The 288,358-nt window shown below is 43.6% G+C and overlaps 2 pseudogenes; one reads left to right on the top strand and one right to left on the bottom strand.

The window, feature by feature from the left end:
* Positions 1 to 2,451: 2,451 nt before the first annotated feature.
* LOC142439821 (sesquipedalian-2-like) lies at positions 2,452 to 3,281 on the top strand (annotated as a pseudogene).
* Positions 3,282 to 274,187: 270,906 nt separating this feature from the next.
* LOC142439812 (lys-63-specific deubiquitinase BRCC36-like) lies at positions 274,188 to 274,891 on the bottom strand (annotated as a pseudogene).
* Between the last annotated feature and the right edge of the window lie 13,467 nt (positions 274,892 to 288,358).

Below are 288,358 nucleotides of genomic sequence, written 5' to 3'. Positions count from 1 at the left end.
AAAATTCAGGCCAAAAGATACAATGATTTAGCAAAACACAATAAAATATGATTTAGCATGGCACAATAAAATAGAGAAAAAATGTTCAGAGCGTGAAAAATGCATCAAGAAAAAAAGGAAATAAATTAAAATGCTAATTCTGAAGTATAAAAAACAAATTGATGACTAATCTGATCAAGAAACAAAAGGGGGGGGCGAAACATACAAAAAGAAATGTTATAGGGTAGCATCAAAGATACAGAGGAAAATTACAATGAGTTATTGAGATTAGTTTTATACAAATAAAATGGAAAACCTAGATAGAATGGTATATACATTTTAAAGGAAAATATAGTAGAAAAATTGGCCTGAATCGACTAATTACAATAACTAAAATAGGATGAATATTAGCCTCTATCCTCTCTCACACTGAGACTAAATGTCCAGTTTTAGAAATGTTACTAAACCTGTAAAGAACAGAAACTTATTTAACTTGTTCCAGAACATGGACCATGGTACAAGGGTTGGGAAGGAATCCTTTGAAAACCTTGGAATAACCTTTTAATGAAACTTTACATCAAAACCCTGTAAAGATCAACAGAAAACAAAATAAAAACTACGTATGGACCTCATACATCAATAGTGATGCAAAAATCCTACATAAATTAAAAGATAAAATCACTCCGACAAAGTGAAGTTGATTCCGTGAGTAGAAGGTTGGAGCTTTAAAATGAAAAACAACTGCCTTCCCGTCAACTCTCATCTATACTAACCCTGGAGGACAGAGAAGAACTGGCCCCTAAGGTTTCTAAGGCTGTGCATTTTTACACGAAGGTAGTCTCACCTTTCCCCCATGGGGCAGCAGGTGGATTTGAACTACCTACCTTGCCCTTAGCAGCCCAATTCTATCAGGGATCTTAGGAAACTAATAAAAACAAAACACATTTTTAAGAAGCAAAGGGTGGGATTATTGCATAGCCATCTTCTTTGGAATAAATCGTGGTGGTCTGGTGGTTAAATGCATGGCTAGTTCAAATCCACCAGGCACTCCTTGGGAGAAAGATGTGGCAGTTGGGTCTCTAAGATGAGTGTGAGGGGTCAAAGATAAAGGTGATCCAAATAGGAAGAGATGGACTTTCTTTGATGGAATTTAGTATATGTATCGCAGGGACACGGGGAGCTAATAATGAGTACAAGAAACAAGAAAATGCTTTGAAATTGATTGTGGTAATGATTGTACAACCCTCTTGGTATTATTAATCTATTAAATTGTATAATATGTGGATTATGTTCCAATAAAACTGTAATAGACCTATATCGTATATAACATATTGTATATATATACATATTGTATATATAATATATGTATATAACAGTTTAGCTGCAAAGCCAGCCTTATGCTCCCTTGGCAAACACTAGGAGAATTAACAGTCAGAAAGCATTGAAGCCAGGAACGAGACAATGACATCCTATCTCACCACTGTTAATCAACTTCATCTGCAAGGGTTAGCAAGTGCAGTCATACAAAAGGAAGAAATTAGAGGCATACAAATTAGAGAAGAATTTGTAAAGTTATTCTTATTTACATATGGTGTAACTAATTATCTATTATAAACAAGAGAATTTGGGGAGATAAAAGGGAAGAAAATCAATATCATTCTTACATAAAAAGAGTAAACACTTAAGGCTGCTACAAAAGGAAAGAATGCAGTTACAGTTGCTTTGTAAAAAATATAAAATGCCCAGTAACACATTTAATTAGAAATATGTTGTATGCTACTGCAGATATGTGACAACTCATCCAAATTGCTAGATATAACATCTGAGGGTATAGAAACACTTGATAACATAAAACCATCAGTTATTCTAAATTTCAGTCTGTATATAATACAATAAACTATAACCCCCAATGGAAGTATCAAGGTTTAGTTTGGGAACCAGCTGAGCTGATTCTATAATTCAAATGGAAAAATCAGCAAAAAAGAAAAGGAAGAAAATTAAAAATTAAAGTGTTAAAGAGAATAATTTGCATTACCAGCTATTAAAATATATTATAAAGTTGCTTTTTGTACACTGTTGGTTCTGATACTTGAATAAATTGATATCTCAGGAGGACAAAGCTAGAAGTCCAAAACATACCTAAAGATTTATATGATGAAATTTGGAATATGATCATTTCCATTACATATCATTGGAAAGGGTGGATTACTCAATAAATTTCATTGGCAAACTATGTCACTAGGGAAATTTTTCAAATTTAAATCTCATGCCAGAATAAGTTTAAAATGGCTTCAAGGTTTAAATGCAAAATCTGATACTCTGAAAGTACAAATGGACATGGGGAACTTGGGCCGTGGCCACCCCGGGCAGCACGGAGGCTCCCTGGGAACCAGGTGGCCAAAGGACTCAGCGGCGTGGCAAGAGACCTCCTTCAGTGGATCCTGGTGCTGTCCGGGGACCCCAGCAGGAGCCATGAGGCTGAATGAGAGAAATGTGGTCCACTATGCGAGGAGGGACTCCCCTGCGGACCACGCAGGCTTCCTGCGCCTGGAGGGGTGGAGGGGCGCGAGGGGCCCAGGAAGTCCACCCAGGTCTGTGGTGCTGGCCGAAGATGCTGGTTTGTCCTCAAGGGCAACCTGCTGTTCTCCTTTGAGTCCTGAGGGCCAGGTCCTGCTCAGCCTGGAGGTGCTGAAAGGCTGCACCGTGGAGCTGGCCGAGGCCCGGTGTCTGAAGTGTTTGCCTTCGCTATCCGCTTCGACGCCCCTGGAGTGCGGCCCTACCTGCTGGCCGAGGAGGGGCCAGCGGCCCAGGAGGCCTGGGTGAAGGTGCTCTCTAGGGCCAGTTTCAGCTACATGCGCCTAGTGGTACGTGAGCTGGAGGACCAGTTGCGAGATGCCCGCCAGAGCCTGGCCCTGCACCGCCAGTCACCCTGGAAGGCCGGTGCAGCCCGACACTCTAAGCCCCAGGCTTCTGAGCACAGTTTGCGCTTAGACAACAGCCAACCCCCCCCCCCTCCCTCCAAGGACTGCTGCCCTGGGGACTCTGTTGAGGGAAGGGGTAGCAGGCTATCAGGGTAGGCCTCGGCCGAGTGAGAGTTGCCAGGCCCTGCTAGCCTCCTCTGAGGCAGGGGACAGAGCCCCGTGTCCCCTGAGACCGCCTGCTTCTCCACACTGTATGACTGGTATGACCAGGAGATCCTGGAACTGCGGCAGGGGTGGCTGCAGAGGGCCCAGGGGGGCCGGCCAGCACGTGAGAACAAGGGCAGGCCCTGGGCCTGGGGTCGGCCGCTGTCCTACTGGTAGGGACACCTGGGCTGTCTGAATGGAATGTTTACTCTTTCTCAAGGTTGGTTGCTTTGGGGAGGGGGGCGGCGTTTCTTTCCTGCTTTTACTGTGGGCATCTCCAGGTTTTAGATCCATACTGTGTCAGGAAGGGATTTAGGAAACACTGCTTCCAGCTCCTTTATGCCCTAAGACCCAGAGAGGGAAGTGGCCACCCCCGACTCTCTCTTCTAAGATTAGTGGCTTGGAAGAAAGGAGATGTTACATGACCCTGGGCGGCCCCCCATGCCTCCCTCCAACTGGTGACCTTAGGCAGCCTGACCTTGACCTCAACCTTGACTCGGGCTAGCTGGAGGCTGAAGCTCTGCATGAATTCCCAGACCCTTTACTGGCTCCTTAGGAGGGGCCGCCTTCCTAGCTGGGCCAGGAATCTTCCAGCCTGCTGCCTGAATTTTATACGCAGATGTCACCGGCCCTTATTATCTTTTCTATTGTTAATAAGGTTTTGGTTTTTTTCATAAAAAAAGAAACAGAGAACTTAAGGAGAAAGTAAAACAAGTACTGCTACATTGTAGGATAACAATCAATGTCACAAAACAAAATGTAGATGATTAGCTGAATGTAATATTAAAATGTTCTACACACTTTCACTCAAACCAAATATAAAGGGTGCTTTTATTTATTTATTTTAGTTACCAGGAAAAATTCACATAAAATGATCTTATAGTCTTAAAATACAGATGAGTATTTAACAATGCCACCAACCTGAGGAGCTGAAAGGAAAGATCAAATTAATCATTAAATCAAAGTATAATTATCTAGAGCATCTATTTATAACAAAGCTAAAATATGCAATCAAAAATTTATGATAAACTATGGAAGTAATATTTTCAAACATTACTATATTCAGAAAGTCAATAATCTTCCTCATGCATACACACGTCTCATAAGTCAATAACAAAAGACCAACATCCCCAAAGCAAAAATGGATAAATGACATAAATATGCAATTCAAGAGAAAGCAAATACAATTGACTACCAAGCGTGTAACAAGATGCTCAACTTCCTCCACTCTAACAGAAATAAAAAATAAAACTGAAAAGAGACAACATTTATTTTTCTTTCATATCTATTGGCAAAGCTATAAATGGTCAATAACCTTATATATTGGTAACGTATGGAGAAAAAGGCACTTAAACTTTTGGGAGAATATAAATTGGAGTCGTATCTGCGAAGGGCATTTTGCCAGTATGGAGCACAACTTCCACACAGGAATTTCACTACTGAAAATTTATTCTAACTGCATGTTTCCATAGGAATGACAGGATGCATAAAGAGGGTGAATCTTTGAAGATTACCTATAATAATAAGTGATGAGAAACTATCTTAATTGCCCATCAGAAGGAAGCAGGTAAAATCTATTGTAAAGCATCTTACCAGGGAGTACCATGCTGTCGTAAACAAGTGGAGGAAACGCCCTATGGGCTGGTATGGGAAAAGATCGAAAATACGTTATGTAAAATGACAAGGTGTTGGGGAGTGACTGTGGTATTATGCCATCTGTGTCCCAGCAGCTAATAACGCATGTGCACACATATGCATGCATCAGGGTGGCCACAATCTCTGGAAGCATTCACTGCAGTTAACATAAACCACTGTTAACCATAAGAAAGGAAGCTGGCTACTGAGGGACAGAAGGGGCATGGGAGCGACTGCATGTCCTTTTGTATCTTTTTAATGTTGAACCAAAAGAAGACGTTCAGTTGGCCAATGAACGTATCAAGAAATGTTTGAGATCACTAGCCAGTCCAGAGATGCAAATCAAAACACTGATGACCGCAGCAACTCATCAGCATCAGTAGCAACGTCGTTTCAAAAAACAAACAAGGAAAACGACAGGGGCCAGAAAGGCTGAGGGTGGGAACCCCATACACTGCTGGGGAACTGTAAAACGCTGTTACTATTGTAGAAAGCAACATGGCACTTGCTCAAAACATTGGCAATAGAAATAGCATGTGGCCTCATACTCCTTCTGGGTATATATCCTAAAGACACAGGAGCTGTAGCAGGAATAGATATGTGCATGTTTATTACAGTGCTATTCATATTAGCAAGAAGATGAAAGCAACCTAGTGTCCATTGGTAGAAGAATGGCTCAACTTTGATACACTCAATGGCATCCTCTAGGATGCTCCAGTGTAACAATGAATCTATTAAACACCTTATGGCATGGATTAACTTCAAGAACATTATGAAAAGTGAAATGTTTCCATCACAAAGGATAAATATTGTGTAAGACAATTATTATAAAATAAGCAAGAAAAAGTTTCACACTAAGAAAAGAAGCAGACTTTGATAGGGGGAGGTGGAGGCAGAGAAGAGGGAGCAGCGGGCTAGAGAATAGCTAGATGCTAACTTGGGGGAAGGGGAAGACAATATGCAACGAGAGGGAGATGGGCAAAGAAATGATGGAAGTAGGGCAAGACAATGGGCAGTGTGATGATGAGTTACTGAATGCAAAACTGATGATCTGCTCTGTAAGTCTCCAATCAATTCACATTAAAAAGCTCAAAAAAGACAAGAAATCAAGATATTTTCTATATAGCTAAATGCATTCCATCTACATTTTGTATCTTTTTTATGTTTTTCGATGTCAAACCATAGTGAATGCATTATTAACTTAAAAATAAAACTCCAAATGCTCGTGAAAATAAAGTGAAAAATCAAGCAGAAGCAGTTTTCATCGAGTCAAATTTACTCAATCTACACTTTACCTAAACTGTTCCTACTCCGGTGTGATAGTAATCAGCAGCAGCAGATAGCATTTAGGGTTCTTCTGTTCTATGTATTTGATTTGCAGAATGAAAAGCAAATAACCCTTTAAGATGATAGTGTAACCTGATGGACAGATCTGGAAGATGACCTTGATATTTCAAAACATTGGAATACATTTAAAAGATCACAGAGAACCCACATGAATAAGGAACAAAGGTCATGCCTCACATCTTTACAAATCATATTGAACAGCAGCACAGAATCCTAGCTGGTAGAGGTGTGGGATCATCCAATTATTGAGAAGGAAAAAAAAAAACAACAACCAGACATGAAATAAGAGGCAGGCACAAATACCTCAGAAGAACTATAGAAGCAGCTGTTGCTGAATAGTCAAGGAATATAAAATACTGAGAGTTAATTATGTGCTTTTTATAGCAATTTGAAATGGACTCAGTGATCTGATTCCACAGTTTTAAAAACATTGGCATCTTTTCTTTTTTTTTTTTTTCTTTTTCCTTTTCCTCCCAGATCTGCAGGGCTGGGTTTTCTGAAGCAGACTAGAGTTGCGGTGAAAGTAGCTTGTAATTCATTCTTGCTCCCACATTACTTTACAGCTTCACTTGCATGGCTTCAGCTGATGCTTCTCTCTAATTTGAATGGCTGTTCAAGGCAAACATTTTTGTTTCATTTTTACAGATCAGAAATTGGCTTGCACACAGAAAAAGAATAAACAGCTTTCTTTCTTGGTTACCAGGGAAGAGAAGGGAAGGGAAGGGGAAATCCCTAACTAGATAATAGACCTGCATTAACTGGGTAAAGGGAAAGGCAATATACAATGAGAGGTGGGGGAGGGGTGGTCAGCACGGGGTCACTGAAGGAAAGGAAGATTCGAGAGGGGTGCAAGAATTACAGACCAACCCGGTCAATACTATCCCAAGCATTCTCCTGCAATATCAACCATGGCAGGCAGTCATCTACCAGCGAATATATGCACAAACAGACAAGATGAAAAGGCATGAATAGGAGAAAAAGACTGTTGCTGACCACATTAAAAAAAATTTTTTTAAAGAAAAAAAATAGAAGTTTAGTTTGCTTAAGTGACTTGCTCAAGGTCAAATTGCTAGGTAATGTGAGGCTAGAGCTCAAAAATATCTTGACTCCTGGTTCTAAGTTCAATGTAAAGCCGATAGTGATCTAGGGGTAGAATGGCTGGCTTTTAATGCCAGAGACTTGGGTTTAATTCCCAGTCAATGCACTTCAGGCACAGTGATCGCGACCCGCCAGTGGAGGGGCTTTTGTCCGTGCAGTCCTAGGTGGCGTCGTAGCTACACATTGGGCTGCTCAGTGTAAGGTCAGCAGTTCAAACCCTTCAGCACCATTGAGGCAGAAAGATGGGCCTTTCTACTCCTGGAAAGAGTTTTCTAGGCAAGTAAGACAGACTGGGGGAAAAGGCCGAGCAAGCTGCTTTAAAAATAACCGGCTATGAAAGCTAAGGATCATAACAGTTTGAACTACGCCCTATAATGGGGATGGCGCAGGACATCATGAACTGCCGACTCCAGTAGCCCACAGCAGCAGCTCGAATTCCTGCCGCTTCGTGGAGTCTTCAAGGGAGTGTGCCCTGTCGACGCGGGCCTCCCCCTCTGAGGCGCACGCGCGATCATCTCACATGAAACGCCAACAGATTTCTGAAACACAATCTCCCTCTAACTGTGTCTTCACTGCGAGCAGGCATTCCTTTGGTGTGTGGCGTGTGTGTGCGTGCGTGTGTGTGTGATGATGTTATCTATATGCCATCAGGGCACCTGCACATTTGCATATTGGGAGGGAACTGAATAAAACATGAAGCATTTTATTCCAATGGGAGGCAAGATCCTCAAAGGATATTTACAAATGTACTCAAGTCCCTCAGAATCAATCAATCCCTGAATCAACAAATGTGTTTTTTTCCATCTCCTTGTATGTGCCTAGCACTAAGATAAATGCTTCGGAGGATATCGTGAAACAAGGAGGAAATTCTCCGCACCCTCTGTGAAAGTTTCAGTGTCACTTAGGTGAAGTCATTAAAGTAATGGTCGTCTGGATACCCTGATGGTGCAGAGGGTCAATGGACTTGTCTACTACCCAAAATATTAGTAGTTAGGGTTCAGTCAGAGGCACCGCGGCACCAGGCAGGCAAGAGCAGTAATTGAGATGAAAACCGCAGGTGTGGGGCAATCCACTGAGCATAGTTCGACTCTGGGACACAGAGGAGTGTCATGAATTGGAGTCAATTCAGTAGCAACTGGTACCAGAACCAGTGCCTATAAAGTGTTAGACTCTCTGTTCTCTCTCCAAAGGGCACCCGAAGGAGAGCAAAGGCTGCTAACGTCTGCTTGTCTACATCCTAGTGACTGAAGTCTAGTATCCACATCCCAGAGGCTAGGTGAGAGAGTATTTTAGACTTTCTCAGGGATAGTCTATGAATAGTCTGTAGTACTATCTTTCTGATTCTTCCCTTTCCCCTCTAATTCTCTCTCTACCAGACACGGCATTTATCAATTAATCAAATTGTGTCCTTCTTTAGCATCTCACAATATAAGAAGTTCCCTTATTTCTCTTTCTCTTAGATAAAAGTCGGACTCATAAGCCTCATCATTGTCCACTCATTGACTCAGCCCAGTTTAGACATTGATTGTCTTCCTATTTCTAGCTCTTCCCCAATTGCAAGCTTCTATTCCATTGGTCCTTCTCTCTAGAAGACTCCACCCCCAGACCTGTTCACTGATGATATCTTCTCATCATTGCAGATCTCAACCCAAATATTAATAGTCAGGCCTCCCCACCTAACTCATCTAAAGTAGCTTCTCCACTCCTTGCCCAATTGTCTTCAGTATCATTAACACGTTATTTGCTTATAGTGCATGTAGTTCTCATCATAAGTAATTATCTTATACATTTGTTTACTTGTTCATCATCTGTGCGAACCCTTCGCCCTGAATTAGAATGTAAAAGCATTAGAAAAACAGCAGTTTTTACTTTGCTTATTTATTGCCATTTTCGCATCTCCTAAAACAGCATATAGTAAGTGTTTAACAAATATTTATTGAGCGACTGAATGAGAAGCCTCAGAAAATAGCGTATCTATGGCTTTCACGCTCATCCACATCCCTTTCTGGGCGGATGGCTGCTGTGAGATATTATCCAAGAGTGTCCCACCTCCTGTGCCTCCCTCATCTCTACAAATGTGTGTGCCCCTCCCCCTGTTCAACCAGTGATACCCTTTGCCCCAGGGTAGTTCTAGGCTCTTAAAATACCTAAGTGGACTTTAAAATTACGGATACTGCTTTGCAAACACTGTATACTTTTAAGAACCAGAGGTAAAGGCCCTAAGAAGTGAATCATGACATAAAATGTGTATCATGAAGAACTGAAACAAAATAGAAAAGAGTCATTTTTATCCAACCCAGGAGACAATATACAGATGGAGGACTGGGAGAAGGTGGAGAGTAGGTAAGAGGGGAAGGTAGAGCAGGTGGTCAAGGCTTAGAGAGGATAGGATGACATTCAGACTGCAGACACAGAGAAACCTTTGGGTTGTGATAATAAGAGGTGGATTTAGGACTGTGGACAAAGCTAAAGGCCAAATCTTAACTGACAGGATATGACAGCAGAGGGCAGTGAGGGCAGACCTGATGCCACCACCATCCTTTCCCCATCACCCTACAGACATTTCTAAGTCCTGCTGCCCAGCAGAGATCTTGATAGTACCTGGGTAGACAGGAAGATAATGCTCAAACTCTTAATATGACTGAATTACAACTTTGTGACATTGCAAAACAAGTCCAAAATGTATTTGATGTTATCAAATGGAAGGGGGAATAAAGAGAAAATTAAAGGGTTTCAAAGTAAGAAAGCTCTGTTTTTAAACACTTGGGATTGAAATCTGTGAAACTTGTAGCCCCTACATATATTTGAAGGAGACCTGGAGGTGCAGTGGTTAATTCCTCAGCTATTAACCCAAACGTGGACAATTAGATCCTGATCTATGCTCTAATGGAAAAGATGTGGCTGACTGCTCCCTTAAAGATTTAGAGCCTTGAAAAGTCTATGGGACAGTTCTATGCAGTCTTGTGTTGTGGTTAAGTGCCATTTTTATCGAGTCGGTTCCGATTCATTGCAGCCCTATGTGTAACAGAATGAGACACTGCTCAGTCCTAGTCATCACCAAAAGTGTCCCTATGATTGAGCCCATTGCTGCGGCCATGGTGTCAATCCATGCGGTCCAGGGCCTTCCTCTTTTTTGCTGCCCCTACATTTTACTAAGAATGACGCCCTTTCCAGGGGCTGTTGCCCCTGATAACATGTACAAAGTACATATAATCTTGTAAAAATGTACAAATCAAAGTCTTTCTGTCCTTGCTGGCTGTACTCTTTCTAATACAGATATTTTTGTTCTTCTGGAAGTCCATGGTATTTTTCTTTTCTTTTAAATAATTTTATTGGGGGCTCATACAACTCTTATCACAACCCATCCATCCATCCATCCATCCATCCATCCATCCATCCATCCATCCATCCATCCATCCATTGTGTCAAATGCATTGGTACATTGGTTGCCATCATCATTTATAAAACATTTGCTTTCTACTTGAGCCATTGATATCACCTCTTCTTTTTCCCCCTCCCTCCCCTACTCTTCCTTCATCAAAAACTCTTGATAATTTATAAATTATTGTTTTCCATGTCTTACACTGACCAATGTCTCCCTTCACCCACTTTTCTGTTGTCCATCCGCCTGGGAGGTAGTTATATGTAGATCATTGTGATCAGTTCTCCCTTCCCCCACCCCACCTTACCCTTCCTTACCTTTCTGGTATCGCTGCTCTCAATATGGATTCTGAGGGGTTGATCTGTCCTGGATTCCCTATGTTTCCAGCTCTTATTTGTACCCAGGTACATGCTCTGGCCTATCCAGATTTGTAAGGTCATTTGGGGTCATAATAGTGGGGTTGGAGGGAAGCATTAAAGAACTAGAGGAAAGTTGAGTGTTTCATCAGTGCTATACTGCACCCTGGCTGACCTGTCTCTTTCTTGTGACCCTTCTATAAGGGGATTTCCAATTGTCTACAGATGGACTTTAGGTCTCCACTCCACCCTACCCCTCAGTCACATCAATATGATTCTTGTTCTGGGCCTTTGATGCTTGATTTCTGATCTCATCGACACCTCATGATCATACAGGCTAAAGGGCTTTGTTGCTTCTCAGCTGGATGGCCACGTCGTTATCTGCAAGCCTTTAAGACCCCAGACACTATATCTGTTGATAACTAGGAACCATCAACTTTCTTCACCACATTTGCTTATGCACCCATTTTGTCTTCAGCAATATGTCGGGAAAGTGAGCGGCACAGAATGCCAGGTTATTAGAACAAAGTGTTCTTGCAATAAGGGAGTACTTGAGTAGAGACTCAATATCTGTCAGCTACCTTAATACTATACCTATAAATATATGTTCAAAGATCTATTTCCCTATCTTTATATATAAATATATTTACATATGCATATGCCTGCATTTATACATCTCTAAATGCCCTTTACCTCCTAGTTATTTCCTCTATTTCCTTTTAATTTTCTCTTGTCCCACCTTCATGGATCAAGACATATTGGCCTTCATTCAGGTTTCAGTAATTCCTCTAAGTTACATTGCCCTTGACCAAGCCCTACCAGGCCTCCTGCACCCTCCTCACCATCAAATTTAGATCAAATGTTGTTACCTTGTCCTTGGATTGGTCAACACCCACTTCCTTTCCCCACCTCCCCACTCCCATGTACCCCCAGAACTGTTGGTCCTATTGTTTTCTCCTCCTCTGGAATTCTTCGTCCTGCCTATCTAATCTAGATGGACATTCAAAGACAATAATAAGCGCAAAAGCAAAATAGAGCAAAAGAAAACAAAACAACAAAATATGCAATAACAAGAAAAAAAGAAAAGCTTATTAATAGTTTCAGGACTGTTTGTTGACCTTTAGGAGCGTTTACCAGTGGAGTCTGATGGGGTCCCATGCCCTGGCCTCAAAACCTATTTTTTATATTCCCCAGGGACTTTATTACTTTGCACCCTTTGCTGCTCTGTTGCAAGCCCTTAGCATTTTGCCCTAGGGTGGTGGGGTCAGATTTGGCACAATTCCTGCACTGTACCTTCAGTGTTGACCCTGGAAGTGCTATGGGTCAGTGAGGGACGACATGTCTCGTGGCGGGGCCTGCCCTATGGTCCTCTCTGGACATTGGCTGTCTCTGAGCAGAAATGTCATCCTCAGGGGTTGATGGGCCACTCTCTCTCCTTCCCTCTTCATTTGCTCCTGTGTGCTCTGATTAGAGACATGCCTCCCTCCCTGAGCTGTGGCTTCTGTGCTGTACTCTGATGTGAATTCTTTTCAGGGGAGGGAAGATATCTAAGTACTTAGGGTTGGGGTCAGCCCTGCCGACCTCTGCTTCATGCCAGTATGTTGCATTCATGTCTTGGTACACTAGGTTGAAGTCTGGTCTCTCTCGCCCTCTTCTGTGGAGATATAATCAACACCTGCCCCTCTGGTAGGTTAGTGTCCTGTTCCCCCACTACCCATGTCTTTTTTTTCTTTCTTCTTTCCCCTCCTTTTTAGTTGGCTAGCATATGTGTATCCCAGGATTAGGTGCGTGCCCTGCTATAGTACCTGGGCCTTTCTCCTGGAATGTAGCTTTTCCCCAATGCCCCTTTTGCATTTTTAAGCTTACCTCAGCAGACTTATACTTGTCCTTTTGTGCTTGGCTTACTTTGCTTAGAATAATTTCCTCCAGTTCTTCCCAGGCATGTGATGATGTGCTTCATACATTCATCACTGCTTTTTAGGGATGTGTAGTACTCCCTTGCATGTATATATCACAGATTTTTAATCCATTTGTCCATTGATGGAAATTTGGGTTGTTTTGAACTCCTTGCAATTGTGAACTGTGCCGCAATGAACACTGGAGCACAGGTGTCTGGTCATGATTTGTTTCCTGACTCTTCTGGGTATGTACCCAGTGAGGGGATTGCTGGGTCATATGGCAGCTCGCTTTCCATCTGCTTTAAGTAGTTGTGCCAAATCAATTTCCATAGTGCCTGTATATACCTACAGGTCCACCCGCAGCGGACAAGAGCTCTTATCTCACCACAGTCCATCCAACATTTGTTGCTTTCTGATTTTTTGAAATGGGATATCTTTGAGGGTGTTAGGTAGTAACTCATACTTGTTTTAATTTGCATTTCTCTTATGGCTAATGATCAGGTACATTTTCTCATATATTTATTGGCCATTCAGATTTCTGCCCCTGTGAAACTTCTGTTCAGGTCCTTTGCCCACCTTATCAGTGGGCAATTCGTTTTTTCTTTTTGTAAACTAGCAGAGTACTAAAGATTTTAGTAATAAGGCCTTTGTCTAATGTGTCATTGCTAAAGATGCTTTCCCAGTTGGTGGGCTATCTTATTAATCTCTTGGTAAATTCTTTCAATGTACACAGATGTTTTAGCTTAAGTATATCCCACTTGTAAAGTTATGCCTCATCTGCGTTTGTGTCCATCCCTATTTCTGATAGCCTATGTGTTCCCTGCACTGAAGTGCTCAGGTTGGTCCCAATTCCCTCATTGATGGCCCTAAGAGTTTGGGTTTTTACCACAAGGTCTGTGATCCACCTGGAGTTTTTTCTTGTACATGGAGTGTTTCATTTTTCTGAAGGTAGCTATCCATTTTTCTGAAGGTAGCTATCCATTTTTTTCCAGCACCACTTGTTGAAGAGGGCATCCGCTTCCCACTAGATATTTTTTGGGGCCCTTATCAAAGATCTGTGGTCTGTATGCTGATGATTTTATTTCTGGGTTTTCAGTCCTTTTCCATTGGTCTTAGTATCTGTCATTATACCAATACCATGCAGTTTTGACCAGTGTGGTTGTATAATATGTGCTAAAGTCAGGTAAAGTGAGCTCTCCCACTCTGTCCTTCTTGAGGAGTTCTCTGCTAATTCAGGGCTTCTTCCCTCTCCATATGAAGTTGGTAATTAGTTTTTCCAATTCTTTGATGAAAGGTGACAGTATTTGTATTGGGATAGCATGAAATTTATATAGTGCCTTAGGCAGAACTGACATCTTTACTATATTCAATCTTCTGATCCATGAACTTGGGATATTCTTCCATTTGTGACTCACTCTTGGTTTCTCGGAATAGTGTTATCTACTTTTCATTATACAAATCTTTTGTGTTTTCAGTCAAGTGTTGTGTTATTTCAGGTACACTAGAGGAACAAATCCATACAAACTCCTATGTGTATAAAAAAGAGTTTTATATAAAGGGTAATTTTGCATTGAGAAAGCATCCCATGTAATCGGTTCCCACTTTCCAACCCACTCACGCTCTACTCTCCCAGTATCACCCCTCACACTCCTGGTCCTGAAGGTATCATCCACCCTGGATTCCCTGTGCCTCCAGCTCCTATATGCACCATTGTACAACCTCTGCTCTATCCAATCTTGCAAGGTAGAATTCGGATCATGGTTGTTGGGGGGAGGAAGCATCCAGGATATGGGGAAAAGCTGTATCCTTCATCAGTACTACATCGCACCCTGACTGACTCATCTCCTCCCCTAAACCCCTCTGTGAGGGGATCTCCAGTGGCCGACAAATGGACTTTGGGTCTCCACTCTACACTTTCCCCTTCATTTACTATGATTATATATATATATATATTTGGATGATGCCTTATACCTGGTCCCTTTTGCACCTCGTGATCACACAGGCTGGTGTGCTTCTTACATGTGGGCTTTGTTGCTTCTGAGCTAGATGGCTGCTTGTTCACTGATAACAAGGATCTATGTGTGACCTCCTACCTGGGAGACGGACAGCAGAGAAGCGGGGAAAGGGAGACTCCGGATGGGGCAAGATATGACAAAATAACAATCTATAAATTATCAAGGCCTCATGAGGGAGGGGGAGAGGGGAGGGAGGGGGAAAAAGAGGACCTGATGCAAAGGGCTTAAGTGGAGAGCAAATGCTTTGAAAATGATTAGGGAAAAGAATGTACAAATGTGCTTCATGCAATTGATGTATGTATATGTATGGATTGTGATAAGAGTTGTATGAGCCCCTAATAAAATGTAAAAAAAAGAAAAGCATCCCAACCCAGTCCAATGAATCCAGTATTGACACATATGTCTGATACCAATCTATAAAGTCCTCTTCAGACTCATGAAACACCTATTCAGATGCCTAATGCAGGAAGATCACAGGCCAGTGGGTAAAAAGTCTTTGGATCCAGTGGTGTTATAAGCATCTCAGCACTGGCAGGGCTCTGTATGTCACTTTTCCAGCTCTAGAGGCCTGGTTGCATCAGAGTAGATTCATGTGACTTCTCCATTTCAGAGCACTAGCCTAGTTCCCTGTGTCGTGTCAACTGCAATTCTCCCAGGGAGTGAATGGAAAGAGAGTGTCTCTTCTGTCTCCAAGGAGAAAATCCCAGAATTTTCCCAGAATGCTCAGGGGAAGGCCATGCCCACAGAGACGCCTCATTGGCTAGGATCTGATTGACAGACTAGACTTCATCCCTTCACACTTAATGCTCAAATTGTCTAATGATTATATAACTATCACAAGTATATCCCTACATATTTCAATTTGTGCTTGGCTATTGTGAAGGGCACTACCTTTTTGATCCCTTATTCTGTGGTTTTTGTACACCATGCATAGCAGTCCAATAGACTTCTGTTTGTTGATCCTGTATCCTGCCACTCTACCATATTCCTCTACTGCTTCCACTATTCCCCTGGTGTAGCTTTTGGAATTTTCCATATATAAAATCATATCATCTGTGAATAACTATAGTTTTACCTTATCATTCTCCAGACAAATACCTCTGATGTCTTTTCTTTGCCTTATGCTGTCAGCTAGGACCTCAGTACGATGTTAAATAAGAGTGAGGATAAGGAGCAACCTTGTCTGGTCACCTTTTTTAGTAGGATTTTTTTCGTCTTTTCACCATTGACTACCACGTTGGCTGTTGGTTTTTCATAGATAGGTTGTATTATCTTGAGGAATTTTCTTTCCATTCCTATCTTCTTAAGTGTCTTAAACAGGAATTGGTGTTGGATGTTACCAAATGCTTTTTCCTCATCTATCGATATTATTGCGTGGTTCTTGTAATTTTTCATGTCAATGTGATATGTTGAACCATTTCTGCATCCCTGGTATGAGTCCCACTTGGTCATGGTGAACTATTTGTTTTATATACTTTTATATCCTATTGGTCAGTTTTCGGTTAAGGATATTGAGATCAATGTTAATTAGTGATATTGGTCTATGGTTCTCAATTCTTGTGTGATCCTTGCTTGGGTTAGGTCAGAGTTATGCTAAGTTCATAGAAAGAGTTCAGGAGTGTCCATCTTTATCTATGTCCTGGAAGAGTTTGTGTAGGATTGGTGTCAGTTCTTCCCTAAATGTTTGGTAGAATTCTCCTGTGAAGCCACCTGGTCCAGGGCTTTCTTGGTTGGTAATCCCTTGATAACTTAGTCTTTTACTTCTATTTGTATGGGTCTGTTGGGATTCTTGACATCCATCTGGGATAGTTTAGGGAGGGATTGTTTTTCCAAGTATTTGTCCATGCCTTCCAAGTTGTTGAAGTCATTGGAGTGCAGGCCTTCACAGTACTTTGAAATTATCCTTTTGATTTCAGTAGGGTCCATTGTAATGACCCCTGTTTCATGCCTCATCCTTGCTATTGAAATTGGTTCCTTCCTTTCTTTGCTTGGGGTTGCCAGTTGTCTGCTGATTCTGTTCATCCTTTCAAAGAATCACCTTTCATCTGTATTCATCTTTTCCAGTTTTCTCTTTCCTGAATCTCAGCCCTGATTTTTATTATTTCTTTTTTTGCTATTAGTAGGAATTTCCTGTTGACTCCATTCTAATTGCTGTACATTTTTTGTCAACATATCAATCATAACTCTCTCTTCCTTTTTCATGTGTGCATGTATTGCTATTAAACTTCCTCTGATAACTGCCTTTGCTGAGTCCCAAAGGTTTTGTTATGTCATTTTGTTGGTTTCTAGAAACTTCCTGATTGCATCTCTGATCTGGACCAGTACCCACTCTTTTTTCAATAGAGAGTTTTTCATTTTCCAAATGTTTTCCCTTGTTTTCTTTATCATCCTTTATTGATTTCCAGCCTTATGTCATAGTGGTCTGATAGAGAAGTCTGTATGATCTCTATGTTCTTGACATTGCACAGATTCAACATGTGTCCCAGCATGTGGACTATCTTTGAGTATGTGCCATGTGAACTTGAAAATAATGTGAATAAATTTTGCATTTGGGTGGAGAACTTTGAAATGTATCTATCGGGGCATGTTGTATAATCCTAGTGTTTAGATCTGTAGCCTATTTGTTAAGCCTCTTTCTCTGTGATCTACCTTTATCAGAGAGTGGTATATTAAAGTCTCCTAGTATCATTGTTGGGTCTGTAATTTATTTTTTCATCTTTTGGAGTGTTTGATTAATGAATTCCATGGGTCTCTCATTAGTCACATAAATATTTATCGTGCTCACTGGTTATTGAACATTGTGTGATACTCCTCTTTATCTCTTTTTTATGGTTTGCACCTTGAGATTATTTTTGTCCAAGATTAGGAATGCAACCCCTGCTTTTTTTAAATTGCCATTTGCTTGGTATATTCCCCCAAGCCTTTATTCTCAGTTTATTTTTGTCTGTTATCTTGAGACGTGTCTCCTGTAGGCAGCAGATCGATGGGTTGTGTTTTCTAAGCCAGTCTGCTACCCTCTGCCTTTTAATTCCTGAGTTCAGTCTATTGAAATTCAGAGTTATTACATCTGTCTATGAACTCTGTGATGTCATATTGTACTTTTTGTGTTGGGTGCTTTCTTACCTCCCTTACTTATCACTGTGTTGTGCGTGTACATGTGTGTGTGTATGTGTTTCATTCTTGACTTCTTTGCATCCTTAAGCCAATGCTGTCTTGGGGGCTGTTTTCTCTTTGTTTCCCACTGGGTGTGGTTGTTCTATGTGGCAGTCTCTTACGTGTGCTTGGTGAGTGCTGTTCTTAGTCCCATATTGGGTTAGCAAGGATCTTTTGTAGGGCCGGATTTCATGTTACCCCACTCTCTCCTCTTCCTCATAGTGTCCACTAATAGGTGTGAGCATATTCTTATTTGTGTACTTGTGACTGCTTGTTTTTCTCTAGCTGATCTCATAATTTTCTCCTTTTCATGAAAGTTGAATAGTTTAATGATTATATTCCTTTGTGACTTCTTCCTGGGATACAGTCTTGCTGTTGTTATTTCAGCCTCCTGAATGGTTGCCTGGTTTTCAATTATTATGCTGGGAAGTTTTCCTCCAAGAATTCTCTCACTATTTTTGCCATTGGTTTATTTGTTCTGTCTTCCTCAAGTTATCCAATTATTCTGATGTTGTTCCATTTCACAGCATCAGACATAGCTTTCAGGCTTTCTTCAGATTCTCTTATTTGACTTTTTTCACGTTTGTTAAAGTGAGCTTGGCTGGCCTCTAGGTCATAGGTACACTCCTCTGCCTCCTCCAGCTGGTTGGTTAAGTCTGTGAAGTTGCTATTGGTTTTCATTATCTCATCCCTTAGTTCTTGTATTTCCCTTTGGAGTGTGGTTTTTATCTCCTCTATCATTTTATCCTTTTCCTGTATTGCTTTCCTCATGTCCTGTATGACTTTATGCAGTATTCTGAAGATTCTTTCTGTGTCAGATTAAGGTCTTCTTCTATGCATGTCTTCAGGCTCGGGACTTCTTCTGACATTGATTTTTGTTTCTCTTGATTTTTTGTTGAGGTCATTTGGGCTAAATGCTGTTTGCATTGTTGTGTTGTTTTAGAGGAAGCAGTGGCCATTTTGCAGAGAATTGAAGAGCACTGAGTTCTCTCTGGGAGACTCGTAGGAATGCTTCTTCAAACTGCCTGCCACTAATTGTACTATGGGATTGGGCTACCGCTTTATCCTCCTGTGGCATCACTCTCTCCTTAGCAACCAGTATTCTGTTATTTGGAGGACAACTTGGATGGTCCTCTCAGGATATGCTGGTTGGGTGATTGCGGATCCACAAGGATGATGCTGCACTGGATTATCACATAGGAAGCTGTGGTGGTGTGGCCTACAGAGGCGTCGGATGTTGCAGTGTGTGTGTGGAGGTGCCTGTGCACCAAGAGTGCTGTGGAAGTATGTTGGGGTGCACACATTCGTATAGAGCTCCACAGATGGTGGGTGGAATTGCCCTAGTCCACTAGGATCACTCCAAAAGTCAGGCAGGGGTTCCTGCAGCAGCGTGGAGTACTGGAGAATTTTGACAGAACTGCTTAGGCTGTATGAAGCACTGCAGCAGGTGGGGGGCGGGGGGGAAGATCCCTTAGCTGTGTGGTACTGCGGAGGTTGGGCATGGGCTCTCCCAGCCTCGTAGAGTGCTGTGGAAGGTGGTCAGTGGTTCCCCCAGTCAAGTGAAGCACCCCAAAGGAAAGGCAGAAGTTCCCTCATGACCTTGTAGGGTAGGCATGAGTTTTCCTGCAGTAGGAGCAGTAGGAGGCGGGCAGTGTTTATACAGCCATGTGTTATGAGGCAGTGATTGGGTGGGAGGGATTTCCCTCAAGCCACTTAAAGGTTTGTAGGGTGGGTATGAGTTCCCCTGTGGAAGAATTTGAGTGGAATTTCCCCAGCAATATGTTATGCTGTAAAGGACAGAGCTCCCCCAATGGGTGGAGGATGGGCATAATTGCCCTAGGCTTAGGGAAGTGACCTGGAAGTCAGCAGTGTTGTGTTAGAGGAAAGAGTAGAGAAGAGAACAACAACCCATAAAGCTGAGTCCACTGAGACTGAGGGGATGGGGGTGGGGAGAAGTAAAAGAAACATAAATGAAGATATAGTTGAACCCTGATCACTTGACTGTAGGCCTGGTGGGATTTAAACCCTACTCAGAGGTGGTCGCAAGCTGTGATTGTGTTGAAGTAAAGGCTACAATATTCAGTATTAATTATACCTAACATAAAAGAAACAATTGGACCAATAAGCAATACCATGATAAATGTAGGAAAAAATTGAAGTTGGTGATGATTTCGCTTTTCTTGGATCCATAATTGACACCCATAGAATCGATCATCAAGAAATCTATCAACATATTTCATTGGGAAAATCAGCTTCCAAGTCCTCTTTACTGTGTTAAACAATAAAGATATCCCTTGAGGACTAAGGTGTATCTTACCTAAGCCATGGTATTTTCAATCATCTCAGATAAATCGGACAGCTACTCAGTGAAAGATAAAATAGATAAAAGATTGATATCTTTGAATTATGGTACTGGCAAAGAATATTGAACATATTTTCTTCCTTCATGCACTTATTGTTATTAGCTACCCCTATTCCCTCAACCTCCCCTGATATACCCTCAAGGAAACATTTATCCTGTTGCTGTTTGTATAGATTTACATACACTGGATTTAATATTAAAAAATTATTTTAAACCCAAAGCAATATAGCAACACTGAAACAAAAAACATTAACACAGTTAAAAAAAAGAAAAACCTCAATCAAAAAGAAAGCAGAATATATTTAAAATTAGAACAAATTAAAAATGAGCCTGAAGGAAGATCAAATTATAAGGTGTAAATTTTTAACCTAACCTGCCGCTACAGTTATCCATGTCCCAATGCATTCTGCATGACAGCAAGTCTATTTACATCCTGAACATGTTATCTTCCGACGAGTCCCAGGAGAAGGATATGCTCAGTAAAGTAGAGGGTCAGACAAAAAGAGGAAGGACCTGAAAGGGATGGGTTGACACAATAGTTTCAACAATGAGTTCAAACATAGCAATAATGTGTTGGTGGATCAGAATGGGACAATGTCTCATTCTGCTTTGAATCAGAACCAAATGGATGACACCTAATAACATCAATATGAATTATAAACTGTAGGATTTATATTCTCGCGTTTACTCTAATCTGTTTCTAGAGGAAACTAGAACAACAATAAAAGCTTACCCTCTGGCCCCGTTCTACTCAGCAGCCAACAGCATTAAAATTTGAGGGCTTTTCTACACGATGATGCCATTGTTGACTTTGACTTGTCGATTTTGAAGACAGAGATATGACCTTAGAAATCATCAGATAGAACCTTCACGCTTGACTTAGGAGAAAGCTGAGATGTAGGACAGAAGTATCTTTCTTGAGGTTAGCTAGTTAATAATATGGTGTGGATAAAGTTGGCGCCACTCCGATTTAGTTATGTAACAAAGCTTTACAAAAGCTTTACAAAAGCTGAAAACAATGAGCATGTCTTCTTTACTTATGGGACTTCAAGTCAACTCTCACTAGGCTGATCAATTTGGGCTTACTCTAGACCTCAATTTTGATCCCCGCTTGCCCCACATGCATCTCTGGCTCTGAAATCAGTAGTTTCCAGACTCATGTTCTTTAACTGTAGTAAAGATGTGCAAGATGGTAAGCAGAAAAATACAAGTCCTCTTAACTGAGGCAGAACTAGTATGATCTCATTTCCATTGGCTAAATCAAGTCACTAGGGTTAAATATAAGAATCAAGTGAATATATTCCTCCACTTTAATTGAGAACATTTCAAAAGCACATGTTCTAACAGATAGGTATGAAATTTTAGCAAAAGAAGAGCATGAGTATTGACGAAACTCTATGTATCATTAAAAAATGAAAAGCAAATTCACTTCAATGCCAGCTCACCGCAGCCCTACAGGACAGGGTAGAGCTGCCTTTGTGAGGTTCTGAGACCAGACTTCAACCCAGTGTCGCAAGGTGTGAATGCAATATGCCGGCGTGGAGGAGGGAACCGGTGGAGAGGTCTGGGAGGCTGGCCCCAGCACCATAAATTAAGTGGATTCCTGCCCCTCCCCCGAAAAGAATTTGTTCCAAAGGACGACATTGACTCTGCAGCTCTGGGAGATGGACATATTTGATCAGAGCACACGGGAGCAGATGAAGGGGCAGGAGGAGAGAGTGGAGCACAGCCTGGCCCACCAGGCCGTGATGATGATGTTCCTGAGTAGAGCAGCCAGTCCACAGAGAGAACAACATGGCTGGCCCTACTATGAGACATGATGCCCCTCAGTGACTAAGGGCGATACAGGGGGCAGCACCGGAGACACAGTGTGGGAATTGCACCTGACCTGATCCCACCACACCGAGGCAAATCACTGGGGGAGTGCAGCGGAACAGCAAGGGAATGGAGTGGCAAGGTCCCCAGGGAATGCTGAAAGTGGACTTTGGGGCCAGGGCGTGGTGCCCCAACAGACTGGACTGGAAAACGCTCCTAAGGGCCAGCAAGCGATCCCTGAACTAACTACAAGCTTTTCTCTTGTGAACTGTTTTGTTCTGTTCTTTTTCAGTGGTTTGTTTTGGTTGTTTTGTTGTCTGGTTGTATACTGTTGCTTTGTGTTCCTTTGTCTAGTTTTCGTGCATGTTAGTGACTCCACAGGTCTGTCTGAATAGGACAGGCTGGATGAACTATCTGGAGGAAAAACAACGGGACCGACAGTTCCGGGGGGACTTGGGGTGGGGGGGTAGGGGGGGTAAGGAAGTGGTGTTAACAAACCCAGGGACAAGGGAAAAACATGGGACCCCAAATGGTAGAGAAGGGGGAGTGGCAGGCCTGGTGGGAAATGATCAAGGGTAAGGTTGCTTAGAGAAGAGGTATACTCTAGCCCAGGTGGCGATGAAGCATGGTAGTAGGGCAGGAGGAAGGTCAAGGGAGATGGAGGAAAGAGCTAGGAGTCAAAGGGCATTCATGGAGGTCTAGACAAAGACATGTACATGCAAATATATATAGGAGGATGGGGAAATAGATCTATGTGTCTATATTTATAGGTCAAGTATTAAGGTGGCGGAAGGACCTTGGGCCTCTACTCAAACACTCCCTCAATGCATGAATACCTTCTTTTATTAAATTGGAACTCTATGATGCTCACTCTCCCGACACAACGGCTGGAGCCAAAGTGGGTGAACAAGTAAATGTGGTGAAGAAAGCGGATGGTGCCCGGCTATCAAAAGAGATAGTGACTGGGGTCTTGAAGGCTTGAAGATAAACAAGCGGCCATCTAGCTCAGAAGCAACAAAGTCCACATGGAAGAACACACCAGCCTGTGTGATCGAGTGGTCCCAAAGGGATCAGTTACCAGGCATCAAAGAACAAAAAACCATATCATTGACTGCACACCTCCATGATAGGATCGCTGAAGACAAATGGGTACATAAGCAAATGTGGTGAAGAAAGCTGATGGTGCCCGGCTATCAAAAGAGATAGTGTCTGGGGTCTTAAAGGCTTGAAGGTGAACAAGTGGCCATCTAGCTCAGAAGCAAATAAGCCCACATGGAAGAAGCACACCGGCCAGTGCGATCACGAGGTGCCCAAGGGACCAGATATAAGGCATCATGCAAAAAAAAAAAGATATAAGTGTGTGTATGTATGTGTATATATGTGTATATGTATATATGTATGTGTATATATGTATATATATATATCATATTAAATAAAGAGGGAAGTGCAGAGTGGAGGCCCAAGGCCCAAGTGTCGGCCAATGGAGATCCCCTCATAGAGGGGTTTAGGAGAGGAGATGGGTTAATTAGGGTGTGAGGTAGGACCGATGAAGAACACAGCTCTCCCCCAGATCCTGGATGCTTCCTCCCCACAACTACCATGATCCGAATTCTACCTTGCAGGGCTGGATAGGGCAGAGGTTGTACACTGGTACATATGAGGGCTGGAGGTACAGGGAATCCAGGGTGGATGATACCTTCAGGACCAAGGGTGTGAGGGACGATGCTGGGAGAGTGGAGGGTGAGTGGGTTGGAAAGGGGGAACTGATTACAAGGATCCACATGTGACCTCTTCCCTGGGAGAGGGACAGCAGAGAAGGGGGGAAGGGTGACTCCGGATAGGGCAAGATATGACAAAATAACGATGTATAAATTACCAAGGGCATATGAGGGAGGGGGGAATGGGGAGGGAGGGGGGGGGAAAGAGGACCTGATGCAAGGGGCTTAAGTGGAGAGCAAATGCCTTGAGAATGATTGGGGCAGGGAATGTATGGATGTGCTTTATACAATTGATGTATGTATATGTACGGATTATGGTAAGAGTTGTTTGAGTCCCTAATAAAATGTAAAAGAAGAAAAGAGAAAAAAATTATTAGGGCAAAGACTGTACAGATGTGCTTTATACAATTGAAATATGTATATGTATGAACTGTGAAAAGAATTGTATCAGCCCCAATAAATTGTTAAAATAAAAAAATTTAAAAAAATAAAAATAAAAAAATTAAAAATAAATAAAATAAAAAAATAAAAAGAAATAAATAAATAAATAAAAAACAAACAAACAAACAAAAAAAGAGACTGGAATTCTTTTTTTTTTTTTAATCATCTTCTTGGGGGCTCATAAAACTCTTATCACAATCCATGCATACATCCATTGTGTCAAACACATTTGTACATTTGTTGCCATCATAATTCTCAAAACATTTTCTTTCTACTTGAACCCTTGGTATCAGTTCCTCATTTTTCCCCTCCCACCACCAACCTTATAAACTCTTGATAATTTATAAACTATATTATTTTGCATTGTCTTACACTGTCCTACGTCTCCCTTCACTCACTTTTCTGTTATCCATCCCCCAGAGAGGGGGTTATCTTTAGATCATGGTGATCGGTTTCCCTGTCTACCCCACCATCCCCCCACCCTCCTGGTATTGCTACTCCCATTATTGATCCTGAGGGGTTTATCTCTTCCTGATTCCCTGTGTTTCCACTTCTTTTTTTTTTTAACAATTTATTGGGGCTCATACAATTCTTATCACAGTTCATACATATACATACATCAATTGTATAAAGCACATCTGTACAGTCTTTGCCCTAATCATTTTTTTCTCCTCTTTTCTTTTTTTATATTTTATTAGGGACTCATACAACTCTTATCACCATCCATACATATACATACATCAATTGTATAAAGCACATCCATACATTCCCTGCCCCAAGTGTTTCCACTTCTTATCTGTACCAGTGAAAATCCTTTGGTCGAGGCAGATTTGTAAGGTAGAATTGAGATTATGATAGTGGTGGGGGGGAGGAAAACTTAAACAGCTAGAGGGAAGTTGTATGTTTCATCGGTGCTACACTGCACCCTGGCTGGCTCATCTCCTCCCTGTGACCCTTCTGTAAGGGGATATCCAGTTGCCTACAGATGGGCTTTGGGTCTCCATTCCACTCTGAATTCCACCTCATTCACAGTGATATGATTTTTTGTTCTTTGATGCCTGATACCTGATTCCATCGACACCTCCTGGTCACATAGGCTGGTGTGCTTCTTCCATGTGGGCTTTGTTGCTTCTCAGCTAGTTGGCCGCTTCTTTATTCTCAAGCCTTTAAGACCCCAGATGCTATATCTTTTGATAAGCAGGCACCATCAGCTTTCTTCACCACATTTGCTTATTCACTCGCTTTGTCTTCAGCGATCATCTCAGGAAGGTGAGCATAATGGAATTCCAGTTCAATAGAACAAAGTGTTCTTGCATTGAGGGAGTACTTGAGTAGAAACCCAATGTCCATCTGCTACCTTAATACCAAACCTATAAACATGTGCACATGGATATATCTTCCCATTGTCATATATAAACATATTTACATATGTACATGCCTGTATTTAGACTTCTATAAATGCCCTTTGCCTTCTAAGTCCTTCCTCTATTTCCTATTACTGTCCTCTTGTCCCACTATCATGCTCAGCCTTCATTTGGGTTTCAGTAATTCCTCTCAGTTACATTGCCCTTGATCAAGCCCTACCAGCCCTCCTACATCCTCCTCACCATCAATTTTGAATCATTTGTTGTTCCCTTTCTCCTGTGTTTGTTAACACCAATATCCCCCACATCCCCCTCTCCCATGTCCCATTGTTTTCTCCTCCAGAGTTTTTATCCCGCCTATCTTATCTAGGTAGACCTGCAGAGATAATAATATGCACAAAAAAGAAGACAGTGCAAAACAAAGCAACAAAAGAAAACAAAACAACAGCAAATCAATGACAAAAAAAGAAAGCCTATAAATAGTTCAAGGTTTGTTTGTTAGCCTTTAGGAGTGTTTTCCAGTCAAGTCTGATGGGATGGCAGACCGTGGCTCCAAAATATATTTTTGGTATTCCCTTGGGACTTCCTTGCTCTGCTCCCCTTGCTGTTGCATGCCCTTAGTGTTTTGCCTCGGTATGGTGGGTCAGATCGGACATAATTCCTGCCCTGTGTTATTGTCCCCATGGGCTATGGGAATTCTTATAGGAATAGAAATCCCCATCTTTCTCCTGTAGGTGGTTTTGAACTGTTGACCTAGGCGTTAGCAGATTAGTGTGCATCCACTATGCCACTAGTGTTCCTCCAACTATCTTAGGATCTAGGTTTTCAGCTTCCAAGAGAGTTTTCTTCTCTTTTCATCACATTCTCAGCAGGCCTCTGGCTTTGGAAGTTATCTGCCCATTTGTAGTGTTTTGATGCTAAAACCACAAAGATTTAGCCTGGGCTAAGTTCCCCATTTACCTTTAGTGAAAACTTAACTGAAAAATCTAAAAGCAGGTATATAGATATAAAGGAATAAAAGAACCTTTTTTCATGAGCCAAGGACATTGTCTACCTCCTGTACACAAACCTGAAACTCTTAGCAAGTGTTCCCTTCAGCAACAGGGGATTGATAGCTTCATCTCTATCAATTGTTTTTTAATTAAAAATGTATTGAGGTCTTCACAACTGGGGCACATAAACCAGACATGCCAATGCTTGGCACAGGCAGTCTAGTGTATGCGTATAAAATATATGCAGGGTGACTTGGGTCTAGCCGTGAGATACTGCAGCAGTTCTGAGCTACACAGTCTCTGACTTAGAGCCAGTGGAACAGGCATGATTAGAATATCTAAAATATCTACCTTCAGCCCGCATGCGGATGGCTTCTCCAATCCATCAGGACTTCTCTCAGCATTTTGGATGTTGAATAGGTTCAATCTCATCACCTCAACAGGCAAGGCACTAACTTGGTCCTAGTAGAGATGACCAGGATATTTTTTGAAACCATTTTACTGGGGTTCATACAACTCTTATCACAATCCATGCATACAACAATTGTGTAAAGCACACTTATAAATTCGTTGCCCTCATCATTCTCAAAATTTGCCTTCTGCTTGGTTTCCTGGAATTAGCTCCTCATTTTCCTTTTTTCTCTCCCCCTCCCTCCCTGCTCCTCCCTCTGTCATGAACCCTTAATAATTTATAAATTATTGTTTTATCTTAACTTACACTCTCCGGCATCTCCCTTCACCCACTTTTCTGTTGCCCATCCCCGAGAGAGGAGGTTATATGCAGATCCCCGTGATCGGTTCCCCCTTTCTACTCCCTTTCCCTCCCGGTATCGCCACTCTCACCGTTGTGATGACCAGGATATTTTTAAGCATCTTGAACTAAAACCCAAATTAGTAGCCAAATGGCAGAACTCTTTGTTGTCACTGATGACATTGAAACACTGAAGATTGCTTAGATTGAGCTGGTGACTACATTCATCTTGTCATTGACATAAATTTCAGCTGCACACACAGCCCCACAGTGAGGAGATGGAGCTTGTGAGAAGAACAGAAGTGAGGGGGCTCAAGCAGATGGCCAGGGCTGAAGTGAGTTAGCAGTTTAGTGCTTAGTTCCTATTCCTCCCAGCCTCCTTGAATCTATTTCAGACCTTAATTGTGTCCTCCTTGTTCCATGGGAGAGGTTAGGGCAATAAGGAGAAGCACAGGAATCTATAATGGAAACATTTGAATTTTGCCATCAGACTCACCTAGCATCAAACAGTAACCACCAATCCACTGGCGCTCACACAGAAAACTCCATTCATTCATTCACGTACTTACCAATTGTTACTGAGTGACTGTTCCATTCCAGATGCTGCTAATTCGGCCCAGGCGCAGCAGCAGTGAAACCAAAACAAAATACACTCTCTGTCTTCTAACAGATGAGCTGTGTAGAACCATAATTATTTCAAAATGTGCTGAGTGTCAAGATTTTCCTGTGGAATAACATAGTAGGGCTTAACAAAATTCATTTTGACCAGCATGCACTGAATTCCTATGGTCTCTGCTCAGTTGCATGCTTCATCGTGAGTCCACATACATTTGTTTGTTTTTCAGTCATTGTCCCATTTTCTGATGTTCAGAAAGACAACGGTTTTCTCCTAGTCACATAGCCATTGGCAGAAGAACGGTAGCTGAGATTTGTTCTGTGTGGTCCCAGTGCCCATGCTTGCTCTTCATGCAATGTCACTGTGTGGTCCGTTCAGTATTCATGTTGTTCATAATGCTTGTTATTCAGCACAGCAGCTATGGACAGGTGCTCCCTTGAGATGATGTGATCATACCAGAGCAGATGACGTAATAATTAAGATAAGCAGGGGATACTTGTGTTTCCTTAGTAACCTGTAGTGGGTATGTGAAAACCATGTGAAACTGTTCACTACAGGTGAGTAAATATGCACAAGTAAGCCCACACTGACCTTGTTTGCTAGGTACTCTATCCCAGCCAGAAATAAAAAATGGGAAGGGTGGTTTTAATTCTGTAGGAAGGGGCAGTGAGCCACCTCTAGAAGCAAGATCTCTGATGTAGGTTTGTAAAATCGGCCCCGACCTGGACCCAAGCATGTGAAAAGCCGATCCTCTCTGGAATTGCTTTTGTTCCCTGAAAGTTCATCCAGATTAGAACTGAGGATGATCTGGAGACAGAGGAGGGAGGGTATCTGGTTGCAATTTATTGAAGGGGGTGTTTCCACTCTAGGAGGCCCCGGTTCACATTCCCAGTGGCCTCCAGTCGCCTAGGTGCATTTTGCCTGCTACTGAGTCAGGTATATGTATGCTGATAGAGGAGCTGTGTTTTATCCACTTTGGGATTCATAATCTTTTTAAAAAGGGGAAGGGAATGTAGAGAAAGCCGTGTACTAAACATAACTCATAAATGGTAATGGAAAGGGGCACACCACGGCTGCTGGCTAGTTGCATTCGTAATGATTTTCTCCAAATAATGCAAACACTATATTTTTCCTGAGAAAATGAAATATGAGAGTGCCACATCCCTCTGATGATGGGGTGGGGGCACACACACATAAAATAGTTTAATCTTCCCTTGTCAGGCTTCAGAAGGCATACAGCCCCGTCCTCATTTTCTTTATGCCCCGGACTTCTAATTGAGGAAGCTGGCATCAATTATGCATGTGGGCACCACTGGGGAGGGAACTAAAATAAATATTTGGGGGCTATCGTTAAGCAGAACATCACTTCATCTTTATGTCGCCATAATTTCTCATGTCGTAGTGCTTTAGATTAGAACATATGGCAATAAGGTAGGTAATGAGAACAACAATTTTCTGCAACAACATTATAACTTTCCCCTCTTTATGGTCACATTTAGTTACAGTACATGCTGCCATTTAGGTGTAGAGCTTTAAAAAGCAAATTTCACACAGAAAATATTTCAGGGGCAAGAGCCTAAGAAGTATGAATGCCTGGGACCAGAGCCAATCTATCCTGCAGATGGGAATTTGTAGGCTTGTATTAGTTAGTTTTTGCTTTAGTCACAACTGCAATCTCATAAAGGCTTACATCAGCAATACTTCTTTCTTTTTGTGTTATAAGACATGATGGATTAAAATATGTCCTACCCATATATGTGTTAGAGTCCTATCTTGTGGATTTAATATAATTTACAAATAGGATTTTCTTTATGAGGCCAGGTTATATTAATGAGGCCAGGTAAGGTTAGAGTGGGTCCTAAACCTAATCACATTTGAGTTTTGAAAAGAGCATTTTAGGCACAGAGGCATGTGCACACAGGAAGGCAAATCATGCCTTGAGGGCATCTGAGGATGTCTGGCAGACCCAGATATTAGGAAAGAGGCTAAAGAAAGGCATCAACATTGCTGAGATGCTAATTTAAATGTTTAACATCCAAAACTGTGAAAAAATAATGTTTATCCTTTACAGCCACCAATTTGTGTTACATGAGGACCAGGACATTAAGACACATAGCAATTTAAGATTGTGAGTTACTGTTAGTTGACTTGACTGAGCTTCACAAGTCTTCTATTTTCAGATATCAAGCTAAATGAACATTCACTCACTGAACATGTTATTTTCGTGGTGGAGAAGTCTGAAACCCACTACCTAAGTGCAGTTAACACTTCTGCGTGGACGTGAGGTATGTCTTACACAATGTTGACCTACTGTCCAAATCAAGTCACAGGATTACCTGCTTGCAAAAGTGTGAGGGTGATAGGAAAGGCAAAACAAGTCTATTCCCCCTTTATTCCCTTTATTGGAGTCAAGAGGCTGACATTTAGGAGATAAATTCATTAAAAGTTTTAGAACAAAAATAATACAAGTGGTTGGAAGTGGGAAGCATAATCAGTTCCTTGAGCTTGAGAAAATTCCAAGTCTAGGATTCTGAGGAGCTTTATTAGGGCTCCTATCTCCTATTCTAAGATAACAACCTAAAAACTCTGGAAGGTCCGATCCATTCTTCCATCCATCCTTTCATTCTGAGCTCCAGGACTCAGATAGTGGGAGCCACTCATTGTTCACCCAAAGACATGGTGCACTTCGACTTTTCTGCTCTCCTCCCTCCCCTTGCTCAAATGCCTAGACAGCTAGAGTCTCATCATCTAGTTCCAGTTAGCAGATAGAGAAATGCTTCTACCTCTCAAGTGATATGTTAAGAATGGTGATTATCCTCCATTGAGCCTCAGAGAGTGAGACAAGATAGTGGTCCTTAAACAAAGGTGTGCCAGAAAGCCAGTGCCTTGGGACTATTACAACTCATGGTGTCCTCCTATATGTCAGACTAGCACTGGTGTCTGTGTGGCTCTCAATGGCGGGCTGTTTGTAAATAAAACAGTAGACTTTTCTTTGGAGGGCCCTTTGACTCAAAAACCAAACTCACCACCATTGACTAGATTCTGATTCATCAAGCTACTACAGGAGGGAGTGAGGGGAGGAGTGGCTTGGAGTTGACTCAAATTTCCAATCTTTTGTTCCATGTTAACCATTTGAATGACTCAGGGGCTTAATAATATTGATTTGCTGAGTCACTCCCCCACCCAGAGTTTCTACTTCAGTAGATCTGGCATGAGACTCAAGAATTTGCATCTCTACTGAGTCTCTGTGTGATGCCAATAGATGAGGGTGCCACACATTGAGACAAAAGGATGCGGCCACTCTGCTCAAGGTTCCCAGTCGGACTCTTTCCCAAATCAGTTCTACAAATCAATGCAGAAGGGTGGGAAACAAAGGTTTTACAGCTTTTTAGATTAGACCTGATCCTGAACTTTGCCTTTCCTCCTAGTTAACCAAATAATTACAGACAAACATCTTAGCCTTCACTGAGCTTTGTTTTTAAACTTTAAAAATAATGACAATAGTATCATCTCTTAAGGTTTGCATGAGGAGTAAGGAAGTTAACAACTTTGAATTCCCTAGCACAGACTCTGATCCACGGTATTCTCCCAGGCAGCCAGTCAGTGCTGACTCTGAGTGTGTTTACAACAGTAGAAAGCCCCGCCTTTCTCCAGCAGAGCTTCTGAAATGCAGGCCCTGGGGGTCACTGTCCAACCTGGAACCACTATACGGCCAGAGCTTCCTGATCCATGGGCTAAGTTTAATTTATGGTAGTACTCTATTTTGCCTCCTGCTATGAGATCTCATCCAAGTGGGATTCTCCCTATACTTTCATGTAGGAAAGGAACCCCTGCACTAATTTCTCCACTAAGATGGGGCTTGAAGCAGCCTGGTGTCCATCACATGTAAACAACAGTGGTTCCCATGATGCATTGACAAGTCATGCTTGAATAGAATGTCTGCCAGTTACCATTTTATGGCTCTGCCCCATAGAATACTATTTCCAGATGGAAATTTCCAAGGGGAGAAAAAGCATAAACCCTGCTTATAAGAGACTTAATTTCACTTTTATGGCTGCTTCATCCGCAATATTAAGTAAAATGTCGAGAAAGATGACTCAGCTTTGGTGTAGGAACTAGGGGCTCTTCCTCACTAAGCTCTATGGGCTTGTGAGGGGCTGGATTTCACGTAGAGTCGAAGGATTATTAAAGGTAGCAACACCAAAGGGCAGCTGGGAAAAGCTCATAAACAGGGATAAAGAGCTTTGATTGCTAGAAATAAGAGTAGCTTGAAAGCCGAAGGATCTTGGGTTTATTTGGGGGGGATGGGAGAGACTAAGACAGATACATTGACGCTGTCATTTAAGAACATACTGAAAATACGTAAAGTATTCAATGATTGTGAGTGGGACATATGACAGAAAACATTTTATCTCTCATTCTCTAGTTTAGGATAGAATTTCTGGAGGAAAGATTTTAAAGGAGGGAGATAATAATGCTGAAAGCAGAGGTTTTATAAAGGCCAATGAGACCATTTAGTTAAGGTGCTCTCCAAGTTTCAGATGCACGACCATCCCTCAATAGATGGTAACCATGTGAGGAAGTTGTTAAGTTGCCTACTGTAAGGGCCGCGGTTCAAACCCACGAGCCACTCTGTGGGAGAAAGACTAGACTGTCAGCTCCCATAAAGATTTATAGCCTCAGAAATCCTGCGTAGGCAAGTGATCTCAATGACAGTGATATGTTGGCTCATATTAGTCACTATAATTCTGGAAAACAGTTACTACATTTAATGGTTTGAGCGTTTAGTGGTTATTTCCCCCATATCACTGCAAACTACAAAGCCAGGCACCAGATCTATCTTTTAATATTCCATCTCCAGTGCCAATACAGTTCCTGGGTATAAAAAAATAGTTCCTGTAGGTAGGAAGGCTAGAAGGAGTAGATGGGTAGATATGCTAGGGAGATAAAGGGACATTTGAGCAAGGGTTTTTTGATGGAGAGCAAAGAGAGGTTAGAACATATGGGAATCTAAAAATAGCAATGACCACTAGGCTCTCAGTTTGTCATGTGGGGATGACTTGTGTGTTGCTTGCTATAATACTAGAAGTCCCAACGTGGACAGGTGTCAGAGGAACAGACTAATAAAGCCCTGAGATCTATTTCCAAAAGTACGAAAAACAAACAAACACATCTATGAATCACAACAGACTATTGGCCAGTAGCGTGCTAGAAAACGATTCCCGTATGTCAGACACCGTGGCTGCACCAGTGAGCTCAAGCATGAGGACGTTTGTGAGGATGGCGCAGGTCAACGCAGCGTTTCGTTCGTGCTGTTGGACAGAGGGTCACGATGAGTCGGAACCAACTCTGCGGTCCCTGACGGCCACACTAACAAGAGGAAAGGTGCTCCTCTACAGGCATATCTCCTGTCGTTGTGCTTCAGATTGTTGAACTTTTTTTATAGATTGAAACTTGTGTGGCAACCTTGGGTTGACCAAATCAATCAGTGACATTTTTCCAACCCCTGTCTGTACTCACTTCGTGTCTCTGTGGCACACTTTACTAATTCTCATGGTCTTTCGAACCTTTCCATAATGCTGTTGCATCCTTACTAATCTACAGGACAGTGGACATAACTTTGGAGCACACTGGGAAACCCAAACGTCCTGTGATTTGCTTCAGTGTGGTGTTTGCTTTGTTGCAGTTGTTTGGAACCAAACCTGCAACATCTCCAGGCATTACTTGTCCACAGTGGTCCCGTCGATGGACTTGGCATTCTGATGATTGTGAAGATGGTGTGGGACCAGGTAATGTCCTGTTCTGCTGTACTGGGGTCAACCCAAGGGGGAGCGTATTTGATAGCCACTAACAACCACAGCAGCATGGCAGGTCGGAGAGAGAGTTTACCTCCGTTGGCTCTGGACAGCTCTATAGCTGCTTCTTTGGGCTTTCAAGTCTTCTAAAACCATAATCTGTTGGAGTGGAGTGGACTCTGAGTGCATAGTGACTCCACAGGAACTGTGGGACTCAACCATAGGGTTTCCAAGACTTTGAACTTTGCAGAAGGAAGCAGACTGCCACATCTTTCCTCTGCACAACAGCTGATGGGTTTGAACTGCAGATGTTTAGATTAGCAGCCAAGCGTTTAATCACAGCATCACCCACTCAGTGCCTAGTTGGGACCTTGAGCTTTCGACTCAATTGTCATCAGGGTGAACATTAGACCTCATAGCACTTTTTGTACAAATGAGAAAAAGATGCCTATCCTCTTTGATGGAGGCAGCCACGTGCTGGGCGACTCTGGTTGGTCCGTGGAGCATGGGCTGGATTTCAGCATTGCCTGGCCAGCAGCAGCTCCATGAGAGAAAGAGGGGCTGTCTGTTCCTGTGAAGATTCATGGTCTCAGAGACCTTAGATGGGGTCACTCTGCATCAGAAGTGACTTGATGGCAATGGATTTGGGCCTTGGCTTACTCCCTTCTTGTTTCTTTCAGCCAGGCGCAAAGTAAAACCTACAAAACTATACTTGGTGGTCCAAGGCTCATTAGAACTTCAGCTAAAGCAACACAAACTTACTGTAAAGGTTATAGGAACTGGAGGTTGGGTGAGAAAAGACAAATCTTTCTACTCTTATAAAGAATTATCCTCAATAAAATGATTTATGAAAAATAAAAAAAGAATTACCATCTCAGAACCCCATCAAAATAGTTCTACCCTGACATATAGGGTCTCTGTGGTATGAGTTGGAATTAACTTGAAGGCAGTGAGATTTTTTGTTTTTCTCTTTTTAGCTAGTGTCACGTTTAATAGGGCTTCTATTTCATAGGCTTATTATCTAACTAACATAGTAGCAGCAGGCACAGGTCTGCATGTGAGGCACACCTGTTACCAGCTATGCTGCTTTGAGCAAGTGATTTTACTTTTCAAACCCATTGCTTTCTCATCTGCCCCATGGGAATGATGGCAACACCTCCCTCGAAGACTTGTGGCAAGCATGCAAAAAGATACCTGGGAGATACATGTTTCATACATTTTAGTTGTTTATTATTATTCTTATAACCTGGCTGTGAGATAATCATGAATTAAATGGAGATAACCTTTGGGATTAGGTCACTAGGAGAAAACATCACCAGCGTTGTGGGCTTGACGCCAGGATGCCAAGAGCATGCTCAAGGTCACCGAGACAGGCTGCGTTTGAGGTAGTCAGGGGCGATGGGGAAGGTGGCAAATCAGAGAATACACACCCTATCTGCAGAAAAGCATTCCACTTCAAACTATTGAGGTGAGGGGCAGGTAAAATTTAAGAAAAAAATCTGCCAGACAAATTCTGTCTCTGCAGAATGGGTCACCGTGTGCAGAGCACCTGGTAAGAAGACCTCCGGTCCTCTCCAATCCCTTGCCAACCAAATGCTGTCACTGTCTGTTTATTTCTCCAGGGACATCAGGGAGCGAGCAGTGGCCCTGAAATTCCGTACGACAGTCTTCTTTGACAATGGCATCCAGCCAGAGCTTCAGAAAACAAAACTACTCTATTCACAGACTCAGGATGGTGCCCCTTGTCAAACTCTCAGAAAGTCTGGGCCTTTCTTCTCCCTGGCCCCACCCCCTACCCTATCTGAAATGAATTGACTCCCAAGACTTCTCGCTCAGAGTACATTGTTTGAAAGTTTGTGTCATAAACGTATCGATCCTGCCGCCTGTTCCCACACAGAATCTCCATGTTGAAGCACTCCTTTAATCAAAAGTAAATTATGTACAGGCCAAAAGGGTCAGCCCAGGCAGCCTCGCAAAAAACGGCAATCTATCATTTATTCGTAAATGCCAGTGAAATCTGGGGATCAATATGTGCGCCAATGCGGATTATGTTTATGATTTTTCTGTAAATATCAATGCCGGGAAATATTTTGAGAGAGCGTGTGGGTGCCGTGGGAAATCCGAACCTAACCTAGGCTAGCAAGTGCATGGAGGAAGCTTCCCAAGTGGATTCTCCCTGGCAGAAACCCATCTGAAGGTGGGAGTTGAAATATCCCTTGGCCTCAGAGGAAACAGGATAGTAAATGGCGAAAAAATATTATAGGAAACAAGGTGTGTGAGAAAGTTCTTGAACTGCTCTACCCTACTGTGACAGGTAGGCTTATTGTGCCAACCTGGCCAATAGGAACATGTGGGATTAATCAGGTCGCAGTTTGGTTGGAGGGCAGAGGACAGAGAAAAGAAAAAAGAGACCCCACAAGATCTGGTTCATCCATTACGATCCTTGGACACAGGAAACAGAGGACCTACTAGTCTTGCCTCATCTCTTGTTTTGGCTTACACTCAGGACGGCAACCACATATGTGCTGTGAGAATCCAGGACATTGAGCAAGCAGTGGCTTGAAAGGAAAGCCCTTGTTGACTTCTTTCTATGGTTTCTTTTCATGAGTTCTGGAGGCAATAGAGCATTTGGAACGAGTGTGAATAAAAGGAAAACATAAAGTAGTGCTTAGGAAAGACAGGCAATCAATGACTGGCTATATACTTTTGGAAATGTAAGAGGTTCAAAGTAGAGCAGCCTACTCTGAAGCACAGGTAGGATGTATTCATTGTTGTTAGGCACTCTCAAGTTGGCTTGGACTCATAGCGGCTGTGTGGTCAACAGACCAAACACGGTCCAGCCCTGTGCCATCCTCCCAACGGTTACTTCCGAGGCCATTGTTGCAGTCACTGTACTCACTCATCTCCTCGAGGGTCTGTCTAGTGTTTGCTGACCCTGCTTTGCCAAGGCATGGAGTCCTTTCCCAGGAACTTGTCCCTCTTGATGATATGTCCAGGTCTTACCAACCTCACATCCAAGGACCCTTCTTGCTATACTTTTTATAAGACAGATCTGTCTGTTCTTCTGGCAGTCATGGCACATTCTCTGTTCTTTGTCAACACCAAGATTCAAATGCATCAACTCTTCTCTGCTCTTTATTCATTGTCCAGCCTTCATATGTATAGGAGGCAATTGGAAATACCATGGCTTAGGTAAGAAAAAAAAAATTCAGTGCCATCAAGTCAATTAAAGGTCCACTTTGGTCGTCAAAGAGACATCTTGGTTATTTAGCACCTTAGAGAGGTCTTATATAGCAGATTTGCTAGTGTGATATGTTGCTCGATTTCTTGAACCATGCTTCCGTGAATGTTGAGTGTTGATCCATGTGAAATGTAATCCTTGGCTGCTTTTTTCTTTGCTTATCATGGCGATATTTTTTGGCCTAATGGAAAAGGTTTGCTTGCTTAATGTTGACGTGTAGTCCATATTGAAGGTCTTCAGGAAGTGTTTCAAGTCCTCTTGACTTCCAGCATGCATGGTTGTGCCACATGGATATATATCACAGGTTGTGAATAAATCCTCCTTCAATTCTGAGGCAGAAGTCGTCTTCATTAAGTCCGGACTCCAAGTTGGATAGGTAGGTAGAAAGATGACGAGCTTTAGAATTAGATACACTCTTTAGAATTAGAACTTCACTCTTTGGGCTATGATGAAAATGAACAAATTATATATAAAAAAAAACCTTCTGATACCCAGCACCCTGCTTTAGAAAACCACCAGCTCAGCAGTATTCACCATACCAGGTCAGATGTTGCAGCAGCAATGAACAATCTTCCAAATTTATATAGCTTACAAAAATTTTCCTTTCATGCTTCATGCTGATCTTGTGTGAAGGCATGAGTCTTCTCTGTGATTTTTACATCGGTCATGCTTTACTTTAAGAAGTGTCAAGAGTGTTCATATTGACCTTGTGCTCAAAGAAAGCACCGGATATACTTGGTGCACAGCCCTTATCACTCCCACATGGAGTCATGGCAAATTAAAGGTCCTTGTCCTCATACCAAGGACATGTTGTAATTGGAAATTAGTAAATGATCACTGTTTTCATCAAGCCAGTCCGCTGATGGGAAGATTTGACCTAAGAGCAAGTATAGTGTCATTTTAAGTGTGAAGAAAAGTAATAGCTAGCTAGTGGGCTTTTAATAGAACCTAGTTCAAGTGTAGAGAAACCCTGATGCCATAGTGGTTACACATTGGACTGCTAACCTCAAGGTTGCCCGTTCAAAACCACCAACCACTTCTCCAGAGGAAGATGAGGCTTTCTACTTCCATAAAGTGTCATCGTCTTGGAGGGTGACTGAGTTGACATTGGCTCAAAAGCAGGGGTCGGGGGCTGGGTGTTTCTGCATCCAAATGTGGAAAGGCTGGAGGCTTCGGACCCTACTGGGGGTGGGGTTGATGCCCTAGCTGATGATGAGGGCAATGACTGCTTTATGGCATACAAAGTTTGCAGTTCTCTTGAAATTCCCAGGAGCTGTTCTGCCCTGTCCTGTAGGGTTGCTATGAGTCTGCATGGATTCAATGGTGGTGACTTTGGTTTGTTGGTTTGATATAATGTAGAAATCTCTTGGAAGGAATGCCACGAGTCCACCAGTTACCACTGAGTTGTTACCCTCTATGGGTAAGAGGGGGACAATGCTCCATAAGGTTTTCAAAGGCTGCTTTTTTCTCTACAGTGGATCTCCAGGACTTTCTGCTGAGGTGCTTCTGGGTGAACATGAACTCTAGCCTTTCCTTTAGAAGCCCACTCCTTTCTCCCTTCACACCAGGCAGGGGCTACTTCACCATGAGTACACTGATTGTTCTAAGAGAAACATCCATTTAAGCTGTGGCAGATCATAAAAATTGATGCTCAGTGTAGTTGAGAACAATTTAGTTGAGGTCTTTTCATCTGCATTGGCAGTCTTTAAGCAGTGTCCTTCTTGATTAAGCAGTATGACTCTAGATTCGAGCCTTGACCCTGACACAAATGGTTTCTGTGGCCTTGATAGGGCAGTCCAGTTCACTCTCTCAGCGTCAGGAGAGCTAACATCCTTCATCTCTAAGTTCTCTTTCAACATTGGGAGGACCGTTCTTGAAGCAGGTTGGCAGTGAGCAGGTGATTATGCTACGTGAGTGCAAGTGAACTCCCGAAAGAAGACAGCCCAAGGATGTGAGGATGCTTGTGCTTCCCAGGGGCTTTTCTCTGAATGCTCTGAAAGGCTAGGGAAGAAAAAGGTGCAAGTGGAAGGAAGTTGGGACTGAATCACTGATGGGAGTTATTTTACCTTTAACATATTGGAAATCAGTTGGAGGGCAGAACACTGCTTATATGTTCTTAGTTTTTTTAGGTTTGGAAATTTCCTTTAAAAGAATGCTTCGGCCTTGTTGAGTAAACTTAAGAGAGAGATGTGAGTTCATGTGGACTCCATGATATCCCAAATTAACACTTCAGCTCTACAAGGGCAGTGGCTTGGTCTTGATCACTGCTACATCACCGGCAATAAGTATAGAAGAGCGGCCAAAGCGGCTGCTTCTCAAATATCTGTAGAGCAAACACAGCCACTCCCACAGAGCAACATGGCTTGGGTTCCAAAGACCAGGCCAGACCATGAAATGGGGGTGACTACATCATTCCATAGTTGCTAAATTATATCATCACACAAGTGCCAATCCTCTGGACATGATGGTCAAGTCAAGTTGACACACAACCTTACTGTCACCCTGTACCTTGGCATTGATCACTGCCAAATATATACCGTGACTGCGCAAAACCATCGGATGGCAGATATTTGTTTATAATGGTCGCAGATGTGAAATGCTGGATATTGAGATGGTCGATGTGTGAGGAACAGCTGCACAGGAATTTTAGCTAGAAAACAATCACGTTTCCATTCATGGCCCATTCCTAATGCCTTTCTTATAAGCCAACCTTCTTTCTCTCGGATGTGAGTCTCCGGTGTTTTCTTTCTCATCCCTTTGACCAATGCATACAAAGCACTTAATCCATGCCTAATCCTAATACATACCCTGAATGAGATGCATGCAAATCTACTTTTTACCACCTAGGGTCCAAACTTGCAAATGGATTTATGATCCAAAGAAGTTTTGGCAGGAGAAAAATAGGGGGGAAGAGTAGTGATTGAACACTTCAGTTTGTGGTTTGGAGAACTGGGGAAAATATCATTCCCTGTCACACACAAGCAGTGTCTTTCTTTCCTCAGATGACATGTCAGAGGAGATGGGAAAGTGGTCTCAGAAGGTTCAGTGCTCTGTTTAAGGCAGATTTTGGAGCTGGAGGAGCTGGTCTGAATGCCAGTGTTGCCCATGCGAGCTGGGAGAACTTGGAACGTTCCTGATGTTTTCTTACTTTCTGAGTTCTCATGCCTGACATGGAGGAAATAACAGTAAACCCGCTGAAAGCTATCTTTAGAACAAGGCCTAAGGTATGCATTCATTCAATGATTCACAAAGCAAATACTTGTCAAGTACCTTACAAATCAGAATCAGCCTGCTGGCAGGGGCTGGGAGTTTTGAAGTTTCCAGGAGGGGCAGCTTGCTCTAGGCTCTGGATGTACACCAATTAGCAATGTAAACAACGACAGAGCCCCCCTTTATTGCGCTTATATTCTAATGTTCCCGCACAATACCGATGGCCATGCAGTCTGTCCTGACTTTTAGTGACACGGGGAAATTGCCCCGTAGAACATCTGAGATGGCATCTTTAAAGGAGCAGACAGCTTCCCCTTTCTCTCAAGGAGCAGCTGGTGAGTTTGAGGCCCTGCGACTCTGTGGGCAGCAGCCTGCTGTGTTACTCACGAGACCACCAATGCGTATTAGCTATTATTACTCTTCTGCTTAACGCTATGCTTCCCCTGAGCACTCCAGAACGTAAACCTACGGTAGAACTGTTTTCTCTCTTCTCGATGCCAGTCAGCTGATTGGGTTGAAGAAATGCCCACGCTGTACAGAGTTCTGAATGAGGCTCCCGTGGTCATTAGGAGAGGAGAGGAGCAAGACAAAGCAGAAAGAAAATGTAAGAATTCACAGTGCCCATGTGAAGGTCACTAGGTGGCAGAGGTGGTTCGTGCTAATCTAAGAGGAACCCTGGTGCCACTGTTGGGTAAACGTTGGACTGCTCATTGAAAGGTGAGCAGTTCGAATCCACCAGCCCTTCTCAGAGGGAGATATCAGCCTTCTTGCTCTGTAAGGATTTACAACCCCCACAACCCCAGGTAGGGTCACTGTGCCTCAGGAGCAGTGGCGTTGGTCAGTAAGGGGAAGTTTGGTCGTTCAAGCCCAGGTTCTCAGTGGTGCCCAGAAAGAAAGGTCATGTGAACTCCTTCTGTGAAGGTGGCGGCCAAGAAAGCCGAATGGCCGGGTGGTTCTGCTCTGTCACATATGGAGCTGCCATGAGTCAGAATCAACGTCAGTCTTTGGTTGAACATTCCTCTCAGGCAACAGACAAGCAAATGCCAACCTTCTCTATCTGATCTGAAACCCACCCACGTCCGTGTCATAGTTTTAGCCTCTGAAGGGAATGTCAACACCCCCTTTCTCAGTCCCTTCATTCCCCTGACGGAGAGATTCAGAGAGGGGTGGTGATTTTACCCAAGACTGGCTCCACCACTGCTGTGTGGGACCAGCTAGACTAGAATCCCCCATCTCCATTCTCAGCCCCGGTTCATTCAGGAACCTCTTGAAGTCTCCTGTGGAGTGAAGAGTTCTCAACTAAACACTCTGCTCTTGTGCGGCAGGGGCATCAGATGGAGCAGGCACTGCATGAGAGCCATCTGTTGGGGCGGAGGGGTAAGCATTGGGGCTGCTAACTGCATGGTTCGTCCTTCAAATCCAGCAGCCACTTAAAAAAATCATTTTATTGAGGGCTTGTACAACTCTTATCACAAGTCATACATCAATCCACTGTGTCCATACATTTGTTCCCATTATCATTTTCAAGATATTTTCTTTCTACTTGAGTGCTTGCTATCAACTTCTAACATTTTCCCTCCCTCCTCCTCACTCCCTTCTTCATAAACCCTTGATAATTTATAAATTATTATTTCCTGTCTTACACTGACTGATACCTCCCTTCACCAATTTTTCTGTTGTCCATTCCCCTGGGAGGGGGTTATATGTAGATCATTGTGATGAGTCCTCCTTTTTCTCCCCACCTTCCTCTTCCCCTCCTGGTATCACTACTCTTAATATTAGTCCTGGGGTGTTTATCTCTCCTGGATTCTATGGGCTTCCACTTATATACCCGTGCACATGCTCTGGTCTAGCCAGATGTGTAAGGTAGAATTGGGGTCATCATAGTGGGGGTGGGGGAAGCATTAAAGAACTAGAGGAAAGATGTTTCTTTCATACTTCTTTTATACTGCACCCTGACTGGCTCATCTCCTCCCCGTGACCCTTCTGTAGGGGGATGTCCAATTGCCTACAGATGGGCTTTGGGCCTCCACTCTGCACTCCCCCTCATTAACAATGATGCGATTTGTTTTGTTCTGGGTCTTTGATGCCTGATACGTGATCTCATTGACACCTCATGATAACACAGGCTTCGCCAGCCACTTTGTTCAGGAAGCTGAGGCTGTCTGCTGCCATACAGATCGGGGGACTTGGAAGTCTCCTAAGGCCACCCTGAGTCTGAATTGAGTTGGTAGCAGCATGTTTGGTTTGGGTTTGGAAGTGAGGGCAGGCACATTTTCCCACTGTGGATAATGTAAGGGGCTGGTGCTGATAACAGAGGGAGAAAGATGAGGCTTTCTACCCCATCACGATTTATAGCCTTAAACACCCCCCCAGGGGGATGTTCCCTTTGTCCTGTGGGGTCACTTGGGATGGGAATCTACTCACTGGCAGTGAGTTTGGGCTGAGTGTTGCCCCTCAGAATGGATCAGCAGCCTTTCTGGACAGTTTACAATCTCTGATGAAAATCTCCTTGTCCTCTTATTGTGGCGAAGTAACAGAACGAGCGAGGAAGGCAGTGTGTTTCAGGCATGCGTGTTTCTTAAATTCAAGAGTCTTTTTGATCCTCAAAGCCTCGTCACTGTGTGGGAGACAAAAGTCCACCTTCCCCTGGGTTGTCCACTTTCCTCCTGAAAGGATCTCCATTCATTTGGGAAAGCAGAGGGAGAGATTTTAAAAGGAGCTGCCACCTGGTGGCCTTAACGAAGAGCAGCAGCTACAGCCAAATGGGCGACTGGCTCAGGCAGACAGCTGCGGCCATTTATCTCAGACTCGACGGACTAAAGGGCCGGGAGAATCAGAATGCTTGGCTCAGGAGCAACCTCCAGAGATTTTCTGTCAAGACATCTGCCTCCAGGCAGCATGATAAAATGTTTTACACGTACAGTGTTTTATGAAACACTTTTTTACAAATATTATCACATTTATTTCTCACATCTGCCCTGTGAATTTTGATACGCTCATTACCTCAATGTTACTAATGAGGAGATGATCAGTCATCATTTAAGTTGCTCGAACAGAATTGCTCAGTCAGTGATAACCTGGGAGCCAGAACCCGGGCCTTCTTCGCAGGCCTGATCCCACATGGAATCACCTGTTTGCGGGCCCCAGGGACCTCCACGGGCTTTTAGATGCTTAAAAAGGAGTGCGCTCAGTCTCAGGCCCACGCTCACGGACTGCATGTGGGGCAGATTTCACACGGGGATATCGGAGCTAGGAGCGAGTGTCTTCTACCTGCACATTTATCTCCAAATTCCCTTTGAACAAAGTGACATATGAAAGAGCCGTGGCCATTCGGACAAGGCAGCCTTGTCTTCGCCGGGCTGCGGTGAGCAGGGCCGCCACATGCAGGTGGCAGTGAGTGGCAGGGCCATCGGGACTACGGAAGAGGCTGCTGCTTGTGTGTCACCGCTGCCCGTGTACAAGGAAATTAAGCCGGATATCACCCCGGTATGAAATCACTGGGCGCATCTCGGGTCTCTGGTTTAAATATTCAATAGCCTTTGGAGAGAAAAATGAATACATGAATAGGGCCATCCTACGATAGGGCAGGGACGGGGAGGGGGGCAGTGTTTGAAAACTAAAACCCAAAAGAACAATCCCAGCCCATCCACTTCCTTAGTCTCTCCCTTCCTACTTGTTAAACCCGGTGTCATTGCATCCAGTCTGACACTTAGTAGCCCTGTAAACAGGATGGAGCAGAACTGCCCGGAACCTCTCCCAGGCTGTGTGTTCTTTAGGGAAGTTCATTGCCACGCAGTCCTCCCTTGGAGCACTTGGTTAACCAGGGACTTAGGGTTCACAGCGGAGCGCTTCACCACTGCGGTACCAGGGCTCCTTTCCGTGTCCATAGAGGAACCTGCTTTTCAGTATCTGATCACACCCAAGGACTCTCACCCAGCACAGTCTGCTTCTCCTCCCTGCCTGGTCCTGGAAGACCCAAGAGCTGCACCCCTTGGAAGCTCTTAGAATCCTGGGACTTTTTTTCTTTTAACAAGAAAGCTGCCGTGGTTTAGTGCAGTGCTTTTGTTTGTCTTTTCTTTCTTTAGAAAGAAGGCATTGTTAATGGAGATTTTAACTCATGGGCTGACAAAATGAGCTAGGGATCTGTTTGCTTTTTCTAACTTAAAGCTATTTAAGGAAAAAATACTGTCCATAATAGAAAAGTACATCTTTATGCTCCTGAAGGACAGAGCTGAACAAGGGGCATGCACACTGGCTCTCCCGTGAGCACTGAGCACAGAATTCCTGAAGATTCTTCCCCTTTGGTAAAAGCCGTTCTTCCCCCTGAAGGAAGAGGCTGCTGGTGGTGTCAGAAGAGTCCTTATGAGGAAATTAAGCCAATATAACCTCTGAAGAGACTGCCTTCTCTTCCTGTTATCATCACTTAGTAAAAGCAAAGAAATCCAATCGAGAGCTAGAATTAGACTACATCTATAGAGTCTGCCCGTGTTGGGATAATGAGGTAAACAGACCACAATGTGTGATGTGCAGGATGCCCTCGTTCCCATTTTCCTGTGCCTCGGCCTACTTCAAGGCCAGGAGAGCAGGCAGAGAACTCCACTAAAGTTGACTTGTAAAAGCACACCTTTAAAATAATAATAACAAAGCACCTACAATACGTTTAGACCCCCTTTTAGTGGTGAATTTCAGTTATTTCTCATTCCTAATTCCCACTCACTTCGTTTTCTTGTCAGAATTTAGGAAGTCCGCAATGATTCTCTAATGCTGGGTAGATGAACTAGAAAAGGGAATCTCATGGGACAACAATTATATGCTAACAGGACCACTGACCATTCCACCCTCTTCCCAGCAGCTCTGTGGGGGAAAGCCCTCAAGCCCGGCTCCCTTCATGATTCAAACAAATATACTACCATCGAGGGCACTTCAGGTCACAGTACCCCTGTAAAATTGAGTAGAACTGCCCCATGCTTTCCTAATGTCATCTTTACAGGAGAAAACTGTTATGTCTTTCTTCCACGGAAATGCCATGGGTTGAAACACCAGCCTTTCAGCTAATAGTCACCTGTGTATCCATGTTTCCACCAAGGTCCCCATTCTGCAAAGCTGAGAGCCTGGGACACTCTATGGGGAAGTTCTACTCTGTCACATGGGATTGCTACCAGTGGAACTTGATCTGATGGCACTTAATGATAACATCAACAATGAGGGTGACTTAAGACTGAAGAACTCAAACCAAATTTAACTGCTATTAAGTTGATTCCCACTCATAGCAACCATATATAGGACATGGTAGAACTGCCTTTGAGGGTTCTCAAGACTGTACAAGGGGGTACCCCTCAAAATATGGAAACAAAGCTGCCCTAGGTGGAGCTTTCTCCAGGTGAGCATCAAGCAGCTTCCTCAGAGTTAATGCACCCAGGGGCGTCGTCTGGGAAGATTCTCTCTGGTCATATTGATTTTTTTTTTGTATAAGCAGTTTCACTCAAGCCTCGTTTTTTTGTGCTGGCCGATTTAAGAGAACAGTGTGCTGTTGTGAAATTTTGTTTCCTGCTTGGGAAAAATGCCACAGAAACTGCTGTGATGTTGAACACAGCTTACAAGGACAGCACTATGGGAAAAACTCAAGTGCTCAAGTGTATGAGTGGTTTTCTCATTTCCAAAAAAGGGGAAATATTGATTGATGACAAACCTCATTCTGGACATCCATCAACTTCCCAAACGAATGAAAATGTAGACAAAATCATGCACTTGTGCTCAAGGACAGGCAACAGACCATAAAAGATGGGGAAGTTATCTGGATCAACTTGGAGCTCGATTAAGCAAATTTTAACAGAAAATTTGGGAATCTTTTACAGGAAAGCTTTGCTGCAAAATGTGGAAACATACTGTGCTTTGAAAGAACAGCTCCGAAACAACCCAGTCTTTTCCCCCAAGGTCATTACTGGTGATAAGACATGGTGCTATTCTTACAACCACAAAACCAGCACCCAATCAAGCCAGTGGAAGACACCATCATCACCTCACCCCCCAAAAGGCTTATCAAGTGAAATGAAATATCAACACAATGCTTTTATTTATTTTTTATTGTGAGGACAATAGTGCATTTGGAGTTCATTCCACCAGGTCAGACTGTTAATCAAGCTTTCTATGTAGAGGTTCTGAAAAGATTGCATAACGGTGTGCAACAAAAAAGGCCTGATTTGTGGCAGATGGGGGTGTGTGGTTTGCTTCCGCAACAATGCACCTGATTATGTGGCAGTCTTAATGTACTAGTTTTGGGCAATAAAAGAGCAAACTTCTCTTGCCCCGTGCACCTTTCTTACTTGACCTCACTACTTGTGACTTCTTTTTATTTCCACAAATGAAGAGGAACATGAAAGGACAGTAATTTGATAACGTAGAAGAGGTGAAGTAAAACATGAGGGAGGTGCTGTCAGCCATCCAAACAAATGAGTTTGAAAAATGTTTCCAAGAATGGAATCACAGATTTGACAAATGTATTAAGTGATACGGAGAGTTCTTTGAAGGTGAAAAGGTTGCTTTATAAAAACATATAAATACACAGCTTTGAAAAATAAGTTCTGGTTTACTTTGGTTATCCCCTCATATAATTCTTTTGTTTTGTTTTAATCATTTTATTAGGGGCTCATACAACTCTTATCACAATCCATACATACATCAATTGTGTCAAGCACATTTGTACATTTATTGCCCTCATCATATAATTCTTTATAGAAGTAAACAGCCTCATCTTTCTCCCTTGGAGTGGCCAGTTGGTTTCAAACTGTTGATCTTGTTATTCACAGCCCTTGCATAACAAAGGTTTCTTTATCTCTATGTATTGGTCTTACTCCTGGTTAGGCTTAAAATGATAACAGAATTCCTACTAATCTCTCCACTGCTCTTGAAGGAGAGAGATTCAGAGTCTTTGCTTAGCTAATTGTGTTGGTGAACGGACTAGACTCTTACTCTTAGCTTTTGAGACTCACATTTAATATGCCTGATGTTCTGATAGTAACAATAACAGCAGGGGAACTCCCCAGAGAATCTACAATACCAATAATAGTCCATTTCCAAAGCCCATTCAATAGTACTCTGCAAACACTTACTTGTACGAAGGCACCTTTCTAGGTAATTGGGATTATATGTAAACAACATGGCAAACATTTCGGTACTTAAGGAGCTTTATTAGTCTTCACCAAGGCTTTTTTGAGTTCATTTTGTTCAAACCTTGCAAGAACCCGTCAGACAGCTAGAGTCTGAATTCCCTGCCTTTACAGATGGAAAAGTTTATCTGCCCAGCTCCTTTTCTCAAAAAGTACATCTCTCATCCCTAAGTCAATTTTCAGGCCAACCTTGGCTCATAATGTTTTTCTCAATGCTTTCTGCCAAATATGTATGCCGACACATTGATTTTATTTCCATTGTTGGCACTGTGGTGCAGTGAAAAGAATAAAGGGCTAGTTAGGAGTGAACCTGCATACAAGTCTTCTTTGCCACTCAGTAGGTATGCAACCTCATCCAAGCCTCTTTATTCCAATTTCCACATAAATGAAATGATATCATAAGGGCATATATGGACGGTTTAATAAGACCAAAACCATACTTCTGCAAGTGCTACGTTAATGGTAATGTGCTTTGTGCAGATGTGGCACAGAGAACATGAGTGTAGCGGGACATTCCAACCCAGTGGAATTCTATCTTTGTGCAAACTTGCAAGAATAAGAAATTCCAAACGCCTCTATTGTGGGAAGCATGCTTTCTGCTATGAGGGGAAGCAAGAATGGAGCCAATTATCCATTGGGAAATGGAAGAGGCGCTTTGGTTATCAGTGACATCTCTTTAGTCTTAGTAGGAAACAGAGAGTTCAGTGCCCAAGAATTGGTATCAGGAACTTCTCAGCTGTCCTGAGAAGCCCAGGTCTAGAAGAGAATTTGAGTGGCCACTATATGCATGTCTCTGCCATATGCCAGGATGACCATGTGGGTAGGCATTCAATGTCTCCTGGAGAGTTGCCAGCGACCATTGTCATTACCATTAGACTCTTCAGAGCAAAAGGCAAATGAAAACCCCCAAACAAATCCACTGGCTTGAGTTGATTTTGACTCATAGCAACCCTATGGGGCTTAGAGTTTCTGAGGATGTAGATCTTTGTAGAAGCAGATGCTTCATTTGTCTCCTGTGGAATGGGGGGTTGTGAGTTTAAATAGCCAACCTTTTGGGGGTAGCAGTCCAATGGTTAATTCACAGCACCACCCGAGCTCCCTAAAAGGCAAGTAAGACACTAAAAACTTGGGTTTGACTCGTTCACCACTTCTGTAAATGACACAGACTAAACAAAACAAAACAAAAACCAAACAAACCCAGGTATGGCAGGTAACAAGCCATACTCCCATGGGGAGGCTAGGTTTCTCCCAGACCTGGAGGTTCCTGATCACAGAGATGGGCTGTGCCTGGGATCCCTCCCAGAAGAAACCTCTGACGCAGAAGCAGCTTCTCCCCCAGTTGCCCCTGCTGGGACAGGAGGCCTGGGTACAGACATCTTTTCCAGAGTCAGGAAGAAAAATCATCTGAGAGCAGCTTGGATGGGAACAATATTTCAGGCATGGCTAGCTGTTAAAAATGAGCTAATTCAGAAGAGGCACATTTAAATAAATATAATACAAAAGCATAATGGCACAAGATAATAGTTTTGAATGGGGAATTCTAATGACTTCAAGAGCATTTCACGGGGCAATTAATACACGTGGCAATGCTGCGGTGTTCAGCAAAAGGAAAGCAGAGGAACAGGGTGGGGGCTGGCAAAAAAGGGAGATGTCGGCAACTGATAAAAATAGGATTTGATTTTCTTTGCCGAAGGAGTAATGCTTACAAATATAATAAAAGGGAAAAATAAGTGTGTCAGGTTTTATCATTCAGCTTGTAAAATTCAGAATGATTAGTTTTTGAAGAGGGCAATTAGTCCTCTTTTGCATATTCATGGGGACTTCATGAAATGGGGTTGGGCTTCCTCCATTCTTTTCTGGTTACCCCTTCATTACCCTTCCCCCACCACAAACTAAAAATATATCTGATTCCCATCAAATGGAGGCCCCAGCCCCTTCAATGCACAGAGGAGGTTCTCTCTGCTGATTGGTGCATGCAAATGCCCAAGACTCTTTTTCAGAAATTACAGACCTTTATTGCTTCTGCCAGAAGTTAGCAGATGAGGTATGCGAATTATGGAAAACTCTGCAGAAAATGTTTAATGATGGCCGGGACAGAGACTGCAGGGACAAGAGGCTCTCTTCTTGGGACACAGGGAGAGTAACCTATTTATTATTTGTGTGTGTGTGTGTGTGTGTTTAGAAACAAAAACAAAGAAAAGAAGGATAAAAAAAGTGAAAGAAGCAAGGGGAAGGGAGAGATAAAGAGAAGAGGAGGCGTGAGAAGGAAGTGAAGAAATGAGGGGCGAGGGCAGCAGGCAGAAGGGGAAGACATTTTCTGCAGGGAAACCAGAATCCTTTGCTGTCCGGTTCAGTTTATATCTGGTATATAATTTTAAGGCAGCCAACAGTAAAAGGTATATTTTCCTTTTTTGTCTATATGCTTTGAAAATATTGCCTGGAGCAAACAAAACTGAAAACGAAGGAACACACAAGCTCCCGGAACCCACTCGTACTGTCAAAAACGACCTCAGCACAAAGGCCGAGCCCCTGGTGGCCCATCTGGCTTGCCGCTGTCTCCGCGGCATGGCTGGCTTTCTGTCCTGTCCTGTTTGTGCAGAGGCTTCTTCTCGGCTTTGTTGTTTGCGCCGTCACTTCCGAACGCTTTGTCCTAAGAATCTCTTTGGTCAGCTCTCAGAATCTCCAGCTTTAGCGTTTCCTCAGCCAGAGCCGAAAAGGGGTTTTTGTTTTCACTGACATTGCACTATGAACGCCAGTCACCCCTTCCTTCTTCCAAAGCTTGGCTTTAAAACGCATCCTCCCCCGCCCCGCCTTCCCACGCGTGTTTGCGGTCACACACAGGGACACCCTGTGAGCACAAGTGGCGATTTCATTTCTCCCTATGTAGCCAAATATTTACAGATTTTATCTGCACAAGAATTTGCTCATCAGCAAGTTAAGCTGAGAAAAGATAATTCTGTAAGGTCACAGAGCTCATAAAAGGAAAAGCTAGGGCTTGAATTCAGGAAGATCTCAATCTAAATTCTGAGCGCCCTCTAGCATGCTGTGCCCTCCCAAGTTCTAAGTGCTCAGTACTATTAAGGGGAAAGTTTCTAACAAATCCCCTCCCCCCACACACACACACATACCTACCCCTCTTTTTTTATGTGATGGGGAAGCTCCTTGAAATGAGTGAAAACAGAGAAAATGGATTGACTGCACGAAGACAAATGTCTTCTGCATCCCTGATGTTGTCTTCCATTTAGACGGATTTCCATTAGCATATAGTTCCCCATCTGCTCCCTGCTCCATCCCATTTACAGAGAGTGGGCATTCTAGGAAACCCCTTAACATGAAGATCAAGCTCTTTGTAGAGAAGTCTATATCTAGAAAAGTATCCTCTCTATGAGAACAAATCCATGGTTGTCAATCAGACCTTAGAGTTCCCTCCTTCTGCTCCACAGGGTTTCTGAGGCTGTACATCTTTAGGGAAGTAGACTAGCTACCTGTCTCCTTCCAGGAAGTAGCTGGGGGGGGGGGGGGTTGACATTGCCACTCTTGGGTTTAGTCGTCCAATGTTTGACCCCTGCAGCAGCAGGGCTTCTCTTGGAGAATACCTACTTCTTTCAAGTAGATTCTGATTCATATTGACTCTAGCAAATCTTCTCCCCTTCATTGCTTATTAAAGAATATTTAATTACCTAACTATTTAAATAATAAAGGATACATGTGCACCTACATTCTAGCTTCAGATATGCATCACGAATTTTTTTTCTCACTGCCATTAAGTCAATTTTGACTCACTGTGTCCTTATAGGACAGAATAGAACTGGCCTACAGTTTCATCTTTCCCAAACAAGAGTGTTTGGCATAAGTACTTAATTAGGAGGTTTAATCTTTGAGAAGCCTAAATCACATCTCCCAACAGTTCTATTAATAAATAGCATGCGGCAGTCTCTAATATGTCCTTCAAGGAACTCTGGTGGTGCACGAGTTAAATGCTCCCTGAAATGTCAAGGTTGGAATTCACCCCGCAGATGTCTTGGAAGAAATGCAGCCAGCATCTTTCTCAGAAGCAATTATGGCGATACTCTGCCTCATGTACTTTGGACCTGTTATCAGGTCCAAATCAACTTGGTGGCAACCAACATCAAGGTTCTGATAAAGAAGGAAATGTTATTTATGAGGGCTCTCTGACTTCACTAGTAGTCTCTGCGGAGCACCTCCTCTGTCTCAGTCATGGTGCTAAACTTTTATACTTGCTAATTTAATCTTGAGTTTTTCATCTAATAGCTATGGAGGATGAAAAAGGTTACTGGACTTATAATTCAATTGCCTGTGGAAAGACCCATGGGGAATGACCCAGTGTGCTAAACACACAATTTTAAATCCCAGAATTGAAGAGAAGGCATTTGGGCATGTTACTATTAGTGTTCTTGTTAGGGGCTGTCAAGTAGTTGCTAATTCGCCCTACACCGAACCGAATGAAACACTGCCCCCATCGTGTTCCATCCTCCCATTTTCCCCATTTTTGAGCTCATTGTTGTAGTCATGGTATTCGTTATCCCTCTTGAGGGTCTTCTTCTGTTTCACTGATACTTCATCAAACATCATTTCCTTCTCCAGGGGCCGGTCCCTCTGGACAATATGACCAAAGTATCTGAGATGACGTCTTGCCATCCTTGCTTCTAAAGGGCATTCTATTGTGCCTTTTTCTAAGACAAATTAGCTCATTCTTCTGGAAGCCATTAGGATTCAGTATTCTTTGCATAGGTATGGATCTCCTGAAAATGCAATTAAATTTGTGTGATTCTAAATTAACAAATACTTTCTTAGCGAGGTTAATTGCTCGAATGACCTGAAAGTTTAGAGCATCTAAGTTGGAAGCACATAGTGGCTTGAATGGTGGATTTAGTTGTTAGGCTGTTAACCATATTATTGTCCTTGCAAATCTGCTAGCCGCTCCTCAGGAGATATATGAGACTGTTAACTTCCAAAGGCTGTGCACTTTCAAAAACACCGTATAGAGTCACTGAGTCACAGTCGATGCTATGACAGTGGGTTGGGCACCAGGTGAAAAATACAAATTTCTAGGTCTACTGGAAGATTATAACTAGGTCACTCTTTTCTATATTCCCAGGACCTCCCACTCCTCATCAAACCATCAGAACACCAGACTGACGCATTTATTTAAATCCAGGAAGCTCTAATTCTCATTCTTGAGAATGTTATTTCTAACAAGGTGTAGAGCACAGGAACCCTTGGCTTCAAGGTCTTGGAAATTAACTCTGTGCTCTCCACAGCTCTTGGCCCCTGGCCACATTGCCGTTGCTCCACTTGCGGTAAATGCCTATCTGCTGGGGGACTCAGTGTCACTTACCTCGTTGGCCTCTCTCTTACATTTTTGGATAGAGATGCATTAAATACCTCCTCTGCAGAGAGCTTGAATTCTGCCAGAATGGCCCCCATGCTGTCCTTGAGAGAAAACTCGACTTTATAGTGCATGACAGTCTAATTTATAAATAAATATTACATGTGCCACCAGATGGTTCATTAACCAGTTGTTATGGCAATCAGTATTTCAGCCGATTCAAAACCTTTCCTAAGTCTTTAAAATATGTTGGTTGTGGAAAGATGAAGCACCCGAAGACTATACAGATACACTTGAATGCAAGCAGCACCCCTGCTCTGGGATAGGAACATGCTAGCAAGGGGAGAGGAGGATGAGGACAGGCAAATGAGGAAGGCTCTTGACACCACAATTAAGGAATAGCGATGCTTGGACAGGAAGATGTTTTTATCAATCCCCCTGACACACACAGTTAAATGTTTAGTTGCTAATTGGAAGGTTGGAAGTTCAGGTGTAACCAGTAGTTCTTGGAAGAAAGGTCTAAGAGTCTACGTGTAAAAAACTGGTCACTGACAACCCCCTGGAGCATAATTCTGTGCCGACATATGTTGTTCTACTCCGGCCATGGGCAATGAGCAGCGAACCCCTGAGGGAAAGAAAGGACAGAATAATTTTCCAAGACCTTCAAGCCCAGTGACACTGTGCTCTGCACCTTGATGGAAATAAAATTCTTAATAATACCTGATTGTCAGACAATGGAAATTCCTTGAGCCAGAATCAACCTTCTAGCAATCGGCTAAGCCTGACTGTAAAGAATTCTTCATGTGTAGCCCAAATCTCCAAATGTCTACTTATTACATTTTCAGAAGCAATAGTGTTTGGTTTGTATTTGTGTTTTCGTGGCCTAGAGTACCTCCTGATAACATGGCCTAGAGTACCTCCTGGTGATATGTTCACAGTCATTATAACTAATGATAATAAGTAGTAAAAAAGTGCTCTATCTTCTTCTATAAACCAGGATACAATAATGTTTTGGAGGGGTAATATGAAGCAAAATGAGACACTTGCCTCAGTGAGCCTGGGCAGGTGGCTAGGGGAAGGGAAGCTTGTTGGTCTTGATCTTCTCTGGGGCCCCAAGGCTGTACTCAGGAGTGAGCCTATGACTGTTATGCCGGCATACTGGAATGGGCTCCACATTAGACTTCTGGAAAGTCCTCTTCTGTCTATTTTAGCCATCTTCACGTGCATAGGCATCTTAATTCAGAGATTGGGTTGCTATCCTTCTAAGGCTGGCGTTCAAAGGTCCTGATCAAGAAGCCTCGGGTGGAGACTGGTCAGGCATTGAATTCCGTGTGGCAAAATTCTCTCCGAAGACTTTCTAGCCAAGGTGCTGGAAGATGAAGAGGACCAGCTACGTGAGTCAACGTGAAGATGGGTCAAGGAGCATGTTCAGAAACCCAATAGGAACAGACGAAAAAGATAGCGGCAAGGATTAGGAAAGGAAGTAGAAACTAGGTTCCACTCATCTCTGCATCCTCATCACCTATATATTGGCTGTCATGTAGTAGATGCTCAGTTGAAAGAATGGATGCTATTATTACCAGGTCCTGTGGAGTCCATATTGACTCACACTAATAACATGGAATAAGAGTAGAACTGCCCCATGGGGTTTTCTTGGGTGTCATCTTTACGCGAGTAGATTCCCAAGCCTTTGTCCTATGAAGTTCCTGGGTGGGTTTGGACCACTTAGCAGCAGGGTAATAGCCCTTCCTTCAATCATATCAACATGGGCTAAGGCATTATACCATGTGGAAATATGAATGGCTGGAAGAATCGAAGTTCTGGATTCTATTTTGGGCTTCTTCCCTGTCTCTCTGGTAAATCCTCTTCTAATTATAAAATCCCTTCATTTTTTTTTTCCTTTCTCTAATCAAAGGGATTTCCCAGGGAGGTGGACTCCCTTAACACCCACAATTGAATTCTTCTCAGGGACCCAGGCCAGAGGACAGTAGAGGGATTCCTATCTCATTGGCTGCCAAGAGGCCTGGCTGTGCTCCCAGCAATGTGTGAGCCCCTCTTCCCCTCCCCCCCCCTTCCACAGAGCCGTCTGGACCCTTCCACAGAAATCTGCTGCCTCCCAAATCATACCGACACCATCAAGGGAAAGGAAGTGCACAAAATAACTTCCTGAGACAATCAGAGCAGATTATTTTAATGAGGGTTTGGAAATGGGAAACAAACGACTCCAAATCAGCCTCACTCATATTTGTCAACTACATTGGTACTAAGCCTTCGCCTGAGTCAGCAGTGGGGGATCGCAGGCACTGCTGCCTCTGATTCAGGATGCTCCTTTCACAGAATCCACGGGGCAGCTTTCACAGAGCTGACTCTTCCCACGCATCCCAGCATCTCTTCAAAGGGGTTCAAGGCTGCTGGGCCCATCAACATTGGTCCATGTCTGCTTCAAATTTCCTCGGGGTGAAAGTGCTGAGCCCAGAATGAAGAGAGGGTTACCGAGCCTACTAGAGCTTACGGGGAAATTAAACCACCAGCCCCTTAATCAAGTTCTAGGGCTGGGGGACATTTAAAGATGAGGCAGCTTCTGTATGCCACCCTTTTCCTCCAGTGTCCAGTTATGTCTCCAGTCAGCCCTGAGTGTTGTCAAAGGGCAGTCACCAGCAGGGCTGGGGTTTGACTGGGGCCCCACAATGCAGAAGCAGAATAATATCAATAATAAAGCTCCCACAGGGAGCTGGGTGGGAGAGGCTGTGCGTCTCTGAATCTGGGCCTCAGGTCAGAGTGGTGAACAGAAAGGACTACAATAGATTATTACATTAAGCAAAACGAAATTGTTTCCCCGCTGGAAGGAAGGAAAGTCATTAACTCAGAGGGTCCAGTTATCAGGGAAAATGATATCACATCTGCAGTGTGTTTTGGATTGCAATTTAAGAAGAAAAATTGGAAGGGAATTTGATGTGAGGTGAAAGGTGTTGGATTGACAGCTCAGAGAATTGGAATATGGCATTTCTTTGCCCGTCTCTTAGTCTCGCCCCTGGGCCTCCTCTTACCTGATCTGGCACTCCTTCCTCCCCCTGCATAGGAGGCAATACGGAGAGAAGCTGAGGTGAATCTCATCCTTTCCTGTACCCGAAACCTTCTCAGTTCTGAATTATCCAGTTTGGACACACAATCTATTTCAACTCTTAGCTATTCAGGATTTCGGAGTCACAGGATGCCGCATCTTCCTCTGTGTCACTTTTGGGGGGTCACCAGACAAGGATAGTTAGGCTAGAACAGAGGTGGGGTTAGCACAGGAAGCAAGGAGTTCCACCAGAGGTAAATAACACAGCGCTGTCATTGCACAATGAAACAAACAAATGACAAGGTTGCCGAATGCTTCCTAGGAGCAGACAGCTAGATTCTGTGTATTAGAAAACAGAAAAGGTATGTGCCCTAAACCATCCCTCCAGACACTGCGCGTGCAGAAGGGAGGTGAAACGCATGCACGGCAGGGGATCGAGCAATAGCAGGCGGTGGATGGGAAATGTGAGAATCATGGTTCTGCCACAAAATGCCTTCTTTTTGCTATTTTCTCACACTCTGGTCTGCTGTGTTCACCTAGGAAATGAATGACTCATTGAATGAATTCACTTTCTGTGGATACATAGAGAGAGAGAGAGAGTATACAAATTTCGGTGTCGATATAGAGAGTATAATAACCTTTGGTAAGGAGGTCTGTGACCATTGGAGGTCTGATAACCACCTCCTTTAAGTGTAACGATGTCGTCCAGTTTGCTAGGTAAATTTAGCACTCTGAGTGAACCTTCTGTGACTTGGTACCACAAATTCAGCCCTTTCCGGATGAGGACAGTTGGATTCCTTGTTCCTAAGGGATAGAATTTATCTTTCTGCCTCTACCATGCTCCTTTCAGTATATAATAGGCTAGCCTACTCAAACCTCAACATGCATTTAGAAACAAGGCAAACGTTAAGTGGGTACAGACTGCGAAGGCAGCCATGCTCCCCACAGTCACACACAGACTGAGGTTTGTGACTCAGCCTTTCATCCTCAACACAAGGCTGCATTGTGGGAACTCCAAAGGGCCTGTCACTTAACTCCACATCGTAGTACCTAGGCAGGGGCAAGAGACAGTAGAGGGGAAGTTGCTCCATTAGAAAATCCAGGTTCACAATTTGCATATTCACACAGAACTCCCACTCACATTGATTAGCCAACACCCAGTACACGGGCATATCAGATGCACAGGAAGCAAGAACATGCAGGTTCGTCGTTCTCTCAAAAATAATATTTTATTGTGTTTTGGGTAGAAGCTTTCATAGCACTTTAAATTTCAATTTAAGAATTTCTACACAAATTTTTACACAAATGCTCAGCAATATTTTGTTTGGAATAAGCCGGGGACACGTATGAACTGGAAACCAGATAGCAATATTTTTTGACTTACCCTTGTATATGCATGCACACAAGTCTGTACTTATAGACACACCTATAGGCACATATCTCTGTATCCCCATGCATGCACACACACAAAAATCACTGTACATATGTACATCCACAAATGTAATAATATATATAACATATATACACGTATATACAATTATTGGTGATGGTGTTGCAAATTTATATGGGCCATATTTACCCCAAACCTCTTTTTCTCTTGTGTACTTATTAATGACATCATATCCTTTGGTCAAGCTGTGCACACTTCTCCCACATTTGGTGGTACCTTTCCCATCACTAAAAATAAAGACTATTTCCCATCTAGAGAATGATTTTCTCTCTTCTTTTCTTCAACCTCTGACCTATCCCTAGTAATCATCAATGAATGTGGATATATATATATATACACATATATATATATATATATATCTTCTATATTCTTGTCTTCTTTAAAAGGTGAGATTATGTACTATTTGTCCTTTTGTGATTGATTGATTTCACCCTGCATAAGGTCCACATAATATGCTTTGAGAACCCATTGCTATTCTTCATAGCTCCATAGATTATATTGTAGTGTGTGTGTGCCACATTTGGTTTATCTATTCATATATCGGTAGGCATGTAAGTTGTTTTATCATTTTGTTATTGTGACGAATACTGCAATAAACAGAAGTGTGCTTATGTCTTCAATTAGACCTCAAGGGTCTATACATAGAAGGGTTTATACATACACCTTATGATCCAGGAATCCTGGATCATAAGGTGGTATCATATAGGAAGGGGTTTCATAAAGTTGATGGAAATAATTCCATTATCTTCTCAGTCCATTGACCTCATATTCTCTTATAGGGAACCCAGGTCACAGGTAAAATTCCATGATATATTCCTAAAAGATAAAAAAGAGAGAAGGAATTCTTGGAAGAAATTAGCTCTCCCTTCCATGCCATCCTCTACATATGTCCACTAGCCACACCCTCGATCTTTACTACCAGGGACACCTGGGAATCGCTTTCTCTTCTCTCATTGTCATTCTCCTTAATCCTTAACCAAGTAAAGCGTTTCTTTTGCTTGAGCCTTAAAACTCTATGTGAATCCTCAAGGCCCTTTGTTAAGGTTCTATATTTTACACAAGCATGTTTTCATTTGCTAAACTTATATTGGGGTTTGTGCAGGACCATAGAAGCAAAGAGGAATCTGGTTTCTGCCTTCAAGGGTCTCTCTTCCTTCAGTTGTACTCACTTCTGCTGTGTTCTATCTTTTCACCCAACTTCTATCTCAGGCTTCGCCTAGGTTCTCTTCTAGAGTCATTTCTGTGTCCAAATCATCCAGGATTGCTTTGGCGTTGCTTTTGTATCTTGCTCTGTTTCTGCCAATAGAGCTTCCTTCCCACCACAAATGAGGATTTAATTTACACATCAACCCAGTTATTCACTTCCCGCACATCTAGAGACTGTGCCTACTTTGTGGAGACCCTATTCTTGGTGCTGACACACAACACTTATCTGCACAGCTTCTGCTTCCAGAAAACTGACATTTAGTGCAGTACAGAGGGGTGGGGGCAAATAAACTCAGGTATATGTATACTTAAAATTTGTACAAAGTACTTTGAAAAGAGAAGAATGGTTCTCATAGGAGAATATAACCAGGAACACCGTGTTAGGTTGGAGTCAGTCTGGGGACATGACACCAGTCTGGAACTCAGAACAGAAACAAGTTTATTCAGACGAGGTAGGAAGGAACCTGATATGTAAAGGGAAAATGAAGTTTAGGATACATGCAGGTCTGAAAGAGAGTAATTAACAGAGAGCCAAAGACAAAAATTGGTGTGTAGAGCTGACAACATATTACACAAAGCATTGTGAAATGAATACTAATCGAAAGGTCTATTGAATAGGAGGAGTGGTGTGTTCTAATTTCTTGTTTATTGTTTCCTTTGCTGAGAAGGGAATGGATTAGAATGGGCAAAGATGAAAGCAAAAGGAGACTCATTAGAGACTGTCACAACCCCAAGAAATAAAGATGGCTTTGACCAGAGTGGAAGTGGTGATGGAGAGGATCAGGCTGTCTCTATGGACTTGGGCAAAATTGGCTGTTTGCCTGTTTTTATAAATAAAGTTTTATTGGAACATCATTATTCCCGCTCATCTGCTTGTTGTTGATCGCTGCTTTCTTATTCCAGTGTGACAGATAAGTAGTCATGGCAGAGATCATATAGTCCACGAAGCCCAGAGTCTTTGTTTTCTGAAAGTTTTCATAAAGCATTACATCCATCCTTGCTCTAGATAATAGCCTCAAAGGGAACAAAATCATCAGCGAAAGTTAATTAATGCTCAGTGATTGTGTTTGTTTTTAGTGATTCTTTTTCAATCTTCTCTTTGATATACAAAGAATATATTTCCCAGTCACCCGCATGGAAACAAATAAGGAAGTACACCCACTGCTCTTGTCTGGCAGCGTGTGGCTTGTGTGTTGCTCTGATGAGAGAGGTTATGTCCCTGGTATTTGACATGCCAGCAGGGAACCGACTTTTGAGTATTTTGAAATACCCAAAGGGAACAGACTTCAGCAAAGCTTCCAAACTAAGAACAGACCACGGGGAAGGAACAGGTTGGCACTTCAGAGGAAGTAGCCACGGCATCGACATATTGCCAGATGTGGAAAAGTTCATGAATGGAAGCAGAACATGGTCAGAGAAAGAGCCAGAAGATAAGCTCCTGGGGTTGGAAGACTCTAACAGTAGAGCACAAGAAGAATCATAAGACTGAGTTCAAACGGAAGAACCAAGTTGAAGATTGGGCAGCACTGGACAGCATTTCCTTGTGCTGTACTTCAGGGCACTGACTCGGAGCCAACGTGACAGCACCTCATAACAACAGGAAGAGCACCTCATGGACTGTGGAAGCCTTCAAGGAAACCCAGACATCCACAGATGTCCTGAATTTCGGCTTGTGTTACATGGAGCTACTGACCATGGCAGGCAGTCAGGCCCACTGGTATTTCTCCAAGGGAAATATCTGAAGTAGTCTCTCTATCTTCAGAGCTCCTTGGAGCTGCAATAACTTAAGCTCTGCCCACTGTACTAGCAATCTACCTTTCCACCCCCTCTGCTGCCCCCACCTTGCTCAGCAAACATCACTCACAGCCCTATTATGGCTAGAAGGCTTTTTAATAAAACTGTCTATAAAGATTGGAAAATAAACCTATGAGTAACCTCCTTACTGCTTCTTTCTGTTTTCTTACAAATACTTTGCACTTTTCCCAAGAAAAGTTTTGCTTTCCCTCCCGGTGCCTCTCCGGGAGTGCTCAGAGAGAGCAGCTGGATGCAGAAATCCCTGGCTGCCCACCATACAGCCCAAGGACAAGCAGCCACTTTTCACAAATGATTTGACATTGAGGTACTCACGATTTTGGCTCCTTCTTCAGAAATATCTCTCCAGTCAAGGCACCAGTCATTCAAGTTGGAAGACAAAACTAATCGTAAGCCTTTTATTTTCATATCTCCTGCAGGCTATGCCTCTGTATTAAAGAGCATGGATAGCTTATCTGCCTGTCAGGCAGATAGCCATTGTGTTCCCTCCAAGGTGAGAGTCCATCTTAGTCAAGAAAAATAACTTTGAACCAATTCAGGGGGAGACTGATATAAGAATAAGGTAGAATTTCCCAGCTAAGAGAAATTAACCAAATCAATGGCAGGGTCTTGACTACATGGAACGCCAGGAGCCCATGTCAGGGATAAGGGGAGCACCGAGGTACTGGGAAATCTGGAATCCAATTCACCATGTCTGTGAGGAAGTGGTAGAATCAAGCCCATCTTATCTGCTTTCAATGTCTATGGCATACAGATATCCCAGGGGGTAGAAGCGGGTGGGGTGAGGGAGTGAGGGGAGGGATCTTGTTAAAAGCACAGATTTTAATTAAATAGTTTTAAGATTCTGCATCTATAAACTTCCAGGTGATGCTGGCATAAGAGTAAGGACACAGGCTTTAATCATGGGGTCCAAGTGCACGTGGGTTCAGGAATCTGAGGATCGTTAAGGCTATCTATTTGGAGCATACATCATCCATCAATGTTTATAAGAGATAGTGATGAGAGAGCTTTCAGAAACAATGTTCAGTCTCAGAAAAAGAGTTTTGGAGAAATGGGAAAAATGGTCAGGTTCTCCAGTTGGAATTCTTAGGGTATCTGCAAAGAATTAAACAGAGAATCTTGGCCTCAGGCACGCAGCTAAAGGGCAGACTAGCAAGACTGACCATACCTGGGACCAAAGTCATGAAAACAGGGGACCTATTGGGCTAAACCCAACACAGTATAGGAGCTGTCAGCAAAACTGGCCTGGAAAGGACTCCAACGTTTCTTTGCTGTGTGGGCCATACAAAACCTGTCCTCAGAGATTTTTGAGAGTATTATGTAAGACAGGTCATGTGTTTGAGCTTCAGGTCCGTAAAACCGACCATGGAAAGATGGTTTGTGTGAGAGCGATTTATTGGACAATGCTCCCAGGAAAAATTAGTAGAGGAGAGTTGGACATGAGGCATTTGAAGAGACAGAAACCAAACACACAATCGAAAGTAACTTTAGCTCAACCTCTCAAGAGAACCCTGGAGATGGACTAGCTTATAAACTAAGTGTTGTCTCAGTGCGTAACAGGGGAGTTGGCTATTTTATTCCTTTACCACTGTCACTAATTTAGGGCTGCTCATAGCTGTGTGGTCAGGTTCTGACCCATAGTAACCCTGTGTACAGTAGAGCACATCACTGACCGGCCCTGTACCAGTTGCACACTTGTAGGCACACTAAGAGCCCATTGTTGTGGCCACTATGTCAATGCATCTCATTGAAGGTCTTTTCACTGCAGCTCTATTTTATCAAGCATGGAACCCCTTCTCCAGAGACTGGTCATTCCTGAGAACACATCCAAAGTACCTAAAGAGAAGTCTTACCATCCTGGCTTCTGAGTCTTCTGGGCTGTTCTTCTTCCAACAGATATTTGGTCTTTCTTCTGGAAGTCCATGATCTGCCTAACGTTCTTTGTCAATACCATAATTCAAAGGCATTGATAATTTTTTTTGTTCTCCAGTTTTCATATGTGCATGAGACAACTGCAAGGATCCTGACTTGGTCAAGCAGACCTTTGTCTTAAAAATTACAGTCGATTTGCCCAATGACGCCCTTCATCTAACTTACCGACTATTGCTTCCATTTCCTGATTGTAGAGCCAAGCAAAATGAAATCTTTAGCACCTTCAAACTTTATTAAGATGTAGCTTTGATCCGCTGCAGACTTTTGTTTTATTTATGTTGAAGTGCAATGCATACTGAAGGCTGTAATCTTTGATCTTCATCAGTATGTATTTTAAGTCTTCTTCACTTTCAGCAAACAAGGTTGTCTCATCTGCATATCACAGGTGGTTAATGACTTTCCCATCATTCCTGATGACACATGCTTCTTCATATAGTCTGGCTTCTTCCACTATTTGCTCAACGTACGGACTGAGTAAGTCTGGTGAAAGGCTATAAACCTGGTCCCCACCTTTCCTGAATTTAAACTGGTCAGTGTCTTCTTTTTTCATTCAGTCAAGAATATGTCTGTGTCCAAATTCCCCATGAATACAGTCATGTCTTCTGAAATTCCCAGAATATTTTATGACCCACATAATGAAATTCTTTTGCATAGTCAATGAAACACACATAAGTATAATTTTGGTATTCTCTCCAATGTCAGCAATGATATCCCCAGTTTTAAGTTCTTTTTCGAACCTGGCTTTCATTTCTACCAGCTCACTCACTGTTGGTGTACTACTACCATTGTTTAAGATTACTTGAATAGAATTGGACTTTGGTCTGATATTAACGATATCATTCTATGATTTCTACATTCTATTGCATCACCTTTCTTTAGAACGGGCCAGATATGGATCTCTTCCAGTAGGTTGGCCAGGTAGCTATCTTCCCAGTATCTTTGCTTAGACCAGGGATACTTTTCATTGCTGCATCCATTGGCTGGAACGTTTCTATTGGCATTCTGATAATTCCTGAAGATTTGTGTCCTGCCAATTCCTTCAGGATAGATTGGGCTTCGTCATGCAAAATCATTTTTTCTGAACTTACTGAATGCGGACTAATTTTACTTGGTACAATGAATCTGTCCAGGCCTTCTGCTGCTTCCTGGGTCAGTCCATAGTTTACTCCCAGACTCCTTTAATTTTGCAGTTTCAGGCTTGAGGTTTTCCTGAAAGTGTCTCACCTGGAGAAATGCTGACCATGCTCTTCCCCGTGGGCTTTCTAAACACATATCTTTGTATATTTCGTTATCGGACTTTATCTTCTCTAGTGGCCCTTTGAAATCTTCTCCATGATTCTTTTAACTCATCAGTCCTTCCTTTTGTTTCAGACTTTCTAGATTTCAGATCAAATTTTAAAATATCTGTTGGCATCCACTTTGTTCTTCTCTTTCTATTTAATGACCTTTGGTGTATGATGACCTATCTGTGTACGATGCTTTTGAGGCCATCCCACAACTCATCTGACCTTGCTCATTAGAGTTCAGTGTGTTAATTATATTCTTGAGATGTCTATAAATTGAATTGGCATGTATTCAAGGTTGTATTTTAGCTCTCGTGGGTCTGTTTTAATTTTCTTCAGCTTCAATTTTAACTTGTACATGAGCAACTGAGGATCTGTTGTGCATCTGGCTCCTGGCATTGTTCTGACCGATGATATTGAGCTTCTCGGTCATCTTTGTCTACATATAGAGTCAATTTGGTTTCTGTGTATTCCATCTGAAGTCCTTGTGTACTGTGTGTTTTTGTTGTATACAAGGTAAGATTAGCAATGAATAAACTATCTTGGAAAACCCAATCTTGTCATTTCCAATGTCCTCTCCATCGTCAAGGCCGTATTTTCCAGTTGTGCAACCTTCTTTGTTTGAAACCTTTACATTTTCACAGTCTGGTGATTATCAATGCTGCTTCATTGCAGGTTTGATCTATTTCAGACTGCAGAAATTGGTGAAATCTTCAATTTCCACATCTTTGGCTTTAGTAGTTGGAATGTAAGCTTGAATAATAGTGTTTTCCGGTCTTCCTTGTAAGCATGTGAACATAATCCTATCGGAGACAGTGTTGTACTTCAGGATGGACCTTGAAGTGTGCTCTTTAATGATGAATAAGGCACCACAGGGGGTGTACATTCCAAGCACTTCTGACTTTTCATGTATAGAAAATGAAGGCTCTGGAACATAAGGACCTTCTTCTGACACGAGTCGATTGTTGTTGTTGTGAGTGAAAGCACACCTGATGAAACTGTGAGAGTGCTGTAACAGGATCCCAGGCCAGAGGCTCTGACACTATTCTACAGAATGCAGAGGATTTAGTACAGTTTGAGGCAATCCTAAGGCATCAGTAAAATCTCTCTTTAGTAAATACAGTATATATGTAAGCATTCCCTAAGAGGCATTGGTGGTTCAATCATTGAATTCATGCTTTCCGTGTTGTTAACCTGGGTTCAGTTGTCAGCCAATGTGCCTCATAGACAACCACTGCTCAGCTTTCACTAGAAGCTGGTGGGTTGCTATGATGTTGAATAGCATTCAGAGGCACGTTCAGAATAAGACAGGTGAGGAAGAAAGGCCTGGGGATCTATTTCTGAAACAACCAAAGGATTATAATGGTCTGGTTCAACACCGGGCATTTAGATGGTTCAGGACTGGGCAACAGTGCATTTCATCCATCATGCATGGGTTCAGCCACGAACTGAGGGCCACCTTAAATTAGGGCCATCTCAGTGGCAGCCAACAGCAACAAAAATTACAAAGACAAATAAGGAAGAAGAGTGACCTATCCCATTGCCCCCAGGCAGAGAGAGTAGACACAGCAGATTATTCTAAGGCAGACTTGGAAAAGTCCACACATCATAAGGGAAGTTAGTGATTGACCTGAGCCACGTGCAATCCATAAGATCCAATAATGGATGCTGAGAAAGTAGTAACCTCATGAAAGTTACTTTAATTCCAGGGACTCATGAATTCTAAGTCAACCTTGAAAGTGCATTTCTAGATATGAGAAGCTGTATTTTATTGCTTGTCATTTGTGAGGTAGACAATCTTTCCTGATCCATTTCTCATTTTTAAGGGGAAATATTCCACTAGTCCTAAAATTTTGTAATTTGACATACTACTAAATACAAAATGAGCACTGCATACATACTATGTCAATTCTTCATCCCATCCACCGCAGTCACACAATAAGGTATTTTCTTCATACTAAAACAGTGCCAGAGATTGTACATCTCCGGGGCTTGGTTCCATCCACTGTGAACCCAAAGGCTACTCACCCAGGGTATCTTCTTCTAGCACCACTCACACCCCATGTCCAATAGCAGCATTCCTAATGATACATGAGCTGTGTGTTGCTCCGGTTTGTGTGTGTGTGTGTGTGTGTGTGTGTGTGTGTGTGTGTGAGGAATCATCTCATACATTTAAAGCTGAACCTTGGAAACATTAGTCAGGGGAAATATGTCAGTCACACAAGGACAAATAGGATAGCTTTCAGTTGTGAAATATCTATAATAGGCAATGATTAAGACACAAGCTCATTATTGGTAACCCGGGATGGAAAGAAAAGGAAAGAGACAAGCATTGCTCAAGGGACACCGGGTTTCTCTTACAGGGAAGGGAAACCTGGAGTGAATAGTGGTGGGTATTACATGATGTGCCACACATCACGAAGACCAGCACCACACTGTACACATGAAAGGTGTGGAAATGGCATGCGTTTGTGTTATACCTTACACAATTTGTCTCTCAGGAAAAAACACACAACTGAAATATCATCTTACTATGATTTTGGAGATGATAGCTTTTTAAGCTGAATGGGAGAAGGAGTGAGATGGGAGAGTATAAAATGAATAAATAAATGCACTCAAGCAGGATTCTGATGCTACTAATTACTCACCAAGATAGGGACAAGACCATTTTTGTAAGCAATGAACTGGCTCATTTTGAATTCCCTTTTCCTTTAGAATAAGACAAGAAAGAAAGGAAAAAAGAAGGCAAAGGGGCGAAAGAACAAAGGAAGCTCTGCATAGAAAGAGACTCTTTGCCAGCGCATTTAAGAATCTAAATGGTGCCAAGTACCCAGCAGAAGGCTCTGCTTCATGAAGGGCAAGAAAAATGGGAGGTAGGAGGCACATGAGTCCAACAGACTTTCTGAGGGAACGACAAGGCTTCTAAGAGGTCAGCTCCTGACATCTTGTCTCATCTGGTAAAGCAGGCAGGTAAGAAAGGTTATCTAATGGAAATGGGATATGCTGATTTCAGTTTGTCCCAGAACAGATACCACACACACACACACACACACACACACACACACACACACACACACCCCACACACAGGGAGATGGGACAGGTTTTGTGTAGATAGACCTCATAGGGCAAGGACCAGAAGGACATTCAGGCAGATAGATGCCACTTGGCAGCCGAGGGCATGGAATCAATCAGTAGGTGGGAGTACAGACCATCAGGTAGTAGCAGTGAATGAAGCAAGGTGGTTCGGACTGCAGATGATAGAATAAAACAATGGAGGGTGCGGAGCAGGCACTGTTTTGTGATCTGGGAAGAGAGTTCCTTGTCCAGCGGGAAGGCGGACAGTGGGGAGAGGGATAGGATGATGTGGGACATGCTGCTGGGGCTGGCAGGCTGGTTCCAGTTCCAAAGTGGGGCTGAAGACCACACTCCTGCCTCGATGGCCGGTCAAGAATGGTGGGGAATGCATAAGAGAAGAATGTTGCCTAGGCTGTGCTACTCGTCTCCCAAGGGCTGCTGTAATAAAGTGCCACAGAGTGAGTGGCTTCAATCAAAAGTCATTCATTCTCCCACAGTTCTGCAGGCTAGACACCGGAAATCAAGCTGTCAATGAGTTGGCTCCTTCCGAAGGCTCTGCGGGAGGATCTTGTCTCCTGCCTCGGGTGGCGGCCAGCATCCTTCAGCATTCTGTGGTTTGGAGCCGCAGCACTGCAATCTTTAGCTCCATCATCATCTGGTCTTCTCTCTGTGCTTCTTCCTCTTTGTTTTATCCTTCATACAAGGAAACCAGTTATTTAAAAAGGGGGCTTCAGTGGTACGATGGTTAGGTGCTCTGTTATATTCTGCTTATGCTCACTTATAGTAGGGCGCATCTATGTTGGGCTCACGCTCTTGAGACTGTGATTTGTTGCCTTATTGTCTGGCACATGAACCCCAGGGATGTTGAGCCTACAGGGAAGGAAACCATATGGGATTTGGGGCAAGGGGTATATAGAGAGGCGGGGTAGATAGAGGGAAGTGATGTCAAGAAGTCCAGGGAGGAAAAGTATATCTTGGAAAACATGTATAATTATGGAAGAAATTGCACAAATATGTTGGACATCATTGAATTATGGAAGGATATGACACATGTATTGGCTCTCAAGTTACAGCAAATTATATATACATCTATGTATATATATATATATATATGCATAGACCCAGGAATGAGTTTTGGGCTAGCATTAAATCCTAGCTCCAACTTAAGAACAATTAGTTCTTACATCACGGCCCTGCTCAATACTCACGTTTATGAAATGATCGCTGAAGACAAAGTTGCAAAGCATGGTGAAGAAAACATGTGGTGCCCAGCTATCAATCAGAATCATCTCTAATGTCTTAAAAGCTGGTATTCAAACAAGCAGTCATCTAAGCGAGGAGGCAACTAAGTGCACACAGAAGAAGCACACCAGCTTGTGTGATCCAAAAATGACAATTAAAAAACTCCAATATGGAGAGAAGAAAAGCATTAAAGCAAAAATTATAAACACCCAATTTTTGGAGGGCTTTGGGGGACTGTGGGATCCCAAAACCCATCTGTGGAGTATCTGAAAAGACTGAGCCACTAGCAGATCCACTCTAACCACAGGCAAGAATCTCAAACAGCCTGTGATCAAGCAGAGGCCACTATAATTTTGATTATGCTGGTTGAACTTGACACGTGGCCAGTTGACCACACTATAGACTTGACTTGAATATGTTCTGGGTGCAAGTATCTCTTACTGGTTCCATGACAGAAATTTTTTTTATTATCGTTGGGGTCTTTTCCTTCTTATGCATGATTAGTATTTTTGTCTGTATACTTACCACCGTAATGTGATTTCATTTTCTTTCCCCCCCATGATTTCATTTTCTATTGGGTCTCACAGGTGTGAAGCACAGGAGGAGTGGATGCATAATGATAATAATGGATACAAGGGGATCTAGAGAACACAGGAGGCTGGAAGATGGGGGAGGAAAGGGAATTTTTAGAGTATCTAATGAAGATGGGAGTGGGGAGGGAACACTAGAATGGATTGTGATTGCATCGATCATCCTAAAAGGTATTTTCCCAAATAGCAATTCCCCAAACCCCAAATAGGGTGGGGAGATTGCTATAAAATTGATATGAGGGTGATTATACACTTCTCTATGATACACCTGAATGATTTAACTACTGAATTATATATGTAAATTAAAAAAAACCCAAAATCTCTTTACTGTAGTCAAAAGCCAGGTCTTTCTCCCTAAGAGCAGATCATGGTTTTGAACTGCTGACATTGGGTTAGCAGCCCAGCAAGCAATGCTACAGCACGAAGGCTGGGTGGACATACATTGTGGAGGATACTATTCCACCTAGTACAGGAGATATCAACGTTGCATGAAACAGTCTGTTATGGTTGCTAGCTGCCTCTGAGTCAGTTCCTTGCATGGCGACGCTATATCCACTAGACGGAAACGCCACCCGGAACTGCCCCATCCTCACAAGTGCTGTTACGTCTGAGCCCATTGTTGCAGCCACTGTGCCGGTTCATCTCGTCAAGGGTCTCCCTCTTTTTTGCTGCCCGTCCACTTTACCAAACATGATGTCCTTCTCCAGGGACTGGTCTCTCCTGACATGTCCAAAATAGCATGAGATTAAATCGTTGCCTCTCAGGAATATTCTGGCTACACTTCTCCCAAGACAGATCCATTTGTTCTTCTGGAAACTCATGGTATTTTCAATATTCTTCACCAACACCATAGTTCAAATGTATTTTTTGTCTTCTTTATTCAATGCCTAGCTTTCCCAAGAAAATGAGGTGATTGAAAATACCGTATCTTGGGTCATGCATCTGTTAGTCCTCAAAGGAACACCCTTGCTTTTCAGCACAGTAAAGAGCTGTTGTGCACCAGATTTACCTCTTCTTCTGATCTATTTTTAGCACAGCTTAGTCCTCAAAAATGCCAAGTTCAATACTTTAAAGAGGTCTTATGCAGCAGATTTACCAATTAAATGTGTCTTTTGATCTCTTGACGGTTGCTTCCATGAGAACTGACTGGGAATCCAAGCAAAATGAAATCTTTGACAAGTTCAGTCTTTTCTCCATTTGTCATGATGCTACCTATTGGTCCAGAGGTGAGGATTTGGGCTTTCTTTACAGTAAGTCATGGGGAAACGTGGGGGTGTAGTGGTTATACATTGTGCTGCAAACCACAAGGGTCCATAATTTGTAACCCCCAGCTGCCCCACTGGGAAAAGATGAAGCTTTCTTCCCCCTTAAAGAGTTAGAGTTTCACAAGTCAGTTCTATCCTGGTCCTGTAGGGTTGCCATGAGTCAGAATTGACTAGTTGGTAGTGAGATGAAAAAATATAGAAACATGTCATTAGGGCAAAATGCACAAGCTTGTGCTCTGACAGTAGACATGAAGTTGAAGTGCAGCTATTATGACACCCGTTGATGTTCTGATTCGCAGAGGTGCCATGTATGCAGAATAGTTCTACTTCATGGGGTTTCCAAAGCTGTGATCTCTTGGAAGCAGCTCATCAAGCCTGTCTTCCTAGTTGACTCTGGGTGCATTTCAATAGCCAAACTTGAGGTTAGTAGTTGAATATTTAACCAATCACACCACCCAGGGACTCTCTTATAATTATGGTCTTGAGTTCATAATGGAAACCAAGGGATAGTGATTCCTGCTCCCTGTTCTAAGAAGTAACCCAAACTGTTACTTTATCTGTTTAGCCAAAGCCAGGATTTCACTCCCACTAGAGAGTTCCATTTATATTATTATACTTTCCCTTCCTCCCCATGACTCTGGCCCAGACTGTAGGGTATCCTGACTTTCCCCTCATTGCCTAGCCGATTGTCCTCTGAAACATTACTACAAGGGATCACTTCTCTCAGTCAGAGAATGTTGGGTTGTAGAAGATTTGAGAACCCCGCTTGTGTAGCCTGCTGCATTTTGTGTATGCAACAGATGAGTGGAAATGACAATGGTGTGCGTTTTCACTAACCCTGGATGAATTTTCTCAGATGGTTTTGTAAATTATAGGACAGTCTTGAGACTATGAGAAAGTAAATGCCTTAGGAAAGAAATAGAACTAAAGATTTTCAGGGTCTATCAAGGAAATAAATGCAAGACTCTTCTACCGAACAACTCTGACGATGTCAACAATGCCAACACCATTCAACAAAGGAGGGAACAATCATGAGGAAGGACTGAATTACGAGCCTAGGAATACGATGTCGTGACAAGGTTCTGGGGAGAAGCAGCGGGGCCCGGGGTGAGAAATGAGCTCTCGGAGTGTTGAGAAATTCAGACACTCTGATGGCTAGATCTATTTGTCGAGCTTAAGGCAAGAAAGCCAGAAACCCTAGGAGTGACTCAAGAGGTGCTGAGAAGCCACCTCTCAGGCTCAGACAGGTCGATGAGCAGCTAAGCGGAGCACACCCGGGTCTTCATTCAGGAGGACTTTCCAGTTGACTCACGCACACCCTGATCTTCTGTGAAAACTCTGTGTCAAACCACAATTCAGTGACTTCCCTTCTTTGTGAATGCTTTTACCCCGGCACGCTGACTGAACTGATATCAAAGAAAGCATAGCAAAACAACCATATGCCAGAAAAAATCATGAGATTTAAAACAATGACTAGGACTTAGTTTTTCCTAATGCTTAAACTAAAGGAGCTGCAGTAACCCAGGGTGAAGCGCTCTTCTGCTAACTTAGAGACTTGCCACCATAGACTCTAAAGTCAATCCACGGGTCAGTGGGTCAATTCTGATTCACAGTGACATTCTAGGCAAGCATAGAAAGGCCCCCATTCGACTTTCCAAAGCTGAGGTCTTCACAGCAGCACACTACCAAGTCTTTCTGACGTGACTGGTGGCTTTGAGCCACTGGCTTTTGGCTTTGTTTTTGATCCCCGCCCCCCTCCCAGCAGCCTAGGGAAGTCTATGGGGCTGTGTTCCACTGTCATAGAGTCGCCATGACTTGGATGGACCCTATGATACCCGAAAGGTAATCTGTAGTGGGATTTTGTTTAAAAGAAGTAAACAGATCCCAAGGAGAAAGCAATGGGGCCAGTGGTTCCAGGGGTACATTGGAGATGAGAGGATGGTGAGGGAGAGGGGGGAGCCTAAGGGATCAAGAGCTCTAAAATTGACGATGAGGAGGGCATGTAATGCCTGGAAGGGTTTGATCAGGTGCAATGTATCCAAGAGGAATTACTGAGAGCCAAATGGAGGGAGAGCATGATAGTGGGATAGGGGTAAGTTGAAAGGAAGTAGAAGAAAGAAGTAGGAGGCAAAAGTTATTTTTATATATGTAACCATATTAATTTATAATGAATGGGATAGAGGCCAATGTATATTTATTTATATGTTAAATATTAAGATAGCAGGCAGACTTTGGGCCTCTACTCAAGGCCTCCCTTAACACAAGAAAACTTTCTTCTAATAGCCTAGCACTTTTTGGTACTCATCTTCCTGAAACAATCACTGAATACAAAAAGGGTGCACAAGCAAATATGGTGAAGTAAACAGATGGTGCCTGGCTACCAAAAGATGCAGCATCTGGGGTCCTAAAGGCTTGAAGTCAAACAAGTAGCCATCTATCGGGGAAGCAAATAAGCCCACATGGAAGAAGCACACCAGCCTGTGTTATCACGTGGTGTTGACAGGATCAGGTGTCAGGTATCAAAAGATCTCAAACAAACAATTATATCCATGAGAATGAGGGGGGTTGGAGTGGAGACCCAAAGCCCATCTGTAGACAATTGGCTATCCCCTTACAGAAGGGTTATAAGAAAGGGACGATTCAACTAAGGTGCAGTATCGCATCAACAAAACACACAATTATCCCTCCAGGTCCTGAATGCTTCCCCCCTCCCACCCCTCCCAACTACCATGACCCAGTTCTACCTTACAAATTCATCTAGACCAGAGTACACACATTGGCACAGATAAGAACTCTGGACACATGGAATTCAGGACAGATAAACCCCTCAGGAACAGTAGTGGGAGTAGCGATATCATGAGGGTAGGGGAATAGTCAGAGAGAGGGAAGGGGGATAAAGAGGGAACTCATAAAGTTGGATATATAGCCCAGCCCCCAGCCCCAAAGGAGATGAATAACAGAAATGTGGATGAAGGGAGACGATGGACAGTGTAAGATATGAAATAATAATAACAAGATATAATTGATCAAGGATTCCTGAGGGTGGGAGGGAGCAGGAGGGAGCAGAAAAGAAGGAGGAACTGATACCAAGGGCTCAAGTAGACAGGACATGTTTTAGAAACGATGATGGCAACATATGTACAAATATGTCTGATACAACTGCTGTATGGAGGATTATAAGAGCTGTAAGAGCCTCCAATAAAATATTTTTTTCAAAAAAAAGCAATATGGAATGTCTTAAATAAAAATTTACTATTAAAAAATACTAAACAGGGCTTCACTGTGTTATCAAGTCAAGCTCTTCTATCTTTAGACTTCTCCTTTTCTCAGCAATATTAATCATTACACATTCTATTCTTTCCCTAGTGGCCAGGGAGGAATTATAGGTCATAATGACTCCCATGTGCATCAGAGTAGATCTGCATTCTGGATGCAAATCGTACATGTCTGTATCACTTGAGTCTTTTGAAAGCTCTGTGAAATGGACACCCTGTAGCTCCATTTCAGGTCGGGATAGCCAAGGTGTAGAGAATCTCGTTGAGTCAGGTTTAGTAGCTGGGCTACCTGGTTCCCAACGCCGTGCTCTTTCCGCACATTCTGACCGACCCCGGTGGAAAAGGAGACTTGAGGGAAAGAAACACTGTCAGCCTTAGAGACGCACGGACTGGTGGCAGCTCTTTCCCTCTCTGCCTCAAGAGGGAGCTCAGGTGCACCATGGGAATGGGAACCTAAAGCAGGTCCAAAGTGGCTGTGGCCAGAGCTGCTCCAACCTGGACTGGCCGCTGCACCTGAAAGAAGCAGGGCCACAGACTGAGCCCCACAAGTCAGGAATAGGTCTTTTGCCTTCCTCACTTAATTAGATGAATGTCACACTCCATTTGCTGGTGTCTCTGAGACACCTGCCATTGTGCAGCTTTCTTGGCTCTCTGCGCTATGAAAGGCTCTTTCCGACGGGTCCCTCCAGCCCCTTGGGGAGCTGGCTAGGCAGAGAAGAAAGAGGCATCACGACTATCCTAGGAACGCTGCTCTGCATTGTCTTTCCCGGTGATCCCCAGTTTCTGCTGCTTTCTCCCCTGGTGAGCTTCCCTGGGAAGCTACCTGAATGGAACATAGGAGATGGTTTTTAATCTCACTAAGATTTGGAATTCACGACTCTGGCATCATGCTGCCTCACTCATTTAAAATGTGCTTTCCTGTGTCCTTGTTTTTATTCAAAGGAAAGGGGAAAAAGAAAAGAGAAGAAATAGAAAAGAAAGCACTGGACTCAGTAGACGAAAAAGACAAAAGAGGGTCCCTGGGACTAGAGACGGATTTTGCTGGTCCACTGAGACTTCCTGATGCTGCCAAAGTGTGGGCAGGCGTGGAGGCAACGCCATGCACACGCGGCACGGGCCACACGCAGGGCACGAGGAGAAAACAGGAGCCAAATCTGTGAACAAAAAAATCCACCCCCAAGTCAAACGTGCTCTAAATTTTAAAGAAACCCAATTCTCTTGTCAAAAAGGCTGAGAACTGCCTATGTTTTCCGCCCAAACTTCAGTGAAAGAAGGCTGAAGTGACTGTCAGAGATGAAACACTCCTAAGGATTTGCTAAGCTGAAACAACAGCAACTCTATCGTTGTAGCTCCCGCTCCATCCCACTGGACAAGAAAAGGCTTCCAGAGTGGGCCTTTGAGCAGGATGACACGGGAGTGTATTTGATCCAGGCTACTCAGGGATTGTTTTTGACGTTCTAAAGCATTGTAATAAGAAGAAAGGCCAACCTTAGTGTGCGCCAGTGCAAACCTGTGTGGGCCCACAGATGGCCGTGAACACCTTTCTAGAAGGAAACCCCCATGGCACCATGTTTACTGATCACTTGGCCCTCATGTCTTCTCTGACATCCCCTCCCAGTCACCCTTCTCTCTGTACTTGCTCTGGCTGCATGGGAAACTGGAGAGTCCTCAGTGACACTCTAAGGCCTTGCTTCAAATACCAATTATGCTTCCTCTCAACAACCCGAGATACTTGGGCCCTCATCTGATCTGGAGGAGACCGTAAGAGAAGGGGAAGAGATTTCAAGTTCATTGAGGGCCCCCAGCTCAGCTCTGATTGAATTCCAGCTACTGGGAGGGAGAAAATAAAGAGACTTCTTCACTCCCCCTGTTTGATCCTTCCCGTCCTGCCAATGCTCTTTCTCTCCCTCTCTCTTCGCACACCCTCCCCACTTAGTCCTCTCTACACGCCAAGGGGCACCTGCATCAGCATCTGCTGACAGTGGAGCCTATTTTGGTACGAAAGGTCCCCTCAAAAGGAGATAAGCAACAGTTTAGCAATGGTTCAAGGTCAGGACTTTCCAGCGACTGGCGACTTTCTTTTGTGAGCCTCTGAGCATGCCAGTGCCCCTCCTGCGTCCTTGGCGCTGAGTGAGGAAGGCAAGAAAGGAGAGGAAGCCTTCCCCTGGATGGACCAATGGGAATAACCAGTCTGTTTTAAAGTTCATGAATAAGAGATTGTGGAGAATCTCTGTGCTATGAATTATGTACAAACTGTGGGCAGGAAAAAAAGAGAGGCAACTTCCTACCTGACTCACCTCTGCCTATTTCACCTTCAAGTCCAACCTCACTGGGTGGCAGTGTCCATCATACCTTCTTCAGTCCATTGAAAAGGGAAAGGGACCTGCCGAGAGGAAACACCCTTGACCTCGGTGAATTTGCCTAAGTCTTAGCAATTCTTACCATCAGTTCCAATTTCAAATCACCTGCAAAATTTCCACTTCAAAACTCATGACAGAGACTTCAACATCGCAAGTCCCCATTGTGCACGAAGACGGAGGAAGTACAGAAGAACAGAGAGCAGAGACGACAGTGGCAGAGAAAGAATGAGAAATGGAAAGACCTGATAGTACAGGGTGACCAGTAGATATTTTTTGATCCACATCTGGATTTGGAGGAAAATTCAGCTGCCACCTCAAAAAAAGGAATGATTTGAATGCTTTGAATAAACAAGAGTGGCTCTATCTCAGACACGCACCGCTTCTCTGTGAGTCACATCTGTCAGAGAAGTACTGGAATCTGCAAACCCACCCCTCCCGCAGCCCATTTCCACTCCGATACTGAGCTAAGCATCTCTGTAACAACCAGGTTCTGTATCTGCCCCATCTTGCACACGGCTGATGATGGCCGAGACTTGGCAGCCGGTTCAGACGAGTCACTAGCAGGAGCACTCTGAGATGGATTTATTCACATTCTTAGGATCCTCAGGAAACCAGACCTGCAGGCCAGCTCACCCGTGGGATCAAACTTACCATAGCATTTGCAGCAGCTGTAACTCTTTCCCGACTCTGGCTTTCCTCCAAGACAAGGCCACGGGGCAGACAGAGGTGATGCCCGTAAATGTTTCAGGTTGTGGTTAGCTGCCAGAATACAACATTGCCCGGTCCTGTGCCATCTTCACAATCACTCACATACCTGAGTCTATTGTTGCGACCACTGCATTGTGAGTCTTTTCCAGGGGGGTTAGGGGGTGGTGTTGTCATCTTCTATCTTTCAGGCATCTTCCATCATCATCCACAAGGTTTTTGGTGGCTTCTTTTTGAAAGTAGATTGTCAGGTCTTACTTCAAAGTCTTAGTCTAGGCGCTCTGCTGGAATCTGCCCATTCTGGATGAACCTGCTTCAGTTGAAATATCAGTGTCTTAGCTTACAGCATCACACTAACACGACAGTGTGCTAACCTGACAGATTGGTCACAGCTCTGGAAAACTCAAGCACTTTGCATAGTTCCAGGGATTGTTTTGTCTTCTCTGGCCTCTGGGAAGTGGGTCAAATGGCCAATAACAGAAGAGAAAAGACATGGAGATCCACTTCCAAAAACCCAGGCAGAGATAACCCTATGATGTACAGTGCGAACCTGACATGGGGTCCCATGAGTCCGGATCAGAATCCACTGGGTGGTACCGCATAGAACTGTTCCTACACACCATCAAGCAAACAAGTGCAGCCTGTATTGAAGTTCGAAGTAGCATAAAGGAAGAGACGAGGAATAGTATTGTTTGAGCAGCCACACTGTCATACCCTCCATAGACTCTTCAGTTTGGCGAGGAACAAGTGGTCTGCCTTGATGACACAGGGGGAACACTGCAGTCCTACAGACCTGTCGGAGGCTAGAAACAGTCTTTCCAAATGGCATGGCCTCTGCCCCAAAGAAGTCCTGAAACCTGACTTGTAAGCCCCTAGCAGTGTATATCTTACCATCTAAAACCACAAAGAACCTGCTGTGTCTCATGGAAACTTACCTGGTAAAGAGTGAGCCTCTCTGTTTTCCTTTTTCCTCTGAAAAGTCTTTAATATACCTCTAAAAATTAAGGGACTGTTCAGCTGGTAGGAGAAATGCTATCTAATCCCCTTGGACGGCTGCGCCTCTGATTTCACCAATAAAGGCACGCATTCAGGCCGCACTGGGGTCAGGATAGCAATGTGTAACAGCAAGGTTACAAAAGCAGGGTTGCTCTGCCTCGTTGCCCCAAAGAGGATTCTCCCTAGTTTAAAGTAGCTTTTCATAAATTCAGGTACAATGAGCTGTACTATCCATACTCCATGCTGTAATCAACTCCTGTCTCCCAGGGGCTCCCCATTACATACTGAATATTGGGGGTTTGCTCTTAAGCCTTTCATGATCAAATAGCATTTGGGGAGCAAGTGTGTAATGAGCAAATTGGCAGGCCTCCCAGAGTGATCTGAGGGGCTGGGATTCGCAACGCTAAGCCACCCTTCAAAATGTAAGTAATTAAAATTAATTAAAAAATCATTAAACAAAGCTCCACTTTTGCAATTTCGAGGTGCAACCCCAGTCACCAGCACTCATAACAGATATGCCTGCTGTCGCGCCTGCGTGGAGGCTTCTCCTGACCCCAGCACTGACTGCAGCACTGAGCTGAAGGAGGCAGGGCCCAGGGACGAAGGTGACTGAAGCAGCTTGATTTAGAAAACGAACAGATTAATGAGCGCATGCCTGTGTCTATGGATCTCAGACTCACAAGACATGGCTGGACCCACTACCTCAGTCAATAGCATTGCTCCAGTGACTCTCCAGTGCTGAGCATTGCCTGGGCCTCGGACATTTCAGTAGGGTGTAAAGCAATACAGTTCACCTCAAGTTGCTATGATGCAGCCAGGATGGGGATATACAAGGCTGATCATAATGATACATTGTAGAAGCATGTATCATGTGTCTGCCAAGAAGTGAGAGGGTATGTGGTTACGGAAGGATGCCTGGTCTTCAAAGACTGTGGTCCACTGGATGTGATCAGGAATAAGTGAGGAATCTAGTGTTTCCCTCATGGATTTAAGAGTAAACATCAAGGGTGCCCTGGGTAAGTGGCGTGAGCGAAGCTACACAGAGGGGCTCACCAGTCTATGTAAAAGGCCAGGTTAGATAAGGGTCAAATTTAAGAAAACCTTCATAAGGAGAGCACTTCTCAGAAGACAGGGCTTTAACATCACTGACCTTTGTCACTGAGAAATTACCTTCAGACTTCATGGCTTGCCCCCTTCCCTCCCCCACCCCCGCCCCATGCCAGGACCATGAGCAAGCGAGTAAATTAATTACATATGTTCCGTACCACCTTCGTGTTGAAGTGTCATCACATATATTACCTGAGAATACTAGTCAGATGGACATGATCTCTATACAGACAAGAAGCTAAAGGGACTGGACTTCAAACTCTAGTCCAGTCGAAGAAGCTGGGGACGTTCATGCTGAAGAGAACAAAGGATTGGGGAATGGAGATGTTGGCAGTGTTTGAACACTTGAAGAGCCATTCCTTAGGTAGGCAAAGTGGTGCACAGCGGCATACATTTTCCCTTTGGTACCTTCCTCCTGTCATAAAAAGAAAAAAATCAAACGACAAAGAATCAAGAAGGGAAACAAGAAGAGAGAAGGAGAAAGGACGAGAGGAAGACTCCCTCTCCTCCTCACGAGGCGGAGGTCCAGAGTGCCTACAAACCCGAAAGTGCAGGGGAATGCTGTTGGGAAGACAATGCTCTGGAAGCCGGAAGTGGAATTAAGCAAAGTGTGGTTGGAATCAGGGTTTAGAGTTTATCTCAGCACAGCAACTAACATTCCAATATTGAAAGCTGACCAAGAAGGAAATGGAATGTTCTATAATAGTGATTTCAGGGCCCCCATAATGATTCGCAGTATTGGAAACCTACATAGGTCACTATGAGTTGGCATCATCTTAATAGCTGTGGATTGTAAAATGATCCCATGGTAGCTGGAAGAGCTCTGTGTTTTCTGCCCCTAGGGAAAAGAAAGATGACATTGCTCAGAGGTTCGGTGAGTCTCAATCCTCCTCTTGTCTTCTGTTTAATTAAGGAGAAGTCCAAGAACTGAGCCTCCATCTTGGTTTCTCAATTCACTCACTGCCATGGAGTCAGAACCGACTCAGAGTGGACCGATAGGATAGAGGAGAACTGCCCCTGTGGGTTTCTCAGACCGTGCCCCTTTAAGGGAGTAGAAAGTTCTGTCTTTCCCCCTTGGAGTGACTGGTGGTTTAGAACTAAAATCAGCAGCCCAATGCATAACCACTACACAGCCAGGGTTCTAGGTCCTGGAAAGTTTGACAGCAAGAGTTAGTTAAGCATCAAGAAACATTTCATTGTAGGTCCTTGCTTTAGACCCAAAGAGAGGAAGGAAATGTCTGCACATAGCACCTGATGGTATAAGCTGGGAAGACCTATCTATCGACTAGAGCCAGGGAAAGAGCCTGTCCCATCTTCTACGATGGAGGCTCAGAAAAAGACACCTTCTTTTTGATCCCATCTTCATAAACCCACTTAAGGAGAATCTACATGTCTGCTCTGTGGTTCCTATGACTTTTGGACACCTCTCCTTCTCCTGAGATGGAATTCAACTTACGCTATTATGAGTGATCATTACTACCATGATCTTGGTGACATAGACACAGACCGACTTCTTTTCCTACGAGGTCATGGCATCGAGCCCAAGATGGGAAAGGAATCTTTAGGTGGTTGTTCTTGCTTTGCATCTGTAGCACAGGCGATAGCGTTCTTGTGAACATTGGCCGAGAAGAGGAATGAACAAGGATCAGGGAAAGCAGGACTTGTCTTAAAGGTGGCCTTGGTCTCATTTACTAAGTCATCTCATCTTAAAAACAATCTATTTGTCAAATGCAGATAATGATCTTATTCCTCATCTTGCATTCTCATCTCAAGGACCAAAATAACAAAGACTGGCACATCTTAGAGCTGCGCAGGCAGGAGTAGCCAAGACTCCAGCAAGGCGAGATGGCACTGTCAACGGCAGTGAGCAGAGGAACCAGAGCCCATCGAGAAGGATGGGCATGGAGCAGCAGTGAGGTCAGAATCAGGGAGAAGGTAGGAAAGCAAAATGGCCCCAGGAAGAAAGCCAACGTTAGATTTCAGCATGTCAGGCTAGCCAAAAGGGAATAGGCAAGGTATGCAATCCAGGTGACTATGTCTCTAGGTGAGCAGATACTGCATATACTCATATATAAGCCGGGTTTTCTCAGCCCATTTTTATGCAGTCTTTGTGGTAAAATTAGGTTCCTCGGCTGATATTCAGGTTGACTTATACTCGAGTATATATGGTAATTATCCATCTGGTCCGGGTGCTGGATGAGAGAAAAGGCAGGCAACATAAGCATAATAGGTGGCCATTTTAAGGTCTTGGTGATGGGTGCTGGACAGCACTTGGGGCTCTCTAAGGGAAAACTGTCAGCCAGGGTTTATTTTTAAAAAAAATATTTTATTGGGAGCTCTTACATATATCATAACATTCCATCAATCACATAAAGCAGTATTGTACAATTGCTACCACAGTCGGTTTCAAAATATTTTCTTTCTTTTTTTTTACATAGATGGCATATAATATTTAAAAAATACAATTAAACAATGTATTATTTAAGGTAAAGTATAATATGAGGGAATTTTTTTAAGTGTAGAAAAAATGAATTAAAATATAATGGCATCTTCCCACTTTCCCCCACTTCTTTTTTTAAATTTTTTAATTAGGGACTCACAGCACCCATCTTGATCCATACATACATCAATTGTGTAAAGCACATTTGTACATTCATTACCCTCATCATTCTCAAAACTTTTGCTGTCCACCCAAGCCCCTGGAATCAGGTCCTCAATTTTCCCCCTCCCTCCCCACTCCCCCTTCCCTCATGAACACCTGATAATTTATAAATTGTTATTTTGTCATATCTGGCTCTATCCCACATCTCCCTTCCCCCACTTTTCTGTTGTATGTCCCCCAGGGAGGAGGTCAGTTGCAGGTCCTCAAAGTAGGTTCCCCCTTCCCAACCCACCCTCCTTATTCCCTCCCAGTATCGCCATTCACTCCTCTGGTCCTGAGGGGATCATCTGCCCTGGCTTCCCTGTGTTTCCAGTTATCATCTGTACCAGTGTACCTCCTCTGGTCTAGTCAGGCTTGCAAGGTAGGATTCAGATCAAGACAGTGGGAGGGGTGGGTGGGAAGGAAGCATTTAGGAACTAGAGGAAAGTTGTATTTTTGATGGTTGCTATGTTGCACCCTGTCTTGCCTCCTCCCCAAGACCCTTCTGTAAGGGGATGTTCAGTGGCCTACAAATGGGCTTTGGGTCTCCACTCCACACTCCCCCGCTCATTCACTATGGTAAGATTTTTGTTCTGATGATGCCTGATACCTGATCCCTTGACACCTTGTGATTGCACGGGCTGGTGTGCTTCTTCCATGTGGACTTTGTTGCTTCTGAGCTAGATGGCCGCTTGTTTACCTTCAAGTCTTTAAGACCCCAGGCGCTAAATCTTTTGATAGCCAGGCACCATCAGCTTTCTTCACCACACTTGCTTATGCACCCATTTGTCTTCGGCGATCATATCAAGGAGGTGAGCACACAATGATATGATTTTTTTTTCTTTGATGCCTGATAACTGATCGCTTCAGCACCTCTGGGCCACATAGGCTGGTGTACATCTTCCATGTGGGCTTTATTTCTTCTGTGCCAGGTGGCCGCTTGTTTACCTTCAAGCCTTTAAGAACCCAGAAGCTATCTCTTTTAATAGCCGGGCACCATCAGCTTTCTTCACCACATTTAGTTGTTCACCCACTTTGTCTTCAGTGGTTGTGTTGGGAAGGTGAGTATCATGGAATGCCAATTTAATAGAAGAAAGTATTCTTGCATTGAGGGAGTACTTGAATGGAAGTCCAATGTCCCTCTGCTGCCTTCATACTAACCTTATTAATATATGCACATAGATCTATTTCCCCATCCTCATGTATACATATATTTGTATATGTTTATGTCTTTATCTAGACCTCTATAAATGCCCTCTGCCTCCTCTCTCTTTCCTCTATTTCCTTTGACTTCTCTCCTGTCCCACTATCATGCTCAGTCACCACCAAGGTTTCAGCAATTCCTTTTAGTTACATTGCCCTTGATCATGCCCAACCAGGCCTTCCACACCCTTCTCATCCCCAATTTGGATTGCTTGTTGTTCCCTTGTCCCTGGGCTTATTAACACCACTACCTTTTACCCCACCTCCCCATCTCCCATGTCCCCATGGAACTATCGGTCCTGTCGTTTTCTCCTCCAATTATTCATCCAGCTTATCTTATTTAGACAGACCTGCAGAGATAGTAACATGCACAAAAATAAGACAGAGCACAACCAAGCAACAATATACAACAAAACAATGACAAACCAATGACAAAAACAAAACACAAGAAAGAAAAGCTTATAGTTAGTTCAAGGATCGTTTGTTGGCCTTTAGGAGTGTTTTCCAGTCCAGTCTGTTGGGGCACCATGCCCTGGCCCCAAAGTCCACCTTCAGCTTTCCCTGGGGATCTCGCCACTCCATTCCCTTGCTGTTCTTTTGCACCCCCTTAATGTTTTGCCTCGGTGTGGCAGATCTGATGGGATGCAATTCCCTCACTGTGTCTCCGATGTTGTCACCTGTAGGGCTATGGGTCGGTCTGTGAGGGACGTCCTGTCAGCCAGGGTTTAACCCCTACTCACACAGAACTGTTTGTCTTCTGCCCAGGTTTCCAGAAACTTTAGTGTGGGTCTGCGCAATTGAGGCTATTGTGCAGATCTTATTTTTTAGAGATGATTCTATATTCTTTTGCATGCAGGAGGAGCATAATAAGGAGTAGATTTTACCTTTGTCGTTCTTCTCCAGAGTAAGGCTGTTTCTGTGGGTGCCTGTGGCTGGCGTGTGCATTTTCTACCTGGGCCGTCCCCTCCAGCTTCTCTTGTATTGAACTGTTTATCTTATAACAACCAACACCGACCATCTTCATATCTCGACTTTGAAAACAACCCAAACCTTCCCCGTCTCTCTGTGTGATTTCCTCATTAAAGCTTCAACCTACACCTACTCACTACTAGCCCGTGGGCTTCCGGCTTTCCAGTCTATGAAACACAGGCAACACGGTAAATATCAGGTCAGCTCTGGTTTGAGGTTAATACAGCTTCATAGAAGTCATCGCCTGGCACCGCTGCCCCTGTGGCCTGATGAGAAAATGCCTCCAGGACCCAAAGTGAGTACCACAGAGGTGAAGGCAGGGGACACTGTCTCCCCTGAGAGTTCAAGAGGGAGCACAAAACAGGCCAGAGCCCCCGTGGCGGGGCACAGCGCACTGGCAGGCAGGTTTCTGTCATCAAACGAGGTAGTGAAGGGCACTTGCAGAGATGGAGACAGACTTTCAGAGAGGCAGGGGGAAGACAAAACGCCCTCTCCAGCAGCCAGCCATCCACTGGGATGGACCCACGCATCTCCTTTCATTCATACTTCACTCCTCAGCATTTTGGATGCAGCCGCTTCTTTTTCCACTTTGTTTATAAATATTCCCTCAATCCTAATCAATGTGATTGTTGGAGCAGTCACTCCCTCAAGTCGCCTTCAGGAGCCGCCCACCGGACTGAGCACAATCTGGTCATAGCATGTCTGGGGTGACACTCTTTGAGGCACTCACCAGTGGGCAACTCCGGTGGTCACCGTATGGTACAGGTTTAAGATGTCCGCTTCCAAAATGAGGAATCACGGCCCCCAAGGCTCCTTTACACTGGGTACTGGAACCCAGGCCTGTCAACATTAAAGGAATGTCTTGACCGGTGGAATGTCAACCTGGTTGTGAATGGATAAAGGCAGCCAAAAATTTTCCTGTAGAGAAGTCAGTGAAGAGAAAAGAATGGGGAAAGAGAAAGACAAGGGAAAAGCATGGAGGAAGGGAGGGAGGGAGGAAGATGTATCAAGTGTTTCCGCTCTGGGGAACTCAACACCTTTCATTTCTACACAGGCTGGGCCTTCCTCATGCTCGCCCATGCAGATGCCCTCTTGCTGCTCTACGCTGCCTCTACCCTGCATTGTCACTCTCCTGACTGTCACTTCTACTCCATCGCTTCCCTTTCTTCCCCGTGTGCCCAAGTGACTGCTCAGACAAAAACAAGACGCTCACAGTGTGTTAGCTACCCTATTCACAAAGCCTTCACACAGGGAACGCAGTGCTACCCTACCGGTGCTGTCCCCAGGATGGGTGGCAGATCACACCATGGAACTTCCTAGGGTTTTCGTGGGAAGTAGATGATCTGATGGTTCTCCCAGTCAGTTGTGGTCTAGAAGCTCTGCTGAAACCCGTACAGCCTCCTAGTAACTCATGCATGTCCCACAAACACCCACGGTCACACAGTGGGGACAGCACATGAGATGCATCGGATGGAGACTGAACCCAGATCAAACAGTCACAAACCCACTGCCTTTCAGTTGATGGTGGCTCACAGTGACCCTGTAGGAAAGAGGAGCACCACCCCTGTCATTTTCTGAAGCTCTTCATCTTGAGGACAGCAGGGGACCTCATCTTTCTTCCGATGAGGGACAGGTAGGTCCGCATGCTCACCTTGAGGACTGCAGTCTGATAGCCCACAACCCATAATAATTTATCTTACAACACTTGCCAATCACTGTTTAGGTTCCAATCTCTGTGTTGAAGTCTTCCTGTGAGTTTTGTCATCTAAGCTAAAACAGGAGGGGAAAAAAGCAAATATTACGTCTCATCCCTATCTCATTCCAATAGTTTCCCTGGGTTCCAGGATCAATACCTGAGAAGGAACACAATTCCTTTTTAGAAGCAAAAACAACTGTGAGCACAAATTTAATACCCCATTCCTCCAACTTCCCATCAAAGGAGAAGATATTGTCTTCCATCTGCAATTATCTTGCCTATTGCTAGTTCACAGCAGACTCTGAGCCAGTGTCATGGGCAGGGGTTCTGAGATGATTTAGATTCTCTTTACTGCATCGGCAGTGAGTCAGGACACACCGGACAGCTGCGGGCACTACATCGATGCCTTTATTGAGGTGTGGTTGCCCCAGCAACTCCCTCAACCCCAGCTCTGCCCCCTGCTCTAGTTGGTTTTTGTTTTTAAAAGGATCCAGACAAGTGTAGTTAAAGAAGATGAAAGAGGCACAGAGGTCAGGGGACAATGGTTGGCTAATGTGCAAGAATAAACTTTATAGCCCAAGGGCAGGGCCACAGTCAAGCTTCTCCACACTGCCAGGCTCCGGTGGCAGCGTCTTGGATGATAGCTTTGCTCGTGGAAACTCCAGGGAATGGGGGTTTTCAGACCTGCCTGCTCTCTGGCTGTTTCCTCCCTGTCATTTCAAGCACCAGAATTGCTGGACTCTAGAGTGGATGCCAACTTCCCCAGGGACTATGTGGACCTTGTGATCCAGGCAGCAACTTGGGATTGGGAGATAAACTCATTGAGGATGGTGGATGCTGCCCATGGATGAGATCAAGTGACACATTGTGGCACCTAAAATAATTTTCTTTCTCTTCAGTTGTTGCATATATATATATGTGTGTGTGACAATGTATAAATGTGCATATATATACACACACACATATATACGTATATGTGTGTGTGTTTAAAGAAAAACAGAACTTCTATAATGCAGAGAAGGACACTTCACATATTTCCCACTAAACTGAGCAATAGAAAAGTGGGAGGAATGCACTGTGTCAAAGGTGGAAAACTTGCAAAATCTCGAACAAGGCAGTCCCTAGAGCTCTGGCCCCACTGCTTTCACTGTTTATGGTCACATTTACCAATTTAGTGTTTTTCTCACATACGACTGAGCAACACCAGTCATCTCCATTCCGACGTGCAACCGTCAGTCACCCTTGTTCACTGCCGCTTCTTTCCTCCCCATCTACAGGAACCCGCCTTCCATGGACATCACCCCTGCGTGCCTGCCGTTTCTTTGGACCAAGTCCAAACGTCCTCAGACAGAAAACCTCTCCTGTGTTTCCAAAGGGCCATACATCGAACTGGACACACAGAAAAGGTGGGTCTCCTGCTCCCTGCCTTCAGTCACTCATGCTTCAGGAACACCGGCGCTCTCCGTCTTCCTCCACCTCCTGGAAAGGCGAAGGGTCTTTTTACAGACTTCTTGAATCATTTAGAGGGACTTAGGATTCAATGTAAGACAACCACTATTTTCGGAGCTCCTGGGTCCCTGCACCTGAAATGGTGAGGTCCTGGGCTATGGGGGTCACAGCGTTGCTATGCCTGGCTTCTGCACGGGAGGGAGACCCTCACGGCACTAATTGTGGAGAATTTAGGACACGCCCCCTGAGGCCACAAGAGCAGAAATTGGCACTATCAATCACATCTGGTGCCAGTTCGCGCCGTGCTGGGGACAAACATGCCCGGAGAACACCTGCATCCTGCTGGTGCCAAATGGGATGAGTAAGCTGCGGCACCGCTGTGTGTCAAGAGGAAGAAGCTGGTGCAAGAGGCCTGGACTGCAATGATGGATCCTGGTTCCTGACTTAGTGCTGGTGGTCAGTGAGTTCTTTCTGTGCCCCACATTGTATCCATGCGCCATTCACCCGTCCCCTTCCTCTGCTCCTCATTCTATTTGTTATTTATTAAATGCATGCCTACTGTGTGCCTGGACCTGGACTAGGTGCTGGAAATTCAGCACTGCACAAGATTGATACATGGATCCTGACCCTTGGGTAGGGTGGTGGGGTGTGTGGTTGGGAAGGGCAATGGGTTCAGGCAGGTGACGTGGGCCTCAAAGGAATAAATAAAGTAATTGACTTATTTACTTTATCCATGAGGTCAAATGCTGCAGAGAGAATGTGCTGGGCCCCGGGGACTTCCTCATTCAATGGAGGTCACAAGTGTGGCCCTCTCAGTTCCTTTGGAAATAGTGGCCCCTTCCCATCACACCATTTCCCTCCCTTTCCTCAAAGTAATTCAGTGCTCTTCACAACTGTGTGTCCCATCTCTCTCAGAAGGGACTCTCCCTGAGGGCATGACTTGGTCTTATCTAATGTTTTATTCTAAGTACCTATAACCACACATACATGTGAAAACAGCACAACACATAATTGCTCTCCATCAGACTCCAGCACAGGATGATCCCTGGTGTGTCTAAGTCAAACTGTGTTCTAAAGGTTCTCAATGACTGGTTTTCTGGGAGTAGATCTCCACGCCTGTTGGCCGACTACAACAACCAACTGCTCAGTTAGTAGTGGAGTGTGTTAAAACATTTTCACTACCCAGGCATTCCAACACATGATAGAGATATTATTAAATTACTATTGAGAGCAAAACAATAAGCTAGTGAGTTCAGAGAAGCAACTAATTATTCTAACGTCCTGATAAAAATAAGCACATAAGAAAATGTGCAACACAAAGTCATTACAAATCGACAAGTTAACATCACAATTAGAAACCCCTACACACCTATTCGAACGACTAACACTAAAAAGACAGGCCATATCACGTGCTGCCAAGAAGATGGAGCAAGTGGAAATTCCAAACACAGCAGTCTTCTGGCTCCTTTCCCATGGTGTGTGTTTTCCAGAGCAGTCAGAGTGATCATTTCAAACCTGCAGTTCTACACTGTCTTGTTTAATACCATCTAACAGTTTCCAAAGGCACTTAAAACAAAACTCTTCATATTGATCTGACCCCTACCTATTCTCCGATCTGATCTTTGAGTATGCTCCCTCCAGGTTTGTTTGTTTTTTCCTTTTTAATCTCACCAACTCCTTTTCTATTTCCTACCTCAAAATTTTTGCATGTGACGTCTTCTCATGCAAATATTGCTCCTATAAATTTGGTCTGACTCACTGTTATTCATTCTGGCTGCTGTTCAAATGAAATTCACTAGACAAAGCAATCTCATATTTGAGCCCAAAGCTATATTTTTCTATTATATTACCAAATACGTTGTTTTAATAGTCTTTACTTCTCTTGGTAATCATCTTTTAATTTAGTTATTTGATTACTGCTTGTCTATCTCAATCTCATAAATTCCCTGTCCATCCGATGGGAGCACGTAAACAATGGCAGGCCCGTACGAGAGGCTTAATGAATTTTAAGTGAAAACAATGCACAGCCACGAGGGGGGCTGCTGCGGTGCCATGGACCACTTTAGCACGGCCCTTTCTGTGATGAGCTTATAATTTCTACAGAATGTTAGGTTAGGGCTATGCAAATAAGGTGCTTGTGGTTCGTCAAGGAGAGTGGCCAGTTTCACTAATGAAAATACAATGCATAAGAATGCAGTGTTACGGTTGAGCTTTTGGTTAGGTTGACTCTGAGCCTTCTTTGGACTTTATTTAACACTTAACAGGTGAAGCAAAAGCAGACGGTCAAAACTGGAGCACCGTCAACAAGGAAAAGAGAGCCAAGGACTAGCATGTCTTTGGCCCCTGCCTATCCGTGAGCATTGCATGCTGTTCATTCTAGCTTGTCCTTCAATTCATATAGGTTGGAGTTCTGGTAACAGTGGCAATCTTGACATTTTGGTGAAAGTTAGAGAGGTGTAAGACTTCCAATTAAAGTCTTATTTATTTATGTAGATTAGTCTTTGATATATGTGCTGGATCAGAAACCTAAATAAAGATAATTGTTTTAAATGTTAAAAAAATAGATGAATGGCATCATGTTCCTGGTTTAGTCAATTTTGCCCTTGTTGAGTCTTCATGGGAGCCAATCCTAGAGGATCGAGGGAGGCCTCAGTACTATCTAGCAGAGGATCCCAGAGTGGAGCATGTGCTTTGGGCCCAAGGTCCCAGAATGTAGAGACCTGTAACATCAGAGATGATGGGAGATTGGGAGAAGCAGCAGGAAACACAGCAGAATCGAGAGTTAAAGAAATAACAGGAGAGGAAGCAAAAAACTGGCATCCGTGAGCTGGCCAGCCCATGGAGCAACATAGCTGCAGAGAAGGCTCAGTCTTGGAGCAAGGGAACTGAGCAGCTTCAGGCAAGAGGGTTTGGGGTTGAGTGAGATACCTCCCAGAGCATGGCAGTCGAGATAAAGAGAAAGCTTAGCAACATTTGCCCAAACAGGGCAAATGTCAGGCTAAGGAGTGAAATGAAAGGCCTGCCTACATGCATGGCTAAGAAGAAACTCTCTTGATCAAACGACTATTTTCTGAGTCGTTCCTGTTACTTCCACGTTGATCCTAATCCTGAGTGGATCCTGTGGCTTCCCGCACACACTCTGAGCATGCACTGTGAGTTCTCTGTGGTGACTACAATGAGTGAGGGGATCCTGCAGAGAAGGGGCAAGTGCCCCTGGGTGCAATGACTGGCGGCAGAACTGGTGAAGAGAGTTGAAGAGTGTGTGGCTTCCACTCTTTAAGAATCAGCTATGGGTTGATGCTCATTACCTTGATTCTCTCTTTCCCCACATGGAAGTTAGACCAGGTCTGACACCACACCACCATTTGCACCAGCTTCCAATGAAACCCATCTTCCAATGGCCACAAATGGCAATATGTCTGCTTGAACGGTTACAACTGCCAATATGTCAGAATCTCTATGAATAGTTTCCTGTTTGAAAGCTTCTCCTAGCGAATGACTCTAAATAGACGAAACATTGTAAGTTTGATGAAACGTCCTAACGACAAAATCTCTCCTTCAATTGACCAGGATTCTCTGTCTGATCTAGTGGTTTTCAACCTTCCTAATGCCATGACCCTTTAATACAGTTCCTTATGTTGTGGTGACATCCCCCGCAACCATAAAAGTATTTTCGTTATTATTTCATAACTGTAATTTTGCTACTGTGATGAACTAGGCGACCACTGTGAATGAGTCGTTTGACCCCCAAAGGGGTCGTAACCCACAGGTTGAGAACTGGTGGTCTAATTCCACCACCACCTTTTTTTTTTTTTTGGTGTTGCAGGAACTCATTCTGACCTCAGGACTGGGGTAAACACTATGTCTGCTCATTTCCTTATTACCCACCTTCCCTCCAATTGAGCCTTTTGTCCAGGATGATTTGTGTGTGCAAGAACCCCAACCTAGACCCTGGACTAGTTGAAGAGTACAACCCCTTCTGAGCATCACAAATCATTCACTGCTGTGTGCTATTCTGAAACTTGAGCTTCCTAGCGCCTTTCCTTGGATTCCAGAAACTGCCAACCCTTCCTTCTCGCTGCCAAAGAATTAGCAGCATCAATAAATGCTTACAAAAGTCTGCTGTAAATAACCCAAGTTTCCACCCTTTATAATCAATCAATAAATTGTTTATGGTGGCTCCAGGCAGCAGTCCATCTTATTAGGGGGTCTATGAATTCCTTAGAACCCAGGCTTGAGATGGCTCTCCTAAGTGGTTGGCAAAATGCCCTGGGAAGAAACCAAGATCAGAACGTTGATGGGGCCACAGACAAATGGATCTGCCCATCTCTAAATTATGTAGCATTTCTTTAAAAATCCATCTTCTTGAAGGCTGCTTCCTCACTGCAGAGGACCAGACAGGAAACAAAAGAATGTTCTTTCTTTCTTTTAACCAACAAGCCGCTGCTTGCCTGTTTCTTTGAAGATGAATGCCCTTGAGGGTACAGGGAGAAGAGAGAATCCAAACAGTGAAGCAAGCACCCTGCCCACGGGCTGTCAGACATTTGGGATGGGCAGGGGGGTGGGGAGGCAAGAAAACAAAACCAAGGCAAAGCCATTGAACATGCACAATGGCCTTGCCTTCTACCTTTCTTTTGACACAAAGCAATAAAGGACTGGGCAGCATTGTTCCTCACACCCCCTCCTCTCTCCATTTACTACCTCCACTCCCTTCTACCTGGCTGCCTGCTGCCCATTTTCCCGTCCCCCCAGAGTATGGTGCTGGCTAGCAGCTAACAGTCCGGATTGTACTTTTAATTCACCAACTAATATGGCAGGCTCATGTCTGGACTTTCTAAAACTGCAAAGGGAGGAATAAACAACCTTTGTGGTAGATGCTGAAAGGTAATAATAGTTCACCCAGGGGCCAGGCCAAGGGAGTACCAGGAGGCCCTAGCAAGGCAGTGGAACCACCCACTAGAAGAGTCTCTTTCAAGCACAGTTTCTTCATTTATCTGGAAACTTTTCAAGCTACCTTCCTGCTAGCCCTTGGTAGAATACCTACAGGCTGTGTCTTGAAAAGGCTTCACTGACCCTGACCTTGACAGAAGAAGATCAACGATGGAGAGCAGGCAGCATCACACAAATAATTCCACACACAAATGTCCGTGAGAGTATGTGCCTGTGTGTGCAATGACAACATGCACGTGCCTTTAACTCAACATAGATCAAAGAACTGCTTTTTGAGTGAATGTATTAAAAAGATGTTCAGGGTACTTTATGTCCTGCAGTCACCAATCAGAGTCAACATCTTAAGACCACTGATCTCTATGGAATATGTATTCTAATAGCACTAGTTAACATACTTATCAGATCACCACTTCAAAAGCCACTATTCTTTTTCACAGGAGTTATTTCCATAGCATGGAAATTCCAAGGACTCTAGAAGGTGAAAATATGGACTTACTTCTTGAAATCACCATTCAATAACTGAGGACTCTTGGGAAATGGAGTGAAACTCTCTTTCCAAATGCTTCCAGATCCACGTCTGTACAAAGAAGACAAGGAGCCGTGGTGGCAAAACGGTTCAGCACTTGACTGCTAACACAGAGTTGGTGGTTTGAAAGCCACAGATGTCCCCCTAGAGGAAAGACCATGAAATCTGCTCCCATAAAGATTTCAGCCTGATAAACTCCAGCGAGCAGCAGTTGACTGTTTACACAATAGCAGTGGTACACAACAGCAACCACTCAGTGACTGTAGTATGTCCTTGCCTCACCCGGTGTGAGGAAGGTCTTCGAAGACAGCCTGTGTCGGCATGCTTTGCACATTGCAGACAGTTACACAGACGCTCGTTGCGGTTGTGTGTCCTATTGCCCTCTTGGTTCTTGGACAGATACGTTGTTGTTGCTACTGTTGGGTGTTGCCAAGTGAATTCTAACTTCTGTCAAGCACGGTTGAAGAGAAGAAGTGTGACACCATAGAGAAGGTGAGTTTTCTGGGCTGCAATTCGAGGAGAGGAGATCTATACATCGTTCTCCCATGGAGTAGATGGGTGGGTTCAAATTGGCCAGGATGTAGTTAACAGGTGGGCAACTGATTGTTGTGCTGACAGTTGTCAGAGATAAGTTTCTGGGTGTGTGAAGACCAGGAAAGTGGTACTCCAGAGGATGGAAGCAGAAGGTGGGGTCTCTTCTTTGTCACCCTGTGAGGCTGGGTCAGATGTCATGGTTCAGGTTTATGGAAACCATTGGTTTTTAGTCGTGGGCTTACATCGGTGCTTCAAACCTATATAATATGAACCACGTGGAGCTTATGTATCTGTGTATGTGCTCCATATACTGCTTAAAACTCTGTCATAGAATAATATTGGCTCACATACTCTAATCATTATGAGCTCACACGACAGCTGCAGAGAGAAATAGAGAGAACTGAATGGGCGTCACTCCTTTTAGATTCATTTCCTTGGCACTTTGTGTGGCGAGGACTTGAGAGAAAGAGAGGAGTGTGCTGTGGAGGGGAGAGGAGCAAAGGTCTAGATGGGACCATGACAGCAAACAGGTACCCTCGGTTCATGATCATGCATGTCGCCAATGGGAAGAGCATTTAGAGAAGAAGGAACCAGTTTTCTACAAACGGGGGGCGGGAGGGTTATGCTTAAGGATCCTGAAACACGACACATGGATGCAGTTCTGATTTGTGGACTTTCTAAATGCCCACAGATTCCAGCACACGGCAAGGCCCACTCAGAGACATTGGCCTAGGTTCCTTTTCGGAGAAGACACCCGATGTTTGCTAGGTGTCAAAGAGTCATCTCTAACTCAGAGCAACCTATGTACAGCAGAACAAAACATTATCAGGCCTGGCGGCCTCTCATAATTACCAGGATGTTTCTTGTTGACGATCTTCCTCTGTTGTTCTATCCCTTTACCAAGAATAATGCCCTTCCTAGCTAGTGATCTCTACTAATAGCATGTCCCAAGTACAGGAGACAATGTTTTACCATCATTTATAAGGAGCTTTCTGTGGTAGTTACATAATCTGGTGTCAATTTGAGACTATCAAGGATGAAGGGGTGGAGTCTAGCCTGTCAATCACATTGCAGCTTGATGACTTCATTTGGAGGCTCAAAGGATAAAAATAGCTCACTGGAGGCCCAATACACTGACTCCTTGCAAGACATTCTTGTTGACAAGCTACATGGAGCTACGCTGAGAGAGCCAGAGTCCTGGACCTGGAGATGCCATGTGGAGATCCCTGCCAGGGCTGAGATGTTTCCACCAGCACTGGATCCACAAGACTTTCCACCCACTGGCCTGTGATCTTCCTGCATTCGGTGTCATGCAGGATGGCTGCTTGAGTTGAAAGATGAATTTGTAAACTAGTATCAACATATGGATTTGATCTGGACGGGGCTGAAATGTTTTCTTAATATACAATTGCTTTTTGATATAAAGTTCCCTCTTATAGACATGTGAGTGTCTATGAATTTGCTTCTCTAGTCAACCTAGACTAACACATTTTCTGACTGTACTTTCCTCCAGAGATATGTGTTTATTTGTTTTTGGTGGTCCATATTGCTTTCAATATTCTTCATCAACACCATAGTTCACATGCATCATTCCTTCTTTATTCTTTGTCCAGATTTCACATGAATTTGAGGCAAGAGAAAAGACTATGGATTGGGGCAAGTGCACCTTAATCCTTAAAGTGACAGCCGAGCCCTCCCTTCTTGGCCATCCAGAATACCCAGGCCGGGCATCATCTGTGGGAATCAGCTCCGTGGATGAGACACTTAGGGCTGTCAGGGCTTTAGTGTTGTCTCTGCCCACTCTATCCTCAAAAGCCTGGAGCTACAGCCACAAATCCAATAAAGTCCAGTATCTGGATGGTTTTAGAGAGCATTCAGGCCCACTCCTTCCTTTTAGAGCTAAAGAAAATTAAGTCTATGAAAGAGAATTGCTGTGCTCAGGGCAAGGCTGTGCCTGAGTAGTCTGAGCATGAGCACTTGATCCATTTGTCCCCTAGGCCAGAGGTTGTTGCACAATGGGTAAGGTTGTCACTCCATTTATTTTTCTGCAGCGAGCACACAACCATCTCACTTTCCTTGTGACCATTTTCACTCAGCACTTACTTCCTGTAACCTCCTTTCAGTGTTGTTCATCTGCAGGTCCATCCGACTATGTCTTGCATGGGCTTGTGACGCACGCAGCTCAGCACGTCATGAGAAGGGTCAGCATGAGTCATGGATGCTGTGAGAGGCTAGGTTTCACTTCCCACCTTCAAAATGGACCCTGATGACTCACTGCCATAAGCCACAGCTGACAGCTCTGCACACAAACTGAGTCTCCACTATCTGATGTGAGATACAGCCAGTCCGAAGGCCTGTCTGCTGTGTCGAAGCAGAAGCTTTACATCCAGAGAGGAAAAGGAGATGGGGAGAGAGGATAAGAAGAAAAAATGAAAGCGGAGATGGCAGAAGTCAAGAAAAACCACAGCAGTTGGCGCAGAGTTGATTCTGATCCATAGTGACACCACGTGTGTCAGGGAGATCTGTGCTCCGTCGGGTTTGCAATGGCTTGGAATTGCAGGACTTGACATTGCAGGACTTGACATGACAGGAGAAAGCCACGGCAGCTTCCTTTCCAGTCAGCTCTGGATGGATTAGAACCACCGCTCTTTGGGTTGAGCCAGTCAGCATGTCCTCAAATTAAAGAAAGAAGATGCAAACCGAGTCTCTGGCTCCATAGAATAAAAAGGAGTGACTCCACCCCATGACCTGAAAGCTTCGCCTTACGAACACCCCCGTTGATACTCTTGAATTTCAAGCACGATAAGAAGTAGCTTTATGTTCTCATTTCTCCGCCCAAAATAAAACTGAAGCCTCTCACTTGCTCATCTTCTCGCTTCCAGCTCAAATCGCAGAAGCAGCATTTTCCACACCTACCTTTGGACTGGCCCATTCCCCTGCAATCTTGAATGTCACAGAAGTTCTGAAATGTGCTCAGTTGCAAATATATTTTACCACTTTCTCTGCAGTGCCCACGCCCTCTTGGCTTTTACAGTCCGCTTTAGCTTCTACCAGGGTCTGTTGTGAGGTCCAGGCGGCTGATTCGAGGTGGTGTCATAGACCCTACACCCTGCCTGAGAGAAACCTGACAGTGAGTGATGGTCCTATTACCCAGAAACCTCTCCTGTTGTTACATGTCACACCAACGACTCCTGGTTTCAGAATCTCTCTCTCTCTTCTACATTATTAAAGTGCAAAGACATAATTTGAGATGCGCTGTAAATTTATATATATATATATAAATTTATCTCTAGACTTGTTATTCTTTACCTCCCAAGTCGCTCACACTCATCTGTCAAATCCTATCCAACATAGGCCCATCAACCTTAACCTGAGATGCCAAGCCACCTGACTTTCCAAACTTGGCAATTCCCCATGCCCTGATGTCAAAAGCTTTCAGGTGTGATGCTTGGGTCTCCCTTTAACCTCCCATTACATCAGTCTCAGCCTCTCCCTTGTTTACATCCCACTTTCCTCCAGAGCATCATTCCATCCCATTTAATTCATCACGCATTTATTGAGCACCCACCGAGGTCAAACTCTCTGCAAGCACTCCACGTTTCGCAAAGAAGCATAAGACACAGTCCCCATCCTCCGAGGTCCCAGTTATGCAGTGGGAATCTGTTCAGCCTGCAATAATCAGGCTGCTATGGAGAATGCAATCGCCATCTTCCAAAAGGGGTAAGAGCCATACAGGAAGGAGAAAGCATATTGCTGTTGGTCGGGGGGAGAGACACTTGAGAGACACGTAGGGTGTGTAGGGTTTTAGGTGGACTTGACAGGAAGGCATCTGTATTAGCAGAAGATGCAGGCCTGGAGGCAGTGAAGCAGGAGTGGAGAGTATGTGCAGAGTTTTCTTGTACAAGCTCCGTCAAATAGTATGCTCCACCCTGCAGGGAAGAGGAACGCTATTTGCGCATAAGACTCAAAATCAAACCCACTACCATCAAGTCAATTCTGACTCAGCGAGAACCTATTTAATCATAAGAACATTTTTCATTTCCTATATTCAGTAAGTGACTCCAGAGGTGTTCTCAACGATGTCTGGCCTCTGGTTCAAGTTCTCGGCAGTCTTCCGGACCTTCCCGCTGATGCCTGAAAGATGACTTCAGAAGCTCTAATTACCCCACACACACAATAAAGTTCAGAGGCAAAAAGTGGTCTGTCTCTGTGAGAAAAGAAAAATCCCAGAAGCCCTTTCTCCCCACCGACTTCTCATTGTCCAGGAGAGCCTCACCTGTCTATGTCTTGATTCATCACTAGCGATGGGGAATGGGATAAACATGACATAACAGATCAGCATTCACTTACTAACTCCAGGGAAGGGATCATCCAACCCAGGGCTACCAATTGTGAGAATAAAAGGGAGCTTTAACGAACAGAGGCGTTTAAGAAGCTCTGACAGTGCTATGGGTTGGGTGTTAGACTCGTAAGCACCACCCTCATGTTGTTCACAGCCACTGTGTTAGTCTGCCTCCTTGAGCATCTTTCTCTTTTTTTGCTGCCCTTCTATTTTAACAAACATGATGTCCTTCCCCACAGACTGGTCTCTCCTGACAACATGTCCAAGGTGTGTAAAGCAAAGTTGTATCATCCTTGCTTCCAAGGAGCACTCTGACCTTACTGCTTTGAACACAGATTAGTGTGTCCTTTTAGCGGTTCATGGTTGTGATAGTTGCATAAGCTCATGTCAGCTTGATAAATAAAGTGAAGGGGTAGGGTCTATCCTGTCAAGCAGGACACAGCCTGATGATGCTTGCTTGTGTGCGTGGCCTTCTCATGAGGATTCTGGGAACTTCCTCTTTTCCTCCCTGGAGGAGGGACATACTCTCTCTCTGCTACACATTTCTGTTGACAAGCCACATGGAGCCACGCTGATGGCAGCCAGAGCCCTGAAGATGTGTCCACAGCTACTGGATCCACAAGATTTTCTACTTACTGGCCTGTGATCTTCCTGCATTCCGCATCATTGCATGTGCTTCGTGAGTCTAAATAATGACGCACTAGGATTGGATTTATGAGCTGATATCAGCCATATGGACTAGATCTGGACTGGATTGGGATATTTCTTAATATTCAATTATTCTTTGATATAAAGCACTCTCTTATACACATATGAGCGTCTCTGGATTTGTCTCTCTAGTGTACCCGGTCTAACAAAATGGTACTTTTAATACTCTTCTTCAGCACCACCATGCAAATGCATGGATCCTTGTTTAGTCTTTTAGATCCAATGTCAACCTTTCACAAGTGTTTGGGGCAATGGAAAACACCCTGGCTTGTGACAGGCACACCTTAGCCCTTTCCAATGCTCTGAAGATGGCGCATGCAGCGGATTTACCAATGCGATGCATCATTTGAACTCTTGACTGCTGCTTCCCCTAGCACTGCTGGGGGATCCAAGCAAGGTGAAACCCTTGACAACTTCCATCTGCTCTCGAGCAATCAGTGTTGCCTCTTAGTCCAGCTTTGAGGAATTTAGTTTTCTTGACATCGAGTTGTGATATATATTGAAGGCTGCATTCCTTGTTCTTCACCAGCAAGTGCTGCAAGCCCTCCTGGCTTTCAGCAAGCAAGGTTGTGTCACCGCATATTGCTGGCTGTTCATTAACCTTCTTCCAATCCTGGTGCCATAGCAGGGCGGTTATTTTCTCGTTTGCCTCCTCCACCTGACTGTGAGCTTGTTGAGGGTAGAGTCACTTCCTATCTACTTTGCATTCCAAGTACAGGTTCTGCCTCATATTAGTTGCTCAATATAAAAATTAGTAGAACAAAGTTAATGTTTATTGAATGAATACAGAAGGGATTAGGATGAAATGAAGTAAGGGGATTTAAGGGATGAGAGGTAACATTTGTGAAGGCTCCTGTAGGGCAAGTAGGCGGTTTTATACCTTTGGCTTTGCTTATCACCTCTATGATATGATCATTGGCCAAGCCCCAGGGTCAGTGTCGGAGAAGTGAGTGCCTGGCAGCTCAGCCCCACCTTTCCTTTTAAGTAGCAGAAGCAAATTACAGTGTAGACTGTGCTAGGATGGGAATACATAGAGAGGGGATACTAGGAGAGGGAGGTGGGAACGGGCAAGGCTTCCCAGGAGAAATTGAAATCTTCTCGACTATTTAGTGGACTCAGATGCACTCGCCTCTATCTTTGTCCTCCCCCTCCCCGTGATAATTCAGTTTTTAATTCTAAGTGAAAGCTCGTAATGAATTGGTCACAGCCCCAACCTTGATGAGGTTGGCTACCTTTCTGTTGATAACAGCTTCTTTCTCTTGATAAGCCATCACCAAGAGGGCACAGCCACTAAAGCCACTTTGAACAGTTTGTCAAGCTCACAGTTTCCTGTAAAGTAGACAGACTGCAGCCAGTGGGGTTGCAACCAGTGCTAAAAGAAAGAGAGAGGAGAGAGGGAGGAAGGAAAGGAGGAAAAGGGAAACCAGGGACGGGAAGAAGAAACGAAAAGCCAAGGGTTAGGATTCTAAATACATTTGTGGGTGGGGCGTGCACAATTTAATCTATGGCTCTTCTTTCCTTCCATTACCGATCCATTCCATTTCCCAGGAACTTCCTGAAGCCCCCTTTCAGGTGATTCTCACATGGTGTCTTTCTTCCCAGTTTCTGTGCATGTCTTTGTATCTTATCGCTTCTTTTTATAACTCAGAAGTGATTAGATTTGCAATCTACCCTACTTGGGCGTCCTTGAATTAACATAACAAAAAACCTCTTTCCAAGCAAGATCATAACCACCAGCATCTAACACCAATTAAACCTCTGCCTACCCAGTCAATTACCACTCATAGGGACCTTGTAAGGTAGCACAGAATGACTCCACAGGGTTTCTAAGACAGTCACATCTGTAAGGCGTGGGCAGTTGGTAAGTTCAAAGTGCTGATCTTGTGGTTAGCAGTGGGTGCTTTAACTTCTGTCACAGAGTTCAAATCTTAATTCTGCAAGATATGGATGTGAGGTCATGGGCCAGTTCCAAAAGCTTTCTGAGCTTGCATTCCCCCCCCCCCGCCCCCCCGGATCTGAAGACACAATGATGAGTCAGAGGCAAATTCTCACTTTCCATGTGGGAGAAGGCCAAGCCAACAGCCACTACCCATCTGTCAGAGGTGGTGCTGAATGGGCTTCAGTGGAACCTCCAGACTAATACAGACTTGAAAGGCTTGGTGATCTGCTTCAGAAGATCATCCAGTGAAGCGCCTATGAACCACAATGGTCCAGTTTGCAAAAGGTCAGGGGCTTGGTGCAGCGCCAGGCAGCATTTCCTTCTGTGGCTCATGTCGCTGCCCAGAGTGGCAGGCCAGTGGACTCGATGGCAGCCAATCAGGACAAAATGAGAATCATAAGAACACTAGCCTTGAAGGGCTTTTGTGATGAAGATAAGTCCCCATTCACAAGGAGCTGTTACACACTTAGAGTGCAACAATAATCTTTTTATTACTCTTCTTCTCATTATGTAGGCCTGCTTCTTTGCAAACCAGTGGGTGGAAGGCAGAGGCTTCATCGAGAACATGTGATTTTATCCCACCTAAGGGCTACAGGAATTCAGCCCTTGAGACATGTCTTCCCATTAAAAGAATAAAACAAAGACACCGCCTCAGAGTAAAGCTGATGTGTTTTGAAAAGAATCTTAAAATTGAAAAAGAAAACCAAATCTGCTCCATGGAATGGAGTTACACCTAATAAAAGTGTCAACATGGGACAGTGGTCAGAACACTGACTGTTGGGGGGAAAACATTCATCCGAGTTCAGAAAATACATATAGATTCAGGCACCTTCTCAGTGGGTGTCTCGTTCCTCTGTGTGTGACCCTGGCAGCAGATCTGCTTCATTTACTGATAACAAAAAGAGCAAAGAAAGGAGGAGAGTTTTTATTGTCTCCAAGCTGAGCTCCGCGGGGCCAAGCCCCCCATCCATGGAAGACTGCGCCAGTGCCCAGTCCCAGCCTCATGCATCCTCAGTGGAATCGACAGCCACGTGAAACTTCATTGTCCGCAGCTCCTGTGGTGAGGAGCAGAGAGAGGCAGGGAGGCCTCTCCCGGCCAGAGCATCTCCCACCAGCCCCACTCTTCCCTCGAATCCCAGGCTGTCCATGTAGGCCCCACCATAGGACAACCATACACAGGGGAGCTGCAGGACCAGGTAGGTAAGGCTCGGGATGGTGGCTTAGCAACAGGAAAAATGGGGTAAATGCACTTAAGTGAATCTGGGGCTAGCATGCACACATATGTCTTCTGCTCAGAGCAGCATGCAGGCACCTGGTCAGTACATACATCACACTGCACCAACAGGAAGAGGAACTTGTCTGTGTATGCCCCTGCAGACTGTGGACCCCTTGAAAGCAGGACCAAGTCTTACACATGGTGCCTGGAATATAGTAGGTTCTCACTACACATTTCATGAACTCAGTGGACTTGAAGGAGAGTACCTGGCAGGCAGAAGATAAGGGGAATGCTTTGTCTCCAGTGCACCTGTTTGGGGAGCCTTGGTTGCAGAGTGGTTAGGCTGTGGGCTGCCATCCTCAAGGTCAACAGTTTGAAACCAGCAGCTGCTCCAAAGGGGAAAGCATGCCTTTCTCCTCTTGTAAAGAGTCGCAGTTCGACCCTGCCCTAAGGGGTTGCTATGAATCAACGTTGAGTAAATAGCAATAAATTGCACCTGTTTTGTTTTTTGTTTTGCACTTGTTTGATGTATACATCTGCAGATAATCTAGCTGAGAGGGCTGGGTTAGTGTGCATCCAGTCACCTGTGACACCTTAAAGTGGCAATGACTGGTATCCAGGGGTCAGATGTGGGAGAGCTATTGCTAGTTGCCACCGGGTAGCTCTTGATCCATTATCAATGGATGCGCAATGATGCAAAATACCGCTGCGCCGTCCAGCATCCCCCCTCCTGAATGGACCCCTGTGACCCACAGAGATTTCTGATGCTGATGCTGGCAACGAGGTTGCCAAGGTTTCCTTTGTAGCTCATTTCTTGTGGAAGCACCATTGACTCTTGTTCAGCACCATAGCAACACCCAAGCTTCCACTGCCAGATGGATCGGGGCTGGGGTGACACGTAGGCACCTGCTTTTAATTCTTACCAGAGCTCCCGAGAGAGAAACATTTCATAACATAAACAAGGTGGAGAACCATAGGGGCCTAGCATTGAAGGGCACAACACCTAATGCTTCTTTCCTCTGGATTGTCCAATCAGAAATGAGATTGGATTTGGAGCTGGGTCTGGATGGGCTGGTAAAGAGGAGGAAGCTGGTGCTTTTATAAAAGACTGAACTCTTCTCCTGGTGTGTTTTGTCCCACTGATGAGGGCACCTTACACATTACACATGAGTCAGCCAGACTAGTCAATGGCAGGGCTGGCTATCTGGACAAACTATGTTGCATTGGCCCTTCAGGGCCCCTGTTGACAAGGGGACCTAACAGAGGTTTGATACAAATGCAGTCCTGTGAATAGAAGACCCTGCATTTTTTATGGGAAAGTTTACATAGTATGATATGCAAATCAACACCGCATTGCTGAAAATGCTATGCAGAAATCCCTGTATTCATTCCAGAAATTCCTCTGCTGAAATCCCCAGATCTGATAACCGTTTGGTTTAGTTACCCCCATGTTATTACCTCCTGTAGACCGACCTAGCCTAGAAACAAAAACTACAGGCCCGGCAGGGTTTCTCCTCAGTGACCCAGGGCTCAGTGGTTAGCCCAGAACTTGACCAACATTTTCTTGAAAGGGTTGGAGAGTAATAGTTGGGGCTTCATTGGCCAGGCCATCTTCAACAAAGTTAGTCAACCCTGTGGTAGTCAACTAATCTGGTTTCAATTTAAGGATTAAGAGTGTAGGGGTGGAGTCTAGGCTGTAAATCTAGAGATGGCCAATCAGACTTCTGTGGGCATTGCCTTCTCCTGAGAATTCTGGGAAATCTGATACTTCCTTCTTGGAGGTGGAAGATACCTCTCTCTCTCTCTCTCTCTCTCTCTCTCTGCTACTCGCTGGGAGACATTGCAGAAGACAAGCCACATGGATGCAACCAGACCTCGGAAGCCAGAGAAGCCACAGAGAGACCACTATCAGCGCTGAGATATTTCCAATGACACTGGATCCAAAGATTTTCTATCCACTGGCCTGTGATCTTCTGAATTTGGCATCATTGCATGTGTTTAATAAGTCTGAAGAGGACCTTATAGATTGGTATCGGACATTTGGAGTAATATCGGATTTATGGACTTGGTTTGGACTGAGCTGGGATGTTTTCTCCATGTTCAATTGCTCTTGCATATAAATCTCTTTCTTATTCATATATGTGTGCCCATGGATTTGTTTCTCTAGTCTACCCAGACTAAGACATTCCTGGCGACTGCAGTCCAGAAGCAAAGTGTAAATGGATACAGGGAACTAAGACCCAGGAGGCCTGTATTTCTGACATTTGAGTTTCATCTGATGTTCAGGGGTTACAGATCTCATGCTTCTTTTGATCTTTCCCCAGTCATTTAAAATATACAGAAATAATTCTTACTTCACTGACCAGAAACCAAATAAGTGGCAGGCCAGATGTGGGCCGATGGTTCATGCTTCCCCACACTTGACTTAGCCAAGGGGAAACAGGCTAGCCCCGGAGAAGGGGCCAAGCCTCCGTGGGCTGCGGTTCACAGGGACAGATCTGGATGAGAGAAAACACGTTCCAGCTGATGGAATGGGCTTACTCTGCTCATAGTGGCTTTGAGGATGGATCAGTTGGGACCCACAGAATATGGCTCTGACGCAAAGAGTTGTATTGCCAGGGAAAAGAGGCATGCAGACGGGGAGGGGAGGAAGGAGACAAACAACTGTTTTACATTGTTCAGTGGTGCTCACATGTAAGGTGTCTGTTAAAAGTATCTGGCAACCCCAAGAAAGTTCTCCTGATTGTGCCGCTCAAACCTTTTCACATGGGAATGCGTCCTTGGGATATGAGAGAAGAGGCAGCCTTCAGGAAGGGAAAGATACTTGGGAAGAAGAAAACAATTAAGGTCTGTTCCTGGAAGGAAGAGAGTCAGAGAGAGAGGAAGAAAAAGAATTTTTCCTCTTTTTTGGCAGTCTAAATATATGTGCTTCTAATGTATCTATACTAGAAAATCAGCCGCTTGCACTATGTTCATTGTCTGACTCTAGAATACCTCTCAATTGCTTCGGTCACTGGCTGAAATTGATTTTCATCCCACATCTTCCATTATGGCTGGGGAAGGAGAGAAAAAATATATAAACTCAAAAAACTGGGGAGGGTGGTGCGTGCGCGCACACACACAGACACACACACACACACAGACACACACACACAGACACACACACACACACACACAGATGTTCACTATTATTTGTACCTCCGATTGTGCCCTGATGCCATCCGTCACGCAGCCTCTCAAACCATCTTTCTGAATATACAACGCAGAGGCCGCAGCCAAGGCTGGAGGTGCCAGCACACAAGGAAAGATGAGACCATGCTGATCAGGACAGATTTGGGGAAGCAGAAATCATTTCTTTTCTGCTCCACCTCCTCCTGGCCTTCAGCCTAAGGTCTGCTTTAGCTCAATCGCTGTGCACTCTATCTCACCAACAATTATTGGCCTGAGGCAAGAGCCCAGACATTCTCTGGACCCTACTGCAAATGTTCTACAGAAGTACGGCCCTCTCGCTCCCCCTTCAAAGGGTGCTGGCGATGCCAGCAGTTAAAGATGGGGCGACTGTGTGCAAAGTCCGCAGGCACTTGGTGGGATAATGATGAGGCTATCTGTTCTTGGAAGAATATGTTTTAATAACAATTTTAATAGTAAATTAGGTAGGGGGTTACATTTCAGTTAATCTCAGCTTTGCATTCAACAGTTTAAACTATTGATCAAACCCCTTCCCCATGTCTCCTCCACACCTCCCTCCCCACTTCCTGCCATGGCTCACCCTTCTCTTCTCCTTGTCTGGACTACTCTCTTCCATTCCACCCAGGGAACACCCATCAACGGGTTAACCCACTGCTTTATCTTCCCTCTTTTACCTTCTCTCCCTTCCCCTGCCTCCCAGCCCTCCCTACACACCCCACCCCCCGGCAGTCTCCAAAGTCTGTTCCCTTAGTTATGGAAATCTTGATCGTGTTATTTCCACCTTACAGCAGTGTATTTGTCCTTTTATGATTAGCTAATTTCACTGTGCATAATGTCCTTTCGGTCCATTCCTCTCACGAAGTGGTCCTTGACTTTGTTCTTGCGCTAGGTGGTGTACACTATCCCGTTGTGTGTATGCGCCAGCATGTCTCTATTCTTCTACTGGTGGGCATTTAGGTTGTTTCCACTCATCTAAGAAACCCAGAGGGCAACTCTGCTTGGTCCTATAGGGTTGCTATGAGTTAAAATCGATTGATGGTAGTGGATTTGACTCCCCTACCTTACTCTCCTCCAAATCCAGCTCACATGCCTTAAGGTGTCACCCTCTGCTCCTTTCACTTTCCAGGTCATCCTCTGGGCCACTTTTATGGTTGTGCAGCTTGTGAGCTGCACAGATGCACCCTGCTAAGCGGGGAAGGATGACTGAAGCCAACCTGCATTCTCCTCATCCAGTTGTGCACATGGACTGAGTCTCTTCACTCTACTTGTACTTACTCCCAGAAATGTTCCCCCACCCCCCACCCCTCTGCAAGCTGTTTGACCACCCAGATAGCGCATCTGTTTCTGATTCATCCAAATACACCAAATAACCTTGGAAGGCCCCATTCAGGAATACATCCCCCAGGGCATTCATTGTCCCATATTTATCTGCTGTGCCCTTCTTTGTTGTTTCAGGTTAATAAGAGCAAGATATAGACAGATGAAGACCCTCCAACCTTGAGAGAGAGGGAGAGGAAGAGAGAGAAAGAGAGAGAGAGAGAGAGAGAGAGAGAGAGAGAGAGAGAGAGAGAGAGAGAGAGAGAGCTTGGAGAATCTGAATTCATTGGGGAAACAAGTATACTCAAGTACATACCATTAACAGGGAACCTGGTGACAGTGTGCATTAGACATTGGGCTGCTAACCTCAAGACAGGTGGTTTAAGCCCAGCAGCCACCTCTGAGGAGAAATGAGGCTCTCTGCCCAGCAAAAGATTTGTTGTTGTTGTTAAATGCCATCTAGTCTGCTCAACCATAGAGACTTTATGCACAACAGAGCAAAGTGCTGCCCAGGCTTCAGTCATCCTCACTATTGTAAATGCTAGATCCCATTGTTGGAGCCAGGGTGTCTATCCATCTCTTGAGGGCCTTCCTCTCCTTCACTGCCCCTCTACTTTACTAACATGATGTCCTTCTCCAGGGACTGATGTCTCCTGACAATATGGCTAAAGTAGGCAGGATGAAGTCTCACCATCCTTGACTCTAAAGAACACTCTGGCCCCTTGTCAGGGCTGTGCAGATGTGCTTTGCAACAGCTTTACCTAAGATAACTTGTTTTTTGATTTCTTGACGCTCGCTTCCAGGCTTGGACTGTGGATCCAAGTAAGACAAAAATCCTTGAAAACTTCCACCTTTTCTCCATTTATCCTGATGTACTCTATTGCTCAAGTTGTGAGAATTTGGGTCTTCTTTACACTGAGGTGCCCACTGATGACTGAAATCTTTTATCTTCATCAGCAAATGCTTCAACTCCTCCTACTTTCAGCAAGCAAGGTTGTGTTTGTCACCCGCATACTACAGGTTGTAAATAAGCCTTCCTCCATTCCTTATTCTTCATATAAGCCATCTTTCCTGATGAATTTCTCAGCATCCAGATTGAATAAGTGTGATGAGAGTATAGAACCCGCTTGTAAATGATTAACAGTCTCAAATAACCCTGTCTAGGGTCACTATGAGTCAGAATTGTCAATAAGTTTGGGATCACCACCAGACAATCCACAATGTTTTCCAAGAGCAAGAGATAAAAACTGCTTGTAGTCTGAAGTACCATAGTCGCGGGTGGCTCAGACAGTTCAGCACTCATTTAGAACCCTACTGGTTGACAGATCAGACTCACCCAGAGAAAAATATGTTTCCAGAAAGGCACAGCCATGAAAACTCCAAGATGTCCAGTTCGATTGGGCAGGCCTGGGGGTCATAAGGAGCCAGACTTGTCTGATGGCATCTGCTTTGGTTTGGGCTTTTAGACTGAACTTCACTTTGCTCAAGCAAGTCCAATTGGCCCCTAGCCAGACAGTGTGCCTTTAGGTAATTAAAGCCACATATCTGGCCTGCTTAGTCGCAGGCAGCAGAGACACAGACAGCTCGCCCACACCTGGGCAGCATGGTTGGCAGAGTCAGGAGCCTCTAAAGACTGTGGTCTCTGCTCAGCTTACTTTCCCTTGAGGTCTCAGGTTTCCTTCATTTTAATCCAATTAAAGAAAAGAAAAATCAGTAAGTTTTTAATGCAAGTGGAAAAGGGCTCAATTGACAGCAGCTTAATCATTGTGCTAAGAGGTTACTTTCCACCCTTGGTCATTAATAGGTCTAGCCATGGATATGAATTTTTCAGTTGATGCTATGCTCAGGTCACCTGGCTGCCCATTTTAATCAGTATTCTTCCTCCACTCTAATGTCTATGTTTCTAACCGCTCACCTAGCCTTCTTCTCTGGCGGCTGAAGTCCCATGAATTACAAGACATATTTGTTCTGCACTTCGATTGCATGAGGGAATCTAGTCTGCTCTTACATCTGTTCTCCTTCTCTCTCAATATACACTGTATTCCCCCATGGTGAAACATGTGTGTGTGTGTGTGTGTGTGTGTGTGTGTGTGTGTGCGCGCAGACATAGGTATGTATCCTTTCTTCTTCCAGACAACTTATGTCCAGGATGTCATGTAACATCCTCTAACCTTCACATACTAGAAACAAAGGTCGAAGCACATAGATGAAAATCTGTGAGCTGTTGGTTTATGGATTGGTGAGCCATGATTGGTTTCTGGGTGATAGGAGTTAGCATAAAATGTATTAGCTTCTAAGTTTATTTGGAAAGTAGGTCTCATTTATAGTGAATGAAGGTAAGTAAAATTCTCAGAATAGATTCTCTGCATTGAAGACATTTCTTCAAAGATTTTCCAAGACAAGCAGCACCATTAAAAGTGGAGCCAATGCAATATGGCGCCTTGATATCATCAAAAGGTAAATCCTCAGTAATGACAGGCATGTTGACTATCCATCAGGGCCAAGTTAATGCCAGGGGATTCCTAAGACAGAGTAAAAGAATGAGGGGCAGACAGAGGCTGAACACTGAGTGTCATGATGTGTCAGTCATATCATTAAATTTTCTGGGCTCTCTGTCTTTAGAGCTTCCATTTCCAGAAATTTTTGGATGATGCAAAACGAGAGTCCATGTTTTGAATGTTCACTCAAGTAGAGGCAAGAATATCAGGGCTGAAAGAAACACTTGCCCTTGGACCTAACGTCATGACTAGGGTAGTAGTCTGGACACAAGAGCCAAATTGGATGTTAACTCTTCTGGCATTCGGATCGTCCTTTTGGTTATTTCAAAGTAGAGTAGACCAGAGACCCAATGCTATCTCTAGACTGACAGCCAGAGACACATGATAGTCACCTGCCTTACTCTGACTATGCAGAGAGGAATCTGTCTGGACTCTGTCTCAGGTGTCTCACCTAGACCAATGGAGAAAAAAAAGAAAGAAAGAAAGAAAGAAAGAATGAATGAATGAAAAGAAAAGAATGTACTGCCATCAAGTCGATGCTGACTCACAGTGATGCTATAGGACATGGAAGAACTGCCCCTATGCGTTTCTGAGAGTAACTCTTCATGGAAGTAGAGAGACCCACCATTCTCCTGAGATTTCGTACTGCTGACCTTCCAGTTACCATCCCAATTCATAGTCTCTATGCCACCAGTGCTCAGTGGACCAAAGGAGAGATTGTTTTCAATAGCCAGGGTGTCAGAGAAAATAAAGCTATCTAGGATTCTTGTGGTAGTGCTACACATTAAAAAATGGGCTGCTAATATCAAGGTCAACTGTTCAACCCCACCAGTCTACTTGCTTTATGAGAGAAAGAGGAAACTTTCTACTCCCGTAAAAATTTCTTTCATTAGAATTCCTGAGGAAGAGTTCTACTCTGTCCTACACAGTCATTCTGAGTTGGAATCAACTTCATGGAAGAGAGTTTGGGTAGGTTAGGAGCCCCAAAGCCCTTTGGGAGGGACGATGGTAGAGTGTGCTATGCCACAGTAGCAGGGATAGCTCTAGGATGTCTCTACCAACTCCAATTTCCTTCCCAGCTATCCCGAGTCTCCTGATCCCCTAGGAAGCTGTCTGACTCTTCTTTTCTTCAAACAACTCCTCCTCTTTAGCACTCAGCTTCTGTTCTTCAAGTACATTTAGTTTAGAGGGTGGAAGACAAGTAGAGAGGGAAGCAGAAAATGAAGCTTTGTTAAGAGCTCTAGAGACCTACAGATTGACAAGGGAGAGAAAGGAATTGTCCAGCCACTAACAGCTCCTTGTTCTCCTTTGCCTGTGGTCTCCCAAAATGCTCTTATAGAGCCTTGAGACTCTACGGAGTTGCCTGAGGGTCAGCAATAACATCAGCACCCTTTGGAAAGGGGTAGTTCCTTCATTCCCACAGCGTGTGAACACACACACACGTACACACACACGCACGAGCACACATATAATATTCATGTCTCATTTTTGCTTATGTCATACTTGTTTTAGTTATAGATCATTTTTAACAGTTTTGTTGGCATATAATTCATATAATTCAATAGTTCAAGCACACCAAGAAGAGTGGGGCAATCATCACCACAATTTTTTAGAACATTTTCTTCATCCTTGTACTCATTATTGCAAGCACCCCATACCCCCCACCAACTTCCCCTGGCACACCCCCAAGGAAACATTACTCCAATTACTGTATCTATAGATTTACCTACTCTGGATTTCCTATACAGAAAACCATTTAAAATTTAAAAAATAACCTAACACTAATAACAAAGTAAAAACAGATTAAAAACTTTAATCAAAAAGAAAGCAGAAAACATTAAAAAACTAGGACCATTTTAAATCATTTTATTAGGGGCTCATACAACTCTTATCACATTCCATACATACATCAATTGTGTAGAGCACATTTGTACATTCATTGCCCTCATCATTCTCAACACATTTGCTCTCCACCTAAGCCCCTGGCATCAGGTCCTCATTTTTTCCCCTCCCTCTCTGCTGACCCTCCCTCATAAACCCTTGATAATTTATAAATTATTATTTTGTCATATCTTACACTGTCCAACATCTCCCTTCGCCCACTTTTCTGTTGTCCGTCCCCCAGGGAGGAAGTTATATGTAGATCCTTGTCATCATAGATTCATTTTTTTAAGTAGAGCTCATCTCATGAGCTCCATGTGGTCAAAGACCACCTTTGATTCTTGCACGCTTAGAGAAACTCATCCACGGCCTGATCATAGGAAGTAGCAATAAAAGGAAATCAGGTTGGAGATGATAAATTAGACTGAATTTAGTTAACTTCGCCCAAGTACATTCATTGTTGAAGATGCTATTGTTGCCTTCCATCAAACAGAAGACATTTATTATTAAGACCTTCCCTGATGGGTCCTGGGGAAATTACAAAGGAGAGGATCCAATATTGTGTTCTCTGTTGCTTTTGCTATTTGTGAATTTATTGTTGTGTGTGTGTGTTTTCTTCTTTCTAAATTAGTTCATGGTAACTCTCTGAAAGGCAGGGAAGTATTTTTTTGAGGGTACAGGAGAGACTCAGTGCAAGGTCTCATTCAGTCTCAATATAATTCTATGTGATTGATATTTCCAAACCATTTCATATATCAGAAAGTCAAGTTTGTGGATGTGTTTAGTAATTTGTCTAAGATCACATACCCACAAAGAAGCACATCTGGGACCCAGGCTTCCTTGTGTCTGCCCCTGGGAGTTGAACCCTTTTCAGATACCATGTAGTGTCTCAGTGATACCCCTCCCCCACCCTATTTATCATGTGTAACAAGACCCACCCCCCCCACCCAGGCTTTTTCAAGGTGAATACGAACTAAATGATTGATGACTTAAAGAATATATACACTCTCAACTCCAAAATGTAGTTACAATCTAGCTGCAGAGTCAATACATAGGGGGGCTATAAAGTAAATAGGAATTCAAAAGATATATAACAGTCCACTGCAACAATACAAAACTGTCCTAAAACTGTATAAGATTAATTGCCAAATGAATGATACAGATAATAAGTTCTATAGGGCTGGGATGAACTGCAGATGCCGCATCAAGGACGGAGAATGGGTTTAAACAGAACTTGAATCTTTATGAAGCACCTACTATGTGTGCAAACCTTTACATGCAGAGACCAAAATTATTTTTAAAATACTCACCCCCTGTTCTCCAAGTGCACTCAGTATCGAGAGTGGAAGACAAGGCGGGAAGTAAGGAGAAAATGAAATGTTGTTGTCAACTCTGGAGACCAGCCAATTGATAAGGGAGAGAAAGAGATGGCTGTCTAGCCATCGACAGCTCCTTGTTCTCCTTTGCCTGTGGCCTCCCCAAATGCTCTCGTGGAAACTTGCTCCTCGACAGTTATCCCAGGGCTAACAGCAACATCAGTGCCCTTTGGAAATCTGCAAGAAATTCAGACTTTCAGGACCTTGCCTAGACCTACAGACTTAGAATCTTCATTTTACCAATATTCACAGATGCTTCAAAGGAGCCGTGTGTGTGTGTGTGTGTGTGTGTGTGTGTGTGTGTTTAAGCACTCAGTTATTCGCCAAAAGGTCAGTGGTTTGAAACTACCAGAGGTTCCGCAGGAGAAAGATGTAGCATCCTGCTCCTGTAAAGATAATGGGGTACTTCTACTCTGCCTAGTAAGAACAGTATGAGGTAGAATAAGCTCAACGGCAGTAGGTAATGGGAGACAACTCATGTTCCTATTGAAGTTTGAGAAATCACTGATCTAGATTGAAAGTATTGAGGCTTCTGAGGACAGCATCACCGTGCGCCTATTGCACCTGTCCCACTCCAAGGCTGTCACCATAATCTTCTGCAAGGCAGTTTAGTGAAGTGTTAAAGGAAGCAGGTTCTCTCTCCTGCAACCCCGATTAGTAACCAATTTCTCCTTCACCTGCACTCTCTTCCCTCCCCCAAATCCCTGATTCATTCTCCCTCCCGCAGTGTGCTTGCTGCTCCCAGTCCCTTCTGTTCCAATAGCCAGATAAATAAGAATTATGCTTGCCGCTCAGCCCCTCAAATGTCAAATCCTCTCTGGAGCTGCTGCTGGACGTGTCAAGGAGAAGGAATTATCTTTGTGGTTAAATATAGACTCTGACCCTCTCTCCCACCCCCTCCCGCCACTACCTCTGCTCCCCTTGGAGTCAGAATCAGCAGCAAAGGGAACAGAAGAGAAAGAATATTTTGCTTCTTCAGATGGGAAGGTATTGATCATGCTGAGAAGAGAAATGAAATAAAAACAAAAACAGGAGAGAAAAGTAAAGGCCTTCAAGTCTCAAATGCATCTGGTCTGGATACAAAAGGACTGTTTTACTAGGCAGGATTTCACCTCAGGTACAAAATGTGCATGAGCGGTGGGAGAAGCTGAAGCAAGCACTGGATACTTGGCATTTTCAACAGACGGTATATTCGCTGGGATGATGGAAAGCCCAGCCAGCGATTTTCCAAGGCAATTTTAATACAAGAAGAAAATAGTTTGGTCACATTAAAAGTTGGCGTTGTTTGCTGTAGGCACTCTGATGAACAAGTGAAGCCTCCGAGAAAAGGAATGAATGGGAAAGGGGCAGCTTCCCTCTCCAGTGTCTCTGAAAGCTTACTGGGTATTCTGTGGGCACTTTCTGTGGATTATCTCACTTAATCCTCATAATAGCGCGATCAGGATGCTCTATTAATCTTATTTTACAGTTCGGTAAATTGAGGCTTAAGAGACAAGGAGTATGCTATTTGTAGCGGCGTGCGTGCGCGGGCGCGCGCGCGCGCGCACGCACACACACACACACACACACACACACACACACACTATCCTTTAGGGCTGCTCTGGAGTCAGGATTGACTTGATTGACTTCACTTCTTCAGTTGGGCATGCACATATCTCAATGGCTGCCGCTTACAGTGAGGTTGGAAACCGGTCCACTGATATTATAAGACCCACAAGGTCAACAGGTTTCAATGGCATTTCCAGACTAAAACAGGGTACAACCAAAAACCCTAGGGGAAAATTAGCTAATGAAAACTCTGGAGATAACAACAGAAAGTCACTTAATGCAAACAAGCTGGAAAGTCAGGCCCCCCAGAGAGATTTCAAACTACACCATGGCCACAGCAATGGGCTCCAACATACCAGCCACAAGGACAGTCATGTGGGACTGAGGAAAACCAGCTCATTGGGAGTTAGGCTGCACTCCATGGCACCTCAGGACACACGTTGTTTTAGATTCCGCGTCCTGGTGTGTCCAGGCCTTCAAAGAGTTGGCGGAAACATTCTATTATCTGTTAATTCCATGTTTCCAAAGTAGCTTTGAAGGTCTTTCACATACATGTACATGCGTGTGTACACACACCTATTCACAGATGCAGGCGCAGCCGCAGAAATGGTTCGGTTCTGTCTGTTCGCACCGTCACTGCCACGTTTGAGCCCATTGTTGGAGCCGCAGAACGAGCTCATCAGACTGTCTTTCTCTTTTTCACCGGTGTGACCAAGCATGCGGGCCTGCTCCGAGGACTGGTCCCTAGACAGAAAGTTCAAAGTAAATAAGACAACGTTTTGCCATCCTCGTTTGTAAAAGTCATTCTGACTGTACTTCTTCCAAGAAAAGATTTGTTCATTCTTCCACTTTTCTGTGCATCTTTAATATTCTCCAATAACACCATCTTTCAAAGGCATCCGTTCACGGGTCTTCCTTACTCATTATCAAGCGTTAGCAGGCACAGGCAGTCAATAAAAACACCAATGCTGTGTCAGGTACAGCTTAGCATTCCAAGTGATACCTGTGCTCTTTAATATTCTAAGAAAGGTTTTATTGCAGTAGCTTTACTAATTCATTATTACGGATGATTTTTTGTTGTTGTTGCTGCAGTTACCCTGGTCATTGATCATGGATCCAAGGAAAATTAAGTTCTTGACAAGAATCTTTTTTAACACTTATTGTGATTTTGCTTATTGATCCAGTTGTGAGAATCTTCTGTTCCTTACATTGGATTGACAGCCACACAGAAGACTGTCTTGTTTGACCTTCACCAGCGAGTCATTCACGTCCTCTTTACTTTCAGCAAGTAAGTTGGTGTCATCTGCACACTGGGTGTTTTTAATGCACCTTCCTCAAATCGTTGTGCCATAGTCTTCATCTAGTCCAGTGTTTCAGATTGTTTGCTCAGCGTCCAGACTGAATCTGCATTGGGAAAGGAAAGAACCCACACGGACCGTTTCCAGTGTTTGAACCGTGCAGTATCTGCTCAAACAACGGCCCCTTGGTCTCTGTAGAGGTTCCATAAGAACACAAGGAAGTGTTCTGGAATTCCTATTACTTTATATGTTATTTGTAATCTGAAAAGAATGATTTTGCATAATTAACAAGACACAAGTAAACATCTCTCTGGAATTCTGGATTCCAGCCAAGAACCATCTGCTGTCAGAATGATAGCCTTCTTTCTACCCTCTTTTCTGAATCTGGCTTGAATTTCTGACAGCTCCATGTATTAAAGCAACAGTTCCTAAATATCTACGGCAAAATTTCACTTGCATGTGGTATTAATGATATTGTTCAATAACATCTGCATTTTGTCTTGTCATCTTTGTTAGGCTGGGTTTACTAGAGAAAGAAATCCAGTATGCGTAAGAAAGAGCTTTATATCAAGAAGCTTTATATATCAGGAAAATATCCCAACCCAGTCCAACTCAGGTCCTTAAGTCTGATATTGGTCCATATGTCCCTCTTCAGACTCATGTTGTCACAATCAATGATGCTAGATGCAACAATATCACCAGCTGGTGGGTGAAAAGTCATGTGGGTTCAATGACGGTGACAGCATCCCAGGGCTCTAGCTGGTCCCCGAGTGGCTCACCCGCAGGAAGGTGAAGGCAGAGGGTGGGTGGGTGGGACCCTCTTATAAGGTCTCGCCCACATGGAGGCACCAGCAGGCAGTGACCTGATTGACAGGCTAATATCCACTTTGACATATCTTCACGTTGACGTGAAATTGTGTAACTGCCACATATCTTTCTTTGGGATGGGCACAAATATGGATATATTCTAATTGGTAGCAGGTAGCAATCTCCCAAATTTCTTCACAGAGACTTATGAGTGGTTCCGGTGCTGTGTTGATTTGTTTAAAATGTTTTGGTGAACATTCTGTCAATTCGTGGAGCTTTAATTTTCACTAATGCTATCAGTGGAGGTTGGACTTCTTCCTTCAGTATCATTGGTTCTTGACTCTATGCTGCCTCTTGAAATGGGTGAAAGTCAACCAATTCCTTTTGGGACAGTAACTGTGCTTTTGATACCTCCCACATCAGGAAATATTTTGACCATACACTCCTTCACTATTTAAATTTGAGGCTTTGTTTTGTTGTAATTCTTTCAGCTTGAGGTGTGCTGACAAGATTCTTCCATTTTGATTTTTTAACTTCAGATCTTTGTACAATACTTCAGATCCTTCATTTCAAAACTTTTTTTTGTCTTCTTGAACTGTCATTTGTAATGTTCAGTTCACTATTTTATTTCATCTTTCTTTCATTTGTTTTCAGCTATGCCATGTTCAAGAGCAAATTTCAGAACCTCTTTGTTCATTTCTTTAATTTTTATGGTTTTAATGATATTTTTATTTCTTCATGCACTGTTCCTGATGCCATTTCACAATGCATCTGGTTTTCATTCATTAGAGTTTAATTTGTCAAATCTGTTCTTGATATTGTCTCTAAATCCAGGTAAGATCAACTCAAGATTGTATTTTGGCTTTTGTGGACTTGTTTTAAATTATTAAGCATCCACTTGAACTTGCATATGAGCAAATCTGGCCTCATTTTGATGGATGATCTTGAGCTTCTCTATTCTCTCTTTCTACAGTTACAGTCAATTTTATTCTGGGTTTTCCACCTGGCGAGATACATGTAAATCACTGTTTATATTATTGAGAAATTATGTCTCAATGAAGAAGACATTAGTCTTACAAACATCTGTCTTAGGATCACTAGCTTTAGTCTATGACCAAGGTCATTTTTTCCAATTATTGAACTCTCTTTGTCTTCAGATTTTGCATTAGAACCACTAATAATTATCAACATGAATGTCTGATTGATTTTAGACTGAACAAATTACTAAAATTTTTAATTTCTTCATCCTTGGCTTTAGTGGTTGGTGCATAAATTTAAATAATAGTTGTATTAACTAGTGTTCCTTTTATCCAATTATAGATAGCATTGTATTTCAAGATAGATAATGAGATTTTTTAATATTAATGTAATAATATTACTTTTCAATTTTCCATCCCAACATAGTAAGCCATATGAGTGTCTGATTCAAAAGGGCCAGCATCAGTCCATTTTAGCATACGGATGCCTCGGATAGGAGTCCTGATGGTGCAGTGGATAACAAGGTCAGCAGTTTAAACCCACCAGCCACTCCATGGAAGAAAGATGAGGCTTTCTGTCCCTGTAAAGAATTACCACCTGGGAAACCACAGGAGCAGTTCTGCTTCGTCCTCTAGGGTCACTGGGGAGTCACAGTCCACTGATGACAGTGACTTTGATTGTGTAATGTCTAGAATATCAATCTTCATGCATTTCATTTTTCATGGCTTTTAGCTTTCCTCAATTCACACTTCCTACATGTCACATTTTGGTTGTTATTGGGTGTTTACACCTGTTTCTTCTCATTTGGGGCCATGCCCAATCAACAAATGAAGTTTCCAGAAACTTTGCTTCATCTCCTTCAACTAAATTGACTTGCCTTTGAGGAGGCAGCTCTTCCCCAGTCTCAATTTGAGTGAGGAGCTCAAGACAATATGAAGACAGACCCTAGCAGTCCTCTGCATCATTTACCCTCCACCACGTTGTTTTTTTCTCACCAAATTACTCTGAGTCAAAAACTGAAGCAACCAGGAAACCCTTTCATTCAACAATAGTGGATATTTTCCTAAGAGTTCAAAAGGCTAAAGAGACCATAACAACTCCAACTGCCTTTCCATATCTTGCAATCAGGAATTTATATATATATAATTTTACCAGGCACCTCTCAGCTCTGTTTATTTTTTTTTCCTTTGGAATTAATTTACCATTCTAGTATCTCCTCCATTTAATTCAATGCATTCCCCCTCCCTTATTTTCCCCCTCCAACAACCCATTAACCAAGTGCCAAGGCCCAAAGGCATTTTAAAAAAATGTTTTATTAATTGGGAGTTAATACATGTAGCATTCAATAGCTCAATCATGTCAAGCAGAATTGTATAATTGCTACCACAATCAGTTCCCAAACATACATTTTCTTCCCGGACTCCTTGAAATAGTCTGCCTTTTACTACTCCCCTCTACTCTACCTGCTTCCTCCCCACATCCTGGAGACCCTTCTTCTACTTGCTGTCCCTCTGGGCTCATCAGTCCTAGGTTTCATATACCAAAACACAGAAAAAACATATCACACAACTTCACGAGGATGGCCTCCAGTGACATAACACCCCTGAGATACACCCTAACGTGAATGAACAAAAACAAATCTACAGAATAAGTTGAAAACCAGATCAGGCCAGTCCATCATGCAACCGAGTGGGGATCAGATGACAAAGTTTTAACTGTTGAAGTCAGATTTATGCCATTGGTCTTCTATACAAATTTCTCCAATGAACTCTGTTTAGTAACCACTTTTCTCCCATTCCTCAACTGAGGACAGGGGGAGTTCACCAGAGGCTCGTTTCCTATGTAGTTCCACAGATGACTCATGGAGTCCCACTCTCATCCACAGCCTTCTGTAAAGCAGATTCTCACCACTTAGGCTCTGACACTGATCCCGCCTTAGACTTCAAATGATATGGTTTATGGTCCTTTGGTGTGCTACTTCCATGCGGACTTATTTGACATCTCACTTAGATTGCTGCCTATTTGGAGACAAGCCGTAAAGACCCCAGGTGACATTTTAGTTGATAGCTGAACACCATCTGATTCATTCACCACATTTTGTTATAGCACCCGTATCTTCTGTATTCCCTTCCTGAGGATGTGTATGGAGCAGGGCCCTACTGTAAAACTAATTGTTCTTAAGTTGGTGCCAGGATTTTGTGCAAGCCCCAAACCCATTCCTAGATCTATGTTTTTATGTTTATTATTAATTTGGGAGTTAATACATATATCATATCATTCCATAGTTCAATCACATCAAGCAGAATTGCATAATTGCTCCCACAAACAGTTCCCAAACATACTCTTTCTTCCTGGAGTCTTTGACATTGTTTCCCTTGTACATCGCCCCACCCACCCCCACCCCAACCACTATCATTGTTCTCCCCCTCCCCCACTAAAGACCTTATTCAACTTGCTGCCCCTATAGGTTCATCAGCCCTGGATTTCCTTTACCAAAACACAGAAAGGCATATGAGAATAACAGATCATGACCTCCAATGACACAGCACCTCTAAGATACACACTAATATGAACAAACAAAGCAAAATAACACAGATGTCCTTCACAGGTTTGCTGGAATAATACATATCTTAATACAATATATAGGGCATAGGTGTAGTAGGACCATGTTTGTCCACCTAGCAACAATTCAACAATTTTGGTACAGCTATCTTCTTCTTTCTCAGACACCATGACTGTTCAGTCTTGAGTCCACAGGATACATGTGTGTCTGAGGTAAGAGTGCAGTTCCCTCAGTGGAGTTTCTGCAGGGGCTCTCACTGATGCAGCCTCTGGAGCATGCTGTGCACTTTAAAGATCCAGGATTTCATGTCCCAGCATTCCGTGGCACCCAGCCTGGATCCCCATGATGCACCCAGAAGCCTGAGTCAATGTGGCCCATTTGGTGCATATCACCAAAGACACTCCCAACCTCTAATGTTCCCCAAATTATTTTCAGTCATCCATCCCTACAACTGGAGGTTAGTCCTCCCCCATTTCCTATCAAGAGACAAGCATTTGTGTTCCCCCTGATGTGTTTGTTCCCTTTGCCCTCTCCTGTGTTTTTCCCATCTGTAACCCCAATCCCTCTGATAGGGCTGTCTACCTGTCCACGGAAACTTTCACATAGATTTACATGTCACCTACTTTTGTTTTACTTCTCTTTAGCATTTGAAATCTGTGTTAGTCTGGGTAGAGTAGAGAAACAAATTCACAGACACTCATAGGTGTATAAGAATGAGATTTATATATAAGAGCAATTGGATATTGAGAAAGCATCCCAACCCAGGCCATAAGTTCAATATTAGCTCATATGTCTGACATCAATCTATCAAGTCCTTTTCAGACTCATGAAACTCATGCAATGATGCCAAATGCAGGAAGATCACAGACCAGGAAGTGGAAAGTCCTGTGGATCGAGTGGTGTTGTCAGCATCTCAGCACTGGCAAGGGTCTCCATGTGGCTTCTCTAGGTCCACGGTTCTGGCTGCATCAGTGTCGGTCCATGTGGTTTCTCCTCAGGGATGTCTTGCAGGGAGCCGAGAGAGAGATACAGAGAAAGAGAGAGAGAGAGAGAGAGAGAGAGAGAGAGAGAGAGAATGAATGAATGTGTGTGTTTCCCACTCCAAGGATGAAATTCAGGAGCTCCCAGAATCCTCAGAAGGCCATGACCACACAAAGGCCTTATAGGTTATATCTTGATTAACAGGCTAGACTCCACCCCTACACTCTTAAGCCTCAAATTGACACCACATTATGGAACTACCACAATATCATTGACTATGTCCAAATTTTTGAGGTGAAGTAACTGATTATGGAATGAATGAATGACATGTTTAGTCATAAAATGCTAGAGTTAAAGAAACCTAGAAGTTAGAAAACAATGTAGCTTGGTTTGTGACGGGGATAAGGTTGTTTTGCCTAAAATCACAGCTCCAGCAGGAAGGGTAGTTCCAGGGGTGATTGCTTTACAGCACCTGTTCTCTACACCTACAGCACCTGGTATTCGGAGCGGGTCCCCAAATAAACATTATACAGCTCTGACCCCGGACAACTCCATGATTGGCTGAGCTAGAATACGTGCAAGGAGATAGAGCTATCTATCTTTTCTGTCATTTTCCCTCCCTCACCTCCCAGGGGCCTCCACCCCTCGGGCTGGCCTTTTGCTGATCATGCCACAGCTGAATCAATACCAAGAGAAGGGGAAGATTGAAAATGCCAAGTTGAATCCCTGAAAATGCCATGCTGCATTGATAAAGGTAAACTGATCAGAATTTTACTTCACAGAGTTAAAGACCTTTGTATACCTCAGAATAAAATAGTGGCTCGGCTCTAAAGAAAGACGCATCGTGGACATTCTTCTGAAGAGCAGTCTATGCGTTATCAATTATACAGCTACCACAGGCAACTTTCTAAGTCAGCTTCCAATGTGTGCAGTAGCTTCTTGCACTTGGAAAGATCAAAACTAAGAGAACCAGACATTTCTATCAAGTTGAGGGTGACCCCATTGTGACAGAGTGCATTTATACATCATGCAGTGTATTAGTCCGGGTGCATTAAGAAAGCATCCCAATCCAGAGCTGATCAAGCCCATCAGTCCAACATTAGCCCATATGTCCGACCCCGATCTACAAAATCCTCCTCAATCTCACAAAACACATAAAGTGACACCAACTGCAGGAGAAAAGCTGCATCAGTGAGCGTGTAAACATCTCAGTGCTGGCAGGGGTCTCCACACGGGTGCTCCAGCACCCAGGGTAGGTCCATGTGGTTTCTTCTCAGGGAGGTCTCGCAGGAAGTAAGCCTTGCCAGCTAAAGCAGGGAACTGGCTAAGACAGCTGCACCCTGTTCTGATCATCAGAAAGCAAGAGACCTGAGAACAAGAAAGGTGAAGCTCACTGAGCCATTTATCCCTCTGCCCTTCAATTAATCCCACATGAGTTTATCAGCCAGGTAGGCACAATAAACCTTAACTATCTTGTAGAGTTGCCAACAGCTGTAATTCCCCCCCCCCCCTCATAATAATGGGGATGAAGGAAACTATCAGGTTACCACATGCCAGGATCCGTACATACAAGGATACAATCATTTAGCCACAGCAAGCCCTCCCTCAGGCAGGAACCAAGTCTCTCTGATGCTCAGCCTCTGAGCCATGTGGTCCGTTGGCCTTTGCCTGGAGACCAGGAAGCGCAGCTGTCTCTCTCTTACAGCTTCATAAGTTCATAGCAAAGTTTCATAGCAAAGGCTGTGGCTATTGCTTTGTCCTTTAGTCTCTGTGTCACAGGTCCTGGTACATCTAGTCTCAGCCTCTGACCTTCAAACAGAGACCAGAAACGTTCTTCCAAAGGTCCTGGGATTTTACTTTCTGCTGCTGCTTCAAAGATGGTGCATCCTTATAGCCAGGGGGTGGTACCAAAACGGACTAATCTCCTCTATTAACTATACACGCTCTGTTTGCATAATCCCACCCGATCATTTGGTGAGAGTTACAGGGACTTGGATAGAAGAGCCATATTAAGACATTTCACTGCACCACAGACTGACCTCTGCCTCTTCTAGCCAATTTTTTTCATGCATGCATGAACAGTTAATGCTCCCCCTCTTTCAGTTCCATATTCTACAATTGCAATTTTATAATCACCATTATCCCTGTGGACAATCACACCTGAGTCATATAACCTGATCAACATTTTCTCCCACCGTCTGTTCCCCAGGCCCAGCAGGCAAAGAGAAAACTATTCAGTGGGCATTCTCCCTTGTCTGACTTACTTTAAGACTAAATAGACTTATGAAAGCTTATAAGTCAGTTGCTTTATGCATTTATCACTTCCTGATTCCGATATTCAATTTCGAAATTGCATATCCTATCAATTCAGTACTCAGAGGAGACAAGTTCTTTGCTATGAACAATTTCCATCCCAGTTGGAACTTTGATCATCTATAGCCACAATCAAAATAAAGCCCAGGGAGAGCCACCACCATGCAGCAATTACACCAACTGACATGGTCAGCATATGTCTCATCATCTAACTGGCTTCTGGTCATCTCAGCCATACCATCAATAGGTCCAATGGGCTCCAGTGGCTATGCTCTCTGGGAAGTCGCTCACCAGGCTTTTCTCTCAAGGTACCTTTGGATGGAGTTGAACCATCAACCTTGTGACTAGTAGCCAAGTGCCTGACTCCTGGTGCCATCAATTAGTTGCAACTTTATATACGAAGAGGCTTCAATAAGTTTTGGAAAAAGTCCGCTATATATTATATATACATTACAATTCTATTTTCCGGGAACCCTTTTAAACATCCCCTTCAGATAGTGTAAGAAAAAAGAAAGGGTCCCTGAAAGGTAACTGAGTCAGGTGAGAGAAAGAGGGGAAGAGAAAGAGGGAGGAGGGAGGCCAAATTTAACCATCCCCGCAAGTGTCTGCCACGACCCAGGTAGAGCTTTCAATCAAGGAAATGCCGCCTTTTAAGCAATAACCATGGAGTTCTGGACTCCAGCTTCTGCTTACACAGACTCCTCTTTGTTTCTGAACATCTAGAAGGTCTCCTTCCTTATTCTGAAGGAATGCAGGACTCATCACATTGCATGACATTGACCATGGAGCCTAGTGCAGTATGATGCGCTGGCTGGAGCTCCAGTGGGCACACGGGACTGGAAAGAAACGCCTCTGTTTCTAAAGACTCACTAAGTGCTGCCAGGATTTGGAAAGAGGGAGCAAGTTGTCAGATTTTCCATCTTTGACTCTCCTGCCAATCTTTTACTAATATGCTTTAACTATTACAATAACCTAATCTCTTGTCTTGGCGATTTTCTTTTCTCTTACTTCTTTAATATTTGTAGGTCCTCTGAAGCCTAGATGGACTTTACTGTATGAACGAGGCTAATGTATATAGAAAATGCTTTGGGAATTATAGAACACCATGCAACTGGAAGTCATTATTGTCCTTTATTAACCAGTGCTGGCCCACATTAGGAAAGGTTTGCCAAGTCTGCCTCCCATTCAGCCACCCCTCAACACTGTGTGCTGTTGTCTTATGATGTGCAGACCACTGGGAAAAGCAAGAAAGTAATAAACCTTCCCAATACCACATGTAGAAAGAGGGGAGGGAAAGAAAAATAATCTCTATTTAAAGATGCCTTTGTTCCTTCATCAAATACATTTCCAATAGCCATCACTTGTGGGGATGAAGCAGGGATGCACTCAATAGCCCGTGCCCTCAAATGCAGGAAGGGAAACAGTAAAACACAATTACAGAATAATGATCACCCACCGTGGGAAATCCCACGGGGGCCAACAGAGAGAGTGAATTTAGGAAAGAGTATAGTGGGAGGCATGCCTTAGAGGGGCTCCAGCCTAGTATTGTGCCTGGCTACAGGATATGTGACAGATAAATATTTGTTGGATAAATGGCCAGTGAATAGGTCAATTAGTGGTCTTGCTGAATAAGGGCTATTTAAGCTGAAAACTGATAGATGAATAACATTTACTCAAGAAAAGAGCTTGAGGGCTTTAAAGAACAGAGAACAGCCAATCAACAGGGTGAACAAGGCAGAGGGTGACCTGAGAGACAGAGAAGCTAACAGGAGCATTGCAGCTCGCCAGCAGGGGTTCAGGAGCTGGTTCTCACTCGGACAGCTAGCCCCCGAAGCTCTAACCCAAGTATATTAATTTCCTTTAGAGGCTGCAACATCATAAGTCAGACTGAGTGGCTTAAAACAAAAGCAAAAAAGTATCTGCTCACAGTTCTGGAAGCTAGAGTCTGGTTTTAGGACCTTGGCAGGGCCGTGAGCTCTCTCTCGGGAAGCTCCAGGGGAGATGCTTTCTTGCCCCTCCACTTTGGAGTACACCAGGCAATCCCTGGTTTGTGGCAGTCTAAGGTCCACCTCTGCCTCCATCTTCCGCGGGCAGCCTTCCTTCTGTGCCTTTCCCTGATGCGCTGTCTCGTCTCTTCTCATAAACATAAAAGTCGTATTGCATTAGTCTACACTACCCTAGTGTGACCTCACCTCATGTGAATTTAACTGGGGGAAGGAGCACTAGGACTGATTGCAATTGCGTAACTCATTTTAAAGGCGATTTAACCATGGCAGTGGTGGGGTTGGGGGTGTTCTAAAATTGATATGAAGGTGATTGTACAATTCTCTTTCATATGATTGAATGATTGAACTATTGAATTATATATGTAAATTACTGACCAATAAAACTATTGGGGAAAAAACAACAAACAAACACAAAACTTGATCTGCAAAGGTCTATTGCCAAATAAGATTTTGGACATTAGGACTTGAACAAACCTTTTTGGTGGACACAATTCAATCCTTCATATGAGAAGTTACCTCTCTGAGTCAATATCTGGTGGAAATGATCACCCAGTGGCTATGTGACACAGGGAGAGCCTGTATCAATCTATTATGGAATCAAGGAGCTCTGGAGGCAGTGTGTGTTAGTTTTGAGCTATTAGCTACAAGGTTGGTAGCTGAACCCACCACCTGCTATGCCGTAGAAGGAAGAGGATGCTATCTACTCCTTCTAAGATTCACAGTCTTGGAAATCCTTGAACAGGTCCCGATGGGGCATAATTGACCTGATATGCAGCCAGATTAGGGCTCTTTTTATTTATATGTCTGCTGTTTTGCTGAAAACACTAGTGCCTTAAACTAGGGTGAAGACGGCACAGAGAAACATACGTGAGGTATTTTAGGCTTAGAATTAAGGGACTTTTGACACTTGATTGAAAAGTGTTAGGGATGCCAGAGATGACCCCGGGTTTCTGGCTGGCGCCACTGGCAAGGTGAGGTTGGCAACACTGGAGGAGGTCTATCTAAGTGGTGATCATAGCTCTCATTTTGGAAGAAAAAAAATTTGGATGAGATGGGAAAGGTGCGTCATGCCTTGAAAGTACGAGATGGATTCGAGGCAGCCCTACAGCCACGTCTTAATTAAGGTGCTCTAGAGAAACAGCCAAGAGACTGGACGGATCTCACTGCAGGTCACAGATGAACTGATCAATGGATAGATAGATACATAGATGAAAAATTTATTTGAAGGGGTTGGATCACACTTTAAGGAGCTGGCAAATCCAAAATTAGTGAGTCAGGTGACAACTAGAGACTCCTGCAGGCATGCACTCCCCAGATCCCCAGATCAGGAAGAAAGAAGAGGGAGGGTGTGCCAACATAATACGTATCTCTAGCAAGGAAGCCATTCTCACTGGAGGGAAATTCTACTTTTTGCTCTTCAGGCCTTCCTTCAACTGACTGGCAACTGGATTAGTGTTTGACCAAACTACTGGGCATCTACACAAGTTGATTCATAAATGAAACCATCACAGACACCAAACTCCTTTGTCTCCCTGAATAATTCGTTATGAATAATGCTCTTTGTCCTAAATCTCCTGTGTAGAAGATGGTTTGGTAAATTGTCAGTGGACCAGATGATGTAGCAGAGAGCTCTTTTCCAGGGAAGAAAAGAAGAGGACCGAGCGACGTATCTTGCTCACCGGTAGCGGAATGGTTTCAGCAGAGCCCAAGTAGGTCTGGTTGCTCTATTAACTAATCCAGAATCAGCAGCTCCCTTTCCAAGTCCTCCCTTCCACGGTTCACTTCTTTACATTTCTCCGACGCGTCTTCTGACCAAGTTTTTGTTTCAGAGTTCACCTCAATGATGTGAAAGCGGTCTTATTGACATTGGGGTAACAGCTTTGCCTCGTCATGAAAGGTCTGCCTTAGGCAGGGGCAAGTTAAACAATTGGAAGAGACAAAAAGCACTGCACTGGGTGAGCAGCAGCTGTCCCTGGAGCCCCGTCCTGGTGACAGCTGGTGGAATCAGAACGACAGATCCCCAGATGAACGTTGAAACTCAGAGAGCCAGGAATGAGCTCCCGTACAGTTTTCCACCCACCGAGAGGACCTCGTTGCACTTCTTTGCTAAATCCTTGACTATCTGTTTCTCTCTCTCTCTTAGCTTTATTAAGACATAATTCACATGCCATACAATTCGCCAACTTAAATTGGACAGTGAAATGGTTTCAATGTATTTACAGAGCTGTACAGCCTCACCCCAATCAACTTCAGAGCATTTTCATCACCCCGGAAAGGAGCCTTGCACCCACTAGCAGTAACTCCCCCGTCCTGGGCAACCACTAATCTGCTGTTTGTTTCTATGGATTTGCCCATTCTGAACACAATATGTGGTCTTTTGTGATCTGCATGGTGTGTTAACAGAGGACTGTGTCGCATCTAGCCAGGATTTCCTTTATAAGCTGTGGAATCCACAGAACAGTCCTCACATCACCACCAGGTAAGCCAGGAGAATCTCATCCTTCAGGAAACTGCCAGGCATCTCTGCTGGCCTTGGGTTCCTTGGGGGCAAGGGGGTCAGGATTTTAGAGCTCCCTGGCTCATCATTTTCTGAACACCAAAGAATTTTTTTCTGGCCCTGGGGGACTCCCTGGGGCTCTGTGCTCCAGGTGATGGGAAAGTCTCAGGCCTCCAAGCATTTCAGGTCAAGTTTCTTCACCCTTTCTACCAGAGGGAGGGCAGGGACAGCTGAAAATCAAGGCCAGAGGTAGGGCCAAGGGGACACACTAAGATCGCAAATGCCTCATGTTGGAGCTCCGGGGAAAGTGTTTCTGGTCAAACATTCCCCTGTGGGTACAGAAATCCCTCAGATAGCAATTCCTTCCTTTGGGGAAACCATAAGCCCCCTGCCATGTGTTTCAAGCTCCCGTTTACCCAGCACATTCCCACATATTGCTTTTGCAATATCTTTCATTCTATTGGTTTTGATAGAGTACTATCCATCTGTTTCTCTGTAACGAGGTTGTGGAAGGCAAGGTGCTTTGCCTCATTGGTGCTCTCATGCCACTTTATACTTGCCTCGATTATGGCACTTACAACCTTTTATTAGAGCTATTTGTTTACATAGTCTACTGCCCCCTTCAACTCCAGGCAACTACAGAACAGAGGCCTGCAGACCCAGCACATTGCAGAGCACACAGTGGGCAGAGAGTAGGAGGGGCTGGCAGCGCTCACAACAGCTCCGTTTCATAAGAGGAAGACAGGGTTTAAAGGCCTAGGCATTGAGTTGCTAACCGAAAGATCAGCAGTTCAAAACCACCAACCACTCCACAGGTGAGAGCTGAAGCTTTCCACTCCTATAAAGCTTTGCAGTCTCAGGAACCCCTGTGGGCAGTTTCAGCTTGACCTACATAGGGTTTCTCTGAGTGGGAAAGATCTCCATGGCAGTGAGTGAGGGGAGTGAGATAGCAAGCAGCACAATACTACGAAGGCAGGTACAGCTTCGAAAACTCAACCATTTGAGATCAAAAGGGCAGCATTTACCCAAGAATAAAGTTCAAAAGGGCTGGGAAGAAAGAAGGGATGTAAACAGAAACACGGAGAGGAAGGAGGATCAGGGATGTTACCTTGTGGGGCTGGCAATCCACAAGATGAAACATGATGGGTCTGAACTATGGCCTATAAAATTATCTGCTCTGTGACTCTTGACCCAACTCACAAATAGAATACTTCCCCTCCAAGTAAATCAGCCAAGGGCACTAGTCAGTAATGTAGATGAACCCAAGTCGTTGGACTCCAGGTCCAGGGTTCTTGATACTTTTCACTATATCAAGGGCATCCAGAAAGTGTCCCTTCAGCGAGGCACAGAATGACCTTGTAACAAGGTAGGCACACTATTTTACAATTAAGCAAGTAACAGTACAAACTCACACTTTCTAGGCAACTAAAGCTAGGAATCTGAAGAACACATTTCAATATGGATCCTGTATTTTCTTACTAGTGATTTAACTCCCTGGGCCACAGACGTCTCATCCCTGTAATGGGAACTGTAAACCTTGCCTTGCGGAAGACTCTGAGATTTACTGTTATTATTACTAGTCTGAAGTTTATAGCTACATGTCCCATCTACCATTTCTAACAGCATCCTAGGCTCTGGCTGTACCTTCTCCCCAAAAATGAATACCTTGGTAGGAATAACACCTTAAGTATCCGTCCTCAGAGTGGGAGATATGAGAGTTGACCATTCATGAGATGGAGGCCCTCGGTCATGCAAATGCTTAGAGCACTCAGCCACTAACCAAATGCTTGGAGGTCGCGGTCTACTTAGAGGTGCCTCCTAAGAAAGCCCTGGTGATTTACTTCTGAAAAATCAGTCATTAAAACTATGTGGAGCCTAGTGCTCACACATGGGGTTGCCATGAGTTGGAACCAATTGAACAGCAGCTAGTTAACTGGTATTGAGGAGATAGTAAGAGAGGAACTGGGGCTGCAGGTGATATAGATACCTGTAACCTGTTTAACCAATTCCCACTCTGTGGTCTTAGATGAGTGCAAGGGACAAAGCGCTGAACACCTGCAGTCTCTCAGTATGCCCAGCCCACCTCCCCGCTTTTATTACCCAAGGAGAGGCACATAGAGCCTGGGGCTGTGGAGTCCATAGCTGCCACTCTCTCCTGAAAGTGGGCACAAGAGCTCCCTCTGGCTTACAGGGAGACCACTTTAGAAGCCCACCCTCTCCCCTGAGCCTGTAAGTGAATTCTCAGAATGATTATGAGTCAGAGAAGTGTGTGGATTTGCTTGTCTTTGATTTGTCAACCCTTGTTGGCACATGTCACCTTTGGGAGCGTTGGGAACATGAGGGCCTCGCAGGCAGATGAAATGTTACCTCTTGTCTTGGTTACACTTGGAATGAATCACCTACTCACTCTGAATTCATTTGGTGTTTATGGGAATATCATATGAAGTTCTGTCGACATCCCCTACCCATTATAATGCAGTTACCGTCGATAATGCTCTCCGAGTGCAATATGTTATCACCATTTTAACAACCTGACATACGATCGGCTCATATTATCACTTAAATGAATCCATTAAGCAGCTAGAGGCTTCCAGGAGTCGGATGCGAGAGTATCAAATGGACAAACCTGTGCCACTTCCAACACTGCAGTCCTCATCAGCTGACGGGCAGTTCTCCCAGCCAGCTTGCCTGAGAACTTATGAGACGGTTCTCGACAGAAGTTAACTTAGACCTCCAAGTTCTGAGGGAGGCGACCCACTCCCCTTCTTTAATCCAGAAACGAGATGCAGATGCCAATGAGCAGAACTATGACATGCTAGCAACGTCAAAACCACACAACTGAGTCTGAGAGAAGCAGTGAAGTACACAGAGGTCAGAATGTTTACTTATTTGAAACCACCAGTTTCCCATGGAGTTTGATTTGGAGGAAATTAATAGTGTCGCTGACATTTATAAAGGACATGCCTGGCAACAATCGTATGTGACACAGAGGATTTTATTTGATACTCACACACACCTACAAGGTAAAAAATAATATTACCTCCATTTTCCAGATGAGCAAAGGGAGATTTTCAACAAGTCAGCCTCATAAGGTTCATGAGAAGAATAATGAAATAATGCATATTTAATCCCTAAAATCAACCCAGTGCTACTGATAATATCCCCATAGAACAGAGTAGAACTATTCTCTGGGGTTACTGAGGCTGTATGTTTTAAGGGAGAAGAAAGCCTCATCTTTCTTCCTTGAAACCCCTCCATGTGTTTGAACTGCTGACCTAGTGGTTAGAAGCTGAACTCAGAAACATTTACTCTGCTCAACCATTAAATGTCACTGAGTCAATTCTGACTTAGAGTGAACTAACAGACAGAATAGAACTGCCCCCGTGGATTTCTGAGCTCGTCACTCTTTACACGATGCAATCGTTATGAATCATCTCAACTAGAGACTCCTGGGTAAGGGTAGGGGAGGAGTCCAACCTGTCAACGGGGTTGTAGCCTGATAATAACTCCTTAGTCACCTGTCTTCTTGTATAAAAGAGAGATGAGTAAAGTCAAAGACTCCTTGGTCTTTCACCTTCTGCTGGAGCTGTATCGTGCTTATTGTCCTTGATCTTCTCTTGTGTCACCTGCCAATCCCAGAAGCCATCAGTGGACTACCATGCTGTTGGATTCATACAGCCGACTTCAGACCTCTGAATTCACCAGCCTGTGCCCTCACATCACCCTGCCCTCTCTGCTTCTTCACCATCTGCTTCCTGTTCATTATCTTCCATAATTTGGGAGAACCCTGACTTGAACAAGACTGAACTTAACTGTTTCTACAACAGCGTATTTCTTTATATAAATCTCTATATACAACACATACAGATGGAACTGGCTTTGCTTCTTGAGAGAGCCCAGCCTAACACACAGGAGGAGAAAGCCTCCTCTTTCTCCCAAGAAGCAGCTGGTGGTTTCAAACTGCTGACCTTGCAGTTAGCAGGCCAACATGTAACCCCTATGTCACCAAATTTGAGGCACCAAATATTGGTGTTCTTAGGTGGTGTGGTAGGGACCCTGATGGCATAGAGGTTGCCTGCTGGGCTCCTAACCACACGATCGGCAGATTGAACCATCAGATGGTATGAGGGAGCATGTTGAGGCATTCTATTCCCGTGAAAAATTACAGTCTCAAACCCCACAGGGACTCTGTCCTATAGAATTAGTATGAGTCATAATTGACTCGATGGCAGGGAGTGAGTAGGAAGTATAAAAGGGTAGGAGCTGGGCTAGTAGTTTGCATGTTTGAGTCCATCCAGAGGCACCTCAGAGGAAAGTCTTGGCAATCTACTTCCAAAATTTGGCCGCCTCTGAAAATCTGATGGAGCCTAGTATCACTGGGACACTCATGGGATTGCTGAGTCAGAGTGACCTGTATGGGAACTGGTTTTGGTAGTTGCCGTCCTCCCTACCCCACCTCCCACCCCCACCTCAAACAGTAAGCCTATGATAGCTGGAGCCTCAGTTAGGCAGAAACCCGTCACACCAGGAAATCTCAAATATTTTTCATGAAGAAAACAAGATGGAAAAGTGGTAAGGCTGCACCTGTCAAAGACAGTAAACTTGTGAGACCAGAAAAACAAGGCTGTCTCTGTCCTAGTCTGTTCCTCACAGGCTTCACGAGCTCTGAGAAATTCTTCAGAGAAAGAATATCTGTCTAAAATTAGCTCCCAGTATACCTGTAACTTTATCTCCAAACCCATCCATCCAATTAGCAGTCTAATCAGTGGTGAGAGCCAATAACTTGGGGTCAAACAAACAAAACCAGATCACTTAAATAACGAACTGGCAGCCCCACATTGGTGGTATGTCACTTACTACAGAGCAATGGATTTTTACAGATGATTTTTTGAAACAATGAGAAGTGCAAATACTGAGATTCTGGAACTTCTAGATCAGCTCCTGGGAGCAGGGAGGGATGATGCAGTAAGAAAGAGGAGGGGGAAACCTAAGGAGGCAGAGGGTCTGCTGGCTACCAGGGCTCTGAGTGGATTGTCTGTCCTAAGGTGAGGGCACAGCACAGAGCGCATAGGGGTCAGAACGCACTCTCTGTGCAATGTAAAATAAATGCACAGGCAAGCCCAGGCTCCCCTTTCTCCAGAGCTTTGCCAGGTCCCCCAGCATCTAGGACAAGTTTTTTTAGGGCCTCTTTGCATCTTAGACAACTGTCTCCAGCATTTTCTCTTTCTTGGAGCCCAAGGACACCATCTCCACCAGTTGTCAGAGGAATTCACTCTTATTTTTTTCCCTAAGTTTCTTTGAAACTTTATGGGATCACAGTAACAAAGGGTATCAGTTCAGAAGGGCTCTTATCTGACCCCCTCATTCCTCCCACCGACGACCTCTCCTGCTCGTTGCCCGTGTTGCTGTCGATGTTTAGTTGCCACGGGGTTGATTCCAACCAGTGGTGACCCCTTGGTGTAGAGTGGAGCCGTGCTTCACAGTTCAAGGGGGTGACTATTCAGAAGAGGTTCCAAGTTCTGCCTCCCAAGCAGCTGCTGGGTGAAATGGAACCCCAACCTTTCAGCAAGCCATCTAGCACTGAGCCATTTGCACCACCCCAGGGCCCCCAATCTCTGCCCAAATTGTAGAAAATATCAAATTGCTACGGTTCGCATCTCTGACACCAAACAACATCGATCGATCCAACTCTATGATCACTTCCATTCTCCTCTATCTGACACCGGCTGCGTATTTCTCTGACCCCAACCACCTGTAACGAGCGCCCCCAAATTCACAGCTCCTGAGTCTGTTCCAATGCTTTGTGATCCAGATCTCACCCATTACAGAGCGCAGACTCTAAGATGGCCAAGTACACCCAAGACCTCAGATGCCAGCGGCACGCTTGGTATCTGCAAGCCCACTCATTCATACCAGCTGCTGACAATTCAGGATTTTTCCTCCCTTTGTCTTCAGCATGCCATCCACAGCCCACCTGAGGCCCCCTCAGACCTCATATGTGGCTTCCCACTACTCCCTTGGATTTAATAACCCACTAAAGCGACTCAACAGAACTCACGGGAAGTGCTGTCCTTATGGCGATCGTTTTGTCACAGCAAAAAGATACTGATGAGGAAACACAGGGGGCACGGTGTCAAGTGGGAACCATGCTCCACAGTTCACAGTATGGAATGGCAATGTCCCCCAAAGGGATTTGCTAACACCCTCTACTATGCACAGTACCGCACACGTGTGCGCATGCAGGCGAACTTTGATATCTTTCATCAGTTAAGAACCTCATGGTGCATCCATATTCAGAGCCTTTATTAGAGTCTCATTATTTGGGAATGATTGATTGGATCAAGTCACTTCCCTGAGGCCAGCCGACTTTAGAAAGCGGTCTTTCACACCTGGCTAGATGCCACCTGAGGCACCTCACATATAAATTCTTAAGCATCTTTTCGAGGGCAGTGAATAACAAAAGTACTTCAATCATGCAGGGAATTCCAAGGATTTAAAGTTTTGCTCAGGACTTCAGGATAAAGACCAAATTACTGTAGATAAAATTAATGTATGAGATGCTGTGACATTGGGTGTCAGCCTCTTGAGGTTGTGTTATATGTCTTTCTGGGTTTTTGGTACAGGAAACCGAAATAGGATTGATGAACCTATAGGGACAGCAAGTAGAATAAAGGTTTAGGGGTGGAGGAGTAGTGGGGGGGGCTGCTAATAAAAGGGAGACCATGTCAAGGAGTCCAGGAAGGAAAAATATGTTTGGAAACTGATTGTGGTGGCTATTGTAAAATACTATTTGATGTAATTGAACTATGGAGTGATATATACTCATGTATAAGCCAAGTTTTTCAGCACATTTTTTAATGCAGTTTTTGTGGTAAAATTTGGTGCCTTAGCTGATATTCGAGTCTGTTTGTAGCTCAGTATATACGGTATGTATTAACTCCAAATTAATAATAAATTAAAATGAATTAATGTTTTGTAACAATATAATTTTCACCTACCATGGGAGAATGATTCATTTTTTGGCCACTACATCTTATGTATGATCACCATCTATCTGTCTATAATTGGAAGCTGTGTGTTACTATGGTGCTAAGCCGGTTTGAGTGCAGCTTCCAGATTAAGACCAGCAAGGGAGAAAGGTCCTGTGATGTACTTCTGATAATTAGCCACTAATCAAAATGAAACAAAACAGAACCCCAAGGGATTGCAATGGTCGGATCAGCAGAGAGTCCGGAGGATGGCACAAGACCAGACAGTAGTTCATTTAATTGTGTATGGGATTTCCATGAGTGGAGGCCAACTTGACAGCCAGCAGCAGCCTCAACAACACCACAGTTCATGTAGACTCCACATCCTACTTCTTCCAGAATCTCGGTCTCCATTTGTGTCCCTTGCCATGGCCCATGGGCCTCTGGAAAATCCTGTTTTGTCTGCATCACTCTTGGAAGCAGTTCTGTCAGGCCAGTTAGCATTCTCTAGCCCCAAACTATTTCCATCCTCTGTCCGACCTATTTTGAAGAATTTCAAACTATTGATTGACTTTCCTAATCTTGTTTCAACCATTCTGATATGTGCTTTTAAATTTTTTCTAATGTGCTTCTTAAAAACCCTTCTCGACATCATTAGATCTTACAAGACCAGAAGGAAGAAGAAAGAAAAACAAAGAGAATTTGAAGGTCAACACACAAGCTATGTCCTCTTTACAATCATGTCCTGGCACCAAGGCATTGCAAATGGCATTCACCTGCCAATCAATAGCCTGGGAGAAACAGACCCGAGAGGAGGACTTAGCTCCCTGCAGGCAAGAAGCTAAAATACTCAAGCCAGTGTGGTACTGGATTTCCCCAGAAAGGAATTCACCAGGATCAGAGGGCTTGGGATGCAAGTTTCTCTCTTCAGATCTGTCCATCCATACTTTCATTCTTTCTGTAGGTCATACAGACAAAGAGACATGAAGAGAACACGGCCCGTTGTATCCCAATCTTTGCTCATTCCTGTGTCTGGCTGAGAGGAGGGGTGCCTAGGTGAGCCCCAGACCAAACCAAAAAGGGGGATGTTTCCTCAACCTGGGGCAGGTTCACCATTAAGAAGCCAGAAAAAGATTTTGCCCCCTCTTTGGTCAACAGGGTAGAAAAAAAGGGCACTTCCTCAGCTCCACACTTCTACCGTCACATAAATTGAAACGGACAGAATTACCATTGATACAAATTAAAAACAAATAAAAAGGGTACACAGAGCTGATTCTGAGAGTTCAAACTCCATTACCAGCTGATTTACTGAGCAGTGACCTGTGATTGTTGGGGGTGGGGGGGTGGAAGGGAGGTGTCTGTGCAGATCCCATCAACCCCCTTGCCGAGTGGCACCCCAGTCAATAAGCTATTTAATTTAATGGGAAGCAGTATTGACGAGCCTGAGAATGCAACTCACAGAAGATGCGGCTGCAAGGAACAGATAAAGTCTTCCCGGAGGCCTCCCTCCCAGGGCATCCACCCCTTCCGCGCCTCCAGTTGTCAAAACCAGCTCAGTGATCCTGGGATGTGGGGGTGTTGGGACCCCCAGGGAAAGGTGCTTAGTCTTAGGAGGGATTACTGACCTTGGGAAATGGAAGCAGCCAGGAAAGGTGGATTGGAAAGACGATTGGTGAGAAAATAGGAGAGAGTTCTTCTAACCTGAGGAGTGTGTCCTAGACGACCTTTCAGGGCCATGGAGGGCTTGGCAGCCTGGCCACTAGAGGAGGCCCATCAGCCACATCCCAGGTAGAGAAGAAACCCATCCATTTGTACACTGTTTTATGGGGTCAGATTAGGAAGGAAATCCTCCTAGAGGCAGAAGCACTCTTAGTCCATCACAAACTGAAGCTGAGACAATAGAGGGTCACACACCCCTGAAGCGGCCAAGGGGAAGGAAGACAAGAGTGGATTTTTTTTTGAAGTGTTTGAGACATTTGGAGATGTAGATCTGCTAAGGGCTTCGAGCATGAACTAGTTTGATGTCTACCCCTCATCCCCAACATACTCACATTTTAGGGAAGGGAAGACTGAGAGAGGGTAAGGGGCTTCTATAAAGTGACTGAGGGAAGTGCAGCATAGGCCAATCATGTCCCAGCTCATTCTGTGCCACTGCTATGAAAAGCCAACTGAGACCCAAGATTGGGCCCACTCCTCCCTGAGCACACCGGTGGGTGGTGGGTTGTGGACCTAAAACACAGAGGCCTGAGACTTAAGTAGCACACCTACAACGACTGGTTGTTTGGGGTTTTATTTTTAAATATAGAATAAAACGTACCTTTAAGAAATGCCTAAAAATTGTGCCAGGTGTTGTTTTAAATGCTGGGTGTGGTAGATACATAATCATTTGTCAATTTGAGGATTAAGAGTATAGGGGTGGAGTCTAGCTTGTCAATCAGATCATAGCCAATGAGGCCTCTGTGTGGGTATGGCCTTCTCCTGAGAATTCTGGGGAATCTGGTACTTCCTCCTAGGAGGCAGGAGAGATTCTCTCTCTGCCATACCCTGAGAGACATAGCAGCTGACAAGACACATGGACCCACCCTGATGCAGAGACCCCTGCCAGTGCTGAGATGTTTCTGATGACACTGGATCCAAAGACTTTCTACCCACTGGCCTGTGATCATCCTGAATTCGGGATCATTGCATGTGTTTTGTGAGTCTGAAGAAGACTCTATAGATTGATATCGGACATATTGGCTAGTATTGCATGTATGGACTTGATCTGGACTGAGCTGGGCTGTTTTCTCATTGTTCAATTGCTCTTGTATATAAGTCTCTTTCTTATACACATATGTGTGTCCATGGGTTTGTCTCTCTAGTCTACCCAGACTAACGCATTATGGTACCTTGGGAGTAGGGTTCTAGAGAAACAAATCATAAAGATGGAGAGTGTTTGACATCTGCTTCATGGTAGTGTTCCTTCTTTGGCTAGCCAGAAGTCAGATATAGCCATGCAGTTTACTGAGTTGTTTTCTGGAAATAATATGGGAAGTGAAAGCTTTGATTATTATATTTGGTTGTAGTCTTTGGTTATTCCTATGTGAAATGGTAAAAATGAATGCTGTTAATATGTATTTTGAGCTCAGGGGTATAAATCATCATTTGAATTTCTCAGAAACCATCCTGCTTAAGGAAAATGGCTGACAGAAAGCAAGGATCTGTTTTGACACTCTCAAGAGGTCTAATCCCATATGTTTGTATAAATAGAATAATTTACAAAAGGATTTCAATAAACTAGATAATGATTGAATATGACTGTTTTAAGAATTGTTTTGCACTCACCAAGCATAAATAAGAGACCGTGACATAGAACAACCTCACTCAGAAGGCAACAAAGATAAAACAGACCCCAAGATAGCAATGGCTTAAGGATGGAAAGAAGTCAAGAATGATACACACACACACACACACAAAACACATACTAATGAGAAAGGAAAGTAGGAAAACTCCCAACACAAAAGGTATAAGATGACATCACAGAGTCTGCAGATGGAGATAATAACCCTGAATATCAACGGCCTGTACTCAGGCATTAAAAGACTAAGACTAGCAGACTGGCTTAGAAAACACAACCCATCAATCTGCTGCCTACAGGAAACACACCTCAAGGCTACAGACAAAGATAGGCTGAGAATCAAAGGCTGGAGAAGGGAATAACAAGCAAACAGCAATTCAAAAAAAGCAGGGGTTGCAATCCTAATCTCGGATAAAATTGACCTCAGAGTGCAAACCATAAAAAGACATAAGGAGGGACATTATATAATGCTCAAGGGAATCGTAGACAATGAACCACTAAGCATTGTAAACATATATTACCCGAATGAGAGACTGCTGAATATGTCAACCAAACACTCCAAAAGATTAAGAAAGAAATCACAGACTCGACAATTATAGTGGGTGACTTCAACACACCACTCACTGAGAAAGATAGATCACAGGGAAAGAAACTCAACAAGGAGACTACAGAGCTAAGCTCCATAATTAGACAATCTGACCTGATAGATATTTACAGAGCTTTTATCCAAATACAAAAAATTTCACATTCTTTTCAAGTCCCCATGGCACATATTCGAAGATAGAACACATGCTGGGGTATAAGGCAAATCTACATAAATTTAAGTACATTGATATAATACAGACCTCTCTCTCTGACCACTGTGCCATAAGGCTGGAAATCAACAAAAGGAGTACAAAGAAAATAAGAGCAAATAATTGGAGGATGACTAACTCTCTACTGCAAAAGGAGTGCATACTGGTGCAGATCAGAGATAAAATTAGGAAATTTCTAGAAACCAACAAAAATGAGCACATGACGCACCAAAACTTATGGGACACAGCAAAGGCAGTCATCAGAGGAAGTTTCATAGCAATACATGCCCACCTGAGAAATGAAGAGAGACTCATGATTGATATGCTGGCACAAAATTTACAAAAACTTGAGCAGAATCAGCAGGACAATCCTACTAATAGCAAAAGAAAAGAAATTATAAAAATCAGGGCTGAGATCCAGGAGAGGGAAAATAAGAAAATTATGGAAAAATTTAATATCGCTAAAAGTTGGTTCTTTGAAAGGATAAACGGAATCGATAGACCACTGGCAAACCTAACCAAAGAAAGGAGGGGACAAATTTCAACAGCAAGAATAAGGGCTGAAAGAGGGTCATTACAACAGACCCTATTAAAATCAAAAGGATAGTTACACAGTACTAAGAAGGATTGTACTCCAATGAATTCAACAATTTGGAAGACATGGACAAATTCTTGGAAAAACAATCCCTCTCTAGACTATCCTCAGTGGAGATCAAGAATCTCAACAGACCCATAGCAATAGAAGAAATAAAAAAGGTTATCACGGGATTACCAACAAAAAAATCCCCTGGACCAGATGGCTACACTGGACAATTCTACCAAGCATTCAGGGAAGAACTAATACCAATCCTACACAAACTTTTCCAGAACATAGAAAAAGATGGCAAACTCCCGAACTCCTTCTGTGAAGCTAGTATAACTCTGATACCCAAACCTGGCAAGGATCACACAAGAATCGAGAACTACAGACCAATATCCCTGACGGACATTGATGCAAATATCCTTAACAAAATACTAGCCAACAGAATACAAAAGTATGTAAAACAAATAATCCACCATGACCAAGTGGGATTCATACCAGGGATGCAGGGATGGTTCAACATACGAAAGACCATTAGTATTATTCATCATATTGACATGAAAAACCATAAGTCACATGTTCATATCAATAGATGCAGAAAAAGCATTCGACAACATCCAACACCAATTCCTGTTTAAGACACTAGCGAAGATAGGAATGGAAGGAAAGTTTCTTAAGACAATACAAGCTGTATATGAAAAACCAACAGCCAACGTGATAGTCAATGGAGAAAAGACTAACTCAATCCCACTGAAAAAGGGGACCAGACAAGGATGCCCCTTGTCCCCACTCTTATTTAATATCGTGCTGGAAGTTTTAGCTAACAGCATAAGGCAAAGAAAAGACATCAAAAGTATTCATCTGGGGAAGGAAGAGATGAAATTATCGTTATTTGCAGATGATATGATTTTATATATGGAAAATCCCAAAAGTTCCACACGGGGAGTACTGGAAGCAGTAGAGGAGTTTGGCAGAGTGGCAGGATACAAGATCAACAAACAGAAGTTCATCGGACTGTTATACACATCAGATAAGACCACAGAAGAAGAGATCAAAAAGGTGGTACCCTTCACAATAGCCAAATACAAATTGAAATATCTAGGGATATACCTTACTAAAAAAACAAAAGAGCTATATGGGGAAAACTATAGAACACTATTACAAGAAACCAAGAGTGACCTCAACATATGGAAGAATATTCCATTCTAGTGGATTGGAAGACTCAATATAGTTAAGATGTCAATTCTACCAAAAGCACTATATAAGTTTAATGCCATCCCGATACAACTACCCTCATCTTTCTTCAAAGAAATGGAAAAATGGATTACCAACTTCATATGGAGTGGGAAGAAGCCCAGAATTAGCAGAGAACTCCTCAAGAAGAAGGATACCATAGGAGGGCTTGTTTACCTGACTTTAGCACATACTATACAGCCACAGTTGTCAAAACTGCATGGTATTGGTACAATGACAGATACTCAGACCAATGGAAAAGAACTGAAAACCCAGAAATAAATTCATCACCATACAGACAACTGATCTTTTATAAGGTCCCCAAAAATATCATTTGGGAAGCAGATGCCCTCTTTAACAAGTGGTGCTGGACAAAATGGATATTTACCTGAAGAAAAATGAAGCAAGACCCTTATCTCACTCCATGCACAAGAATAAACTCAAGGTGGATCACAGACCTTGAAGTTAAACCCCAAACTATTAGGTTCATCAATGAGGGAATTGGGAACAACTTGAGAACTTTGGCATAGGGAATACACAGGTTATCAGAAATAGGGACGGACACACACACAGAGGAGGTACAAATTGACAAATGGGATATACTGAAGATAAAACACTTGTGTACATCGAAAGAATTCACTAAGAGAGTAATAAGAGAGTCCACAGTCTTGGAAAACATCTTTAGCAATGACACATCAGACAAAGGCCTTATTACTAAAATCTACACTACTCTGCTAGCTTCCAAAAAGAAAAAAACCAATAGCCCACTTGACAGGTGGGCAAAGAACTTGAACAGAAGTTTCACAGGGGCAGAAAACTGAATGGCCAACAAACATATGAGAAAGTGTTCCCGATAGTTAGCCATAAGAGAAATGCAAATTAAAACATCACTAAGATATCACCTGACACCCTCAAATGTAGCCCAATTCAAAAAATCAGATAGCAACAAGTGTTGGAGGGGCTGTGGGGAGACAGAAACTCTCATCCACTGCTGGTGTACCTGTAAGTATGTACAGCCACTATGGAAATCAATCTGGCGATATCTAAAACAGATGGAAATAGAGTTTACCATATGACCCAGCAATTCCCCTACTGGGCATACACCCAGAAGAGGCAAGAAACAAACCAAGGCCAGACATCTGTGCTCCAATGTTCATTGCAGCACAGTTCACAATTGCAAGGAGCTGGAAGCAACCCAAATTTCCATCAACTGACGATTGGATTAAAAAATTTTGGTATATACATACAATGGAGTACTACGCATCACTAAAAAGCAGTGGTGAACGTATGAAGCACATAGTGGCATGGGAAGAACTGGAGGTAATCATGCTAAACGAAATAAGTCAGGCACAAAAGGACATGTACAACATGAGCCCACTGAGGTAAGTATTATAAAAAATGAAAAAGGGGCATAGGGAAAAAGCTACTGTATACAAACATTTTGGGGGTGAGGACTGTGTAGTATGGCAGAGACCAGATCAAATCCAGGGATGCACATAGTAGACAACAGTGGAGGAGGTGGGGAAAGGGAAAACAAAAAAGGATGAATATAAGGAAAAAAAGGGGAGCAGGGGCATGGGATGCTAACCCGCCCAAGGGGAGGGTATTGTTTATATCTGCACAGGGAAAGAGGGATCAGATTTCAACCCAGTGCCTCAAGGTGTGAATGCAACATTCTGGCGTGGAGTAGGGAATCAGTGGAGAGGTCTGGGATGCTGGCCTCAGTACCAAATATTAAGTGGATGCCTGCCCCTCCCCCCAGAAGAATTTGTTTCAAAGGATAACATTGATTCTGCAGCTCTGGGAGAGGGACATATCTGATCAGAGCACATGGGAGCAGATGAAGGGGGAGGAGGAGAGAGTGGAACACAGCCTGGCCCACCAGGCCGTGAGGATGATGTTCCTGATTAGAGCAGCCAGTCCACAGAGAGAACAACATGGCTGGCCCTATTAAGAGACATGATACCCCACATGGACCCATGGCGCTACAGGGGACAGCACCAGAGACACGGTGTGGGAATTGAGCCTGACCTGATCCCACCACACCGAGGCAAAGCACTGTGGAGTGCAGCAGAACACCAAGGGAATGGAGCAGCAAGGTCCCCAGGGAATGCTGAAAGTGGACTTTGGGGCCAGGGCGTGGTACCCTAACAGACTGAACTGGAAAACACTCCTAAGGGCGAACAAATGATCCTTGAACAAACTACAAGCTTTTCTTTCTTGATGTGTTTTGTTTTGTTCTTTGTCAGTAGTTTGTTGTTGTTTTGTTGTATACGGTTGATTTGTTTTCCTCTGTCTTGTTTCTGTACATGGCATTATCTCTACAGGTTTGTCTAAATTAGATAGTCTGGATGAAGTATCTGGAGGAAAAACAACGGGACCAACAGTTCTGGCGGGACTTGGGATAGGGGAAGGTAGGGGGTAAGGAAGTGGTGTTAACAAACCCAGGGACAAGGAAACAACAAGGGATCCAAATTGGTGGTGAGGTGGGAGTGGCAAGCCTGGTAGGGAATTGTCAAGGGTAAGGTAACGAAGAAGTATAGCTGTAGCCCAGGTGGGGATGGAGCATGATAGTGGGGCAGGAGGAAAGTCAAGGGAAATAGAGGAAAGAGCTAGGAGGCAAAAGACATTTATAGAGGTCAAGACAAAGACATGTACATATGCAAATATATATATGAAGATGAGGAAATAGATCTATGTGCCTATATTTACAGGTTTAGTATTAAGGTGGCAGAAGGACCTTGGGCCTCTACTCAAGCCCTCCCTCAATGCATAAATACTTTCTTCTATTAAATTGGCATTCTATGATGCTCACCCTCCCGATACAACCACTGAAGGCAAAGCGGGTGAAAAAGCAAATATGGTGAAGAAAGCTGATGGTGTCCGGCTATCAAAAGAGATAGAATCTGGGGTCTTAAAGGCTTGAAGATAAACAAGTGGCCATCTAGCTCAGAAGCAACAAAGCCCACATGGAAGAACACATCAGCCTGTGTGATCACGTGGTTCCGAAGGAATCAGCTATCAGGCATCAAAGAACAAAAAATCATATCATTAGGTGCACACCTTCATGATATGATCACCAAGGACACACGGGTGCATAAACAAATGTGGTGAAGAAAGCTGATGGTGCCCGGCTATACAGTCCTTGTTTGTCACGCCCCCCCCCGCCCTCCCTCCTTTCTTTCTTGCCCTTTCCCTCTGCTCATCCCTTGCCCGTGGCCTCATCAGTCTTTAAAGTCTTACCCTTTAGTGTTAAAACCATTTCACTTTTTCTTTGTTTTCCTTTATAATCATGGTGTCACAGAATATTATTTTTTATGACATTAACTTTCCTGAGCAAAATGTTCCCTAATTTTGTTCATAGCTTTAGGTGTTCGGCAGACTCATTATTTTTTAAGGGCGCATACTATTCCACTAAATGACTGTCCCAGAGTTTGAGGGTCCATAGCCCTGTAGTTGGGGATTTTTGCTGGTTTCCATCTGTTTGCTATGATGGAAATAGATGCAATAAACATGGGTGTGTGTATGTCTGCTTGTGTCTTGGTCTATTTCTTGAGGGTATATACCAAGGAGAGAGGCTGCAGGACCACAGGGTCTTGTTTTTCAGAATATGAAATGTATTGAACAATATTATTAATACCTCAAACAAGTAAAATGTTTCTGGAGCTCATTCAACAATGGTTGCAGGGAGTTGCCCGATGCTGTAGCTGTGTTCCGAGGAGCATGTGGAAGGAGGGATATCATTGTTTGGGGTTGGGTGTTTTTACATCTTGGTTGGCACCTAATTCACATATCATACAATTCCATAGATCAATAGGTCAATGATATCAAGAAGAATTTTCCAATCTTTAGGGTTTGGGTTTTGTGTGTGTGTGTGCCATTTTTTTAGCTAGACTCTTTTCAGAAACATTTCTGTGGCAATAGACAATGTCCAAAAAGTAGAAAGTTACTTTCTGAATGCCACTGGTAGCTCAGGGACCAGTAAAGACAGAAGAGGTGGGGGTTGGCACAGGAGTAGGGGAAGTGTGTGGTGAGTTTGAAACCAGGTTATGTATAGAGGGCATAGGATTTTTTCCACAATAGAAAGAATAAACCAACAGCTAAATTGTAAAAATGACTCGTGGGGGTGGGGGAAAGAGGAGAGGCCAGCAGGAGTCTAGAGGATACTCCCTGATTTTGGTTTTATCTTCTCACTCTCACTTTTATGTAGAAATGGTTAAACACGTTTCTAAGACTGGTTTGTCTGAAAAGGTTTTTTCAGAAACCTTTGCGAAAAGTGTTTTCGCAAAGAATGCTGCAGGGAGAAATTTCAAACCACTCTCTGGAATCTTGAGCTGCCCCTGAGTCTGGAATCCAAAGGCACAGATTCAGGTTGCTTTTGACCACCGGCTCCTGACCAATGAAGCGGCCCCTCCAAGCGAGATTTCCCCATAGCAGAAACACCGTAACCACCCACCCACCCAGCACCAGAACCCTTCTGAGGGCCAAACGAGGGCAGAACTGTGAATATGTTTTGTAAATGACAAAGCATTAAATGAGCATGTCCCAAAATGTTCTCTGTAGAACATTAATTCCATGGGGCATTAGGAAGATTTTTGAGTCAAGAAAACAACAATTAGCCAAAAGGAGAAGGTGGAAGTGGTTGTGTTTTAATTGTGGAGTTGTGTATATCTTTCCACGACTCAATGGACTATGGACCCTGATTGCAGAGTATCTTGTATGACGGAAATTTTCAGAGCACACTTTGGGAAATGTTTCCCTCCAGAAATAGAAGAGATTATTCATAGTACTCATGACTGTTTCATAGGTGATAAAAAAAATGTACAGAAAAGAAATGGTTCAGGCTGCCTCGGTAGCAAGAGGATGAGGCCCTGGGACTTGTTGCTGCCACAGTGATTGTAATGCATATCCAATTTTAAGAACTTCTTACTGTATTAGGAGCCCTGGTGACACAGTGGATCAAGCACTAAATTGCTAACCCCAAAGTTGGTAGTTCAAATGCGCAAGCCAGTCTGAGGGAGAAAGATGAAGCTGTGTGCTTCCACACAGAAGGAGGGGTAAGAATAGGAAAGACAGGCAGGAAGTTGGTAAGTGATGTTACACGGAGGGCATCACTGTGGCTGATTTGAAAGATAGTATGTCTGAATCGTAGAATGTAAAACTTCTCCATAAACCCCCTAATGATAAATGAGCTTCTCTATAAACCACCTAACTCTCAATAAAATGGGTTTCAAGAAAAAAAGAGCCAACCTGTGGTTAGTGGAATTAAAAGATGACAATATTTACAAACTTTTTGTAGTCCCCATTTATATACAGAATATCTAATTAGTGGTTTTAATATTACCTAAGTATAGAGCTATAATATTTTGATTTTATTGGACAACATAAATCATATTATTAAAATTTTAAAAGAAAATTCACTAATCTAAAATATTTAATCCTTACAAATATTAAACTACATATTGCTATTATTCCCTATGAATTTGAGAGGGTCAAATATTTGTCCATCAATGGGACACATTTTCAAGGTGAACAATGTGGATTCAAGGCCCTTAAATTGCAATTGCAGGCTTTTTCTGCCAGGGAGTATCACTAGTTCTCTGCCATTTCCCTACAGATGTTGATTTATCACGTGTCTTAGCGACTTAGTGAAGTTATAACAAAGTATACCACAAATGGGTCGCTTTAATTTATTTCTTAGAGTTCAGAAGTGTGAATTCAGGGCAGGGGTCGAGGGACTGGTCCTTCTTGGTCCACTTCACTGTCTACTGACAGATAATTCTTAGAATTTCTGAGCTTAGAGGTCCATCTCTAATCACAATGGGTCCTCTCCCTGAATGAGCCTGAGTACCTATTCTGGTTTTCTTATTTAATATCTAAAAAGTAATTACATTTTTATTAAAAAAAAGAAAACTCTCATTCAAGCAGTATCTTATCTAACCTACAGTACAATTCACTCCACAACATCATATTGAGTACTTTGGGATAAATGGTGGTAAATGGAAACCTACTAAGGATATTATATAAGTCAAAATCCACTGCCACTGAATCAATTCTGACTCATAAGAACCCTAGGCCGTGTTTCCAAAGCTGAACACTTTACAGGACGTACAGCCTCACCTTTCTCCAGCTGGGCCTTTTAAGGGTTTCCATTACCCCCAACTTCCAGGAAGCTGCAACCTAAATATTTAATCTCAATAATCATTAGATTATTTTTTTTCTGTTTGTTTTGAATACCTTGAATCATTAGTTCCTTGAATGATGTAATGCAAACCCCACACATCTAGCCATGTTCTGTGTTTCTCTGATTGGATAACCCACAAGAACTTCAAGGTCAAGACAATATTTAAATCAAATTATTACATGTCCTTCAGAAAACAGAGAACATTCTGCATTTCTGTCACCACCTTTGCCTTAGTTTCCCGAGCCACACTTGAAGAGATTTTCAGACACCTCCCTCTTTGTAAGCACCCACATTCAATCCATTGTTATTCTGTTGACCATGACCTCTCCTTCTGGAGTCATTTTCCTACTGTCCATGTGCTCCTTCGATCTCTATCTGGGCCCACCTCTTCATAAGTTAAACCTCCTGTAATCCATTGATTCTAAACTATGTCATTCAATAGCTATGGGTTTGGGCTGCACGGGGTGGGGTGGAGGGTGGATGCCAATCCAGTTAGCTTGGTGTGCTTATGCGCACCTCCCCATCCTAGCCTCCTTAGTGTGGCTCACAGCTCATCTCTCGTCTCATGCTTGAGCAATGTGTGTATACTTCCCTCCCCAGCAGGCCTTGGTGTGTTAGATATCCTCACCTTCCTAGTTCTAGGCCTCAGAGCGGTACTTGAACAGTCACCTCCACAACAGTGCACACATTCCCCTCCCCAGCCTTAGGCTCCTCTCTATAGACTCAGGCTATAGAGCAGAGTCTATACCAAGCTGACACATTTGCTCACTTCCCCAGCTTTACTTTTCCTCTTTCTTTAGATTGTGACGTCTGGTCCAGGCATCTTGAATTATCTTCCGTTCCCCCTTAGCAAGGGCTCCCTCTCTGGCCTTCCTTCTTCTGGGTCAGCAGCACGAGCATTACATATCTCAGGAGGTCAGACACAACCAGAAGCAATAGTTGTCTCCCTAAACCAAAATATCAAAGACAAAATAAACCCTAGGTCTTTGAACTTGCTCCTTTCTATCTCTTGAAAGTCATTGCCAGATTTGGATAAAAGTCTCTGGCTGAAAGCCCTTTTTTTGGAGCTTGGCTCAGGCTTCACTTCTCCTGGAACGGCTTGAGTGTTTTTTTCACGCCCTGAAGTGCTATTTCACTGACTTGCTTGCATGCTTTCCATAAGCCTGATGCATCATTCTAGTGTGCCTCATCATGCCATCCTGCAAGGTTCCCACCCTTAAAATTTACGTTCCTTGAAAGCAAGGGCAGATTTGTTCACAGAATCCAGAATAGCTTCCATAACATTGCTGCCCTTAATTACCACTGGATCAGCTCCAAGTGATGGCAGCCTCATCACAAAGAGAACATTGGAGAGCCCTCTACCGTCTTTAAGATCTTGAGTATGAGTGCGCCTATTGGTGTGGCCATCATGTCAATCCATCTTACTGAGCATTTCTCTCGCTTTCACTGGCCCTAAACACGATGCTCTTTTCTAGCGACTGATGAGTGTCATGGTGTGAATTCCACAGAACCTTGGACCTACAGAGGAAAGCATGAGAGCTCTCTGGAATGACACCCACTGAACGAACACCTCATTGCCAACAAGTCACTGCTGCCTCACGGAGACAGTGCAGCACAGAATGGCACTGGCCATGGGTGTCCAAGCCTTTGAATCTTTACAGGGGCAGACAACCTCAATTTTCTCCCTCAGAGTGGCTGGTGGGTTCAAACTGCTGACTTTGTAGTTAGCGGTCCGACTTGTAGCCCAATCTGCTAGCAGTACGTTAGATCAAAGTTCCATCGTTCTACTTTATTGTCAAGTAGTTTGTCTCTGAGTGTGCCCAATACTATAATGTTCCAAGGGCAAATTGCATGGAAATACACTTTAAATGACATTCTGACTTTCTTTATATAGCAATTCTCAGGCTGTATCCAGGTGCCCTGGAGGAATAGTGGTTATGTGTTGGACTGTGATCGCAGTTACAGTCTCGAAAACCCACAAGAGTAGTTCTGCCCTGCCCTATAGGGCCACGATGGCTATAAGTATTGTTGGTTTGGGCAATGTATTCAGTCATGAACACTGGGACTCCGCTCAGGCGTCACTTCCTTAGGGACGACCTTACTGTTTCTCTCACTCCCTTGAAGAATTACCTTACTGACTTGCTTGCGTACTTCCCATATGTCTTATACATAGTTGTATTATAGCTCATCACAGTGTCCTGTAATTAAATATTCTTGTTCGTTGCCACCATTAAATGCTAAGTTCCTTGAGAGCAAGAACTATTTTGTCTCCAGAATCTAGAGTAGTTGCCACAACATTGTTCTTACTCACCATTGAATCAGCTTCAACTAATGGTGGGCGACCACCTAGCAAAGAGAACATCTGTCTACAAAGATAAAGTCTTGGTCTATAAAAAATATATATGTCTAATAGAATGATAAGAGTCTGCTTTTCAGATATCTTCAGATATTGAATGAGTAAATAACTTATACCAGGTCACTTGGAGAATAAGTGGCAGGATCAAGATTGCCCTGGGATCCTGGAGCCCCAGATCCAGACTCCTTTCCAACTGCTGTCAACAGTGAGATATCCAAGGGACCTCTACAGAACTGTGTCATCTTTAGCTCAGGCCTTCATTGTATGGAATCTGTAGGAAGTCGGAGAAATAGATGAAAAAAGCGACACGGGAGAGCTAAGATTTGGAGATGTCTTTTTTTTTTTTTTCTGAGATGTGTCTTAAAGAATGGGCTCTCCCCAAGGAAAAAGAAACAGGGAGACATACCAGTAGGGAAATGCAGCATAAAAAAGAAGGCTCTTGCTTACCAAGTCATAGAAATGATAGGAAATAGAAGGAAGAAATGAAATATTAGTTACTCAGAGATAGCTATTGTTAAAATAGTCTTGTTATGTTTTTCTCCCAGGACTAGAGTTTGGGTTTTTTTTTGCCTAGTCTTTTCTCATAATTGCATAGGTTTTATTACTTTTCAGAACTGACATCATATGGTGCATACAATTTTTGAGCCCATATTTGATCTTATTTGCTAACATAAACATTTTTCCTTATTATAAACTATTTGTAAATATGATTTTAAAGGTCTCATGATCATCAAACAGATGTATGGTAGTTCATTAAACATTTTTCTAGTGTTGAACATTTAAATTTGTGTTTAATTTTTTTAATCATTTTATTGAGTGCTTATATTCTTATCACAATCCATCCATCCATCCATTGTGTCAAGCACATTTGCACATTTTTTCCCTCCTCATTCTCAAAACATTTTCTTTCTACTTGAGCCCTTGATATCAGCGTCTCATTTTCCCCCTCTCTCCCTGCTCTCTCCTCCCTCATGAACCCTTGATAATTTATAAATTATTATTATTTTGTTATATCTTGCCCTGTCCAATGTCTGCTTCACACACTTTTCTGTTGTCCATGCCTCAGGGAGGAGGTTATATGTAGATCCTTTTAATTGGTTCCTCCTTTCTGACCCACCTTACCTCCATCCTCCATGTATTGCCACTCACATCACTGGACCTGAAGGGGTTATCTGTCCTGGATTCCCTGTGTTTCCAGTTCTTATCTGTACCAGTGAACATTCTCTGGTCTAGCCAGATTTGTAAGGTAGAATTGGGATCATGAATAGTGGCGGGGGAAGGAAGCATTTAGGAACTAGAGGAAAGTTGTATGTTTAATTGTTGCTACACTGCACCCTGACTGGCTCGTCTCCTCCCCACAACCAGTTTTTAACTAGAAATAATGCTACTAAAGATATCTGAGTACAAAACACTTTTTTCATACTCACTTCCCTTTCCATTGGATAAAATTACAAAAGTATAACCCTTAGGTCTAAAGTTATAAACACCTATCTTTGTGTTTGTTTATACCCTCAGATAATCAAACTAATGCCTAGTAGAGCAGAGATTTCAGTGGTAATTAGTTCAAAGTTTGTATCTTCAGTCTACTTGCGAGAAGAAAATAATTACAATCAGCTTAAGCAAGGACTTCAAATATACAGCAGGTCCCAAACTCCGTGGGACCTGAACAAAGGGACTCCCCTTCTCTGCGGGGAGAGAATGAGACATTAGAGATGAAGTCACTTCTGAAATATGGTCCAAGTCATTTATTGTTTTTCCTTAGACACTCTATTTTAGGGCAACGGCTGTTGTTTTTTTATTGAGTCAGAGTGGTTGAGATATTGAAAGGAGCATGACTGATCCAAAGAGGCCAGAGATCTATCTATTTCAAGATGCACTTGCCTGCATTCTTAAGTGATCTGATAATTATTATTAATTCATTCAAGCACGTAACACATATATATACACTGGGTAAGGTACCCAGTCCCACTCTGAGGAAATGCATTGCCCTTCTCAGGGTGCTCAGTTTTGCACCCCTTCTTTTGATTTAGAAAAGGCACGATTTATCTGTTGGAAGGCAAAGGCGGAGGCAGTGGCACAGTTATAAACCACTAAGAAAGGGTGGGGAAAGCCCCGTGGTTCCTGGCTCCATCTCCTTCATACGGACCCAGGAAGTCAGAGTTTTCCAACTCCTGGGTTAACAGTGGGCACCCCTAGTGTGTCTCAATCTTTTTTTCTTGTTTCTTGCTGATTTTAAGACAAAAGAAATAACTTAAGTCCAAAGTATCACTTACTATGGGGATAGGTCCAACTAACTTAAAAGGAGTGTAACAGAGTAGTCGTTTGAAAAATAAACACGCAGTAGTTGAAAGAAAACAAATTCAATTTTGTTCCTCAAGTAGCAGTGTTTAATTGCTTCCCAATGGGATGTGTGTAGCTGTATACATCTTCCCAAACGTTGGAATCTGATTGGTTGCCACCACCCTTAATTTCTGTTTCCCCCTGATCCACACAGAGCATTTGACTTTTATCATATTAGCGACCAGACACACACCTTCACAAGTAGATGACGACATCAAACGGGAAGTTGCGCAATCTAACGTAGAAACTGTTAAATACTTCGAAGTGGTAGCTTGCCTGATGTCTAACAGATGTCAACTATTGCTGTATTCGTCCCAACGGTGTAATGTGTCCAGTAACAGCCCTTGGTGTTCACTGCAATGCCCTGGAGTGTTTAGTCACACAGTCGAGGGATAATGGCTGCATGCCAAGTTCTGAACGTTACAGCCCACTCCTTCCTCTCCTGGATGGATATAGACCAAAAGGGCTTGGGAGGGGGCGACACACTGCATTCCTACCATTGACAAGCATGCTTATCCTTGGTTAGTCACTCCAGCCCCCACCATGCACACCCTGCAATTTCACCCCTTATCTAAAACACAAAGCTGTTAAATATCAAAGAAGTTATAGTCCCAGATTTTTAATAAATGCTTAGCCCCCAATACAAGCTATATTATTGTCACATTTCATTTGCCAAAGGACGCAGAACAAGTAGGGTGTTTCTACTGCAACTCCTCAACAACCGCATGTTAGAGGCTACGGCAGCTAGTGAAATCGACATCCCACCTTTTCCCATCCCTTTCTTTTCCCCATTTGTTCTAGCCCGCCAGCCTCGATCTCTTCTTTTTCCTAACCCACTACCATCGTCTCCCTTCTGGGGCTTTCCCCATGAGTCCCTGGGATCTTCTTGACCAAGTGTCTTTACCCAACCAATTTCTGCGTAGCCTTTACTCCAGCTTCCTCATCCATTTAGCAGCAAAGTCTTTGCGGATGGCCCCTGCTCACTAGCTGCTGACATGCTGCCTGTGTTTCTCAGTCTTCATGGCCAGTTGTTTAGCACATCTTCCCCTCTGGCTAATAAGCTCCTTGAGGACATACCCTACACCTGTCCTCTTCACCACGGCATCCCTCATACCTAAAACATAACAGCTGCAGTGAGTACTGGATACTTTCATTTGCAAGCAAGGTTGATCTTGGTAAACCGAAGCTGAGATGAGAATCGGACTGTCCACTTGGCTGTGAGCCACTTGTATCCCGCGTTCATCTGAGTGTTTTCTTCTTCCTTCTCTTTCCTTCTTCTTTTCTCGTTCCTTACAGCACGCAGTGCCCTCTTTTCTGGAAGTGACGAGAGGGTGGTATTCTACTTTGGTGATCCTGAAGAGAGAGGATAGGTCATTTTCTCTGTTCCCAAGGGCAAAGGGATGAGAGTTTGCACATATAAAGTATCTTTGGATAAGTGAAAATCAGCCCTTACCCCCCTTTATCCCCCAATGTGCAAAAAATTCTATGCCGGTTATGTCAAAACCAAGAAAGAATTTCAGAGGTAGCTTGGGGACCTCCACCCCTTAGGGATCATCCGATGATTGTGGATGACCTGGGCAAAGTTCTTCCTTGTCCTTGGCACCTCTCTGGGTGCAATCTTCACCACCCACGTGCCCTCTGCGTCTTAAGAAGAGCCCTGCCACAGAGGTTCCTGATGCTTCTCCCTTTGACTTATAGGGAACTGGAGTCTCAGAGTGGTGGACGCCCAAGGCTACTTGGCCACACTTGTCCTCAGTGTGGCATGGCAGGATATCCCTCCTGCTTCCCCTTCCTCCATCCACCACCCCCATTGCAGCTGCTGGAAAGAGAAGCATTGCAAGTATTTCCCCTTAGGGACCCAGCTCGTTTTCCTGGGTGCTGGGGCTTCTGTCGAACCGAGTGCCTATGATCTTGTCTGCCACTTAACTGTGATTAGCTGGAAGCAATCTGCTTAAAGTTTAAGCATCAACTTATCACTTTGTTAACTGTGCATTCATTTTCAAGAGGATGGTTAACTTTAATGGGAATGGGGGATTGAATCATGCGGCAACAGGTTCCGTGACATGTGGGAGCCAGAAGGGAAGTGAGAGGCCTTTCCCATCAGATGGTATCCTGCGGGGGATCTGTTTTTAAGACCTGGATTAATGCTTTGCCTGCAATTTTCCACACGGGACAGACAGGAAGACTGCTACTGTGTCACGGAGTGACTGACACCGGGTTCGCTCGGCTCTCAAGGCAGTGCCTGGAAGGGTGGTGTCAGGGAGGAGAGGGAAGGAAGGGTTCACGCCACAAAGACACTGGTGGCGCAGAGAATGTAGGGTTGGTTCACGAGAAGGCTCTGCGTTGTCATAGAACCACATTTCATTTTACAGATCAAGAACCTGAGATCCAGAGAAGGACAATGTCTTGTCCTAGAACATAGGGCAGGACAGAGGCAAACTCGAACACAAGAGCCTTAGTTCATCGCCTGGCTCCCACAAGGTCTCCTGCCTTTCCGCTGGCAACAAAACCTGGTCTCCTTGATCCAGTGAACCAAAAGCTAACTGTCGGGACCTTTTGTAAAAATATTCTATGACATGCCCAAGTGACTTCAGGTTTTCATTAGGAAGAAGCCAAACTTTTCTCTGAGAAAACAAGCAGTCTTGCAAATTCCTGAACTCTTGCACTATTGTTAGTTTCTCTCAGTCATCTTTAAGTGCTGTGAGATGCAACCTTCTTTTGTCTATCTGCCTTCGTCAAGTAGGGGAGGATTAGGACTTTTACCAGCCTACAAGCCTCCATGAAGGGTAAGTAGGAGGTCTACTGACCCAGAGAAGCAGGACGTCTAAAGGATCTGGTAACCTCTGTCCTCATCCTGAAAGCGGAATTCAGAATGCTTCCTGACTTGGCATGAACCTTCCTTTGCTTACACCTACCACTCTTCTCTCACAGGGCTTATTCCAAGTCAAGTCAGGCTCATCACTGGCATCTCCAGTTTTCAGTCTTATTCGTGAAATATGTGTTGAGTGTCTACTGGGTATGTAATGCTGTTTAATCTTCCGAGAAAACAAAGGTTAATCCCTCTGACGACTTGAAAAGGCTGGGTAAAAAGGAGTGTCTATCCGACTGCAAGCAGTGATCCACTTGCAGGTCTTGAGAAAACTGTAGTCAAAGCTGCAATCTGTTTGTCAACGGGGAAACAATTTTAAGAAGTCAGTATGTTTCTTTTCATGCCCTCCATTTGTCCTTGCCTCCCGGGAGCCCAGATGACTCACAGTCAACGGAACAACAATAAGCATGATGCAAACAGAGGTTTGAAAGATACTCAAGCACTGGGCTTTGTTTTCTCTTTCTGTTCAGAACCTCAGCACCACCACTATGTGAACATCCTGGATCGACTGTGGGCCAGGAAAGGCACCCGAGTCAAGCATCTGCAAGCCAACCCCAAAATATGTGACCAACAGCTCATCCTGGAGCAGCCACCCACATCCCCGTGACCGCAGATGCAAGCTTGACCCGGATGAAGCCCTTTTACAGTATTGGTGCTATTGGCACTGAGCCAGGTAAGTCTCCCTTGTGGGGCTGTTCTGTGACATGTAAGCAGTTTAGCAACATTCCTCACTTCTAACCACTAGACACCAGAAGTGCTGCTGACCCCCAGCCCTAAGCCAAGCATGAAACCAAAAAAAAAACTTTAAACATTGCCCTGTAGGGGGGCAAAATTGACCCTAGTTCAGAACCATTGGTCTAGAAAAATCACTCAGCAAAACGGTAAGTAGAGTAAATGATTACTAAGTTTTGGGGTGGTCTGATACGTAGCAAAAAGTATATGATATAAAAATAGAATAGACTAAAATGGAATAGAATATCGAAACACACGAGACCATGTGAGGCAATCTACCATAGTATGAAAGTATTGTGTGTTTTATGAGACTCAGGTATTTACCAAGTTCGGATACCTATTAACTGAGTAATATTGGGTGATGTGATTTTCTGTCCTCTCTGACTCTTGGAATGCCCACCTAGTCGCAAGTCTACTTCAAACTAAAGGGTACCATCCAATTGATCTCCCCACGCAGGGTTTCCTTGACTGTAATATGTTAATAGTTTTATTGATAGCTAACTCACATACCATATAATTCACTCACATTGAAGACTTGTGCAGTCATCGTCACAAGCAGTCTTAGCACATTTTCCTCTTTCTTTACTAATTGTTAACACCCCATTTTCCCCAAACTCCTCTGCCATAACCCTAGGAAACTATTAATCCAGGTACAGGCTCTATAGATGTTCCTATCCTGGATTTCCTAGCCAGAAAACACACAAAACAGAAACAAACAAAAAAAACAAACCAACAACAATGACAAAATAAAACTCAGAAAAACCCCAATCAAAAAAAAATTAGAAAATGTTAAAACTGGAACATGTATACAGTTGGTCAAAAGGGAGATCAAGTGACTAAGTGTCATATTTCATCCTAACAGCATCTGCAGTAATCCACCCTACAAGGCACCCTGATAGCAAGACCATTCGCATTCCTGGTCCTTGTGAGGGGGATTCACCCAAGGCTTAATCTGGGGACCCTGCAAATGGATTTTGAGCTTTCACTGTCATTCATAACCTTCTGAGAAAACAGATGCTCATGATTTAAGTTCTAATAACATTCCCTCTCCCAGATTTGGATTTTATTATTAAAATCCTTGGATCACATAGGCTGGAGTGCTTCTTTCATGGGGACTCAGCTGATGCCTGAGTTGGATGGCTGCTTGTTTTAAGATAAGCCTTTAAAACCCCTGATACTATTCATTCTGGGAGCCAGGCATCGTCTGCTGTCTTCATTACACTTTACAATAGCACCCATATGGTGAGTCTTCTCTTGTTGAGGGCACAGGTCATAAATTGTCCTCTTTATGGGAGCAGGTTTCCAGGTCTTTTCCCCTCAGAACCACTGGGTAAGTTCATACGGCTAGTCTTTCAGTTAGCAGCCGTGTGCTTAGCCGTTGTGTAAACGGGCATTGCAAACTATGAAGAGCAGAGAGAGTTATTCAGGTCGTCATTAGCGTTGTCACTGTGTTCTCACCTCAGCACCCTACCTGATGCTCGCCACCCTCCTATTTCTAGTTGAACTCGATCCATGTGTCAGGGTGCAAGTTCAGACTCCATCCTGCCCATGAAGATTTTCTCCCCTTACATCACTCAGAACACCATGGCACTGAGAGGAAAAGTCATGTCAGTACTCAGTTCCCTTCTATTTTATTTTAAATATGGCATTTGCTTTAGCTTCTCTCTCAACTTAGACTTGAAGGTAGGGGCTATGTTATGTCCTTATTTACATTCCAAATAATGTACAGCACATGATAGGTCTTCAGTTTATATATATATGTATATATTACATTAGCTTCCCAGTTCTCACTCAAGAAGCATGGCGCTCACTTTCCTTTTCTGCATTTTACCTTACAGAAGCAGTCCATGCCCTCTCTGTAAATTAGCTGGGCCCTTACCATAACCTTCAAATCCCTTCCGGGGTTTGAGCCATCACCCAGCTCCACCTGCATGATAAATATTGGGAACTAGGGACAGAATAACATGCCATGCAGACTGTTTGGGGTATCACCAGATAAAGCATTTCCTAAGAGACCTATCACCCACCGGGAAAGCAGCAGCTGCCTGCGATAACTGTGCTTTTCCGCTGAAAGACACCTGGGGCCGCTGACCTCCTCCTTGGACACCAGCCCCGAGTCAGGAAATTACCATGCTGCCGTCTCACACCCAGCAGAAACCATATGGGGCGTCTGCTCCTCACCCAGGTAATTCATGCTCATCCCACAGGAAGCACACCGGGCTGGCAGGGCTCTCTTGGTGGGAGGCATCCTTACTGCAGTTGATTCTTGAAGGCTAAGCCTAATGTCCCTTCAGGTACACTCCTCTCTGCCTCCCCTTCCCGCCCCAGTTTCCTGACCCTGCTGGGGCAGCATGGCAGGTCGGTGGAGAGGGAGGATTTACTGTTTGTTGTTAAGCTATTAGCAGGCACAGTCTGTTAATGCACCCTGATTGATTTCTCTCTCTCTCTCTCTCTCTCTCTCTCTCTGTGATTCTTTCTGGATGGTTGGAACTCTCATAGCTGCAGACTGGTGTGAGGAGACATGATGTTTACTTGTCTGCTCATCCCACGGGCTACTACAAAAGCCACAGGAATTTATTGAATGAGTGTCCAGATAGACATAGGCAAAACAGACTCTTCATTCTTGGAAAGTCACATTCTCCAGCAAAGCTGGAAGGCAGGAAAAAACAAACAAACACGTTGGACTTGGGGCCTAAGCCTGAAGCTTGCTCCTTCCTGTCACTGAGTCACTGACTCTGTATCTAGTCATCAAGGTCCTGTGGCCTTGGGCCACTCACACACCCCTCTGTGTTAGTCTGGGTAGACTAGAGAAATAAATCCAGGGAGACTCATATGTGGATAAGAAAGGACTTTATATACAAGAGCAGTTCAATATTGAGAAAACATCCCAGCCCAGTCCAGATCAAGTCCATAAGTCCGATATTAGCCCATATGTCTGAAACCAATCTATAACGTCCTCTTCAGACTCAGGAAAGACATGCAATGATGCGGAACGCAGGAAGATCACAGGTCAGTGGGTGTAAAATCTTGTGGATCCAGTGGTGGTGTAAGCATCTCAGCACTGGCAGTGGTCTGCATGTGGCTTCTCCAGTTCCATAGGTCTGGCTCCATCAGCCTCTCCCCATGTGTCTTCTCAACAGGAATGTCTCGCAGGGAATGAGCGAGTATACACCTTGCAGCAAGCTATTTATCTCCTTAGTGTCTCCAAATGAGGTCATCAAGCTGGGATCTGATTGGCAGGCTAATCTCCAACCCTTCACAAATTGACACCAGAGTATGTGACTACCACCTTAGAGCAAGTCAAGTTGGTTCCTGGCTCCTCATACCCTTTGGAGGTTGCATTGCTCAGTGCCATGGAGTTGATGCTGACTCATAGTGACCTTACACAACAGAGTACAACTCCCCCTGTGTGTTGTCAAGATCCAAACTCTTTACAGCGACCGAAAGCATCATCTTTCCCCCAGGAGCAGCTCGTGGTTTGAACTGCAAGTTCAGAGTTTCTTTGCAGGGGGATGAGAAATATTTGGAAATGGTCTGAGATGATGGCTGAATAACATGGCAAATGTCAATAATACCACTGGAGTGGACACTTAAAATTGGTTCAAATCATGGCTGCATTGGTTAAAATGTATATTTGATCACAATAAAGTAAGAAATAAAAATGTTAACATTGATACTTGCTGTGTGGAAAATAAAATGGGATGGCAGGTACTAAATTTCAGGAAGTGGGTGCGGGAGAGAACCATGAAAGACTTTGAGGAGTTGACATATGAAAGAGACTTTCATAAAGGCAAAGAGAATACACAGAGATTTCTGAGGAAGAATGCTCTGGTGGGAAAATGAATTCAAGAACCCCAAGGCAGGGGGATGCTTGATGTGTTTGAAGACCAAGACAGCTCAGATCCAGGCCTGCCCAAGTGAAGTGCCTATCAGCATCTTCTAAGTTTCTCTAAAAGAGATTGGGTCTTTTAATTAATGTTGATTCACCCCTGACACATACTATACCAACAATAAAAGCTTTACATTCAAGCAGCACGGAACGTCCAGTCAACGCTGAGCCAGTCTGTCGGCTGTTTCCAATAAGGCCCGTGGACTGGGAGAGAGCATTTGGGACTGTTCATCCCCATCGGACCTCTGGAGGCTTCAACTCCTAGCCCTCTGTTTATCGTCAGCGCTAAGCGAGAAGCGGTTAGTCCTGGAAATGCTGTGGTCCTGGGAGCCACAGAAGGCCTCCTTACCACATGTAATGACTCTAAAAGCATTACCCCCATGGGAAGAGGTAGCTGGAGAGATGAGGGAGTTGGACGGGAGCAACATGGACAGGCTTTGCTGGGTGGGAGGAAAGTATGGGCAGGTGCTGGTAGTGGCTTTTCTATACAAAACCCTGTCCAAACCAGATCACGGACACACACGTACACAGCTCCTTCCTTTGTGAGTGTGTGTGTGGGTGGGCAGGGGGGAGCTTAGTTCATTGCCAGCTTTGAAATACCCATGTCGCTCAAGACCTTCTGACTACGCCTTATTACCAGAGTCACCAGCACCAGAGTAGACCCGTGCTCCCTAGGGTTTTCTGGGGTTCGTTTTTCAGAAGATCTCCAGGCCTTTCTTCTGCGGTGCCTCTGCATAGACTCAAACGTCCATCCTTTTGGTTAGCAGCTGAGTATGCTAACTGCACTGCTCAGGAATACCTCTGAGCTGCTATGCACCCCCGTTCTCTGCTCCTGGTCAGTCGGCCCATGAACCTAGGTTTCCATGAAAGCAGATTGGAAAAGTGGACCAAGCTGTGGTTTTCTTTTTCTCAGTTTGTTATCAAGTTTCAGTCCGTTACAGCTTTGAGTTTGTGGGAGCTACAATTTCAGCTTTGGGGGCCGTGCCTCTTTTCTACCAACTTTCCTGAAGGTTAGAATCAGGCACAGGCTGGACACTTACAAGTTTAAGAATTTCAGGCCTCAAACACCTTGTTCACTTCCAGGAAATAGAAGACGCTGACGTCCCCACAGGACTAATCTCCCCATGGAGATGGCTTCCCACCTAGTCACTGTTTTACTAGAAATGGTACCCTGTTCATTGCCGGCTAGATGTAGCAGCGACTCTGGGACACCGGCAAAACTGCCTCTGATTCCAGTTCCCCTCAGACGCCTGACCTCTGCATGTGGAGGCCCCATGGCCTCATTTGTAAAATACATGAATGTAATACATGAAACAAAACACATGTAAAATAATAAAATACAATGGCGGTGGTGGGCTTTTAATCCATGGGGCTCAGCTAGGAGCTGTAAGCGCACACCGGGACCAAAATACGGCGGCATCTAATGGGATCTCCTTTGTCAGGAAGAGTTAGTTCTTAACAGTTTGAAAAACAGTGAACTGCGTGAGCCTGAAGGCATCCTGGCATCCTGGCCAGCTGGCATTTTTGCACAGGTGTATGAAGCGGCTACCACCTTAGAGCAGAGGTGGATCAGCAGCAAGAGCCATCACCAAAGGAGCTTGCTAGGCGCCCAAATTCCCCAAGCACCATGCTAGATCCACGGACAGGAGCCCTTCAAGCTGTGACTCCGTAAGACTCCCGGTGAGTATGAGAACGATTGTCCTTGAGAAATGGGCTGAACCCACCTCTGCCAGAACCCGGACTGCCCCCCTTCACTTGATCCCGAGGGCTTCCAGGCCACAAGGGGATCCACTTCCAACTCCTGGAAGCAAGAGACATCCAAAGGTAAAAAGGTAGCAACCTGAAAGTTGGTCTATAGGGATGTTAAGGAAAGGCAGAGGCAGGGCTGGGACTTTGTAATTGCCTCTCAGCGAAGGGCTGGTTCCTGTCTGCAGCTGCCTGCAGGACACCAGCGCTCTCCCGAGGGAGGGGCCTCACTTATTAACATCATAACTCAAGCAAGTTGCTTGGAGTCACCGCACGTGGAAAATTGCATCTGCAAAGTGTTGAAGCTGCAAGTCACCAGCTGAGTCGATAGACTTTTATTTTAACGATGTTTGTGATCAATATTTAAACAGGATTGACTGAGCCTGCTGCTAGTGCCCCCCTCTCCTTCCAGCTGCTTGTGAAAGATAAAATATTTACTTGGGGGGGCGGGGGGTGTTGATGTACCATGGTTGGAGGGCGAGTGGTGGGGGCCCGGGTGTGGTGTGTGGAACGAGTCCAGAGAGATGCATTAGCATCCTGCTCTAAAGTGCTCCGTGCATCCTTTCAGGCCAACGGGGTTTCTGTGCCGACATTCTGAGCAGATGATGGGAGAATGAGGGAGGAATTTATGGAAAGGCAGGCTTTGGCCACTCGGAGCCTAAACTTGGGAGTTTTCAAGAGAGTTTCTTGGAAATAGCCAGTGCATGTTTAATCGTGCTTTATTGGAACCCCTTGAGAGGTCATGCAGTGAGGAGCTAAGAGCAGGCACTCTGGTCTCAGCAACAAATCCCACTCGCCATCTCAGTGGACAAGTTGCTTCCTGCCTCCAGGTTTCCTTTCCCTCATCTGTGCAATGGCTCCTGGTGGTGCCGTGAGGGACACACGAGGCGCTGCACATCACACTCTTGGAAGGTTGTGCTCCTCGGCTTGTGGTCAGAGTCTGGGGTTCATGAACTTGAAGGTGATTTGAGGCACTCAATGGTGCTTCGGAAGAAAGAATGGGTCATTTACTTTCCCCGCGCAAATGGTGATGGAAAACCTTATAGAACACAGTTCTACTTGCACACACACAAGGTGGCGGCCATGAGTGTGAGGGCGCTTGATGGCGACTGGGCAATTGGGCAGGAAGTGTGTCCAGTAGAAGTAGGTTCACCAGGGTTGGAATGCAGTCTCACTGTCCAAATGCATTTGTCTCTAACTTTTTCCAAAGACACATGATTCATATGCAAATTTTAGAGAAGGGCTAAGGACGAGAGATGATGGAGTGCTAGAGCATAAAGGGCCATCTCTGTTAAAGGAAGGCTGAGTGAGCAAGTCTCAGACATAGTTGGAGAACATGATCACACCGAAGGCAGACCACTGCAGACAAACACGCCCGTTGGGAAAACCATCCAGAGTACAGTGGGTCTGGAGTGATGACTTCAGGAGGGAAGGGGAAGGGAGGTGGGGTGGGGGGAGGGGGGACTGATAACAGTGATGGTGAAATAACTCCCCGTGATGGGGTACATACCAGGATTGTAGGTGAAGGGAGAGAAGGGGGCATGTAAGATAGGTATAAACAAAAATCATTATATATTAAGGGTCGTAAGGGTGGGAGAGGGAGGGGAAAAAAGAGGAACTGATATCAAGGGGCTCAAGAAGAAAGATGATGTTTTTAAATGGTTGATGGCAATATCTGTACATAGCCACTTAATATAATGGATGTATGGGCTGTTATAATATATGTAAGAGCCCCCAATAAAATGATTTGTTAATTTAAAAAAATCAGAGAGAGGACAGCGCATGTGAAACCATCTTCTATAGAGACCCGTGGTATGTCTGAGGTACTTTCACACTCTGCCAGTGAAGCGTTTGACGAAAATACCTCAGAAAGACAGGTCTGAGTAACTCCGGCTCAAACAGAGGGTGAGACTCATGTGAGGGACTGGGCAGAGTGGTGAGGTGTGATAAGGTGACAAGAATTATTCCAATTTGCAAGAACTTTTTCCTCCTAGCACTGACTAACTCCCAGAGTGCCAGGAAATCCCCAGCTGCAGAAACCCACAATCCCGGGCACCTCAGGATGGCAAGGTAGGCTTTCTAAGGGCAAAGGGACCAAAGCTGGCCAGAAGCGAGCATGATGGCAGCGTTCAATCAAATGCAAGAGAGATAACAACCCGAGAAGGGTCTATTGGATCTGGCAACCAGGCGGTCACCGGGGACAGATTAAGGAATGTCAGGAGGCCAGGAGGAGGTTGTGGACTTGGCTTTGTGTGCCACAGGAAGCTATGGTGGCCACCTTTACACCTGGGGGGCAGGGGGCGTGGGCGTGGGATGGCCTGCGGAAAATGATCTAAGAACCTGATCCATCTTGTGACAGTTTCAGAGCTCAAAAATAATGACCGGATCCCAAACCAAACACGCACCTGTTTGTAGAGCCTGATTGTTCAGCATTCCTTACCCCTGGTGCAGTCAGAGGGGCTCATTACACCGGTCTCTGGTGTTTGGTTCATAATGATTCTGATGCTACATGGATGGCCAAATGACTGACTTTTCCATTGATCGTGGGAGCCTGAGATGTGAATGATGGATTGGACCACCAGAGCAGCTGCCTGTGGGAAGCCTGATTTTGTTCAGATGAGCCACTCCAGACAACCTCGCCTCCGCCTTCCCTCCTGACCCTCTGTGTCAGACTCTGCTTCTCTCTCCGTGTCTCCTTCGTAAAAAATCCATTACGGAGCCCTTGACTCTCTTTCACATTTCTTCTTTCTTTTCTCCCTCCCTCCCTCCCTCTACCCTTCCTTCCTTTCTCCACTCCCCTTTTCTTTCCTTCTTTCTCTCAAGGAGCTCTTCCTTGTCCTCTCCTTCTCCCCTTTCTCACTTATCCCCCAGCTCTGTGTCTTTTTCTCCTGGCTTATTGCTTCAGGCTCACTTTTATTTAGTTGAGACTTGGCAGGAAGAGGGGACAAAAAGCATTAAGGAGAGTCTTCCTTTTAAAGCTTGGGCCGGAGTCCAAGAGTTCTCTTAGCACATCTCCAGATCTCAGAATCCTATCTACTCAGGGTTTGGCTCAAGGAATTGCTCAAGTCAATGGAAAGCAGCACCCTCCCCCCCCCCCCCTCATTCAACTGGTATCCGTGATTGAGGGCTGCTGGGGTGGAGCCACGGGGGAAGAGGGTGAAGACTTAGTCACTGTCTGTCTGTCTGTCTGTCTGTCTGTCTTGTCCAAGGTGCAGAAGACTATCTCAGACCCATCTCTTGTCAGAGACTGAAGGGCTCTGTTTCACGGATGCAAAACAGATGCAAAGAGAAGATGGGCTGACTTCTGTTACTATTTGAAGAGTTGGAATGAAGCCAGCATAGCTTATTTGAAAAGCACAGATATATTTTTAAAGGCAAGTCAGTCTGGATGTTATTAGAGTCGACTCTCTCCGTGTGTATACAGGGAGGCTGTGGATGTGAACGTGTGTCTAGAGGTTTTTATCCTAATAGCCTGTGCAGCCAGCCCTCCACTAACACACAGGATCCCTGTCAATGTTTCAGATCCCCCGCCTCTGAAAACACAGCGCTATCTTTGAAGGCTCAAGCTCAGGCAAACTCCGCTCCTCTTTAGACGCCTTAGTGGATGCCTTGGGGTGTGTTTGAGTGGGGATTGCAGACTTCTCAATGTGTTGCTTGTAAGATCAGAGATAAGAAAACTGAAACAAAAATCTAAGTTGGTTTCAACACATATTATGCTGCCAAGGGCAACGTGCCGCCCATATGCTGTCACTTATGCAGAGTGGCTTGGTCTGATGGCTTTCATAGCTCATTTCACTAATTCACCACCCAGACGACCCACACCCCTCCTACTGCCTGTGTGTCTGTGTGCCTGCATATGCATCTCCACGCGTCTCTAAGCACCGTGATGCCGCATATAAGGCGTCCGGGAAAATTACAAGCACGTGCATATAATGCACAGAACATGCACAGAAAATTAACACATGGAGAGGGCTGCAGAGTTTATAGGAACTACATCACACTTGAGTCAAGTTATGTGCAGAAAAATATGATACACAAACCCATACAGGAGGGTGTATTTAAGGGTCAACCTCTGTACACTCAAACTAATTTTGGTTTCTTTGCCTCCCTCTTTTTCTTTTTTTCCCGTGTATGTTCTTGACTGCATACACGTGTGGCCCTTTTCCTAAAGAAAAGCATTTTTCTTAAAAGATAACTCATCTTGTATACTTAACTTACCCTCTTTCCCTTGTATAATTATGTCTTAGTCTCTTCTATCTTGACAAAACCTTCGATGCAATTGTTTTTGGTGACAAATATTGAAATGCTTAATCCTTGAAACTCAAAGCAGTTCACCATTTCCTCTTTCTTCTTCTTGGTACTTCTGTGAGTGCCTAGGGCATTTAAGGTTCCATTTGCGTTCCTTTCCACCTATAATTATTACGTTCTTACACGTTACTCTCAAGGATCTTAGCCAGACACCAGGATAAACAAGAACACCAAAAACTGCACTGCCATTGAGTTGATTCCAACTGCTAGCCACACTATGCAGGGTTTCTTAGACTGTCAATCGACGGGAGCAGCGGCCCGGTCTTTCTCCCATGGAGCATCAGATGAGCCTGGTGGGTTTGAACCACCAACCTAGGTGAGCAGGCAACTCCTAAGCCACAGTACTACTAGAGACCCTTCGATCCTATGGCGATGATCTTCAAATCTATATTTTATGCTTCACCTATAATTTATGTCTACATTCCCAGTTTCCTAGGGGTTTGGACTGCTTCGTCCTTCGTTAATGGAAAAATGATGTCACAAATTGTTGTCTCAAATTACGTCTGATATGTGGGTCATTGATGGAATTCAGCCAGTGTGTACCAGTTTGACAGAGCAATACCTAATTATTTTTCTAGTTCGGAGATTGGGTTGTTCCAACGGTTGTCTCAAGGCACTTGTATTTAGGATTCTTTCTAAGGTGGACAGCTGGAAGCTGCCCAATATGGAAATAATTAATTGATATTCCTTACCCTTTTTTAATATTCATCTGTGTAATAGCATAATCTAAGTGCCCATTCATTTCATCCATTGGTATAAAAATAAGGCAGAATTATGCTTATAATATTTATTTATTCATTTCATAAGACTCATTATACTTTTGATGAAATGCTACATTTTTATTCCTTTGCATTTCTTACTTCATTAAAGAAACATAGAATGTAAAGAGAAAAACTGCCAACCAGAGGGTGACATGCTGTCATTTGTTTCAACTTTGGGTTACCCCCAAATTCCCATGAGATATTATAAGTGAATTATGCAATTCCTGAAAGTGTTCAAAGATCTAAAAATATTGTTGAAAGAATTGCTGTAAGCTCAGCAGAAGCAGAGAGTTCTTCACATATGAACATAGTATATTCAGAGAAGAGAAAACACCCGTTTATAATACATCAAACTCAATGACTATTGGTCTATTGAACCACCTCTAAAGAATGGAATTCTATTTCTACAGTTAAAAGATGGTTACTGATAAATCACATAACTGATGAGACTCAGATAAAAGCAAAGGATATTACAAGTGAGAATGCCAATCAAGTAGCAATATGGAACTATCTTAAATAACAGTTTTATTATCAGGTATTATTTAATATTTTGCATCAATATTTTAACTAATAAAATAATTAAGCTTTGCGTACCTCTTGTATTGTTCTTATCTAAGTATTAACTGTATGAGATAATAAACTACCCTCTGGTCTATCCTTTTTTTATATTTAAAATGGTCTTTAGGGCAGTGAACCAGTTGTTAAATTATTTGAATCCCACCCCTGAATATCTCCCTCTGTTTGTACAACAAATTTTTCATTTTTGTTTCCATGTACAAATGTACTGCCCAATTCTCTAAAAAAAAAAACAAACCCTCAAAACCAAATTCACCGTCACTGTGTCAATTCCAACTCACAGGGGTCTGACAGGAGAGAGCAGCACTACTTCTGAGACTATCCCTCCTTATGGGAACAGACAGCCTCGCCTGCCTCCAGTGTCCACAAGACTGCACATTAGCAATCATTGAGTGGATTCTGCCTCTGAGTGACCACATTTGTAGGAGAGCGAAACTATGTTTCATTAGGTTCCCAATGGCTCATTTTTTTAGAAGTTTTCTTGTGAAGCACCTCACAGGGGACTTGAATCTCTAAGTCTAACCTCAGAGATGTTAGGGACAAAGATTTAACAAAATTTTATTTCAGCGTCTACATTCTTAATCACAGGTCTACCTCCTTATCACCAACTGAATTACATTCAGATTCAAAATTCTCTCTGTTTAGAGAAACAAATCACAGAAACTCATGTATAAGAGAGAGTTTTATATAAAGGTTAAGTGCACATCAAGAAAACATCCCAACCCAGTGCTGCCCAAGCCCACAAATCCAACATTAACGCATTAACCCATATGTCCAACACCAACCCATAAAGCCCTCCTCCATCTCACAAAACACACACTATGATACTGACTGCAGGAGGAAAGCCAAGTCAGAGAATGTGTAAGCATCTCAGCGCTGGCAGGGGTCTCCACATGGCTGCTCCAGCACCCAGGGCTGCATCGGGGTAGATCCATGTGGCTTCTCCTCAGGGAGGTCTCGCAGGAAGTGAGTCTTGTGAGCTGAAGCAGGGAACTGGCTAAGGCAGCTGCACCCTGGTCTGACCATCAGAAAGCAAGAGACGAGAACTCCGAAAGGCGAGGCTAACCGAGCCATTTATACCTCCGCCCTTCAATTGACCCCACTTGTGTTTATTGGCCAGGTTGGCACAATAAGCTAACTACCTCACTCTCTTATCTAGGCTCAAGACTATATCCTTCTCTCTCTAGTCACAATTATTTTTCTATAGAATGCCCTAGTCAATCACTACTCCATTTCATTTTGGAGGTGTCCTCCATTGCTCTGCCTCTCACTTGAATGACCTTCTTACTCTCCCCCAATCCAAATTTCGTATTTCATGATGGGTCTAATTCAGACCTCACTATCCAAAAGAAATGTTCACAGATTTCTTTGCCCCTTCGATGTTCATGGAGTTGGAGTCTTTTCAGCACATTTATTGGGGAACACTTTCACATGATGTGCATGTATTTTTGAATGTATATTCCGACTGTCTCATGTTATCTACCCCAACACATGTTAAATAACTCAACTACACTCAACCTTGACAAAAAAGTCCCTCCCTTCAACAATCTTCAAGCCTTCCATCAAAAATATCTTCTGAAGTCTTTCTTTTTTTGAAGTCTTCTCTAAACCAAGCAATAAGTGAGCTTTTCTAATAAAGAGTTTTTGTCTTGAACATGGTAGTCCTTCAAAAAACTATTTGTATAGCTCAAAGTGACAGCATCCGCTGAAAAGGTCAAGTAGAACGCTTAAAGACGGTGTGTTCATATTAATGAGGGAAGAACAATTTGGAAAAAGAGGGTGATAATGGTTGTACAATTTGATCATAATAATGTCACTGAATTATAGATATGGAAATCATTGAAATGATGTATGTTTTGGCGTGTATATATTTAGCAATTAAAAAAAATTTTGAAAAACATTTTTTTCTCCAAATAGTCAAGCTTACACACCATAGCCATCCAGTAAATTCTGACTCATAATGACCCTTTAGAACAGAATGGAATGCCCTTTCTCAGACTTAAATCTTTTTTTAAAATTTATTTATTTTTTATTTTTTAAAATTCATTTTATTGGGGGATCTTACAACTCTTGTTACAATTCATATGTCAATTGTATCAGACACATCAGTACATATTACCATCGCTGTTTTCTAGACATCTACTTTCTATTGAGCCTATGGGATCAGTCCCTCTTTTTTTTTAAAACATTTTATTAGGGGCTCTTACAACTCTTATCACAATCCATACATATACATACATCAATTGTATAAAGCACATCCGCACATTCCCTGCCCCAATTATTCTCAAAGCATTTGCTCTCCACTTAAGCCCTTTGCATCAGGTCCTCTATTTTTCCCCCCTCCATCCCTTCTCCCCTCTCCCTCATGTGACCTTGGTAATTTATACATTGTTATTTTGTCATATCTTGCCCTCTCTGGAGTCTCCCTTCCCTCCCTTCTCTGCCGTCCATCTCCCAGGGAGGAGGTCACATGTGGATCCTTGTAATCAGTTCCCCCTTTCCAACCCACTCACCCTCCACTCTCCCAGCCTTGCCCCTCATACCCTTGGTCCTGAAGGTATCATCCACCCTGGATTCCCTGTGCCTCCAGCCCCCATATGCACCAGTGTACAACCTCTGCCCTATCCAATCCTGCAAGGTAGAATTCGGATCATGGTAGTTGGGGGGAGGAAACATCCAGGATCTGGGGGAAAGCTGTGTTCTTCATCGGTACTACATCGCTCCCTGACTGACCCATCTCCTCTCCTAAATCCCTCTATGAGGGGATCTCCAGTGGCCAAGACTTTTAAATCTTACAGGAGCAGACAGCCTCAACTTTCTCCCAGGAGTGACTGATAGAATTGAACCATGGACCTGGTGGTTAGTAATTCAATGTATAACCCTCTATGCCACTATGGCTCCCTATAGTCAAGCACAATTCAAAGAAAATAAGAGATATAGAACTAGATGTCAGTCTGAATAGGTTAACCACGTGGACAGAAAACCCGCTCTGATTCAGGTAGGAGGGAATGCATGCTTTCACTTCTCCTGACGGCCCAGTGGTAAAGACAGCCCATTTCATGCGTAGGGTTGGATTTCATCCAAGTGTGGATTTCCTTCTGACCCTCAGGACTGCTCTCTGTGCTGGCTTCTCCCTCAGGCAGGTGGAGCCTCTCTAGGACTGGGTCCTCTGCGATTCAGGCCTGTGCCTTTTCAGCCCCAAGTCTTTCAGTCAAAGAGATTCTGTTTTATTTGGGGTTATTTTGCTTGTTTATTTGTGTTCTTTTAAAGCTGATGCTTTGTTGTTGTTGTTCTTGTTGAAGATATATAAAACATACACAAATTAAATGTACACTTCTGCAACATTGATTATCTTCATCAAGTTGTTGGGACCATTCCCACCCTCCTTGGCTGAATTCCCTCTGCCCCTACGTGTCTTTCTCTATTGACCTTTTGAGTTGTGACTGTTAATTTGAGCCCATGTGAATTGTTCTTTATAAACACACAATGACTAATGCAGACTTTTAAAAAATACTAATTTAGCCATTTAAAGAATACTTCAGGGCATACTTATGGTTAAAGGTTATGTTCAGGTAATAGTTTTAGGGGCTCAGTCAGGTCCAGAAAGTCTGGATTTCATGATAATTTTCTATTGTGTTCTTCACTCCTCCCCACCATCATCACCCCTGTGAAGAGGATTGTTCTGAACATTTGATGAAAACCTCCTCTAATGGAATCCAGGCACTATGTAGTTCTTCTTCTGGTCTCAGAGGAAACGAGGCAGGTCTTAACGAAGGGCAAGCCATGAGCTGCATGTATAATTTTTTCTCCTATTCCTGAATCCTCTTCTTTCTCTGTTGCTCCAGGTGACAAGAGGCTACTTGTATTTTGGTGGCTGATTATGAGCTCTTAAAACCCCACTATGCCAGCAGCCCGAATTACGCAGATGACACAACCTTGTTTGCTGAGAGTGAAGTTGACTTGAAGCCCTCGCTAATGAAAATGTAAAACTACAGCCTTTCAGTATGGATTACAACTCAGTGTAAAGAATGTAACCCAAATCCTCACAACTAGACAATTGGGCAACACCATGAACAAGGGAGAAAAAAATTACACCTGTTAAGGATGTCATTTTGCTTAGAGCCGCAATCAGTACTCCTGGAAGCAGCAGACAGTAAATCAAAAGGTATTTTTCATTGAGCAAATAATTTTCACAGAAATTCATTAATGTGATGAAGAGCAACAATGTCACTTTGAGGACTACGGCATACCTGACCTAAGTCATAGTATTTTCAATAACTTCATACGCATGTGAAAGTAGGACATTCAATAAGGAAAACTGAAGAAGAACCAATGTATATGAATCATAGTGGGCAAAAAATACTAAAAAATATTGTGGACTGCCAAAAGAACAACAACGAAAACAATTCTGTCTTAAAAGAAGTACAACTAGAATGCTCCTTAGAAGCTCGTCTCATGGACTTTGGACATGTTATCAGGAGACTAGTCCTTGGAAAAAGGACATCATATTGGGGAAAGTAGAGGTCAGTGAAAAAGAGGAAGACCATCAATGAGATGGATTCACACAATGACTACAACAATGGCGTCATAAGACCAGTGACGTTTCATTTTGCCGAACACGGGTTTCTATGGCTTGATGCACCTAATAACAATGACAAATCCCACAAACTAAGACGTAGACCAGAAACACAAAGAAACGGTACTGTCATCTGGAACAGATTTTTAGTGAACTAACCTGGTTTTACACGCCCGCCTCCACTATTGTCCTGGCCTAAAAACATGCAGATGGAACAGACTTATTAGACTGCTCCTCATTACCCTCATAAGTCCTGCAATAGCTTACTAATGTTTGAAGCTCTGATTGGCAAGCATCCCCGAGTCAGTTAACTATACTAAGAGTGACCACCAGGATCCCTGGGTGATGCAAATGGGTAGCATACTCAATAACTAACAGAAAAAAATGCAGATTCACGTTCAGACAGAAGTGCCTTGGAAGAGAGGCCTGGCGATCTTCTGAAGAATCAGCCATGGGAACCTTGCGGAGCCCAGCCCTGCTCTGACTCACAGGGGTCCCTGTGAGCTGGTGCCAACTCCAAGGCTTGCAACCACAGCCATCACTGAAATGACAGCCACTCAAGACGAGGATGGAGTTTACCTCCAGGAGATCATGGTTTTGTCAGAAGACATGGGAATGAATGCTGGATAGGTTAGAGGCACACACGCTTACAGAGGGCAATCCCCAAGTTAGGGCTCTCTGATATGTTTCGGTATTCCAAAAAGAAGGAAGCAGATTCCAGGGTGAACATTGAACCATTGGTTAGTACGTGCTTTTTCCTGCTCACACAACAGGAAAGAAGGAGTTGGCTCTGGGTAGAATTCCTGTCTCTGCATCCTCTCTGCTTCAGTGTTCCAGGTAAAAGCAAAACAATTCAGTTGGATATTAAAATGTAGTTAAATTTTGTTATCACCTCAGCACTAGACAGAAACATAGATTGAAAACCAAGTCATATTACTGCACTTTTTATAAAGGACAAATGGTTCTTTCTTTTTAGATTTTAAAAAAAGGATTCAGGTAAGTTAGATCTAAGAAATCAAATGAGACATGCCTTAACGTGTAATTAATATTTATTAACTTTTTAATACAACACAAATCATTGAGGTGAAAGGCTGATTATTGGTTCAAATTTCCTTACATAAAACTTGACCTTTTCTGCTGGGGATTTTCCAACTTTCTGAACAGGAAGATAGCACTATGCAATTCCCATGGCTATGAGGTGGAGAAATTGGATTTGAAGGCAGAAGTCCCAACTATGCCTTTTCTTTTTCTCCTTAATAGCAAGAACAAATGCATTGATCTATTCTTCTCAGTGAGCCCTGCAAGTTCCTTCTTGGTCTGTTTCTTGAATCATACAGATTCAAGACAGCTTGGCGGGAAGCAAGATGCCTGGGTTCCCAAATGGGTCACCAAATTGGCCCATTAACCACAGTTCAGCTTTTGCCTCTCCAGCTGTTGGTGTGCCTTGCTCTCTAAGTGAAAACTAATGTGGTTTCTTCGCATGGGTCTCCTTAATGAAAAGCAGAGTGGTGGCTTCTCATATTAGAGCAATTTGTTCAAAGCCCGAAGGAAACTTGCAGCAGCTTCATCAAGCCGGATTCTTCTTCCCCAGCCAAACACTGAAGGTGATGAGACTTGGGCTCTCTGCTCAAGTTAACCAGGTCATTAACCTATCTTCAAAACATTGGCAATTACAAAATCATAAAGAAATAATTTTCCAAGAGGCCCAATAGAAGGAAAAGCATTGGCAAACACGTGTAAAGTGAGAGAGGAGCTTACTCCTGAATTTGACAACTTATGGCAAAAGCAAAACAGAAGATCCTGAAGCTATCTATCAGTGGTTCAGCAGTAAAGAGCAACAACATTTGAATTATCCTAGCTCTACATTCCATTTGCAGGTGGCTATAGATAACAGTGAAAGCCCCAAACCCATTTACAGAATCTCCAAGGGGACTACACCTCCATTGAATGCCTTTGGGACACTGACCAGGGATATGAATGGCCATGCCCTCAGCACCGTGCATCAAACTGAATTAATGCAGAGACACTCACTGCCCTCTGGTTGATTCCCACTCACAGTGACCCTACAGGACAGGGCAGAACTGCCTCTGTAAGTGTCTGAGACTGTAGCTGCTTATCTGAGTAGAAAGTCCAGTCTTTCTCCCGAGGAAGAGCCGCTGGTTTCAGACTGCTGGCCTTGTGGTTAGCAGCCCAATGCACGAGCACTCTGTCACCAGGGCTCTGAATGCGGATATGATTAGGTTACATGTTAGCATCTTATCCTTTGTGACCCACTTTCAATGTGTCCTAGTTTTCTATAAATGATTATTTTCTATTATTGGTGGGTTGTTTGTGTTTTGGTATGAATATCTTTATACGAAATCCAGGAAAGGTAAATTATAGAGACAATAGCTAGAATAATACTTTCTTATGGCTAAGACAGGAGAGGTTGTGAGTAAATGGGGAGCTAATAACATTTTGAGTATAAAAAAGAAGAAAACGTTCTAAAATTTATTGTAATGATGATTACATAACTCTTTTTTCATATATTCAAGCTATTGAATTATATAATATGTGAATTATGTGTCAATAAAACTTTTAAAAAAATCCTAGTTAGGTAAGTGCTGTCCTCTACCTTCCATGAGTCAGAAAAAAATCATGAATCCCTCTGTTATGATTTACATGTTCCTTACTTAAGCCTACTAGAGATTTCAGTAACTCCAGAATCACTAACTTTTATAGGGGAAACAATATTTTGTTCTATCAACTGTCTTCTGTCAATATTGTTCTGCACAAGTAAGTGGTTTTACCCTCAAGTAAGGATGCAGTAAATATCTGTGGGGCTTGGTTATCAGTATGGGGACCCATGGTGCCTTCACCCCTCACTACCAGGCTCTCTCTATTCAGCAGGAATGACCAGACCCCATGCCCAGGGACCATGGACCTTTCCTTCTAGAAGTGATATTCCTCTTCTACTATTCGGAGTTGAATGTGGTGGTCTATCCACTTGCATACTGTCCTCAGTTCCCCTTCAGTTCTTTTTACCTGTGTGCATATTTCCTAGCATCTCAGATGTGAGTTAGGTATCCCTGAATGGCACAAATGATCAAGTGCTCAACCATGAGTTAGAAAATTGGAGGTTCACGCCCACCAAGAGTAGCCTCAAGAGACAGCCCCAGTAACCTGCTTCAGAAAGGGTACAAGCTCAAAACCCGATGGAACAATTTTAATCTTTACACATGGTGTCTACACAAGTCAGTATTGACTCAAGGCAACTACTGCCAGCCACAGTGTGATCAGAGCCCTGGTTCCCTCCTGGGTCCAGGGGGCATGCCTGATGGTTCAAGTGAGCTCTGTTTTACCTAAATTTCAGAATAGTATTATCCCCTCATATGTAAAATCCCCGCTTCATAGGATGGCCATGAGAATGGATGGAATAAATGCCCTACAAGGGCTGACAACAGTCCTGAGTGAGCATAGAGTTCATCTAAAACCAAACCCAATGCCAGCGAGTATATGCCATCTCCTCACAGTAGCCCTCTATAGCACACGCTCTCAAATTCAAGAACTTTTAACTAGAGCCCACAACCCAGGATAAAGTTTAAGTGTCTGCATTTGCAGCTCCCCTAAATTGTTCCAGCGACACCCCACCCCGCACCTCCCCTGAGGGAGTGGTATCACCCACTTTGGGAAACATTGCTATAGTACTAGGGTTTTTTAGGCTCTTGTAAATTTGGACCTCTGGTGATATAGTGGGTTACTTATTGGGCTTCTTACCACAAGATGAGTAGTTCAAAACGATCAATCACTCTGAGGGTGAAAGACGAGGTTTTCTACTCCCGTAGAAAATTACAGTCTACTGTTTCCACCTAAGATCACAGCACTGTAGAGAGAAGCCCTGAAGATACAGAGCATGGGTGCAGGCAGTCTGAACTACACACATGGGGGCAGACCAAGAGGGGAATCCAACAGATGAGCAATGGGGACAAGTCACAAAGCCCCAGAGGAATCCTGGAAGTAGACTCCTCGCAGCACTTGGCACCTCCTCATCTAAACTGGTTCAGGGCTATTCACAAAAGTCAGCGGGTCGACCTGGAACTAAGTATGTGTTTCTCTGTTCTCCTTTCCCTTTCTTTTTAATGTCTATCCATATAAGGTAGTCAGGACAAGCAATCTCAAGGAGACAGCAATGGATCCTACAGTTCCGGGGGGCGTGGGAAGGGAGAAAATGAGGGGAGTGGAGCAGTGAGCAAACACCTGTCAGGGACAGAAGAATAGCAAGGGACCAACAACCAATGGTGAGGAGAGTGTAGTGTCCCTGGTGATGTTTGATCATTTGAAATGCACCTAAGCAGAATTACTTAGAGGCAAGCAATGAGTGAACATGAAAGTGGGGCAAGAGAACAAAAGAAAGAGAGGAAATGACTAGGGTGTAAAAATTATGTATATAGATATAAGTATAGATTGTATATATGTAAAGATACAAATATATAAAGACAGGTGTATTTAGGTATGTATGTAAATGTAAGTAAATACAATAAGGAAGCATATGGACATTGGGCCTCTACTTAAGTCTTACCTCATTAAAAGAACAGTTTGTTCTAGTAACGTGGCAATGTATAATCTCACCTTCCTGACGACATGATCTCTGAAGACAAAATGGGTGCACAAACAAATGTGGTGAAGAGACATAGCATCTGGGATCTTAAAGGCTTGAAGCTAAACAAGCGACCATCTAGCAGGGAAGCAACAGACCCCACATGGAGAAAGCACACTAGCCAGTGTGATCATGAAGTATCAAATGGAATAAGTATCAGAAGGTCAAAAGCAGGCAATCAACTAGACATGAAGGAATGTAGGCAAGGTGGGGAGCCAAAGCCCACTTCCCAAACAATTGGACAGTCTATCAAAGAATGGCCATAAGGAAGGGATGATCTATCCAGGGGGCAGTAGAGCCCTGATGAAACGCACAACTATCCCCTAGTTCTAACATTTCCTCCTCCCACTATAATGACCTTAATTTTACCTCACTGACCTTGCTAAACCTGCATACGTACATGTGTATAATCAATACCTTTCAATGCACACACTTCAAGATAGATAAACCCCTCAGGAACAGTAAGAGGAATAATGACACCTTGAACATAGGGGAAGAGGTGGGGGAAAAGGGGTGAAGGGGGTCCTGATAGCAAGGATAACTATTTAACTTCACTCAAAGGGAATGAACATCAGAATTTTAGGTGAATGGATGCATGGGATAGTATAAGTTATGATAAAAACCCAATAATTATAATAATATACATTACATTGAGGGTTCACGGGGGTAATAAGGTGGGGGAGGGAGGGGATAAAGGGGAGCTAATATCAAGGAGTTTAAGAAGGAAAGAAAATGTATTGGAAATGATGATGGCAGCAATTGTACAATTATGCTTGAGCTAATGGAACTATGGAATATAGTATCTATAAGAGCGCCTAATAAAATGTTTTTTTTTAATTATAGTCTCAGAAACCCAGGGGGACAGTTTTACCCTGTCCTATAGGGCCACTATGAGTCAGAATCAACTCAATGGCAGTAAGGGAGAGGCCTTGTCAAATCTAATGAGGTGTCTCATCTTTCTCCCATAAAACAGCTGGTTGGTTCGAAGCACCAAGTTTGAAGTTAGTAATCCAATATTTATCTGACAGCACCAATAGGGTTTTCAGGGATGTAGTTATTACCATAAACATCGTTATCCCAACTTGAGCTTGCCTGGATGCTGCTCACTATTAGCTCTTATAGTTAATATAAGGAAACAAATTATACACCAGGTTGCCATGAGTTGGAGTTAACTCAATGGCCACTAACAATAACAACAATTGTGCTTTAAAAAAAAGGAAATAGCAATAATCCCTAAAAGGCACCACCACAGACCAACTGGCAAACAAGCTTTATGGATGCTTTTCAGCCAACAAACAGGCCATCTCACATTTGGTCATGGCTCTGAACATTGGTTGTTGTTTTGTTTTATTTTCAACCGAAATCAAATTTACTTGTATCCCTAAGATGCAGACATAATCTTCCTTTCTTCTCTCTGCCAATAATGAATCCCAACCCAAACAGGAGGCCCGAAAGGCTCATTTTGGCGAGTGTCTTCTCTGAAGCAACCCTTGAGACAGGGAGGCACAAGGAGCCACGTCCATCTTCATTAGCGCAGCGCGGGCTGGACAAGTGTCTCTTTCTCCATCCTCTGTGGTTTCCTCTCAACTACGCCTCTGAGCGCACCCCTCCTTCCACAGTCTCCCTTCCAAGAAAATGGAATTAGTTGCATGAACTCCATATCATGATTGCCACACAAAAGCCCCCCTAAAAACATCAAGGCAATGGTGTGAGTAATTTTTCATGAACCAGGTCCCTAAATTCTTGCCAACAAGCTGAAGTATCCTCTTAAATGTTATATATTTTCCTTCCCTCTTTCTTCTTTTCCATGTACTTCTTAATATTGATAAGCTAATCTTAGTTGAGAGGAACATTTGCATTTTTCTTTGGTTCTCTCAGTAGAGAGCACATCAAAGGACCTACTTCCCCCTGCCTTTTGATGTTTCCACTTCAGCACCTGAGTCCTGCTAATCCCTTCTCACTGAATGGCACCATGTCATAAAGCAGAGAGGAAAGCGGAAGTGCTAAGGAGCTGGATTTCCACTCAACTACAAAAAAGTCACACGGAGGAGAGGTCTCATCTCTGATTAGTCACTCAATCAATTCATTAGCCAACAGGATTGACTGTCACCATTTTGGTTTCTAGCCATGTATTAAGTACTATAAGGAGACAATGGTCCTTAGGAGCAGGTGAAATGGAAGTGGTTTGTGAACACTATGAAAATTCAGGGGTGTGAGGAGGCAGGAAAGCTGCAAGATCAGATGAGGCCCTGGAAGACCAGTCTATGAAGAACAGATTCTCCAAGGAGAAAGGCGAGTAATGGAGGCTGGGGAAATGGAGTAGGATACGGAAGGCAGTAGGAGTGGAAAATCCTTTCAAACGAGGCAAAGGCCCATTATTTAATACATTGACTGGGATACGTAGACCAAAGAGGATTTGGTTTCAAGTGGCTGGTTCTTTCCTGCGTGCACCACCTGCACGGAGGCCCTTGCACACAGAAGTCCTGCAGAAGTCGGGATTGGGAGGGCAGTTTCACAGCGCTGGACAGGGAGAGGGAGGCCTTATGCCTGAACCTTCCTGCAGTTAGGTAGGGGAGCGTGCAGCAGCTTACCCTCAAACTAATGCGACTGAGGCTATTCCTACTCAGGGGACCCCCTTAGGAGAAAGTGGAACTGCTGGTTAAAGTTTCCAGGACAATAACTAACTCCAGGAGCAGACAGTCTCATCTTTCTCCCACAGAGTGGCCAGGTGGTTTGAACAGCTCAACTGATGTTAGCAGCCCCAGCACGTCATGCCCTGTCACCAGGGCTTCTGGAGCCAACTGAGTGAGACAAGGCAAGGTAGCATTCTTTGAACTCAATTGTTATGAAACAAAGCATGCCTACTACACCCTCACACACACACACACATGATGATAATTGGAATCATACTGTCTACAGTTTCGCAGTTCATTCTCTCACAAGGAGTTTTTGTTATGTTGATCTTAGATATTATTTAAAAATATAATTTAGTGGCTGAGTAATCTATCATATTGTCTTGCCACAAAATATTTAAAACTCTCCCATTGTTGCCTGTAATTTACATTATTTTCCGTTTTTCTCCACTACAAATAGCACTGGGACAAATACATTTTTTCTATTAATCTTTGATAACATTCCTAATCATTTCTTTAAAACATATTCCTAGAAGTAGAATTATTGAATCAAAGTATGAATATTTTAAGACTCTTTATACATTGTTCAAAATTACTTTCCAGAAATATCAGATCTTTCCTTATTCCCAGAAGCAGAACAACCAAACCAAGTTCCAAAAGGCTGGTGACACACACACACACACACACACACATGCACACGCACACGCAAATTCAAACATAACACAATTAATTTCTCTTTAAAATCCTAAACTATTTCTATTTAAATACTAAAGGAGCCTTTTCTCCTTTTACTGCATCAAGTATTTCTATAATTGTGAAACAATTGATGGATGTTTAAAGCACAAGGGAAAGCTTTAGAAACCCTGCCATGCAGTTTAAGGAAGAGAAGCTAACTAAGTTTAGTGAGAAGATTATTGAAGCCCCCTGACTGCTTCCTCTCCATCCTCTACCTTCCCTACTTCCAAAATATAAATTCAGCATCGGCACTTTTTCTTGACTGCTCTTTCTTATACTGTTTTGCCTTGTTATTCTTGCTAGTGGCTGTCCATGTGTCCAGAGTCGAACATTCCCATGGGGATTACGAGGCTGTGACCCTTGGGAAGTAGACCATGATCTCTGTCTTCCAAAGTGGGATTGGGTGGGTTCAAATCCCCACCCCCTTGGAGGGTAGTAGAGTATTTAACCATTTGCACAACTCAGGAAACCCATATGTGTATATCACCCTCAAAAGCCTGTAATTTAATTTACGTTATTGTTCAATCTGATGAACAGGATGGTCAAGCTATATGTACTTTCCAGCAACCTGACTTTGTATACTGTAAATTATTTCACTCCTACGTAGTATTTCTTAGTATGGATTTATCACAGTGTATCCATTCGTTTGCCGATGGACAGTTGAGTGGTTTCTACTTTGGGGTAATTTAAAAGTGATGTTACTCTGAGATATCATGTCTGTCTCCCCTAGCATTCCTGCAGAGTTTCTCAAAGACAAGGATATGCACCTAGAATATGTGTGACCTTGGAAAGAAAGGAAGCGACATCCAAATGGCCAACAAAGTTATTAAAAAGTGCTCATGATCACTAGCCACCCAGCATGCAAACCAAAACAACGCCATGAGACCATCTTATGCTGGCATTGACAGGAAAGTTCAAGAGAGCAGAAAGACAAAATCCAAACAACCAAATGCTTCAAAAGATGAGGAGAGATTGGAACCTTCATATACTGCTGATGATAAGGAGGCACAATCACTGAGCAAAGCCATATGGTGCTACCTCAAACAACTGGGAACAGAAATTCCATATGATCCAGCAATCCCTCTGCTAGGTATATATCCCAAGAAATAAGAGTCAGAGCACAAGCAGACACATGCACAGCATGTTCAGAAGAGTGAGGAGATGGAAGCAACCATAACGGCCATCAGTAGGAGATCAGCTGAAGAAACCCTGCTGCATTCACACAATGGAATACATTGCAAACACCAACGGTGGGACGGCCTAGCACCTCCTCGTATGCATGGATCTGGAGACCGTTATGCTGAGCGAGGTTAGCAATAATAAAAGGACACATACTATATGAGACCACTGATATAGGGGTATAAATATGATCATGGAAATGAAAGGCTTTCAGAAGTTACGTTGACATACATTTTTTTGTAAAACCAGCTTTTCTGAACTCTCGCTTCTTGATAGCTCTCTTCCCATTTCACAAGCCTCTCACACATCCAGCTTCTTACTGTAATATATTGACTAAACTAGAGTGTAAGAAATTCCAGGCTGACAAACAAAGGGGCATTTCAAATTTTTATAGTCTTGAGAAAGCAAACAATTTTAATGAGTAGATAAGAAATCATTTTGAAACGCAGATGCATTCCAATTCTCCATTTTCCACAAAACCAAGTTTTCAGCAGCTAAATTATTAAGAATCATTTCTGAAGATTGAATCACCCACCATAAATCACTAGGTGATATTTGGCATATAACTTGGGAATAAAGTCAAATAATTGAGTGGCATTGCTTCACAAAACTGCTTCCAGTCCTTGATGGATGTTTACGAACCAGGATTGTCCACACTCACATCAATGAAACCTGTAAAGGGAAATGAATTTAATGCTGGGGCCTATCTCATTCTAGTCATTAGTAATATTTACTCATTGATATATGGAGTGATTGAAAAATGAACCCTGTTTCAATAAAGTATACATTTCCCATAAAATTTTAGTGTACTCACATGATTGTAATTATGCAACACATGTATAATCTTTTTATATTTTGCACAAATGTCTATCACCAATAACTATAATAATAATTCAATGTAGAAAAATATTTAATATTTAGATCATTATAACCATTTAGAAAATATACTATGAATTCAATTTGTATGCATAGATTTTGCTATAAAAATGTACAGTAAGGTACTCAATGAAAATTGTCATATATTAAACTATTCAAGTTAAGATAAAATCCTTTAGGGTGATACAGAATACGTTTAAGGAGAAAGAAAAGTAACAAGATTAGACCACTAAAGCAGGACTTGATCATGGCTTATTTTGTTTCATTTTTAAATTTAAAGTCAATTAAAGTCAATACCAAAGACTCACTTCCAATCAAGTCAATTCCAACTCATAGTGACTCTATAGGACACTGTAGGTTTCCAGGAAGGTAACTCTTTAGGAGGGTACGAAGTCTCATGGTTCTCTGACAGAGAGGCTGATGGTTTCAAACTGCTGACCTGGCAGTTAGCCACTGAATGTGGGGACTTGATTCACTGTCTGTATTTACTCCCCCATCAAAAATGTCTTGATGAAATTTTGGAATTGTGCAAGCAGTGTTTACTTTGTCAGAATCAGGCAGTGGGCACGTAAGTGGGGGGAAAACAAAAACGGATCTCCAACAGCTCATGGATGAACACCCAGGTGCAGAAGTGCTGTATCAAAGGACACGTGCACCTTTCATTATATTTCCATGTAAGATTAAGCAGTTGTCCAAGTGGCTGTCCAACCCTATGAAAACTACACAGTCCCCATTGCTCCACACCACCCACCCCCTAATTCCTGACCCCGCAAACACTGTGGATTGCCTGGGTTTTAGAGTTTTGCCAAGCTAGTGGGTGTAAGATGGCATTTCATTGTGGCTTTAATTTGCATTTTCCTGATTTAATGAGGCTGAGCATATTTTCATATGTTTATTGGCATTCATGTTACTATTATTTATTTTTAAGCTTTGCTAATTTGATTTACACAAAGTGATGCCTCATTTGCATTTCTTTGATAACTAACGGGGTTAATACTTTTTCATATGCTTATTAGCCACTTTTATTTTTTGTGTGTGAATTGTCCATTCATATATTGCCCATTTTTCTATTAGGATTTTTAGGGGCTTCCTTATGAATTCAAATGAGTTCTATTAAGGCCTAAGCCCTTTACTTGTCATATTTATTGTGTTGCAATCTCGGGATAAACCCTATTTTGTTGTATGATACCACATTCTTTTAATAGACTTATGAATGGGATTTGCTGATCTTTTGTTTTAGATTTCCGCATCAATATTTATAAGTGAGATGGTCCTGCCAGTGTTCTGCTTGGGTTTGTTTGTTTTGTGGGGGTGGCATTCTTTCAAGTTTTAGTATCATGGTAATTTTTGCTTCTTAAAATGAATTTAGAAGATTTCTAGGCAGACTAATCAATTACACCCCATGGAAACTGCTTGTTATTTGAGAAAATAGAGGATGGCCATAATATAATCTAGATTTGCTTTCTCATTTTTGATCAATTCCTAAGGAGAATCATTAAAAAGAGTACTTTCTTCTTTGCCTTTTTCTTTCATCCTGTCTTCTCTCCTTCCTACTTCCTTGCTTCTTATAAATTTGGCAGCACATATTTTCTCCCAAAACTTATCAAACTCATGAAGAATTTCAAATTTGTTATCATAGGTATGTTAAATTACATATATATGTATATATATACATATATATAGAGAGAGAGAGAGCGAGAGAGAGAGTATTTCTATATGAGGGGCTATAAAACCCCTCCGTATTACTGTGGGTCCAGCAGAGCTTTCATAGCACGCATTTTCCCCACGAGACAAGCATCTAGAAGCTCCCTTTGAGTTAGTGCATCCAATGGCATTGCCTGGAAAGGATTTTCTGGTCACAGTACATTTTTTCATTTAAGTAGTTTTGTTTGAACTTTGTTTTTTGTGATGGCTGATTTAAGAGAACAGCATGAGTGTGAAATTTTGTTTTCTGCTCAGGAAAAATGCCGCAGAAACTGTTATGATGTTGAACACAGCTTACTAGGACAGCACTGTGGGAAAAACTCAAGTTATGAGGGGGGGGACAGAGTGGAGGCCTAAAGCCCATCAGAAGTCAATTGGACATCCCCTGTTAGAGAGTCCACCAGTAAGAGATGAGCCAGTCAGAGTGCTGTATAGCAACAATGAAACATACAATTTTCCTCTAGTTCTTTAATGCTTCCTCCACTCCCCACTGCCCATCATGACCACAATCTACCTTAGAAATCCAGCTAGACTAGAACATGTACACTGTTACAGATAAGAGCTCACTGCACAGGGAATCCAGGACAGATAAACCCCTTAGGACCAATAATGGGAGTACGATCCTAGGAGGGGAAGGGAAGGGGGAAGGGGAGAGTAAGGGAGAACTGATCACAATGATAGACATATAATCCCCTCCTAGGGGGACAGAGAATAGAAAAGTGGGTGCAGGGAGACAGTGGTCGGTGTAAAACATGGAAAAAATAATAATTTATAAATTATTAAGGGTTCACAAGGGAGAGAGGATGGGGCCAAAAAATGAGGAGCTCAAACCAAGGGCACACTTAGAAAAATGTTTTGAAAATTATGATGGCAATATATGTATAGATGTGCTTCAAACAATGGATAAATATATGTATGGATTGTGATAAAAGATGTAATAGCCCCCAATAAAATGCAAAAAGAGAAAGGAGTGGTTTTCTCCTTTCAAAACAGGTGAATTGTCAATTGATGACCCACCTCAGTCTGGACATCCATCAACTGTCAACTTCCCAAATGGATGAAAATGAGGACTTGTGGTGCATTTGGAGTTCATTCTATGAGGTCAGACTGTTCATCAAGCTTACTACTCAGAGGTTCTGAAAAGACTGCATGAAACAGTGCAACAAACAAAGGCCTGGTTTGGGGCAGATGGGGGACTGCTTTTCTCCATGACAATGCACTTGCTCACACAGCCATATCAGTGCACCCATTTGGGGCCAGAAAACAGCATGCCTCTCTTGCCTCACACACCTCACTCACCTGACCTTGCTCTATGTGACTTCCTTTCCTTTCCATGAATGATGAGGTCCATGAAAGGACAGTGATTTGATGAAGGAGAAGATGTGAAGAAGAAACAAAACAAAACAGGGAGGTGTTGTCAACCATCCAAACAGATGATCTGAAAATGTTTCCAAGAATGGAATTCCAGATTTGATAAGTGTATTAAGTGTTATTGAGAGTATTTTGAAGGTAAGAAGATTGTTATGAAAATAAATAAATAGCTTTGAAAAAATTCCATTTGGGGGGGTACCCCCCTCATATGTATCCAAACTCACACTCACTGCCATTGCGTCTATTCCAGCTCACAGTGACCCTGTCAAACAAAATAGAACTCTCCCAGTGGGGTTCTGAGATGTAACTTTTCTTTCCCCAAAAACCTTTTCATTGGCAGGTAATACAGGTACCACATCATCCCATGGTTCAATCACATCAAGCAGTCCTGTACAATTGCTACCACAGTCCGTTTCAAAGCATTCTCTTCCTTCTTGAACTCCTTGACATCAGCTCCCCTGTCCCCCTACCCCTGCCCCACAACACCCCCCAGGAGCTCTACTCTACTTACTATCTGTATACGTTCATCAATCCCAGGTTCCATATACTAAGAAACCAGAACAGCGTATAACAAAAATGCAAGAGGGCTATCTCCAATGACAAACTACATCAGAGCTAAACCCTGATATGAAGAAAAAGAAAAAACACACAGCAAATGTTGAAAATCACAACAGCCCTAGTGTGTACGGGCAGAATCAACTGACAATATCTTAACTGTTCAAGTCAGGTGTATCATTTGGTCTCCTACAGTCATCCCTCCAGCGTTCTCTGTTTTATAACCAGTATATTCCCATCTGTCCTTTAAGTATAGAGGGAATTAAGTGGAGACTTATTTCCTATGTAGATCTCACAAATGTATCTTGAGCTCCGTCTGTCATCCAGAGCCGTCTGCAAACCAGAATCTCACACTTTGGATTGTAGTTAGTTCCTTCCCAGCTTCGGGTTACATGACTTGGCCACTGATCTTGGAGTGCTTCTTCCATGTGGACTGAGTTAACGTCTCAGTTCAACGGCATCTTGTTTGGAAACAAGTCTTTTACCTGATAGCCTGGCCCCATCTCATTTCTTCACCACACTTTGCTGTAGCACCCATACCGTCCATGTTTCCTTCCTGAGACTGCAGCCCTTGACTTGAGTAGATGCCTCATCTTTCTCCAGTGGAGCCGCTGGTAGTTTCATCCTGCTACCTTGAGATTAGCAGCCCACGTCCTAATCATCAGACTCCCCAGGCCTCTGTCATATGATATTTTAAAATATCAACACTTTTCATTTTGATTTTCTCAGGGAACTATTCCTTGGATATATTGATGAATATACTCTCTCTTATATGATTTATCTTTTTGTCTTTATTTTAACTAGGCATGTTGGCAATTTGTTGGGTTGATGGTTTAATTTGTTTATGCTTTGGTGTTGACTTTCTGTTCAATAATGAAAATATTTATGGATATTTCTTAGGAGAAAACTTAAATAATCAATTCATTTCTGTCTAGCTCTTCCTCCTTAATTAATCCTCCCAAGATGAAAAGCTGCTCCTCTTCCTCTTTACAATACTGTAACACTTCATCTACTGTATGCTGACTGAAATTTGAAGCTCTTACTTTCCACTCAAGAGTCTCCATACTCTGGCCAAAAAATACATTTCTAAAGTCAACTCCTTGCTCTTTCTATATTCACAGGAGAAAGAGGAGGCTCTCTGCTTTCCATAATAACTTGCAGACTCAGAAACTGTATATTGTGTCGTGTATCAGTCAGAAATGACCATATGGCAATGGGTTTGGTTTTGGTTCGGTAACATATTCTATAATTCAACTTCAACTCACTGCTGCTGAGTTGATCCCCCTCCACAGCAATGCTGTCGGACAGAGTAGAACTGCTTAGGAGGCAGGAGAAAATAGCCTCGTCTTAACTCCCGGGCGGGAGCTGGTGGATCGACAACATTGAAATTAGCAGTCTAATGCTTAACCTATTGCTACATCAGGGACTCTAGAGTCAAACTAGACAGAATAATTTTTCCAAAAAATCTAACTACCATGTATTTTTCTATGCTGTTCCTTCTACTGGGCATGCACTCCTTCCCTCGCCACTCTTGGAACACATTACTACCTTTGAAATTGTATTCAGCCCTCGGGTATCTGGTGCTTCCTGGGGTCACAGAACTTATGCAGAGTTGGAGACATCAGGTTGTCGCCCACTGGCCACCTGGTCTCCTCGTGCACAGGGGGTAAGTAAGCCCTGAGGGAGTGCGACCACAAGCTAGGCAGGACCCATTTCCTTGACAATATTCTTCATTACTGAGATGCCAACACTTCCCGGTCATGCGTCATAACCACAGCACCAGCTCTACTCTGCTCTCTGACTTCAATGAAAACATTAGCAATATTGTGTTGGGACAACAGTTGTAAATCAAGCCGAACCTGGGTAAATCGAGACATATGGTTTCACCTGAATTAGACCTCACGGCTAGTTCTTACACATGCATAAGTGGTCCATGCTTTTCTTATTTCCCTGCAGGGAAGAGATACAGGGGGATTCAGGAGCTCACCGTTTAGGAATACAGAAACAAAAATGAGTCTGACACAGATAATCCACCTAGCATTCTTCCAGATAACTCCTATTAAAATTCAGTGCATCATTTATATAGATCGCTGACTCTCATAGTCATTGCCAGTATAAGGATGGAGCCCTGGTGATGTAGGGGATCACAAATCACGGCTAATCTCAAGTTCATCAGTCCAAATTCACCAAGACCCTCCTTGGAAAAAGATGAGGCTTTCTGTTTCTGGAAAGATTTTTAAGTCTAGAAAACTCCCGGGGGCATTTTTATTCTGTCCTACAGGGTCCTTAATAGTCCAAAGGAACTCAATGGCAATGAGTTTGTTAGTTTATTTGTTTTGCGTTTTGTATAAGAATTGCTTGTCCTATATTTGTGACTTCTAAGGGTCTAGGCTAAGTAAGAGTGAGATGTGGGACGGAGATTTAGCCTAGGTTCAAATAATCCTAGGATGTTATAGTGATCTCATAATGTCTGAGACATGTCATGGGAGTGAGCAATATTATGTCCCAAGCTCATCATGAAGCTACACACTCTCACAAAGAGTTTATAGCTCCCTGTTACAATATTTTCTCAAGTCTTCTCCCAATGCCACTTGCTCTCCCATCACCATGACAACACATGTTTCATTAATAATGGAGACCTGAGGGAAGGTTGCTAATATCAGTCCCCTCTCAGGACCCGCCTCTTCTTTGACATCCCTTGAAACCAGTCTGATTCTGGACATTGTGCTTGGAACACTCCAAGAGATCTCAATGTTGCGTATGCAAGAGGAAAGTGTTTAAACACTGTAGATGGTGAGTTATATGCAGGATTCAGCCAAGATTTGCTAATGCAATTAGCTGTTACAACAAATGGAACAAAAGGAAAGCCATTATAAAAATGCTAAGCCATTTCGATTTGGAGATCAATGTCTGATCCCTGGTCTGTCATAGAAAAGAGAGGAAGGGCAGATTTAAAAATTTGTCAGCCTGTTTTCACATTGCCCCTCAATCCCAGGATTTAAGACCGAGACACCATAGAATAGAGTTTGTAATATCAGCTGGTCACAGTTGCTTAGCTGTGCTAACAGCTTCATGGGAATCCCGGGTACATTTGCCTCTGTAGACTTGGAAAACTTTAGGAGACCTTGTGTTATCATTTAAGAAGAAAGAGAAAAAGGAGAGACTCTGCTATCAGACTGATTGACTCTTGAATTCCAGCTTCAAGGTTTAGCAGTTGTGTAATCTTTTCTGTCTGTCAAATCACAATGAAGTGGACTTGAACTCATGGCTCCCCTAGAGGTTGCAGAGTAGAACTGTGATCTGCAGGGTTTCCACAGCTGTCCATTTTCACAGCAGACCCTCAGGTCTTTCTACCAAGGCATCTCTGGGTGGGTTTGAACCACAAATCTTTAGGGTTACCGATTGAGCATGTAATTCTTTGTACCACTCAGGGATGCCTTATGTGACCTTGGAAGAATATTTTAAAGGAATTGCCATTTTTTTGTTCAATAATATGGAATGAGTAATATTTACACGAACAATAAAAAGAAACGCAGTTAAGAGCCTGGAACATAAAGTATAATCAACGATATTTAGAAGCAGTAACGTTAAAAGTCTCAACAAGTCATCACCATCATTGTCATCAGCAGCAGCAACATACATCATCACCTTCAGGAAGACCAGCTTGAGTCCCTCCCGTGGCAGCACTGCCGTCATGTCCACTTCTCGAAAGATGCAGTCCTGGTTCAGAAGGGAGCTCCAGAAATGGGCAAGGCTACGAGTCAGTTTGGGATTCATCGGTTAGAATGGGATACACAGAGATGAAAATCTAGATAGCAAGGTCATTGCAGTAGATTAGACCTCATAGACCAAAGTAAATTGATGTCAGGAACATGGACAATCAGAATCCACAGCAACAGCAAAACAAAATCAAAAATTTTAAAAATTGAGTTCAACTTTCTATCCCAGGAAGATAAGGCAAGTAGGTCAGAAAAAGTATGCATAAGCCTGAGGATTTTCCATAACGGGATGCCCTTTCTGGACCACCAATGTCGGCTTGTAAAGCAATTCCATCTTTTCTCCTGCCGAGTCTTGAAGCCTGGAGTGTGCAGGGGAATCCGAGCAGCATCCGGAGAGGCAAGAGGAAGAAATATGTCCCATAGACTCATGTCAATAAAACCAATGTTAAGTTTTCTTCCTTTCACTTCCCGTTACTCGGCCAGTCCTTTTTCACACGCAGCCTGAGCTGCTGCAAAGTCCCACTGCCACCATTCTTGCAGCCATGGTCAGCTCCTGCCTGATTTAATTCAGCACCTTCTGTGCTGATGTTGCTGGCTCTAGAGTCTGTCCACCCAATGCATCCAGCACAGCTTCCAGAATAATCTTTCTTAGGCAATGTTTTCATCATACCACGCCCCACCTCAGGGTTTGTAGCATCTCTGGCGCCCCTTCTGCCTCCTACCTTGCCAGCTCCATTCCTTATTCTTTCCTGCCACCCCCCACTGTCACCAAAACCTTGGGTCTGATTTCTTTCATAGACGTTTACATATTATTGCCCTGAGTTGACAGATTCTCATACTTCCTCTCTATTAAGCTTTACCCTTATTCCTCTGCAAATGTAGCTTGAAATGATACCTTTCTTAGTGTGTGTGTACACTTTGTGAGTAGGAGTCACCTCAGCTAGACTGGGATATGTGTGGGATAAATCCTGATCCTGGAACTCTCTCCTTGGTGCTGAAGAGTTGGCCACTAAGTTTGATCCTGGTCCTTCCCCAGGTGCCAGCTTTATAATATGGGTCCACTGCCGAGTAATTCTCACTTGATGATACGTTAGCTTATGAATGTTGTGACTTCATTTCAATCTCTCTCCTGAACTGGATGGAAATTCCCCAAAGGCAGTGAGCCTGCTTTCCATTCTCATCGGGCTGAGGGCCTATGCATAACGGTGTGAAGAGAACATGGCTACAAAGTAGGACCCTCTGGTCTCCCTGGGAAAGTAGCCTTTCTATAAGGAAAATAAATTGGAAATAACCTCCATACTCAACCACATAAATACATTATGGGATATCTGGATGATATACTATTATTCATAACTTCCCATGGTTCTGAAGGAACCACTTTTACTTAAGAAAATCTCACCATATAAATCTATATTTACATGTGTATATATTATTTCATATCAATAACAATATTTCACTTTAATAATATAAAGGGATATTGCAGGAAAATGGAAGGAAGGAGAGAGGAAAGGAGGGGGAGAGAGAAAGGCGGGATGGTAAGAGACAGAGGGAAAGAGGGAGGGAAGAAGAAGGAGAAGTCAGAGAAGGGACAGACTGCAGTAAGGGAAATGAGATGGGTCACAGCGAGTGAAATGTAGCATCATGTCCAGTGTGGTGCCTTCTGCGTGTGGCGGCTCACCTCTCAGTCTTTAGGCTTCCCTGTGACTCCAAATTTTCTAAAATCATCTGCTTCTGCTTCTAATAGAAATAGAAAACCTCAACCTCATAGAAATAAACATTAAATAAAACTAAAAATATTCAAGTAAAACTACAACTACTCATCAAAATGTCACATTTCGAAACAGCATACAATCAGATGTTTTAAAATCTTGTATCGTGGAATTAAAGAATAAGAAAGTGATAGGACTAAGAAACTAACAGCTAGACTTATCAAAATTTATATATATATATATATATATATATATATATATATATATATATATATATTAGGACATTTCTCACTGACATAGAAGTGACAGCTTTTTTTTTAATGGTTCATCTCCTATTCTTCAGTCTAGAGAGGAAAAAATAAGATCTTTCCATCTGAAATATATTACCAACCCTATCCATGAATGGTAAATCTGCCATGTCTATTACCACCACTTCGACCACCACCACTTTGACCACTACCTCTACCACCACCATCATCATCACCTCTACTACCACCTCCTCATCACCACTTAGACCACTACCTCTATCATCGCATCCCCATCTCCTTCTCCAACACCATGAATGTCTACCTCCTCCTTCCATGCCAACACTTCCACATCTACCAACACCTCTGCTGCCCTCACCTAAATAGATTGATCCTCTGAATTGGGATAATATAGAAATATAGAAAATAAAATCCATCGACCTTTCCTGCCAATATTAATAATAAGTGAAATTTAATCCTGGCTCAGCAGACAATGAGGTTATGGAGTAAATGACCAAGAAGCACCTAAGCTGGAAGGAAGACATTGATATCGGAATCTATGCCATAATCCCTGGCAGTATGAAATTCATTTAGGCTTTATCAGAAAAAGACTACATCATGGAGTCAGTGTCCTATTGCCCAATAATACCTCATGGGATGTCTGCTTAAAGAAAATACCCAAACCATGCTATAAGGCAGTGGTTCTCAACCTTCTTAAGGCCACAACCCCTTAATACAGTTCCTCTTGTTGTGGGAACCCCCAGCCACAAAATTATTTTTGTTGCTACTTCATCACTGTAATTTTGCTTCTGTTATGAATTGGGCAAACCCTGTGAAAGGGTCGTTCAACCACCAAAAGGGTCGTGACCCACAGGTTGAGAACCACTGCTATAAGGCAAAAGAAAATGATAGTAGGGCTTGGGACAGCTAGGGTTGGGAACACTGAGCAGGAGTGTGCGTGCTTGAACGTGTGCACTTAGGAGCATGTGCGTGCCAACAGCTCCTCGTGCATTAATGGTGCCTGTAGGTGAGAATTGCTGATTTTCAGAATCCCTGGAGCACCATTTGGTTCTGCTTAGGTTATTACATATTTTCATATACAAATTGAATAATAGTCACTTTTGCTCAGCAGCATGAAAGGAAGCAGTGTTTCAAATTAACCTTGTCTCTAAAGGAAAATCTATGTGCGTGACTCAGCAAGGTGCAAAGTGACTTCTCGGCAGCACCTGCTCTAATTTGACCACAACCACTACCCGCGATCCTGGAGCCTCGTGAGCACAGGTTGGGAGAAAGGGAATCTGTCGGGTCCGAGTAATATCTGGGGTGAGAGGTGGAGGTGACTTCCTGGGCAGCTGACCCCAGCAGGGGTGAGAGACCATGTCCAACAGCCCACATGGTCTACGTTGAAAGGAGTTATACGGTGGTAGTCTTCCTCGTCCATTCATTCATTAGCAGTTTGGGGGCACTTACTGTGCACCAGAACTTGAATTCTAAAACTATGATGAAGGAGTATATGTAACTCCCGAATGAATGAAGGAGGGATCGATAAGGAGCACAGCCACAGGGCATTGTTATTGATGTTGCTTGCCCTCACGTTGACTCTGATGGATGTTGACCCAGGTGTACAGAAAGCAACTGCTCCACAGGGTCTTCAAGGTTGACATTTTGTTCAGAAGCTGATTGTCATGCCCTGTCTGGATGTGTTCAAACCATCAACCTTTTGACTAGTAATCAAGCTCTTAACTATCTGTGCCCATTAGGGAGTCCCACCCTTACAGGGTAAGGAACAAGATTTTAAGTGGAGTAGTTGGGGAAGTCTAGTCTGAGGAAATAAGATGTGAATAGAGCCTTGAATGAAGGGCACTTATGGTCATCCAATCCATTCTGATTCACCGTGAAGGAGCAGAACTGCAGTAAATCTTTACAGGAGCAGAAAGCCTCATCTTTTCCTGGAGGAGCAACTGTTGTTTTTGAACTGGTGACCTTGCAGTTAGCAGCCTGATACATAACCAATGCGCACCACCAGGGAAGAATCGCTCATTCATAGCTACCCCATAGGAGAGGATAGAACTGCCTCTGTGTGTTTCCAAAACAGTAACTCTTTATGGGAGTAGAAAGCTTCATCTTTCTTTAAAGTCTTTGCAACTCCTACCAAATGACTGGTTGGGGATATGCAGATGGGGTGTGTTTCCATTTTTCCTGATGTGGGTAAAGGAAGGTGAAGAAGCAGGCTGGTAGGATGATTCAATTGTGAGTGATTTTTAACAAAGCTGTGATTGTAAAAAGTTGGAACTATCTGTGCAACTGGTAACACAGGGAATCCAGGACAGATGACTCCTTCAGGACCAGTGGTGAGAGTGGCGATGCCTGGAGGGTGGAGAGAATGTAGGGTAGAAAGGGGGAACTGATTACAAGAATCTATGTATAGCCTCTTCCCTGGGGGAGGGATAGCAGAGAAGAAGGTGGGGGGAGACGTTGGACAGTATAATATATGACAAAATAATAATAATTTATGAATGATGAAAGGTTCATGAGGTAGGGGGGAGTGGAGACAGAGGGGGAAAACGAGCAGCAGATATTAAGGGCTCAAGTAGAAGGCAAATGTTTTGAGAATGATGATGACAACAAATCCTTGGCACAATGGATGTATGTATGGATTGTGGTAAGAATTGTACGAGCCCCAAATAAAATGATTTAAAAAAATAAATAAAAAGGTTTTTAAAAAGTTGGAACTATTACATGTAGATTGGTCAATTTTGCCATCCTTTCTGGGTCTACAATGAGCCATGCAGAAGCAGGAAAGGGATCTTACAGTGATGAGGAAAGAAGTGTCACAGTAAAGAGTGTCCTCTGAACCTTGGGATCCAGGAGAAAAGCTGTGACCTACAAGAGCAGTAAAAGTCATGAACCTAGGAGTAGCATGCAACATAGCAGTGGACTTCCTGGCCCATGGAATGAGTGAAGCTGCGAAGCTCACTTTTGTAGTGAGGTGCCACTAGGTACTTATTCAGGGAAGCTAAGTTTGATGATCCACTAAGCAAGAGCTGAGTATCTTCAGATGGAGTTTTATGACAGAGTTTCATGCCCTTTGGGCATTTATCAGCAGCCCCAAAGAACTTAGGAACAAGACCAAAGCATGACAAAGACCACACGGTTGCTGGGCTGGAAGGCCAAGGACCAGAGAGAGACCTGCCTGTAAGAACCACTCGAAAGAGGTTGTGAGCAAAGAAATTGTGTATTGAAATTAATGATCCTGAAGTGTATCCTGTCAACTTCCCTAATGCTTATAATCATTCACATGGTCATTGAGCTTTTTGTGGCCTTTGCAAGGAATTACTATACTCAGGTAAGAAGTGGAGAATGCCATGGCAGGGAAGGTTAGTGTCAGAATTGGTAAAACATTTGGAGGTATAGGAATATCTTCCTCCTCGTGAAGCCAATTTTACAGGTCCTCAGAAATTTCTGTGGGCTTGATCACCAGACTCTTGCATATGTACCCCTTATGAACTTTCAAACACAATGCCTTAACTCCTTGTATTTATTGGGTGTCCCCTATGACTTGCATTCCTGTTATCTGGAATCATACTCCTAAATAAACTCACTATATTTTCCAGGCACTGAACTCAGATGAATATGGGATAAGGCAGGATTACACCCTCTTTAGAAACCTTGGTGACATAATGGAGATGCATTCAGCTGGTGAAAGTTCAATATGTTGAGCCTATCGGTGGCATCAAAGCAGTCAGATCCTATTTAAAAAGTATTAAATTAAACCAAAAATGTTGCCCTTGAGTTGATTCAGACTCATGGTGGCTCTGATCCTGTTAGGACAGAAGAGAACTACTCCATAGTAGTTCCGATGCTGTGAATTCTTATGGAATCAGATCTTTCTCCCGGGTGAGTTGGTGGGTTGAGATAATCAAATTCTTGCTTAGTGGTGAGCGCATCAAACACTGTGCACCAGGTTCCTTGTAAACTATTTACAACCTTGGAAACCCTACGGGGCAACACCAGACTCTCCCATAAGGGTCACTTTGATTTTGGAATCAAGTCGATGGTGACTGATTGCTCTCTGTGTTGTCCCTATCTTACAGTTGAAGAAGTAAAATAAATTGTCCAAGGTCATGCTAGAATCAGGAATCAGGAATTGGAGCCAGGTCTGTCAAACTACAATGGCCATGGCCTTACTACATGTAGCTTCAGTAGGTGGGCAGTGTTTTCGGCATGGATGGTCAGTGCTTTGGGGAGGACACAGAGACAGCATCCTGGCAGGAAACACACAATGTTTCAAGGCTACTCAACCTGATTGAGAGACAAGAAAAGGTCCTGATGTTGGAGAGAAGATCGGTGCTAATCAGGGAGGGAAAAGCAGGTGGAATTGAAGTGTCAGAGACCTGGGTGGGTGATGGCGCAGGCTGAGCTAAGAGGCCATTTGGTGCCAAACCTTTTATCTTGGTTTTTCTCAAGGTCAGGTCCATTACAGCAAAATATACTTCGGAACCCACCACCGGGAGTCAAGTAAAAATTCTAACTTGTGAGGAACATACCAGGATATGTGATAGTGTCAGTTATGCTTTTAAAGATAGATGGACTCCGATTGATAAAAAAAATAAAAATCATAAAAAATAATAATTGCTAATAGTAGCTCCACTAATCACCCCTTCTTTGTGCCAGCCACCGTGCTAAGAAGTTGTTTCTATTACCTTTTCCATCATACATATTCTTATATAAATGGAATTATTATCCACATTTTTACAATGAGGATTAGGATGGCAAACTTAACACATGTCACAGTTAATGAGTGTCAGAACCAGTACTATGCAAACAGCCTGTGTGACACCAAAACCTTTATTTCTGAGCAGTTCTTTCAAACAATGAAATGATATCGAAGTTATCTGGTGGTTTTCTGCTTCACTCGATCGTCTCCAACAAGAGCTGAACACCTGGCCTGTCTTGCCGGTTCTGAGTGCAAGCAATCGAGCAGAGGCTGCACCTGCAGCTTCGTTTCTCTCCTAAACCAAGTACGATTGAAGAATGAACGTGGCCAGCATGATCCCCTTGTGCAGCGGGTCTCAACCTGTGCTAGCAACCCCTTTGGGGGTCGAACGACCCTTTCACAGGGGTCGCCTAAGACCATCGGAAAGCATACTTCCGATGATGGTCTTCTGAGACCCCGCTCCTCTACCCACCTCCAGGCGGGCCAGCCCACATGCAGATACGCCCACATAGGAGCACCCGGCGGGAAGACCGTTACCCATGCTACACGACAAAATTGCATTTAGTTGTCATTAGAAATAAATATTTCACAATATATAATTACATATTGTGTCTGTGATGAATCACTGTGCTTTAATTCTGTTCAATTTGTGACAAGGAAGATACATCCTGCCTATCAGCCATTTACGTGATGATTCATAACAGTAGCAACATGACAGTTATGAAACAGCAACAACAATCATTTTATGGTTGAGGTCACCACAACACGAGGAACTGTGTTAAAGGGTCACGGCATGAGGAAGGTGGAGAACCACTGCCATATGGGGTTTTTAAGTTCATAAGACCAAATTTCTCAGTGCAGCCCAGATCAGCGTGCCTCTTTAGTCAAGGCCAATTCAAAGAAGAAATGTACACATCCAAAGCACTCACCTGGAGGGCCTGTTACCTTTTTAACCCCCATTCTCAATAGGCCTTCTCCACTTCAGCCCTCAAGTCCAGCTTATAATCAACATTGGCATCTCCCCAGTTCCCCTCTCCAACTTTAGCCTAAGGCAGTTGAGACAGAGGAGCTTTACAATTAAATTCTTCCCTCCGGCCAAACTGACCCCAAACCATACTTAGGAAATTGCTGAAGTTTACTTATTGTTTTGTTTTTAAGCTTCTGTTTTCTATGGGCACACGGAGCACTCTTTCCAGGTACGGCTGCTGTGCTAGGCTTGGAAAGTTGCGTCCTTAGGGAGCCGAAGCCCAGCTGGCCATAGAGAAGCACAGCTTTTGTCTCACCAGGACCAAAGGCTGCTTTGACAAGGCTGCCAGTCTCCTGTGGCCTGTGGGCAGCACAGCCCTCCGCAAATGTCTGGGACAGGCAAGACAAATCTATAAACATGCCCCACCCACTTATCCCATCTGCGCCACTTTCAGTGACTGATGCCCTGCTTGCTAAGGAGAGCGCCATTCAACTTGGTCATCTTCAACATAATGTGGATTGGCTATAACCAGATTAGGCCCTGCGTTAGTGGTGAATTCTACCACGTGAACGTCATGCTTGCTTCTCAAGAAGCAGTCCATGTAGCAGGAGAGGCAGATCTGTTAATAGCACAGTGTGGCCAGTGCAATGCTTGATGCTAGCTGTCACTGAGTCAGTTCCCCACTCATGCCACTATGTGAAGCAAAATGAAATGCTGCCCAATCAATGTCATCCCCGTGACCCTTAAGGTTTTCATTGGCTCATACTCAAAATTGAGCAAGTGGTAGCATTTAAGTGTGGACAGCAGATGACTGGAGGGGCCCTGCTGATGTAGTGGCTATGTGTTGGGCTGCTGACCTGCGATCTGCAAGATCAGAAGTTCTAAACCACCAATTATTCCAAAGGAGGAAGATCAGGCTTTCTACTCCCCTAAAGAGTTACAGTCCCAGAAACTCACAAGAGCAGAGTTCTATTCTGGCCCATAGGACCGCTAAGAGTCAGCATCTGCTCAAGGGCGCAGAATGAGTAAGAGGATCACCAGGCTTTTCTTCCAAGTCTGGAACTTCCACTAAATCCCATTCAGTATCATAACAACATTCAAGCTTCCACTGATAGCTGAATGGTGGCTGTGGGAAGGGTAACTGGCTGGGAGACCTGGGTCTCTCACATGGACATGTCGAACTCTACTACTGAGACCCCAGGGTCACTGTGGTCCAATATTGCTGTTGTGTGTCCGTCAGTTGAGTCTCATCCACAGCAGTGCTCACAGAGGACTTTCCCAGAAGGTTGGCCAGACTCTCCTTTGTGAAGGAGTAGATCACCAGCCATTTCCTTCTGCAAAGCTGCTGTTGGGTGCTAACTGTTACCTTTTCAGCTAACAGCCAAGCCTCAACCATTGCACCCCCAGAACTCCCTAGTGCAATTATAGAGAAAGGGGTTGTGGTCACAACAGAGAAGAGGTTAGTGGGTGGCAAGGCAGAAAACATCTCCTACCTAAATGCCAGGAGTTTTCTATGCTTCTCAGCAGCCTACAGAAATGTTTTCATTTTAATTTTATTTAAAATAGCAAGAAAATATAAATAACATCAATGAATATCATTGGAATTGCTAAATTTGCACAAGGCTCTCTTAGGCAGGGTTGCTTTGAAACACTGTTGAAAGGTTGCTTCTGTAGGCAATAATAGAATCAGTCAATAAACCCAGCCTATAGCATATCTATCTTTACAGTGATATAGTAATAAATATAATCATTAATTATTTTGGAAGGTGAGCCCACCAGGGAAAAATTGCCTGGAGTCAACGAAAGTCACTGTTATGGATTCAACTGAATCCCATAAAAGGTCTAATGTTGTTAGGTGCCATTGAATCAGTTCTGACCCATAGCAACTCTATACACATCAGAATTAAACACTGCACGGGATCCTGCATTATTTTCACAACTGTTCCTGTGCTTGAGCCCATCGTGGCAGCCACTGGGTAAAGCCATCTCTTTGAGTGCCTTCCTCTTTTTCTGTACCAAGAAGGATGTCCCTCTCCAGGGACTGGTCTCCCCTGACAAGATGTCAAAAAGTACACAAAACAAAGTCTTGCCATCCTTACCTTACCTCTAAGAAGCACTCTGGCTGTACTTCTAGCAAGACCGATCAGTTTGTCCTTTTGGCAATCCATGGACTTTCAGTATTCTTCTCCAGCATCACAATTCAAATGCATCATTTCTTCTGCAGTCTTTCAAATTCAATGGCCAACTTTCACATGCATATGAGGCAATTAATTGAAAACACCCCTCAAAGTATCATCCTTGCTTTGCAGTACTCTAAGGAGGTCTGGTGTGGCAGATGTACCCAATGCAATGTGTCTTTTAATCTCTTGACTGTTTCCATGAGCCTGTTTGGAAATTAGGTTTGTTTTTGTTTGCTTGCTTTTGTTATATTCATGAGGTTATGCCAAAGTATAGTAGCTTACCAACTTAGTCCTCTCTGAGGGGAATCTTCTCAGGACAGAGTAGACAGACGCAGGCACACACAGTGGAAGAAACATGCCAGGTGAAGGGGAGTAAGTCTATAAGCCATCACAGAATGCCAAGGAAAGACTGGGAGTACCACTGACAAAAAAGAACCCTTCCTTGGATATAGGTATCTAGTCTTCAAAGCTGAGAGGATAAATTCCTGTCTGTTGAAGACACCCCCTTGCAGTATATTTTGTCGCGACAACATGAGTGAACTATGAGGGTCCGAACACAACTCGGACCCGGCGAGGTCATGTCGGTGGAGAAGAAGAGATGTAGGCAGTGTGATGGGTGGACTCACCAGGCGAGGAGCTAGCATAAGGGAATGTAAGAAATACAAGCAGCTCCCTGATGCTGAGGAACAACTTAAGAAACGTGAGAGATTGGGTAAAAACTCATGACCAGAAATGGTTTAGCCAGAATCTTTGGTTGGGGCGCCATGTCTGCAGAGTAGAACTATGCCAAAGGCTTCTCCAGTGTGCGGCCTATGGCAGCCAAGCTCCAGATCCAAGTCCTGAGGTATCACGGAATGGGTTTTATATCACCAACCATTCCACGTATAGTCAAGCACTATTGATGGCATCCAGGAACTATTCTCTGCAGTAAGGAATGTGGTAGTCATCTAATCTGGTGTCAGTTTAAGGATTACCAGTGTAGGGGTGAGTCTAGGTTGTCAATCTGGAGATAGCCAATGAGACTTCTTTGTGGGCATGGCCTTCTCCTGAGAATTCTGGTACTTCCTCCTTGGAGGCAGAAGACACCTTTCTTTCTCTCTCTCTCTCTCTCTGCTACTCCCTGGGAGGAATTTGCATAAGACAAGCCACATGGATGCAACCAGACCTCGGAAGCCGGAAAAGCCACAGAGACACCCCTGCCAGCACTGAGATGCTTACAACACCACTGGACCCAAAGACTTTCTACCCACTGCTTGTGATTGTCCTGCATTTGGCTCCATTGCATGTGTTTCATGAGTCTGAAGAGAACTTTATGGATTGGTATCGGACATATAGGCTAATACTGAACTTATGACCTTGGACTGGACTGGGTTGGGATATTTTCTTAATGTACAATTACCCTTTATATAAAACTCTCTCTTCTATACATATGTGTGCTTATGAATTTGTTTCTCTAGTCTACCCAGACTAGCACAAGGAACCTGGCACTTGTGCTACCATACTAACCCAACACTTGATATTGTGTCCCATCCTCTCCCGGCTAATTTTCTCCCTAGAGCACCATCAAGCAGACTGACATACGCCAAAGTGTTCTTTGTCCTTGAGCAGTTCCTTGTCGGCCCCTCTGCAGAGAGAGCAATGCCTTAAACTAAGGGAACATGTTTTCAATGGCAGGCAAAGGGTGACATCTGGAACCAGACAACGGTGGACATTGCATTCCACCACTCTTTCTGTATCAGCACAGTGTCCTCTGTCTTCTGGAAAGACTGGTCATGGGCCACCAGCTATCTTTCGCTCTTTATCTAAAAAGTACCCAGAGAAGAGTTGTGGGGAGGAGATGAGTCAGTCAGGGTACCGGGTAGCACAGATGAAACATATAACTTTCCTCTACTTCTTAAATGCTTCCTCCCCGCTCCCCCACTATCACGATCCCAATTCTACCTTACAAATCTGGCTAGACCAGAGGATGTACATAGGTACAGATAGCAACTGGAAACAAGGAATCCAGGAGAGATGACTCCTTTAGGACCAGTGGTGAGAGTGGCAATGCCTGGAGGGTGGAGAGAATGTGGGATAGAAAGGGGAACTGATTACAAGAATCTACATATAGCCTCCTCCCTGGGGGATGGACAGCAGAAAAGAAGGCAGGGGGAGACGTCAGACAGTGTAATATATGAAAAAATAATAATAATTTACAAATGATGAAGGGTTCATGAGGTAGGGGGGAGTGGAGACAGAGGGGGAAAACGAGCAGCAGATATTAAGGGCTCAAGTAGAAGGCAAATGTTTTGAGAATGATGATGGCAACAAATGTACATACGTTCTTGACACAATGGATGTGTGTATGGATTGTGATAAGAATTGTATGAGGCCCCAAAATAAAATGATTTTTTTTAAGTGCTCAGAGTTCAGGTGTGAGAAAGTGGAGCCCTCATCCACTGCTGGTAGGGATGTCAAATGGGACCACCACCATGGAAGATAGTTGGCAGTTCCTTGAGAAGTTCAACAGAGAACTACCATTGTTACTGTTCTTGTCCGGTGCCCTCACTTCAGTTCTGATCATAACGACCCTATGTACAACAGAATGGCATGCTGCCTGCTCCTGCAACTTCCTCAGAATTGTATTCGTGCTTGGGGTTGAAGTCATGCCAATCCATCTTACAGGTCTTCTTTTGTGATGACACTCGAATTTACCAAGCATGGTTGCCTTAATGACCCACCCAGTTAATTTCATTTCTAAGCAAATGTATGCCCCCAAAACCTGAAAATAGAAATAGATTCTTATAAGCTATTCTTCATTTCTACACTATCATTATCTAAAGGTAGACAAAATTCTTGCCCATCAAGTGATAAATATATACATAATAGGGAGCTGCAACAAGTCCATAGAAAAATTCCATTATCTTTCAATTCCATTTTCCCATAAACTTTTCGAAGCCTCCTCATATATGCACTACATAGATACAGTGAAATAGAATTCATTCCCAAAGACAAATGAAGTTCTGAGACATACTGCCACATAGATGAATTTTGAAAACATAGAGGAAAAGTGCAACAAATCAAACTCCAAAGGACACATATTGTATGATCCTATTTCCATGCAGTCTCTAGAACAGGCAAATGTATAAAAGCAAAGTGTATTATGGATTACAGAGGATGGAAAGGAGGGACGAAAGAGGTGTGGCTGCTAAGGGATGCTGAGTATCTGTTAAGAGTGATGGAAAAAGTTGGAAACTGGTAGTGGCAATGGATCAATGTCACTGGATTGTACCTGTAAAAATGTTGAAATGGTAAGTGGTTTTGTTATATAGATTTTTACTCACAATTACCAAGAAGGGGGAAAAAAAGTGCCCAGAGGTTAGCTCACGGAACAACCAATTTTGAAGCATAAAGGGGAAGTGAGATGAAAGAATAGAAAAGAAAATGTTCATCATGCAGGAGGAGTATTACAGCCCTCCTCACCCCCACCTCTTAATGTGTGTATCATTTAAGTGCCCTGGTGAGAGGCATTCATTATTTCTCCCATTATTTAGGAATGTGCATCAAAGACCCCTCAGACAGCAGAGTGCCATAACATTGCTTCAACATATGATTTGTTAAATCACCACCTCACAGCCCCCAGCTCTTGGCTCAGGGGTTATAATGTCTTGAAGCAGACCCAACTCAGAGGTCACCCTGCTGCTAAGACTTGTCTCAGCGACTCCCCACTCCATCTTGATGGTTAATAAGGATCAGCTTTTGAAAGGCAAGGTCAAAAAGAGGACTAAGTGACTCCTGATGCTGACTGGCTGGTTGGCATGTGAGTTCATTCATTGTTTCTGAGGTGGATCAAGGCCCAATGAGAGGAGTCCTTTGTTATCTGGTAGCCTGGGAGACAAAGCCAACTCACCCCCTGTACCTGGAAGTGTGCTGAATGAGAGCCTCCAGTCCTTGACCTTTTGAACATCACATGCAAAAGAGCCAATGAAAAGATGCATTAAGTGTTGACCACGTGCATTATAAAAGGTCACCTCTAGGTGCCCAGTCTCCTGCATTAGCTGAAGTGTTGATATCTTCAAATGGTGGGCTAGAAATGCTTACGGCAAATCTCTGATTATAGAAAATCAAACTGTGATGCATTCATTGTTTGGGAAGAAAATAAGAATAGTGGGGAGAAAGCTTCAAACTTTAAAAAATCTATTTATGTAGAGTTAGCAAAAAAGCTCTCTGCAGCCTAGATTGTGGTATGTTTGCCCTTTTCCTCAACTTTTTGGCTTCCAACTGTCAATACTTATCTTCTCAGTTTCTCTCTCCTCACCTACCCTGCAGCTTTCTCTACACCTGGTCTCTGAAGGTACTTACAAAAGTAGAGAAAAGAATTTTCAAATAATAATAACAACCTCACAAAGTTCCCCAAGAACCAAAAATCCACCCATAGAAAATACATATAAAAACCCAGGGGCAGCAGATGACTTAATATCGATCTTTCCGTGTTTATGGAAGGATGTGGCAATCTATCCGTGGTAGTGATTGTCTTGTTAGGGGAGAGTTTCTATCATCTGAGATCAGGGGAGAACCACCTGACAATAAGTCAGCTCCAACTCATGGCAACCCCACCTGGGTCAGAGGAGAACTGTGCTCCAGGGTTTTCAGTGACTGATGTTTGGGACGCAGACTTCCAGGCCTTTCTTTTGAGTCACCTCTGGAAGGATTGGAGTCTCCAGCTTTTCGATAAGAGTGAGCTGACCATTTGCTAAGCAGGGTTCCACTGAGCCCAAAGCCCAACCCCTTGGCCATCAGATGGCTCTGATGCCTAGTGACCCTGCATGAAATTCCTCCTATTAACAGGAGTTGACAGCCACATCGCTTTCCCTTGGAGTGGCTAGTGGGTTTGACCTCATAAGGACCGAAGCTGACCTCAAATGACACCCCTCTCCAATTCCTTGGTCCAGTGAATGGCATCTGGGTTTCACAGTCACACAGACTCAAGCCCTCAGACACACTATCAATTACTCCCTTTCCGTAATCCCCTAGAGGTTTCTGCCACCAAATCGAACCCATTCTTTGGCGACAATCACCTCTTCCACTCAGCCCTGCTCACCGGGGCCTTCCTTACTCAAAGCCTGCAAATCGACAAGCCCCCTTTCTCTCTTTGACTTGTTACCTTTCATTCCATGTTCCTGAAGGCTTAGTGTGTTCAATTTCCTGTCACGCTACGGCGGGCAAACCACAGAATGGTCCCGGCTGAGCTTTTCTGATTCGGAATCATTTCTTTTTGATAGTCTTTTCCTCCCAATTCAGGGTGGAGATTAGGGCTGAAGCCCCTCCCTGCTGTCTGCTGTCTGATAGACCCGGGCTTTCCCTCTCCAGTGAGCTTCACTTCAAACAAAAATGCAGAAGAACAAGCAATGCTCTGTAGGCACCCAAGACCCAGAACACCCATTGCTGTTAAGTGGATTGCAACTCACAGAAGCCCTGTGGGAACACCCTAAGGAGTTTTTGAGGCTGTAATCTTACAGAGGCAGACTGTCACATCTGTCTCCCATGAAGCCAAGGAGTAGGTTAGAACTACTGAACTTTCAGCTAGCAGCCAAGCATTTAATGACGGAGCCACCAAGGCTTGTGGGCACCATTGGGTCTAAATTCACACTTAAAGGAAATGGATTTTAAGATGCAGCCCTGAGATTTCAGACCACATTGTACAACAGCACGGTTTAACTCCTTGCAGCAAAATGCTTCTTAATCACCTTGATGCCCTATGAGTGTCTGCGTCTCAAATGCCCGCACTCAAATGGTGGGTTTCCTGCACAGAAGCATCTGTATCTCCCAGTCTCCTGGTCTCACTGCTAGGATAAGACAAGATTACGCCGTGGGCCCGCTTTGCAGTAAGGTTTCCAATTCTACCAACCCAAGCAATGTTGCCTAAGTTAGAGGATCACATGCCATGTAGGAGTCAAGTGCAGGCAAAGCTGCTTTGTTATTGTTTAGTTTTTCTCTCTTCAACCATTTCAAAAGAGATTACGTGCTTTTTATGTTGTTAAAATGGAAGTATTAGATTGGCCGAGAGTTAACTGGTGTTTTTCTTCTTAGCAAGAGGCTTTTAAACCATTCTGGGCCTAAAGAAAAGTCTGCCCTCTCATAAAATGTAGCAAAAAGGCCATTCTCTATGCCTAACCTATAAGGGGGGGAAAGCCTCATGTTACAATCTGGAAAAACTTTCCTTTTTGGAGAAAGTATTCAACTAAACCTGATTTTTTTGTTGTTTTGATAAATCATTTTATTGGGGGCTCTTGCAGTTCTTATAACAACCCAGACATCCATTGTGTCAAGCACATTTGTACATATGTTGCCATCGTCATTTCCAAAGCATTTTCTTTCTGCTTGAGCCCTTGGTATCAGCTCCTCTTTTCCCCCTGCCTCCCCAGCCCTTCCACCCTCATGAGCCCTTGATAATTTATGAATTATTTTTACTTTCATATTTTCACCATTCGCTGTCTCCCTTCACCCACATTTCTGTTGTTTGCGCCTCTGCTGGGGTGTGGTTATATATTATTCATTGTGATCGGTTCCCCCTTTGTCCCACTTTTTCTCCCACCTTCCCCCTACCCTCGTGGTATCGCTTCTCTCATTATTGTTCCTGAGGAGGTTATCTGTCCTGGATTCCATGTGTTGAGAGCTCTTTTCTTTCCCAGTGTGCATGCTCTGGTCTAGATGATTTGAAAGGTAGAACTGAGATTGTGATAGTGGGGGGAGGAAGCATTAGAGAACTAGAGGAACACTGTGTGTTTCGTCGGTGCTGTGCTGCAAGCTGCCTGCCTTGTCCCTTCCCTGTGACCTTTCTGTGAAGTGATGACAGGACCGGAATTTGATTCTTTGCTTTCCCACTAACTCATCACTAACTGTGGGGACAGTGTGGGTCAGCAAGGTGACTGTCTCCTTCCTCATACACAGCTATTATGTTAGTCTGGGTAGACTAGAGAAACCGATCAAGGAGACTCATGATCCCAATTCCACCTTACAAATCTGGCTAGACCAGAGAATGTACACTAGGACAGATAGGAACTGGAAACCCAGGAAACCAGGGCAGATGACCACTTCAGGATCAGTGGTGTGAGTGGCGATACTGGGAGGGTGGAGAGAGGGTGGATTGTTGGTGGGGGGGGCATTACAAGGATCTACTTATAACCTCCCCACTGGGAGACAGACTACAGAAAAGTAGATGAAGGAGACGTCGGACAGGGCAAGATATGACAAAATAATAATTTATAAATTATCAAGGGTTCATGAGGGAGGGGCGAACAGGGAGGGAAGGGAAAAATGAGGAGCTGATGCCAGGGGCTTAGGTGGAGAGCAAATGTGTTGAGAATGATGAGGGCAATGAATGTACAAATGTGATTTATACAATTGATGTATGTATGGATTGTGATAAGAGTTTTATGAGCCCCTAATAAAATAATATAAATTTTTTAAAAGGAGAGAGTTTTACATAAAGGGGTAATTAATTGTACATTAAGAAAGCATCCCAACTCAGTTGAGTGTAAGCCCATAAGTCAGATATTAGACCATATGTCTGATACCAATTGATAACGTCCTCTTCAGACTCATGAAACACATGTAATGACACCGAATGCAGGATGATCACAGGCCAGTGGATGGGAAGTCTTTGGATTCAGTGGTGTTGTAAGCATCTCAGCTATGGCAGGGATCTCCATGTGGCTTCTCCGGTTCCCAGGATATGGGGTCTATCAGTGTAGCCAGGTGTTTTGTCAGTAGAGAGTCTTCAAGGGAATGAGCAGAGAGAGACTGTGTCTCCCACCTCCAAGGAGGGAAATACAGGAGTTCCCAGAATTCTCAGAAGAAGGTCACGCCCACACAGAGGCATCATTGGCTATGAGCTGATTGACAGAGTAGACTCCACCCCTTCACTCTTAGTCCTCTGAGTTCCACATTTTCGCCAGATTATATAACTACCGCAGCTATGAAGTATCTCTCCGTGGAGACTTGAATGTTGCTATGCTGAACAGACTTGTGCAGAGCTTCCAAATTAGAACAGGTTAGGAAAAAAGGCCTGGCAATGGACTGCTGAAAATCAGCTAGTGACAACCCTATGGCTTTCAAGACATTCGATCTGCAGTGATCCACAGAGATGGGGCAGGACCAAGTGGGACTTTTCCATTGTGCCCAGGGCTTCATGAGTTAGGGTCTGCAGGAGAAGCTCAGGCCACAGAAGGTGCCTCTTCTCGTCAAAGTCTCTAACTCCCACCAAACGGCCTTTGGTAAATACGGGTCTGGTAAGAAGGTGGGGGGGGGCGCGGGGCACTTGTAGGACTCACCTGTGAATAATTGGGAACAGGATTCCCTGGAGTCATTCAGCAGTATTTAAAATGAGCCCTCCAAGAAGCAGGAGGAGGGATTTCATTGCCATCACGATCCAGGAAAGTGCATCTCGGGACCTGAGATCCCTGTGCAGTGAACTTCCTGGATCTAGGTGGGACCACGGCAAAACCAGGAGCCAGATCATGAAATGGAGTGGAAAGGACTTCCCAACCCACAGAGCCAGTAAATCTGAGTGCTGTGGGGCAGAACGTTGCCCTGCAGAGTAGGGTGCCTCTGAGCACTTAATTGGGAGTGTTGAGCTAGCTGACCCAAGAAAGGGGAGGGGGTGCTTATTTCAAGTAGCTAGCTGGATTTGCTTATCCCTGGAACTCGAGCTGAGTGCCTTCTGGTGGGGTAAAGGCATCTAGTGGTAGTCGCACACCCCTTTAGAAATGTATTCACACATCTGAAAGAACTTTGTAACCTTCTCTGAGAAACAACTCCCCCCTGAGCCTTTCTCACTGGCATTGGAACTTGTTGACTTCCTTGACAAACCCCGTAATGATGAACTGTGTCTGTGCGTTGTGCATAGCCATCCTCGCAACGGAGCAGAACCCAGAGAAGCAAATTAGAGAACACGAATTAAGAAATGAGTATTGTAGGGGCCAATGCAACAGCTGCTCACAGTCACAGTCACTGACTAGTCATGTCCCTACTCAGGCCAATGTCTGTGTCCCTCTGTAACCTACGGGAATCAGGACGTTCCGTCCCCGAGGCCTCTTTCATTCTGACAGCGCCGTAACCTTGCAGGGGCTGCGGAAACCCTCCATGACAAGTCCTTTCTGTAGCCACAGGGAACTCTGCAACAAGACGGACAAGCCGCATGTGCCAAATGCAGAGGCACGCAACGTAGGCCAGCCAGAAGGCTGGCGAATATTTGACTTCTGGCCTTAGTTCTCACAAGGGAATTTGAGGGAAAAAACAGTATTTTCTCCCCAACCAAAGAAGAATGATCCTGTTTCCTAGTTCACCATCAGTCCTAGCATGCTTTATATAAATACCTCTAGAATGCTCACACTTTCATTCACTGCCAAGACTGGCTGCGCTCCCGGCTCAGGCTGGGGAACAGAGGAAGAATTACGAGTGTGGTTGGGTGCACTGGCGTGCGTGTGGCTGAAGCAGCTTGGAGTATCAGTAACGTGTAATGACAGCTTCCCATCTGTCCTCTGGAACTCTTCATCGGAGCCCGCACCAAGCTGGGAATGTGGACGGAGATGAACCGAAGGAGGTTGCTCACACACCACCCGGGAGCCCAGAAGATCCTGAAAAGGGGAATCCACCATGGGCTGGGGCTGGGGCAGCTGACCAGTGGCAGAGCTTAGGGAAGGAAGGGAAGGGAGGTAACTGGCAGGGTTAAGAATGGGAGGAGACCCCCGCAGGGTGGTGCTGACTGTACTGTGTTCGGCTAGTAACTGAATGACTGGAGTTTCAAACCTATCAGCCTCTCAGAAAAAAAGATCTGGTGATGTACTTCTGAAGCCCCAGCCACTGAAACCCCGGGGTACAGCTCTGCTCTGACTCAGGTGAGGGTCACCAGGAATTGGAATCCCCTTGATTGCACCTGGATTTCTCTTCCACCCCCTCTTTGGTTTTCCGTATGAGAAGTGAATTCTCCAGGCCCAGTTTGAATCCTTCTGTGCTTTCGAATAAAGTTGAGCATTGCTTGCACACAAGTTCCAGCCCTGAAAGGCATAACCATTTCTCAAACCCTTCACTAAGACAAGACCCTGGATTTACCCACAGTCCATTGCAGCACAGACCGGTTGCCCACAATGAGAATTGAATATCTGACCGTGAGGCAGAATTCCCAGCACCCCTGCACATGTCTCCATTGTGATCCTGGGAAAGCATGGGAGAGGCAGCCAGGTAGGGGAGAAGGGCTGAGACAGCTGTGTGCCCCCCAAAGGGTGGTGACTAAGAACAAAAGGAAACAGAGTAAAGGCTGCACCTCTTCTGCAAGTATGGAACTAGCTCTCCCTTTCAAAAGCACCGGGAGTCCTGGAAAGCACTGCCCAGGGAAAGCAGGCACACAGAACACAATTTGCTGGTTGCATTCTGAGCCCTGACTCTGAGAGCATCCGTGTTGCCAGCATCTATCAGCATGTGATCTGGGAGCCCAGGGCTGCTAGTGTTTGCCTCAGGCGACTGATTAGCCAGCAAGAAAGCTTATTAGCTCCCCACTTTCCCCCTAGTGAAGACTCCCCCTCAGGGGACAGGAGGGGGACGTTTTTCATGGATTTGATAAATGCTATTGGGAATCTGAGATCACAGTGTTGGAATAAAAGGGGAATGTGAGCAGGAGGTTGTAAAATTTGTTGAGCCTGGAATATGACCTTGAGGGGCCTCAGGGACCAGATGCCACTGCTGGGTTCTGGTCTGCACAGAGGCGCACTTCCTGGCGGCAGGTTTGGTACTTTTCATCCTTCTGGTCGGCGGAGTAAAACCATAAGCCTTCCCATAAGCCCTCTCCTCTATGGAATAGCTCTAGCAAGTCATTTTGTTTTCTTTCCCAAAAATGTAGGCCACTGGAAAAGACCCATTTTAATCTATGGGAGATTAAGAACAGTTACCCGATCCTTGAGGCTACGTCCAAGCAGCCCTTGGAGTGCGCCTCACAGAAATGGGAACTTGCGGGGTGGCCTCAGTTGGCACCAGAACTCATTTGGTTCGGAGTTTGGAGGACATCCTGGATGCCAGGCTGGAGGATCAGAAAATCAAGAGCACATGGGCAGAGCTAGAGAGGATGGGCCTTTGTGTATGAGCTCTTTGCAGCACAGACGAAGGCTGCTTTGGGCCCAGATAGTGGTGCGGCATAAAATACTGAGGTGGAGAGAAATATCAGGGAACTTGACCTGGTCAGGAGGGGCTTGGGTAAGGGGAGTGTCTGACAGGGCATCGAGGCTGTGACTGGAACAGCAAGGCTAAGGCATCCTAGGAAACAGGCAGCACAAAGGCAGGGAGGCCTGGTGATTTCTCAGACCCCCAGATACCAGTTGCCCTTAAGTCGATTTTGACTCGTGGTGACTTGGTGTGTGTCCAAGAACTGTGCTTTGTAGGCTTCTCGATGACTGATTTTCTCTTGGAAACAGAGCACAGGATATTTCTTGTGAGGCACCTGTGGATGAATTTTAACCCCTCACCCTTTGGCTTGCAGCAGATGTATTAACTATTTGCACCACTCTGGGACTTCTTTCAGACCCCACTGCTTCCCTTTCTCCCTTGTAGAACTAGCAGGGTGCAGTAACAAGCAAAACCTCTGCCCATGACGGCTGCTTACTTTCTGCAAATAAAGACCTGAACCCCCACAACACATACCCAGGAGACCCCAAACCAGCAGCACCAGCAGCACGGGGAAACTGATTGGAAATGGAGAAGAGCCTCAGGTTCCCCATGAACTGCTGAAGCACAATCTGCATTCCACAAAGCCAGAGAGTGTGAGCAGACTATAGCTTCCCAGACTCCCCACCTCCCCACCCAGGACACAGACTCCTCTTCTCCTTCAGGCTGCCCGACACCACCCTGTGTCCTAGCAGGGTGCCAAGAGCCGTCTGGGACAAGAGCCTTCCCAAGAGTTCCCAAGAGTTTTCATCAAGAAATCTCACTGGAAGAAGGTTCTTGGTCCCACCTCTCCCAAGCTGGCCCCTGACCTGGCCCTCCCCTGACTGACCTTTCTTACGGGGAGGGTGGCTCCTTTCTAGAAACCAACCCAAACTCAACTCATTGCCACCGAGTCGATTCCAACTCACAGAGACCCTTTGGAGTAGAATAGAACCACCTTCTATTCCTTCGGAAGAGAGGCTGGGATAGTCGAACTGCTGGCTTTGGGTTAGCAGCCCAACTTGTTACTCACACTGCCCCAAGGCCTCCTTCCTATCTAGGAGCGGTGCCTTTTAGGCCAGCCGTCTCTTCCACCAACTGTTTCCACACAGCCCTCTAGGCCTGTGCAGGCAGACAGGGCTGCATGAGAGGCGGCCTGTGGAGGAAAATTCAGTCTGGACCTAAAGGGGAAAATAAAACTTTAAGTAATGATTCTGCCATGGATTTACTATGGTGTGACCTTGGACAAGTCACAATATTCCCCGCATCTCCAGTTTCCAAATAGTTCGATTCCTATGGCGAGTTGTGAATGACATTGCCCTTAGAAGCACCAACGCGGTGAAACCCAGCGGTTAGAAGTGTTAGGCGGTGAAGCCAGGTCTCTGGATAACATCCCAATTGTACAACTGACTGAATTGCCAAGTGGGCGGCACAAGTGACTCCTCGCTCTGTACCCCAGTGGCTGCATCAGTACAGAGCAAGTACTAATTGTACTTGACTCGGGCTCTGTGATGAGAATGCAGATCATATCTGCAAAGACTTTAGAGGAGTTGCTAGTGCATTGTCAGTGCTAAGTGCTCACTAAATAAATAAAATAAAGGACTGGGGGAGTGTTGGGTCCAAAGTAAGTGCCCAGTAAATGTTGGATGCTCTGACATTTGAACGTCAACGAGACAAGGGTAGAACCCAAGAGAATGTGGGTATACGAGCCCCTGGGCACCAGGAGACACACCTCAGCTGACATGCATGGTGGACGATCTGGGATCCTGTGAGCTGGCTGCAACTTCACACGTGAGCTTGGGTGGGGGAGTAGGGTAGGAGAGAGATGGGGCCGGGAGGCATGGCAGAGCATGACAAGAGAGGTAGACATGCCTGCCCTTTAGTCCCTGTCAATCACTCACCGTCTTGTCGATGTGCTGATACCTGGGAGTGCAGAGACAGCACCGATCTGTGCGAGCTTAATGTCCTCACCATGCCAGAGTTACAGGAGAAGAGTGCTTCCCGGGCCCCACAGGGGCAGGCACAGCCGAATCGTCATTGCCCCACCTGCTGAAGATGGGAGGATTGCTGCCTGGCCCTAGATCCCCTCCTACCTCTGCTTTGAGGAGTGCACAGGTCTGCCTGAGTCCCGTGGCCTCTGCCTATGACTAGAGTCCCTCAAATAATATGACGTTCACCTGGTGACCCTGAGAACAGCAGAGACCCAGAGGAGGCAAAGAGATGCTTCCGAATAGATCCTCCTATGTGCACATGCCTGGGTTTCAGCCTTAAGATTCACTTCCCACGGAATCCAAGCTGTATCTCCTAAACAGACACATCTATCAACAACGTTTTCATCACCCGGCTCCCCTAATGAAAACCGCAGGAGCTCATCTTTCTGGCTGTTTCAAGTTCAAAAGGCTCTGCCTGCCCCGGCAGAACATATAGGCATGTATCCAAGACTGTTGTTGTTGTTGTTGTGTTAGTTCGCACTCACAGTGACCCTGTGTATAAAAGAACGAAACACTGCCCGGCCCCCGCCACAATTAGCACTGTGTGTGGATTGTTGCAGACTCTCTATCAATTCATCCCATGGAGGGTGTCCTTTCTTTTTGGTTTTTGTTTTTTTGGCTGATCCTCTACTTACCAAGCATGCTGTCCTTTTCCAGGGGATGGTCCTTCTGATGGCACACCCCTAATATGAGAGATGAAGTCTCTCAGGTAGTCCCTCTCCTGGCAGTCTATGGTGGTGCAGTCCACCACTCATCCATCAGTGTGCTAGACCACGTGGTGGCTTACGTGTCTCTGTGACACTGGGAAATATGTCACTAGTATCTCCAGGACCAGCAGGGTCCCTAGTGGTGGGCTGATTTCAACAGAACTCTCAGACCTAGACAGACTGCGAAGAAGGACCAGGGGATCTATTTCTAGGAAGCAACAAACAAACAAAATAAGGCCCGTGAAACCTGGAGAACAGCAGCCACCTTCCATTTGGGCTGGGCATCACTGGGTGGTGCAATCCGCTGGGCTGCTAACTGAGAGGGTGGCAGGTTGGGCCTAACCCCGAGGAGTGGTGGGAGTGAAGAGGTTAAGAGTTGGGCTGCTAGCAACCAGATCAGCTGTTTGAAACTACCAGCTGTTCGGAGGAAGAGAGAAGGCTTTCTCCTCCCATAAATGGCTGCAGTCTTGGAAACTCCCCGGGGAAGATCTGCCCTGCCCTAGAGGGTTGCTATGAGTTGAAATCAACTCAACGTGGCAACGAGTTTGACTTTTGAGAGTCATGACTTGGAAGAAAGACCTGGCGATTCATTTCTGGATTTTAAAACAGCCACTGGAAGCCCTGTGGAGAACAAGTCTACTGTGACCCACAGGACTGCCTACCATGAGTTAGAATCCACTGAAGGACTATTCATTTGGGTTTATTTGTTTTGCTCTCTGGGACTGCTTGGCAGTAGGCTTTTCAGGAAGGCTTTGGTGTTCCTTAAAGACTGTGTTCCTCAGTTGCATGTGGCCTGGCTTAGTTTGGAGAAGTAAAGTGACCACTGTCCCCAGCTACTAAATTGAAGAATCAGAATCAGAGATGAGCCGACCTCAAAGCTGAGAGTTTGGTTTCTGGGTGTGGGTATCTACTGTGTGAGTCCTAGAACGTACGTTCCAAGTTTGGTAACAGATATTATGAAAAAAAATTTTTACAAAATATATGTTTGAAAAAAATCTACATAAAATTAAGTTTAAAAGCTTCTTTCTGGTAGAGCTTCTCAAAAAAAAAATAAAAAAGCATTGCCATTGAGTCAATTCTGACTCATAAGGAGCCCAGCACAGGGCAGGCAGACGCGCCCTGTCGACAGTTTCCAGAGCAGATTATCTCCTCGGTGGAAACAGATCACTACCTCCTGCACAGCTACTTACTGGGGTATTTAGGTGCCTCGGCCAGTGACCGACAGAACTAGACACTGCCGGGTCTTGGGCCACCCTCACAGTTGTTCCTTTGACCCCAGTGTGTCAAACTATCCTGTCAAGAGTCGTTTTCTCTGTGCTCCCACTTTACCCAGCATGATGTTTTTCCCAGGGGCTGGTCTCTCCTGCTAGCATGTCTAAAGCACCTGAGCCCCTTGGGTGAGCAGCCAAATTCGTAACCACTTTACCACCAGGGCTCCGGAGAGCTTCTCTAAACCACGAAAACAAAAAGCACATACCAGAGCCACTGTCGTGGATTGCATTCCTGCTTACGGCGACCCAAATAGGGAGCCCTGGCCGTAAAGTGGTTACATGTGGGGTTGCGATCTGCAAGTTTGGCAGTTCAGAACTACCAGCCGCTCCATGAGAGAAAGGTGAGGCTTTCTACTCCCCTAAACAGTCACCGTCTCAGAAACTCAAAGCGGCATTTCTATCCTGTCCTGTAAGGTCATTATGATAGTCAGCATCGACTCAATGGCAGTGAGTGATACAGTGTTTCTGAGAGTGTAAATCTTAAGAGAACGGTCTCATCATTCTCCCAAGTACCATTGGTGAATTTGAACCCATGGCCTAGCAGTTAGCAGCCCAATGAATAACCCACTGCACTACCTAAACCCACTGCCATCAAGTCAATGCCAACTCATATTCACTCTCCATAGGATTTCTGAGGCTGTATCCCTTTATGGGAGCTGAGAGTCTAAGCTTTGTCCATTAGAGTGACCAGTGGGTTTGAAGAGTAACCCACCCGGGTGCCCCTCGTGGGACTTCGTAGAACCTTACAAACACAGTCCAAGGTGCCAGGCAAGGATCCTCAGAAGACACCCAGGAAATGCTATTCTTGGCCTGTGGCAGCCCATTCCACACCACTCTCACCACGCCCGGGCTCCTTCCAGTAACATGCATTTCTCCCCTTCAGTCGGGGCTGCTCATGTTGTCAGTGTTTTCTTGTTTTGCTATCTTGGACCTGATTCCATTCAAGACTCTATTAGCCCCAACCCTTCTAGGAAGCCTTTCTGCCCTTCATCCTGCCTTTGGTTCCCTCATTTCCTGCCATACTTACAACTTGATATAGATACTTTTTGGTCTGCTGTGCTATCTCTGTAGATTGCTATGTCTCTCTCACGCAGCTGGCTTATGGTTGCTGTCCTGTGCATCGGGCCCAACTCATAGTGACCATACGATATATAACACAATGCAACACTGCCTGGTCTTGGTTTGAAAGCTGCTTTATGTCCTCAACTAGCCCGAACCCCCCCTTAGGATTAGAAGCATAACTCACACTTGCCTAGTGCTCACAACAGCCTTCCCACCAAGGTCAGACGAATTGCCCTCAAGCCCACTCTGAGCCGGCTGAGGCCCTGTGTGTCAGTAGAACTATGCTCCCCAGCTTTTTGGACAGCGGTGACCCCATGGTAGCCGGCCACCAAGGGTTTCTTCTGCAGTGCTGCTGGCTGGCTTCAATCACCAACCTTTGCATGAGTCGATAAACACAAACCATCTGTGCCACCCAAGAACTCACACCCATGGGGCAGGAAATACTTCTGTGGGACATGACGATGAAGTATGTTTATCTGTAACAGGAAGTGGGGTTCTCTTTCTGTGCGCCAGCCAGCTCCCATACCATTCAGGCTCCCACCCACTTCTAGTGCCCATCTTGAGCAACCTTCCTGAGTTGCATTTGAGTAAGCCCATCCCATGGCGGTGACTTCAGCCGCTGGCTCCAGCAACTCCTGTGGTTAACACAGAATGTAGCCTGTGCCAGAGAATGTTGTTGTTCCAATCAAGCCACTGCTAGCCACACTTCCCACCCATTTTGCAGAGAGGGAGGGAGAAGTGACGTGGCAGAGGTGTGCAGGACTACAAACTCCCTGGAACCAGTGAAAATGTTGAAACAAATCAACACATAAAGGGAAATACTTTTCTATAGCCTCCGGGACAATTGCCCATTTGTAATCCTTTTTCCTTCCAAAACTTCAAGTTTCCTTCAGTCTCGCACAGTGTCTGCCTCTGCCTGTCTGTCAGTCCTGACTTCCCTTTCAAAGAAACCCCGGGACAAAATGCAAAGCAGACTCGTCTCCCCTTTCTCCCTGAGGGCAGAGAACAAAATAGTAGCATGTTCATGGGCATATTTTCATAGCCCCTCCCCCAATAATTGCTATAGAAACACCAAATCCCCTTCTAACCTCTTGGACATGCTGACAGACTGCACTTTAACTTACCCTCAGACGAACCTCACCCCAGCTGCATGCTGGCAGGACTTGCAATCCTTTGTCGGAAAGCACCTGTCCTACTGGGGATAGGGGTAGTGCCCCACTCCCCCAAACCTGGCTCTTTCTTGTCTAACTCTTGACTCAGCACAGAATGTCAGAAGCCAGGCACAAAGGGGCCTGCGTGGAGTTAACAGCAGCGGCAGCTCTCAGGACGTAGAGAAAAGCCCATGAGACAAGTCAGGAGAGTCTTCACTGGCAGGCCGCTCATGGCGCCCCACACCCACTCTACTCGGATAATGACCTCATGTTCTCCAGGAAAGCTCCTGAAGCTCTGCGTGGGATTTCATGAGCTGAGTCTATCGTTAAGCAGCAACTGGCAACTGAACGGTTGGAGGGTCAAGTCCACTGAGTGATACTCAAAAGTGAGGATGGGGATCTGCTGCTGATGAATCTCAAACAACTCTTTGGAGCATGCCTCTCCTCTAACACAGAGCTCCAGCCTTGACAGCTCCTGGTGTGGAGCTCTCCACAGCCGACTGCCCCCCAAACACAGGAGCCTCCAGTGCACTGCCATTGGGTCCGTGTGGGCTCACAGCAACCGTGTACAGGGTTTCTGAGATTGCAAACTTTTATGAAAACTGACAGCTTCATTTTTCTCCCAAGAAGCAGTTGGTGGATGTGAACTGCTAACCTGGAGGTTAGCAGCCCAATGTCTGGGAGAAAGGAAGGCTTGATCTTCAGGCCTGGATACTATCTGCTAGTGGCCCCTAGGCTGGCTGATAGCATCAGCACTGATTTCAGACAGATGTGGCACTAAAGTGGCTTCCCCACAGGGTCAGGTTCTCCACTTGTGGCATGAATGGCTAGGGCTCCTGCAAGCAGGATGGTGGAAGGAGCCTCACACGTGGCTCGGCTGAGCTAAGGGCCCACTTGCCACTACTCTTTGCCAGGACTCCAACACTAAGGAACACCCTTTGGGAAAATAGAGGGAAGGGGACTGCTCAGCATGCCCCCCCCCCAAAAAAAACCCAAAACAATGTGAGAAGATACATGCTTATAATGCTGAGGCCAACGATTTTTCCGAATGCCTGTGTGTCCGGATTTGATTAAACAGACTTGATGGTGTATTAGACAGGGCTCTCTAGAGAAACAAAACCAGAACGCTAATAATTTTACATATATTTACACACACACACATACACACACATATATATATATATATGAAATAAACAGTTACCGTAATTAAATTATAAAGCAGTACAAAAGGCTCAGTGTAACTCACTCCCGTAGGACAGCTGTGAGACACTGGCAGTCCTTCAAGTCTTGAGGGCCATCAGGTAGTCCTCTGTAGAGCAATTCAGGCTATCCAGGCACAGGCAGCAAACAGCAATGCAGGTCACCAGCAGTCAGGCAGATGACGGGGTCCGACAGTCCTCAGCTCAAGAGATGTAAATTCCAATGGTGTGGCGAAGCAGGTCTTGAAGAACCTCAAATTACAGCAGCACAGTCCACGGTTTAGGTGTCCCACAGGTAGTGTAGCTTGAAAATTGAGGCACAGAACAAGCAAGGCAGCCACACATTGGTCCGATGATCATAGAGCAAGAGACAAGAAAGGTGAGGCTTGCCAAGCCGTTTATCTCTCCACCCTTCAATTAATCCCACATATGTTTATCGGCCAGGTTGGCACAATAAACTAACTACCTCAGATGGATATGCAATAAATCTGATCCAGCAAGGCCCTAGAAGGACCGAGAGAGCTCTAAGCCATGAGCGCTTCACAGACACACAGAGCAGGAGTGACACCACCTCCTACTGATGCAGGCCATTCATCCTGCAACGGGTTTTAAAGAAAATAGAAAAACCGAGCAAATCAAGATGAGTAAATATTGAGGAATAGCCTCCTCTGCGGCGAGAGGGTGTGAGGCAGCATCAACGACAGCGTCAGCACTGACGATTCCATGGAGTAGTGGAGGTGGACCTCAGAGTGGGCTCACTCACCCACAGGCGCAATGGGCAGCTCTGAGAGGCATTAGAAAGGAGAGGGACCCTTTGGGGCTCAGCAGGCTGGATCTTCTTGCAAACCTTTCAGGTGAGTTGGTGTTGGTTCATGGTATACACCATCATGGCAGTTGGGCACTGAGTCATGGCCCTTTAGAAGATTCTGTACATCTGCTATATTTATATGCACACGTGTAATATATACACGTAAGATCATTTCTGTCTGCAGAGCTGTTGTTGGGTGCCATCAAGTTGGCTTTGATGCAGAGCGAACCTATGAACAACAGAAGAAACAACACCCAGGCTGGTGTCATCTTCTCCATTGTTCTTCGGTTTGAACCCATGGCTACAGTACTGTGTTGTTCCATCGGAGTGAGGGCCTTCCTCTTTTTTCTGTCCCTCTACCTTCCCAAGCTTGATGTCCTTCTCCAAGGATGAGTCCCTCCTGACAACACATGCAAAGTAAGTGAGATGACGTCTCATCAACCTTGCTTCCAGGGAGCATTCTGCCTGTACTTCTTCCAAGACAGACGTGTTTGTTCCTTTGGCGTCCACAGTACTTTCAATATTCTTCCCCAGCACCATAATGCAAATGCATCGATTCTTATATGTATGATTTCTATATATATATGAGGAAACACTGAAAGTTCATGGAGAAAATATATAATCTTTCTAACTCATCTTTCTATGCACTGTTGGCAGTCTTCTTAGAAACAGCAACAACTAATAAGTTTCTATTTGTATGTTTGTGTTACTTATGATTTTATATATGGTGTGTACATATATGTAGAATATAAACAGTTAATTAGTCCACATAGCAGTACAGATAGCTCAGTTCAATTCACTTCTGTGGAACAGTTAACATACTGGACTCCTTCAACTCACATGGGCTGCTGGGTCTAAGGTCAAGTCCTCCCTGGGGCAAGGCAAGAAGAGTCTGACCAAAATCCATAAGCAGCAGGGCGAGTCACCAACAGTCAGTAGCTCAGGAGATTAGCAAAGCAAGCCCTGATGGAATATTGAACTCAAGCAATGCAAGGCGACAGAATCCACCAGCGTCAAGCTCAAACGATGTACACACCAGCAGCATGTCTAAGCAGGTCTAGAAGGAGCCTCAAGTTCTAGTGACACGATCCAGGATCCACTGGTTGGCTTGGCCCACAGGTGGTCCAATTAGCGGAGAGCGAGAGAGATGGGACTGGCCTTGCAGGTCCATTTATCTCTTTGCCCTTCAATCAAACTGGGACGTGTCCCTATTGGCTGGCATGGCACAATAAACCTAGCTATCACAATGTCAAAGTAGAAAGATAGCGCCCATAGGTTTTTAAATGCTTTGGTTTTTCGTTCTAGATATCTAGGTTTTGCTTCTGAAATAACTCTTGAGTGGATTTGAAGCACCAACCTTTTGGTAAGTAGCCAAGCATGTAATCCTTTGAGCCATCTAGGTACTCTGACATTGTCTCTACCAAGAAGACATGACTATGCTCACTTCATGGTTGAGGAAGAAAGGCTTAGCGAGATAATCATGTACCTACATTATCTATCTGGTAAGTGGCAAATCTGGGATTCAAAACCAGGCATCTTTGACAACAGAGTTTGACGTGACTCCACGTTGCTGCTCAACACATGCCTGACCCATTCATTCCTCCTTCTCTGGGCTTTGGGCCACATCTCCATTAATAAACCATGTGACACCACATGTCACACATAGTTGAAAAATTCACTGCCATCGAGTCGATGCTGACTCATGGGGACCCTACAGGAGAGGGGGAACTGCCTCTGTGGGTTTCCAAAACTCTAACGGTTTACAGGAATTGAAAGCCTCATCCTTCTCCTGTGGGGCAGCTGGCGGTTTCGAACTGCCCGTGCTCCTTTCACACACAGTAGGTTCTCAATAAATCAATAAATGTGGATTTAGATTACATTTCTCTTCCAGGCAGAGAAAATGACGTTTCCCAATCTAATAGGCTGTTTAAAATTCACAAAACAAGTCCTTTCCCCTGGGGATAGATCACCTCCCCCGCCTCACCCATCATTACTGTTATTATGATTACCTGGCTGCCAAGGGCCTGAGCAGGTGATGCAGAAACGAGAAGCCTGGCAGACAATGAGTGGCTGTAAAGAGCCAGCCCCCCTTCAGCACCATCTCTTTCAATGGGGACCCCCCTAGGGGCTGCCAATCAAATGCCTTCCCTCCAGCACAAAACTCACTTAAAACATTTTTCTTTTTCAAAGTTACAAATGGAAGAACAGGAGCAGCCTTTCCTCAGCCTCTCTCTGACACATCCCCACCCAGAGACAGCGAAGGCATTTCAGTTGTCAGTCAGCAATAAATACCAGGTTTAAGCTTTGTGTGGTACAGCCCTAGAATAGACATCGCTAATGGGGATGATGACAGTCCCTGGCTTCTGAAGTATGTGTGAGAAAGCGAGAGAGAAGGGGCGGCTGGCGGGTGGGGAGCAGGGAGGCAGGGGAAGCTTCAGGCAGAAGGGCCTAGGGTTGCATATGTTCTTTTGGGAAGATCCATTCTCCCTCTAATGTTGTTTTCCACGTTTCCCAGGCATTTTCCCCTGAAAGCTTTCATCAATTGTCCACATCATTCTGAGTGCTGCTCTGAGCAATATTCTGAGCCATTCGAGCCCCAAAGGCTGCGAGGGAAAGGGACTGAGAGAGGACAAACAGGTCACGGGAAAGCTTCAGCCCTCCGCACAGGGCGCAAGGAGTCTATGGTGATCCCTGTCGTCCGTGCTATCCTCGGAAGCAAGCAGGTGCCACCAAATCAGAGACAGAGACTGCTTTTATGGGGCTGGGCAGGGACAGAGGACCCAGTAAGCGTGACTGACACAGGCTCATTTGTGCGTATTTACATGTCTGTGTCAGTCATCTGTAATGAGTAGTTTGAAATGGGTTTCGCCATATCTTTGAAATAATTCACGACGGATGGGTATTCCATTGATGCCCACAAATCCAAAACCAAACCCGCTGCCACGGCATAGAACCCAAGTCATGGCAACCCTGGAGGACAGAGAATAATGCCCACTTTGGGTTTTCTAAGCTGTGGATCTTTGCAGGAGCAGTAAACCTCGTGTTTTTCCTTCAGAGCGACTGGTGAACTTGAATGGCTGACCTTAAATAAGCAGCCAAATATGTCCATCCAGAGTCCTCCCATCCCTGTCAGGGACTACACATTTCGAAAGAGATTTTGATTCTGCAGGAAGCTGGAAGAGAGCCGATGGCGGCCATGCCTGCAAGCCTGTGCTTTCATTGCTTATTGGCTGAGCTGACACTTGGGCTGAGGTGGTCAGGACTGTGCTGTAGTGATGAGGCCATTTCCCAAATGAGGTAGTTTATTGTGCCAGCCTGGCCGATAAACACATGTGGGATTAGCACACCAAACTACCCACCTGCCCCAAAGCACTGACTACTGCTTTTCAGGGAAAGGCCACCACTAGGACAATGGCTGGGGCCAGCTCCTCCTTCCCATGAAAAGGAAAAAGAACCCAGGATCACTGAGAAGAGTTTTCATGTCATGCAACAAACTTCAAAGTGTGCTGTGGACTCATGATGAGTTAGAGAGTAAGAACCCAGCCCTGTCTTCAGGGAGCCCATGGCTTCTCCTGGCTGCGGCCCGATCCATGCGGACCCAGACTGGCGGGGGTAGCTGTGTTGCAGGCCTTGAGCGAGGGAGAAGCACGAAATGGAAAATGAGGCAAGTCTCCTAATGCCCGCCGGTCCCTTGGATTTCTCTGAATCTACTTTCCCTGAAATGATGCCCTGTTCACACGCTCCTACCACCACCCTGCCTCCCCTCACAAACACTGCAGCCTTCTTGTGCCCTCACCTCAGGCCCAGCAGGCCTCCTAGACCACGCCTTCTTGTCCTGCATCACAATGGTTCAGGGTTTGCTGGCTGTCCATTGCTACTCCAAGTAATTTATGCCTCCCAACTCCTAATCCTCAGAAGACTACTAGGACTTGGGTCCTTCAGAGAGCCCATGGTACAGCTGGGCAAACTGAGACTCAAAGAGCATCTTAATGTGGCTGCCGGACACTTGCTTAAGGTGCTGCCCTTGAATCTCCCTAAACCTACCTCTGGCCCCAACCCTCAGTCACAAGCCTTTGTTCTCTTCTACCTGCCGACGAAAATGACAATGACTTCCAGGCACCTGCGTGCTCCTGAGCCCAGACAGATTACAGGTGTGGAAACACTTCGTTTTCTCCATTCTGCTCTTGCGGGTAGCTGCAATTGGATAGTGTGGGGACAGCGGGAAGAAGATGCCACAAGGCTCCGGGGACCAGTGGTGCTGAACCATGCTGGATGGCATTTCACTCACCTGAATGGTTTTCCTCAGCCTCACAAGGAGAGAGAGCAGTACTGCGACTGCCGGCACCTTGGAAAGGGATGGCGGGCTTCCCCACAGCCCTGTGACACATGGCGTGGTGTCTCGGCAGACAAATTGGTGTCTGGCAGGCAGCCAACTCAGGAAAGTGTGTGTGTGTGTGTGTGTGTGTGTGTGTGTGTGTGTGTGAAAGGGTCACAATAAAACTGCTATTTCCAAGGCCTTCACTACTACCCCAGATTTGACTTTATATTCTCAGCAGAACCGCCCCCCACCCATTCTGTCCAGAACATCAACTTTAATTGAAAGGCCCCTCAAAGATCTTTGAAGGCCTAAATCTTTCCCTTCCAGCTGGTCAGCGATATTGGCATATTAATCTATTTAGTAATTATGCAAACAAGCTCTGACCATGTGTTATTGAAAATTAAACTATCAAAATGTGTCCAATCAAATCGCTCAATTTCTCAACCCTATTGTGTCATTAGATTCAACACTAAGATTAATTACCAAGCAATGGGCCAGGTTCACCAGATGTTTTGCTGACTCCAATGGAGGTACATCTGTTTCTCCACCTACCATTGTGGCAGACACGGCGGCTGATTCTGCAATTGCCTGGTCAGATTCAGGGTTATATTAGCCTAAATGCTCTTGGTATTGACTTAGTCTAATGCTATTGTACCTCTTCCTCCCTGAAACTGCTGTCCAGGGTCACTGTCAGCAGATGATCTGTCCCGGGAGAGTTGTAAGGGAGCCAGAACCTCCAGCTATGAGATATAGAACAGAGACTGCTGGCTTATGAGGAATCGACATTACTAGTACTGAGAAGCCACAGACTTGGGTTCTAGCCCAGAATCTCTGACCTCTTCCCTCATGTCACATTTTCTTGGTAAATGGCTCTCCCTCCCAGCTAGATAGTATCTCCACCTGTTAGACAAATGCTTTGTAACCAGAGTTTTTGGGGTACAGTGCAAAGAACAGAACCCCAGAAGCTAGGCAGAGCTGGTCTGAGCCTGGCTCCCTGCCACTCACTCCTGCCACTCACTCTCTGGGTACCTAAGGGCAATGAATTCTACTTTCTGTGCATTTTCTCACCTGTAAAACGTAAAGAAGTACTAACATTACAGGGTCAAGGGGATGGCAAAAGAGCATGAAAAAAGGGCTTGGAATTTGGGGTAGTGATTCAGTATTTAGGCTCTTGAGCAAGTCAGCCAAAATTCAATTTCTGTCCCATACGCTGTCACTATCTGGATGTTTTACGCACAGAACACCTTTCTAAGCTCCATTTTTCTTGTCTATAAAATGGAGATGACCACCTGATCAAGCTCATATGTAGGATTAAAATGCATAGTGCATAAATAGTGCATAGTGCATGTAAAGTATTTAGCAGAAAACAAATAAAGAAATAAAAGAAAACAAAACATTGCTGGTGAGTCAATTTCAACTCTTAACAACCTCATCTACAGCAGAAGAGAAGAACTGCCACGGGTTTCCAAAGCTGTAAATTTTTGTGGAACCAGGCGGCCTCGTTCTCCTCCCATAGAACGGCTGCTGAGTCTACACCCCGGCCATTGGGTTAGCATAACCAGTGTGCCACAAAGAGTCCTTGTCTGCCAAATAGAAAGCATTCAAATACATTCAGAAATGCTATAATTATTATTATCACTATGGAATATGTACTCACAGTGCAACACATCCTGCTTTCCACCTTGATTGCCTGTTAGCCTTTCCCACCTCGTTGCTGTCCCGGGGTCTGCAGCGTTTCAGAGGTCCTAACACCCCATCCACCAGCTGCCAGCAATCCAGTTCAATGTGTGGAGCACTCAGATGCTTCAGAGCAGGCCTGCTCTCCTCCGGGTTTTCGTGGCTGTGATTTTGGAAGGCGGATTGATGGCTCTGCCCCAGGGGACAAAGGTGCCTAAGAGTGAGATTTGAGAGGAAGGGGGACAAAGAACAGAGAGAGGAGAAAGGGAGGAGAGTGGAGAAGGAGATGAGGTAGGACCACATTTTGTAACACAACCTAGTGACAACTTAAACTATTAGTGAAGCTATATGTCACCGACTGAAATATATCCAACCCAAAATATGTGTCTCTCTGACTAGGCGATGACACTCCATGTTTTATGTAATGATGCAATTTAGAATTCCTGTGGTGAAATAGTCACCCTCCCCCTCACCATGGTGCGATCCTTTCTGATCAGCCAATCAGTGCTGAAGGGTTTGGTGTGGGATGCTCTACACTGAATCAGGTCTCAGGCCTGATTCCATATGAGTAGACTTGCCCTGAAGTGTGGGCTAAATCATCTTTAATCTTATAAGACATACAAGTATGGAAGCAAGCATGGAAGGAAGAACTTGTTACTCAAGAAAGAAGAGTCTGGAACAGAATCTATCCTTTGGACCCAGAGTGTGTTAGGCCAGGTTAGTTAGAGAAACACATTCAAGGACACTCAGATGTGGAGTAGGAGAGAGCTTTCTATCAAGAAGTAGTTACAGATCAGTGAAACACCCCAGCCCAGTCCAGACCAAGTCCATAAGTCCAATACTAGCCCGTAAGTCCAATATGCATCCATAATCCCTCAGCAGACTCCCACAGGAAGACCACAGGCCAGGCCAGTGGGTATAGAGTCTTGTGGAACCAATGGTGGTGGAAGCATTGCAAGTCTCTGACAGGTCTCAACTGCATGGCTTGCCAACAGGAATGTGACAGAGTGGGGAGGGTGTGGTTCCCAGGACTCTTCTTATGAGACAGTCACACCCACAAGGAGGTACCATCAAGCTGTGAGCTGATTGACAGGCTTGAATACAGTCCTATGCTTTCTTTTTATTATTAAATATTTTAATAGGGGCTCTTACATCTCTTATCACAATCCATGCACTCATCCATTGTGTCAAGCACATTTGTATATATGTGGCCATCATCATTCTCAAAGCTTTCTACTTGAGCTCTGGATATCAGCTCCTCATTTTCCCGCTTCCCCCCCCCCCCAAGTTGGCTCGACGTTATATAGCTTCCACACGGGGTCCTTGTCTAAAGGAAGATACAGAGGAAAACTGGTATCAGGACACATGGAGCTCACCAGCAAACACTAGGCCTACAGATGTTGAAAGGAGACAAGACCTTCTCTCTGAACTAATAGAAACAATGTCTTCCCATTGAACTGACACGAGACAGCACAAATGTCTACTTGATAAAGCTATCCACGTGTAGTATTTATGTCACAGCAGCACTGGATAAGTAAGACACACTGACAAATTTGATGTGAACTGCTTTCTTTGGGAACTCAGTGAAATCATGGATGTTGTGCCTGCATTGATGCAAGGTGGAGGGTAAAGAAAATGCAGAGGTAAGCAAGTTAGAAGTCTAGAGCCCCTTAAACCAAATGCTCCCCTAGATCATTCAAGAACATGTAGCCAAGGTGTGGTTTTAAAACTGCCGATGCTTAAAATAAAGATTGACTCCAATTTGCACATGAGGTTCAGGAAAACACAAGAAAATGTTGCGACCACTCTAATAAGGAAAACAACTGAAACCTACAAACTCATAATGTTTGTCAACAAATAGCAGAAGATGCATATGAAATAACTGAGTGAGATGAAATTCTAAAAGTCACAAGTACCTCCTGGAGAGGAGAAAAAAGAAGCGGCCACTGCTATAAGTAAAAGCAAATTACCTAAGATCTCAAAAGTCAAATTGAGTATAAATAACGGTTTGGAGTCCATAGGAACCATGGAAATGGTCTGCACTCACTCACCAGCTCCTTCCCATCACCCTCCATTAGGGGTCCGTGCAGAGTACTGGGATACAGCAGGACAAGAGAGCTACAAAAATGGTTCTTAAACTGTAGGCATGTGGAGTTTGTTGAAATCAAAGGAAATAAAACATTGAAATGAGTTCTCTAGGAATTGAGAGTCTAAGTCCTGCTAAAGAACACACTCTGGTTCTGCCTTCAAGTCATTTGAAGGCTGTAGTGACCTGAATCTAATTAAACCAGGACAAATCCCTGACCCGGCTCAGCCACTAACTAGATTGACTCCACTCCTCTACCAGAAAAAGAGGTGTCTTATTAGTGGAGTAAGTACTACTTACTTCAGCTTGTACTCTATTTTTAGCAACAATGCCTAACAATTGATCAAAAACTATGAGGCCACATGTCAAGGCCATGAAAGACAAGGAAAGATTTAAAGATTTAGGACTTTCCACCGTTTGGCGGAGACTAAGGAGACATGACAACTAAATGCAATATGCGTTCCTGTATTGGATCCTGAAAGAGAAAGAAGGCATGAGTGGGAAAATTAGTTAAAGATAGTGGTTTCATTAAAAGTGTTGCACCAAAGCTAATTTCTTAGTGTTGATTCTTACATCATGGTTCTATAAGATATTGCTCTTAGAGAACCCTCAAGAGGGTTTAAGGGAGCCTTCTATGTCATATTTGAAATTATTTATGTTATTACTTCAACATGAAATTGAGTACAATTTTATGAGGTGTGAAAAACACAAGAAATTATCAATAGTATACAAAGTTGACAAAAATCCACAGAGATTATTCATATAGGAATGACCAAAAAATGAATTTTAGAATAATTATGATTAATATGCTACACAGTTTTTATGGAATAGGTGGATAGCATGAGATTGTAAAGTTGGGGACATTCACCAGAGATGTTTCTATTTTCTATGGGGAAAAATAAGCCAAATGGAAATGCTAGAATATGAAAATATAATAAATGAAAGATTATATTGATAGGTTATCAATAGATCAGACCAGTGAACTTGATGACTGGTCAATGGTATTATTCAAAATAAATCATAAATAGGAAAAAAACAAAGGGAAAAAAAGCAAGATTGAGCATGTGAGTTCAGCAGCTTCTTCAAATAAACTAACAGATGTGTAATTGGAGTCCCAGAAAGAAAAGAAAATGAGAATAAGGGAAAATAAATATTTAGCCTACAGTATGTTTGAAGAATTTTTTTTAAATGGGTAAAAGCAAAAACTTATTGTGACAAAACCTTAGCAGAAGGAGTAGAGAGAAAACCGCACTAAAGCACATCATAGTCAAACTGCTAAAAAAAGAGAAGAGGAAATCATGAACGCAGAGAAAGAGACTGTCTGTTCTTTTATTAGAAACATAAAGGTGGGTCAGAAGATGATGGAATGATAGATTTAAGCTCTGAATAATATATATATATATGCACTGAATAAAATATATATTAATCACTGAATAAAATATATATAACCAAATGTATAAAGAGTTAACAAAAAGCCCTCCTCGCCATTTGTCAGGTTGTCACAATGCAGTGTCTTGTGTGTTGCTATGATGCTGAACATTATGTCACCAGTATTTCACATACCAGCAGGGTCACCCAAAGAGAATAGATTTCAGCAGGGCTTCCAGACTAAGAACAGACTATGAAGAAAGAATCGGCTATCCACTTCAGAGGAACTAGCCACTGAAAACCCAATGCCATTAGTCAATTTGATTTGTACCCATATGGAGAAGTCCACATGTACAGTTGCCTTTTGTGTTGTTGAAAGAAGGTTTTTCAACATTAGTTACTGGAAACCTAAAGAATAGAAAGTTAGAACCTTTATCAAAGACAGTGCAAGAGAATGCGCCCCCCTGCCCCCGCCCAGGTCAGAGGGACTCAAAATATGATTGAGGAAAAACTGCTTCCTCAGTATAGAGTCAAACACAATGATGTGCATTGAATAAAGCCTGCAGTATAAAGCCTCGGGGACCTTCATTTGCTGATGGGGCATGATTCAAAATAAGATAAAACAGCTGCAAACGTCAATTAATAAGTTGAACTTCGCATGTGTGAGGTATGAATCTAGTAAAATTGGAAGTCATTAAAAATAAAATGGAGTGCATGAACATTGATATTCTAGGCAAAGAGCACTGAAATGGACTGGTATTGGCCACTGTAAATCAGGAAATCATATGATTTACTGTGCTCGGGGTAACACAGTGAAGAGGAACGACACAGCATTGATGATCAAAAAAGACCTTTCAGTGAGTTTGAACTACCATGTTGCCTGTGATAGGATATTGTCTGTGCACTTACACGGAAATCCAATGAACACAACTGTTATTCAAATTTATACACCAACCATTAAAGCTAGTGATTTAGAAATTAAAGAATTTTACCAACATCTTGAGTTCAAATTTGATCAACTCTGCAATCGAATGCATTGATATTTATTGGTAATTGGAATGAAAAAAATGGAAATAAAGAGGAATGGCAGTTGGAAATTATGGTCTTGGTAATAGAAAAAAAGCTGAAGATTGGATGATAGAATTTGGTAAAACAATGATTTTCTCATCATAAATACCTTTTTTCAAGAACACAAAAGGCAACTGTACATGTGGACTTCTCCATATGGAGAACAAACCAAATTGATTGACACCCTATTGGAAGAGACAATGGAGAAGCTCAATATCAACAGCTCAGTCTAGGCTAGGACCAAGTGTGGGACATACCACCAATTGCTCATATGTAAACTTAGTTCGAAGCTGAAGAAAATTTAAACAAGTCTATGAGAGTCAAAACATAACCTTTACTTATACTCCCTGAATTTCAAGAACATCTCAAGAGGAGATTTAAGTTATTGAACCCTAATATCAGAAGACCTGATGATCTACGGGATGACATCAACAACATAATAGAGAATGAAAATGGTCATGAAAAAGGTAGGGAAGAAAGAGAAGCTCAAAGCGGATGTCAGAAGAGACTGAAGCTTGCTCTTGAGGATAAAGTAGCTAAGGAATAAGGAAGAAATGACGAAGTCAAAGAACTGAGTAGAAAACCTCAAAGGGTAGCTCAAGAAAAAAAAATGATAACAAAATACCCAAAGACCTACAGTGAGAAAAACCAACCTGAAGAACATACCTAGTGCTTCATAAACCAAAAGCACCCAAGGAAAAACACAAGGCTCAAGTTGCAACATCGAAAGAGTCAATGGACAAAATATTGAAGGATGCAGGAAGCATGAAGAGAAGATAGGAAGCATAGAGTCACAGTGCCCCAAAGAACTAGTCGACACGCGATCATTTGTAGCATATGAGCGAGAACCAGTGGACGTGAAGGGAGAAGTCTGAGCAGTACTAGATGCATTAGTCAACAACAGGAATTTATGGGATCCCAACTGAAATGCGGCAGCAAGCTCTTGAGGCACTAGAAACAGTCACTTTTCTCTGGCAGGAAATTTGAGGGACAGCTAATTGGGCCAACTGACGGGAAGCTACTCACATCTGTACTCATTCCAAAGAAAGATGACCCAACAGAACGCGCAAATCCTTGAACAACATCAGTGATATCATATGCAAATCAACTTTTGCTGAAGACCTTCCAACAATGGCTGCAACAGTGCTTTGATGAGGAGCTGCCAGTGGTTCAGACCGGGTCCAGAAGGAGGCATGGGGATACCCTTGCTGATGTCAGATGGGTCTTGGCTGAAAGCAAAGATTACCAGAAAAAAAAGGTTTCCTGGTGTTTCATTGACTATGCTACGGCAGTCGATTGTGTAAACTATAACAAACTGTGGATAGCTTTCAGAAGACTGGGAATCTCAGAGCCCTTCATTATGTCCATGTGGAATTTATACATGGATCACTGAAAGCAGTTGTGCTCTCAACCCAAGCCATGGTATTCACAATCGATTCATATGCATGTGAAAGTTGGGTTTCTTTTTTCCAAAACATTTTATTAGGACATAACCCAGACATCACTCCATTCAATAGCTCAGTCAGATCAAGCAGTATTGTACAATCACTACCACAATCATTTTCTATTTTCTTCCTTCTTGTACTCTTTGACACCAGTTTCCCTTGATCCCCACCTACCGCTGCCACACTCCCCAGAAACCCTATTCTAGTATTGTCTCTATAGAGTCACCAAACTTGGGTTTCATATAATGAAAAAACATAGGAAGATACCTAAAAGAGAGTCAAGAATGCTATCAACAAAAACAAAATACACCAGAAATAAGTCCCAATTAAAAAAACAACTAGATCAAGTTCAATGTGTATCAAAATCAACATCAAATGACAAAGTTTTCTGTTGTCCATCCCCCAGGGAAGATGAAGGGAGACGTTAGACAGTATAAGATATGACAAAATAATAATAATTTATAAATTATCAAGGGTTCATGAGGGACGGGGAAGAGAGGGAGGATGGAAAATGAGAAGCTGATAACAGGGGCTCAGGTGGAAAGCAAATGTGTTGAGAATGGTGATGGCAACAAATGTACAAATGTGCTTGACACTATGGATGGATTGTGATAAGAGTTGTAAGAGCCCCCAATAAAATGATTTTTAAAATGACAACTTTTTAATCATTCAAGTCAGGGTAATCATTTTAATTAACTATAATTGTCTCTCCAATACTCTCTGTCTGATAACCAGGTTATTCCCACCCCTCAATTATGGTCAGAGGGGACTCACAGAAGGCATATTTCATGTGTAGGATCCCATAAACATATTTCACGATTTAAGTTCTGATATTATTCCCTCCTTCAGAGTTGGATTATATCATTTACAATCCTTAGATCACAGTGGTTGGTGGGTTTTGTCCATGTGGTCTTAGTTTATGTCTCACTTAGATGCCTGCTTGTTTGAAACCAAGCCTTTAAGACCCCAGACGCTACTCTTTCTGATAGCTGAGCATCATCTTCCTCACACTTTGCTACAGCACACATATCTTCTGTGCTTCTTTAATGAGGGTGCAGGGTCATATTGTAAGACCTATTTGTTCGTGGGTTGGAGCTAGGATTAAATGTGAACCCCAAGTCCATTCCTAAATCTATGTTTCTATCTGACTCTGTTTCATCATAGAGACCTCTTTGTTATTTTATGGTAGAGAATCTTCTTGATTATCTCCCTGGTGCATAAGATCCTTCTGTTTATAATGTCATTGATTAAACCCATTGATTAATGTATTTAAAACACAATTGAGAAAGGGAGATTAAAGAAGTGTAGTCTAACTACAAATTATAATACATGGATTATTGACTTGCACAGATTAAGTCCTTATGTGAATGGACATGATTTACATAAACAATGGAAGCTGTTTACATAAACAATGGAACGCTGTAAACATTGTTTACATAAACAATGGAAGCAAATGTCACAATGTCAGACACAGGTCCGCCAGAATAACACATATCTTAATAAAGAAAATGGATTTTGAAAAATAAAAGTTGTGTGTTTGAACTATGGTTTTGGCAAAGAATAGTGAAAGTACTGTTTACTGCCAAAGGGACAAACCGATCCACCTTGGAAAGGGTATAGCCAGAATGCTTCTTAGAGGCTAGCATGGTGACACTTTGTCTCACATGTTTTGGGCATTTTGTCAGGAGAGATGAGTCCCTGGAGAAGGACATCCTGCACAGTAAATTACAGAAAGGCCACTAATGAGATGAAAGAGCACAGTGGCTGCAACAATGGGCTCAAATATTAAGAACAATCGTGAGAGCGGCGCAAGACCAAGTGGTGTTTTGTTCTATTGTATATAAGGTTGCTTTCAGTCAGCCCTGACTTGACAGTGCCTGGTAACAACAGCACACACTCACACACATACATCCAGATAGATAGATAGATAGATAGATAGATAGATAGATAGATAGATAGATAGATAGATAGATAGATGATAGATAGATAGATAGATAGATAGATAGATAGATAGATAGATAGATAGATAGATAGATAGATGATAGATCTACCAGCTCAGAAACCAGTCCCTGGAGAAAGACATCGTGCTTGGTAGAGGGTAAGCAAAACAAGAGGAAGACTCTTAATGAGAGGAAATAACAAGGTGGCTACAACAATGGGTTCGAGTGTAAAGTGATTGTAGAATGACGTTACCAGGCAGTGTTTCATTCTGTTGCACATGTGGACACTATGAGTAAGGATCAATCAACAGACCCTACAACAACACCTACCTAGAACTCCATATCCAGAAAAAATTTCCTTAAAATTACAGGTAATTTGAAACAGACAAAAGTAGAAAGAATTTGGCTTCAAGAGATCTGCCTGATGAAAAATGCTAGAATATCTGTAGGTGGAAGCAAGGCTAGGGGACTTCTGTGCTGCAGAGGGCCATTTGGATACATGGAACATAATTAGCAGGCTTTCATGGTCAAACATGGGATCAACTCACCCCTACTGTGATGGCTAGGGGAGCCCTGGTGCCATGGTGGTTATGAGTCGGGCGACTAACTGCAAGTTCAGCGATTGGAAAACACCTGCTGTTCTGCTCTGCGGGGTACAGGGGTGGGCAACGAGGTTTTCTACTGCCACACAGAGTCACAGTCTCGGAAACGCACAGAGCCAGTTCTATCCGTGAGGTCCTATGGGGTCGCTGTGCGTTGGAACTGACTTTTTGGCAGTGAGTTGCGAATGCAATGACTGGGTCTGCTTCTGGTGAGGCACGCATGTTAGAGGATATTGACGTGATGTTAGCTGGCCAGGGGTCGCCCATCGCTGAGCTAAAGGAAATCAAACTAATCTAAAGAGAGGTGAAGCAGAGTTTTTGGCATGTAGCACAAGTAATCAATCAATGTTAGTTGCTAGTAGTGGTGCTAGTCCTAGTATCTGTAACGGGATCCGTAGACATCTCAAGGAACTAAAAAGTTACAATTGGTATGAGGTCAAGGTGAAAGTCGTTAAGAAGGGTGGACCCAGCGTTTTATCAGATGTCCTTGAATTTAAGAGTTCGCAAGGCCTTAGCAACTCAGCCCTTTCTTCAAGCTTATACAGCCATACCTTCTGTTTTTATTTTCCCCACTGTCAACTTGACTTTCTGGGGACTGTCGAAGCTGACCCCGTATTCAAGTTTGACTTTCTCACATCCTTACACACTCTACGTGTGTTAGTTTGCTTCAGTCTTGCTGCAATAGGAACTCTCAAGCTCTGATAGCAACTTGAAAATAACTGTGTTCACATTCAAGTTTTACCATTATTAAACTACATGCACTCCTCAAAATTATTACGCTCCGCTTCTTTATGTATAAAAAGTGTTGCCACTGTAGACAGGTGCCATTGAATCCATTCTGCTATGCAGCCACATACATACATATGTACAACAGAACGAAACACACCTGGCCCTGGGTCATTCTGACAGCCTCATCACGCCCACGCCCATCATTGCAGCCGTCACGTGACTCTGCATGTGGGGGGTCTTTTTCACTTCCACTGTAGGAAGCAAGACGTCCATTTGCAGGGACTGGTCTCTCTTGATGACACGTCCTAAGTGCGCGCTATGAAGTCTGACCATCCTAGCACACAGCGCTCTGCCTGTGCTTCTTCCAAGACAGATTGGTTGTTCTTCTGATAGTCTAAGGCACATTCAACATTCCTGGCCACGCCATCATTCACATGGATCCATTTTTCTTCAGTCCTCCTTATTCGCTGTCCAACTCATACATGCATATGAGGCAATTGAAAACACCATGACTTTGTCAGTTATACCTTAGGCCTCAAATTGACCTTCCTGCTCTTCAACAGTGTAAAGAGCTCTGTGCAACAGATTTGTGCAATGAAATATGTCCTTAGGATTCCTGACTGCTGCTTCCGTGAGCACCGGTTATGGATCCAAGCAAGATAAAATATTCGACAACTTAGATCTGTGTTCCATTGATCATGATGTTACATCATAGGGTGCAAGTAAGCCTTCCTCCAATCCTTCTTCACATTATCCAACTTTTTGTTTTATTTTCTCAGCATCTCGATGAAATATGTATGGAAAACTTATTTCACAAAGTTGTTGGAATGACCTATTCTGTGTGGAATACACAGTGTAATATTTGGCACATGGTATGGATTCCTCCAACTTTTCATAAGACCTGAGCACAAGGGACCTGGGTGGTATAGTGGTAATAAGGGAAGTTTCTAACTACATGCCACCGGGAAGGAAAATGAGCTGTCTGCCCTCATGCTGAGGTTACAGCCTCAGAGACCCGCAAAGGGTCAGCTCTGCTCTGTTCCATAGGGTTGATCTGAGTTATTCCTCAATGACCATGAGTAGGCATCACAGGATCATGATGGGGGCCTACTCTGCCCCTGGGAATGTGCACTATCAAAGAGACCTCTTTTCAGAAGTGAGAGCAATAGAGACTGAGTGAGTCTTGAACGGAATGTGCAAGACCACATTCCCACCTCAGGTTGCATGCAGGGCGGATGTGACCTTGGGGAGCTGTCATCTCTGTCTCCTCTGGGACAAAAATTGGAGAGTTCCTGCCCTATGCATTTCGAACCTGAAACCCGATAAATCAACCGCAGTTACCGAAGAGGTTAGAAAAGTCATCACTATAATGGTTTGATGGAAGTAGTCAGGAGCAAACTTTGGCAATTCTTTAAGAGGCAAGGTCGTGTTGGTTGACAGCAAAGGAAAACCTAAGTGAGAGGTTGAAATAAAAGTAAAAATATCCAACCGTATATTTCTAGAATATTTGTTCCTTCATTCACATATCCATTTATTCCATCCGTTAATTTAGCAAAATATTATCAATTACTTGCCATGCCACAAAATAGTTCCTGGTGTCAAACACTTGCTTATAAAGGGAATGAATAAAAAGTTCTTCACCGGTGGGCAACCAAATCCCCAGTCCTCTCTACTGTTAAAAGAAAATATTTCATTTTCTAACCAAAACTGGCCACAAAGCCTGTCAGCTCTCATTGGGCCTGGAACCAAAGCCAACATTAAACCACCTGCTTTCTAAAGATGGAACACGGCTGAGGAATGAATTAATCTTGGAAATGTTTTCAGCAGGTGATCTGCTTCACTCATTAGGGGAACTACCTGGTTCATTAGCCAATATACCTGGTTCACTGGATAATGCATGTGATTAAACAGGTGAAGCATTATTTCTTTGAAAAGCCGGACTCCTTTATCTTCCCGCACCCCCTGGGGTGGGAGATGTAGCTGCTCACAGCAACTTTTGTTTACTTCTGTACTCATCTCCCCCACCCCACCCTACTTAATGCCTGTCAGTGTCAGTGTCAGAGGGGCCACGTGCAGGTGTGTGAAGTGCACTGTGCTGATCTAGGCAGAAATATGGATTTGGCTATTTCAGTAAATCACTGGCACCCAGAGTGCTTTTGAATTCTGTCAACAACCAAAAAAAAAGACCTCAATTTGCTATGAAGACACAATGGGGCTCTTTTTAACTTGCTAAGATTCACAGCTATGAAATCTCTGTTTGCAAATCAGACCTCTTTTCCACAATGCTGGGTATGAGGACACAAATAGCAGCTCCACTGTCACTCCTCACCCTGTTTCCCCTCTTACAGAGGCGATGGGAGCCTGCATGGTGAAGGAGGAGCTGATCCCCAGAGGATATTAAAGTCACAGCAGGAACACAGTCTCTCAGGGACACAGGAGCCCAGTTTGAAGAGCTGTACCTGTTGCTAGAAGTTGGATGTCCCTGAAATAGGGAAGGGAGCTCTGGTGGGTCAAGCGTTAGGTGCTCAGCTGCTAGCTGAAAGGTTGGCAGTTCAAACACACCCCCTGCATCTGTGGGAGATAGATTGGTCAATGGACCCAAACCCCCCATGGGGCAGTTCAACTCTAACAGATTTGTGTGAGAATCAATGGACAGCATCTAACTGCAGCAAATCTCTTTGGGGAGGGAAGACCACCAAATCACCTGTGGGGGTGGGAGAGTGAGTTAGTTTATTGTGCCAACCTGGCTGATAAACACATGCGGGGTTAATTGAAGGGCGGAGAGATAAATGGCTCGGTGAGCCTCACCTTTCAAGTTCTTGGGTCTTTCTTTGTGATGGTCGGACCAGGGTGCAGCTGCCTTAGCAGTTCCCTGCTTCAGCTGGCAAGGCTGACTTCCTGCAACACATCCCTAAGGAGAAGCCACATGGACCTACCCTAATGTAGCCCTGAGTGTTGGAGCAGCTGTGTAGAGACATCTGCCAGGGCTGAGATGCTTACACCTTCACTGACTTGGCTTTCCTCCTACAGTCGGCATCATTGTATCCGTTTTGTGAGATGGAGGAGGACTTTGTGGATTGGTGATGGACATATGGGTTAATGTTGGACTTGTGGGCTTGGGCAGCACTGGGTTGGGCTGTTTTCTTGATATGTACCTAACCTTTATATAAAACTCTCTCTTACACATATGAGTTTCTGTGGATTTGTTTCTCTAAAGTACCCAGACTAACACAGGGAGCAAATCACCGATTTCTATGGCAAATGGTATGCTGGTAAATATTTAATGAGCATCTCTCTTTGAAGAAAAGATCTGATTTGTACTGTTTTCCAATTTCTCTGATGTAAATATCCCCATTACAGTCATTTTCAAGCTACTGATGTGACTTCATGAATGCAAAATGGGGTGACACCATGGCTGCTGCAATGAACTAAAATCTAACAATTGGTTGTTAGCATGATGTTGTCCGTAGGTCCAGTTATGAGGATTTGATTTTTCTTTACAGTGACTCACGATCTATCCTGCAGGCCTGTACTAGGCTCTTAAAAAGGAAGGAGATTTACACAGAGGACTCTCAGGCATACAGTCACCTGCTCTAGCCATGGGATTGGACCCCACTCCTCAGGTTGTTCAAGATCAGTTCAGATTCATAGCAACCCCATGTACAATAGACCTTCAAGATCAGTTCAGATTCATAGCAACCCCATGTACAATAGACCCAGTCCTGCTGGGTCTCTTATTGTTTTGCTTAAAACCATTGTTGCTGCCATTGTATCAATCCATCTTATCTAACAACTTCCTCTTTTTTTACTTTAACAAATATGATGTTGTCTTCCAGAGACTGGTCTCTTCTGATAAAATACCCTACGTATGTGAGAAATCTTCCCATCCTTGCTGCTAATGAGCATTCTTATTATGCTACTTTCAAACCAGATTTGTTTGTTCTCCAGCAGTCCATGGTACTTGGGATAGTCTTTGCCAACACCATAATCCAAATGCATCAGTCCTTATAGGATACCATTGAAAATACAAACCCTCGGATCAGGCGCACTATAGGCTTTAATGGGACGCCTTTGTTCTTTAATGCTTTAAAGAGGTCGTGTGAAACAGATTTGCCCGAATGCAATACATTGTTTGATTTCTTTACTGCTACATCCATGAGAGCTGAATATGGATCCAAGTAAAATGCAATCCCTAACACATCCCTCTTTGAACTGTTTATCATGAGGTGTCTATTAATCCACCTGCGAGGGTTTTTCTTTCTTTGTATTAAGTTGTAATCCATACTACTGGTCTATAGCTGGGCCTATAAGACGATACTCCCAACAGGTTCCCAGGTAACAGAGATACTGCTTTTCTAGAATTGTATTATGGAAACCACTGCATTAGACTTTCTAGAAAGCTCTCTGGGCACCAGATAGCATGGAAATTTCCTCAGGCTTGGGACGCCCAGTCACTCTTGAAATATCCTCTTTCAGGGCCTCATGTTGCTTTTTCCTGATATTCCTTGAAGGCCTAAAGAACTCTTGGAAAGAACTCGTAGCTCTGGGGACAGCCCCTGTTGCTAGGCTTAGGGAAAGCTAACTGTGTAGATTCTGGCAAAAGGAAGCCACAGATGTTACTGTGCTTCTGACCGCTTTCTTTTATAAGCATGATTGTGAGGCACCGGTCCTTCTTCGTTGTTCTGTTTCTAGCCGGGAACCACACACTGCTTGATGGGCCAGTAAAAGCCCATTGGACTGGAGGAAGCAGAGGATACTGGCCTGCTTCCCTGGAGCACGGATCCCAGAGTTTCCACCCTTCAAGCTCTAAACTGTCAGCACAATCATCTCTTTTTTTTTTCTCACTCATTTATGCAGTCGGTCTGTGGACCCTAACACTGTGTGAGACATTGAGTCTGGGGACGTCGTGGTGTGTAAAATGGGCACCAGGTCTGCCCCTTGGCACTCACAGCACAGCAGAGAGACAAAAACTCAACTCATTACAATCGAGTCAAGTCAGACTTGTGGTGACCCTGCAGGACACAATGAAACTGCCCCCCATGAGTTTCAGAGACTGCAACTCATAATAGGAGTAGAAAGCCTATCTTTCTCCGTGGAGTGGCTGGTGGTTTTGAACAGCTGACCTTGCAGTTAGCAGCCCCGCTCATAACCACTGGGAGACAGAGTAAACATCCATTTGAGTTGTAATGAGTGCTCCCAAGAAAAAGTTTAGGACGGTACCTGGCAGTGATTCTCAACCTGTGGGTCGCGACCCCTTTGGGGGCTGAATGACCCTTGCACAGGGGTCACCTTAGACTATAGAAAAACACATATTTCTGATGCTCTTAGGAAATGAGGTGTCCCGGCAGGTCCACCACATGCAGATATGTCCACATAGAAGTACCCAGCATGAAGACTACTGCCCATGCTGCACCATGCTTCAAGACAAAATATCATTTATTTGTCATTAGAAATAAATATTTCACAATATATAATTACATATTGTTTTGTGATGAATCACTATGCTTTAATTATGTTCATATTGTAACAATGAAAATACAACCTGCGTATCAGATATTTACAGGATGATTCATAACAGTAGCAAAATTATAGTTATGAAGTAGCAATGAAAATAATTTTATGGTTGGGTGTCACCACCACCTGAGGAACTGTATGAAAGGGTCGTGGCATTAGGGCATGTAAGGTGTAAGCCTATCCTAGCAGGCAAGGCAAGAAAGGGCTCTCTGGGGAAAAGGGAGATAAGCTGAGGCCCAGAGAATGGGGACAAGGTAGCCCAAGGAGATGGGGTGAATCAAATGTTGGGAAGCATTCCAAAGAAAAGAATCCTTCAGAAAGAAAAGACAGTATGGACCGGAGAAGAGTCTGGCACAGGAGGCAGGCTGAAATTTTTCTCTTCAGAACAAGGAGAAACTGTAGAAGGATCTCAAACAGCACAGGGACGGATGTGGCATAAGGGGAGCTAGGGGAGCTAGATAGGGTACTGCTGGGTAGATTCTGAGAGGGGCACTTACTCCTTTGCGTGCGGTTCCTAATGACTGTGCTTTTGCTGGGTTCTCCTTGCGTCAGACAGGCTGCTCTCTAACCTCTAGCTGAATCACACTTATCTCCCCCACTAAACCATGAGTGGCTCGGGGGCCGGAATGCAGTCTTCCCTTCCTTCCCCAGCCGCATTGCGCCCATCACAGCGCAGACACATCGTCAGCACACGGCCACAGGCACTGCAAAGGCTTCCTGACAGATCAAGAGCACACCAGACTCAGAGTCCAAATCCCACTTTGAACCAGAGAGCTGTAAGACCACTGAAACTAATCAGGTAACCCCCTGGGTTTCAGCTTATTGGCATATCAACAAGAACACGTTGTACACATTTTATAAATTGTTAAGAAATGATGGAACAAAATGTTGCTGTTGTTTAGTATCATGAAGTTGGTTTTAACTCAAAGACCCTGTGTACAGTAGAAGGAAACATCTACCCATTGCGGACCTCTTCCCCGCTGTTCTTATGTTTGAGCTCATTGTAGCTACTGTGTCCATTCTCCTTGGCAGGGCCTCCTCTTTACTTGCTGCCCCTCTACTGTACCAGATATGAAGTTCGCTAAGACCCCATCTTTCCTGACAACATCGCCAACGTATGTGAGACGAACTCTCACCATCCTTGCCTCTAAGGAGCATTCTTATTGTCCTTCTTCCCAGAAGGCAGACAGAATGCTGTGCATGTGTGAGATAGCATAATCCATCACAGACAGAGTGGGTAGGGATAAGAGCCCCATCTTCAGCCCCCATAGTCCTCCTACATATCTTCCTGCTCAAAAGACTTGCTCAGCAGCCATGCTGCCATTTTAGCCTTGCCTTACACTTTGCAGATGCTGAGCAGGGGTGGGGGGTGGGGTAGGGTGGTATCAGAACTATGGCCAGGATGTGGGAGCCAAGGAGACCACAGATTCTTTGATGTACATTTTACAACTTGTGCTTGGTGATCTGTGATCTCCGGGTGTCCTCCTTCGCCATGCTCACCTCACTTGAGGCTTTTTAGTGATGGAAGGATGGCCTGGGAGCTTAATGGCATACCTGTCATGGATTACCCATATAAAAATTGCCACTTTTGTTAGGTGCTCTGAAGTAGGCTGTGACATGTGGTGACCTTGTGGATCACAGGACAAAAGCCTGTCCCATTCTGAGCCCATTGTTCCTATCAAGTAGTGCCTTCCAATCCAAGAGGCTGAGTTCCCAGACTACTTGGGACAATGCTCTGTTGTGATCCACAAGGTTCCCACTGGCCTACCTGTCAGAAGTAGATCACCAGGCCTTTCTTCCCACTCTGCCTTAGTCGGGAAGCTCCAATGAAGCCCATCGCCATAGGGATTTGGAAGCTGTCACTGCTGGTATTTGTAGTACCAGCAGCGTCGCTTTTATCATTCTAGCAACAAGCAAGCTGCCACAGTACCGCAAACTGGCAGACAGACAATGAACACCCAAATTGCTGAGGCACCGACTAAGCTGCAAATGTCGAGGCCTGCCTAGGTCTATTCAAGGGCAATTAGGATCAGTTAGAACTCCCAATTCCACGGTAGTGAACTCACAGATAAATGAGCTCACCAGCTCTGCCAACCTGACCTCTGTTTGCTCCTCGATATATTTTTTACTGTGATCACATTCATCGCTACCTCAGATAGGGGCTCTGAGGGTTAAATGAGATAAAGTATGCGTGGAGCTTAAAACAGCACCGGGCACTTGGAAGGCACTTGATAAATGGTCGCATTTATTGTATCACCCTGGCCTCTCGGGAGCCCCATGCACTGGCGGGTGGGGAGCTGGAGGCCAGAAGAGCAAAGTGAGTTCTCAGAGGTCACCCAGCTAATTAGCAGTCACGCAGGACGAATGCCTCGATCCCTTAACTCTGAACCCAGAAGTGTTTCTACCACCCCCAAGGGGGTCTCCTTCAAGTCTCAAACTTCTCTACCTGCTTCTCTTCCCTACCCCAGTCTCCAGGGGGCCAAGCAGTGCTGGGCATGGCTCCCACTCATGGCAATTGATCTGGGCATTGCTTTGGGTCACGCAACCAATAACCAGGCCCAGTATGTTGACCCTTAGAATCCCTTTCAGCTGTAATTCAGTTTGCCTAACCAGAGTAGTAGCCCATCTCCTGGCATTTAGTAAATGCCTGAGCCTTTACATCTGACCTGGCCAACCTGACCTGGCGCTCTGAATGTTATATCTTTCTTGCCAAGTCCCCTCCCCAAACAGAGCCAAGGACGTTTTGCCCAGTAAGACACCACTGATGTTGAGTCTGGACTCATGCCAAGCACGCAAGAATACAAAGCCCAAACCACTCCCCTCACCCCCTCCCCAAACAGCCAAGGACTTTTTGCCCAGTAAGACACCACTAATGCTGAGGTTGGACTCATGCCAAGCATGCAAGAATACAAAGCCCAAACCACTCCCCTCGCAGAGCCCAGCCTGGCCTTTTTGAGACTGGGGGAGATTTAATTTAGATAGAGATGCTGTCTTTCGATACGGATGCCCCAGCCTCCCCTTGAGGAACAAGCAAACACTGGAATACAGCAGCGTGTTCTGTGCCCACATCCCAGCTTCCTGCTTTCAAGTCAGCCTCTCTCTTCTGAAGAATTGAGCGTCAGGGTCAAGGTACCTTCACGACTCCCTCAAGAAACTTTTTTTTTTTTGTCCAATGCTACACACCTAGTTGGTGGTAGACAGGGAGCAAATGTTTGGCTCTCTTAAATCAATGTAACTTTTCCTGTTGAGTCAACTATCTGTGTCCTCAGGGAGCATGCCCCCCCCCATTGCTGCACCCCCAATAACCTCCCTTCGCCTTCTCCTTAGAGCCTATATCCTGAAGAAAAAGTAGAAATAGGTAAGCCAAGGTCGCAGGTGGCCTATTTGCAAAATGACGGTGTGGAACTAGATGATTTTATTGGCCTCTTCCATTGAGAGCCTGCTACAGTAATCTCTTTTACTCATTCTTAACTGTTCTCAGGCAATTGGGCTAGATGCAACTACCTACCTATATCTATAGAAAGTTAAGTTAAAAAGTCTAGCTACAAAGTCATAGAAAACTTTATTAAACAAAATGATCAAAATGTAAAGCCACTGCTTCTTGACATACCATCCATGAAAGTGTATAAACTTCAAAAGACAGGTTTTCCATTTTTTAAATCCTACCTGAAGAATCCTGCCATCTCAGACTTGCATCCTGTCCAAAGGATGACTGGCATCTTCAAAGAACTCAAATTGTGTTCCTTCTAAATGTTCTTGAGTTTGGGCAACAAGGAAACACTAACGTGTAACGTGGCGAGATTAGACCTGAAAGGTGATGGTGGTAAGGTTTCCTTAGGATAGTCTACTAAACCAGCCTCTGCTACCTTGAGGGCAAATACCACCATAATTTTCCTGGTCCATTTGGCACCAATAGAGTTTTCAATTTCCTTAAAACATCTTCATAATAAGCCCTCATAATCATTCAATATCCTTTGGAAAAATCTAGCATAATTATCCCCACTGGAATCTCAAAAACATGCAAAACCAGTCTGCATGACCTCGGAGTTACTTTTCTCTCCTGAATTTAACTGCCCAGCAGATCCCATCAGAAGCCTTTTTTTATTATTATTATTGGACTTTTGGCGGGGAGGCACAAAATTGGTAAAATCCTCGAGTTGAGAATTTTTCTTGTTGAGCAAACTTATCTGTGGCCATTCACGGATCACAGAGTCATGTTTGAACACGCTTTGTTTGAAACATACCTGGGCATGGATGCTCTAGAACTCTAGTTGCTCTCGGTGCTAGGTGACTGAGTCATGTCCAACCCATGGACAACAGAACAAAGCAGTACCGGGTCCTGGCAATGCTCACACTTTTCTGATGTTTGAGCCCATTGCGCAGTCACTGTCTCACACCCCCCCCCCCCCCCCCCGCCGATCTAGGGCCTTCCCCTTTCACTGTTCCTCTACTTTACCAAGAATGGTGTTCTTTCAGAGACACCAGTCTCTCCTGAGAACATGTACAATGTCTCACGTGGACAAGGTCTCACAATCCTTGCTTATTGCATTATTCAATAATTTACCCATAGAATCTTTCAATATTTCAACTTGAGGTTTGACATTTTTCTTGAGTTTCTTCAGTTTTCGATATGCTGAGCGGGATTTTACTTTTTGTGTTCTAATTCCAGGTCTTTACATATTTCATTAAAATCCTTTGTCTTCTTGAGCTGCCCTTTGAAATTCTCTACTCGGTTCTGTTGCTTGATGATTTCTTCCACTTATCTTAGTGACTCTGTGATCAAGAGCAAGATTCATAGTCTCTCCTGACAGCCACCTGATCTTTTATTTCCTGTCTCTCAGCAACCCTTTGTCTTTTCATGCCCACTGTTCTTGATGTCATCCCACAGCTCATCAAATCTCCTGTCATGAATGGTCAGTGAGTCAAATCTGTTCTTGAAATGTTCCCAAGATTAAGGTGAGATCGACTTAAAGTCTTATTGTGGCTCTTATGGAATTGTTCAATTTTTTTCTTCAACTTCAACCTACACTTAAATATGAGCAATTGATGGTATCTTCTACGGTGGTCCCTGGCCTGGTCTTAACGGCTGATACTGGCCTTCTCTATTGCCTTTTATGGAGACTTGGTTCATTTAATTTATTTGCATTTCTCAACTTTTGTGTTGATGAGAAAATGCAGTTTTTATTAATTAAATTCTATCATGTGATCTCCAGCTATGTTTCTATCACCAAGGTCATATTTTCCAACTGCTGTTCCTTCCTCTTTATTTCCAACTTTTGCATTTCAATAACCAATAAGTATCAACCACCTTGATTTCAAGGTTGATCAATTTCAGACTGAAGACATTGGTAAAATTCTCCAGTTTCTGCATCACTTGCTTTAGTGGTTGATGTATAAATTTGAGTAGCAGTTGCATTCTCTGAATTCCTTTTAATCTGGATAGATAGATATAATTCTATCCCAGAGAGCAGTGAGATCTTGAAATGTCCTTATTGACAATGAATGCAACACCAGTCCTTTTGATTGTATCATTTCCAGCACAGCAAACCAAATGATTTTCTGGTTTAAAATATCCAATCCCAGTTCATTTTAGCTCACTATTTTCTAAATGTCAATTTTAAAGCATTTCATTTTTGATAGCTTCCAATTTTTCTAGATCTACACTTCCTACATTCCAGTTCTGATTATTAATTGAGGTTTGCAGTTGTTTCTTCTCATTTTGAATTGTGCAAAATCAGCAAATGAAGGTTCAGGAGGCTTTCCTCCAATAGACTTACTCCATCTAAGTCAGTATGGTCAATTCTACTGAGAAAAGGCAGCTCTTTCTCGGTCACATTTTGAGTGCCTGCTGACCTGAGGGGCTCATCTTCCGGCACTACTCTGCCAGTGCTCGGCTTCCACTACTTAAGACATCAGTATCTGACAATTTTTCACTACTTTCCACAAGACTTTCAGCTGCTAATCCCCCCAAAGTGGACAAGCTATTCCTTCTCTGTAGTCTGTTCTTAGCCTGGAAGCTCTGCTGAAACCTGTTTACTTTGGGTGAACATACTGGTATTTCGCAAACCAGTGACATAGTTTCCAGCATCACAGCAACACAAAACTCGCTACTGTATGACAGATGGACAAATAAGTGATGGAGAACCACATTTGCTGTATTATTTTATTTACTTTTGTATGTATTACAGCACCATTAGAAAATTTCATCTGTAATGATGTTTCAGGAGTGATCCAGAGAGAGATATAAATCATAGATAGCTTAATAATTTGAGTCTTACACTTTATTCTAGCCCTAATCTAAGATCAATTAGTTCTTATGATATGGCTGCTGCTCAATGCTCTCCGTTATGATGGGATCACGGACAATATGAGTACTACAGCGAAACGTGGTAAATAAATCAGATGATGCCTGGGTATCAGAAAGAATGGCATCCCGCGCCTTAAGGCTTGTCTTCAAACAAGCAACCATCTGAGTGAGACATCAACTGAATCCTCATGGAAGAAGCTCCCCAGTTGATGTGATCCAAGGATTGGAAACAATGAAAAACAAATTCAAAGAAAGGGGTGAGTGGTGTCCACGCTTAAATTGTAAACACTTAGTGGCAGGAGGCTATGGGTGACAGTGGAAGCCCCAAGTCCATTGCAAGGTCCTCACATGGAGGAAGCCACCAACGAATCCCCTCAGAACCTGGTCTGGGGATCTGAATGGTCTTGCTACCGGACAGAGAGCATTGTGAAGTCGATGCGCCATTAGGTTAAAATGTGATACCTTACCCTTTGATCTCCCTTTTGCTCCATTTTAAAGTTGTTTCAGTTTTTAATATTTTCTGCTGTTTTACATGGAGTTTTTCTATGTCTTGTCTAGTCATTGTTGTCGGGTTTTGTTTGTTTGTTTGCCTCCGGTATGTTTTCCTGTATGAAATCCAGGACAGGCAGGTCTACAGGACAGGAACTATATTGACAATTACCTAGGAGCGTGGCAGAGGCAGTTGTTGGGAGACAGGGAGCTAACAACAAGGGGCATGAGAAGAAAACGTTCTGAAATTGAGTGTGGTGAAGACTGCACAACTCTTCTTACTGTGATTAAATGATGAAATTGTAGGATATGTAATGTATATGACAAGAGACTATTTTTTTTAAAAACCCAGGTTTCCTAACCTTTTCAGCTCACAGCACCTTGAAAACAAAAACTGTTTTCACAAAACAAATATCTAACCGTTCCATTATGACCCTGTAGGACAGAGTGGGACTGCACCTGTGAGCTTCCCAGATGGAAACTCTTCGCAGGAGGAGGAGGCCTGTCTTTCTCCTGAGTTGCAGCTGGTGGTTTCAAATGGAGCACCTCGTGGATCATGGCCCGACTCATAACTACTGCACCACGAATAGAAACAGTCAAGGTAAGCTCAGATGTAAGAAAATATTTGGAATAGCTGTCATCTTGTTGAGCATGATCTTGTGCTGGGCACGATACTAAGATCTGTACGTGGTACTTGTTGATGTTCAATGTCATTGGATCAGTTCTGGCTCCCACTGACCCTATTCACAACAGGGAAAAGCACCACCTCGTCTGCACCGTCTGTACATTTGTTTAGTTATGTTGAATCTCACGATCATGGCCACAGTCTCAGTCCGTCTCATCAAAGACTTCCTGTTATTCATCACCTCTCTACTTTACCAAGAATGATATTCCTTTCCAGCACTGCTCTCTCCTAACATATACAAAGTATGCGAGACAAAGTCTCACCATCCACACATTAAAGAGTAGTCTGGTTGTACTCTGTCCAAGACAGATGTTTGTTCTCTTCACAATCCATGGTAATCTCAATATTCTTTGTCAGAATCATTAACTCAAATGCATTAACTCCTCTTTAGTCTGCCTTATTCAATACCCAATTTTCACATGCATCACTTGAAGTGATTAAAACTCCATGACCTGTGCCATGCACACCTATGTCCTCAAAGTAACATCTTGGCTTTTGATATTTTAAACGAGTCTTATAAAGGAAGTTTACCCAATATATTGTGGGGTGGTTGATCTCTTAACGCTGCTCCCATGAGTATGACTTGTGGACCCATGGTTAATTCCTACAATCGCCCCATATTGTAAATACCCTATGGGATGGTGTCCCCATCTAAGGATGAAGAAAGCAAGCCTCAGGGCAGGGAAACCAAGGGTGAGGAGGAAGGCTGAATAGGCAATGTTTCTGGCTCCTGACCCTCTTCTAGTAGCTTACACTGCTTCTCCTCAAGCTCTGGTGACGTAAAGATTAAGTAAGCCCTCAGCTCTAACTGAAAGGTCAGCAGTTAAAAAGCACACAGTGGCTCCTCAGGAGAAAGGTCTGATGAGAGGTTTCCATAAAGTTTACATCCTGGAAAGCCCTATAAACTGAACTCACTGACAGCGAGTCTATGCCAACTTAAGTGCCCTATAGGACAGGGCAGAACTGCCCTGGTGAGCTTCCAAGACTGTAACTCTTTATGGAAGTAGAAAGCCCAGTAGAAATGCCATGGAGCAGCTGGTAGTTTCAAACTGCTGACCTTGTCATTGGCAGCCCAATGCATAACCACAACACCATCTAGAAAACCCTACAGGACAATTCTGCACTGTTACATAGGGTCTCTGTGAGTTGAAATAGACTCGATGGCCCCTAACAATGAGAACAACATCATACTACTTCTCTGAAATCAGGGTACTTCCCCATGGATACCAAGTGGCCTACTTGATGGGAACACCCCGGAGATTTGCCACTGGGTCTCCTAACAAGTCTCTGGCCCTCAGGTCATGATGCTGCAGCCCCAAGCCTACTTATTTCTTTAGTTTCAGAGCATATGCACTATTTTCCTATCCCTCCCAATATAGCTCTGTTTTCTGTGATCTACACCCTTCCTGGCGTCGGCAAAGATATTACCACCCTCTGTTCACCTCAACCAGCAGCAATACTGAGAATGATCATCTTTCTAGAGCCTTCTTCCCTCGGCCCAAGTCATAGGACAACTGAGAAGGAAAGAATGCCAAGTGTCCTTTAAAGAGAAAAGTCAAAAGCTATAAAAGAAAAAGAAATGGCATTTGTCTACTATAGAGAAGGGATAATTTAGAGCCCCCTGCTTTAACTTATAGGGAATCTATTAGGTCAGGCTTGTGGGCATTTATTTCTCCCTCTTGCCAATGCAGGTCCTGGAAACCCCAGGTCTATCCATAAAGCAAATGTCAGGGAGGCGGTAGCTCTCTTTCCATGACCAACCATTAATGCAAGTAGTGAACCACTAATGCCTTGAATTAGCTGTTGTCTTCTGTCTGCATGTTCCCAGAACTTTCCTTTTATTGACTTCTTAAATGCATGAAGAGTGTGGAGGTGAGATAAAAGAAATTCCTGGTGAGAATGTGGAGTCTGACTGATCCATGGTGGAAATACTGCCTCAGCTGTCTCCCAGGCTGCCTCCAAGTCTAACCAGTGAGAATGTTCTCCTGCAGCCCAGAGCCCTGCTACATCTTTGCATTCCTGCTGATGCTGCTGTTCTTCTTCAGCTTTCTCCGTCTCTTAACCCATCGATCTATTGTCACCAAATAGATTCCAACTTATAGTGATCTCAGAGGTCAAAGTAACTAGAAAGACATGGCTTTCTACTCCAGAAAGAGTTACAGTCTTAGAAACTCACAGGGGCAGTTCGACCCTGTCATGTAGGGCTGTTAGGAGCCTGAATAGACTCAATGGCAGTGATAGGTCCAGAGCTGAGCTGCTCCACAGGATTTCCAGGATTTTAATCTTTATAGCAGCAGAGTTCCACATCTGGTACCGCATCTGGCGGGTTCAAACCAGTCAAGAGCTTAATCAGTGCTCCACCAAGGACCCTTTCTCCCGCTCTGTCGTATTGAGGTACAATTCACTTTCTTATGGCCTCTTCCAGCAAATACATTCGTTTTGGAACCAGCAGCACAATCAAGATACTGAATGTTTCCTCGCAGTCCCCTCGTCCCCCATGCCATGCCCCTTTGAAGCTACCCCTTCCCTCTATCTCAGGCCCATCAGCCACTTATCTGTTCTCTGTGCTATAATCATACCTTTTCCAAAATGTCAAGTCACTAAAATCGTACAGTATGTAGGTTTTAAATGGTGACTTCCTTCACTCGGCCCCTTGCATTTGAGATGTCTCCAGCATGTTGCGTGCGTCTGTGGTTTCTTTCTGTTGCCGGGTCAGATTCCATCGTATGCATGGACCACAGTGGAGCTACTCATCCGTTGAAGAACATTTGAGTTGCTTCCAGTGTGTGGTGATTACAAATAAAGGAGCTATAGACAAATCACATACAGGTTATTGCGTTAGCACAGTTTTATTTCTCTTGGGTCAATACCCAACAGCAGGATTGCTGGGTCATATATCAAGTGAATATTAGAGGAAGCTGCAAAAGTGTTTTGCACCAGAGCCGAATCAATTTGCTGCCCCACTATCTGTGGATGAGTGTGTCCATTACTCCGGGTCCTCATTGCAACTTGGTATTTCTTTTCTCTCTTTCGAATTTCATTTGTTCGAGTGGTTGCTTGAAGGAGATCACAATCGTGGTTTTCAAGCTTTTCCCAAAAGACTAATAATATTAAATGTCTTTTCTTATTTGCCTGCTTGTCATCTGTATAACATGATTGGTAAAATACCTTTTGTAAAACCACTGCCCATTTCTTTGAAATTATTGAATACTTTGTTGATTATTGCATTTTGAGTATTCTTTATGCATGCTGCCTGAGAATACTTTGTGTTTTGAAAATATTATCTCTCTGCGGCATATCTTTTCATTCATTGTCTATTCTAGGACAGATGTTTTTAATGCTCATGAAATCCAATTTATCTTTTATTTTCTTTATAGATTGTGTTTTTGATGTTGTATCTAGGAGATCTTTGCTTAGTTCAAGGTCACAAAGATTTTCTCTCCTATGATTTCTCTAGAAGTTTTATAATTTGAAGAATATTTAAGTCTATGATCGACTTTGAGTTTTCATGTTTCTTTTTAATTAGCTGTCTCTTAAGAACCAAGTGGCAAAAGCTAGAAAGGGGGATTTTACTTAGCAATGAGATAAGTCAGTCTTTCTTATGACAGTCAGTTCATAGGAGGCTATGTGATATAATAGGCTCCAACATCAAATGCCTTAAGTTTTTAATCAATTTTCCATATCCTGAATTATAATGAGGATGATTATTTACACCTTCTGATCTCCATTTAAATCAGTTGGTAATCAACAAGGTCAAGATTAGAAGCCAAGACAAAGTGATAATGAAAATGATACAGATGGGTTCTAGATGAGGAAGACAATCCTGAGCAGGTAAACCTGATTTAACAATCCAGGATGGTCACCAGGGTGGCTTACCACACAACAGTAGACTCTTCAGTAAGGGTATAGGACTGAATTACTGCTGTCTGAGCATGTGGCTGAGCATCTAGCCTGGGATCTGCCTGTTCCCCTGGGATCTGAGGTGGGACTGACCATCAGTTCTCTGGCATTCTTCCCAGGTAGACGTGTGCATGTTTTAACAGCTCTCCCCCTTCTCAGCGAGTCCAACTATCAGCCCTTCCATTTGGTTTCAAAGAGCCCTATCATCTTTAGTGGAGCCAATTTCTTACGATGCAGATGAATGCACCATGGTCAAGATGAAAGACTTATAAGTTCATGTCTAGATACAATGCTTATCTCTAGTGTCCTTAGCCTCCAGGCAGGTTTGTGCTTTCTTTTTTTCTGGGATAAAGTATTTGACTACTAAGATGCCCCCCAAGCAAGGCATTCAAATTACTTGGACTTGGGACTCAGACTCAAGTTCAATTCACAATGCTGGCACTTTCTTCTTGTGCTACCTTGAGCAGAGAACTTAAGGCAGTGGTTCTCAACCTGTGGGTTGCCACCCCTTGGGGGTCAAATGGCCCTTTCATCGCATCACCTGATTAGTAACAGTAGCAACATGACAGTGATGAAGCAGCAACACAAATAATGTTATGGTGGGGGTCACCGCAACATGAGGAACTGTATTAAAGGGCTGCGACATGAGGAAGGTGGAGAACCACTGCCTTAGGGTCTTCACCTCAGTTTCTAAATACAAGCAAGAAAGATGCAAAGCCTTCTTTGCCTGGTTCTTATGAGCATTAAGTGATATGATAACCTTGTGTGGGGTAACTGGTACACTGTGGCAACTGTCGTGATTACAATGATGAAGCTTGCCCATCCTGTCACAGCTATCATTCTGTCCTCCGCTTCTGGCCCGTGCTCATTCCCGGTGATCACACATCCCGCCAGTGCCCCCTGAGACTTTCTGAGAGGAGCTGGACACACCCTAAGTAAGAGCTTTTGAATTCTTTGAAAAGCAGATGTGTATGAATCATGCAATCCACTTGTGAGTAGCTTGTAGCCGATCAATTACTGTAAATGCCCTAAACAGCCTCAATTGATTGCCATATGTGATCTGAAGTTCTGATTAATAGAGGCTTTGTTGAAAATGAGAAAAGCCTTTCTAGGAAACAGAAGGGAGAAATCACTGCCCACTCTTGCCAACATCCTGAATTATGGGATTGTGAAGTGGTTTTCCTTTTACAAAACTCCCTGCAGCCAGCTCCCCACTCCTTCCCCAGCAAGTCTCTGCTTGGATAAACGTATCTCCGTTTGTTGGGACATTTGGAGAAAATCAGCTGGGATGATCTTGTTCCATTATGAATGTTTTCCCAGGTTGCCCGGCTGGCAGTGCTGTTTTGTATTCCTGGGTGAGGGGCTATCTGGTGTATCTTAATCCCTGCCCAGCCCTGGGGACTCACCACAACTCTTTGGGGCTTAGCTTTGAATTCCCTTGACTTTGAGGTTACAAACATCAATCTTTCCGCATTTCTTTACCTTCCTTCCCAGAGCACCCCTGTGCTTATCTAACCCCTGCGTGCACATGAGTATTCATTTGCCTGGAAGTCTTAAAAATGCTAATGCAAAACTGGGTTAGAATTCCATGGGCCAGATTCTGACCTCAAGCATTAATCATGCACTGGTAGCTGAGGGGAGTCGGGCCATTGTGGAGAGAAAGTATGCACACTTCTGAAGCATAGCAAGATAAATGCCTAGAAATCTGGTTCCAGAAATCTAGTGTTAAAGCACTTCCCTGGCCAGCTGACTTTTCCTGACTCTCAGGCGTACTTCATGCTTTTGGTCAGACACGGGCAGGGATCCGATGACGCTTCTATTGACCAAGAAACAAAAGGAGACGTGGCCAATTCATACTCACGTCTCAAGTCATTTTTGACAGAAATGTGTTTCTCTGAGACCCGTCCTTGCCTATCCAGCATGATCTCAAAGACGCTTTGCCCCTTCCTTCCTTCTACAATCCTTTCTCCCTTCCTCCAACAACTTCTGGTAGATACAAAGACATCTGGGTCCTAGGACATCCTGTTTCCACTCACGGAGTCTTTCCCCCACTTCCTAAACTCTCTACTTGCCTCGTTACTGTTTAAGAGTCTGCTGTCAGAAGCAGCAAGAAAGAGAAAGCAGTGGAAAATAGCAATGCCTCAGATCTTTTCTTTGGATAATCTTCTCTTACATAGAGCACCAGCAATCTGTGGAAGAGCTACTCCTGCTTTATTTAAGCAAAGTGACTATTACTTGCCTCAAAACAACATGGGGTGGGGTGGGGGGGTTGTCAGAGATATGGCATTCCAGGTCTACTCACGTTGGAAGGTCAACTAGAGAGAGAGAGGAAAAGTAAGTGCCATCATAGTGCAGGCCAAGGGGGACTTCCATTTCTGCAGCGACATCCTACTGAGAACAAATGTACTATTGTCGCAGTGCGTTACAGACCAGTAAATGGGAGGAAACGTTTGGTTTGAAAGCTTCTCATGGGTGTCCCCAAAGTCGTCTAATGCTTTGTGCCTTCATAGAATCTTTGCTCTGAGGGTACTTACACAGCTGGAGACCTGAACAAAAAAGAAAACTTTTCTTGAAATTAACAGAAGCATTCCCCTGGGAGACACAGCTCCAGGACGTAGAGCCCACAGGGCAGTATCACCCACCCCCACATGCTCGCTCTCTCTCTTGCATTGGAGAAACTCTCAAGCACAAATCCAGGGAATTGGATTGGCAGGATTTGACCCTGAACCTTGGTTCATAGAAATACGTGACCCTTTATTCAAACCAAGCTGTAGGATATGTTCACTAACTGCCATATTTACAATTATTCACGCAGCAAATGCCAGACACAGCTCTTACAGGGTCCTTTAGAAATGGAAACGGCTCGATGCCAGTGAGTTGGGTTTGGTTCCAGTGGGTAAGAGTTCAGGTTGCTCAATGTGTTCAGCATGCGGGTGCAAACACAGCGGTCCCTGGTTTGACCTCATCAGGTGTGCAGGAGAGAAAGACCAGTTAGTCTGATTCCATCGAGATTCATAGCCTTGGACCTACTATGGATCAGTTCTCCTTGGTCCTTTAGAATCTCTGTTGAGTCTCAAAAGACTCCCTGGCAATGAACTTGGTTTGGGGTTTAGTTCTACTAGATGTGCAGGATATAACAGAAAACACACCAACAGGATATCCTTGCCCTCTTTGCTAGATAAATAAATAAACTATAAACCAAACACATTGCCGTCTAGTTGATGTCGACTTACAGTGATCCTACAGGACTGGGTAAATTGCCCCTGACACTTGCCTTTCTTCTAATGGTCCATTTTCTTGCTCTCTCCCCCTTTCCCAGTTTTCCCCTTGCTCTCCCAACCATGTGGTGAGGTGCCCTTCAGCCACTTCTGACTCAGCAATGCTACATCCAACAAAGGGAAACACTGCCCCGCCTGCACCACCCCCACCACTGCTGCTGTGCCCGAGTCCAATACTGCAGCCAATCTGTCAGTTCATCTTGCTTTCACTGACCCGCTACTGTACCCACCAGGATGTCCTTTTGGAGGAACTGGTCTCAGATGACAACATGCCCAGAGTTTGAAGTCTCACCATCCTCCCGTCCAAGGAAGACGAGTTGGAATCGACTCCCCGGCATTGGGTTTGGTTTCTTGGTTTTCACCACAGTCACTGAGTGCTCTTCCGTGTGCCCACTCATGGCTGTTCTGGTTCTGAACTGCCTCGGCGTGTCTCCTAGCTCCCACCCAAGGCTTCACCTTGCACTGCAGACTCCCAGACGCTCCCTCTCTCTGGTTTGATCTGAATTCTGGTTTCTCGAATCACAGCAGTACTCTGGGGTTGGTGCTGATGCCAGACTGGCGCTTACATTCATTTCCAGTATCTAATGGGAAATGATGGGATTATTTGCGCATATCTCAAAGAAAGGGTTATTTCCAATGTCTTAAAAACTAGCCATTTCCACTGCATACATTATAAGGGGTGCTTTCATCAAGTGCCCAACGGACAGAAAGCAAACCTGCATTAGGCATAGCCCGACAATGCTTTGTTGCCCCACAAATTAAAATACAGTCACAGAATAATACTCCCATGCACACAGGACTACCCTGTTTATGCAACCCTATGCCTAATTCTATGCCTAATGTACGTGGAGTTTCCTTAAGTCCTTCCCCTCAACAACATCTTGTGACAGCCAGGGTCCTTGGGTTAATTATACCTTGCTACATTTAAAATAATTTCCTTTCTTAATCCACTTAAAATATGTGTCTTTTAGATTCAGAATGCTGGTCTCTCCCATCTGGAGATGTCATATAATTAAATGCCTAAATGGCTTTTCAGATGCACTAATTACTTTACAGCTCTATCTGCCAGAGCTGCCTCACTCAGTCCTCCATCAGAGCCAGACGGCTGATGCTCCCCGGCACCACTGCCCTAATGTACCGGCTACCGTTCTCCCTCCACACTTCATAATTGCCCTTCTCTGAAAAACCACCCCCACCCCCTTGGATCCATAGGCTTTCCACTCATATGTTTTCTGTTATTTCTGATGAACTGCCAATAATATATGCATCTTCACTCTCCAGGTGAGGAAACCTGCCTCTGTCAGACACTTTCATATCTCAGTCTGTTTTCATATTAAGAAACATTAGATGTGAGGTAAGTTTTATAATATCCATTGCACAGTTGAGCTCAATGGGGCCGAGGTTTAGTAGTTTACCTAAAGTCATAGACAGAAGAAATAGCAAAGTTTGATTAGAGCGCACATTCCCAGTGTACAATTCCTATGGTCATTCTACTACCTCAGTGGTTCTCAGCCTGTGGGTCACGACCCCTTTGGGGGGTTGAACGACCCTTTCACAGGGGTCGCCCAATACATAACAGTAGCAAAACGACAGTGATGAAGTAGCAACGAACATAATTTTATGGTTGGGAGTCACCAGAACAGGAGGAACTGTCTGAAAGGGTCACGGCCTTAGGAAGGGTGAGAACCACTGCTCTGCTCCATATGCTTGGAAGAACTTGGCCCCCATCTTCATTTGAAGCTGCCCCTGGGGTTATTCAGGACAAGCATAATCTCCTTCTCAAATGCCTGCCCCATAACGAGGAATCAAGTAAAAAGACTGTCACCTTCCATTCTTCACCCTCAGTCTCACAGTATATTATTCACCCAAAGAATCAGTGTTTCTGCTCACCTTTATATCTCGTTTTATATCTCATTGCCATTCTCATGGCTTTTTCACGTCCTTGCAAGAGTTCTTCAAAATGTGAATGGGAAAATCCCATTCTCTTGTGATCATCTTTTTCTGTGGTTTTTTTGAAGACACCTGGGACATCTCTTGAAATCATTTTCATATACTTATTGTCTCTAAGGCTTAACATAACACCCAGCGTTTAGAGTAACCGAAGAAAGGCAGGGCAATCACCTCTCTGCTTTTGGACTTTATCATCCAACTCATCACACCTAAGCACATAGCTGGTGGTACAAGCGCCGGGCTGCTAACTGAAAAGGTGGTGGCTTGCACCTTCCCGGCAGTCTGTGGGAGGAAGACCAGGTGATCTGATTCTGTAAAGACCATGGTCTAGAAGAGCCGATAGGACAGTTCTCGGCCTCACACTGTCTCCATGGATGAAAAATTAACTCAATGTCACCTGAAAACACTAAGGTCCTATCAAGCTGCTTTCTGCAGCATCATCTCCATCACTGTGATCAATTGAAATAGCACAAGCCAGGAAGCAGACTGATGGTGGCGATATAAAGAACTTGTCAAAGGAGAAACTCCCTATTTATACATCATGTTAGAGGGACGCGAGTCTCTGTGAAGAGCGGGGTGAAGGTCGGTATGCAGCGTGCAGAGCTTCAGGTTCTTGGCAGTGTCCTGCATGTGTGCTAGGGCAAATTGTAACTCCTGAATCTGCCAATCACGCTAAAGCCGTTGTCAACTCATCTATTGGAAACTAGAGCCGCTCCTATGGTCACAGGCCTATCGTTGGCTCTCTGAAGAGAATAATAAAACACAATACATTCTTAAACCTTGCTGTTTTTAGCCCAAGAGAGACACGAAATGAATGCCCATGTAATAGTTAAATAAAAATTCAAGTCAATAGATGTAAGCGATACAGTTAATAAGTTCTATTGATGTTCCAAGGAGAGAGGAATCACTATAGAATGCTGTGACCTAAAGCATTTGGAGAAAAAGGGATTTTCATTGAAAAAGGAAAGGTGTCTTAAGTTTTCTGGGGTATTGTGATGAACAACTGTTGGCCCTTCCTTTCTTCTTTATATTTTGCGATATGTAAAACAGACAAAACGAATGAACAAAAAAATTCAAGTACTTTTTAAAATATCACCATCTCTCATATTTGATAAATGCTTTCATGACATATTTTCTTTGAACCTAACTTTTTTAAGTAAATAGAGCTATTTTAGACTGAGTTTCATCCTGTCTGCGTCCTGCTGCACAACGCTCGTTCTCCTGCACCTCTCAGACAGAGCCGCCTCCCTTACTTCACTGGGACTATCAGAACAATGTATCACAACTGGCAGGCTGAACACAATAGAAATGGACTCCCACACCATTCTGAAGGCCAGAAGCCTGAAATCATGGTGCCAACCCAGTTGGTTTCTTTCTGTAGGCTCTGAGGGATGAACCATACCATGCCTCTCTAGGCTCGTGGTGGTTGCTGGCTTTCCTTGGTGGTTCTGGGTTTTTAGACACATCACTCCAAGACCTGCCTCTGTATCACAGCATCTTCTCTGTGTCTCTGGTTGCTCTCATTGTCTCTTGTAAGGACACTGCTGTTAAATTTGGGGTCCACCCTAACCTAGTAAGATCTCATTTCAATATCTACTTACCTTATATTTAAATAAGAGTGCACTTTCCTCTTCTATATAGAGATATGAGTTTGGGGAGTATACCACCATCCTATAATTTGTTTCAATAACTACCCTCCTATCAATGATTTTATGCTTTTGTCAAACATGCATGTATGTAGAAATAAAAGTTTTCATTTGATGTTGTTCCTGTCATTGACGTGCAAGGGATTTTACCTGTGTATCCATGCTTTTCAACTTGCTTTCCACACACAGTTGGACATTTCCCAGATGGCTCTATGTGTGCATATAAAAGCTTAGTTCAAGTCTGTGTAATATCAAAAGCTAAAAACAAACAAAAATATATCAAAAGCAAAGCACAATTTTCCTATTCCTTTCTCAACAGGCATTTTGATTACATCCAATTTTTTATTGCTGAAAATTATGCCACAACGATTATCTTCATATTTTTGTTTCAATCTACATTTTGACTAAGGCTTGTCAACGAAGGCAGCATAGCTTGTATATGTGAAACTGTACTTCGAATTTTGCTAAAGTTTGGCAAATTGTTCTCCAATGATTTATTCAATTGCTTAACATGTGCCAGAAACCAACTCGGAGGAAGAGTTTCCCTGTATTCGCTCCTGGACGTATTTAATCCTCACAGCATCACCAGGCACAGCTTGAACTCCATTTGACAAATGAGGAGGCTGGGGCATAGATGGTCTCCAGAAAATAAACTCAGCGCCGTCGAGTTAATCCTCACTCATCGTGACTGGTTTCAAACTGCTGACCGCGAAGTTAGGTATCTAACCCATAACCACGGTGCTCTCAGAGCTCCTACAGAAGGATTAGATAATGCACTTATTGCCAAACTTGTAAAGGGGGAAAATGGAGTTAGAAGATCATGGAATTTTCCCATGGACTTTTGGAAGCACCCTTGTATTTGGGTCGGGTCTGAACTAGGCAGCCCCTGTTTGGACTAAGCTGAAACATGTCTGGGCCCTGCACATGCTTCCCTGCACATGCTTCCCTGCACATCCCAAAGGTCAGCAGCAGCTGGCGCCAGATAAGATACCCATTGAAAGCAGATGTTCCTGGTTCAAAGCAAGCCACAAGGAGTCAACAAGCAATTCTCCAGGTTTCCAGACCCCATATGCTAATTGCCCTACATTCCTCACCACCCCTTTCAAAGGTCCTCACCCCAGCTGCTGAGTAAGACTTCCCTGACCTGTTGGCCTAGGTCAGGGAACCTCTTCTGGGAGCTCTCCCCACCTAATAAAGCTATTTCTGTTTCTGCTCTCCCTTGTCCTGCCAGTTATGCCCGTCTTCCTCCCTGTACCTCAGTTTCACCTTTACATTGGAGCTGAAACCCGGGAGAGGTAGGGACATAGGCTCTGTGCTGTCCTGGCCCTGCTTCAGCTGGGACGCAGCCCATCCCTCCTCTCCTCTCAAACCCCCGGAGCCTGTCTGAACGAGCGACTTCTGGTCAGTATCTCTCTGTGTATGTTTGTTCTGTCTCATTTGTCTTGTTTGTCTCTCTGGACACCCAGGACCAGCAAACTCATATGACCATCTTTTCTCTGTGTCTACCTTCACTCATGTGGCCTCCAGCCTTTTCTCTCTGTGCTTACCTCCTGGGACTCCTGCTGATCACAAGACTCCTAGCACTAGGCCTAGCAGTCACTGCACCTTCTGCCTAGACTGGAACGCAGAGGGTGTGTCTGAGCCCTTTCTACCTGCTTGTGTGTGTGTTTGCAGCTCTGCAGTGCTTTCTCTACAATGTTCTGCTTCCCCTTACTCTCACCCTAAACAAAGACCTGATAACCTCCATTTTTACCGGCCATAAAGCCAGGCTCCCCTCCCCCTCCTCGGCTTCCATTGTTTATCTTTCTGATCCGAGGTCCCTGTCTGCCTGTTAAAGCCGCAGGCCTGCACCAAGGAACCTTCCTGTTCCGGAGAGTCCAGGACTCTTCCACTGGGCCCCTAGCTCTGACCGGGATGCCGCTCAGGGTTACCGGGCCACCTACTGAACGAAGGGTGAGAACAGGGACCAGGGGACACCCTTCTCCTCTGTCCATACCCCCTGCAGTTTGAGACACAATGGGAAGTCCTCTGTCTCAACCCTCTAAGGACAGTCCTTTGGGGTGCCTACTGCCAACCATACTGAATTGGGTTTGGCTCCAAATCTCCTCCTCCTTAAACGTCCGGTCTTTTTCTGTAACCAAGTTTGGCCTCAATATCAATTAGAAAATGAGTTGCGCTAGCCAGAAAATAGCACTTTTGATTTTAACATTCTCCGCAACCTCAACAATTTTTGTCAACAAACTCAAAATAATCAGAAGTCCTATATGTTCAGGTCTTTTTCTCTCTTTGCTCCCATCCCTCTCTACTACCTGTTACCCTGCTCAAGATCTCTTAGCCAAATACTCTTAATCAGGCCCAGACAGTACTCCCCTTCCGTCTTTCTCCGGACCCCCTGACTCCTTATCTGCGCCCCCAGTGAAACCTCCTCCATATTCTGGGTACCCCTCGCCATCACTTCCCCGGCTACCCCCTCAACTCCCAAAGGCACTGTGCCTCCGACACCTGTCCTCTCCCCAGAGCCAGATCCCTCAGGCTCCCTGGAGTCTCAACCTCTTTGTCCCCTTCCTGGCCCCCTCCCTGCTCAGCCTCCTCTGAGCCAACACCCACAGTCTATGACAGACCTCTCCCAGATAGGGAATCAGAGCACAAATCCACTGTCGCCACCCTGAGACTGGCAGGAGGGAGGGGTCAGAAAACTCCACAAAGTAACAACTTTAATCACCACTCTTTTGATTTCAATATCCTCTGAAATCTCCAATTTCTGCCAGTAAACTCACAAATAGTCCGAGATTCTGTATGTCCAGGCCGCCTTTCCTCTGAGCTCCTGTCCCTTTCTCTGTATGTCCTGCTCCCCTTCCCAAGTCCTCTTGACTAAAGAAAATTCCTCTTCTCCTGCTTCTGGACCCCCTCTGGTGTCTGCCTTTCCAGACCTGCCTGAACACCTTGTCTCCCTTCCCCTCCTACTCACTGCTCTCCCTATTCTGGCCACAACCAGAGTCCCCCCTCCCCACGCCCCTGCTATCCTCTTCTCCCAATCGACCTGCCTCGCTGGAGGAACCTGAATCTGCACTTGCCTTCCCGCTGGTTAGCAAGCACGTGTGATCGCAGAACCCCCCTTGTCTTTGTCCACTCCAGAAAGTGGCCGGAACTGAAAGAGTGGTCCGGTTCATGTTCCCTTCTCTCACTGATTTATCTCAAATTGAAAAGCATTTACGGTCCTTTATAATGATCCTACTACCTATATTAAGGAGTTTTGATATTTGACTCAAACTTATGCTTTGTCCTGGCATGATTTTTTGTCATCCTTCCCTCTACCCAACCAGGTTCATTTAACCGACCCTGACCTAGGCGGTTCCCAGATAAAAACCTGGATAGAGTTATCAAATTAACAATCAAGCAGGTAGGGACAGACATGCCCACCGTAATAAAATGCTTCAGTGTGCCCTGGCTTGGCTTCAGCCCATTTCCCATATAGGAGTCAATTTTGAAAATCTTAAGATCACTCAGAAGCCTGACAAGAATCCAACCACCTTTTTAAGCTGCTTTCCTGATGCTTTACATTAAAAGCTTAAAAAAGGCGGAGGAAGGCCCTCAAGCCCTGGTCCGAGATTTAGTGAATATGTCATTTAAGGTTTTAACAGCCATGAGGAACAGGCAGTCAGCCCGTGATGCCTGGTTCTGACAGAAGGTGAATTTTCAACCCAAGCCTTAGCAGCTCTGTGGCTGGCAATCCCCCGAGGCCTCAGAAAGGCACCATGGGGCAAGGGTGTGGGGAACAATGACCACCACCTGGCGCCTGCTTCAAGTGCAGAGAAGGGCACTGGTCACAGAAGTGCCCCAGACCTGGAGCTCCAACCAGGAGCTGCCCGGCGTGCAGTCAAAGCGGACACTGGAAGTCCGACTGTCCTTGGAAAAGCAACAGGCCCTTTGCGTCTCCACGTGGGGGGACTGTCCTTCCAATTCCTGACCAGCCGTTGGCCCTGCTGGGATTGGCCGAAGTCTGAGGAGACCCTTACTGGATCCCTTTCACCCCCGCGAAGCCTGGGGTATTGCTCAAGGTAAAGGGTGAGTAAATTTCCTTCTTACACAGAAGCTATCTTTTCTGACCTGCCCTCATTTTCTGGGCTAAGCAGTCCTTCCTCAATCTCGGTCATGGATACTGATGGCAAGCCTACCTGCCCAAGGCGTACTAGCCTATTACTCATTCCTCCTTAGAATCCCTTTGGGCCCAGTCCCTCTGTTGGGACGAAACATTTTAAATTAGTTAAGAACCTCCTTACACCTTACTTTTGGTCTCATAGCACCTTTGATCCTTCCCCTTCATTCACCCGACCTGGAGGAACTGGCCCTACAGACCCCGTTGCTTCCCGAAGTAAACCTATCATAGAATGCCTCCTTTCTAACCACCTCACTACTCCTACCCACCCTCTCTGCGACACGCCAATCTTACCAATTAAAAAAAACACCCAAATGGTACTTATCACTTGTTCCAGGACATGAGCCTCATTAATGAAGCTGTTATCCCCAAACACCTGGTAGCTCCTAACCCCTATAACCCAGCTCGTCAACATTCCTTTGCCTTTACCTGCAGCCCCTCCTAAAACAGTTCAAAAGCAGACACAGCCCAACTCCCTTAACTTCTCTTTCCCTCAAGACACACCTATCTAATTCCCCTGCTATCTGTTTAAACCTGTGCCCCACCCCCACCACTCAGTTTAACTCTAAGTCAAAGCGACCTTTAACAAACTCCAGCAGACACCCCTTCACCCCCACCCCTGCATCTACCAAACCCTGCCAAACCTTTTTTTACTTTACACAGGCAAAAAGCAAGGTATAGCAGTCGGAGTCCTGGCTCAGCCCCTGGGGTCCGCTCTATACCCTATAGCTTGTCTGTCTAAGCAACTAGATATGACAGTCAGGGTTGTCAAACCTGCTTCTGGGTCCTGGTGGCAGCCACCGCCCTCACCAAAAGAGCCCTAAAGTTAACCCAGGAAAGCCTATCCCCACAGGCTGCAGGACCTCCTCTCACACCGAGTCCTGTCTGCTGACTCCAAGCCGCTTGCAGAAAATCTATCACATGTTTATTGAAAACCCTAACATAAATCTGCACTCGACTCCCTCTTTAAACCCAGCAACCCTCTTTCCTCAGCTCCTAGACGCCCTGGAACTTAGTGGTGACTCCTGCCCCCAGGCAGTAGAGGCACTAACACTGCAGGACCCAGACTCTGATCAACGGTATCCTAACCCAGATCTAACTTCGCTTGTTGATGGCAGTTCTGTCATAGATGCCCAGGGGGCAACGCAGGCTGTGTATGCTGTCCTCTCACTTGACCAAGTCTGGAAAGTTTCATGCCTCCCAATAAAAGCTACTTCTCAAAACGCGAAACTTGTTGCTCTCACTTGAGCTCTCCATCTAGCTAAAGGAAAAGACGGCTCATGTATAGTCTGATTCTAACTGTTCCTTATAGCTCACTGTCATGCCACTATCTGAGAGAAGCGGGGATTTTCTGACTACCCAAGGGTCCCCCATAGTAAACGGCAAATTAATAGTTAACTTCTTACAGGCTCTTTAGCCGCCAGCAAAAGTAGCCATCATCCATTGCAAAAAAAAAAAAAAATCAAACCGGTAACTCTCTTGTCTCCCTCCAAAGGCAGTTAACATCCTCAGCACGAGTCACCCTATAAAATCGCCAAGCTCTTGACTTATGAACAGCAGATAAAAGAGGAACATGCATGTTTCTAAATAAAGACTGTTGTTATTGTATTAATGAATCGGGCACAGTTAAACAAAATGTGAAGGCACTCCGCACCACGGCCAATAAAATCAGGAAACAACAGTGGAGCACCACCAGTGTCTCATGGTTCCAAAATCCTGCCATGGCCTGGGTTATGCCCCTCATTGGGCGTCTGATAATAATCTGTGTACTTATGCTTTTAGCTCTTTGTGTGTTTAGATTCTTGCAGGAATGGATGAAAGATATCTCCAACCTGGCCTTCAATCAGCTTCTTCACCCTTACTTACCCTCACTCCACTGCCAACCAGCCTGGCCCCGAACCTTCCAACTCTTAATCCCCTTCTTTGCCCTATCGCAGCAGGAAGTAGTTAAGAAACAAAAACGTCGTCCCATTACCAATATTAAGAAGGTTGGAATGTTTGGGTCGGGTCTGAACTAGGCAGCCCCCATTTGGACTAAGCTGAAGCAGGTCCGGGCCCTGCACGTGCTTCCCTGCACATCCCAAAGGTCAGCAGCAGCCGGCGCCAGGTAAGATACCCATTGAAAGCACATGTTCCTGGTTCAAAGCAAGCCGCAAGGAGTCAACAAGCAATTCTCCAGGTTTCCAGACCCCATATGCTAATTGCTCTACATTCCTCACCACCCCTTTTGAAAGCGCTGAGTAAGACTTCCCTGACCTGTTGGCCTAGGTCAGGGAACCTTGTCCGGAGCTCCCCCTACCTAATAAAGCATTTCTGTTTCTGCTCTCACTTGTCTTGTCAGTTATGTCCGTCTTCCTCCCTGTACCTCAGTTTTACCTTTGCACCTTGTATCAGTGGCAAAGTTGGGGTTTAATCACAGGATTACTCCAGAAATGATGCTCTGAATCTTTATGCAAAATGACTGCTCCCAGGTTATTATACAAAGTCATGCTCCTCTACCAGGGTACAGGGCCCATTTCCACATATTGTCACCAAGCAGCAGTATATTCAAAGCTGATTTATTTGGTCAATACGAAAATAGTTCATTTTTACTTCATAGCCATGGTATAGACCAAGGCAATGGGATAGAGTGGTGAGGTCAAAAGGAAATTTAGTGTCAATTTAAAACCAAGCCCAAATCAAACCCATTGTCATCTAGCTGATTTTGCAGGACAGAAAACTGCCCTATAGTTTCCAAGGCTGTGCTCGTTACAGAAGACTGCCTCAGCTTTCTCCCGTGAAACTGCTGCTGTGTTTGAACTGCCAGCATCACAGGTAGCAGACATGGCTTTATTCACTGAGCCACCAGGACTCTGAGTGTTTATGAAGAATTTTAAGACAAAAATAAAACAAACTTAACTTTGGCTTTTTCTCTCTCTTTTTTTTAAACACCAGAATTCAGTTTCTTACCAAGAGATTTACTTTTGGAAGACAGAGGACATTGAAAGAGAAATTTATTTAGAAGCTCCTAGAAGGTAGAAATCCTTACCAGCCGGCACCACAGGCCTCAGTATTTCTTGTCCCCTGCATGCATACCAAGCATTTTTAAAGGTTCCCACATGTACAACAGATTCTCTGCAACTTCCATGGGGTGGCAAAGGATTCTGGGATATGTGGTTCCAAAATGTAATCATGGACTCCACACATGCTCAGTCCAAATCTCCATCTCAACTCCTTTTCCCTGTCTCAGCTTGCTGAGAAGATATCAGGAATAAAATACCCTCCTAAAATTGTGTTGGTTTAATTGCTAAACAATTGCTGGAATTATTAAAATCGAATAGCATAATATGTAAACTTTAAATTGTCACCTTTATAATACTTGCCTTGCCACGAACACTATATTTGACATGAAAGTTGACTTGAGGAACTTCCGGGAATACTTTCATCCCTGCATGCATGTGGTTTCGGTTACATTCCTATGTTGACCCGAATGAGTGAACCAATTTCAGGGGAAAACCCTGTCCCCAAACCCAACACCACAGAATATTCTGGAATTTAAACCATAGAGGCTGAATAATAAGAATGGCACTGTGACTGAGAGAAGAAGGAAAATGATTTGTATTATTTCAATTTTGTCATTCTCCATGACCACTTGGACCATTTTATTACTTTATGTTTAATATGTAAAACAAGGAAATAAAACATAAACTATGAAGTGTAACTTTTTTGTCTGAGCATTGCAAACTTTATTTCATCTGTGAAAAATTTGATAGGTTCTAGTAAGAACATTAATTTTTACAAAATTATCCATTTTAATCACATTGTTTGTCTTAAAACTAAAAGCTATTAAGAGAATAGTTTGGTTTCATTAATGACATATATTAATCCTTGGATTATTATGAGTGTTAGATATTATTACATCAGATTACAATCAAAGGGTCAGTGTTCAAACAATTAGCTAATTTCATTCTACAAAACCTTGGAGAGGTTGAAGTCATGACCACACTGATTTATAATTACTCGAAATTTCACAAATAAATTTGTTTTGTGGTACTTTTTAAGGCTGCATTTTTTATAAAGAACGAGGGAGGTTGTCAGAAAGATGAACTGACAGGGTGGTTGCAACAGTGGATTCGAGCGTGGGGACGGTTGAGAGGATGAAGCCGGCAGCGTGCTGCTCCCTGCTGCTGCATTCAGTGTCACTGCCAATCAGAACTGACCAGATGGCAGCTCACAGCAACATCTTTTAGTGAGTGGTTTTAAAATCTATTTTATTTGGGTTATGGAACTTTACCATCAACATAGAATTCCTTTGTTTTGTAAATTATCTGTGGTATTGAAAGAGAATTGATATTTAATTTATTTGATTACAAAATTCTAATTATTTTCTTTCAGTTTTCTCTATGACTTTTGAGAAAGGATGGAATAGCTCACTATAATTATAATTGGTCATCTTCTCATGGTGCATTTTACTGTTCTATATTGAAGTTGTGTGGAAAGTTCATAAAGATTCCGAACTTCGCGTATTTACTGTGATTTTCGGGATACTAGCAAAAGGTAGGCATGCCTGGGTGGTACGTATGGTTATGTGCTTGACTACTCTCCAAAAGTTGGGAGGTTCAAACCCACCCAGAAAGGCTTCAGTAGACAGGTCAGGTGATCAACTTGTACAAAGTCACAGCCTTGAAAATTCTATGGGGCATTCCCTGGACATTTCAGGTCATCAGGAATTGGAAGTTATTCAAAGGCAATTAATAATGACAACAATCAACAAGAAAGTCATGAGAATAGTCATCCATGAAAAATCGGAACGGATGGCATGGACAGTTGGGTTAATTTACTGCCTTCAGGAGTTTTCCAGTCTGCGGTAGAGAGGAGTTTGACAGATTTCTGAGTGCAGGAAACAAACTTCTGTGTCCAGGGAGACCGAAGTGACTAAAGCTCACAGGACAAATAATGAAGAGAAGAAAATAGCAGAGATGGGACTTCAAAGATCCTCATGGGGTAACCCTTGAATATTCCGCTGAATACTTATTAAAACAGACAAGCATTACAAACAAAAGCAAAAAAACCAAGGCTAAGGAAAGATCTATTCAAAGAAGTTTAGATGACACAGTCCTCAAAGAGCATATTTGGGCAAGGGAAGCTTCTTTTTACCCAGATCCACAATAGGAAAAACTTTAGATTCACAGGTCTTTGAGTTCTCAAAAGGGTCTTGTTTCATGTGGAGACTAATTAGCGCAAGAAAGACCACTGCTCCCACCTAACAATGTTTGAAAGCATGGCTTAAATAGATCAAACAGTTTCAACAAGTTATTGTATCCGAGAACAAAGCTCAGAACTATTTATGAGAAAATGAAATGCCCAGGAGACAATGAAGTACAACTTACAATATCTGGGATCTAATTAATAAGAATCACAAGGTATGAAAAGAAGCAGAAAAATAGAGGAGACATCAAGCCAGAACTGGCTGAGGTCTGTCACAAATGTTAGCATGACAGAAAAGAACATGAAAAACAAGTCATAGAATTACATTCTATATGTACAACATGTGCTGTAGAGAGAGAAAACACCAAAAAGACCTGAATTGGCCCTCTATAGACGAAAACTATATTTGGAAATATATTGAATAGAATTCATGGCAGATTAGACATTGTAGAATGGAAACGACTCAAAATAAAACACAAAAGAAAAAAAATTGAAGAAGAGCAACGTACTAGTGAGCTAATAAGAGTGTTAGCTACTTTAATATATGCTTACCATTAATTAGTTATTAATGTTGTTTCCTAGTATATAGACCATTGGAAATTCCAAGGGAAAAGAGGAAGATGGGAAGAGATATTTCTTCATATAAAATCTAAAGAAATAATGGTCAAAACTTCCCAGATTTGAAATATATATATATATATATATATATATATATATATATATATATATATTCCAAAAAGTTCAACAAACTTTAATGGCATGAGACATGAAGAAAGAAAATGAAACACACATATGTGCAGAGGAATAAAAGATAAAGATAATTGAGGCTTTCTTGGCATGAATAATTCCAGTATGAAGAGAGCAGGGTCAGGCAGGGAGGGAAGAGGAAGCGGTGGACTGGATGGCCCACAGGTGCTCACGGTCGCGGTCGGGTGGAGATGGAGAGGTGGGGCGGATGTTAAAGGGAGGATGGAGGTCCACACAGGAAGAGGTGGAGCGGCGGCTGGGGGGTGGGCTAGAATAGCGTCCAGTGGGCGGAGCGAGGGCGGTGTTGGCGAGTGGTTTGAATTGTTGACTGCAGAGGCAGAGGTGACGTCTGAAATGTAAACCGCTGACCTGAGTAACAATAAGCACATCACATGTACTTAAAATATATACAATATTAGGGGGAAACATAATAACAGACCGCCCTAGATGCCTAGAATTTTAAAAATGAGGTCGGAATAAAATACTCCAAAAACATAAAATGGAAAGAATGTATCACCAGCAAATGCATATTACAAGACGTTTAGCTACGAGGCACATGATATCCCATAGATATGCGGAGCTCTGCAAAGATTTGAAGAGCATGCGCAGAGGTAGCTAAATTTAGCTGCTAAATGGCTAAATATATAAAGTATTTATTATTTATACTCTTGAAAGTATAATTGATCACATAAACAACAATACTAATAATGTGTGGGAGCTTTATTCCATATATCATAGCAAAATGTATGCCAGTTATATACACAGAAGAAAACCAGTAATGTAAACTGTTGTAAGATTCTTACACTATATGTGAGGTGGTATAATATAACTCAAATGTAGATAATGATAAGCTAAGTATATATACCATAGGCCTTACAATAGCCCAGTAAAATAACAAAGCAGGTGTTTTTTTTTTACGAAGCTAGCATACAAAGATAAAATGCAATAATAAAAAATACAGTTAATGCAAAAGGGGGCAGGAAAAGATGGAGAAAACAATGAAAATGAAATGACAGTGAGAGATTTCAATCTGTGTTTGTAATCACATAAAATGCAAGTGGTGCAACCACCCCAAACAAAGGCAATTTAATTTTTTCAAATGGCCGGACCCAACTATATGTGCCTACAGTAAATGCACTTTTAAAAAATGAAAACATGAATATACAGAAAGTAAAAGGGCAGGAAAACATGTACCATGCTAATGCTAGTCCAAAGAAAGCCGGAGGGGTTACATTGCTATCAGACACACTCGATGTCAGAGCAAAGAACGTTACCGGAATATAAAGGTCATTTCATAATGACGAAGGGGTCAGTTCATTAGAAGGACGCAACAGTCCCCTCACCAGAGCTTCAAACGGCATAAAATGGAAACCAGAATACTTACGATGAGAAATAAATATATTCAAAATATATGTAGATGACAATACGCATTTGCCGATAACTGATAGAACACGCAGACTAAGCATCAATAAGCATACAGATTTTAATAGCTCGACCAACCCAACTGACCTGATTGAAAAGTGCAATACACCACCCAGCAACAAAAGAACACATTTTTTTATGTTTAAAAAATATTTACTGAGATAAACCTGGTTCTGAGTAATTAAGTATCAATAAATAAAAGGTGATTCAAGTCACATAGAGTATGCTTTCTAATAATCAAGATGGGGTTAAATTAAAAATCAAGCACAGAAAAATGTCTGGAAAACCTTCAAATCTTTGTGAATTAAATTATACCGCTGAATTGTCTATTGGGTCAAGAAGAAATAAAAAAGGACTAAAAATATTTTGTATTGAATGAAAATGAAAATACAAGAGAGGAAATCAAGAAATCACAGAAATTATTAATGAAAGTATCAGAATATGAACCTATTGCCTTTCACATTTATACAATGTTGAATGCAGAGTTTCCCAGGTGGCCCAGTGGGCGGCATGCAGGAACGCTGACCTTGCAGTTTAAGACCACCAGCTGCTCTGAGTGAGAAAGACGATTCGTTTATTCCTGGAGGATCTACAACCTCGGAAACCCACAGGACAGCCCTTCTTCTTCTCACGTAGCTGTGAGTCAGCATGGACTTGAAGGCATTGAGTTTGAGGTTCTGAATCCCTTTGCAACGAATCCTGCACTGTTCGCTGTACGCCGGGCTTAAATGGGCTTTGATAGCTTCGAAGGACCCAAAAGATGTGCCCTTTAACTGCGTTTTTGGCTTGTTTGCTGACACAAACAAACTTTAAAAGGACGAGATTTAAACTTGAGGGTGCAGAATGTGAAGTTTCCTAATGCAATCCTTGTAGGACAGTCCGTACAAGGACATTGTCATGGCGCGGGGGGAAATCATTGACGCAACTCTGCTGGTCTTTTCTCCCCGGTATCATTTTCAATTTTTCTAAAACTTCTTCATAAGAAGCCCTTGTTAGAGTTCTTGCTGCGACCAGTTTATGAAGATCCCAGACCTTGCAGCCCCTCAAAGAAAAACAAACAAAAATAGCCATCTATATTGAGCTGATCTCTCTGCCTTGAATCTGACTGGTCCTGCTGCCCCCTTGGAAACCACTCCTTCGACTGCTTTGTGTTCTATGGATCCTATTGGTAGAGCCAAGGCTTTTCCTGGGTGTGATTCATCCCATAAAGCCGCCTCTATTTGCTTCAAGAAATACAATCACTACCATGGAGTTGATTTCCACCTCTCATGACCCTGTAGAGGTTTTCCACCACTTGTCTGTTGGTTTGTAATGCTGTGCTGACGTTTGTGTTGCCGTGATGCTGGGAACTATGTCCCTGGTCCTCCGAAGTGAACAGGCTTCAGCAGAGGTCCCAGGAAAAGAAGAGACAAGGAAGAAAATGTGGGCCATCCACTTTAATGGAAGTGGCTGCTGGCAATGTTATGGATAGCGTCAAAACATTGGTAAGTACTGAAGGCCCAAGGACCAGAAGGACAACAGTGTCAGAGGAAATGCCAGCAGATGAGCCTGTCAGGTCAGACGGCACTCAAAATACAACGGAGGAAAAACTACCTCCTTAAAGTGAGTTAACTATGAAGGAAAGCCCGTGGCAGTGAAACCTGCCAGACCTTCTTTTTGCTGATTGCACATAACTCAAAATGCGAAGCTCCAGCTTAAAAACTATCTACTAATAATCAGAATTTGGAATGTTTGGGGAATGAACCTAGGAAAATGGGACGTCGTCAAAATAAAATAGAACGCATGAGGATCAATATCCTAGCTGTTAGTGAGCTAGACGGATGTTGGTCATTTTGAATGAGAAAATCATGTTTTATTATGCTGGGAGGTATATATTTCTTCACCTTTAAAGGGACATTTCAAGAGCTGTCTTGAAGCGAAATGCTGTGATAGGCTTGTTACTTATCGGGATTCAAAAAACGCCAATCAGTACAACTACTATTCAGATTTATGTGCCCGCCATTTAAATTAGTGCTGCAGACATGGAAGAATTGTGGCATGGTGGGTACACGTTGGACTATCATCTGCGAGGTCAGCGGTTAAACCATCAGGTACTCTACTGGACAAGACTGGGTTTTCCACTTTGGTAAAGGGTTACCGTCTTGGATAAAGTGTTACAGTCTTGGATAAAGGGTTAGACTCTTGGAAACCGTCAGGAGCAGGTTCTTCTGAGAGGTCTTTGACTTGATGGCAGGGAGTGAGTACCAGTGTCTTCAGTTTGAAATTAATCAAATGTGCAACCAAAGTTCATTAGAATGCAAAATTTGGAAATAAAAAGGAGTTGGAAAATATGGTCTTAGCGATAGAAATAAAGCTAGAGATCTTATGGTAGACTTTTGCAAGACCAATGCTTTGTTCATAGCAAATATCCTTTTTAGCACAAATGGCAACTGTGCCAATGGACGTCTCCAGATGGAGAACACAGAAACCAAATCACTACGCCTGTGAGAAGGGAAGATAAAGAAGCTGAATAGCAGCAGCTAAAACCAGGCCAGAGGCTGACTGTGGAACAGATTGTCAATTGCTCATGTGTAAGTTCAGGTTGAAATTGAAGAAAATAATAACAAATCCACGAGCCAAAATATGACCTTTAGTCTATCAAATTTGAATTTTAAGGACATCTCAAGAAGGATTGGATGTACTGAAGGCTAATAAGAGAAGGTCTGATGCATGGGATGACACGCAGTATCAGTTGAGTAAAGCATTAACAAAAATAAAGGAAAGAAAGAAAAGATTCAAGTGGATGTCAGAACAGACTGAAACCTACTCTCAATTGTAGACTTCCTCAACAAAATGGAAGATGTGATGAAGCAAAAGAGCTGAATATAAAGTGTCAAAGGGTAGCTCAAGGAGACCAAGCAAAATATTATAATGGAATGTGAAAAGTCCCAGACTCAGAAAGCCAAAAATGGAGAAGAGCTCAGCATATCTTAACAATTGTGCGGATGACACAGGACCTAGCAGTGTTTCGCTCTGTTGCGTTTAGGGTGGCTGGGAGCCAGAGCGGATCTGATGACACCTAACAACAACAACAACAAAACCATACAGGGGCTTCCGAAGGCGAAGTCTTTACAGGAGTAGAAGCCTAGTCTTTCTTCCAAGGATCACTTCCTTGGCTTTAGTTGCCAAACTTCAGGTTAGAAACCCAATGGTTGACCCACGGTACTCTCAGGGCTCCTTATTTTAACTCATAGTGGCCCTCTGTGGCAGACGACAGCCATCCCATGGGATTCTTCAGACGGTACTGTTTTAGGAGATCAGCAGGTCTTTTTCTCCCCAGAGCACCCGGCATTGCAGTTAGGAGCTGAGCTCCTCGCCATTCTGTCACCCGAGTTCCTTAACTAAAGCAGTAATTAGATGAAATCTTAGAACATGAAGTGCATAGATATAGAACAATTTATTTGTCCGTTGGTGGATATTTGGATTGCTTCCAGGTTTTAGCTATTACAATTAAGATTTCAAATAACATCTCTCTACCAGGTCTTATATGAACATATGTCTCAACTCTTGGGAAAATGCCTAGAAATTGAAGGACTAGACTATAGGTAAGTGCATATTTAACTTTTAAGCAACTGAAAGAAAACTTTTAAAAATGTCTATATCATTTCATGTTCCCAAAAGTAGTGTAGAAAAATTTCATCCCCTCCATGTTCTTACCAACACTTAGTATGAGAATTACTAAGGTTTATTTTTTCTAGTAGGGGAGGAGTGGTCTGTGAGTGTGATTTTCATTTGTGTTTTCCCAAACAAAAATGATGCTGAGTATCTTTTCATGGACTTATTGGCCATTTGTACATCTTTGGAGAAACATTTCAGACCTTCGGTCTGCTTGGTAATTGTGTTGAGATGCTGCTACAAAGAGCATTGTTTTTAAATTTAAATTTCTGAACACTTGATGCAAGAGTATATAATAGAATTATTTTCTTATATTGATTGTGTGTCCTGATTGCTAAGAGCAGGACAGAGAAGGTATCCAGTTTTTCATCATGCATCTCACGCTTAATACAATCTAACAATAAAAGCGGAAAGAATCATTAATCCAAAAATATCACATAAATCCCCAAAAGTAATTATGTACAGTGAAAGGAGCCAGACAAAGGAGAGTAAATATTGTATGCTTACTGATAGAACATCAGAAAACTGTAGAATGATCGATTGCCATGGAACTTAGACCAGTGTTGCCAGAGGTGGAGGGACTGACTGGAGGCATTTTAATGAAACACAAGGAAAGTTTTAAGGATGGTGGATATGACCATTAACTTGATGACTGAGATGACTTTTTAATGTGAATATATGTCAAAATATCAAATTATACTCTTTAAACACATGAACTTTATTGTATGACCAGTGCACCCCCATAAATGGTATCAAAAGTGTGCAGGGCCGTTCGTCTTGTGAGCATTTTGTCTAATGTGCCCATGCTTCTTTTCCCTTTGACTTTCAATACTTCCGTATCAAGAGTATTAGGTTTGTGCAGCTGCGATTTTTACTTGCTGAAAATTTGATCTTAAACAAGTTCATTTATATCCATTCATATGCGCAATTATTTTCTATAATCCTCTCTTGGCTTGCCCTTTCCTGTCTAACATGAAGTCTTCTTTAGTCCCCTTTATTCTGTTTATTCTATTCTTTTCTGTAATAACCATGAATTCTGTTCCTTTTCTTGTAATTGTTATTATTATTGTAAAAAATTAGAGTCCCAAGTAAAGGGTAGAGTTAATAGTAGCTCTCAGTTTATGACTTATTATCACCATTAGTCCATAAGACTTCTGTATTTAATATTCATTATCCCCTTCTGATCTGTTGAATGCTAATCTATTTGCTGTACATTATTTTCATTTTACATGTCTTTCTAAAAGTGAATAATTTTTATGCACCTTTTTATCTTAACATAAATGGTGTGCTCAAAGCCATTTTATTTTATTCATATTTTCCCTTCAGATGTATAGTATTAGGGTCTAGCCATGTTGCAATGTATAACTTTACTCTATTACTTCTCATGTCTTCCTGGTGTAGATTTACCGCATTTCACTTATCCATCCTACTAATAATGGACACCTAAATGTCCTTTGGTGTCCCATTATCAAAAGAACACCATGGTAAAACTTCTTGTGCTTTATCTCTTAGAGGTCAGTGTATGAATTCCACTGGGTTTTTTTTTTAGGAATGAGATGGTCGGATCAAAGAGTAAATATCATGGTAGATAGCTTCCTAGAATATGTGCCCCTGTTTCCTAATCCCCATACATCCTCACGAGAGCTCCAGTATCCCCCATCCCTGCCATTCAGATATTTAGTATTTGACTATCTGATCAATGTGAAGTAATAAAGCACTGAACTAATCTTCATTTATCTGATTACTAATGAGTTTGAGTGTCTTCTATAAATTGTCTGTCTATTTGTGTATTTCATATGATTTCCCTTGAGTTTTAATTATTTTCTAGGTTTGTTAGCATTGCATACATGTCATTTATGATTTAGAAATTTTGAAAATCAGATTTAGAAAATTTGAAAATCTTTTTCATAGTTATCGATTTACGTGTTTTGCACGTGGCCTACCTCTGTCAAGTCTTAACATCCGTGTGATCGCCCTGAGGTGTGTCCACGCACTGACACACTGCTCATCAATAACAAGAAAGTTGTTTGTGCTTGTCATGGCTTTGATTAACCTTGAATATATTATAAGAAAGGAAAGAAGCCAGGCCCCTCTCCCTGACAAACGAACAAACAAACAAATAAAACATGATTTCATTGGCATGAAATACAAATGAATGCAAAACCAATCAAACATTAAAAGGAAATAAGAAGGAAAGCTAAATCTAGATGATAAAATCAGTATATGTGCCCCACCCCCAGCCAGTCCTGGGGCTTTAGGGCTCCGCTCCAGGGGAGTCCCTCTGGAACATGGGGGTGCAGTGAATGGTGTGACCCTTTGCTGGGCGTGCCAGCACAATAGGGGATGCTGGATCCCTCTAGGGTTTCCGGTGTGGGCTCCAGTAGATTTCTTCCCTTTTGCTTAAAAAAAAAATAATCAGTATATGAGGTGGTGGGAGGCATGGTGGAGACGGTGGGAGGAAGCACAAGACGCATTTCTTCGGGGTGATGAAATGATCCTTTTCCTATTTTGTTGTTGTTGTGTGAATACATATGATTTCCCAAAATCATCTAATTAAACACATGTCAAAGAGGGAAAAACCTGTGTGATCAAATTCACGAACTTCTTCCTTTTATCATTTTTATTTTTGAAATCTGAATAGTCTTTCACAAAGCCTAGATCACAGAAGTCATTGTGATTGAAAGGATAGCGTCATCTCTCTGACTTTTAAATTGTTAACTAATCTGGAGATCCGCGTTGTGTATATTTTCAGGTAAGGAATTGGCTCTGTTTTTCTGAGTCATATTTGCCAACAATAGCTACCACGTAGAGCTACCCTTCACTGTAAAGTTTTTATGTGTATTTATGTTCTTGAAGCTTTACTCTATTTCATTGTTCTATTTTGATTTTCTTGTACTAGTTCCATGTTGTTTTTTTATTGGTGTATCTTTGAAGAGTGCTTAAAGTTATGTAAGGAAAGTCACTTCTCTTTGCTAGATTTTTCTTGATTAATTCCCGTATTTTCTATTTTGCAATAACTATATACATGTGGGAAGTTGCAAAGACAGTACAAAGAGCACCATGTACTTTTTGCCCAGTTTTCCTAATAGGAATGATCTTACATAATTGCTGTACAACTTCAAAATTTTAAAAGTTGACAATGCTACAATACTGTTAACTAGCCTTAGAGCAGGGGTCTTCAAACTATGGACCACATGTGGCCCACCAAGGCCATTTATCTGGCCCGCCGGGTGTTTTTGCCCCGTTTCATTTTTTACTTCAAAATAAGATATGTGCAGTGTGCATAGGAATTTGTTCGTAGTTTTTTTTTAAACTATAGTCCAGTCTTCCAGTGGGTCTGAAGGACAGTGAACTGGCCCCCTGTTTAAAAAGTTTGAGGACCCCTGTCTTAGACCTTATTCAGTTCCACCAGATTTTACATGCATTCATTACTGTGTGTGTACATGTTGTTCTATGCAATTTTAACACAGGTAGATATTTGTGTATTTACATCAAGATCCACAACTGTTCCATCACTGTAAAGGAATTCCCTTTTTTAAACCTGTGTCCCCACCAGCCCTTGTCTCTAGCAACTACTCATCTGTTCTTCACTGCTAGAAGGGTTGCTTCCAGGTACAGGCTATTAGAGAGAGCTCTTACCCACATTCATGCACAGGCTCTTGTGGAGATGCAGGCTTTCATTTCTCAGAGATAAATGTGACGGAGCATAATTACTGGGCCATGGAATAAGGGTATGTTTTAACTTAAAAAGACATTTCCAAATTCTTTTCTGGAGGGGCTGTACCATTTTACATTCCCACCAGCAATGTTTGATAGATCCAGCTTTTCTGTTCAAAATTCAACCATTCAGTATTATCACTACTTTTCCGCTTTAGCCAATTCTGATACACGTGCAATGATATCACATCCAACATCTTTCCATGAGTTGACTCCCACTCACACATCTTCTTCATTGAAATATCTATTCATGCTCTCTGCCCAATTTTTGAGTTTTTTTACTTTGAATTTTTGAACATTCTTTGTATTTTCTAGATTGGTCAGGTACATATAAGCTTGTATATAAGTCCCCTCAATTTGTAACTTGTCTTTTCCTTGTATTTAGTTTTCCACTGAGCAAAAATGTTGCAATTTGATGGAGTCCAATATGTCAGTGCTTTACTTTTGGGGTTCAGGCTTTTATAGAAAAGTTTACAAATTCATCCCGTGCCCTAGATCCTGAGGATTTTCTCCAATTTTTTTCTAAATATTTTATCTCTTGCATTTAAGTTCATTTTGAATTAATTTTTCTTAAAAGGTGGAGGTTTAGGTTGAAGTTCATATTCCTGAGGGGGGGTGTATGGATGCACACATGTCCAAAAAGCTTTCCTTCTCTATTTTTGCACCGTTGTTAAAATTACTTGGGCATATTTGCAAAGGCCTGTTGCTATGTGTCCATCTCTGCCAACACCATCTAGATTACTGTGGTCTTGTGGTGAATCTTGACATCAGCTTACTGTGAGTCCTACAGCTTGATATATTTTCAAAATTGATTTTGTGTATTAATTTTGCATCTGGGTATTTTGTCTTCCCCCATTTCGCCTCTTGCCTTATTCTAAGGAAGAAAATTGCTGCATACGTTCTTCTTTTTGTTGTTGCAACTGCTGTTGGTTTTGCTGCAGTCTGTCCTCCAGCCGCTGCAGGGAGGCCCGCTGACTGCTGACGTCTGACTGCACCGGTTCTAGGTAAACGCGGAACCATGATGGACCTTGGTGAGTGACTCCAGATGGGTAAGGCTGTGGATCCTCCCATGTGCACAGCATCTTGGGTAATCTACTGCTGATTCAAGGCACACTTTCCCATTGGTGACACGAGGCACAATAGGGACAGGGATTTCGAGTCTCTCATACTCTGAGAGCTGCCGGACCTGTATGGGTTGGAGACCGTGGCCAGTCTTGGTGTTTTTATCTTCAACAAGACAAAAAAGAAATCAGTCCTACAAAAGCCCAGTATGTGGCTTGTGTGCGAACATCAGCATGAGAAAGCTGAACAGCCATACAAGGATGGGAATGGTACCAGCCCACAACTCTCCTTGGGCGGCTGTACATTCAGCCAAGCTCTCTGCCTCTATTGAAGCCACAGACAACTGCTCAGGAGAAATCTCCACTCGGCCCTTCCTTTTAACAGAACGTCTCAAGATGAGGACAGAAAGAATGTGAATGATCTCCCCAGGATCAACCTTTTCACTACCTGTTCTCAAATCAGTACCAGTATGTGCACATTTGGAATACTCCTCCCCGATGCACCGCCCCATCACCTCCTCCTCTCTGCGCTCAGAGCTTGCTGAGGCAGACGGGCCTGCACCACTTGCCCCACCCCCATCCTCTGGGCTGTTTGTTTTAAGTTCATTTAACTCTTCTGAAATCTACTATTCCATATAAATTTGCAAATACAGCTAACCATTATATTACAAAATTAGCTAGAATTTTATACAATGTTGATGGAATAATTTGTAGAGAATGATGTATATCATATTTTCAACTTGTCTTATGCAGAAATATTAAACTGCATTTTTAGATCTTTGATATATTATGTTTTCCATATGTATCTTATATATTTCTTGTTAATTCTCTGGAACCTTACCATGTTTGTTACTCTTGGAAATACTGTTTCATTTTCCATCTTTTGTAGATATAGAAAATTCTATTAATATTTTTGGTCTTTCAGCCAGAAATTTTTCTTTATTTTAAATTTATTAGCATATTTTTGGAATCTCCTATATAGACAATCATCTTGTGTGTAAAGTGATCATTTTATCTCCTCTCTTCCAAATCCATTTTCTATTTGTTTTATTTTATTGGCCAGGGATACTACTAATAACAGTCATCTAAGAATCTCAGACACCAAAGGAAAAAAAGTGTTTAAAGTTGTTCTTTAAATAGAATATTTTGTTGTTGTTGTTGTTGTTACACTCTCGATTGAGACAATTCTCTTTTTTTTCTAGTTTCCTAAAATTATTACCAAACATGTGGGTCTACATTAGAAGATAAACAGTATATGAAGATACTATTTTATTGCCTTTTTGACATAATTTTGCTCATTGGACACTATGGTTAATATAGTTTCTGCATCTTTTATTTCTAGCTAGATTTAGATTTTTCTGTTTTCCATTGATCTCACTACCACGTACCTAGATGTAAGATTTCAGTTTCTCCACTTAGAATCCTTAATTATTCCTCAAATGTTCCAAGTATGAAAATTTCTCTTTGATTATTTTATCACCTCCATTTTTTCCTTACAGAATTTCTGTTAACACACTTGGAGTTCAATTTGTTCCACTTATATCTTAGTTCTTGATTGATATCTTTCATTTCTCTTATCATTATCCTAGTTTTTAATTTCTAGCTTATTATTACTCATTGTTACTGAGTCAGACCCTGACAATGTCATACAAAAATAACAAAATAAAATAATACCCAATCCCATGCCATCTTCATAATCTTTGCTCTATTTGAATCCATTGTGGCAGTTATTGAGTGAATCTATCCTGATATTTGCTGATCCTCTACTTTATCGCATGAGGTGGGTTTTTTTAGTGAGTGGTTTTTCCTGGAAACCTGCCCAAAGTAAACAAGCCAACATCTCACCCATCTCCCCTCTAAGGAGCATTCTGGTTGAATTTCTCAGAAGACAGATTAGTTTGCTCTTCTGGCAGTACATAGAATAGACAATATTCTTCTCCTGTGCTACAATAAATGCATCAATTCTTCTGTCTTCCTCTTTCATTATCTGCACCTTAGAGCACATTAACTCAGTGTTGTTCTAAAACACAAAGATTAATCTCTATGACCAACTTGTGAACTCGCTATTGGAAGTTCTTTATGTCTCATCATACCTGATGGCCTGACAGCTGACTCATCTGTGCAGAGCCATGAAGAACCTACTCAATATGGAAAATGCTGGAGGGACCATGGAAACCCAGTTGAAGGAGTAACATAACTTAAGAGCTTTAAGTAAAGCAAATGTCACGTGTCCTTTGATGTGTGACGAGTAACACACAAATGACCTTCCTAAATGGACTTTGGGGACAATTCAGTCCTAAGAATTTGTACACTCCATTTCAAATTCCACCCAAACATTTTCTGGCAGAGAGCAATCGCATTTATTCTTTTTTATTTCAACTCCGATCCAACAGATCTTGAGGTTTTATAAGGTTCTAAAGGAGTCACATTTTTAGTCTGAGTGTATCTGACCAAATCCTCAACTGGGCTGCCACACATAAATTGCCTTCTGCCTCATTTTGCAAAATCATCCAATGCCCTTACTCTGTAAATGGACAACTAGTACAATGAACATTAATAGGAACAGAAATTCTACTTTTCCCCCAATGATGACAGAGACCTGGGGAGGAGTGGGATCTTTACTGACTGTATGCAGAGTAAATTTTGAGGAAATAATATTTATTGTAAGTATTTATTGTGAGAATGTATTTTTAACATAGGTGTTTCTAATTGGAATCTTGGTAGCACAGTGACTAAAAAATTAGTGGCCAACCCAAAAGAAAACAGTTCTTACCCACTCGGGTCCCGTGGAGTGAGAGGTCGGCTTCCTGCCTCCATAATGATTTACAGCCTTGAAAGCTTTACAGGGCAGTGCTCCTATGCCCTATAAGATCATATGAATTAGAACTGATTCAATGGCAATGGAGTTTAGTGGTAGAGTCCAGGAAATTGTTCTTTTTGATAACCTATAGTAAATAAATAAATAAATAAATAGATAGATAGTTACAAGGATTCAAAAAAATCCTATTATTCATAAAACAATACACTTATGCTATATACTTATCAAAAATGCTAAAGTAATCTGGAAATTGATTTTCTTAGAATATGGGTTAAAAATCACTTTAAAATGACTACAGGCAGCAAAACTGGTTTTAATATATATAAAGACTTTAAAATAGTTGAATTTAAGCAAGCTAGACAAATTGGTTATCTGAGAGAACTGATTTCAGCTATATTGTTCTAAGTAAATTGATCATCATCCCCCTCCAACTAGGAGGGAGTGGTCTTATTAAGATACAAATATTGAGTTTGAATTGATCTGTGTGTAATGAAGGCCAAAGTATGATTAATATAGGTCATATGAAGGGGGTATGATAAAGGTGATGACCTAGTAAGTCAGAGAGAAGGAGTGTCCTTCAGCTGAGCTACATAAGAAGAAGATTGGGAAGACTTAAAACTTTTTATTGAGCAATGTGAGGATCTAGGCATTGGGGAATGAAGGGTGGGGAATGCTTGGCACACAATTTGAAAGAATCCATGAAAAGGGTGAAAGAATTTAATATAGTAGATCTAAAGTGTAGCCACAGGTGATCTGGTCAATGTGATTACCTTGGATTGGAGATGGGAAGCGAAGGAAGGAAAGCTGCATCATTGATAAAAGACCCACGAGCAGATCCTAGAGAACAACATGCACGACCAGAGGTCCAACAGCAAAATCCAGCCCTTCTTAGCTATTTGGTTAGAAAATGTGGCTGCAAATTCAGAGTGACTTGAACCTAGATTTCAAAAAAAAAAAAAAAAAGATGGTCCACAGTATAAACAGGAAGAATTCTCCCCTCTCCCCCAAGACAAGAAGTGGTGTCATCAGTGGGATAATGGCATGATGAGGGTATAATGGGTGGGTCAACTCATTGTGCCTCAAATGTGTGAGTTTTGCATTCAGATCTTTGAGCGAAGGGGTAGGAAAAAAGGATAGCATCTGGAGAAATAGAATAATCCTTTAGTTGATAAAACAGCATTTTGCATGACTTGAGCTGGACATGAAAAATTATGTTGGGAGGGGGGGCAATGGTCCAGGGCTCAATGGTCTGGAGTTTGAACCACTGGTGGCTCCAGGGGAGAAAAGACTTGGCAATCTTCTCCCATAAATATTAGAGCTTAGAAAACCCAATGGAGAGATTTGACACTGTCTTACAGAGTGCCTATGAGTTGGAATTGAATTGATGGCACAGCATAGCCACAGCGTCCAGGAGCAGGGAAAGGCTCTACTGGAGAAGCAGGTGTGCATAGGCATAGTCTAGGTTGGAGAAACATCCCCATTGTCCTCCTGAGGAGACGACCACAAAGGGATGCAAAAAGCAAGTCTGTACACCTTCTGCGATAACCAATGTGTAATTTGTGCTCCTCCTGAGGGCTTTCTTGTCTCAATCAACCACCTCTCTTCCCTGCTCTATTTTACCTCCCTTCTGGCTTTGGTGGACTTTGTATGAACACCTCTATAGGGCCTTGCTCTTACCTACCTTCGGGGCACAGGTACGCTTACTCCTTTTCTCCATTATTAGACGCTAAGCTTCCAGAGGCAGGAAACCTTGCCTTCATCATTGTATCACCAGTGCCTCACTGGTATCCAGCATACAAAACATAACGAGGAATGGATTAAGACATATGAATAGGTGCATGGATAAGTTAATGGATAGATATGCAGTGCGGGCGTGCGTGCATGCGTGCACACACACACACACGCGCACACACACCCATGCACATAGACACTCTCTGTGCTGCTTTGATGCTTGTTCCTGAGCTAAGCCTCCCTGTGTGTGGAACGTAATTCTAGGAAGGACGCCTTCTGCTGTTCGTTCACCAGTTCACCTGTCAGCACTCTGTCTCATCATCTCCCTCGCTGTCGTGTTTAATATCAGCCATGCAAATGTGGACCACTGTCTGGGATTCCATCCTGTTTCTAACATCTGTCTCCATCCTTCCAGCTCCTCCTCTTCGGTTGCTGTTCGGCGTTTTCTCTGCGCTGGGAGGAGAGCAGCAGCAATTTGCTTTCTTGCCATGTTTACTTTATGTCTTTGCCCAATATCTATTTGTCATTTTTATTGCATTTCTCTCTCTCTGTATTTATCTTTGGGTGAGGCCTTGTCCTTAGCATTTGCTTTCAGAAAAGAGAACTGACTGTCTTATGAAAGACGAGATTTATGTCACTGGTTCCTACTGAACCTGGCTACATAGAAAATAGAACACTCACCCACCTATTAGGGACTACAGAACCTTCTAACTATACAGTGAGCTTCCTTGCATTCTTTAAAGCACTTTCAACAACCTTATTTCATGGGAGCCTCACAAGGGTAATACAGGCCAGGTGTCATTACCTTCTAAAAAGACATCAGGGTTTTGCAAAGAGCTATGGACTCCGGTTTGTGTTTGAACACTATCTGCCATTGTGACTTTAGCAAGTCATTTACTACCCTGAGCCTCTATGTCACACCTCTCATATAGTGAAAAATAATACCTATCACTTTTCTACTTATAGGTTAGAATTTATGTATGCTATGTTAACCACCTCACAGTGTTTCAATAATGCGCCCATAAGATGTTATGGTTGGAGGTGCTATTAGGACCCTGTGTTGAACAGAACAAAACAATGCCCAGACCTTTGCTATCTTGAAAATTGTTGCCAAGTTTCAACCCAATTTTGCAGTCACTGTGTCAACTCATGTCATTGGGCATCTTCCTCTTTCTCTCTGGCCCTCTATTGTATGAAACATGATGTCCTTCTTGACCCTGGAACTGGTCGCTCTTGAAAACATGTCCAAAATGGTGAATCAAAGTCTCCACAGACTTGCTTCTCAGAAGCATGCTTGCTGCCCTTCTTCAGAGACAGGTGGGTGTGTTCTCCCAGTCCACGGTCCAGGCAATATTCTTCAGCAGCATCACCAGGCCAAGGCATCAGTGCTCTTGGAGATGCCCAGCTTTCCCACGCATACAAAGGGAATGAAACTACCTTGGCTTGTTCAAGTGCACCTTCGGCTTTAAAGTGACATTTCTGCCTGTTGGCACATTGGCCAAAGTCAGACAGTGTCCATGAAGGCTGCTTTGAAGCGGGGAAGCGCTGTACAATCACGATGGATGATCACTTGAGCGCTGGGATGATGGTAATAGAGGAGCCCCGAGGGGTGAGGGTTACTATATTGGGCTGCAATCCTCAAGGTTAGAAGTTTGATACCATCGGCCAATCTCCAGAGCAAGAGGGGACATTCTACTCCTGTAAAAAGTGACAGTCTTGGAAACCCATTGGGGCCGTTCTACCCTGTTCTATCGGGAGCTCTGCGTCAGCATCCATTCGGTGGCAGTGAGTTAGGATGCTGAATCCTAGGGAGGTATGCCATTTAGGATAATCAGAACCAAGTCTTCTCATTCTTATCCCAGGACTTGTCTCTGGTTCGGATAGTGGGCACCCAATGCACCACGCCACGTCAGGCAGCAAATGCACAGTGAAACGCAATTCTCTCTCCGCCTCCAGACCCCACCACACATACACAGGAGCCTCCTGCTCTGGGGAGACGTACCCAGCGTCCACTCTCCATCCTCCCCAGGGAAAACAGCTAAGTTTCTCTCTTGCTCTTAGCACACTCCCTCATACAAGAGGTTGTTGGCTTAAACCAGCGGTTCTTAACCCGTGGGTCGCGACCCCTTTGGGGGATCTAATGACCCTTTCACAGGGGTCACCTAAAACCATCGGAAAACACATAATTCCAATGGCGTTAGGAACTGAGACACTGCTCCTCTATCTGTCTCCAGGTGGGTCTGCCCACATGCGGATACAAGTACCCAGCGTGAAGACTGTTACCCATGCTACACCAAGCTTCAAGACAAAAAAAATTCATGTATTTGTCATTAGCAATAAATATTTCATAATATATACTTACATATTGTTTTGTGATTAATCACTGTGCTTTAATGATGTTCAGTTTGTAACAATGAAATACATCGTGCATATCAGATATTTACTTTATGATTAATAACAGTAGCAAAATGACAGCGATGAAGTAGCACCGAAAATCATTTGATGGTCGGGGTCACCACAACATGAGGAACTACATTAGAGGGTTGCGGCCTTAGGAAGGGTGAGAACCCCTGTCTTAAACCAAAGAGAAGGAAGCAACTGACCTTCGTGAGCACTCTGGTGGCTATCAACCAGCTGTCAAGGTGGTGAGGAGGACACTCACTTGGACCCCTTTTGTTTTCCACTATCTCTCCTTCATGGCTACAAGGACTGAGCAATGATCTGACTCATGGACTCTTTTTGACTCTCAAAAGCATTGCAACTTGGCAATGGTCTTCCTTTAGGTGAACTTACTCTCTAGAAGTTTTCTCTTCTGATGCATTTGCAACTCAGTCACCATGGCTACTTTTGTTTGTTTGTTTTTAATGCATCTACATCTGTTTGCAATTGATCTGTAATCAGAAGATAGAAGGGAGCCTGAGACCAACGTGTAAACAGATTGCAAGAGGTGCGTGACCTCAGAGAGAAGTGCTGAGGTTAAAGACTCTCCCCAGCAAACAAGATGGAATTATATTCCCTCCATTCAGAAGGAACTAGCGGGACACATCTTAGCCTTGAGTCCAATGGCTTTTGCTGGGATAGTGCTGAAACTGGCTCTGTTGATCAAAGCAAGCACATCTCCCCTCCCTAATTGCATCAGCTTGACCCTCTCGTCTGATTAAATGCTTATAATTTTTCTCCCAGCATGTAATTTTTTAATTATAATATGTTTGAAGAACATCAAAATTATTTGGCTGTTTGCAGGGTGATTGTTGACAGCAGAGTCAATTCGTTTCTTCTCTGATCTGCTGGGCACCCAGTGGTTGTCTGAGAAATAATAATTGATGGTCGTGGCCTAGATGCCCCCTGCAGATGGGTGATGGGCTCACAGAAAGTTATGTGCAGGGTGGAGAAGGTTCTGGAGTCACTAGGTGCTTCTTGCCTCCCTGCACATTTTTGGATGGTGTGAAAGAGAGGGGAAAAGACATTAGACATACAGATATGCTCTTATTCACCAGAGAAAGAAATCTGCTCAAAAGTGTCCAGTTTGTTGGCCTGAGATGAGATACAATGGTAATTGAAAAGAGAGATTTGTGTAAACCGATGTTTTTCCTTGTCCTAGCTCAAGCAATCTTCTTCCCCCTACTCTCAATAGTTAGTTGCTGTCAAGTTGATGCAAAATATATTTTCTATAGTTTTAAAAGTCAACTTTCTAGAAAGGTGGGATGAGAGAAATAAAATAGAAAAGATTAATTTGGGCTGGGTGGGGAGAGTCTCTGCAGGAAGTGCAAAAGGAAATCAGGCTTTATTCCCCAGCTGTTAGTGTGACGTGGATACGTAGTCAAGACTGTAGCCTAGGGTCCTCAACCATTCTCAGATCTGTCCCATCACTTACCAGCTGTATAACTTTGGGGCAGATACTTTGCCTTTCTAAACCTTACCGTCTTCACTGATAAAAGTAATGAACCTACCACAGGAAGGATGGAGCCCTGGTGGCCGGTGACTAAGGGCTTGTCTGCTAACCAAACTCAGGAGACACTCTCCTGGTGAGAGAAGAGACTGTCTGCCTCTGTGGAAATTACAGAGCTAGAAACTCTGTAGAGCAGCTCTCCTCTGTTCTACAGGGTTACTGATGAGTCGGAATCTACTCATTGGCTGTGTGTGTGTGTGTGTGAGAGAGGGCGGGGGGAGAGGTTTGGTTTGGTTTGGTTTGGTTTGGTTTACCACATGGATTGTAATACTTAAAAGAAGGAATATCCTTTATACCACTTAGTACACTATTATCTGCAGGGTAAATACTTAGTAGCCATTAACTATTAGAGCATGCTATTCGTGTCCCTATCATCAACTATGATAGCAAGAAGTCCTAGTATCAGCATTAAGAGGAAGCTCTCTTTCTTGGCAAACTCCGCACACAGGTTAAACTGCCAGCTGTCCGGACCCCTGTGCGCCTGCCCTTTCTGGAAGTAGGTGGATGCAGGAGGGGGGCCTCAGGAAGACTCCATCTGAAGGACTATTGGTCTGAACCTCAGAAGTCACAGCCCTTGGGCTCCGTTTCCTGCTTGTCTGATCTGTGTGTTTTTGTTTGTGTTTTTTTGTTTTTCCTGCAGTCAGCTCTGTGACCCTTGGACCCGAAAAGGGTACTGAATTGCCAATTCAATTTACCTAAAACTGGTGGAGCCTGAAAGCCTGGCCTACATTGACATACAGCTAATCTAATACAAATTGATTTTGGTTTTAAATTCAAGTGAGTCAAGAAATTGCTGTGGATTTCCCCAAACACAAAGGGCTCTGCTTTGTTGCATAGGCAACGTGTCTGACCTAGGCTTTCCATTTCCTAGTCTTGGTCACCAGCTTAGTCTTTTTATGGCTGGAGGCTCAAGTGGCCCTGACAAGAGAAGTAGACAGAAACCTCACTTGTCAAGTGAAGCATTACAGTTTGAATGCACCAGCCCTCCACGGGAGAAAGATGTGATGGTGCGCTGCCTCTGTAAAGATTGCAGTTTCCCCCTTAGGAACCCTGGGGCAAGTTCCACTCTGTTCTCACCTTTCCCTGTGAGTGGGAATGGAGGATGATTTTGGATGTTTGTTTGTACTGTTGTTGGAAGCACTATACCCCATGCACTCAAAAATGCTGACCTCGGTGCAGAGTGATTCAAGGAGCTCTTGTCCTTCCTTCTGAACTCCCCGTTGGGTTTCCCTTGATGGGGAGTTGGCTCTGTCTTTGATGGTGATGTCTCATCACTGATTCAGAGGCTCTTCTCCCAATGCACTCCTGTTCCAGCAAGCCCTTCCCTAAGTTCCTCTAACACAGGCTGAGTCTTTTGACTTAGGACCTCCCTGTTGTCGACCGCCTGTGCCCTGCACTCTTTTTGCTTGAATATACTTCAAAGACATCCCAACTTAGCACTACTGCAAAATGCCCAGCACTGCTTATAGATCTGCAAAGAAATCCCTTGAATCATTTTATTAAATAATCCTTAGGCTAATTTCTAGATGTGGAAGAAGGAACAGAACTCCAACGGTGGTTGCTGGTGAGAAAGACCATTGTGTGCCACGCATGGGGCAAATTGGAAGTCACCCTCTCCCTCCTCTGTGGGTGTTCTACTCTCGTGAGCAAAGAATGCCTGCTAAGAGAACTGCAGTGATTACATAAGACAAGGGCACGTGGTGATCACTTAACACGTGTTGGCTATTGGGCATTTTTAAATCTTGCATCCGCAAAATGAAGACTGGGCCAACTGAACAGGATCAGAAACTAGGAGATGCTACTGACTTTGGTAGAGCAGGTCCCCAGAAGAAATACACAACCAGCTAGTGTCTGGCTCCCCTGGGAGATGCAATAAGCAGACAGGTAGAAAGGAAGTCATCAAAGAAAAAGCATTAAAGAATTTGGGTCTGAGATAGAGCCTTAGTGGCCCTGTGGGATACATACTGAGCTACTAACCCCTTGGTCAGTGGTTTAAACCTTTCAGTTGCTCTCCAGGTGAAAGATGAGGCTGTCTGCTCTTGTAAAGAGTTAGTCTCTGAAAGCCTGTATGTGGTTATGATAAATCAGAATTGACTAGGTGGCAGTGAGTTCGGTGGGTCTGAGGTGGGATACAGATTTCAATCCCTACTTCGTGGGACAGTGGGGCTTAAACTCTTGCATGTAGAATGTGGGTATTTTAGAGAAACAAATCCACAGAAATTCATGTATAAGAAAGAGTTTTATATAAAGGTTAAGCATATACAAAGCACATTTTATATAAAGCACATTTACATTTTATATAAAGCACATCAAGAAAACATCCCAACCCAGTGCTGCCCAAGCCCACAAGTCCAACATTAACCCATTAACCCAAATGTCCAACACCAATCCACAAAGTCCTCCTCCATCTCACAAAATGACGTAATGACGCCGATTGCAAGAGGAAAGCTGAGTCAGAGGGTGTGTAAGCATCTCAGCACTGGCAGGGCTCTCCACATGGCTGCTCCAGCACCCTGAGCTGCATCGGGGTAGGTCTATGTGACTTCTCCTTGGGGATGTGAGAAGTCCTCTTCAAGGATGTGAGCCTTGCCAGCTGAAGCAGGGAACTGCTAAGGCAGCTGCACCCTGGTTCAACCATCACAAAGCAAGAGACCTGAGAACTAGAAAGGTGAGACTCACCGAGTCATTTATCCCTCGGCCCTTCAATTAACCCCACATGTGTTTATCAGTCAGGTTGGCACAATAAACTAACTACCTCAGTTGGAGAATGTTGTTTTCTTAACAAACTCTTCAGATGATTTCAATAGAGCTGATTTGTAAGACACTCGCAGGGTGACTCGACAATACAAAGACAGGCAATAAGCAAGAAACACCTCAGTCCTAAAACTAGGTCACTTGCAAGGTTTTTCCTGGGGACAGTCAGAAACATGCTACTACAACTTCAGCTCTAGGGGCTGAACCTCAGGAGGCAAAGCAATAAAACCCAAGTTATTTCTACCACTTGGGCAATCAAGCCACTCTGCAAGGCAGGGTCGGTTTCAGAGGGGGAAAACACAGCAAATGTACAGTAAAACTTTTTCTCTGAACTCAAGAGATGCTTTTGCCCAAGACATGAATGCCCTCTGTCTCTGGCCCTCACCCTTTCATTCAGATATAAATTCATTTATTCAGCATCCAAGTACTGAGTGCATTGTGATCCCTGCTTCCATCACTCCAATGATCTTGCTCCGGAATATCAGAATTGCTCTGAAAAATCCTCTTAAGAACTTGATACATTTAAAGTCTAATGTATCATCTTTCCAGTCATCTCCAAATTAACTTTCTTCCCTAAATTACTGTTCTCTGAAGGATAAAGAAAGAAAATTAGAATCATTTTATATCTATATACCATAGACTAGAATACCAAGGAGTTTACTTCTATTGCTATAAAAGAATGGTAGAGGGGCAGTGGTCTTCAGGAATGTCACACACCTTGAAGCACAGTGTTTACAGAAAACATACTTTATCTTAGAAGGTTAAAAAGTTATAAGAACAGAAAATAATTGCAAACAGCTGGTATGTCTACCATCCTAAATTATAGGACTTCTGTACAGAAAGAGAATGAGGAAATTGTTAGGCTATGAGACAGCTATAGGGACTGACTGATCTGGAAGTTGATGCCGACTCACTGTGACCCTTAGGACAGGGCAGAACTGTCCCTGTAAGTTTCCAAGTTTCTCATATCTCATTATAAGAGTGGAAAACTTGTCTCCTCATAGGAGCTGGTGGTTTGACCTGCTGACTTTGTGGATTGAAGTCCAATGTTACAGCTGTGCCACCAGGGCTCCTTCCCTGCCCAGGATACAACAGTAAAAGAATAAGTCAAGTGGCAGGGGAGGATCCTTGATGTTCCAAGTATATTTCAAATGTGTATCTATGTGCTAGCAAAAGGCATGAGCTAGTTTGGGGAAGCTACATGTGTTAGGGTTCTCGAGAGAAACAATACCAGGACACTTGATAGATAGATAGATAGATGATAGATAGATAGATAGATAGATAGATAGATAGATAGATAGACAGATAGATGATAGGGTGCAAGTCAAGGAAGTAGACAGCTGAGTCTTCTGTAGAGCAATACAGGAAGTCCAGCCACAGGCAGCAAAGAGCAGTGCAGGCCACCAACAGTCAGCCAGATGACAGGGTCTGACTGTCCCCAGCTCAAGCAATGTATACTCCAGCAGTGTGGTGTAGCGGGTCTTGAAGGAACCTCAAACTACAGCAACACAGCCCATGGGTTGGGTGTTCCACAGGTAGTGTAGCTCACAAGTTGAGGCGGAGAACTAGCTATGGTTAGCTGTACACTGGTCCAATCATTAGAGAGCAAGAGACAAGAAAGGCAAGGTTCACCGAGCCATTTATCTCTTTGCCCTTCAATTGAACTGCAAACTTATTAATCCCACATATGTGTATTGGCCAGACTGGCACAATAAACCTACCGATAGCAGTACATTACTTTTTGTCTGGAAATTGGAGCTAAGAGTTCGGGGTACTTTTAGCGTGTCACCGCACATAATCTTTTTTGTTCTATTTGCCCCTTTTCACCATGCGTATATATTGATCTTTGAATAAAAACTCAAATGCCTCAAATTCATTTTGACTGAGTTGATTCCAATTCATAGAGAGCTTATAGGGCCGAGTAGAACTGCCCCCAGTGGGTTGGCATGGCTGTAAATCTTTAAGGGAGCAGTAAGTTTTCTCCCATGAAGCCCTTAGTAGTTTCAAACTGCTGACCTTCAGATAGCAGTTCAGTGCATAACCCACTATGGTCTGGGCTGTTTTTGCATAAAAACGTATGAGAAAGTGTCAAAGTTTCAGAATGCAGGTGTCCGTTATCTTGATTACTATCTTGGGAGGTATCCTTTGGCATTTTCTTCCCACAGTGACACTTTCTTAGAGGAATATCACCCTTGCACAGGGAAATTTTGATATGAATGTAGGGTGGACAGGAAATGAAGTCTTGGTGGATCAGCTGTCAAACTTTCACTTTCCATGCGTTGGATCCCTGTTTGATTCCTGTCTGTCAGACAGGAGTTCATGTTGCTCTGAGGCTGAACAGGTAGCAGCAGAGCTTCCAGACCAGATGCACTAGGAGGAATGGTATGCTTCTGAAAAGAACCAATGACAGCCTATCGGTCACCATAGTTTGTTCCAGAACTGATTGTGGGCAGGGTGTAGGACCAGGCTGTGTTTGGTTTTGGTGTGCATGGGGTCACCATGAGGGCAGGGGCCAACTCAGCAGCCGGTAATAGCAACCACCGCAGACAAAGGGAAGAGACCACGTGGGGAGTGGGGTCTGGCAACGATGTGGAACGAGTGGGAGTTGCTCCTGACCCACTGCGAGCAGGGAACAGCTAACCCTGAGAAACAAGGAAGCAAGAAGAACAACGGAAATGAAAGGCTCTCCACTTCCAAGTTTGGGTGTTCTCTCTGTGGGTGTAATCG

The sequence above is a fragment of the Tenrec ecaudatus genome, chromosome 1 (assembly GCF_050624435.1).
Source record: "Tenrec ecaudatus isolate mTenEca1 chromosome 1, mTenEca1.hap1, whole genome shotgun sequence".
NCBI classification, from domain to species: domain Eukaryota; kingdom Metazoa; phylum Chordata; class Mammalia; order Afrosoricida; family Tenrecidae; genus Tenrec; species Tenrec ecaudatus.
The sequence above is the reverse complement of the archived record's forward strand: the minus strand, read 5'-3'. Positions and strand labels throughout refer to the sequence as shown.